This window comes from Perissodus microlepis, chromosome 16, assembly GCF_051167445.1.
Source record: "Perissodus microlepis isolate ML-2025 ecotype Zambia chromosome 16, ASM5116744v1, whole genome shotgun sequence".
NCBI classification, from domain to species: domain Eukaryota; kingdom Metazoa; phylum Chordata; class Actinopteri; order Cichliformes; family Cichlidae; genus Perissodus; species Perissodus microlepis.
This window is the reverse complement of record NC_140476.1, coordinates 21246464-21534821: the sequence shown is the minus strand read 5'-3', so window position 1 is coordinate 21534821 and position 288358 is coordinate 21246464. Positions and strand designations below refer to the sequence as shown.

At 39.6% G+C, this 288358-nt stretch overlaps 3 protein-coding genes and 2 long non-coding RNA genes across 14 annotated transcripts; 2 read left to right on the top strand and 3 right to left on the bottom strand.

Moving 5' to 3' along the window:
• Positions 1-77686: 77686 nt before the first annotated feature.
• On the top strand, positions 77687-262208 carry il1rapl1a (interleukin 1 receptor accessory protein-like 1a). 7 transcript variants are annotated; one of them, XM_084954856.1, is made up of 13 exons: positions 77687-78574; positions 79860-79942; positions 99616-99717; positions 148624-148909; positions 159017-159203; positions 160526-160679; positions 204081-204155; positions 235885-236017; positions 241185-241330; positions 249369-249515; positions 256687-256857; positions 259451-259495; positions 259918-262208. In XM_084954856.1, the coding sequence occupies exons 3-13, from the start codon at positions 99636-99638 to the stop codon at positions 260637-260639; spliced, it is 2148 nt and encodes a 715-aa protein (XP_084810982.1). In that variant the 5' UTR covers positions 77687-78574; positions 79860-79942; positions 99616-99635; the 3' UTR covers positions 260640-262208. The 7 variants fall into 7 exon arrangements, with proteins under 7 accessions (XP_084810982.1, XP_084810981.1, XP_084810984.1 ...); XM_084954855.1 differs by having other exon boundaries at positions 79860-80018; XM_084954858.1 differs by having other exon boundaries at positions 79860-80137; positions 249372-249515.
• On the bottom strand, positions 124963-130361 carry LOC146370876 (uncharacterized). Its single transcript, XR_014802912.1, has 2 exons — positions 130181-130361; positions 124963-126526 (listed from the first exon to the last, which is right to left on the bottom strand). It is a non-coding gene; the product is annotated as an uncharacterized LOC146370876 (long non-coding RNA).
• Positions 170832-175330, bottom strand: LOC146370875 (sterile alpha motif domain-containing protein 3-like). Of its 4 annotated transcripts, none has more exons than XM_084954863.1 (8): positions 175125-175330; positions 173994-174189; positions 173671-173829; positions 173425-173512; positions 172415-172621; positions 171980-172151; positions 171767-171846; positions 170832-171662 (listed from the first exon to the last, which is right to left on the bottom strand). In XM_084954863.1, the coding sequence occupies exons 2-8, from the start codon at positions 174140-174142 to the stop codon at positions 171366-171368; spliced, it is 1152 nt and encodes a 383-aa protein (XP_084810989.1). In that variant the 5' UTR covers positions 174143-174189; positions 175125-175330; the 3' UTR covers positions 170832-171365. The 4 variants fall into 4 exon arrangements, with proteins under 4 accessions (XP_084810989.1, XP_084810990.1, XP_084810988.1 ...); XM_084954864.1 differs by having other exon boundaries at positions 173994-174120; positions 175125-175325; XM_084954862.1 differs by lacking the exon at positions 175125-175330 and having other exon boundaries at positions 173994-175097.
• Positions 249522-251576, top strand: LOC146370874 (uncharacterized). The gene is made up of 2 exons (XR_014802911.1): positions 249522-250167; positions 250613-251576. It is a non-coding gene; the product is annotated as an uncharacterized LOC146370874 (long non-coding RNA).
• A 4013-nt stretch (positions 262209-266221) lies between the features above and the next one.
• On the bottom strand, positions 266222-270640 carry LOC146370872 (nuclear receptor subfamily 0 group B member 1-like). Its single transcript, XM_084954866.1, has 2 exons — positions 267442-270640; positions 266222-267207 (listed from the first exon to the last, which is right to left on the bottom strand). The coding sequence occupies exons 1-2, from the start codon at positions 268079-268081 to the stop codon at positions 266966-266968; spliced, it is 882 nt and encodes a 293-aa protein (XP_084810992.1). The 5' UTR covers positions 268082-270640; the 3' UTR covers positions 266222-266965.
• Between the last annotated feature and the right edge of the window lie 17718 nt (positions 270641-288358).

The following is a 288358-nucleotide window of genomic DNA, read 5'->3' as shown; positions in this document are numbered from 1 at the left end:
GTGATGTTAGGTGCTGTGGGTGAAATGCCAGTCTGTCTCTAAGTGCTGGCCTGCATCCAACCAACACCCTCGAGGTCGAGGGGGTGATTGGACCACTGACCTGCAGAGTGATGATCAGCCTGTATAAGTGCAGGGATAAAGCGGCATCATCCATCTGCATTTAATGTGAATGTGGTTAGTGAAGCGATCAAAACTGACAAGTAGCTGAAATCTGTAACCTTTTGGCTGGATTTAGGAGTTTGATGGAGTGTTTAAAGTTTAGAAACAGTGGAGTGCACTTATTTTGCAGCTCTCACGAGAAGTCATTCTTGCAGATAACACATTTACAGAGCTCCGGCATCTGTCTGTTATTTTCTGAAGTAAACTGCTGAGATTCACCGGACGTTTCCTCTGTTTATTTGCTGTTTATTCAGGGGGAGGTGATGACCCACTACTCTGAACTGTCACCACATGACCTCGCAATGACATCGCTGTGGGATATGGCCTGTGGACTCAGCATATCAGCACCCATCTTCTGTCAGTCATATCGGCTAGGAGGGGGACCCGCGGTCAGAGGTGACACTTAAATGTTTTCTTTTTGCCGCACTCTGTCAGCACCGTGTCTGAATACTTGTAAATATTGTTTTGACTTGAGAAAATAACATCCTCATGGTTTGGTAGCTGAGTTAACTCAAGGACTCTGCATTTGCTCGTATCTTTCCTCTGGAAGACAGATTTCAGCTCTGATTATAACTTGTGAAAGGCACAGCATTGAAGCCTACTCGCTCCAGGAAGAGTATTCATGAGTAATCAGATATTTCTGAGAGATTTTGGAGAAAGAACCCGAACCAGATTGCATGAAAAAGTGGCTTACGGACAAAATCTGCCCTTGTCAATTGAGTTGTCCTTCTTTCTATTTTGTATCATTTAATCTGCGTTTATCCATGGATGTTCCTGACCTGAACTTTCTTCTTTCACACCAGTGCAGTTTAAGAGTCTGTGGATCATTTGCATGTAATTGTTGAATTGAGTTAGAGATCGGAGGGAAGGTCGCCGCACGGGCCAGCTTTATCGAGAAATTTCATAGACTCAGATTTGGTTATGGACAGAATGTGCTTCATTAGCACAGAATGAAGCTGTTGAGAGTTTCTCAGCTGGCCTGGAAGCACACGTTAATAGACTGGAATCAAATCGAAGGGTAGAAAATGTGAGAAAGCTCTGTGGGAGAGAACAGTCGGGGAGCAACTTTTCAAGTCTGAATCAAAGTTCATCGACTGCATTTATATTACTCCGCTCTCATTTGCTTCGAAAAGAAATGCACACACAACTTTCTGAACTTTGGGACAAAAATATGCACAGTATGGGTGCACAAGCTATTTAAACATATTTATTATAATTGCAGCACATTTCTCATTTTCTCTTGATTGCTGTTTTAATTTGCATTATGCGGCATATTTGTCACCTTCTCTGATTACCATTATAGCCTTGGGAGTCATGGCTACAGCTTTGACTTTTCGGTGTTATGCAAAGAACTGTCATGGCTGCGTCAACATCTGTGAGTGCTGCGATAGTTTAGGCTAATGTTTTAATTGGTTCCCGAGAACAGAGGGCAAGCCAAATTGCTTTGATGTCCCAGAGGCTTTCTCTCTTAATGAGATATTCTCCCCTCTCAGGATCAGAGGGGTCCTGACCCGTGTGTCGTCACCGGGATATTATTGTAGCACATTCGCCTCTTTCTGATAGAGTACACTGAGAGGTTAATGAAAACAGAAGCCAAGGAGATGTCTGTACATGCAGATGGAAGTGCAGGTTTTGAGCACGTCCTACTGTAATGGAGAACAAAAGAGGCAAAGGAACCATGGTGGATTATTGATAGCGTGAAGTATCACATGCACCCGCACGCTCCATACAGTCCAGACGAGGTTTCTTCTTGCCGTTTTTGCTGTGAATAAAACCGGAAGCTACTCTGGATCCTTTTAAAACTGACAGCACAAAAGATTTTAAGATAGATTTTAAATGAGATTTTTCAAAAACCCTCTGTGTGGTCCCCTTGTGTGGCCGAATCCACTGCAAGGTCCATCCTCACCTTTCATCGGTTAATAAAAGAGAAGACGCGAAAGAACAAGGCAAGATAGAGCCGAGACGCTGATGTCCTTCACCTGTGCTCACCCGTGACAAAGGCTCTTTAAACAGGGGCGGACAAATGAGAAAAGATTAGAATCTGAGTGGGCTGTCAGTGTCGAGTGGGTCCATTTCCTTTTCGGTCTCTTCACTGTGACAACTGGGGGGAAAGAAAGGAAACACGAATGGGAAGAAAAGAAGACAGTTACACGGCCATACTCGGCCTAAGGCCTTTTTTTTTCATTGTTCAAAGGTTCTTTTGTTTATACCGATGATGAAACATAGATATCAGAGATATGGGAAGCAGTCCTACTCTGCTGATAACAGCATATATGACACCTACCTCCTCCCCGCCAGCGAAATAAAGATACAGCAGATACCTAGCTGAGATCTTATTCTCTCTGCCTCAGGCCCCACACCACCACCTTCTCCTGCTAAATCCTCCTCTATAAGCAGCTAAATTGATCTGATACACCTTGTTTAACCCCCTGAAGGATCTGTTAGATTAAGAATGAACTGATGATATTACCCAACAATCCATTCAAAAGTGAACCCAGATGATAACCTCATTTCCAGGGAAGAAAAGGAACACACTGTTAAAGCACTCTGGGTAATAGCTTGTGGGTGAATGTATTTTCATTGCTGAAGGGGATTTGACTTTATCAAGAGATCTTAAAGTCCCCGTACTTAAACAAATTCTGTTTTTTTGCGTGCTGTTTGTACTTACTACTTTATTATCTTTCAAAGAAAAAAAATAACAGAACAGTATTTATGTGTTTTTGTATGTGTGCAGGAATGTACAATCAGATTCCTGATGAGTGCTTTGTTCTTACCACTGTCACCAACCAGTTTTCTCATTTTATATAATTACCGGCCATTTTATTAGGTATAACTATTCAACTGCTCACTGACACAAATGTCTAATTAGCCAGTCATATGGCAGCAATGAGCATCAGAAAGTGAGCATCAGAATAGGGAAGAAGTGTGATTTAAATGTGTGGCTGTTGGTGCCAGAAGTACGGTGGCCCTGAGAGGCCAAACAGACTGAAACTTAAGAAAACACCAGCAATAAGAAAAATGCTGCAAAAACACACAAAATACAACAGAAATTGGAAAAAAAAATGATTTTCAAAAGCACAAGGGAAGTGTTTCTGGGGAGACAATAACCTGACGGACCAGTTGCAGGAACCCAAAACATGGTAGGCGTGTTTTATCATGATTCATATAATGCTGATGATGGATTTTAAGGCTAATAGTTAGGCTAACACACTTACCTCTCATCTTTTCTTTCCTCACAAAACCGATAAATCCTCCACTTCTTTTAAGTGTCTCCCAGTGCAATTCTTAGCATATTTTGGTTCCTGCAACTGGTCCGTCGGGTTATTGTCTCCTCAGAAACACTTCCCTTGTGCTTTTGGAAATCAGTTTTTTTTTCCAATTTCTGTTTCCTTTTTTCCTATTTCCATTGTTGTTTTTCCTATTTCCGTTGTGTTTTGTGTGCTTTTGCAGCATTTTTCTTATTGCTGGTGTTTTCTTAAGTTGCAGTCCGTTTGGCCTCTCAGGGCCACCGTACAGATGGGCTGATCTGAGGATCTGAGTAACTGATAATCTGAGTTAAAATACCTAGGGCCAAGCATCCAAAGCAACAGACATCACATGAGAGATGAAAAAGGTGAAAAAGAGTGCATTCAGGGGAAAGTGGGTGGCACTCGTCTCCAGGAGCAAGAGTGAAACGGAAGGTATAGGAGATAGCTGTGGGACTATGATGTATGGTTTGAAGATGGTGGAACTGACAAAAAGACAGAAGGCATTGTTGGAGGTGGCAGAGTTTAAGATGTGAAGATTTTAACTAGGAGTGACCAGGTTTATAAATGAGAACATTACAGGGACAACCTAGCTTGAGTAGTTTAGAGTTAGTGATGCTCAGATAGTGTGGCCATGAGGAGAGGAGGGATTGTAGATATATTGGACAAAGGATGCTGAAGATGGTGCTACCAGGTGGGAGGGAAAGAAGACAACCACAGAAAAGGTTTAAGAATGTAGTGAAGGAGGACATGGACATGGAGGTGGTTGGTGTGACATAAGATGATTCAAGGGATAAGGTTAAAGTGAGAAGCCGAAGAGCAAACATGCAGTGAATAGCCAGAATAGCCAGTCTGCTTTGCATTGATAGGAAAACAAAGGTAATTGAATTGAATTGGAGAAATGAAGGGAATTGTGTCCACTAAAGCAAAAATGGCAACTGAAGAAAGTGAAACAATAGTCTTCAAACAATAAAATACAAAACAGGCACAGAGAGACAAGTATTCCATGGAGGATTGATGATAGTTGAAATGTATGTGCCGATATACACAAGACGGTGAGTATGTCGCCTGACACACGCACCAAGTCTAGTTTAAAAAAACAGAAAGACATTTTTTAAAAATCAAATTTGATGGAAAAAGACAGCAGATGAAGAAGCTAGAGGAAAAGGACCATCTGATCCGTCAGCCCAAGATGAGAAACTCACCACAATTACTGGACAAGCATCCATAAGTGGGATAGCCTTTTAACAAGAAATGTGGCGGAAAGTGATGTAATCCAGCATGGATGAAAGGGCATCATTTCATGGTCATTTTAATGCGTTTAGCCAACACATTAGTAAATTGAAGGTATTAAATATTGTCTTCTGTTAAAAACCTTTTTAATGAATACAGTTGCCAAGCATTTACTTGAAAGATGCATGTTTACAGTTTCTAAGACGACCGGGCATTCATCACTCCTGTGTGCACACGGTCTGATGCTGTTCTAGATTTGTACATTTGTAAGATTTCTCTGTAAAACAGGGCGCGCTGTTGTCACTGAGGCCCAGTGAAAAGCGCTTCCTGTTTGCTCCGATTCACCAAAAAATACTACTGTCATCTTCAAGACATGATAATTGCCATAAGTTATTGGCACAATTAAAACAATATATTAGCGAAAACAACTTGTGGATGAATCCTTTCTGCTTGAGTGACATGACTGATGTACCTGTTGTTGCTGCCGTTATTCCTGCTGTGTTTGCTCTGCTGCGGAGACTGCTCAGCGCCCTAGCTGGAGCAGGTAGCCGCTTTGACTGACATGCTGATTTGGTGCATTCTCCATTGCTGTTCCTCTCCACCAAGCCGAGAAAATTAGATCTACAGTCACTGTGCTAATGTCAATCAAAATGCCTCTGGTGCTTCCATTGTACGGCAGCGGCTGTTTTTGTGCAAGCATCTCCAGTGTTTCCGTGTGTTTATGTGTCGGCATATGTTAGTGAGTTGAGTGTGTGTTTGCTACAGCTCTGTGCTCGCAAAATGAGTGCAGTGACCTGCAAAGGGAAGGTCGTACAAAGACATGCTACCTTGTAATGCAGTTTGGAGTAGGGGGCTTGGCTAGCTCACCGTGCTGCTAATCTAATAGAGCTCATTCATGCTGACGGCAGGCAAGTCTGAGTCTGGTTGGGAGGTAAAACTTGTGTGTGTGTGTGTGTGTGTGTGTGTGTGTGTGGGGGGGGGGGGGGATAAGAAATCAGTATGGCTGCTGACTCTGAGAACAGTTCCTGTGGTATTTTAAGTGTAAAACGGATCAGGCGAGCAGAGAGGGGGAGCAGATTTTCACGGCGGGAACAGTCTGTCACAGCTGGCCTACTCGCTGTCTCATAACCTCATATGGCTTCTCGCCTCATTGGCTCTGCATCACCGCATATCACGACCGGGGCTGAGCGCTTGTGCATGTAAGAGCACGAAACAGTATTTTAATTCTGATTGCTGCTTGCGTATTACTGTAGACGGGGGGAATGTGGGTGCTATCGCCTATCGACTCGGCGATGGTTCACCGGGGAGATTCATCTCGGAGCCTATCCAGAGACAGATACAGTCATTACAGTGCAGCACAGAACCACGGAGAAACACTGCACCGCAACACAGAGCTCTGACCCAGATCCGAGACGAAGACGGTTTTTCATCTTCTCCCTCTCTCTCTTTTTAGAACAAAGGCTCATCTAGCCCTCAGATATATGCCTCCATTCCACTCATTTGTGCATTTCCACCATTTTCTACTATTTCTGTGTTTTTGGATTCTTTGAGATAAAGTCCCTGTGGTGGATGAGGATGCTCTCCGGAGTCTAATTGACGAAAGGGTGCTATCCGGTTATAGCATGCTCTCCAATTAGGAAAAAATATAAGGAAAAAAACACAAGTACACTTGGCGAGTATGCATATGAGCGAGTCTATAAGACAGAAACTTCCCCTTTAATCAAACTGCTCTCTGGAACTTTCTCCTGGTTTGTTGGAGCATGGCTCATATTTCATCAAGTATTTCTAAGCGTGTCAGATATGATCGACCTCGTCCAAGGGCTCCGTACTTCGCTCTGCATTATTCTCCCAAGATTCTTTTTGATTCTTCATGGAAAATTAAATTAGCATAAAATCAATTAATACATTAATTAGTAGTCTTTAATTACACTAACTGGAGTATAGTTTTTACTTCCAATTATTTATTCCATAATTAATAGAGTGTAATTAGCGCAGCTGTTATAAATATTAAACACCAGTATAATCCCACTAGGTGAAGTGGACATCTGAGGTTTATTAACAAGTAGCGGGGACCGATAGCGGGTTTGTTGACTCCCTGAGCAGCCAATAGTACAACAGAGGGATCTACTTTGACATCTTAGCTAATAGGGAACATGGCCTCTCATTATGCATTGTAGTCTGCAGTTAATTGATTTTAATCAGGCTAACTGTGTGAAGTTTTGCCTTCCTTCATGGGGACACACGTTAATTTCTTCCTTCGTGCCGACCTGTGATGCATCGTCAGCCGTAATGCAAATAGCTACGTGAATTTTATTAGACAAATCTATCGCACGCACAAAAAACAGATCTCACAACACCCCAGTGTTTTTTAATAGTAACCAAGATTCTTTTCATGGTGATTAAAGTTATTCATTATTTTCTCCAAGACAACTTTAAAAGGAGAGGCTGCATGTAATTTGCTCACTGCAGACATAATTAACTCTTCTTTTTTTTTGTGCAAAACTTTAAAAGATAGTCAATTATAAAATGTGTTTTAATATAGTCTTCATTTTCTTATTAATCATCCTTTAGACTTTCTGCTCCTGCTCTGCACTTTTTGAAACGTGCAAACGAAGTGAATGGTGTACATTTAAGGTGCTGCCACAGCTTTGTGGGGTTTTGCTTCTTTTCCATCTCCTCTCTGCCTCGCTCTCGCTTCCACTCGCATCCACTGCTTCTCTTATCTAGCTGCTGGGACGGCAGCTGAAGGTGATATGGCAGCTAATTAGCAGAATTATCAGTGACCCCGTTAACAAGCCCGTCATTTAAACCTGTGCTTCTCCTCTGAGAGTCCAACACTTCTGCCTGGAGCCCAAAGAGAGGGAGGGGAGGAAGAGCGTAAATGATTGAATAAAAAAGATGCATAAAGACAGATAGAGAGCGAGGAGACAGACACAGTGACAGACAACAGGACAGACAAGGAGAAAGATGTGAAATCAGCAGATGCCTGTGTGCTGGATTGGGCCAAGAGGATCAGAAGAGAATAGTGCAGCATGGTGAAACAACCTCAGTCATGAACTGACATTTGAGAGGTTGAATACCACACAAAGACGACAGAGAGGTGGCGTGGCACTGCGGAGTAAATAGAGACGTTTGGCACTGATGGCTTAATCTGGGAGAGCATTTTCCAGGGAAAAGAGCAGAGGAGTAATGAATAAAGGCGATGAATAGGCCGAAGTGATGATTTGAGTGTAAATGAGGATGGACAGCCGTGCTCCTCCTGTGCTGTCCTCACTTCTGAGTCTCTGACAGCCCACAGCATACAGATGGCACTGCTAATTACACACTGCAAAGGGAGAGGGGCAGCTTCTGCTTTCTCGCTCGGCAAAACCTAAATCTAAACGATGCAACTGCGCTAGTTTTCGTGCACGTTTGTGCGCTTTCTTCAGCTGTCTTGGTGACATGTGTCTTTTTAGCTGCTAAAACTGTCTTGTGTCTTTGTGATAAAGGGAGAACCATTTCAGATGACTGCCGCAGTTGGACATCTCATTAGTGGTCAAACAGACGGAGGGACAAACGCGCACAGAAAATACACAACGACGTTTGGTGTCTAAAAGCACAACGCTGCACATGTGCGCTTTGGGTACATGTGAAAGGCGAGGTAGAATAAAGTTCTGCATGGGGAGATCTAAAGTTTTCTAACGGGAACTGATATGTTGGATAAATATAATAAAAATAAATAAAAAACAGGGTTAAAACTCCAGCAGACATCTATTTTATTCCAAATGCAACAGAGGAGCAAATGGTGCACCTAATCAGCCAGTCCAACCTGTGAAAGAACACAATAAAGAAGTCAGTAGATTAAAAATGCAAACACAATCTGGAGTTGGAGATGTGCAGCCAGCAGCTCTTCATCTAACCGCTCATAGTGGCTGCTCCTTCTTGTTCCATTACTCACTACAATATTTAAAACTCATCCGCTTCCTAAGAAATGCTGAGAGTGACTGTCGGCGTGCTTTGTGGGCTGATTTTTCATGAATCCCTCACATGTAGGTATGCAAATTGAATCCAGCTTGGAGACGTATCTAACACTGAAGGTTAATTACAGAATGTACAAACAGGGAGTGGTTCTAGCGAGATGCTCTTTATCGGTTTATCAGTATGAGCGACTTTAGTTTTGTACACCACTCTACTACTGCTGCTTTGCAATAAATTCCATAGAATTCAGAACCACTTGTGCGGGGAGGGAAGGCCTTTCTGCCCTCCCCTCCCCGCACACCAGCACGTAACAACATACAATCTGTCATCTTAAAATAAAGAGTTATTCCCGGCAGAATGATCTTTCCTTAATTGCCCACAATCAAACAGAAAGTACAGTATACGACCAAAGTGCACGCCAACAACACTAAAACTTTTGAAAATAATAACAGGGCAGAAATGAGACTGAAACAATGGGTAAAAAAAAAGAAAAGAAAACTCAGAGGCTTCAGATGGCTGAGTATCAAATACAAATTATTCATGTACCAGTAACCCATTTAGTTGCATAACACCAGTGATTATGTATGCATAATTGCGCTTGTCAGAACAGAGAGAAGTCGGGAATATTTACTGGGAAAGGAATGGTGCTGGATGAAAGGATACCTCCACTTTATTCCCAGTCTCCTCTTGACTGCTTACTCTCACAGAAGCTGACCCATTCACAGTGTGTCTGTGGGGATTAAGCATCATCTCAGGTGATGTTCACTCTTTTTGATGACAGATCATCAGCCTTTTTTTATTGAAGTACTACACACTAACTTTCAAGCAAGGCTTATTTCATTGAAGAATTGTCCCAGAGGCTTCACACATAAAGCCAAAGGTTATTTATTCTGGCCAAACGTTTGGTTGGAGTTGGAGTTTATGCAGGCTAAATTTAGTAGGTGTGAGAAGGGTATCCCAGGATCAAATTGGTAATCGACAGTATTTTGCTCAGCTACTCCGCTCCGGAGAAGGCTAAAATTCAGCAGATGAGCTCACAACCATTAAAGAAGCAGCTAATGGCAAGTCAGATTTCAGAGTGTACAACAAAGTGACAAATAATAAAAAGCAATCAATATTTTTCTACATTAGTCATATTGCATTGCTTGTCCACAGGTCTGGTTTTAGAACAGAGCATTTATCACACTAAACGTAACGATGTTAGCGAGATTTAAATTCTGTACAGACAATCTCATTCTTAATGTGACTGACACTTTGTGATGATCTTTGGAAATAAAAACTAATCCCTCTGTTGTCTTCTATTAAAAGTGTGATCAAAGATGTTAATCAGCACACATGATTATAAATGTACCGTTACAGTCATCAGATATGAAGTATTTGTCTTCTCTCCTTTCTTTTTTCTTAGTCTGAATGAGTTTATCCTGCATTCATAAGAGATCAAAGACATAAAAAGAAGAAAAGAAAAATGGGGCAGTTGTTCTAACATATTTGGAGAATAGCTTTTCTTGTATATATGTATATATATATATATATATATGTATATGTATATATATATATGTATATGTATATATATATGTATATGTATATGTATATATATATATATATATATATATATATATATATATATATATACATACATATGTATATGTATATGTATATGTAAAGACACTGTTTAGATAAACTTTGCACTTTTTTGTGGCCGCTACCACAGTTTCCTTTTGTTTTATACTAAGTACTTCTGATGATATTCCTCATAACTAATAACTTTTCTTCTTTTATTTGAACGCTCTTGTTGCTTGATTGGAAAATTGAGTTAACTGAGCCTGTCCAGAGTTAAGCCAGACAGCCCAAGAGAGCCAGATTAAATTGCATCACTCTCGCTGGGATACAGATCCCTGGAGCCAGGCTAAGCAGCAGAGTGGCTAGCAATCTGAAATGGAAAGTTTCTGTATTGCAGACAGAATGATAATCCCACCAATAACATTTAATGCAAAGAGTAAGCCTGCTATAAACCAGTGGCCCTCCCTTGGGACCCGTAATACATTAAGCATCCGAAGACACAGATTACATTTAAGTTATTGGTGCTCTCCTATTGTAAAAGAAGTCTTCGCTCCAAATTACAATTTCATTATGAGACAAACTCTTAAAAATATGTCTTACACACCTTAAACACATGAAATGTTCACTATAAATATTATTCTTGCAGTTAAATATGTGTTAGTTGATCCCTCCCACATATTCTACTCTGCCAGGTTAATGCTTATTATTATTGTTTGAGGGCGGCACATGGAAGGATGTGTTCTTCTTCACAGGAAGAGCTCATAATGGTAATGGGAGTACGATGTAGTAAATGGGGTGGTGTAATACTCTGAAAACTACAATGTATTATAGTGAATGCTGTAGGTGGCTGGCTGAGCAAAGGGACTGGTTGCTCAGGACCTTGGTGAGAAAGCCATTGCAGGTAAACCACAATCAGGCATCATCAGTCAACAGCAACAAAACCTGCAACATGCAGACCACACGTCTGCCATGGGAAATTAGACTTACACTGCCCTCTATTTCTCCCGCTGCCCTGCTGGGTGGTTTTCTTAGATTTCTTGTAACTGCACATTTCCTTTCTGTGTCTTGCTTGTTTAGTTTAAAGATGTTTAGACACAGTTGAGCCTTAAGGAACTGACTGAGCTTGCATTGTAGACACTTTCTGAATGAGGTGGAGGGTATTGTATGGGGGACAGAATTCACTGAGAGACCGTACAAGCAATCATCTTGTGGCATTTATATAAAAAGAGCCATTCATCTTCAGAGAACTGCAAAAAGTAAGGTCGGAAAATGCTCTAGATACTGAGAAAAATCTAAATTACAGCCTGTGCTCCTTGGCCTTTTTTTTTGTGTGAATGCCCACATGGGAAAGCCCTGAAAATAGAGCATTTACTGTTGCAAATTCATGATATAAGCTCTCCTTAGATTTTGTTTTCTTTGCAGTCACTGCTGGCATCATGCAGTCAATACAGATACAATTAGAGGTCTCAGATCTGTAATCTCTTGGAATATGCAAGATGCAAAGACTTGCTCTGAACACTAAAAAAGGATGGGGGCTTTTATACAACAGAACAACAGTAGCACTTGAGCTAATTTGACATATTAATAGTTAGATGCTAATACTTCAGAAAGCTGCATTTGCATGATGCAGGAATTCTGGTTAATGAGCATCTTGTTTCATATGTGAACAATTTGTGGGCACTGGTGCAGTGCAGAGTCTAATTGCAGACAGCAGACTTGACTCGCTGCACAGCGTTTAAGTACAAACCACTAATAGAGCAACTACTGTGAAGATGATTGCATGGGTCGCAATAAAGCCCTCGCTAACTCAATCTGGCTCCTTTCTGAAGTCTTGACATCCCACCCGGAGGAATGTCTTTGTGTTTTACGTTGGACTTTTTATCGGTTAAAACGCTGTACTGAGTGAAGAGCAGAAAAGGTGCACGTCAACATTTTATTCTCCAGTTTGGGTGGCAACAATGGTCATGCAAGCCTTCTGCATGTCACTGTGTGTGAGATGAGTGTAAAAATGTGCTGCTTTGCAGGTTTGTCAGAGTGTGCAATGAACACCAGCTGCAGTGTGGCGCTGAAAAAGATGGAAAAAAAAAACATGACAGGAACCACACACCATCAGGTCATATCATGCTTCAGTGGTGCGCTATTTGTTTTGGAAATGCAGCAAAACCTGAAGCAAGCTTTAAGTGACTTGTCTGAAAAAGCATCAAAAACTTTTCCAAGCAAGGAACACAAAGGGAGAATGGACCTCGCTGTGTTTTGGGAAGTTTTCCCGTTTTATAATTTAATCTAGTTTGGTTTGAAACTAAGAAACTAAGACAAATACAGAACAAATTATCATTATACCATAAAAGTTAACTTTTTTTTTTTTTACTGATCTTGAGGGCATAGACAGTCAAATGATATTGATAGATTTTGAAATTGTAAAGATAAAAATAGTATCTGCTAATGGTCTTGCTGCTGCTAAAAGATCATTAAAACATAATAACAGAAGATGTGTGTTTTTGGTTTTTGTAAGTCTCAGCATGCACGTGTGTGTATGTTTGTGTGTGTGTTTGATTTCCATGTGCATGGACTTGATTTTCTTTCCCCCCATTTAACATGCATTTAACATCACACTATGAGGCAAAACCTTCATGACATTCTGGCAACTGTCAAGCTATATCAAAGGCATAATAACTGGGATTTGTCTGTGTGGAGTTCACGGTACAAAAGCTGAAGTATTGAATCAGAGCAAAGCGCCCATCCCTCTCATCTGAGGGCTACAGATAGAGACATGAGATGATTCCAACTGACCTCGAGTCTTTTGGATCAAATAACATAAAGTGGCAGTGCTTTATCTTCTGTGTCTCTTTTCTTTATGTACATATATTGACAATATGGGGAAACTGCTGAAATTAATTTGTTAAAAATGTGATGTCATGCAGCCTTGTTATTAAAATGGCACAGCATGTGAACATGTTTGATTTGGAATATTTTAGTCTAAATACACTTGAACATGGGTATTTTTTAAAATGTGGATTTGCCACTTTTGAAAACACAGTGGTGATCTGGTCCCTTCATAAAGCGCCTCAAACACAAGATCTAATGGACTTAAAACAAAAACACTAAGGTTATATCTGAAAATTCTAAAATTTATGGATTTGCTGATCATTGCAAACGCCAGGTACCCCAGGTGTGGTGCCCGATCTTCAGCTCCTTCTCCTGTTAGTATGATCATTTTTTGCTCTTTGTGACACATGACTTCTGACATCCCCAGTCCGTCTGTATCACCTTTTCATGATAATGAATGCAATTTTTTCTCCTTTGCACTGCAGGCAGATCATTCAAAGAAATCAGAAGTCTTATGTCTGAGGCAAGCTCAGTAACCCAGTGGTGGTGAAAGGAAAACAAGGATGGTCACATGTGTCGACACAAAGTGTTACATAGCTCTGAAGGTGATTTCTTAATAGCAATTATATATGCCAGTTCTATATGTCTTCAGTTTATTCTTATTTATTCATGTCTACTCATCCATCTAAATAATGCTTGCAAATTGCCTTACCTTCAGTCTAAATGAAGAGTAGGAATGTGATGTTTGAAACATCATGTCAATTCTCTGAGAGATGACCAAAGCTCTACTCAGGCCTTGGAGCCTGTGCACATGCTCATTAAATTCTTATGATTGACTTAACTCTGAATGACCTTTCAGACTTTACTAAATAGAGAAGACCTGCTTCAGACAAAAAAAAATCCCTCTATGTTCAGTATTTTCTGTTGGCTTTTTTGCGTAGATGATGGATACCTTACGGAAGTGACTTTCTGTCATCTTCAAGCATTCAGAGCCATATAGAAGGCAGAGTTTCCACAGCAGTAGTTCAGTCTCATTTTGGTGTGGTCATTTACTCTTCTATATTATTGTTTAGCTTTTGTAACATGCTTCTGGCCTTGTTGAATCAGCTGGCAATATTACTATCTGCACCTTCAAACCTGATGCGTAAATTCTTCTGGCAAACCTGCCAGAAGACTGATTACAGGTTTTGAATTTTCTTTATAAATATCTCTATTCTGGTCGATCTTTAAGGCTTCTTCTTTTACAAAGACCACAGATACTTTACCAGTGAAGTCTAGTTATCTTAGACACAGTCTAGATATCTTGCAAATATACTTTTGACAAGATGTGCAAGTATATGCCAGACTGTCTGTGTGAATACCAGTTCTTTCCTGAATGTGTAGTCATTTATTCCTGACATTACTCTACAATAACTTCAGCAAATCAGTTCATATGATGAATTTTGTTGGAATTGGTAAAATATCCACGGTATAACCTTTCCCCGTATTCTTAGCTGTAGTCAGCATTTGACAGATTTCTGGTCCATTTCTACTCTCATTGCCTTTCTTCAGAATGATAGCTACACCTTCATGATCTTGGTAGTCATCCTCAAAAGATTAAAGTACTGTCTCCTCTATGTGTTGGTCTTGTGCATACCTGATACTGCCTGTTTGCGCTTATATATAGCCCTCACAGCTTTTTCATTTTCATACTAGGCCAGTTTCCTTGCCTCATACATGGTCGACATGTTCCCAAAGATGATCCCAGTCTTACATTTGAAGTTCTTGAGTTCTTGTCAGTTGATTCATTCTGAGTCACACTACTGATGTTAACAACTTTTGATGAGACTAGGAGCCTATCCCAACACTGAGAACTAATGGGCTGCACTTTATTGGGCCTCTATCGTCTTGATCTCTCCAGTTCTCTCCTGTTCGAAGAGTTCCAGGGTTTCGTTCCAGGCATTCAAGCATGTCAAGGTGGCAAGTATATATAAATATAGTTCCCTAGGAAAAGGACATCTTGTGCATGCCAGGGATAGAGAGTATGTGTCCTCCAAACACATTATATGGCATCAACAATACAACCCTGACTCTCATGCCGAAGCTCAATCCTCTTCTGTCCCCTCGATGACTCGCCCCAGAGCATTATAGAAAAGCCTTTGAAATACAAACACACAATCGCACTCACATATCGCTATGACCAGAATGAGATCACACTTGAACTGTGTGTGTTTGAAGAGTTTGCTTCGTTTGAAGCTTTGCACGTGTTAGTATATGCATGTCTAATCTTGTGTGACCATTAGAGGTAGTTTACTGCACTGCTGCGCTACCAACAGATGGCCATTATCATGTAATGTAGCACAACTCAACACTAGGCAGGGGCCGCTCTCATTTCAGCAGTGAAGCCTCAGGCACATCGTAACAATAGGATATCTGCGTTCTCCCTAACATGTATAATACTGTAAATGTTCTCCACTCTACAGTAAAAAGATAGAGGGAGTTGTTTACAGTGCTTCATTATTTATGGGCCAGCATAGTGAGAGAAAAATTTGGGGGGCCCGTTTTTCAGCAAAACACTTCCTCAGCCTCAAAGTTGTCAGGAAAACTGTAACACTGAAATTGGATTGAAGGGACTGAGCTCTTTTAAAAGCTCATATTCATCTCTTTGATCTGAAAGAGGCACTTGGTTTCAAACTTCAACGTTTCAGTCTACCACTGAGATTTGGCAGCTTATAACGGAAAGAAAAGAAAAGAGGCGGGGAGACGGGAGGAAAACGGGAATGAAAAGCAAAAACAGATGAACAGGAAATAAATACAACTTCAGTTCGGAGTGTTTGTGTCACTGATGCAATTCATCACATGCACTGATTTCCAAATTAATATTCAAATGTAAAGGCTGCCCTTGCAATCCATCAGAATCTTTACTTGATCAGTGCAGTAGCTTGGCTAAAAATGGGGGGTGTCAAGAATGACTCTCAAACATGCATCACTAAAAGTCTTCCTTTGAGGGAGCTTTTGGCAGAAAAGCTGGGCGGGTGACCAGATTGCACCATATACACAAAATAAACACACATTCACACAACCTGCCTGAAGGACACACACACACCATGGGCACCATATGACTACCTCTAAAGCTCATCCCACCACAGAGAGGCCAACAGTAAGAGGCTGTGCAAGAAACTCTTACCTTAAAGGGATACGCATTAACCTAGCTAATATTGAGGAGGCTTCAATAATTAGTCATACCTTTAAAAGCCTAATTTCCATTGTCAGGAGATTTACTGGGTCACAGCATTTGGAGAGTAAGAGTACTTCATTTTTAACATGTTTTTTTTACCCTCTCTAATGATGCTTCAGTTTCTTTTAGCTTATTTTTTAATAATCAGTTCCAGAGATTTAAAAGTCCTCTTCACTTTTTTTGAGTTTTAGATGTGGTGATACTGTAGCAATGACACAAAAATTGGTCTGTAAAATAATACCTGTGATGTCAGTATGACATTATCAGATTTCTTCTTTTTTTTTCCAATACTATGTCTACCTCCTACATTTTTTTCATCTGCTTGGCTATCTGACTTCTGAGTGGCTCCATACTGACTTGGCCACAGTGAGGTCAGGCTTAACATGAACAAGTTGTCCTGAAGCCACTCAGTGTCATGAAAGAAAGAGTCCAAGCGCCCGCTACTCTGAGCTCCCTAACAGATGGGATGGGAATACAAAGCATTAGTTTCCCAGTTTGTTGATTTCACTCATTTTAAACAGAATATTGTGCCAAACGAACCAAAGCTCGACAGTGTGTCATGTATCTGCCTTTAACAGGATGAACTAAAGTGGTTTCAAAATCCCATGTCATATCGTTACTGTGTGATTTCATTTGTAAGGGTAAATGTAAAAGCAGTCACCGTGCAAGAGGAAAATATCAGCAAAGAAAACACACTCACAGCTGTTTAATGCAATCATGCACGCATCAAGCTCTACTCCGCCATGCATAGCAGCCTAATTTGTGTAGGTTGATTGTTTTGAGATTTAAAGATTCTGTGGAAATGTCTCAAATTGTTGCTGGACTCTCCTGTGCGCTCGAGTCTATGCCACAGTGTTTGTGTGTGACCATGAAGGATGCTCGCGTGCTTCTGTTTGTACTTGTGCGTTTATGTGCGTGAGTAGATGTGACTGGAAGGGAGGTGAAGTATGAAATGAAGTCATGGGAGCGAAGTTGAAGTTGAACACAGAATAGGGAGGAGAGGCTACTACTAAGTTACCTCGGGGCCACTGCACTGTCTCTCAGACTTCATCTGCAGTGTGTGAGAATTAGCTTCCAATTATACAAATGAAATTAAGCATTAGTAATCATCTGCCACAATGCAGCATGACAGGACCAGTAGGCTAATGAGATGCAGGAATAGGAGACAGAAACAGTGACTGTGTGTTGTTGTTGGTGGCACAGTGGTTAGCACTACAACTTACAGCAAGAAGTTTAACATCCTGCTGGGACTTTTCTATATGAGGTTTGCAAGTTATCCTTATGGAGTCTATTGCAGCTGTCACAGGGCCAAAGGTGGGCTGTAAAGTAGATACAGAACATACATAGAAGGAAGTGTTTCTTCTTCAGTCACCTTTCTCACTCACTATGTGTTGATAGACATCTCTCTTCATTGAATCATGCTTGTTATTAATCTCTGGCTCTCTTCCACAGCATGTCTTTAATCCTGTCGTCCTTCTCTCTCCCCAACTGGTCACGGCAGATGGCCGCCCCTCCCTGAGTCTGGTTCTGCCGGAGGTTTCTTTCTGTTAAAAGAGAGTTTTTCCTTCCCATTGTCGCCAAAGTGCTTGCTCATAGGGGTCATGTGATTGTTGGGTTTTTCTCTGCATGTATTATTGTAGGGTCTACTTTACAATATAAAGCACCTCGAGGCGACTGTTGATGTAATTTGGTGCTATATAAATAAAATTGAATTGAAATTAATTGTATGAATGACTTGAAGGTCTTGAGCCACGTCTTATTTCTGTATATGCTAGCAAAAATGGGAAATAGGGGCATTGATTTTTGAAATGTGCAAACATAAATAGAAACACGATTGTCAGCTGACTGTTCATGGATCACATGTAGGCTTTGTCAGCAAACTCTGTTTGATAATCAATAATTAAAACTGGTGCCTGAGTTGATATTTAGGTCTGTATCTTTTGCAGTCCTTGAGAAGTCAAAGACCATTTCTTTCTTTCCAACTCCAACTATCCCCACTGTTCCACTATACATCTCAGTTTTTGTCTGTTGCTTACCTAGCAACTTCATAGGCACTAATTCTTAGGATAATCTTACCACAGACATGCTAGCAAAATAGCACATCAACTAAATGTGTCAGTACAAGATGTGCAAGAAAGCACAGACACTAGATTTATCTTCCCTTTTCTTTCCTCGTGCTCACTCACCAGAGAATAGCTGCAGCCTGAATTTGGAGATCTCAGGAAATATGTCACTCACTGTTTCTACTATACCTACTTCTTTTCTTGCTTTTTGTTTGTTTGTTTTTTAGCTTCAAATTGGAATTAGAATACAAAGTCTTAAAAAGAAAGGCTGATTTCTTGTAACACATCCATTTTCGCCCTGCACTAATAACTTCATTATTTATGATTATTTTTGGAAATTCTGGTAACACTTACTCCCCTCAAAGTCGAGTAATGTGGAGAAACAAAAGCGTTTGGTTGTTTGGAACATAGCAGGAAGTTAATTTGATAATTATAAAGTCAGTTACCTTTTTTGACTTCCATGGGATTTAAAAGGTATTAGGCTGATAGCTCATCGTGTAAAACCATCATCCCCTCGGCTCAATATCCTATTAATCTTACTATGTTACCTTTAATCCAAATATTGTACTGATACAACCATTTGATTGTTACCTTCTTCCTCAATACCTAATTATTCCCTTATTGCAATCAGACAATGATTGTTTCCCTTATGCTATTAAAAGTTGAACTTTCTTGAGTACTACAGCCTGCAAAATGTTTTCAGTCAATACCTTTCTAAAGCAAACGACATAAGCTATATATTTTTTTTTACATTAATATATCAGTGACTATAATCATTATAATCAGTTCATTACTACTATTATTAAAATACTCAGAGTTAAACTGCATCTTTTATTCTGTTTTATAAAACTTAAAATAGAATAAAAATGTATTTTAGTTACTATTTGGTCAAGTCTAATTTATCATCCCTCATTTCTTTTGAGATAGAAGAAAGCGTTGACTCTTTTTTTAAATTAATATTTTCAGCCTCATTGATAAATTATGTATTTAATTTGTTATGAAGCTGTTTGATGTGTGATTAGTGTTTGAAAGTTGGGGAGGATATCACCAACGTGCTATGCAAGAGGCTTATCTGATTGTTACATGTTTATCACTCTGTCCTGGAAGTCTCTCTTGTTTTTCCAAATACGAGCCTCTCCAGGGATCCTTTCTGCAAATGTTTCCCGCTCTCCAGACGTGTGATGATGAATATCTCAGTTTTTTGTGTGTGTAGACTCTCACTCTCTCCAGTTCTCCAACCTGAATCATTTGACGGCAGTGCTTTCTGTGGCGATGAAAACTATTTCGCAGCCCAAAGCTATAATTACACTTCAGTTTGTCCGTACTACCATTCAACACGGTCAGAGCTGTTTGAGTTTTAAGTTGTACTTTTAATGATCAACAATCTGAGAAATGTGGAGGGACTTTAAACACTTTATGGTGCTTGAAATAACTACTCCCCACAGAGGATTCATGTACAGTTCAATAGGTTTATCACCTTCAGAGAGCTACTCAGATGAATATAGGTATTTGATTTTGGTCACACACTTTGAGTGTTTATCATTCCATCAACTAAGGGTGCGATGCTAAAATCTCCCTCTCATAATGTCTATAGATCGACTGTAAATGGAATTAGATTGTTGTATAGAAAAAATATATATAGAAAAAATGTTTCTATATAAAGGTCAGGCTTATGAATGAAAGATTCATTCTACACTTTTAATTCTTTCGTCACTTTTTCACTGCTTTAATAGGCTCGGGATAAAAGCAAATGCAGTTTGGGGAAATTGACATTTTAAATGTAGAATGAAAATTTACCCCTCAAAAGTCACAAAAGTCTGATGCAGCATTGTCGTAACCCCGCCGGGTGGGGTGAATATGATAACTCCAGAACAAGGTGACGTATGAGTTCAATACCATAGATGTATCTACTAAAAATTGTAAATCTCAGTGACCTGAGATTAAGGTCAAATTCAGGTCAAGTTTTAACTTAAAATGCGATAACTCGAAAGTAAGGCAATGTAAGATTTTGAAATTGATAGAATATTTGTGTCTACTAGGAGGCTGAGCTCCACAAAGGCAAGACAGAAGATGATGGTTAAAGCCAGGTAAGGGACAGACAGCCAATCAGAAGAAAGAAGGCTCCAGAAAGGAGGGCCTTGAAGACATAAGATCTAAAACAACTTTTTTCAGACAGACTGAACTGACGTGGCTGAATAACATAAATACAGCTTATAAATTAAAACGTTTTTTTTCTTAAAAAAAAGGTTATGTGAGGGCATTTTAACTTTAAAATCCTCCCAAGAATCTGTAACAAATAGTTTTGAGACACTGAGTTTATGCTTTTTTTGCTCAATTTAACCAGAAGTGGGAAGTAACAAAATACAAATACTTCATTACTGTGCTTAAGTACAGTGGCTGTGGTGCTCACAGCCAGTTGTAGAAGAGATTAATCTGAAGCTGACAATGCTTAGATTCATTCACTGAATTCAGCCTTCATACCAACTATGTACTGTCTAGTATAAAGACTGAATACTATCAGTGTAGGGGATGGAAATCAGCCAAGGTAGCTTGTGTAACATCTGCTTACATCTTGCTGAATTCTGTTGTGTAATTCCACAAAGAGCATCAGGTCAGCTAATAACAGCCTGTACACAAAGAAAAAACCTACTGGTGCTGATTGTGAGTTCTGATAGGCCGATTTGAGGGTTCCCTCATCTGCTGAATCGCACTTTAACCCCCGACTGTGCTCATTTTTCTTTTTAGCTGTGGAATCAAAGTCCAAAAGAAATTTGTATCCCCATGTACTCATATTATCTAAGTAGTATCAGTTATCATTGCACAAAAATAGCTGGTAGAAACATCCTTCAAAGACTCATTTTTACTGTCTAACTTTGAGGACATTTCAGGGCCAGAAATGTGCTCAATGTGCTTCTTTACTCACTTTTAAAGAAGTTGAATCGGTTCTTAAATTTTTAATACATGTAAATGTAATTCTAAAAGAATGCCACCACTAGATTTAAGAAATCCAAAACAACATGTTGTTTAGAGTTATAGGCAGCTTGCAAGATGCCTTTCTGCAATACGAAACCCAAAAGAGTTGCTTACAAGCTAGCGTCTTAGCAGCAGGTGTGCTTTTATTAAAGGATTATCTACGAGCCAACTGTTGATCTTGACTGGCTGAAATAAATGCGTCCGACATATGAGTGCAGCTTTTCTTAGTTTCTGCTTTTGTTGGTGTGTGCTGTTTTTGTGTTTTACTCACCCAAAAAAATGGAAAAAAAATAAATAAATCAAGCTGCTTTGTGAAAATAAGACGCACATAGATTCCACATACACCCATTCTTCACTTCAGAGAAAACACTCTAGGCATGTCTAAAGGTAACAATTTACAGCAAATGAAAAACTGGAGATCATAATCACATTTGTGAATTTTATCTGGTAGACAGCTTTCCCAAAATACATTCAGGAATATTTTAGATAAGACTTTCATGCCACATACACTACGTAGCATATCAATAAACTGATAAGTTGTCGTGTCATTTTTGACTTTTTTTTTTTGCAGCTGATGCTTTTTAGAGGTTGCCCAAAGAGACAGCACACCAAATAATACACTGTTTTTTTTACTCTCAGAAATCTCAGAATGTGAGGCTCTCAGACAAGCGGACAATACAGCTTGGCTGTCATCACCTTCTTTAGGGTGTAACCACATTCATTTCCACATTCTGACTGGTTAATATCTAAAAAAAAGGCCACTGAGAATTCCATATGTGATCATATCACATATAGTTTTGATTATCTTGACAGAATGTGCAGTGTGTAAATCATAAGCGATGAATGAGATTACCGACTCATGTCAAAAGGAGATCCTATCTGGAGTCTTATTGGACAGCTGTCGTGTTCTCCAGCCAATGCGGAGCTGGCAGCATCATCTCTGTCGAAGCTCTGGGGCCTCTCTAAGTTGATATTCAAGCCTGCATATTCTCTGCTCCCCTGGGGTTCTCATGAGCTCTCACTCTTCCTCCTTTTATCTGCCTGCATCCGAGTAGTGGTGTGACCCTGTCTTATATCTCACGTGTTAACAGACTCCATCAGCTTAGCTTCTTATGTCTTCGCTGACAAGGGGCAGCTTCCCTGGCAAGCTTTTTTTTTCAGCCACAGGAACAGCAGACAGCGAATCTCTGATGTTAACACGCACAGTCGTACTTTTCTCTCTCTAACTCAATTACTAGTTTCCTTGCAGTGTGGTAAAAGCACTATGTTCAAGCTGAAGGTAACAAGAGAGGGAAGATGGGGGCGAACAAATATTGTGAGATCCATGGGTTGCCATTGTATAAGTAATTTTCAGCTACTGGTATTATGAACTACTTAACACTGGCTTCTTTTTAGATTTGCATTCAGACCTGTTGGGTCATCTTTTGCTCAGATTGTTGTTTTTTTACGTAGCTTACTTAGTTCTAAATACAGGCAGTGAACTGTGGCCTGCTGGTGTATATGCTGAGGGAAATGAATGAAGTGGAGGCAGGTGAGTAAGAGGGCAGGGTAGGGTCAAGAAAGTTTACCAAGTGAGAGGTGTTGGAAAGTTATGAGCAGGAAAACGGTAACTGGGATATAAAATTGTGACAGTGTTACATTATTCAGCAGAAATACATGCAAATCATAGACACTGCATTGCAGTAAATGTATAAAATATATAGATAACATAATGGAATCCTTTATAATATCTAAATCTTACAAAAATATTTAAAACTTGCTTTTTTGAAGAAAGATGCATTGATCTCATGTGCAGTTCTACTTGCTGGACTGATTGATGATTTTAGTTTGAAATGTTTGCTCTGAACATGTTTATATAATATACAGAAACACAGAATGTTTACCACAAAACCTGAGAACTCAGTCAGAATCAAAAAGATGTATATGAGGCAGTGAATAACCATGCGGTTTTATTTTTTTATTATCTAATGATTGCCTGATTTGTTGTTGTACCTACTTCACTGATCTTTGTCAAATTCAGGAAATGTGAGCTGTTGTGATGACCAGCTTGCAAGGTGATTGCACAGGTTGATCGACTCAGATTGACTGCAATCACTCTCAGACAGATTAGCAAAGGTTTGCAAATTAATGCTGTGTAACTTACGAATGCCAACACATTGTAGTCAGTCTGAGTCAGGCTGTGCCAGTGAATGCATCTCGTCTCAAACGTGTCTTTTTGCAATAATGGACTTGACTCAATTAGTTGTATTCCAGTTATGTCCCTATATAAGAGCAAGGCTGCTGAGTGCCTGTGTTGTTTTGCAGTTAAATTGGTGTCCTGCAACAATTACTCACACCACTATTTGGTAAATGGCCTGTATTTATATAGCGCTTTACTAGTCCCTAAGGACCCCAAAGCGCTTTACATGTCCAGTCATCCACCCATTCACACACTCATTCACACACTGGTGATGGCAAGCTACATTGTAGCCACAGCCACCCTGGGGCGCACTGACAGAGGTGAGGCTGCCGGACACTGGCGCCACCAGGCCCTCTGACCACCACCAGTAGGCAACGGGTGAAGTGTCTTGCCCAAGGACACAACGACCGAGACTGTCCAAGCCGGGGCTCGAACCGGCAACCTTCCGATTACAAGGCGAACGCCCAACTCTTGAGCCACGATCGCCCGCCTCCTATTTGTGGAGGAGTTTCTAAATTTCCCTTTCAAATCTACAAGGCTCTGGCTGGAATCTGAGTATAAATTCATGTTTAATGTGAGATTCTCTGAATATAGATGGCAACTATATAGATCACTGTTAATCACCTTATTATAACAAACAGAAAGGTTGTATGTAATTCACAACTCTATTCAATCACAAACTGGTAGCACCCTCAAATATTAAAAACACGGTTCTGTATAAAACAATGACTGAAAAACAGTATACATTACAAACAACAGTTGGAATATATTGATGTGCCTACTGCAACAATACAGTGAACACAAAATTGTTTATTAATCCCCACACCAGGAAGAAAGTCCCTAATTGGGTATTTATAAACAGTTAGTTGACTCATGTCATTTACTGCTATAATAGCCATGTGGTCTAGCATATGTTAGACAAACGTCTGGGGCATAGAGCCACTGCAGGTGGAGTGGAGGGAAAATTGAGAAAAACTAAGTGGAATAAATGTGATTTTTGGAGGGAAAAGAAGTAAGTGTTTCTTGGTGCTTGGAAGTTCAGCTGACTGAAATTCAACGTTGTTTGGCTTCTGAAGAGGAGAACAATCGTTTAAAAAGAACAAATATCATGAAATAAAACTAAAATGGATCCGTCAGCATGCTTTTTGCAAATCTAAAACATGTTGAAGCAAATGTCTGTCTTCTAGAACACATGATGTAAATAAGCCTGTCTCAGAGTGATATAATGTATACCATAATAACCAACGTTGGAAAAATTACTGACAGAATAGAATTAGTGGAGTCTTAAAAGCAGAATTTAAGTGACTAGACCATATTTCCTTTTTCAGATGTGTATTTCTTCAGAATTTCAGTGCACCATGTAAAAACAAAAAGTTCATTCAATCTCGAGAAGGTTAATTAAATAACAGAGACTGGGAATAAAAAGAGAAAAATGCTGCAAGAATGACATTTTCTTTTGCAGGATGTCAGCGTTGCCCTCGGTTTTTGGTTTTTTGTAATCAATGAGAAAAATAAGCTCAGTGAGAAAAGGAAAGTTTATTACACATTGCACATTTTGTTCAGCAAGAGAATCTTAAAACAGTTCTAATTAATGCAGTCACCAGAAGTAAAACACTAATCCTTTATGTGGCATGACACTGACTGTGCCCAGCAATATCAGTAGTCTCGTTTAGCCTGAAATGCTGGGAAACAGTAAACAATATGAATAATATCTATCTATCTGTCTGTCTGTCTGTCTGTACACATACACATATATACATACACATATACACACACACACTTTATGTTGGGCAATATTAATTCACAAAAATACTGAGCCACAGTTCTGAGAGAATTTAATGCCTCTAAAGCATTAGGTCCCAGCAGGTATTTAAATTCACAGTGAAACAGAATCAAAGTGATTTTTTTGATCTTCTTTAATGTCACGTATTTAGATGTTGGTAGGGTTGTTTTTCAGTCTAAGTTTAAAAAAAAAAGAGCTTTATTTTTGGGTCATATGAAAAGTTTGCATAGGTAAAAATGATTATGCAGAGCTTCCAGATCAGGACATATGATTTTTCAGGGAAAAAAAGCGATGGATTTTGGTATAAGTTAATGTTTTTAAACATTTTGTCCCCTATATTGAGCTGTAAATCAACACGACAAACATAAATAACATATACTCAGCTTTCAAGAACTTTGAGAAGGTGTTGTTTTTATTTCAGTAAAGTCTATGGTTTACACGTCGGTTCAGTTTAAGAGTGCAGCAGGAAATGTGTGCAGACACATGAAGATAATAGAAATTCTGCAATGCCTGAAACACTCCGACATTGTTTAATGCTCTGTGTCATAGTCTGGTTACACTTCAGCTATCGCAGGCCCTGTAAACACTTTTCAAACTGAATAAAAAATGTTTCTTCTTCCTTAACGTGTTTTTGTCTTAATCTGTCTCTTCCTTACACACGTGCATCATTCCCCACGGTTTACACTAGAACGTAAATCAATGTTTGAAAAAAAAAATTCAACTTCAGAATAGGTATATATTAACGCTGTATATGTATTTCTTTACAATTTCCAGAGATAGTTTAATTTAACCATTTAATTGTTTAAAACAAACAACAAACCATAATGTATTTATAGGCTAACTTATAAAACAACTACAGTACAACTGAATTTCTCCTGTGGGCCTGTATAAATGTGAGTGACGAGATAGTAATTTACAGCAAAAAATTTAATGATTTTTTTTTTTAAAATAAGTTGTTCTACATTTGAAAAAGTTAGCTTCACAAAGAAAGCAGTTCCAAAATTGCTGTCTGTTTAGATACTTGCACATTCGTTATGATAGCTGTATCATAATTAGATCAAAGCTGTGTTTAGAGCCATTTCTGTGGTTATGACAGGATAGCAGGTGTTTGGAGAGATGATGAGGCACCAGAAAAGGGCAAACATTGTCCTGACAACGGTGAACAGCTGGTCGGGGCTGTGACACCTGTGTGCCCGCCCAGCGTTATGTTGGCCCTCTCCGGTACAAACTTCAATCAGGCTTTGACAACTGAACCAAAGCCATCAGAGCAAGTGCTAACAGCATCTGTCACAAATCACCAGGCTTACTGAGGAGAGATGATGAAGCAAGGATTTTGGAGGGCAGGAGGACTCTTCTGCAATGTAATGCTTACTCATTGGCATTGTTGTAAACTGGCTAAGGTCAGTGACAACATTTGGAAGAAACATTTATAACAAACTTGCATGACATTTGAAATAAAAGATAACATAAATTATGTCACTTAGGAAGAAAAAGGCTCCTGAACCAGGAACGCAAAACTAACCATACAAGTAGCAGTCACGGAAGAGGAGATGTCACAGCATCAGTCTCGCTTTGCAATTCTTGCACAGTTTACTGACTCGGAGTGATGAAGAGTTGAAGCATCTGGGTCAAACATCGGGTCTTTGCAATATTCAGTAGATAAGATGAAGACAAAGTCAAAATGTCAGGTTGAGAATGACACAGTTTGTACAATGGCAGCTGAGGAGTCAGATTCTGGGCTCTACCGTGTCAGATGACGAAACTATCTTTGTATTTGTGGTTTTAAAAATAGGTTATCACAGCATAAATAATCTGGGATCATTCAGTCAGTCATTTCAAATCTTGCATCAACTATAGCTATCGTTCTTTTATTAAACTCTAAAGCCATGCTCATGTCATAGCGTATCAGTTACCGTAGCGTATCAGCCCCCAACAGGATGATGCAACTTTCATCAGAATATTATAAAAAGTGTGCACAGTTCGAAAGTAAAACTTCCTAGCTGTCAACAAATATGTTGAGGCCCTGGAAAAATTAACAACTGTGGATCATGCTGAGTGGTTGCTAAGTGATTGCGAAGACTGACAGGTAGGTCTGAAAGCTCACAAGTTTCTTAGCAACAGAAGCAAAAGAGAGTGTGTAGTTATTACTGGGCATTTATTACTGGAGCTTTTCAGTTTTGTGAAGAACTATTCGAGAATTTAGTAGTTTTACCTGTGCTGGTGTTGTGCTCTTATATACTTGTACTTTTATTTTGGATTCAGTGTGACTGCATGCAAATAGATTAATGTAAACCAGCAAAACAGCTTCAAAAATGTGCAATTATCTGTATTTATGTGTGCTGCATTTTAAAAAATAAAGGGGGGAACTTACAACCCAGCAATTACAGGAACGCTCGAGGCAGACAGCAGGAATCTGGAATAAAATATGAATCATTTTATCCAAATGTTTAAAGAAACAAACTAAATTTCATTTCAGCTTTTTCATTTTGTCCAGCATCACCATCATCTTGTTGACTTCAGCGACTTTACTAGTTATCATGGCAACGGCGAGCACATCCCGGGTGTATTTAGAAGTTTTTAATGCAGTTCATTTCAGTATGTAGTTGTTTCCTCACTATGGATGTGTAGGTGTTGTCAAGTTGGTGAAGAGCTTCTCTTACTTAACTATTGAGCTGTCAGGGCCACAGGAAAATAAACAATCGACAAGCCCTGGAAATGTGTGCAATCAGTACAGTTGTGTCTGAACGCACTCGGCCAGGATGCATGTACATGTGATGTGCATATGTAATAGCAGGCATTAGGCCTGAGAATGAAAAGCTATTAAAGGCAAAAATGCTGTTTGTTTTTACGCTCTTAGCAAAATATACAGTGTGATCTGTTTGACTCTGTCCCCAAAGAAAAATCTCTAGGGTCTTGTAGATTGGATCTGCTTCCTTCTAGACAGATTAAAATAAATAAACCCTTTTTATTTTATACTACTATATCAAAAAGCAGTGATTTAAATCAATAATAGAACCATTCCCTGTCTAACAAAGACAGCCTAGATGATGGCGATTGTTAATCTCTCTTATGGCCTTTATTAACTTATTTAGTCAAGCTACATAATACCTACTTATGGTTTTTGTTTTTAAATATATAAAGTAAGACAAATTAAAAGAAAAAAATGAACCATGGGGCTCTAAACAAATACAGCTCTCCCCTCCATCGACAAGAATTTATTCCCACTAAAATATAAATAATATCCACAGACAGGCCAGTAGCACAAACTGAAAAATGGATTATGGACATTGCTCATGACTATAACATCAACCAGCAAGCAGCAATAAGTGTACATCCAAATCTAAGTGCATTTTTTAAGCATTCACTTAAAGACTCACAAATATTGTTGTTCAAATCTCACAGAAAATGTCATTAATGATTCCCCATGCTCTCGGAATCTTCACACATAAAACATTTTTGGTCATAATAGTTTAACTTGGTGAAGAGCCCCTGAAAAACAAGGCTAAATTGCTAAGAAACAAAAATCTTAAACAAACCACTGGCTCAGTCTGCAAACAGTGCATACCTATGTGAACTAACTGCATTAATAAAAGAGAAAAACAAACCAGTTTTGTTTAGTACCTATAGATCTTCTCATCTCCCCTAAAACCACAAATTATGTACACAAATAAAATCACGTAACCATATAAAACTATAAAACCATTCTGGCATCAGTTCAAATATGTACACGTACACCTTTTCTAGTTTGTGTTTAGTGGCAGGAACATTTGGACGATATTATATAAAGAAGGAATAATTTGAAATAACTCCACACATAACTATTCACAACTCTATCACCCTCTTCATCAACTGCATGTTCTCACCACAGCTCATATCAAACTCCATGCAGCCATTGGTGATGACTGTCTCTCTCTTTTGCCAAGGTACGCAATGTGTACCTCCATCTGCACGTATAACATTTGACAAGTTGCCCAGTGTACTAGACATTTCATATTTTGATTCCTGTGTGAATGTAAAGATACTTATTTTGCATCTCAAGCTCATTTTTAGAAAGTTTTTTTTGGGAGGGCGGGGGGTTTAGGGGTTTTTGTGCGTGTAAATCTCAGGGCTCAAGGGTTCAGCGATAGCCTTGGTGTGTTTGGGTGATTCAGTCCCAATTGTTTATATGTGTAATCTGGAAAACTCCAGAGGAACATAGGATACTGATTTCAGACATCATATTACTTGAGGATTTTGAGGATAACGTTAATCAGTGACACCAGGGATTTGGAAACAGGTTGTCAGATAAGTCATCTAGTATATATATGTACAAAGGGTCTGCCTGCACTGATTAAATTCATTTTATGTTAGAAATGAAGTGAACTAACTACTACTAGGAACGTCGTTTCATGTGGACTTGGACATAGGCAGAATTTAATTCCCACCTGTGTCTCGTTTCTTTTTTGAAACACAGACCTTACTTCATGGACCCATTCTTCTGTCTCTTTCTCCTGCAGAGGTACGACTCTAGTGCTCAGCATCAGCTAGGAGCACCTGGACCAAACCAAATCATAAAATAAAGAGGGGGAGGAGGGGATTTTTTATTTGTTGTTAAAAACAACATAAAACTAATGCTAGGAAACTTTATAAGTACCTTGTGAATAAAACATTATGTTATGGTGACAGGTTAATAATTTCCACTCAAAAAATTACTAACTGGCAGTTTTTTGGGCACCTGTCAGTCAAGGGCCCTTAGAATCGTCATCACTTTTCTCCCCCTTACAGCACCCCTGACTAAAATATAATTATCAATGAAGTTATTTCCTCTACTACACATTAATGTGAATTCTTGATAATGATGTGGAATACATTATGTGGGAGCCTTAACATATAGAGTTGGCCTACAACTTTATTGTTTTAGCCCACCACTGCTTGTATGAGTATATGTACATGTGCTTGTGAAATGTACACACTGTACACATACTTATATTGACATGTGTATATATGCATGAAAAAACTATCATTAACTTAACAAAAATGTTAAAAAGGAAGTATTTTGATGAAAATGTGACATTTGTTTTTTATTACACATCCCAAAAAATCTATCATTTTAGTGAAATTTGTGTATAAAGGAGAAAGTCAAAAACGTTCAATATTATTGTCATGTTGCTGTTATTTAGTTTATACATACTGGTGAGATTTCCTGGTGAGTTCAAGGATGTCTTGAACATAAAGCGTAAACGCTATTCATTTTCCAAAGCGTACTTCTGTGGCGGCTGAAACCAGAGGGTGCATAAAAGAGATCTCAAGTAAGGTAATAAAAACAAAAAACACTGAGAAGACAGGACACACTATGGATACTAGCAGAGGACCCCCACTTGGTTAGAGTGGTTCTTCAAAGAGATTCCTCAGCAGGCTTTTTCAGTCCTCCCATGAGTCTCTCAAGTCATCACAGCAAACTTCTTCCTTATTTTCCCCCTAAAGACTCATTATTACCCCCCCGGTATATGGTGTGTTTATTCATGTTGTCAATGTATTAGAGATATAGCAAAATGCAATGTAAATTGTAAATTACTTATTATTATAGATTGGATATAGTTGGTCTCATTTTCATGATAAGGCAAGGAAGATGCTGAGTTTCTAAAAGTTCATTTTGGTATTTTGCTCTTTCTGGACTCTTTCAGATGATGAAGTGCTGAAAGGGATAATTTATAAATTGCAGGTTTTATAGATCATAACAACTCTTATTGAATAAACCTGTCCCCATGCCAGAGACAGTGTTGACTGAAAATTGATTTGGGGGCATAAATTGCAGACATTTTTGCTTTTCTTCTCCCCAGCTCTCCATATCCTTTTTTCTCTTTTCCTTTTCTTGCTTTTGCGGTGCTGACCAGCTCTCAAAAGCTCTGTTAAATGCTTTGGGATTATCAGTGCCTGTGGTGAATTCCCTCATCTGTGCCATCCTGTCTCCACCTCCTGAGCCACCCAGTGTGTTACAGACAGATACCTCACACTATGAACGGACAAACATCTGTCACTGTACGGTCTCGAGTAAAGCCATATGGCTGAAAGAAAGTGAATTTTTCAGAGACAGGAAGCTTCAGAGAGAAATGGCACAAGACACTGACAGTAAAAATGCAAGCTGGAGAGTTTGGAAAAATGATAGCGTCGGTTTAGTTTTGTATACAGTATGTCAGGAATGTCAAACTCATTTCACATTGAGGGTCACATACAGCCCACTTTGATATTAAATGGGCCAGACCTGTAAAGACCAGCTCAGTTTTTCTACATGATAAATGTTCAATATTACAGAAAAGATTCTGGTAGCTCCAGAATCTTTTCTGAATCTACCCAAACTGTCCTGTGTGAATTTTTTGTTCGTTGAAAAAATGTTCTCAGTATATATTCTGGACCCAAAAGCAGACTCAACACAAATTTTGCAGCATGTACAAAGTTTCACTAGGAAACAGGAGTGAACTAAGAGCAACTATGGAGGTGAGTACCAGGAGGAACTGTGATCGGGACTGTGGGAAAACTGCAACAGAAGAGGAAACAATTATTTAACTGTGGGGAAGTAGGGGTGTGAGGATAAAACAGGATAAGGGTGCTTCAGGCTTACCTTCAGAGCCAAACTGTGGAGCTCGGAGAGGAAAGACGTCCATGGGAGAATCTAGCGAGATGAAGTATCCAGCGTTATCCAGCGTGCAGGGCAGGCAGGAAGTAATTCCAGCGAACAGGATGGAGACCTGGGCACAAGGGAGCAAAATTAAGCACGAGCCAAAACCAAAACGAGAACAGAGCACAGGCAAGACTTAGTTACCACTAAGCGTGACTGAACGGACTCGCGTGGAGCAGACCATGCTGGCTGAAGTAGTCCTCCTGTGATTGCCTGGGGATGGAATTCAGGTGCAACGCTGGTGGCCCCGCCAGAGGGTGTAGCCGGAGAGCCATCCAGAAGCACTCCCGACACGATTGCTCCCACGGACCATGACATTATGTATTGCATAACTACTTTACTGTAGTATGAATGGCTGTTGGGAGGTCAATAAAACATCCAATAATGTATGACTTTGATTATATTTTCTAAAGCTGTCCAGTGGCCAGATTGGAGTCTTTGCCAGACCGATTCTGGTCCCTAGGCCTTATGTTGGACACCCCTGCACTATATGGATGGAATTATTGGGCTATACCTCCTAATCATTGAATTCAGTTCATTCAGTCAGTCCCATGTGTATATAATCAAGCACCTAGGCATGCAGACAGCTTCTACAAACATTTGTGAACAAATGTTTTGTTCTATTCTAAAGAGTTTAGTTTGAGTGTGGTACTGTAACAGGATGCAAAAAGCTAGTTTGCTTTCTTTTCCCCTAAATATTCAACTGTAGGTGGTATTACTGAAAGAAAGTCAACCACAGACTACATAAAGTTACAGAGCGCTGAGGTGCAAAGTGCATCAAGGTCTCCAAAGCTCTGCTGACTCAGTGATTGCAGAGTTCAAAACCTCCTCTCAAACAATGTGGATGAACTAGAATGGACATTATGAGCCAAGCTCTCCCATGTAACAACAGCGCCTGACCTCATGAATACCGTTTTAAAAGAGTGGGCTAAAATTCCCACAGACACACTCCAAAATCTTGTAGAAAACTTTCCCCAAAGAGCAGAAACTGTTATAGCTCCAAAAGGCTCTATATTAATGCCCATGGATTTATGTATTTATTGGATTTCACTGTCATAAAAGCTGCTGAAGGTGTAATGTGTAGGTGGGCCATTACTTTTGTCCATATAGTGTAGTTTGACACTGCTACTGGGCTTCATGTTGTGCAAGTCCAACTAATTTGTCTATTGTGTGGAACTATAAAGTAAAGATTAGCTAGTCAACAATTTTAAGGGAGTGCTTGTTTTCTCAGGAGGGACATGTTTAAAGAGGATCAACAAACATCAGTTATTTGGCAGCGTTCTCAGCCCTGTCTTTGGCTGCTAGCTCATGCATTGTTTAGTCATGGATTTATTGTTTTGTAGGATTCTATCCAGAAACGGTTGAGTTGACAAGCTCGGGTTGTTTTATTTTTGTTGGACAGTGACTGCGTGTTAAATGTGCTCCTTTCAACATCTGCTACCGAGTTTGAATTTATGTGAGGCAGAGTTGTCTAACCAGCTGTGCTGAAGGGAAGATCTGTCACTTTTTAAGCACATTCGTTCAACTCTGCAGATTTTACATCGGTGCTAGTTCAGAGGGTGAGGGGAGGCCTAACACACCGAGCTGACATTTGTCTGGTGAGCCATTAATAGTTGACTGATGTTTCTATTTAGAATGAATACAACATAGTACTTGTTCCTTCCAATGCAGGAAAGGCTCTGCTCAGTGATGAGCTGCCGGTGTCTTTTGCAGCACTTCCATTTTCCTTTAAGAGAAGAAAATGAGAGTCAGTGCATTAGTTGGACATTGTCTGGGCCAGCTCTTTGTAGCTGGCTTTGTATGTCAAGATCTTTAATCTTGTGGTCTGGGAATTGTAGGACTCAAACAATTTCACACCACCTGCAGGAAGAAACCTATTGGTGTAATCCGGATTAGGGTTTTCATTGCTACTAGCTGTCATTTCTTATTTGAGTTCACTGCATTGCATGACTTAGCACACATAACAATGTGGTGAAAAAGCCCATCAAATATCCATATTAAGTCATTGCATTCCTCAAAATCTTACAAAACACCAAGAAGCTTTGTTCTAGTTAACCTTCACATGTTTGGTGGTTTGTAAGGAAATCTTTTCTAAAGAGAGGCTAAGACATTTCTCAACATTTGCAGATTTTCAAAGTCTGTATATACCTCGCACCAACTGTGGAATCATTCATAAAAGCTGCTCAGTTACTGCATTTAACTGTACAAAATGTCTTCTTAGGATATGTAAGTACTGTAAAAAGTCATGAGCCACCATTAATTTCTTTATATTTTTCTTCCAAGGAGCCAAAAGTTCTTGTATTTTTATAAGGTGGTCTTGCACAAAGGTTCTCTTGCCTTTCTGAAGGTCTTTCAAAGTTTTTCTTTGGACATCCAATCCTCGGAATTGACCATTTTCAGGTTTGTTTCTTTAATTTGTTTGTTTCTTAAGCCACTTAACTCTGACCTATGAATCATTTAGGTGCATAAACATGCACCTTCCTTGCAACTTGCAGCACATCAGACAACTTAGCAAAGCAAAACACATTTAAGCAGAATTTTCAGGCACTTTGTTATTAGCTGCCTGTTGCAAAAAACATTTGTTCTTATTTCTTTAGTTGAATCAGTTTCACAGAGATAGTAAATAGTATTATTGCACCAATAAGGTGATCCCCAAAGAGCTATTTGCCAAAAATCTTGGCATATCTCAGCACGGTGGGCAGTGTGTTCTTAAAACATTTAAGGAAACTAAACAAGTAGAAGACAAAAGAAGAAGTGGTAGGTGCAATAAAAAATCTACAGCAGACATAAAATATCTGATAAATATTTTCCTATTTTAAAAAATAGGAAAAGGCCAGCAAAGACACAACACAGGACGAGAGAAATGGATCTGTTCCTTCAGTTGATCCATCTACTGTTGAAGAATAAAGGCGACCATACTGATGATGTTGACTTTCAAGCTTGTATGGAAGAGGATTAGGGCCACTGACCAAAAAGACATCTTCACTTTTCCAGTGTCCCTAATCCTTTTCCAGAGGACTGGAAAGTTTGTTTGCCCATTCTTTTCTGGCAACAAATAAAGATATTAAGAGCAACTCAAGACTTTTGCACAATATTGTAGCTGATTGAGAATACAAATTGCTGTGTCTTTTGTTAAACCTGCTTATACGTTTCGGGAATGCCACTGAATTTAATGAATGTTACATTTTGGAACTGTTAATATTCCTGTTTTCCTGTTATGGATTATTCTTTTTAAAAAAGTATATCATATTTCCTGTTCTGTTTATAGTTGCTTTTCCTTTAGCTGCTGTTTCCATTCCCTCGGTTGATATTGGAAGCGTCAAGGGTTAGCAGTGATAGGTTAGGATATGGCCACTGTATTTATGGGCTCTCGATGGTCCATGCTTTAATATGTCAACATAAACGAGGCAAGATGGAGTGTCTGACGAGAAGGGGCATTTTTCACTGCTCTCTTTACGCACTCCTTCTCTGCCCCACTGTTCAAGGTCCAGGCACTTTTTTTGTGGCCTGTGAAGGAATTTTGTCAAGGACACACAGGTGCTTCTAAGCAAGGGACATTTTAAAGGGCAAACCAAGTAAAAATGCTGGATAACATGCTTGACAAAGTAAGAGATGATCAATCTTTTATTAGCTATGAGAATGACTTTTCATTCATTTTAGTCCTGTGGAATTTCAGCTCCTAATTACTAGACTACGAGTCCCACTGGAATATTAATTATACAAACCCAGAATAAGCTGCTGATCTGCTTCTTAACATGCACAAGATACTGATGTAACAAATTAGAGGAAAAAGCTTAAATCTCAACCCCTGTTTTTAAGTTTTCCATGGAATTCTGCTGGAAAGCTTTAGGTCCACTTGTTACCTTAGACCTTTCCCAAGGGACCACATAAAAAACTGGGACTGTTGAAGCTGGACTTAATTCTGCCCAATATAAATTTTTATCTCCTTAGAAACATATTGATGTGGGCCTCCACAATAGCCCCAGTTTTTCTTGTGGCCCCCTGAGAAAATGAATTGACCAAACCTGCCTTAGAATGAAGGACTGCTACAAAGATATAGAGTTTTTTTTTGTCTTTTGTTTCTCCCATCAACACTACTCCCTTCATAGCGTCCCCTTGCTGAGCCTGGTTCTTGTTCTACCCAAGGTTTCTTCCTGTTAAAAGAGAGCTTTTCCTTCCTGGTGTCACCAAGTGTTTGCTCATAGGGGTTTGTTTGATTGTTGGGTTTTTCTCTGCATTGTTGTGGGGTCTTTACCCTACAATACAAAGCTGGTGAAGTGACTGATTTTGTGATTTGGAGCTATATAAATACAAATTTATATAGCTGATGATTGATTAATCATCGTATAGTGACAAAATATTTCTATCCTGATGCGAGTGGTATCATTTTACAGTTTACTTTGATTGTTTAGAAACACACTTTGATAGTTTTTCCTTTTATTTATAAGATGTAAAGATAATGTGTGACTGCTTTGAAATGAAAATGAAAAACATCCTACAAAAGGCAATAAAGCACGAATAACTATATCTGTTCAGTCTTCGCTGTGTCCTCATGAACAGCACTAGTACTTGAGTGCATTTAAGGTCCTTTGCAGTTGTTTCAAGGATTTTGCATAACAATCTAAGCATCCCAAGTGCCTAAGATTTAAAAATTTCAGCACCATGTGGTGCTGAGGCTGATTTGCTTTTGTTACTGTGTGTGTGTCTATGTGTGTGGTCTTTCTTAAGACTTTGTAATCCTTTTCTTTATCTGTCTTCTTTATCAGCACTGAAGATATTTTTCAACCCCCCTTGAAGGACCAATTCAGATCAATTTAAACTGTGTGTGACGTATTTGATAAATCTGAATTAATCTCTTCTTTACTCTCAGTAATTAAATTCTAATCGCTATGTTGCAAAGATGCAGGGTGATATCTGTTCATTGTTTAGTCAACAATATTTTGCCCCTGGCTGTTGTTTGATGGCTATTTGCTACATGGGGATAAATGTATTCTGCCAGCCGAGGGTTCCTCATCTCCATTACATCTCGCTATAAGGTAATAATTACCAATCCCAGATGCCACGTGCTTACATGTACTGTCTGTATGTTGGTTACAGAAATGTGCACTATCACGGGCCAGCTGTTAGAACAACACACAGTGGGGAGAAGTGGCTGCAGGCAAACATTTCTCCACAACTTCATCATGGTTTGCAAAACGCTCCATGTGTGGATTCCCTTTCAGAAATCAAATCCCAGAATGAGCGGATCCAATCAATCTCAAAATTATAGCCTGCCGGCACAATCCATTTACTTTTGAAACCTATCACATTAAACATAGTGCAGTTTTGCTTTTTTGAAAATAAGTTTGGAATATCCAGCTGATATTTTTCGGAAGTGATTTCAGAGTCCCTAAAGACTCGGCTAAGCTCACTGCATTTCATCTGCTGCTCTGTGGATTATGTTCAGGTTCATGGGTTTGTGGTGTGTTGTTCAGACTTTTTTTGTTGTTGTTTTTTTAACCTAAAACTTTACAGTTGTGGTTCACTGTCACCACTTTAATCACTGCCCATTCTAAGTGCAGGTAGCTTTTTAAGTAATCTGGTTACAAAGCACTTGCGTATCAGAATGCACAATGCACAATCACACAGCTGCGTACATTTATAGCCATTTTGTAATATATTGGAAATGAACCTATGTGTGACACAGGATCAGAGTTAAGGAATTGCTATGCAGTCTGAAGACTTATGGCTTGTGGTGCTGGAGCTTAAGCTCCACGAGGGGGGAGGTCATTGATCTGTGGTGGCAGAGCCTTTTTCCCTCCATGAGAGTGCACAGAGACAAACAGGTTATCACTTCCCCACCCCCCCTTCGTCCATGCGTTTTCTGATTATGACGGTAAAAATTGACTTTCTGTCCGCTCACAGAATGATCCGTGCACATTCAGTGCATTAGGTTTTACATCACTGTGATGTTCGGTAGATTTAGCATTTTAAACTTCTCTCTTGGCCTCTGTGAGTGATGATTGCCGCTCTTGTAAACAATAGTGGGAGTGGAGACCACTGAACAATATACACACAGGCCCGATGGTTGAAACAACTGCCTCACCCTTACACACTGACTAAAAATGTATATTGTGTATTAGCAGGAATGGGAATTGATAAGAATTCTAGTGATTGATACCAGTTATTGATTCAATTTCTTATGGAATCTCTTGTCAGTTCTCAGTAGGTTCTCATTGGCTCTGCTTTGAGAGTCACGACCATCTCTAAGCAGCATTTCATATGATCTTTTTCTTAGTATTTAGGTATGAACACAAAGCTGACAGCACAAAGCAAAGATGAAACCCAGCTCAAAGAGACTTTAAAACGATCGCCACAGTGATCCTACTTTGGAAACATGAAAAGGTAGAAACTGTTTGCAGTTGTGGAAAGCTGCAGCCTGACTGCGGATCACTGCTTTTGTTACCTGTTAAAGTTCAGGGTCTCACCGTTGGGATGGGGTCGGCATTCACTCAGCTTTATCATTATGCTGGTTTCTTAGCTAGCTTAGCGTTAGTGCTGTAAAAATAAAAGTAAAATGTCCAGGTAGACTACGTCACTATTTCCTCCTCCAGCACACAAACTGAAATCAGCTGATTGTAGTACAAATGAAACTGGTAAGCAGGATTGATAGGCAGGATATTACTTGGATAAGCAGGCAGACAGAAACGAACACCGAACACCAAGTATTGTTTATCATCTGATTTTTGTGTTCAGTTTTATACATGACGATAACCCCTAATGTAAGTCCAATTCCACTATTTTTTAAGTAATATCTAACACTTGTGTTAAAGTGTTATTGTAGCCTACATGGGTAACAACCTTAAATTTCAGTCTTACAGTAGCAGTCTTCCTACACACAAAATGCACAGGGTGAAAGAAGTTGTGATTTGCTGTCGTCAAACAGGTACGGATGAGTGAATAAAATAATAATCATTAGGGTTACTGGATACTGCAATGTGCCAGCAACACATAGACGAACACTGTCCCGTCGAGGTGATGTGTCTCAGAAGCATCAGAGGTAAACAAGCCATTAAAGTGCTGCTTAGATTTACACAGCAGTTAAAGCCCAAATGCAGGTCAAAGCTGAGTGTACAAGCACAGAGATACATGGCAGCATACCTGTTTCAACATCCCTGCTTTACACAGACATGGACATGTTTTACAGGCAAGAAAAAGGTCAGCCTCAAACTGCGAAGGCACAATATAGATTGTTGATGGTGGAGAGCGAGGAGTAGACAGCAGGTTACCTCTTCATCTCCCTAGTCCTCACCCTGTCGTGTATTACCACGTGTACGCTGGTAAAAGAGACCGGGATGCTGATTCACGCTGGCAGAAATGGACCAAGCTGAAGAGAGAGAGAGACAGAGAGAGAAGAGGCCCTAAAATGGCTCTGAATGTGTGAAAAAGTACCCTGCCAATACCGGCCATAAAACTTAAGCGACAGCAGGCACAAACCCATGAATCAGAGTGTGACATGATTGTACAGTTCAGCATGGCAGGGACAGGTTCCAATCAAACCAATCGCTAACTGTCAGCGTGGCTGGTGGCTGGGTAGCATGATGTATGTCGGAGGCAACGCTTTGAGGGAATTAACGACTGTTTGCTGATACAGTAGTTTTATCTTTTTCTTAAACCTGCTGCAGCGCTACTCTGAATCTAGAGTTGGATTAGGAAAACACTGACTCAGATGGATTTTGTCAAAAAGTGCTATCCTTGGAGTATAAAGTACAGATGGCTTTGTCTTACCAGTTGGCTGTCAAAGCCCACAAATAAATGTCTACAGCGAGGGATAACAGTCATCTTGCTTTATTCTTATTTTGTGGAGCCAAGGAAAGAAGCAGAAGCAGAAGCTACTCTGTTGCAGACTGTTCACAGGCTTGAGGCACTTGTGCATGAGATCTAAGAGCTATCGATTTCAGATCACAGTATCACAGCATTTTCATTCTTTCCGTGTCACATTGTCGAGCATATCTCCTATTAAAAGCATCACCTCAGGTACTGTGACGATATAGTGAATATAGATTAATGTTGCTGGTGATGGGGCACCCAGTGGGAGTGCGATTGTGAGGTGTTTTCAACAGCTTGCCTTCTCATCTAAATCTTCTGAAACCTCCTACAACCCCATAGGGAGAGAGGAATATACAGCTTGCCAGAAGAAGACAATGGAGAATGGCCAGAGGACTATCATCTCATCAATCTTTGGCTCACTTTACAGTTTCTAATTGAAGCAGAAACATATTCTTTTCAGTCTCTAAATCACAAAGTTATCTCCACTGGCTTTTTATTAGGTTTGATTTTCAAGGAGCTGGAAGTTTTATTCACAACACACACACACACACACACACACACACACACACACACACACACACACACACACACACACACACACACACACACACATATTTTTTCTTCCTTCACTCTAAATATAAACCAAGGTATCAACAGAGATTGTGGCCCAGTAATTGAGGTATTAACTGTGGTTTTGTGGTATTATTACACCCCTAATATTCAGTGTTCAAGCCATTCAAGTATATTGTAAGTGCTAAACCAATATGTCAATGTTTTACAAATTAATACCGCCACAAATTAATGTCTGCTTAAAAAAGGCAAAGAGGAAAATAAAAGCAATCAAGTGCAGTAAAAAAAAATTGCTATGCATATCCACTCGAGTTTTACCGACAATCAGTTAGGCATAGGCACTGCTCAGACAAGTGCATAGTGCACGTACATACACTCACAGAGACACACATGCATCATGCTGTTATCTCTGGGGTAAGCTCCAGGGAAAATTAGTCTCCTAGCTGCATCTCAAAAATCCCTGTTATGCAGCTGTGGAAAAACTTATTAGGGCAACAACAGGATGAGGTTTGTTGGACTGACAAGCTTTGGTTTGTTGCCAATGGCAAATCTTTAATTCTGAGACAGACACATTTGAAAAGCTTTACTGAGACGAACAGTTGCTAGTTGTCAAATGGTAATGGTAGCAGTAAATGGTTCAGTGATACCCCTGATTCACCTGTGTCTTTACCTGGAAAACACTAGAGAACGCATAATAGGCCTAAAGTTACAAAATTACAGGTAAAAGAAGTTAAACAGCTAGTATAACAACGTGCAGTTTCATGACCCAAACACAGTGGAAAGAAGAGCTGATAGTGATAGACAAATGATGCTGCTGTAGCTATATACCATTTATTTTTTATAAAGAATTGCTAATGTTACACTTTCCTTTGAAAAAAAAAAAACATAATCAAAATGTAGGTTACTTTTATTCAGACTGGCAGCTGTATTGCTGTGTGAAATATCTTAAGAAGTATTGGATGGTTTTCTAATAAAGACATTCACGCTTCCACGCAGACAAATCCTAATACTTTGGTAACCGCCTGAATTTATTCAACTATGAGGCTCACATTTGTAGTTTTGGATTGGTGTAATGTTAGAAATTCTAAAGTCAAGCGAAGCACTGTAAGCTTAACAATAGCTGCTCGTATTTGCATTATTATTATAGGAGCCCTGGCTGCATTTAATCACAGAGCCAATTTACTTTTTTCTACATATAATGGGATGTCAGGATCACTTGAAAAGATTTACCAGTTTATGGTCGTTCATCAGTGTGTCACTCATTCCTTTCTCTCCCTTCTTTCCTTTTTCTCCTTTCTCTGCCTTGTGTCTCACTCTTTTTTTTTTATTTCTCGGTGGTTCGTTGAGGGATAATTGCCAAGTCTAGACATTTTTGATCACTGTGTGACGTCTAGACAAACCCCCTGCTGCTTATGTGTCAGCATATACAGTGTGGCCTTAATGTCAAGGCTACTCAATCTTCTGCTTTCACAAAAATGAATCGTCTCCTGCGTGGCCTCTTGTTCTTGCTGTGGCTTGCTGAGCATAGCACTGATGCAGTTAATGAGAAAATGCACAGCAGGAGTAAGACAGCGAGAATTACAACTTGTTGGCCTAGACTAGAAATCTATAAACAATTCCTCAAGAAGCAGCGAGACTTCCTGTTTCCCTGACACCAAAGCCAGCTTTACCCTTGAAAAGTGAACAGAGAGGAGCAGCGGAGCAGTTTATTCACAAAGTTGTTCTTTGTTTTCCCCTCTCTCCTTCCTTACCCTGGCTCTGTTGACTTAGACATTACCTTGAATTGTAAACATTGTGTGTTAATATACCGTATAATTTGACACTAAATATGCAGATCTGTACAGCACAACACCTGATTTCACATCTGAGTGTCAAAGTGCCATCTGTGGGGTCACCTGGTGGCCCTGGTCTGGTGTCATGGCGAGTGCCGGAAAGAAACACGCAAAAGGAGGGAGAGGGAACAAGAACGAAAGAAACTATAAAAGAGAAAGAAGTGGCAGGGAGGTCAAAACACTCAGCATGTTTGGGTACAAAGAAGAGACTGAACTTCTCACAATGTTTTTTATAAAAGATGAGCAGAGGGTGCATATGCAAGAGAGGCTCATGGAAAAAAAGGAGCATCGGCATAGATTGAGGTTGCCTGCTTATATGTGTTCTGAACTGCTTAAGGTGGAGAGCATTGGGGCAAGAAGAAGTGCTCACTATAGTCGCAGAGACCACAGCTTAATGAATTATTAATACTTACAGGTTTCTTGTTCAGCTGCTGGTTAATGCAAATATCAATTAGCCAATAATATGGCAAAAACACAAACTGCATTTAGGAATCCAGACATGGTCAAGATGACCTGCTGAACTTCAAGCCGAGCATCAGAATAAGGAAGAAAAGTGATTTGTATGAATGTTGCATTGTTGTTGGTGCCAGACAGGCTGGTCTGAGTGTTTCAGAAACTGCTGATCTACTGAGATTTTCCCATACAGCCATCGCAAGGGTTTACAGAGAAGGGTCAGAAAAAGAGAAAACGTTCAGGGAGTTGCATTTATCTGGACAAAAATGCACTTTTTTCTTTCTATTTAACATTCACACACATTCATATTCCAATGGCCGCATTGGAGAGCAACTTAACGTTCAGTAACTAACCCAAGGATCGAGCCACCAATCTTCAATTAGTAGATGAGCTGCTCTATCTCTGACCTGCTCACTCCAACAGTGAATCAAATCACACTAAATCTTGAAGCAGATGGACTACAGCAGCAGAAGAGCACACCGGCTGTTAGTTCTGTCTGCTAAGAGCAGGAAACTGATGCTACAGTTTGCAAAGGCTCGCCAAAATGTGCTTTCAATTTCTTCTGCAATATTTAAATGGTCGGGTCAGACTTTGTCATATGGAACTGGAAATTCCAATTGTGGATGTGCAGCTAACAAATCAACAGAAACACATTGCTAGCAGTGAGTGTATATATCTACAATATGTTACTCTACAACAGGAGTATCAAACTCAAATACACAGTGGGGCAAAATTCAAAACTGGAACAAAGTCGCGGGCTAACGTTAATATTTATTGAAATATATTTATTCCTCCAGATATAACAATGAATCTTTTCTTATGGACTCAAACACATTTTGCTGAAAGACTGAATATGGAACAAGCAAAGCTTAATACTAAACAATATATATATTAGCTGTATAATACCAGTAGGCCAGCTCTGATAGTAATTTGGTATGGCTTCGCGGGCCAAATGTAATTAGGCTGCGGGCCAAATTTGGCCCGCGGGCCAGAGTTTGACATCTATGCTACAACTATTCACTTAGTGAGTATTTCTGAACACCAGTTATGCTTATAGGTTGTTAGGCTTTGTGATAGGGCTCATAATAGTCAACACTTCTTTTTAAAACTTTTTAAAGTGTATTAAAGCTTCTACTACTGTGTTTCCTTTATGTTTCACTGCACTACTGTCTATAATTATGTCAGAAATCAAGACAGAGTGATAGAACAGAATGGGAAGACTGAGAGGAAGAGAGCATCTGAGCAAATGTTTATGAGAGGGCACATCTGTGTGTGTCTAATGTGTGTGTGTGTGCCTTGTATTTGTTTGCGTGTGGGAAATTGGATGACAGCACGTTTGTCACTGCAGTCACACTCCACTGCTTTGGAGTGGCACTGCAGATGGATGTCTCTCAAATGCTTCAGTGAGCATGCCAATTCAACAGCTCAAACAGATGCTAAATGCAGATATAAGCTGTAACTGCTATTTGCCTAACTTTGATGATCGTGCATTCTCACAGGAAACTCTCATAAGCAAAATACAGTCTGTTCGCCTTTAACGCCATGTTACTGAGAATCATCGGATGTCAGGTTTGGGTTGTCAGTCTTGCACTGGACCAGCTACCATAATAATCTGATGGCCTTTACATTTTGTACTTGTATTCATATTTAAAAGAAGATAAATGTGCCTCTATAATGTCTACCTCTGTAATCCACGACATAACTAATTTCCCACTTCTGATTAGCTCCGTTTGAGATGAAAGCTTACCCAGTGTTAGATACACCACAAGTAATGAGCTAAAAAACATGTAATAATGTTTAGGTACTAAACATGTTAAAATGACAGATAATTGAGATCATGATCTCAAATTCACCATGGTTGAATACCTAGATATGACACTCTCTATGTATTCAGCCCCACTGAATTTAAATGAATGCACAATTTTCAGTTAAATTTTAAGCCTAACTATGCTTGTTTCCAGTGATGTGCAGCAGAATCGAAAGAAATGAGGAAAAGCAGAGCTTAGCTCAGCAGACCGAGGAGTCTTAAAACAGGCAAATTACAGAAAATAAAATTAATTGAAATTGATATTAATGTTACATAATAACAGTTTCCTTTCCGTAGTTCATCCATTTAGCATTTTTTCATAATCATTTCTATAAAAATGGACATTCCAGCCTCACAGGGATTCTAGAGGCCTTTGTGCCAATTCAGTTCATAAGACAATATGCATGAAAATGTTTTTATTCTCAGCTGAGGTGACAAAGCATCCTATTATCTACTTTTTTCTTTCTTTCTTTCTTTCTTTCTTTCTTTCTTTCTTTCTTTCTTTCTTTCTTTCTTTCTTTCTTTCTTTCTTTCTTTCTTTCTATGTATGTTGAAAAAATTGGTAGCATCAGAGGTAGCATTAGATCCCCTTTACTTTTTTGTGATTTGCCAGGGACTTTTTGATCTGGAGGCACCAACACTAACGCCTGAAAAAAGGCCCTTCAGTCCTTCCAAATGTATTCACTGTCAAATGTCTTCTCATGACCAGCTGTTCTACATTTGCATGATCCAAGCAGGCAGGCTCCCTTGCTAGCTGTGGCCACCACACTGGAACAGATGTCACACCTGGTTTGTGTGATCTCTGTTGTGCGGATGACCTCTTGGTCTCTAAGCAACACACGTGTCCCAGCACTGATGGCCCCTGCAGATGCAGAAGCGTGTGTGTGTGTGCGTGTGTGTGTGTGTGCATAAAGGCTTCACCTCCCTGTGGATTTAATTGAGATTTTCAAACCTGTATGCCCGGGAGTTTCTTTTGTTCTCACACAGCATTTGATTTGCACAATTGGGTAGAAGCAGAACTAGGCTCATGGTAACAGAAAATGATGATATACTATATATGGGTAATATCACATGGTATGACAGAGTTGATATATAACGGGTGTGACACTATGGATATAAATAAAGTATCGCCCCCATCCCCCTCCAACCCTTTTGGACAATAATGGTATTCCTGGTTGTCGTCTTACTGTTACCAAGAAAGCCTCGGAAATCCTTTCTCCCAGCCATCCACCCCAAAGGCACGCTCATACACACACTGATACAACACTAATCTTCATCTCACAGTCTCTAATGCACAGGATTCAGCTGAGTAGTTGGGGGGTGGGGGTTAGAATGCAAAGTGAGGTAGATCTGAGGGGAGCAGTAGACATTCAGTGACACACAAAGGAAATAACAGAAAAGCACGTTTGTATGTCAGTAATCACATACTATCACATACTGTAGGCATGAGAGAGAAAATCCAAGGTAAGAGGGAGGGGAGAACATGGAAATCAAAAGGACACACACAAAGCGCGCCACCAGAAAGGGCTTAGCACTCTCATTTCATTCGACAGTTGGAGCTGAAGAGGAAAAAAAGAGCGCTTTTCAAACGTAACTGCACCTACACAATCAGGGATTACTCTGCTATCCACACACAGTGTCAGTCCATGACAAGGTTTGCCAGTCTGACCCTAAAGTGATAACATACCTGTACAGCACAGAACATATCTGGTTGGACGTAGACATTCACCCTTTTCAAGTAATGCAGATGCTCTGGCTCATGCCATAAAACAAGACACTGAGCAAATGTATAGGAAAAGCATATGTTCACAATTTACGCTTTCCTGCGTGCAACAGTGTGTGCTGAAGTCTGTGCGCACATCTGAGTGAGACTTCAGCAACGCCCCTTCAATGCGTGGACAGCACTCTGGATTTAGGAATGCGTGGGTTTGCAGGGAGCAAGGAAGGTCACTGGGAAAATGTAAATGAGTTGCATGATTCAGCCAATCCAAATGTAGGCTGAGCATTGCGTTATATAAAGGCCATGCACCAACAAAAGATGATACACCGTGCTGTGGCTCGCTCTGCTTTACAGGTGACTGAGGGGGCTTGTTGTATTGTCCCAGAGACTACCAAAATGAACAGTAATGATCCTTAAATGGGAGACACCGCAGTGGAAAATGTGGTTCTTTCAGGGACTGAACAATTTGATATATTGAGGTATTTTGGTTTCAGAGCATCTTCTTTTCAGACTAATGGGGGAAAAAAAAAGAGTCCATAAAAAAGCCCAAAAATGCACACTGGGTGTTTCGAGCAAATTAATGCATATTAATGAGATAACAACGTATTTGCTTGTTTAAATTAGAAATTTCAGAGAATCTGAATTACAAAATAGAATTTTATTCATTTAAATTGTTACATTTTTAAAGTGATTTTTTTTCTTATATATATTGTAAGTATTCAATTTCAATATAAAAACATTTTAAAATAGCTTTAAAGGCTGTGAACATGACTGTTTTTTGTTTCATACTCTGAGCCAGAAACTTCCAGGTCAGTAGCGTTTTACTTTACAGTAGTGCCATTTGTACCTTTAAGCACAAAGACAAAAATGTCTTGTTCTTCTTATATTTAGTTGCAAATGCTTGATATGCAGATAATATTGAATGCTGTTAAAAAGCCATGAACAATAACAATGTTACCATTCTATTTTCAACAGTAACTCTCTATTGAAATGTTCTGTCTGCTTCAGTTTATGCAGCAATAAGAGTTAGCTGTAAATAGATTTGAAAAAATACACTGCACAGTTTATTTTCACATTTTCTTTATTACTTTTTGTTACTTTGTTACTTGATTTCTTTTATTATTACTCTTCAGAAATGTATTTAAAAATCAAATACTTTGAATCTGTGTACAGAACTCCCCACTCACTGTCATATCTCATGCATTGTTTTATATACCTCACATTTGTGACCAATTTAGAATTTTTATCTCTGTGGCAATATTTTCAAAGCTGTGTTTACTATACATCAGCTGACACTGGTACTCCAGAGACATGTTTATTAGGTTAACTGGTGACTCCAAAATTAGCCATTGTCCTTTTAGTTTATTAATCACATTTGCTTTCAAAACCAAAAGTATAAATAAAGTGTTTTTAATCTATTTAAAGACATTTAAAATTACATACTCTGCAATTCTCTGGTTTTCTCTTTGTCTGCCCATGTAACTGCACTGTGTGTCTACCTACAGGTACAATATGTACACTTTTACTGCATGGTTCTACTTTGGTGTTTACGAGTGGGGGAGCACGTTAATGAGATCTTGCCCGGGGATTTGTCTTAATGTGTGCCTATACACCCATTTATTGTAATATAAGGCATACTGAGTAGCATGAGGACAGTGTAATGAACACAGGTTAATCACATGCCCCTGATAATCACTCGGGGTAAACAAAGTTTTTTATGAACACAGATGGAATTACTGTGTGTATGTGTGTGTATCTGTGTACCTTAGAGCATGTTTCTGTAACCGGTGCCTCATTATCTCTCTGTCAAACGCAGTCTGAGGAGGCTCGCCTCTCCACAGAATCATAGAATGACAGGAAGAGATGAAAATAATATGAGGTGATTTGAATGAATACAGACCCAAGTCTGCATTACTGTGTATATACCTGAACATTATTGGTTTTTTACTCCTTTTATATTGAGTTATCTTTGCATCAGTATAATGAGGATACAAGGGTTTCTGCTGCAAATAAAATAGGTGGAAAGATATATATATGTTATATTATGTATGTTATAATAAATATATGAGTCATGTATGAAGACTGAGTCAGACCGAGACAGAGGGCAAATCATTCATGTATTTTTCATTCGAAAATAAACACAAGTCACATAAAATCATCCTTGATTAATACTTCAAAAATATATCAAATGACAATGACCTTAAAGACTGTGACATTTATGAACCAAAAAGAAATTTAGTGATATCAAACAATCTATACATGGATAATTTAGCAGCTGATCTGATTAATGGTACATAACAAATGGATCATGCTACTCAGTTTGACAGGAAAAGCTTAGGAGAGATATAAATAGCTGAATTAAGATGTTGGTTTTGTCACGGTTTGGCATGGCAAACCGTGGGGGGTGTGGGGAAGGAGGACCCAGGCGCGGTACTCTATGTACAAGCAGTGCGTTTATTTACAGTGTGTGGAAATAACAACAATAAATCCCCGTGGTTTCCCCTGACTCCCGTGTTGTGTCTCTCCATGACCAGTCCGTGTCTCAGTGCTCTCCGCTCCCGTGTCTCAGCACTCCTCGTGCTGGCTGCTGTCTGGCGCTCCACACTTCTCCTGGGGACACAATAGACGCAGCCGTCAGGACACATATAACCGCGGGCATACACACACACTAACTCAGTTCAACTGGATGACTAACGTGGAGACTCATGCAATGATCCCACGTCGGTGGGAGCTCCAAGACTCTCCTAAGTAGCTCCCCCGACGAGGCCTGATCAGCAGCAGGTGTGTGGCTTCGGGTGTGGCCAGACCGTCAGCAGGGCCACACCCACCAGGCCTGAAGGCGCCCGCCGAAACACATATACACACACACGCAAACAGGGAGAAAGACAGCAACACCAAATATACATACAATAATAATAATATAATTCATAACTGCTCAGGGATCCTGGGTCGCTCAGACCCAGATAAGCTTTTTCAGCATTTCCTGTTTTCGTGGTCTGTGGGTTTTTGTTGTGTCATTTTGTGTGTTTTTGAGCTTTGAAGATTAGATTTGTTATACTTTTACCTATTCTATTTTCTGATTTATGGTCCTTATTGTGTACATTGTTTAGGGACAGATTTCCTTTTATTCACTATTCTGCATGGTTTTTAGTTCCAAGTATTTTAATGTTTAAGTATTTTCTTGTCCTCAAAGGTATTCTATGTTTCCAGGTCCTATTACGTTTAAGTGTGGCTACTGAGTTTCTGTTATGATGGCCATCAGACCCTTCTATTCCACACTTGTGAGTCAATTTCCCTTTATTTACCATCTGATTTAATTATTTCCTGACCTGTTTTGTTGTGCTTTGTCTCTTGTGTCATGTCTTTAGTTTTACCTTCTGTCATTTTCCTTGATTATGTTCAGCTGTGTCTTGTTACCCTGTGAATGTGTCCCATTCACATGATTAGCCCTCAGTGTCTGTGTGTGAGTATTAACTTTGTTAACTGTCAGATTGTCTGTTTGTCATCTTTGTGCGCTCCCAGCCTGTTAAGATTCTGTTTGTCTTTCTCTTTGTTTATTATAGTTACCTTATGGATTTTGTGTGTTGGACCTTCCCCTGCCTAAAGCAAAGGATCGTGACACCTGTTGCTATCTAGATCAGCGGTCCCCAACCCCCGGGCCTCGGACCGGTACCGGTCCGTGAGTCGTTTGGTACCGGGCCGCGAGAGTTGAGGCTCAGGTGTGAAATGTATGGTTTTCAGGGTTTTTATTGGTTTTCAGCATTATTTTGTTATCGTTTTTATCATTAACTCGGTTTTCCTGGGTCTTTTCACGTGTGTTATGAATAAATCTTCATTTTTTCGGTACCGGTGCTAGTTTTATTTTGTTGTATTTATCCACGACACCTTAAAGGCCGGTCCGTGAAAATATTGTCGGGCATAAACCGGTCCGTGGCGCAAAAAAGGTTGGGGACCGCTGATCTAGATGGTGCAGAGTGTGAACAAATCAGAAGATAAAAAGTAACAAAAAAACCAAAACCAAAACAACAAAAAAGACAAAAAACAACTACCTGATTTGATTAAACCTCCTACATGTTTGCTCCCACCTCATTTTTCACAGTACACACTTTATTGGTTTCCAGTTTGCTTTTACGTTTACCAACTTTGGTTTTCCATTTTACCCAGGACTCCTTCCCAATGTAACAATCACTCTTAATGACTAGAAAGCTGCACTAATCAGCTGCTTCTGTTCACTTTCACTCTATATGAACACTCTATACGCTGCTGATTTCATTTTAAACATATACATTGTTTTTGTCCATTAAGCTACAATCAATAACCCTTGATGAATATGTGAAAACCAATATTTTACTCTCTAACGTACAAAAATATTAAATCCAATTGATAGAGAAATCTATCTATCTATCTATCTATCTATCTATCTATCTATCTATCTATCTATCTATCTATCTATCTATCTATCTATCTATGTTAAAAAAAAATACAAAAAGTAGTGAACTTTAATGTATTTTATATTCATTGTCTGTTAAGTGAAATATTTAAAGCCTTCTTTTGTAAATTTGGATAATTATGGCTTATGTTCAAGCTTTGAAAAGTTTACCATGAATGACTGGATCAATATGGTGTTTTATGGAGGTGATCACCTTGTGGCATTACTAAGGTGTTATTGAAGTCCAGGCTGCAAACCATTTGGTAGTAGTCTTGGAACACAGGGATGATGCAGTCCAGCTCTTTTTCTCCTTATCACAGGTAAGATGATTCTGATATTGTCTCTGAGTCTCTGTCTCAATGTTAGGAATGTAATTGTTGTAGCTGCTTTCCTGAAGATGAATGTGGTGGCTCTTGATGCTCTGACACCAGCCTCAGCCCACTCCTTGTGAAGCTTTCTTACCACACTTTTCCCTTATATTCAACTTTCCATTAGTTTGCTTCGATGGAGTACTCTGTAAACAGTCAGCCTTTCCAGCAATGACTTTCTGAGGCTTACCCTCCTTGTTGAGGGTGCTGATGATTGTCATCGGAACAACTGTCAAGTCTGTAGTCCTCTCCTTGACTGTGCTAGTGTGTACAGAATAAAACAAAGAGGTGAAGAGTATTTGTACTGTTGATTATTATTTTTAAAAGTGCTTAAGTTCACCAAGCATTCCTGTGTTGGGCTCCTTTGGTATCAAGACAGGCCCCTCCAGGTTAATAAAAGGAATTCTTTAGCACCTGGCTGATGTCATCGCTGCTTGTCAGTGTCAGAAAGATGAATAAAGCTAAATAAAAAACATAATGGAGGTCTTTGAGGAAAAAAAACTGTTTCCGGACATAAGACTTGGACAACGGTTGATCTTTCAGCACACAAGGAAATAAATGCTTCAGGACCAGTCTCTGGCTATCCTTGCATTACCCACCCAAAGGGCAGAATTTAACTCCATAGAACATCTGTTAGACCTGAACTTGTCAGTCAAGTTTGCTGCAAAGCCTGTAGAAATTAGAGAAAACTTAAACATATAATTGCTGCCAATAGGTCTTCTTCATACTATTTCATGAAAGATCTGAAAACTTAATGACTAGTTTTTAACTTCAATTTTAATAAAATTACAAAAACTATTTCAGCTGTTTCACTTCACTTGATTTAATCTCAAATTTCTTTCAAAGTGAAAGCATCCAAATTCCTTCCGAAATAGCTGTAAATATGCTTGAATAAGTTTTAAAAGCTGCAATACTTTAAACCTATAATTGCAGCTTATGTAGGGAAGATACTGACTGCAGGTTTCCCCAATTCCCCCAGCTGAGACTGAAGAAGTCACTTGGATGAGTGACGAAACGTTTCTGCCACTGAAAAAGCTACATCCACTTGAACAGAATCAACTTTTGGGGATTTACTTACCTGGATGACTGAGCATGCATCAAGTTGAAGATAGAAAGAAAACATGTTTATATTGAAACAGAAAGCATTAAAGCTCCAACATCCAGTCAATCAGAGCATCATTTATCGACCCAACTGTTGTGGACACACGTAATATACACAAAATCACATATTTAAGTACACGCTCTCATGACTTGCCAGTGGTTTCTTAGGAAGCAGGTCTGTAGAGTTTTCCATAAGGATGCAGTATTCCTATGAAATACCCTATGCAGATAGTGTGTGAATAGCATTACCAGTAAACAACACTTAGTCTTACAAGTTATTACATCAGCTGCTCTCACACACATTCACTTCAGCTCAAGTTATGCGATAACAAGCTGTTTCACTGAACATTCAGAACATATCTCTAAGATCTTAAAAGCATTACTACACATGCATATACACGAACAACCACTGAGTATTATGGTAGTTTTTAACCTTTAACAGAGTCTTCACATAAGAGTTTGAGTTGTCATCAATGTATATATGTCACCTTTTTTCCTATCCTTTTGATCTTTACACCTTTTCAGCATCATGAGTTTATTTTGTCCCTTGATATTCTTGCGTTTTTCACATTTCTGGCAGTCTTCCTTTCCTTTTTCGTTCTTCAAAGACTTGCTACTCTTGCATCTTACTCCATTCACCTTCTTGCACACATACACATGCAGGCACGCTACAATAGGGTAACCCCGGGGGGGTCAGAACAAAGCGTGCACTGTTAATCGAACCTGTGGCGAGAAGAGAAGGAAAGACATATGGGGAGGGGCCTGGGGTGGATACCCTTCAGCAGGCTAAGACACAGTGCTGATGGAGGTTCAACAAGATTTCTGTTTATCTAACAGAAATGATTTTTTACACTTACATTTTTATCAGCCTTTGCAGAGTGGGCATTTTTTATTTATTTTGAATGTGCTCAACTCAACTGAGTACATTTCTGGGATTGTGTGGATTTAAAGTATTACGGCATTTAAAGTGGGATTAAATAAAGATGTGTTTAATATAATATTGAAGATGAACACTCCAGCTTTTTCCCATAGTCCAAGGACAAAATTGAAATGTGAAATTGAACGTAGGTATGAATATGCCCCTGCAACAGACTGGGACTAGTGTCCTGCCCAGGGTGTACCCTGCATTTCTGGACAGCTGGGATAGGCACAAATGGAATAAGTAGAAGAAGACTGATGGATGGATGAATGGCTTAAGGATGAACTTCAAATTGTGATCTACAGTTTACGGTGAGATATTTTCAGTATATTTGTGTCAAAATAAAACAGAGCTGGTGCGAAGGTTTGTTAGGCTTAAAAATTCGAGATACATGCTTGAACCTGTACAACTAATATTTTAATGGATGCAAACATTCAGGCAGGCATTTCTGCATGTCTTATTCTGGACCACAGAAAACATTAAATCCTTTAAGTGCAACTTTGTAAATCTCATGGTTCAGAATAAATATGATCACAAATAGCACAAGCTATAGTTCAGGCTTACTCTTAGCATGGCCTAAGCTGGATATGAACTTTAACAATTGTTTTACAAAGATTTGTCCAGTAAACACAAACAAGAACCGAGTAACTGGCCCCATTATGCGACTATAGTGGCGAGTCTTTAAATCCTGTCTTTGGAACACCTCCCTCTATGCATTCCCAAAATGATCTGTATAGTTCAGTCAGAGCACTACTATAAAGGCATCCACTTTTAGAGAATAACCTTAGAGAAGTGATTATGATTGTAGACGGTTTGCAAGGGAAAATTTGGAGTATTACATGGCCCAGTGAATCATACCCAGCAGAAAAGTGACTAGACAGCTGACACTGACAACACACATTACCGGCTACGTGTTGTCATTTTTCAAATATGCCTCATTTAGCTTTCCAAACACATTAATCAATAAATTACAGCTTTTAAATCTGTGTAGTGAGTGAGCATAATTTTTGGATCGCCAAATTGACATCTCATTCCAGGTGCTGCAAGTGTAGTTTGTTAGCTGTTATGTTTGCTATTTCCACGGACTTCACAGGGAATAGAATAAGTAGCACAGTCACACATCCTGACTGGAAGTTGAGTTTAGGTTATTAAACAGCTTTTCAGTTCATTTTCTTGTAAAGCTGGACTTGACTTCCCTTTTCTTGACTCCTGTCATGTTAATTTGATGTTAAAAATGCTTAATTAACCTCCTAAGACCTGAACTCCTCCACTTCATGCATTTTTAATTTCTCTTTGATATTTGGGCATATTGGGGCCAGATGAATGTAAAAACAAAGAATTACCAGATTTTTTTTTACCTTATTTTTGTTTTGAAGAAAAAGAAGAGCTACATATGAGGATATTTGTTTAAAATTTCGATAGAACAGTAGCAGTATAATGTCCTCGTAAGTGGATATCAGGCCCTTGTAGAACAAAATTGAGTATTTTGGTCTAAATAACCCAAAATGTGATGTCCACATATGCGGACGCCAGGTCCTAGGAGGTTAAATTTAACTCATTACAATATAACTTGGATCTACATTGTAATGTTTAAGTTATATTTATTTAATTTATGAAATCTTAATGGGGCCAAATTTCAGTCACTTTCTGTTGTGTTTTTTTATCTTTATTTTATATTCTAATAACAAAGTTATTACATATTTTTAGATGTTGGAAAGAAAGTTCTCCTTACCGCCTTAGTATTTATAGCACCGTGTAGTTAGGATTACACAACAACAGTAGTATTTTAGGCCTGTTCTATATAGGGATGGGTATCGTTTAGGTTTTATCCGATACCAGTACCAAACCAGTACTTTTGAAACGGTGCTCGTACTTAAACGGTGCGCGAACCGGTGCTTAAAGAATGGAGAACACAAACTTTGTCCAAAAACCTCTCATGTTCAGCTGTTTTTTTTGTAAAAAGACACGAACAACATTAAGCTACTCATGCAGAGAAGAACGGCTGCTGCTGCCATCATCATCCGTCATCATTTCTGCTACACTGGCAGGGCTAGGGGCCAGGACTCTCCTCTTCGAGTTTTTGGGGGATGTTGCTAACACCGGGTCCGATAACAGGCACCAGACCCGCAGTAGATGTGCTCGGTGTGAGGTCTCGCAGCAAGCTATCAAATATGGTGCATTTCTCGGCTTTTAAAAAAACGCTATGCGTCGCCAGGTGTTTCATCAGATTCGAGATGTTACCTCCTTTGCACAGTATGACCTTAAAGTACTTGTTGCAGGCTGCTGAGTTTGCATCTTTTGCTGTGAAGTACAGCCAGACTTTTGACCGCTTCACCTTGGGCATTTTTAATCTGTAGCTCTGCTCTAAAAGAACGTACGTACCTGGGCCCGCCTACTACGCTTGAAAAGGTAAAATGATTGGCTGGAATCCAAAGTGTGTGACATCTCAGGAAAAAAAGCATAGAAATAAAGCACCGAAATGTGCGCTGCTTTTCGGTCTGGTTACTACTGGTTCTATATAAGAAAACTAATTCCTCTGTATTTTAGCTTCTTGGCATCAAGCTGTGTTTGTTTATCAGGGAGTTGACAGTCAATGGCATCATGTTGCTCGGCAATCAATAGGAAAGGTTGAAAGGTTCAGATGATCTTTTCTCAGTGGCATTAAGCCGACCTCTCATCTCAGCTGCTTTCATCTGAAAACAAACAATGGCATTATCACCAATTAGAGCTTTAATTAGTATACAGACCTTATTTGTGCAAGACAAACACAAGCAAAAGAAAGGATCACATTTATAAATTACGACAAAGAGATAATTATTGTTTAAAAAGTTCATAAGAATTCTTCACATCACGGTCATGGCAGCTATCATTGCTGCCATGCAACACAATCCCAATGAAAAAGGGATTATCGTACATGTTGCATATCTGAAGGTAAATTCAGCAACCTCCCGTACCATGGGTGAGGCATATGTGCAATGTATATCGGTCATTTCCCTATTTAAAATCGTAACATGTAATTACGTCTATAGAAACACTTTCAGTGTATGCATTTGTTTGTGTACTGCATGTCTGTAAAAGTGAGGTTAAGAAATGGAGATTTAATACAAAACAGTGTATTTTATGTAACAGTGCAAAGTAGATCAGAGAGCAGAGCATGACCTATTTTTAGGCCTCCACTGAGACAATGTTTCTGTTCCATACGCTAGAAAACCGACACATTCTCACTCAGCTCAATGCATACTGATCTCAGGCCTCACATTTTACTGCACTCAATGTGTTATTTTTTGGATATGCATGGTAGTGCTGTGTGATCTATAAAGCCTCTTGATAGATTATGATATATGAAAACCAACCAAAGCACACAGGAGTACTGGAATTTTTCTTATTTTGTTTTTTCAGTTTTTATGTTAAGTGTAAACATCTTGGTCAGGTTTCGGAAAAAAAAGAATCATGGTTTGGGTTAAAATATTTCAAGATATTAACTGTCATTAGCTGTATATTTGTTAACTATTATAGTTAACTGTATTTTAACTGTCAAATGTCAGGACAGAGGATCGAGTTCCAGGACAAAAGGCAGAAAAAGTGAACAAAATGCTGATGCAAAAGAAAAGAAATTGAGAGAGCCTAAAAGAAAACAAAAACTGAAATCCAAAATAATGAGTAGTAGAACATTGGAGGACATTATATGCATAGTTGAGTGACTGCTCACTGAGACAGGTGGGAACAGGTGAAAACAATGTGGGAAAATTTTTAAAAAGACACATTAGAAAACCAAACAGGAAATAAACAAAATATAAAGAACATGGAGAGACTAACACTAAACAAGATGACAGAGACAGGGCAACACAAGAAGACAGCAGTATCCGGGAGACAAGACAGGTATACATCAAGGACACTATAAACTCAAGAAGAAAAAAATAAAAGCAAACTAAAACTCAATATCACAAAAGTGACTGGATAAACTATAAGGACTGTTTTTAATACTTAATACATATTGGCTTGTCTTCATTGGCTCACTGTTAAATCCAGAACTGAACTTAAAATCTTTCTCCTCGCATACAAGGTCTTGAATAATCGAGACCTTCCCATCTTTCTGGGGCAAGTTAATCTTGGTTTTCTCTGCCCAAAGATTTTTTTTTCCTGAACTGTGAAGGATCTTTCTGGCAGTTTAATCTGGCCTTGCTTAAGCATAACCAGCGGTTTGTGCCACTGGAATCCTTCACTTGTATCAACGTCTCTTTAGGCATCGTGTTAAGCAGTTCCATTAAAACAAAAGCTAGCAGGTACAAGTTTAGTACTTAGAACTTAAAATCTTTAAAAGTGCTGCACTTAAACAAAGCCACATCCAGCACAGAAAAATACTTTTGCTTTATAATACAGGCTTGCTTTAGGGCCTCATATACAGCTTTATAATCTATAATTAAAACTCAAAGACTAATATTAGTTACAGCATCACCTGCATGCCTGGGAATACTGAAACAGAAGTCCTGAAGGGTAAGGGTAATGGAGACAAAACTAGAGCATCCATGGAAAAACCAACCATATTCTATAAAAAATATCAGAGCATTCCTTTTGACTTCCTGCACAGGCTTCAGCCTGGAAGAAGCTAGACACATACACCACCGGTACTCTGAGCAAAGCCCAAATTATTCCCCTAACTACCATCTGTCCCACGCATACGCGCATGCATGCAAGCACACACACATTCATAATCTCACTTCACCTGCAGCGGGATCATTAGGACTATTTGATGAGTAAGTGGAGAGACCATGAGCAGAAAATTTTATCTCCTCAGGCAGAGAGCTGCCTGGCATTTAGTCCAGTCCCAGCACTCCTATCACCACTTAGGCAGTGCGAGTGTGAGTTGGCATGAGTGTGTATAACTTAGTGTGAGAGAGCTTTCCAAACACGGTGCTCTTACTCTGGAAATGACCACACATGTGACATTATTAATCTTTGGTTGAAATCTTCAGGACATGTGTTTATGCTTTTATTATATTTAATATTATATAACATTTAACATTAGAAATCTTTTCAGAAACAGATGAGACTGATCCCTTAGAAAAAAAAAGATGTAACTTATTTCTTATGGCCAACAAACGCTTTGAAAAAAGAGTAACTTAGAAATACCACTAACGAGTATTACATGTGTAGCCAAAGCCTGATATAGATTTCTCTTTGTGCCATAGCCCATACAACATTAATGAGCCATTACATTGCTTTTGTTTCATTACAATGACACTGTAGATATATTTTTTAATCAACCCATGTACACTGTCATTTTTATATACACTGTAGTGCATCAAATATGGATTAATCCACTGCTGAAAGTAGTGCTCAACAAATGTGCTTTTTACTCCTTATTGAGTAATGTTTTCTAAACAGTGCACAGCTGTTGGAAGAAATTACTCACAAAGGAAGCTATGCATTTATGAGGCATTTAAGATTTGCAGCTTTGTTAGGAGTAATGAACAGAAAAAGATCAGGAAAGAGAGCCAGGCTAATGCATTATTGGTTTTGGTCTTATTGTGGGATTCAAAATATGTGTGTATACATATGTAGCCTCATCCATTTTCTGAACCAGTAATGTTATAATGCTATTTAGGTTTAAGGTTCATCTTATTCATTATTTTCTATATATACTTTTTTTCACTCGCCTCTGTGACTCCATCTTTTTTTTCTCTCTTCCTGCCTCTTTCTTTTGCCGCCTCTCTACATCTCTGCCTCTCTTGTTTTCTCTCTTCTTCTCCTTGCACGGTTACATAAAATGATGCGAAGGCCCGGCAGTGTGGGCTGCCGAGTGGAGGTGGGCCTCACCACTTTGTGAACTTTCATTCACTAAGGAGCTTCTAAGTTCAGCAGCCTGACGAACCTCCTCAGCAAGTCCACCGTGTCGGCGCTCAAGACTATTTATGAACCCACTTCCATTGCAAGTCACATTAATGTCCCAGCACACTCTGTTGTTTAAATATTATGGTCCCTCTGGAACATTTCGGGGTAATGGATGCCCTGCTGTTTTGTCTTCTGCCAGCATTGTTTAGTTTCTGCTTGTCTGTGTTTGTCTTTGTCTGACTTTGGTTTAACCTCTTTTTTTTTTTTTTTTAAATCATCACTTATTCAAATGATAATTTCCCAGGGTGAACTGAGCCCAAACTGACATTTTCAAAATTATAGCAGTTTTTTGGAACAGCTAAAATGCCAAATGTATTTAAATCACAATGATAATTCTCATTTTAGGGAGACTATAAATGCTCTCTTTGGCTAATTGTTTCTGAAATACAATTATAATAGCATTTTATCCACTGTGCCAAAGTGGAAAAAGCTATAAAAAAAAAAGAAAGAAATTAAATGACCTTCAGCCACTAAGGCCACAGTGGTTACGTTTAAAAACAATGTAGCACAAGTAGAGAAGAGCCGCTGCTTTATGAAAGATGAAAGTAATCCAACTTAGTAATGCCATGTAATAGAGTCTATAGAGTTTACATAGTGACTGCAATCTTTGCTAACAAAATACCACATATAAAATCCAAAGAATTCTAAAATGTATTTCCTGTCCTCCATAATTTCCATGTCTTGTCTTCCTGGGGAACATCTACATAATGCTACATTCACACCTTAAATATGGACACTAGGGGAAACAGATGTTGGAAACGGTGGCACACTAATATTAGTGCGACTGTATACAGTGACTGTGTGATCTCAATGCCTTTGAAATGGTTGCTTTGAAGATGGAGACCCGGTCTGTGACCATTCACAGCAATAAGGAATAAGACGGCATTAAGACAGAGTCAGTTTGTCTTATGGGGTGAAGTTGAGAATTAGATACGATCTGTTTTTGATAATACAGCAATTATCTGTGATAAATCTGCAAAAATAGCACATTTCTTGAAGCCTGCTTCATATCTGTGGCCATGCACATACACAGAAATTCACATTAAGTACTTACAGTGAGAGTCCAGCCAGAACCTGCTCATAGATTCTTCTCATAGATTTGAAGCAGAAATTTAGAAAGCCCTCAACAAAAAGTCAAAAGTTTGGACACACCTCATTTAATTCTTTATTTTCATGACTATCTACATTGTAGATTCTCAGATTTCTGAGGAAGGTGACTCGGATGAATCTATCCTCAGCAGCAGAAATGACTCTTGGTCTTCCTTTCCTGGGGCGGTCCTCATGTGAGACAGTTTTGTTGTAGCGCTTGATGGTTTTTGTGATTGCACTTGGGGACACATTCAAAGTTTTAGTAATTTTCTGGACTGACTCACCTTCAGTTCTTAAAGTAATGATGGACTGTCGTTTCTCTTTACTTAGCTGATTGGTTCTTGCCATAATATGAAGTCTAACAGTTGTCAAAGAGGACTGTCAGCTGTTCTGCACAACACAACTGATGGGCCCAACTCTATTAAGAAGGAAAGAAATTACACAAATGAACCCTGACAAGGTACACCTGTGAAGTGAAAACCATTTCAGGTGACTACATCATGAAGCTTATTGAGAAAAGGCTAAGGGTTTGCAGCACTGTCAACAAAGTAAAGGGTGGCTACTTTGAGGAATCTAAAATATCAGACATATTTAGAGTTATTTATCAATTTGTTCTTTGCTACATAATTCCATATATCTTTCTTCATATACTTGATGCCTTCAGTATGTATCTACAATATAGAAAGTAGTAAAAATAAAGAAAAACCATTAAATGAGGAGGTGCGTCCAAACTTTTGACTGGTAGCGTAGCTGCTGGACAAAAATTTAACTGCAAAATATAACTGGTGTTTGACAACCTTTGAAATATAGGTAGCATTAAACCAGTTGGCAACCAACTGGAACCAGGTCTCTTGTGCTCTTTGGGGCAGACTTACTTACACTGATTGCAATGTCTTGGAAACCTGTCTAAGACAGTCAGAGTCGGACCGCAATTGTTTGGAGACAGGTTGCCTCCCACTACTTGCAATTGCTCACCAACAGTAACAGTGCACTCCCCGATCTGTTCTGTTGTTACTTTAGAGTGATTGAGCCATAAGCCACAATTTGTCAGACTTTAGTTGAGCTCATTGAACACAATAACCTCTGGAGAACTTCATATGTGATTTGCTCTTGTAATTTCAGACTAACTCAGTAGCCCCTGTACTTCATTTACTTATAAGATTTAAACCAAACAGTTGTCGTTTTTATGGTAGTATTGTAGGATTTCTCTAGCCAGTAGCCTTTTTTAGAAGATCTGATAATGCTCAGTTTAAACATTTCTTAAAGCCTTAAAAAGTGAAATGCCTCACATTTCACAGGGACAATGCAGACCCTTTACGTGACACGGAGGAACTGACAGTTTGTCTTTGTTGTCAGTAATGAATTCTCTGCACTTAGTTGATCAAATTACGGGCCACTGACGCAGGAGGGGTTATCTGTCTGTCACCAGTGGCAAATTAGGTTGGTGCATTTTTAATGTTTTTGCAACAATGTCAGATCTCTCTTTATAGATGTCATAATGCACCAGGAAATTTGGTTTTCTCAGTTCAGGTTTTCACACGTTCAGCTCACTGTGACATTTTCAATGGCTCTTTTTTTCTCTAAAGCAAAGACAAAGCCTTAGATTACCTAATCCTAGATCACAGACTCAAGAATGAAAATGAACAGAGGAAGCAGCTATATTGATATATTGTTTTCTGATGAACTCTGGTTAACCATTTGTTTGTACAAATCCCAATATTAAAAAAAACTGCAATAATAGTTCTGATGATGCTTGTAGTTTGCAGGCAGCAGCATTTAAAAAGTGTCAGTAAATGAAGAGCATTTTCCATCCTTCTTTCCTAATGAGCTACTGTCCTTGATGACAGGCTACCTCATTTAAAGTGTTTGAAACAAATTACCAGCAGCTGAGCATTATAGTGCTATAGTAGAGACACAGTGTTTTTTTTTTCCCAATGATACAGCGTAAGTCAGATGTAAGCACAGACGTAGCCTAGGTACTGTTTTACCTGGAAATTTTACTTAAAACTATAAAATACTTAACATGTTAGTTTTATAATAACAAAAGATGCACAATGCTGCCGCATAACAAAACTGAAAAATATTTTCAAACAGGGATTTTGTGCCTTAGATTGCACTTTTAAAACAACTGCTCAAAGCCCTCCTTAACCATCATGTAAACACATCAGTTATTTCCAACCACCGGCTGATCTTCCTGTCATATGAAGTAGAGATGGCACGATACCACTTTTTTATGTCCGATACCGATACCGATACCATAAATTTGGATATCTGCCGATACCGATATGAATCCGATATAGTGTATTTTTTAATCAATAAAACTGTTTTTTTAATATCTTGCTGTTTTTGTATAAGTTCATACTCAAGTTAAAAAACAAAACAAAACACTAAAGCTATTCTGTTATACCTGTATGCAAAAAATACACAGCACCCAAATATTTCATAGTTCAGCAATACTGATCAATCTAATACACTTAAACCTACTCCATCCTCCCTATTCTGGTATTTTAAAGAGTAAGCAACCTAAATAATAGGGTTCTAAAACTCCCAGCAAAAGAAAAAAAAAAATAGATAGGGAACCATCCACCCTCCACCTCATGATGCTTAATCAACACAATCAACTATAATTTGATGCAGTGTGAAAAAAAAAATACACAGAAATCAATTATTTTTCAAGAATAATTAAATAGATTCAACATCTTTCTTCAACAGAAGTGCAGACTGCACAGATGGTACCTTCCCAAAGGAAAAAGTACTATAGCTTACTAGGGTATATTAGACTTAATAGTTACTATATACAGTAATGGACTTCTATACATTTTACATCAGATTAAAACTTTGGGTGAAAGATTCGGATAATTATTTATTAAAAGCTAGATATTTTAAATGAGAATAAGAAAGAAAAGTATGTCTTTGTGCCCCCTTTTCCCTGTTCATGCCCTATCGGCCCCCCTGGCTAAACTTTGCTAGACCCGCCCCTGCACAGTTGCCAGCTGTCAGCTACGTAGAAAAAGATCCTGGTGTAGAAATTAATATTAAATAAATTCTAACGACAGCATATCAAGCTTAAACGTGCTGCTGTTGCTCAGCCGCTGGTTTCCTCTTTCTGGCACGAAGTGGGCGATAAACAAACAAGAGAGACAGACTCAAAAGCCGATCAGCTGATCATTGATCAGTTTCAAGATTGAAGTAGCAGCAGGAGAGGGAGGAAGAGAGAAGAGGCAGTCGCTCCATATATCGGTTGTTAAACTTAACGCGGGAATGCTTTACAAACATTCAGAGATGAACTTACACACTTGCTTTACTTCTCTCTGGGATCACTCCCTCAGAGATGAAATGCCGGTTTGGTAGCAAGGCTACAAATACACACAGCCGCATCATGTGAGGCATACTGCTGCGACGTGCTACGGTTATGAGCCGAGTTACGCCGTGTCGCAAGTTTTGTGAGGTGCTGAATCGGATTACATTTTTTATTTCTCTCCGATATCCGATCCAGTAATTTACGTCAGTATCGGACCGATACCGACACATAATATCGGATCGGTCCATCTCTAATATGAAGTGCAGCTAGCAAGTGAAACTAGTGAGTGCTCCAGCAATGCTCAGTAAAATTATATGGTTTATATGCTATTATCTCATCTTTCATATACTGGTTGTATTCAAAAGCATGTTTTTTTGCCTCAAGTGGCTTCCACCTTCTGCAGGAAAAGGCTTCTTGCATATTTTGCAAAGTACTTATTCGAAGGCTGACAAGGCCCTTGTGGTTCTCTCAGGCATGTCTTAGCTTGTCTCGCTGGGGGATGTAAGTGCATGATATTGAAATAGCAATAATCGCAATATTCTTTTTTTTTTTCACATAAAGAATATACCGGTGTTATATGGCACAGCCATAATTTGTACAATATTTAGATGCCCATTGAATGTTTAAGGAACAATGCAAGGCAATAAATGCAACTAAACACAAACACTTTTTGTGAATCTTGTTGAGAACTTAAATGTTACCATAAAATGGTTAAAAAATTCATTTTGATTAATAGTGCAGAATGTTAATGGTCTTTACAGGTTAGTGTGACACGAAAATGTTGAAACACTTCAGTCTTTTGAATGTGTTTGATAAAATCCCTGATGGATCTATCATCTGTTTTGCACAGGAGTTGCTGTTATTGTGTTGGCCTTAATGCTTTAGTCCAGGTTAAGAGTTTAGATTAAAAACAGACTCTCCCCAGTGCACAGTTAACGTCGGAAGCTGCCTTTTTAAAAAAGAAAAAACCACATCCTAACATGTTTACATCAAGATAGATGGCATGCACAGTGCAGTCATAAAGTAATCAGGAAAGTCATTTACATTGTTCACTTTATATATCTGAATGGTTGATGAAGATGTTTTAAAACATCCCTCTGAAACCAATCAATTCTGGCCTGACTGAGTTGTTTATATGGAACATTTCTATTTTGTGTGGGCTTTTAAACCAATTATACTCAGAACATTAGGCTCCATGTAAGCAGAGCCATGAAAAAACCCCAAAAATGTTCAGCAATCATTTTAAAAAGACAATTACATTTATCTAAAAGCTGCTAAAATTAGCAATCATGAGCTGCTATGCATTAGTTATATCTGAAGTAAAGCTGTACATAAAAATGGCTGAACTTATTGCAATAACAGCTTTGTATTTACATTTAAAAAGTTATTATGTCTCCCTTTGAAGCCTTGTGTAATGTGATTGTATCCCTGTGCTTTGAAAAACACATCACTTCAGCAGTGGCAGAGTTCAAGCAGACATGAATAACTTTGGCTGAATAAGGGAGGCAGGTTCTGGTTTTAATTTCCGCCAGTGTTGATCTTAGAGATGCTGTCCATGCTGCATAAAGACTGAGTGTCACTTCATAACCTGGACAGACAGGATTAGTATCAGCACTTAACAAATGAAGAACATCCTTCATACTAATCTTCCAGCTGTCAGACATGAGCGAGCCAGGGGATACTCCTGCTCCCTCACTCCAGATCAGCTTACTACTAATGACACACCCACTCCTTCTTTCTAACCCACCATACAAACACAGCAAACGCGGCACGACTGACCAGATGTGAGGCAGTTATGGCCGAATTGTTGTATGGTGACTGATGAATGGCATGTGTGTCATTGCCATAAATGCAGCCATGCTGATAATGTAGGATAATCCGAAATAACTTGAAAAGAAAGAGTGAAGCAAGCTTGAACTTTAAAAGAAAGTCATTCACATGGCTGCTTTTTATAGATATTTTTCCCACAAGATTTTTATGGGGTTTTTTTTCACTTTTAATACTAATTACAAACATTTTGCTGCAGAGCAAATCAATCACGGCATATCATGAATCATCACACAAATTCATGCAAAATCATTCAGAGCAGAATGATGAAGTGGCAAACATTTAACACTCCTCTTTTTGTCACTCCAGGCTAACAGTGCTCTTCTTCCGTCCTTTTCTGTTTTGTGACCTTCAGTAACTTGCTGTCTTCCGCTACCACACCGTGCTTCGTTTTGTTGTTTTGTTTGCAATTGTCCTCTGTGTGTGTTTTTTATGGTTGGCTGATGGTTTTCTTTTTGCCATGCCACAATGCTGATGCTCTCATTTCCCTTCAGTGACACAGCCTCAGTGCCCTTCAATGTTTTTGCCTGTTTATATTAAAGAGAGATGGAAGATAAGCCTATTTCCACAGTAATTAGACACAGGGCTGCCTTTTATTGATGGCAGGGAAAAGGCTATTTTAGATAAATTCCATGATTTGATGTTCTTAAAAAACAATAATGTTGAAATCTAATAATGGTGTGATGAAGAAATTTCTCACGATAAGAGTTGGAGCCTGATTGGCGTTTGTCTGGTTCAAATCTTGATTGGAGTGGTCACATACACGCTGAATGACCAAATATGGCTGTTTGGATGTCTCAGCCACATTCGTAACTTTTTTAATTTTAGTGAAACGGGGCAAGAACAACTCATGAAAAGAGATTACAAAGTTGCAGAGCAGTGACAAAAAGAGATTTCAGCAACCCCGTTCTGTTCTGTTATAGAAATTGTAGAAATCACATGTTTTCAGTGCATGGATAATGCAGTTTGGGTAATCTTTTTGACCCATGAACCCAAGATAAACTAAAGCTCTACATGCATGAATAAATTGCTTGTAAATGTTTTCCACATGATCATTTGTTTCACATGAATGAACACAGTCAAGATTCTGATTTCCTTTTGTCAGTATTGGGGTTTAAGAGTGAGAAATAAAGATTTTAATGAGTATGGCTAAACGTCTCAGTGTAACCACCGCATTCGTTGCTTTATGCACCGCCGGTAATGTCATCACACATCCACTTCTATTTACGCTCACTGTTACGTTATTCTCCTGAATGAGGTGTTGCCACATCAGCACTGATAGAAGAGGAGAATCATTATCGATATCACTTATTGATTCGATTTCTTATTGATTCTCTTTGGCTTCGTTTTGAGAATAACCAGCGATGCTAAACAGGAGCAAAGAAATTACATTCATGCTAATTAATTGCAGGCTGTTTGTCAAATGTTTGTACATGTTTGATGATGTACTTACCCTCTTTCTTGTGATCAGTGTTGGACCTGTTACTCAAAAAAGTCGTTATTACACATATTACACAGAACAGCCTTCTTAAAAGTAATGCAGTTTGTTATACTACTCGTTACATCACATTAATATTGTGGAGATATCATCTGAATTTCAGGAGCGGGACCACTCCTCCTTCACGCCCCCTCCGGCCTCAGGCTATAAAAGCCCCACTTCTCCAATACCTGCTGTTCTCATTTTCATGTAGTAGCCAGTATCAATACCAGTAGAAATGCATGATTTTCAATAGTCAATTTCATACAAATAATATTCATAATCCCATATACTTAAACATACTCCTTGATTAAAAATTTGAACTCAGTGACCTGTGGTGGCAGAGTGGTGGTAGTGAAGCCTAGTAACATTACTACAAAGTATAATGTTAGTTACATTACATCAGTATAAAACATGGTTGCTCTTACAATGCGAATGCCAGCTCTTAAAAAAAAACCTGTAACGTGTATTTCACAATAAAAATGCCTGACTATTCCTTGTTGTGTGAGTTGTGAGTTGTGAGTTGTGAGTTGCGCTGCAGCTTTGCTTGTCATCATCTTCAGTGTGTTGTTTTTGCTGTGCCATGTGTAGTTTTGTGCCTGCGGGTGTCTGTCTTCTTGTTCAGCATGTAAGGATAGACTAGAACACCTGTAGGTTTATCCTGCCTCAGTCATCCAATAGAAGCCTTGGTACCAAGGGTTAAAAGGATTTTAATAAAAAGAAAAAATTCTGTCATGTTTTCTGAATTTTGGCATTGAAAGATATCTTAAGAATTGGTTCTGGTAAAATTAACATCTGGGAATTTTTTTTTTTAAATGAAAATAAAATAAAAATAAATGATTTTATTAGAATGAGAAGAACATCATTGTGAAGCCTGAGAGTCAAAGATGGATTTTAATTTAGGATTACTGGGATAAAATACCTAAAATTAAATCCCAAATTAGAAAAAAATAAGTGGTAAAGGTTTAAACTTCCCCTCTTAAGAATGTGTGTAATTATAAACTGGTGTCATACACACAAAGTGTTAACCTATTGGAGTAGGTGGATTTAGTACTCATGAACTGCTTCACTTGCCTTTTTTGTTTTGTTTGTAGAAGTACAGCATAAATAGAAATGATACAAGTCTAAAATTATCAGGGAGGAAAAGTGTGTTTGCTCTCTGCACGATTACCATATTACAGCTAAATAATTCACTGTCTTCATGTTCCTTCTTTCTGTGCGCAGGGGTCAGAGTGGATTAAACTGGTAATAATAGCAGTCTTATTTCAACAGGAGAGCAAGCCAAGTTAGAGCCCCTGGCCCTAAAATCTAAATTAAGAAGAAGTATGGTAGGAAATTCTACGGCTGCATGCTTAAGTACGGAAAGATACACAGAAAGAAAAGGAGTGACTGTAGTTCTCCTGCCTACATCTCTGCCAGACAAATCAAGTGTGGATCTAGTCAGCCTCTACCTAATGCAGCAGGGCTTCTGATATGATGGAACTAAAAACAATGAATAAATCATCTCTACTGCACTTAATAGCACCCCTTTTATCTTTCAGACCATTCCAACACTTGCTTTTATTGCTGTTTAATGTGAGAAAGCAGTAGGAAGTGAGACCTAGCAGATCCAAAGTTAGCAGAAGAATGTATCTTTTGTCTTTCTTTATCTTATTTGGCCTAAATTGGGCTTGAAATGATAGGTAATTGAGCAAACGTGGAGTGAGACTTTGTTCTGACTGGGTCTCAGGGTTGTAGATTTCCTCGAGGAAATTTCAGCACCATTTACCAGACCCTTACTCTTATGATTGCTTTCTCTGGATGAAAACTTTTGAAAGACAGATTTAGACATTATATAATTTATAAAAGCACGCTTGGAGAAGTTGTGTCTCTCAAAAGACAGGTAAAAGGCAGTTAGAGGCAAGGAGACCATGTTCAACCCAGTATGCCCTACGTAATAGTCTTTAATTGTTTTGCATGCTGAGTGCTGACGTCCTGCGGGCGTCTCTTGGAATGAGATGGGTTATATTTCCATTTTCAGTTCTATATGGATGAGTCCAGGCCTGCACTACTAATAAGCAGATCCACCACACTTTAAGAACTTGCTTAATTACTGATTCTTGGCTGACCTTGCTGTCTGCACTTCACTTTAGAGCCTCAATTGTGGCTTGTCAATTTCTATGTTAATGAATACTAGAGGCGCAGGGAGGGACGGGAAGAGGACAATTGTTTTCAGAAAAACTTGATGTTCAGCAGAGGAGTTATGTGATTAAAATATTGTTAAGTAACCTTGTATTAAGAGAGTGAAAAATAAAAGACATTAGATTACAAATGCACTTAGCGGCTGTACTTGGTGTCACATAAGAAGTGCTACTTGTCAAACACCAGCTTTGAGAACATCACAAGTAAGTGTAAATTAAATCTTACATCTAAATAAGTCCTAAGATTTGGTTCTCATTTATATGTGGTGGCATCCTGTCACTACCCTCTTCAAAACCCCATTTGTAGAAAGAAGTGGTGCTTGTGTACCTTTGAGTTGACTTTTTCTAGTTTTGTGATATCAGTCCACCAACCAGCTGGCAAACAATAACTTAGGCAGTCATTTAAACTTTGACCCACAGATGAGTTCATGTGACAGAAATAGTTATTGCCCCCCCTGAGTTTGAATTCTGTAGAACAAATATAAGGGTAGCATTGTGTTTGTAGTCCACCATATGAGCTTCATAACTGAGCTAGCTTGTGTCTTTTGTTTGGAAATTCTCACCACCAGGTTCCTTGACAAAGTTCTGTGCAGGCCATGTGAGAATAAAGCAGGTAATTGTGCTGTGAATTCAAGTGGGCGAGTGGGTGTCATGTGCTATGCCTCCTGCTCTGTGGTAAAAGTGAGGAGAACGACTTTGCCCAGACTTGATTTTTCTAACACTGGAGTTCAGGAAAACTGCTAATGCAAACTGTCGACTGCAGTGACAGCTACACAGAGGCGTAACAGTAGAGGTGTAAGTGAAGCAGATGCTGATGCTGTATAAAATTACATGTCAAAAATGACAAAAATTACTAATAGCCGGATAAGATGAAACAAGGACAAAACACCGCTGTGCTCCAAATCACCGATGGGTGTGGGCAGGAGTGTTGCTTCATACCTGGTACTACAGCGTCACGGTATAATGGCAGCGAAACATAGCACTGAAATTGTTTAGGCTTTTAGGTTTTGAAAGTTTGATATGAATTCATCTACATTTTTGTGAAAAAAGGCATACTTACATATATTTATACACAGTGTAAGCATGTTTTTTTCCCTTTGGAAGCATCTTTGCACAAATTCACAGCGCGTGGTTATTAAATGTAAATCTCTCCACTCCTGCACATCTGAGACTTCCCACTCTCCCGCCCTCTATTCTTTTCTTTCCATCTCTTACTATCTTTCTATTTTGCTGCACCTTACCATGTATTCCTTTTTAGATGGAAAACAGTGATCCTGCTCCAGTCTTCTGATTAAAAGGAAAAACCTCGACTGGGAATCATCAGGAACGCTCCCATGACAGCTCCAGATGCAAGCTCTTGATTGGCTGCTTGATGTATAATTCAGATTAGATGGGAGATCTTAATGAGACTGACTAATGATGTTGACACGTGTCTCAGCGTGGAAGAGGGGAAAAAAGTAATGCCTGCACACTCACAAATTTATTTAAACAGATAACATCAAATGTTCATCAAAGTCAGAGTATAAAGTCGCGTTTATGACATTCATGTACTGTCAAATTCTTCATGCTCTAGATACAAACGGGTCTGCACCAAGTCTGCAAAACATCTTGTATATTAAGCTTCTTAGATATTAACTTCTAATAATTATGGACTTGTGTATTTTTTTCAAGTTTTCCCATCACACATGTTTTGATGTTTGTCTTCACTGCAGCTGTTTTTCTATTGCTATGATTTTTCCCTTTTTTGTTTTGCTTTTTTAATTTCATACTTTATTTGTAGTATTTTCTTTCAGGTGCTTATCATCTTAGGCATGGTCAATGGTTTACTCACACCTGTTACCGCACAGACTGTCTGCTTTTTGCGTCTGGGTTTAGATTATTTTCTTTTGACAACTGCAGCCTTGTTTCTCTAAATGAATTTGTGGAAGTACAGCCATTTTCAAATAGCTATACACCCACGGTACCAGTGACATACATAGGACCACCCCAAACATTCCCAAATGCATATTACTAGCAGAAGTTCAGAGTACCACTCACTAAGTTCTCTTCTCCTCCTTTTCTCAGTGTTTTCAAGAGATTCAGCTTTAAACTTTTTTAAGTTTTTGTGATAATTTAGTCAATGGTTTGTTGGCAAGTTGCAAAAGGAGAAAATGTAGTTCCCAGTTGAAATATTCAGCACTACTCAAAATGCAAATAAAAACCCAAAACAAGCTGAGCTATGAATAATAAACTAGCCTTTTGCAAAAAGTTATTTAACACAGCAGTGGAAAAAAACTCAGAGTGATGCAATGTCAAGGTCATGTCACAAAACAAGGAGTTTTCGCTGTTTTAGAGGAGAAATTGTCAGTGTGTGACTGACGTCAAAAGGAATGGCTTGAATTTTGGATCAGAAGGTGAAATGTCCTTCTTTTTTTGTATATATATTTTAAAAAACAAATGAAAGCATCAAATATGTAGGTTGATGTCCAAGACTTTCTGTGACTGAAATAAAACTCTCCACAATGCAACAATAGCTGTTAGATGATGAGTGGTTTTAGATCATGATGATCCAGCAGTGGGTGGTACATTCTTATAAAAGCCCAGACAGAGAAGTTATTCTGAATCCACCACTTGTACTCTTCAACTTTGTTTTAACCCCCTCCTCTCCTGCTCTGCATTTTAAAATGAAACCCAGCCTTTAACTTCTCTGGAAGTGCTTCACTTGGTGAGGTTAATTAGATGTTGATGCCTTTTCACACGCTGTGACCAAACACGTATGCCGGACCGTCAAATTCAAAGGCAATGGCACTGTGATTCGGAAAGATGCCACTTTAATCAAAAAGGCTGTTCACAGCATTCAGCACATGAACTGGCCAAAACGATGGCATAATCAAGGACAAGAAAAGGTGTCCAAAAGTTTTAGAACTATTAGATGTCTTGTACGTGTGAGCAATTGCTTTTCCCAAGGTTGCACATGAATCTGCTGGCAGCGTCAGTATAAGTTATAAAGAGGTTAAATCACTTCTAAGTGAAGGTTTTGAAAAAGAAAATGGCATTTTGAAAAGTAAACCTCTGAGGGACTGGTAACAGTAAACCAACTCTCATTCTGATGTGTTGGTTTTAATTCAGTTGTGTGCTCTGGCTGTCAGTGGTTTTGTGCTGGCACAGATGTGCATACCAGATGAGCAGGGGAAATGGCATCATCTCTACAATTACAGGAAGGTCACGACCTGCTGTCACAGCAACCGTTTGGCATCCGTTTAGAAACTGCTTGGCACCCGCAACCTGCAGATTTCATAAACCTGCAATTAGGCAATGGGCATGTATCAGTCAGCACACTCTGTGAAACATCTGCTTGTCTGTGGGTGTGTGTTATTGCGTTTGTCAGAGTATGTGTATGTGTGTTCGTCTGTCCATTTTCAGCATGTGTGCATATCACAGAAAGAATTAGAAAGGATGGACGATGGACACAAGCTAACTAGCAAATTGTAAAAATCTCTCATTGAAGCCTTAGAAGTGGAAGGTGAGGGGACATCCAGTATAGTCTCTTGGAGATAAAGAAGCGTTATTTCTCTTTTATGACAGCAAATTCCTAAACAGAAATCAGGAAGAAATGGCTTCTTCCTGATGTCTTAGTCTTTTTGCATATTTGTCACACTGACATTTCAAATCATCCAGCAGACTTTAATATTAGATAAAGATAGTATGCATGAATACAAAATGCAGTTTTTAAATGAGTGATTGCATTTATTAAAGGAAAAAGTTATGTAAAGCTACTTGCCTGTGTGTGGGAAAGCAATTGCTCCCTAAACCTAATAACTGGTTGTGCCACCTTTGGCAGCAAGAACTGCAATCAAGTGCTTTTAACATCACTGTTGAGGAATTTTGGCCTGCTGTTCTTTGAAGAATTGTTTTAATTCAGACACACTGGAGTATGTTCAAGCATGAACAGCCTGTTTGAGTTCATGCCAAAGCACCTAAATCTGATTTAAATCCAGATTTTGACTAGTCCACTAGTATTTTTCTTTCTGGAGTCATGCAGAGGCAGATTTTCTGGTATGTTTTTTGACATAACATAAGTGTGGTTGAGCTTCAGGACATGAACTGAAGGGAAAACATTCTCCTTCAGAATTCATGATTTTATCAATAATGACAAGTCTTCCTGAAGTATCAAAGCAGCTCCAGACCATCATTCTACCTCCACCATGTTTGGCTGTTGGTATACCCTTTTTATGAAATGCTGTGTTTGTGTGACCTTAAATGATGCAGGTGAGGCCTGCAGTTCTTTAGATGATGTTCTGGGTTCTTTTGGGAATAACCTGGATGAGTCATCAAGGTGCTCTTGGAATAATTTTGTAGGCTGGCCCCTCCTGGGAAGGTTCACCACTGTTTCAGGTTTTGTGGATTATGGCTCTCACTGTAGTTCACGTGCCTGAGTTAAGGTCAGCGTTCATGATCCAATAAACCCTTGAAAATTGCTTAGCGATCACTTTTCAGACTGATAGATGTCAATGACTTTGTTTCTCAGCTGTTCTTGAGTTTCTTTAGATCGAGGCATGATCTGCTGCTTTCTTAATAAAAAAAAAATGTTAAAAAAAATTGTTTCATGATCTGAAACATGTAAGTGACAAATATGCAAAAAAGCTCAAAATCAGGAAGGAAGCAAATACTTTTCCACAGCACTGTAGGTGGTGAAATTAAAGTGTCTTTACTCTAAACATATGCTTTACACAAAATCCTTCTAAGAGTTGGCAGAAAATATCCAACAGCAACAAGAACAAGCCTAACTCAGAGAGGGAAGGCGGGGAAACAAGAAATGGCGGAAGGCACAGAAATAGGCGGGAGATGAGATGACGACAACTGATGGACAGCACACAGACCAGACAGTGACAGATATATAAACTAATGAGACAAATATTGCTCCCAGGAGATGATGAAAAGCAAAACAGAGCTAAAGGAAGAGTGAATATTAGACTGATACTGTGACATCACTCATTTGTTGGAGGCTAAGGTTACACCATGTTTGTGTGCTATCAAATCTATGACAGCGCTATGTGTAAGTGGACAGAAAAGAATTCAATATGGGGTTCATACACGCACTGCTACAAGCAAGATTCACTGGTGGATTTAAGCACTTTGAATCAAACCCACAGCAAGGGGGAAAAGGCTTCATCTTATTACGTTAAAACTTTGAGAAATGTTCAAGTAGAAACCAATGGAGAGAAGACCTCAATATTATGATCAATTTGTCTGTGTGTGAACTCACATTTCAGTAGTACTGCTGTGTTTTAAAAGTCCATGGCTACATCTGTTCTTGTGTTTCCTGTGGCCCACTAGGACACACATTATTTTCTTCTTAATTTAAATTTGAACCAAAGAATTAATTGTTTCTTTATCTGGCTGCATTCATATGCATCGTCTATTTCTGTCCGCTCAGGAAAGTGGGACACGATGTTAATTCAAGATATTGCCTATTTAAAAGCAAAGTTGGTGATTATTTATTTTTTTAAATTAGTGAAAGAGTCCATATGGAGCCGTTCCCATCCAGTCAAAGTAGCCTCCGTGCAGTGCCACTGAGCAGAGGGAGACTGGACAATGCAGCAGCAAGAAAAAAAAAGAAGTGTGGGAGTAAGCTGTGATGGAGTCCTGTGATCTCTAAGCAGTTTCTATGGCATCACTTATGCACCGTTTATCTACCGAATATGGAGGAACTAGCCATGAGTGAGTGAGTGCGTGAGTGAGTGAGTGAATGAGTGAGCATATTTTTTATTTTTTTATGGAGAATGAAGAGGAGGGTTTATGTCATATCAGTCAGCCTCTATATTTTCTGCAGGCGGAATAATGGTCAGGTACCTACTCATACTCTGAAAGGAAAACTGCGGAGGCAGATACGTCTGTGACGAGTTTCCTGAGCCCTGGGCCAGTGCAGTTATACAAGACAGCCCTCTTCCTTCCCCTCGTTTACGGACACCACAGTTCCTTTTGGGATTTCACAATGAAAGGTGGACAAGACACAAACACATGCAGTGTAATTGTTGTGTGCATAAAAATGCCCACATGCTGCTTTAGCATTCCTTTTATTCTGTAACCTCAGCTTCAGTGGTGCTCTTGTTTTCTTGAGGGCAGTATACTATGACGATTGCTGTGTAGTCCCTACAACTGAGATGACCACTATTTAAACAGGGTTGCTATGTTAAGTGGTTGAGAAATATAAAAGACACACAAATGAAACACAAGTTTTTGTTTAGCAAACTGGACAGTATACCTTAGCTGGCATTTTAAATCTACAGAGCACTTGTACTCTTATAAACTGCAATCCTGGATTACATCATATGATGCGACCATAATCAATACAGCAGTGAAAAAATGCTAAATGAAATGCATAACCGAATTTCACCAAAGAGTTAAGAGAATCCTTACAGGTGGGTGGATGGAGATGCAGTTTTATGACTTCCAACAGCTGTTATGGATCTGCACAAATTAATGTTTAAAGTGAGAAACTATGGTGATGGGTCTGACATGATGGATGATCGTGCTTTTTCTAAAACAATTACATCTGCCCAAAGTAGATCCCATATCCCTGCTTCCCTAGCTGACACAAGTTGGTGAATGGTATATGGGATTTTGTTTGTGGGGCTTACAGCACTGTCGAAACTTGACCAAGAAGAGATGCTATAGAGAGTTTTTCAAGAAAAGGAGTTTTTTTTTTGTGAGCTGCTTAGAGGTTTATTTATTTCACATTTTCCTGTGATGGATAAATGATTAAGTTGTAGTAAGGCATGCACTGGAGCTCCACCATACACCATATATAAGACAGCTGTTTGGGCAATGTTATTACATTTAAATGTTGAATCTCTTATTAAGAAAAACAATTTAAGGTTTCAAATGTTTCAATAAAAATCAGTAAATATGCCTCCAGTAACATGGCCTTTGAGTCAGATGCCTAATATTGATATAGAAGTGGTGCATTTAAGGCACTGATTAAAAAATACAGGTCTGAATTTAGCTTATTACTCCGCCCCTTCCTTACTCCCCATGCTTCTGCAATCCTTGTCCATAGTCTTATTACGTCCCGCATTGATTACTGCAATTCCCTCTTATTTGGGCTCCCTAAAAGGTCCCTTCATTAACTCCAACTTCTTCAAAATTCCACAGCTCGGGTCATAACTCGTACTCCGTCAAGAGCTCATATTGCGCCAGTTCTTCAGCAGCTTCACTGGTTGACCATAGAAGTCAGGATAAACTTTAAAATCTTACTTCTCACGTACAAGTGTATCCATAAATCTGCTCCTTCCTGTTTGTGTGACCTGCTCCATATCACCACTGTTTCCTGCCCTCTCCAATCCTCATCTGTTATTCATCTTACTGTTCCGTCCACACGTCTTACCACTATGGGGAACAGAGCCTTCAGTCACTCTGCTCCTCGGCTCTGGAGCTCTCTTCCTCCAGCCATAAGAAATATAGACTCTCTTCCCACATTTAAGTCACAGCTCAAAACACATCTGTTCAAACTGGCTTATTTGCTTTAGTGCTGATTTTACCTGTTGTCAAGTTCTGCTTTGCAATTTTAACTTATTTTATGTATTTTATGACTATTGCTTTGTTTATTAATGTTGTTCTTTTGTAAGCTGACCTTGGGTTTTTGAAAGGCGCCCTCAAATAAAATGTATTATTATTATTATTACTCATGGTGATAGTTGGGCTACTCAATTTAGTATGTGTTGGTTTCATCCTGGCTTTGATCTGATTTGAACTCCCTGATTAATCATTTACCATAAAAACAAATACATAGAAAAAATATACCACGATTATTTTTTATCCAGCAAAAATGTCAAACCAGCTTAAAATAGAAGGCATTCGCACAGAATGGTGCGAGGGAGACAGCGGGTAAAGTGTTAAATATTGCACACAGAGCAAACAATTCAACAACAATTCACCACTGAGTGTGCATTTGGCTGTGAGATTTCAGCTGAGCTGAGACTTTTTTTTCTTTTTCAGACCGCTATTACATGAATTAGTAGGATGTGTCTCATCACCACTGATGGCTCATGCTAACCCAAAATTGGAGATGAGTACAAGAACTGAATCATTCTCTATTGGATTTGTACACCCACACAGGTGTTTTCATGTATTCTGCTGGATTACATGCTGGTGTTAAATGTGGGCAGACGTAGTGTGTGGCATAACTACAGTCCAGGTACCGATAAGATGCTGAAAAGGTGTAATTTGTCCTGACAAAATGGGTGTAACAAACTAACAGATGAGTCAGAGAGTTGCCAATCAAGCAAAGTCTATATATCCAGACCTGAGAACAAGTTTAGTTCAACAAACTTAGAGAAATCTTATTATTTGCTGGCAGTTTCTTGGTAGCATAGTTGCCAAAGAATGAACTAACTTCTAAGTGACTTTCACAGTGAAGCTTACACGATTCTGACTAATGTGTGGTGTTTGCTTAGTGGACTAATCTTCAAGCTAAAGTTCATTACTCAATTAGAAACATTCCCTCTGTTGTTGTGTATATTATTGTCTGGCTGTTCACCAGTGTGTCTTTGCTTAGAACTGCATGACGCAATGACAACATTATTGCCTCATGTAGATTTCACAGGTTTCTGAAAACAAGTCCATCAGAAAAAACATGAATGTAAAAGCTGAAGATGGTACTTTACTGCAAAACCAACAAACTGTATTTCTTCAGCCTCCACCTACCTTTTGGTTTTTAACAGAAACCGGGGAGATAATAAAGATATAGAAAATAGAGCTGCTACATAATCACTAATTTAAAGAGGTCAATATTTTCTAATTTCAGTCAGACTTCAAACAGTTGTAAATAAGGATGTTATAAAAGAGGGCAGCGGGTAGCCTAGAAGCTCCCTGATGTCTCTGAGATTGTGATGTCGGTGTTTCAAATTCGACAGGTGTCAAATAACTCATTTTAATCGCAGCCGCAAAACAAAGTAATAACAAGATTAAACAGTAGGCTGTTTATAATTCATATTTCCATTTGAACGGACAACATAATACTTTGAACTCACACTTTATTTCAAGCTCCTCTCCAGCGTGAGGCTGAAGCATGCAGTTTTAAGTCCCTTCTCTCTTCCCTGTTGATCTCTCCTTTTCCGCACCTCCCACCCCCGTATTTCCCTTTCTTAACTCTGTCCACCTTTTCCTCTCTTCCAACAAGTGAAGAGCGTTTTTTTGCACGTCTTCTTTGGCGCTTTGAATTGAGTTATCGATGTCTGCTGGAATTTCTCTCCCGCGCCATCCCCTCGTCTTTTTTGCCCTTCAGTTGCGATGATGGTGCCGGAGTGCAGGTGCAGCATGTGTTGGAGACAGCAGGGACGGTGTGTGGTGCACTAGGACCAGGGAGCGATTCCTCTCGTCGTGTGCATTGCAACTACAGAGGAGCTGTGGAGGAAACCCCCCCATCGGATCTGGCCATTATATCCATACATTTCTTTTCCACATCTCCACCGCGCCGCGGCTGAGTGGGGATCGCACCAATCAGCGAGCCTAGGATGGTCAAGCACCCAGGAGAGGATTAGCAGGCTAACCGAACACTATTTGCGTAAAAGTCAGCTGTCAGATATTTTTTTCGGAGGGGTTAGTCGTTTGACAGCTTAGCCCCAACTCGTTTTGATGTTATGTTTTATTTGCTGTAGTAAAATCGTATTTTTTTTTCTTCTTCTTCTACCCGTCATCCGTTTTATTTCAAGCGCGCAAAGTCACATCTGCGTAGGAGAGCACTTGGCGCACTTCTTCTCCAAAGGACAGACACAAAAATCTCCATTCTTCTGTTTGGATTTAAACCGGACGATCGGCTGAATGGGTGACCTCGCCGAAACACAGACTATCACGAGCTTGCACACACTATATGGAAACCTGTTTTCTCCATTGACCTGGAGTTGTGATGTCCAAAGCCTTCCTCACTGACTGACAAACGGCGTCGTACCATTTTTGGAATCGAGTTGAAGGTAGGCCAGTTTTCTTTTTTCTTTTTTTGGCTTTTCGACATAACACGGTTTTTCTGACCATCTGATAAAGTTCGCAGACCTCATTTTAATCGACTCTTCTAATATTACAACCACAGATTGATCGCCCCTGGTCTGTGGTTCTGTCGGACAGTTGCAGTAGTTAATCTAGAAAAAATACACGGTGGAGAAAGGCTAATATACATCAGTTTTATAAAGCTCTGAGTCAGTCAAACGCTTTTAAGGGGAGAAGTTCAACACATGCTGTGGAAACGATGTAATTGACTTCGAATATAGATTACAAAGGGCTTCAAACATTCAGGAAGCCAAAAGATAAATAATTAAACTAAAGATATGCGTCGCAATGTGAGAGGCAACCTCAGTGCCTGCCTTTTTTGTTTAGTTTTTTTCTTTTTTTGGGAATGAGTGTTCCTGTTTTGTGTATTTGGCTCACGATATGTTTGCTCATGAGCTCAATCATGGAGATTCCGGAGAAACCCTCTGCAGTGCAGTCTCATACATCGGGCCGCCGGGCTCACTGGAGCTCACAAAGGAGAGGATTTAGATAAAGGTGTAAACGAAGCAGCAGCTTTTCCTGAAGGCAGTCTACCAGTAAGCCTTATTATATGCACAATCCTGTCTTTATACGGAGGGATATGGGCTGCTGGTTGCACCGAGGCAATGATTTAGCCACAAAAGAGAGCCTCAAAAAAACACAAAACTTATTATGCTCTCTCTCTCTCTCTCTCTCTCTCTCTCTCTCGTGTATCACGTGCACACCCACACACTCTCAGTGATAGTTTGAAATGACTGTGTATGTGTGAGAGAGAGTGCGTCACTGTACTTAGGCTGTAAAGCTTAAATTGGAGACATATTTGAATGCCAAAGCTCGCGCACATGCTGTCATTATTTTACTGCCCGAGCAAAGCTTATCCGCGTCATTACGCAAATGTAACCGTATTGAAATGACAGCTTAATCGGATTGGGTTCCTTGCCATTTTGACCTACTGTACGAGTTACCCATGAGGGACGAACAGCGCGGCCCATTGGGTGGAAACGTGCAAATACCGACGCATGACGCAGGGACATGAGTGATAGATGATGATCCTATTTCTGGAAGTGCGCCTGGATTATAAATGTCTGAACAATTTAAGCGCTAGTGGAAACATCAAGAATCGCCAGTCTTATTTATTGTTTTCCATGCTCTCTCTCTCTCTCTCTGTGTGTGTGTGTGTGTGTGTGTGTGTGTGTGTGTGTGTGTGTGTGTGTGTTTTAAACCTCACTACAGGCAGATATGAGGAGAGACTGTGGGTGGTCAGTGGCTCTTGGACTCATCGCAACCGTGTTCTTCAAGTGAATACGCACACGCTGGTATTAAGCCCCCCAGTCTTTGTCTCGCTGTCAAACAACCAGTGCTGCCTGGTTCGTCGCCAGGCTGCAGTTTGAGGTGACACCAAGCCGGAGTCATATATCGTTAATCAGAGCAGAATTTTTTGACTTTTGAAGTTTTTCAGATAACCTTTATCTATTGATGCTGGCCGGGACGATATCATCCGTGGGACTGAGGTGAGCCTCATCTCCAATTCACGCTGTTAACAAAGAAAGTCGTGAAACTGAACCGTCTCCGCGTCACGCTGAATTTTCAGTGTAGTTTGTGTGAGCACGGGGCCTCGCTAATAAATTCGTAAAGTCACTTCTGTCTGATGTTTCACGGTGCAGCAGATAAAAATGGCTGGCCGTCGCTCTTGCCAGCAGCACCTCGTCATAGGAGAGATGACAGGAACTGTCCGTGGTGCTGAAACAGACAGCTCCTTTGTTCAACTCTGGGCAGAAATGTTCGGTTGCTGCTGTAGGCTAACTCTCGGCTTGTGTCACATTTTGTGTGTTAAATACTTGGACAGCTAGTGAGTCACACACACATGTTGCATCTATCTATCTATCTATCTATCTATCTATCTATCTATCTATCTATCTATCTATCTATCTATCTATCTATCTATCTATCTATCTATCTATCTATCTATCTATCTATCTATCTATCTATCATAGATTGGACCAGGATCACAGCCTTTGCTTTAAATGGCATCATCATGTCTGCTGAGTGGTGTTAAAATCCATTAGCTCATCACCATAAAGTGGGGCTTCTCTTGGCCATGTGAACAATTGTTTTTCTTTCTTTTTTTTGATGAAAATAACAGCTATTGACACCAGAAATAAGCCCAACACTAAAAGCAGGCACAAAGAGCAATTATGCCTCACTATGGTGCTGTAACTGTAAAATGTCAGTTTCAAAGAAATAATCTCTTCTCAGTCTTTTCATGTTTGCAACACATACACACACAAAATATGCTTTCAAATAAAACTTTTATTTTTAAGCCAGTTTTATCAGTTTTTCCAAAAATGAAGTACTTTCTTTATAAGACAGATGATTGTGTTCTTGGGGGAAAACAGCATTTCTCCTGCTTTATTTTCTTTTTGGATTCCACAGAGCTAAGCACACAAAGTCTCTTACGACACATTTGGTGCTGAAATGTGTTATAAACACAGTTGTGGCACTGATATACAGCCCAAGTGGAAATCCGATTATCTCTGGTGGGGATGAGGGTGTTGTGACATCTAGTGTGCGCTGAATGATTGAGATTATAATCCCACATTACTAATAATATTCACATCAGTGTATCAAAATGTCATTATGTGATAACAATCTTGATAACCCCTACCAAGTTCAAGAAAGACATGCTGATCAGTGCCCAGTGGGACCACAGCAAGCTAATTTGTTTGCGTGTTAATGGTCATCTGGTATGGAGGGAATCGCTAGTACAGACTTCCTGAAGTGGTCTTTCGTTGGTGATGAATGGCGTGTGTGTTTTCCCCTAACGCTGATTGAATTAGGCCACCCTGCAGTTCCATTGCTTTCCCTAGGAGCAAAGGCGATCCTGCAGTGAAGTTTATCAATAAGCGGGTGGATGGAGTGTAAATGGTAGTGTTGCCGGGGGCAGACAGCCGGTCATGAGGAGGGGGAACACGCTTAGGGAGGGTCCCACTGATCACACGGCAGATTGGGAGCCCTTGGTGCTAGCGTCTGTTGGTCCCTGCCGTAGGGGAAGAATGAGCAGTGGAGCCACACAGAGCTGACCTAGAACCACACACTGGGCCAACTTCAGGTCAGCATCCTGGGTGAAGGCAGCTCAGTTTAGCTCTTTTTCTTTTTCTTTGTGGTTTTCTTGTTTTGGAAGCATTTTTCTGTGTTTCTTTATCACAAAATATTCGGTCAATTTACCACAGTTGTGATCAGGTGATGAACATGGTTGATTCAGAACAAAGCGTCTAGCGAGCGCAGCATTTTGATGGCTTTGTTTTGAAGGCTGGTTGCTTTGATGTGGACCCCCATGAGGCCACTGGCAGCTGAGCTCCCACTGTGGCAGATTGATATTTGTAATTTAAGGGAAGCTGTCACACAGCATCCTCCAGATGGAGAGAGCCGCAGAGGCACGCAGTCGATTAAACACGGTTTGTTTAGGAATAATCATTTTGTTGTGGGAGCTGAGGATTCATTTGAGGCATATTGGCTCTAAGGTTCAAAATGCTCAATTATATCCTTACACACACACAAAATCACAGCATAATAACACATAGATGTAGCGTACAGAGTGGTGTCAGGGAAGGTTTTAGCTTTTAGCCTGTCTGTTATCTGATGAAATCGTTCAGATCGCCACATCACAGCAGAAAGGACAGGTCAGTGATTTGTGTCCCTGCTGCAGAAAAGGTTGAGTAAAGGTTGCGAGCCAATTCATTAATTCACTCACTAGAGTGTGCGCACATGCACATGCACGCATGTACTTGCATGCTGTTTTAGTTACTGGACTATTGGAATTGATATCTGGGGGAAGGGTCATGTTTTAAAGAGCCATCTTCTTCCTGTCACATTGATTGACAATAAAGGAACAATAAACATCTCAGAGAGAATACTGCTTGATTAACTAGCCTTCAAAGGAACCATACATGGACAATAAATCACGTTTTCATCTCACAAATTAGGACGATGGCATTTAGATGCCGGTTTGAAGACCTTCCAGCTTGAACTCATGACATTCCTGCTCATAGGTCTAACTGGTAATGTCAAATCCCATGAGGAGTTTAAGAGCAGTAATTTATATATTTATGTGATATTATTATAAATGATCCACTGTTATTGTGTATAAAGTGTTTGAAAAAGGAGGGAGAAAATGAGGCTGGGGTTTGAAAATGCTATAAAACATAATGTGATACAATATCACAGATATTGACAGTATTTATGACACATTAGAATATACATTTTGCCTCTGATATATTTTCATTGTAAAATGCACTCCCAGATCAAATATCAGTAAGATGACAATAGTCAAGATGGCATTAATTCATTTATCATTCATATCGACTTGGGCGTGGTGAAGGATGACGAGGCCAAGCTGATGCATCTAGACAATACAGCATGGTATTCAAGCATCTTTAGTTCTATGGCCAGACTGGGCAACTGCAGTGTTGTACTCAGTTTTTAAGAATGCCAAATGTTTTTCTATCAGCCAGTCATTTACACCCTTTCTTGTAATTATACCATTTTTCTTCCAGTTGCTTCAGTTTCTCCCACCATATCAAATGCTGAGCTGGTGCTGCCTCTTTACCCAGGACAATCTTATAAAAGAAAAAAAGGGTAAAGGTTATTTAAAAATGAATAGATTTGATCCATGTTGCATTTTCAGTGCCAGTTCATGAAGATTTTCAGTAGGCATGTATCAAATTTGAGGTTAAAATTGTTAAAAACGCTTTTTATTTACTCCATTTACTTGTTTTAGTTAAGAGGACCATGGCACATTTACCCTTCCTTATTATCATGGCAGTTTAAATATATGTGGTGCTTTTAGTTGGTACTAATACTTAATGGTAGATAAACAAGAATGGCGGTGCAGCAATTGAGGTATTTTACAAGAACAAAAGAAAAAAAAACCAAATAATTTTGTTGATTTTGTTTTTTATAAATAGGAGATGAAGAAAAGTCCTTATCACATTTTTATACAGGTGAATAGTAAAAGTTTTAGTCGACAGCAAAACAATGCATGATTATGCAATCAGATTAGGAAGTTTAGCCACTCCAGCAGTCCTGAAAGTACGGCATATTTGCAGTGTAGGCTGGGAAATATTGTTTGCTTTTATGCAAAAACTCATTTGAACTGTTACCTCCTTATTCTACTACCAGTATGTATTTGCAAGTAAAGATAATCAAATAAAAAACTGAAATTTCATTTAATTGTAGGGGAATTACACCCTTAATCATGGACCTCATTATAAAGTTATTGTGTCTTTTTGAAATTAGTATTCTTTTTTCTTTACTTTCTCTGAAAAAGCAAAATTTAACATTCACATCAGAGAACAGAAAGACAGTAATACAGCTCACTGCAGGATCCTTGACAGTGGATGCTTGAACATCTGTACTGATATCACCTCCCTGATAACCTCTCTAACATTATCGCTCTCACAGCACTTGGCACAGATCCCACTTCACTGATTCCCTCATCTTTCCTTCATGCTGTAACTTTGGTCTGTCTGCCTCAAGTTTCTTTCTGGAGCACATTTTTAGAAAACTTAACTTCTTACTTTCACTGTACTTTGAAAGCTGTCAATGTAAACAAAGTTAGGCCTGTCAAGGTTGCTTTCAAGAGCTTGGCTCTTTAATGCAGTCACTCGGAAGCATAAGCTGCCAGCTCTTACAGTATTTAGATTAAAGTGGTGTCGATTTTGTACCTTCAAGTCACTTTGCTCACCAGATAAAAATGCCTTTATGTTTAGACATTTATTGAGAAGACTAATGGAAAATGGCCTGTACTTCTAAATCGACCGGAGAAGGAGATGAACACGGGGTAGAAAAAATGAGGGAGGCAGGTAGTTATTTAAGGAAACAGGGAAAAAAATCTGCATTATCTGGAGGCTTGATGTGCAGAGAGCAGTCACTGAGGGGTGGCGATGTGGGGGTTTGGATATATAAAAGTTAAAGAGAGGTACACATACTTGCTTTCAATAGCTATAGAACCATACTCTTTAAGCTCGAAGGCTGGAATGCAAGTTTGAAAGCCGATTAAATATCTACATAAATCAGCCACAAAATTAAAACCACTGACAGGTGAAGTGATCAGTGATCGTCTCATTACAATGTAGTGCTCTGGTGTTGCCCTTAGCACATGAGTAACACAAAAAAGAGACCAAGTAGTTCATTTAGCTTACAAACTAAAATCCCGTAGAGCACCCACAGGATACACCTGAAAAAGCCTGATCCATGCAGGCCCCTCCCCGTAATCCACAAGGTCCAAAGGGTTGATCCAGTCCTGCCAATGTTCCAGTGCCAGACCCTACAGGACACCCAGAAAGGTCCAGTCTTCATGCCCTGATGGGTCAGCTGTGTTTTCGTGGCTCGAGACAGCCCTAACTTAGCACAGGCAGATGGTTTTAATTGTGCCTGAAGGTTGGATCTTTCAGGAGGGTGTAACACCGAAGATTTACAGGGGGTTTATTTTAGCTCTTAACCCCCAAACATATTATGACTACATCAGTGCACATTTGTTGCCAGATAGAAGTTTAAAGAGTTTTATTATTTCATTTAAAAAGTCTTTATTGTGTTTTGGATTAGGCTTTTTTCTCTCTTTTGATGGGAGCTGGACCATAATGGAGCCAATCAGGATTTCTAACATTTTAATTAAAATGCAATAACTGGAGTGAGATTGTGTTCCAGGACGCTGTCAGTCAAATCTGATCAGCTGAATGAAGGCAGATTATCAGAATGTTTAAACTATTATTTAAACGTGTTAGCTTTAGCTTCAGTTTTTACTTTTATAATCATATATTTGATGGAAATGTTAGGATTTAAGGAAGAAGTCTAAGGGATTTAAGAAAACTGTAAAACTAGTTGTTTCTTTAAAAAGAAGAGGAAGAATTGGGGCTATGCAAATGTTTGAAGGATTTAGACTTTGTTATAGTGGTGCAAAACCTTTTAGGGAAGATGTTATAGTGCAATCATTCACCCTTTATTTTTTCTTAACACTCTCTTTGAGCAAAACCAAGGTTTGATTTTAAACCATGAGCACAATCTGGTTTCAGACTTAACCAGCTGTTTGAGTTTCCCTAAACCTAAAAACACTTCATCTCAGAAGCCAAAATAAGACTCGATAGAAGAGATTAGACAACATTCATATGGCTCATTTTGCAAAACGACAAATGATCTTTTTCATCATATGATCTAAAAGGACGTGTTGGCCTCTCAGTCTCCATCAATAAAAAAAGAAACTCGGTCTGGACATTGTTAATTATTTCCCTTATGATTATGTCTGTCACGAGAACATGCTTGAATAAATCCTATTCCTGACTTTAAACGTATTAGGTTTCTCTTTTACTGTTTGCACGCTGCCTTTGGCCCTGCCATAAAATACAGAGGGTCGACCACACCAGCTGTAATGGAATCAATCTCTCAGCTGTCACTTTGCATTGGTCCTGGGCAAATCTCACCAGTGTCCCATGGGTGAACATGTAAGATATGCAATGTGAACGCTTCCAACACGTGTGCTCATACAGGGCACATAAATGAAAGGAGTGCAGGGATGTAAAACAGAGAAATGCTCACACAGAGTGGCGCGCACAAGATTAAGCCTGGCAAATTGACTTGTCTTGATGTCTGATGAAATTGTATTTAAAGGTGTAATTTAATCATTTTGCTTTTGTAGAATTTGTGCGGAAAGTGAATCACAGTTGTAGCGCTCCTTAGAGACGCGGATGTTGGAAGTCTCAGAGCTGGCAGGTACTTGTAAGAAAGTGGTTCGAATGTTCAAGATCAGATTTGCTCACAACAGTGTAATTGTAAGCTGCGATCTCTCGGTGGACTGGCCCACAAAAAATAGACAGTGGGGGGGGGGAAGGAGTGACTTTATGTCAATTTTCTGCTGCTTGGCTTGTCATCTTGGCTCTCAAATCCACTCTGATGGCCCTAGCTCTGAGCTATAAAGATGGGAAGACAAAAACAGACAAGGTCATGCAAGAATTGGCACGGGGGAGACAGAGAAAGACGCCGAGAGAGGAAAAGAGAAAAACTCGAGGTGTTTCTACTGTTTCCTAAAGCTGAAACGCTCTGCCCTGTTGTTTTGTCAGCTGCAATGGTCTGTGTTATGGTGCAATGAGACCCCAGGGAGTGGGGACTGCCATAAATATTGCACTGTTCTGAGCAGCCGTCTCTGATGTGGGCTCACATTGTGCACCGGATGCTGGCCATTAGTGCTGTTGGTCAGTAATGAGTGGGCACCAGGGTCTTTAAAACAGTCTTCCAGTTGAGTTTACACAGACACACACACAGGGCAGCAACTTAGCGCAACAAACAGCTTCCTTGTCAGATGATGAGCAAAGATTTAAACTTTGGGATGTAGAGAACTCATAATAAACAAACACAAACAAAGGAAGCTGGGTTGTTTTAGTGAAGGGCCACTAGTGTTTGTTGGAGCTGACATTGCAGTGTGTTTTGTCGAAGGTCAATGACATCTATGGGTCTGTTCATCCTGGATATGCTTGTGTGTGTGTGTGTGTCTGCACACACATAGAGACACACACACACACAGGCCGAGTCAGTCCTGTTCTTGGCTCCAGCAGTGATCTGGCACTTCTCCTAGTTCTGCAGCCCCTGCCATGCATCCCTCTCTCCCTCCCTTTCTCCTGCTGCCTCTCCTCCTCCCATCCCTCTTTTCTCCCTCCATCCACACACCAGTGCAGATCAGCCTGCCCAGGCCTTGCAGGGTGTCAAAAAAAAAAAAGGAAATAAAAGAAAGAGAGCTGACTGGACTTTCACCCCAGCTCTCCCGTTATGCTTTCTCATTTCTGGCTCAGTTTTTAATGCTTTGCTATCATGTGATGGTAATATGGCAGCATTATGTACCCAAAATACAATATGCCACTTAAAAGATGTTGAACACATGGACTGTGAAGAGCTGTGACTAGTTACAGGCTGGAGCTGCAATCAACAAAGTCCATTCATTATTCCTTTGACAAAACCTAGATAACCCCACAGCAGGGATAGACACATGTACCAACACACATATAAGAATACCCTGTCTTAAATTTCTGTTTCAGTTCACATAAATCCTGTAATAAGATTCCATCTGAGATAAGCGGAGTGCTCCCCACAGGGCCCTTTCCCCTCTTGGAGAGAGGCACAGCACTATAGAATGGATACAGCTGCGGCCAGAGAACAATCAATGCTACTGACTCTGTGTGTGTGTGTCCTTGTGTGTGGTTGTAACATGGATTTTAAATACTCTTCAGGAATCACTAGAGAAAGCACATACTAGATATTAAATTTTAACGGCAACCTTGGATTTCCAGTAGCCTGAACAGGTTTTTTTTAAAAGTCAGATCTAAACATTTCCACGTTTTATTAGATATGTGGATCACTATATCTGAAAACACTGCACCATTTGCATAAAATAATGGTAATTAATCTCTTATTTTCTTGAAAAAAGAAAAGGACGCCGGATGTGTGCATTCAGACAAAGAACAAAAAGTATACAGGAGTGCAATGTCCACTTTGGTTTAGCTGAATATTGTACAGCATCCAAAACATTGATTTTAGAGTCCCATTGCATCATATAGTGCACTGTGGCCAGGTGGAGACAGTCAGGTGAGTATGTTGGGATTCTATAGACGAGAGAGTGAAGGTCACTGAGATGTGCTTATGGGGCATTGCTCACATAAAACAGCTGGGGTAATACAAGGTAGAGTGATGGTGTGTACAGCAAGAGATAACAATGGGAGCACATGTTCAATTAAACATATACCATCCATTGATCCATCCCTAGTAAGTGTGATACCTCCTTTGTGTGTGTATTTAGGTCTGGTTGGCTGCAGGTATTTTACTGCAACACCCAGATGGCTGTCATTGGTTCACTTAATGCTGCTGCACATATATCTTTCTCTGTCAAAACTGACAGTACCTCAGGCTCTTTGTAGGCTGTAAGGAAACAAGACAAGTTCAACTCTGTGACATACTGCCAGTAGTTTTGGTAACTCACACCTTGGTAAGTTCCTTTTTTTGTTTTTGTGGTGTGCAATCTGGTTCCATTTAGACTGAGCAAAGTCAGTTATTTTCATTTTGATAGCTGATATTGTAATAATTGAAAGAGTGAATTCATTCACATCAGTGGAAACATTTCTTTAAAGGTTGTGTTGAGATGAGGAAGCAGCTTATCAGTTGAAACCTTCTGAATGGGTGTTCTCCAGTAGACTTTCTTTGTGTACAGGCTAGGATGAGCTGACCTGCTGCTCTTTGTGGATTTACACAATACAGATAGACAGTACATTGTTTATGCTGTCTTTATATTAGGCACTATAAAGTTAGTATGAAGGTGGAATTCAGTGAATGAATCTAAGCAACATCAGCTTAACTTCAAATTCATCTCTGCTACACTTGATGTAATCTAACTCTGACCATGAAACCACAGCCACTGTCCACCGGCCACACACAGTCCTTTACTGTGAATAACCACAGTACTGCAAACTACCCTGTTTATCCTGCACTAACCTGCAGACTTTTTCATGCAACCTTTAAATAGCACAGTTAGTCTACAACAGGTTGTTTTGCAGCAAGTTTCACAACATGAAAAAAAAAACATGTCACATGTACAGACCCAATATCAGATTTTAAAACAAGAGGAATTACATGTAAGCTTTTCCAGTATATCAAATACCACTGATCAGTCCTTACCTTTAATATGACCTCCCTTCTTCCTCTTTCTTTCTCCATTGCGGAGTGAAGTTAAGTCTCGTTTTTTTCTCTTCCTGTGAAATATAGCAGCTGGACCTTTAAACTAGCAACACACTGCCGTCTGATGTTTTTTGAGCTGATAGAAATGTTGCAAATGACCTACTTAAAAAATGTTACTCACTTTATGTTTGCTCCTCTTCAGTAGGGCTAGCTAAATGCTGAAGTACCATAACCGTAACTTATGGACACCTGCAGTCGGTCCGATGTTGTGAATAAAAATAATAATAAATAAGTTGAAACATCGGCCCACTTTAAACCCTGACTTTTGGACAGAGTTTTGTCTCTTTCATCTGTTGTTATGTGTCATCCCATGGTGATTAATACAAGAACAGGACTGCCTTTCAGGTGTTACTGTTTAGGCTCAAATTGGTTTGACGTTTGAAGGCTCACAGTGAAGTGAAATAATAACTCCCTTCAAATGCCCTAAACCAAAAGTAATGAGCCTGTTTTGAAAATATAAGGAATAGGAAGTACAGATATTTTTTTAAAGCAAGTAAAAGTTGTCAGAAAAAAAATACTCAAGTAAAGTACAGATATCTGAAAATTCTACGTAAGTACAGTAATGAAGCATCTGTACCACGTCAATAAATTGCTGGAATTGCTGGAACCATTCCTCTGAGATTTTAGGCCATATCAATATGACAGTATCAAATCGTTGCAAATTGCAGATTTGTCATCTGCCCATCGTGATGCAAATCTCCCATTCCAACACTGGCACCTGGTGTGATCTTCAGCCTTCTTCAAGGTTGGAGTGTGCTGAGAGATGCTCTGATGCATGCCTTGGTTTTAACAAGTTGTTATTCGAGTTACTCTTGCCTTCCTATCAGCGCAAAGCAGTCTGGCCTCATCAGGCCTCTGACATCAACAAGGTATTTTCACACAGAGAACTGCTGCTCACTGGACATTTTCTCTTTTGCAGACCATTTTCTGTAAACTGCAGATATGGTTGTGTGGAAAAAACCTCAGTTGATCAGCAGTTTCTATTATAATTTTGCTTTGAGTTCCTGCAATGTGATTGACTGATTTTGCATTAATGAGCAGTGTATCTAAAAAAGTGGCCAGTAAGCATATAAATCAAGGCAAGATGCCATTCAGAGAACTATGGAAGCCCGTTTCCTCCACAAAAAAAAAAAAAGGATCCATAACTCGAAATTTTGAGTTATTTTCTCGATATTTTGAGTTATTTTCTCAAATTTTTGAGTTATTTTCTCAAAATTTCAACTTATTTTCTCAAAATTTTGACTTATTAACTCCAAATTTCGACTTATTAACTCCAAATTTTGAGAAAAGTAACTCGAAATTTTGAGTTAGCGCTGCCATTTCAGTAATCTACGTGAATGACGTCATTTCCTTGTTACCCGGAAGTTGAAGCCCTCAGGTACAAATGCTACAGCCAAGCTACCAGTATTACATCCAGTCATGAATGCACAGATTGCTGAGTATTTTCAAAAATGATGAAATCCTTGTGTTATTAGCTGAATCACATGGCGTTACTATCAGCAAACGTAATAGCAAAAGTGCCAATTTGTTGTGATCCGGTTTTGAGTGCGCGTTACTCTGCGCCATATCCTTCCGGGTAACAAGAAAGTGACCTCATTCACGTAGATTACTGATTGGCAGAGCTAACTCAAAATTTTGAGTTATTAACTCGAAATTTTGAGAAAAGTAACTCGAAATTTCGAGTTACGTTTCTCGAAATTTCGAGTTAATGAGTCGAAATTTCAAGAAAACAACTCAAAATTTCGAGTTATGGATACTTGTTTTTGATACTTTTTTGTGGCGGAAAAGGGCTTCCATAGAGAACGAACTGGAAACGTTTCAAAATACTTTGACAGATTTAAAACAAAATAAGGTTTCTAGACTAGATATGCACATTTTACTTCAGTTATACTTCAGTTAAAATACTGGACTGGACTATACGGAGATGATGAGATGAAGTGTATGTTTATCCAGCTGTGACGACCTTTGCATACGTACACATAAAAAATGTTCTTCTAATAAAAAGTGTTTGATATTACTTTTAAATAGCAGGATAAACACACGAGCATGCTGGAAAGATGTTTCTTGAAATGTTTTTCGCAACAGCATGCTTGTTTTAATTTATGATGCTCTGATCCAAATACAATTGATTATGCAACTTACAGTTGGATTTTTCACTGGAGGTATCTTTCTTATCTGTTGTAATTCTTCTCAACCCCCGCTTCCTTATTTCTTCCACTTTCCTCTCCATTTCTTTTAGTTCTCTCTATTCCCAGCCTGTCCTTAGTCAAGCAGAGAATTGATTTTTAAACAGGCAGGACTCTGGGGACCGAGCAGAGAACCATTATTGGCCTCGTTTAGGCTCCATTGCTACTACGATGGCTTCTCCAGACAATAGGACAGACTGTCATGGATACCAAATCGTAAATGCACATTCCAGGTGAAAACCGCTCAGGCCAGCATTTCCTTTCCTCAAGGAGCTTTGTTTTAAAGGGAAAAAAAATAGACATATACAGTCTTTTTAAACGACTGCAATGCCTCTCTACACCCCATGTCACAATCAAAAGCAAGATAGGATGGGAATATAGCAAATGTATAGTCTTTTTTTCCACGCTGCAAGCTACCTTTTTACCTTTCCAGCGCTGCCTTAGTTTTTGTGGAATTGCAACATATGGTAATGTGTTTCTACTGCAGCGGCTGCTGATTCCTCATCGGGCACGCTGTGCTCCTGCACAGCAGCTGTATGTCTGTCAGGCAGCTGAAGCATGCAGATCCAATCAAAGTCCTCATTTTCTATCTCGGATTGAAAGTTTCCATGAAAGCTTCTGTGGCAAACCTTTTTCATGACAGACGTTTTATCTTGTCACAGTGAAGAGAGCACAGGTGGAATTAACAATCCTTCACTTCCATTAATTGTCCCCATAGTTCATGACAGTGAACCAGCATGCACAAAAGCAGCACCTCGCTTATTTGGAATTGAACCATAATTACTATACACGCCTGGATTGTGTAATAGAGTCCCAACTTGCATGTTTTCCTTCACACTTTTGTTTTTCACACTGAGAAACAGAGAAAAAAAACTGAATTTGAGAAAAATTTCTATGACTGTCTCTCTGTCATAATTCTCAAAGTCTTTTACCTAGAGGAGAAAGTGTTTTGTTTGAGTTGTCGCACTTTTAGACAAGTGTGTTGACACTTTAATATATACTTGGATGTCCTCTAACTTCAGATGTCAATATCAGACTGCAGTTTGGCAGATGAAGGATATTATGCTCCATGCCTAAAAAAATCAGAATCAATTTAAGCAAATCAATAACCATTTGGGGATATTTTTATTCACTTAAGTTGATGAGAGGATACAATTTAGCAGGTACTTGACTAGAATCTATTGCTGTTGCCTGGCTACATGACTCGGGTATCATGAGAAATTGATGTGTAAATTACAATGTGTATATAATAACTGTATATTTTTGTGTTGATTATACAATAATAATAATAATAATAATAATAATAACAATATGAAGAACTTCATTAATTCCTTACATGCGGACTAGAGGGATCTTATTCCAGTTAAAAGTCCCGTTTAAGCCGGCCAGTTACCAGGTTAGTGTCCTATTGTGTTTTAGATCTTTTGCAACCTGGGAACATATCAGCTAATCTGCTGACTAAGCCTCTGGGGTAGCCGGGCCAAGGCCTTCTCCTCTGTGCACCAGTCACTTTTTTATCAACGGAAACAAATTTTTAAATTTTTATTCATTCATTTTAAATTAAAATGAAAAAAAAAAAAGAAGAAAGAAAAACCTTAAATCTTTTTTGAGTACAGTTAATAGTTGCACTTTGGCAAATTCATTCCGCCCTTGGCTCTTTGCTAACCATATGCAGCTAAAATGTAAAATAGTGCAACTGGTCAGTAAAAAACTATAAGAAGACTGTAAATAGAAACCAAACATGATATATCAAATATCTTGTCACCTGGCTACAAATTCTGCATTGTTGTATACAGATATGCATTTATATAGATTAAACATGACATGCCTCATTGGCATTAAGTCACCATTAATTGCTTTTTTTTTATTTGTAAAATAGATTTAACAGCGTACTGTTTTGAAAGAGTTACTGATAATTGCTTTACATTTCAGCATGCATATTTACTATTATAAACTAAAAAAAAACATGTTTGCAATGAGGAAAGAATATGTTAAATATAACATAATGCCTACAGAGTTCATTGAACTGCGCTGAATCTTCACTGATGCCAGAACAAACTGTGCTCATTTGAGCTTGTTCTTGCAATGTAGCAATTAGAGCAATAACAAATCAGAATAATATAATAGCCACCCATCCATCCACAACCTGGACAGGTTGCAAGTCTATGGTGCAGAGTAAAAAGTGCTTTAGATGAAACTTGTCAAATATCACATCAAAACATAAAGGCACAACATTCATCCATATTTAAAATGTTCTATGTTTGTGTGCAACCCCAGTTTGTTTACCATTCTGTGGAAGTGGTGTGCTTGCATTTGCCAGTGTTTTTAGTCTACCTGCGTGTCAGTTGTGGTCCAGCAGCCCCAGTGGGGTGTGTACACTAAATGGGTGAGGAGAGCGTTGGCCCGTGCTCTCCATCAAAGGCAGCATTGACTAGAAGCATAAGGGCGTCTCTGTGGCCAGTCATCCTTGGACAGCTGACAATGGCCTGGGCATGGGAGACCTGGCTGAAAGCAATCAACAACTGCAGGAAAATGCTTCTCTGCTGGTGGAATGTGTGTGAAGTCAGACCTCAACAACCCACGGCCTTTACTGTTGACCGATCATGAGCAAACGGCTTTAGTTTGCCTTGAAGCTCTTCTAATTAATTATATACACAGCACTGCATTTTATGTGCTTGAATGTGCTCTTTACGTGCATGTGCAGTCTCCGTGTGTTTATGTTCGAAGTTCAGAGAACAGCAGGGGTGTGGATTGGCTCAGGATCGTGTGGTAATTAATCTCACTCAGTGAAGAGGTGCGTGTTGGGACTGAGGCAGGGCATAGCTCACAGCACCTTGCTCGTTAGCTCTAACCACCTATGGCCAGCCTCTGGAGATTAACGAGGGCTGGTCATGGTCAAAAGCGGTCAAATGTGTTTCAACGAAAGCTCACCCGGTGTACCACCAAGCTTATTTTTTATTCCGAGGCAGTGATTCACATTACAACTGCACAATGCCGCTCATGGGGCCTGACTCACACTGTGACACATCTGGCAAACAGCAGAGCAAACACACATGTGCGCGCAGATGCCACATTGAGCAGCATGAGGAACAGGTAAACATACAGTAAGCATAGTTACAGTATGCTGTGCCATTTACTAGCTATCCCAGCATGAATCTCTTTGACACAGTGACACATAGAAAAACCTATGACTCATTCAGTTGTGCTTGTCTTGTTCATCTTCATCTGGCTGCTCTGCTTGCTGGTGTCGCATTTGATGTTAGCGTAGCTAAATCTACAGATGAAGAGAAATAACGATGAAAGTTAGAGAGCTGCATTTGCACACAAATTCACATTCATTTTTTTTTTAATAATTTATACTTTCTCTTTCATTTAATTGAATTCAGTGTTGAACCTGCTTCCTGTTATCAGTAATGTCAGTCAGTTTATTTATCTCTAAGAGGGTAGCTTCAAAGGTAATTTTACAGTCACTGGCTGCTGATGCTCATAAATAATAGATAAATAATATACCACCATTATAGAATAGATGGTGGTATACAAATACCATATATATATATATATATATATATATGTATATATATATATGTGTGTATGTACACATTTCCATACACAACATCAGGGTTATGATCTGTATACAGATAAGAAATCTCATTTAATATTACGCAGTTATTACTCATGTAATGTTGATCAAAAAGCACTTGGCCTGTTTTTGTGTGTGTGTGTGTGTGTGTGTGTGTGTGTGTGTGTGTGTGTGTGTGTGTGTGTGTGTGTGTGTGTGTGAGAAAGATTAAACCCTTGTATTTGCAGCAGTGGGATACACTCATCATCTATTCCTGAGAATAAATTGTCCTACCTGCACTTAGCAGAGACAGCTAATGAGAGACCCTTGTGCTCTTTCTTGAAGAACTCGTCATAATCAACGTCATACCTTGTTGGATAAATAGTCTAGGTTGAATTTGCATTTTACATATGTTATCTGTTTCACATTTTCACTTGGACCGTCTATTTTGTTATATTAGAAACAGTAGATGACATAATGTAGAAGTTAGAGCTAAAAGGAAGCAGCGGGGATAACTCCATAACTCCATGGACGCAACAAGATTTGGATAAATTCTTTTTAAGTCAGAGTCACGTCTTATGATGTACTTTACCTAAGACCACAGCGTGGTCTGCCTTCAAATTAGATTAAATCTCTAAATCACATGATCAATCACCCATGGCTTTCTATGCCAAGATGGCGGCGTTTTCCTTCTCTCTCTTAAGATGGCACAACTTCATCCTATATCAGCAAGGTGTTTTTGGCCTGTAATTACGTGAATTTGTGTGCACTGCCTTGAGCGATAAGAAAAAATTGGAAATGAGAATAACATACTCAGGTCTGATGGAAGCACACACGCACACACACATAGGCAACATGAACAGAACAATGGGGGGTGTTAGCAACCAATAATTGAATTTGGGAGGAGATACTGCTATCCCGTAAGATACAGTCCCGTAACAATGGCAACAGACACTAAATTCCTCTGCTACTTTGTCAGGGGTGAGTCAGAAGGTGGTGGAGGGCCATGCCCCTCATTTTCTGGTAAAAAACAGCAGGCAAACGGCATGTGTGCTACTGTGGGTGATGATGTGTGCATGCTTCATGCATCGCTGAAGCGTGGATCTCACGCCATGCCTCTGTGTGTGCCTCCTCAAACACACCTGCTCCTGACGCCTCAGAGAAAAAGCTTGGCTCTTAACTATACAAGCAACAGAGCAGTGTCATATTAGAATAAACGGATAGTACATATTGTGATTCACTTACATGCTGTACTTTTATATATTTTTAATTTTTAAAACCATGAAACGCTTTTTATTGGGCACTTTGAAATTACCTTTCGAGCTTTTTTCTTGTCCTGGATGTTATATAGCTTAATACATTCAGAAGAAGTCGGTCAGGTTAAGAAATGTTTACCTTGTATGTTTAAGTCAAACTCAAGCTTTCTTTGTTTTGGGACACTAACCATAAAAGTGTTATGGTGTACGTTTCCACTGAGCATCATAAAATGATGAATGAAGCGTCGAGGATTGCAAAAACATTTAATAGAGTCTACACTAAGGTAGTCAAAGAGCTGCTTTATTGAGTTTACATGCGGATGTCTAATGTGTGTAGTTTCACTCAGTCATCAGTCTGTCCTAAAAAGTACGCTGAGAATCTGTCCTGTGGACCGTTCTTGTTTTTAAGTTCCTTTTTTAGCTCTTTTGTGTTGGGTTAAACAGAAGTGACAGGAAATGAGGTGGGTTTTGGGTGTTTGTATGGTTTGTTAGGGGCTGCATGTGAAATGCACAATCCTTCTCTGTGTGTGAGGATAGCAGGCTGGTGATGTCATGGCTGGCAAGGCCCAAACTGAGATTGTGAAGGCGTAACGCGACCGGGATTCAGAGCAGGGTCACTAACATTGTTCTGTTGAATTAGGCTGTAATGGAGGGGCACCTCCCCATACTGCACAAACCCGCCTGCCAATCGTTTTGTTTAGTGAATCAACTTTTTACAACTAATTACGGTTTTGTTTTCTTTTTTGTGCCCAATGCCAACGATTGAGAGCTTAAAGCAAAAATATTAACAGGAATTATGGGACGATAGAGACCAGAGTTAAACTGATCAATTTATGGTTACATGGTGCTCATTTTAGCCTCCATGACAGTTGATATAGCAGAATGCTTTAACACTGAATACCAAGCTGAGCACATGACTGCAGACCGCAGAAATACAGTGAGGACACAAAACGAAAGACAGACAGCAAGCTAACTATAGAGTAGAAAAAAGAAAGGTACAGTATGTAAATAAACTACCACGCTGTGACAGTATTGAAATCTTTCTCTGTGCATGTGGTCCCTTGACTTTTCAGTTTTTTACCTTTTTTGTTTATTTTTAGCTTAGTCTCCCTTGCTGTTTTAAACTTAAACAGTATCGCTGCATTAGTTGTGGAATAAATACATTTATCTTTAAAGAGGTATAAAGTCATTAAGACTACTGTAGTCTGGGGATATATTTCGGATAGGTGATTACATAACCATAAACCATCATGGAGTTACAGCTGAGGCTAAAAACACACATTCACAACTCTCCAGCTTATTGCCATTAAAGAAACAAAAAAAGGAGGAGCAAATCAGCTGTGGTGTTTCACAGGAATTTTATTGGCATAATGGTATTTATTGACTGAGAGTTGTTTCCTAGCAGAATGTGACTGAGGAGCAGAGAAAGAGTTCTTTTTTAAAGTAGGAGCTGTGAGTGCCGTGTAAACACACGCTGAGAGAGGCCCCTTTCATTAGCTATGCTAATCTGCAGGGCACGTGACTAGCTGTGGATTCCAAGGTCCCTCCTGGCTCTGGCTCTCTTAGTTTTTGTCTTCAAAGAGCCTATCTTTTCATTTCAGGTTCATTGGGTCGGTTCCGTGTGTGTTGTTTTATTCATTTCTATGCAGTTTGATTGAAAGGAACATTATCGAGCTATTGCTCAATCTTCCCATCCTGTCCTAAAGAATTTTGGTTATCTGGTACTAAAGACATACTCCTACACAAGTAGATATAAGAGTTTCTTTGCACCACGGAGTCAAGTCTCGCCCCTCCTTTGTTATCCGTGCTTCAAAAGAAACAACACGAGGGATTTCTGTCTACCTTTGGATAAAACATAGGAAAAAGGAACTAGCAAGGAGTAAAAAAAATAAAAAATCTTAGACGTGAAAGAAATTGAGCATTTTGGGAATTAGATTTCACATTCTTGCCATGAGTCAGACATAGTAATAGGAAAGCAGAAGCCAGCAGCTGGCTAACTTAGCACTAGACTTAAAATAAGGCATAAGCTCCTTTATATTTCACTAACATTTCATTAACGGTTCATAAATATGTTTTATCTTATGTCATGCCATTAAAAAGTCTAAAACGAATGGAAATAGGAGACACTTTTGAAGCTTCTGGTCTAAAACAATGTTGATCTTAAGGAAATTATAATTTCATTATAATTTAAACAAGGCTTTCTTGTCCAAAATTTCATTCTCCTAACAGCTATCAGGTCAGCAGCAGCTTGCTGGGGGTTTGAGTCAAATTATATTTTAGCCAGAAGCTAAACAAACACATTTCGAGACCATGCAAATGCACTCTGTTTTGCACCTTGCATGTTTACCACAGTTCTGTAAGCATTCATATTTAGGCATGCAAAAAGGGGGTCTTAAGATTATCCTAATCCTAAACATGTCAGTGGCAAATTGGGTGATGCTAACAGGTTAAATGGTAACTAATTTACTTCCCAATTGTGATTCTTGTTTGATGTCTCGAAAAATTTATTACATAGATGAATATTGCCATGAGTATAACCTTTAAGCTAATAAACAGTTTCTTTTTAAATTTATACAGCAGCTGCAGCACTATTTCAGGACCTGGCTATTAAGGGGTAATTACTACATGTTAGATTATGTCATTTACTCAGAGAAGATGAGAGGTAGAGAGCGAGTCACCTCCATTAATTAATATAATAAGCGTTGATATAAGGGGTATAGGTGGGATATTTCCTACATCACTTTGAGTCAGAAGGTGATCATTTTAAATTGCCTTAAGCTCCCACCTCCTCCCAACCCTCTCGGTTTTTAATGAAAACGGCGATTAAACTGGTCGTTCTTACACATGTAATTATTTCTTTATTGATTTGTCAGCATCTTATGGAATGGTGTTTCATAAAATATATCCCTTTAATGATAACTCGTCTGAATTTCAACCACGAAAGAAAATCAAGAATGACCCCCCGTACCCCCCCAGGGGAATGTGGAAATTGGTACGTTGATCTAAGTGTGTGAGTATGTTTAAGTTGGTGTGCAAATATTTGCACAAAAGTGTGTGTGTGTGCACGCTCTCTGTAGTTTTTGCAGAACATCCCTCCGCACTGACACTTACTCTTGTCTAGTAGTAGAAAGAGGTACTTGATCTCATGTAATGGCAGTGACTGATGGCTCTTTCTCTCTCTCCTGCCATCCCTATTCTCCCTCCTTCGCTCTTTTTAGGCTGTGAGGACGGGGGGAAGATGAGACCTCCCAGCCCTCTGATGATCCTGCTGTACATCACCCTGTCCAAGAGTGTAAAGGTGGTCTCTAAGAGAGGCTCAGGTATTTTACTCCTATTTCTTATGTGCATGCACAGCCTCTGTGTCGCTGTTTTCATGCATGTGTGTGAGTAGACTCCAATGTTTACAACTGCTAATATTAATGGTTGGCGCCACTGGCTGAATTAATTTGAAGACTTATAGTCAATTTTTATGATTAAATTGTTTTGTGTAGTTGTTTGTTAAGTTCTGTCGGTGCTAAATATCAATATTCTAGAATTTATGTTGCAGTTATTATGACTATTAGACTGTGTTCAGCCTGTGAAAATGTATTGTTTCTTGATAATAATTGAAAATAATCCGCCACTTAATTCTGCAGTTGTCAAAAACTGGTAATAGATAGGTAATTGCTAAGAATCTAACAATGGAAAGCAGTTCCTGCTTTTATTTTTTTGTATTTGTCTCTAAGGTGAGGAGTAGGGCTGCCACAAACGATTATTTTGATAGTCGACTAGTCACCGATTATTTTTGCCATTAGTCGACTAATCAGCGGAGTGTATTCTCGAGCATCTCACACTTCTGATAATCAGTTGTCTGCTTGACGTTTATTCAGCTGTGTAAAAACTATAACTTTAATCTCAGCCAAACCGATTTACTCAGGAACAAATAAAATACTAAAAAAGGCCAAACAATAACAATTTTAAGTTATATAAGTGACTTATATATGTTTAACCTGAGTAACGAAAGACAGCGGTGGGTTCTAGTGAGCCTTGCCCCCGGCTAGCTATCGAGCTAGTGGGTAACAGACGTCTCCGAAAACGTCGGAGCAATATGTGGTGTCTTGATAAACTAAGCAGATATTTGAGGTTTACAGAGTTACATTCTCGCCTGAAAATATGTTAAACGTTTATTTTGCGACCCAGAAAGAATAATAAGAGTAATATTAAAACTAACTAGCTGCTGCTATTGTTGGAAACTGAGCTGGGCTGCGCTATGAATTCTGGGACAGAGCTACTTCTTCTTCTTCGCGGTTTAACGGCAGCTGGCATCCTTGTACATGCAGTGCTGCCATCTTCTGTTTCAGTCCGTTATTACACTCTTAAATTCTACTACTTATTCCTGCGTCTTTTGTGATCTTACAAAGCTTCAAACGACGCGTCGACTATTAAATCAGTCGTCGACGATTTTGATAGTCGACATAATCGTGACTAGTCGACTAATCGTGGCAGCCCTAGTGAGGAGTATGTGACTTGACACACAGATTTATAGCATAATGGAGAATTAGCAAGATCTACCTCAATAAGAAAAAGAATGACAGCTTCCAAATGATCTAACTGCTCAGTGACTGGGTCACCAAGGGTTAATGTGAAACTCATTATGGCTCTAAATGCCAGCAAATTGAACATCAATTTTGAGGAAATTCAAAGGTCAAAAAAGAAAATAGAGAGCAAAAAGACTGAAAGTAGAAACTTTTCATGACATGAAGGAAAACAGCTGACACTCAACACTCAATGTAGAGCTTGTTGGCGGTGTTGGTGATGGTCAGAAAATCCTTTCAAACATTTATTTGATGTCATTTCTACATTACAGTTTTTCTCAAATGCTAAAACACATGTCACAAACGTTACCACCAGGTCCCCCAATGTCCAAACACAACACCCTTCTCTAAAGCTACATAAACACAACCACACCTTCCCACTGCAAAACTCAAACTCCCACACCAAGAGAGCAGCTCGAAGCTGTCAAAACTGTAAACACTATACACAGCATTACACACTACAGCAAAACAATTGAAAACACAATGCTCAATTTGTGAGAAGGTTCTTTGGTTCATAACTGCCAATGCATATTTTTATAAACTGTACAGTAACGGATCGTCATAGAACCCTGCAGAGGATTAGGCATTTAGATTTGTGAGTTTCACATGAAGACTATAAATCTATAAAAACATCCTGCATGTACGTACACTACTGTAACACAACTCAATGCAAAAACAGAATCTATCGCACACAACAGTACTCTCGGAAACATGATCAGGGTGTGAAGTCTTTTTTATTGTCTACACGGTCTTTTTACAGTATTACACACAGTCACTGTGCGGCATCATGTCGCCGAGCTGCATTGGGCCACATCACCTCATCCACATCACAGGCTATATTGTCCCTTGCTAGGCACCGCGGGAAAAACGCCCTGGAATGGCGAATCCATCCCTGGAAGGCCTCCACTGGGATGTCAGCACAGGCCAGCTCCATTGCCCGTACAAGGTTCTCTCTTGTGTATGGCTGTCTGTCATACACCTTCCATCTCCATGATGAGAAGAACTCCTCTATAGGGTTCAGGAAAGGGGAGTAGGGTGGCAGACAGACGTTTAAAAAGTGGTCACTGTTGGTGGTGAACCACTCTCTGATTTGGTGTGTTTTGTGGAAGCGGACGTTGTCCCAAATGATCACATACATGTGATGTGCTAGCCTAGGATGGTGTTGTTGACGGTCCAGGAGGATGTCTTTTAGCTCCTCTAGGAAGGTGAGGAGACGTTGGGTGTTGTAAGACCCAAGGACAGCATGCCGGTGGACAAGCCCCTCCGTACCCATAGCTGCACAAAGAGTAATATTACCCCCCCGTTGGCCAGGAACCTCAGTGATGGCTCTTTGGCCAATGATGTTACGGCCTCTTCGCCTTCGTTTCTGGAGGTTGAAGCCAGCCTCATCCAGGAAGAGGTACTCATGGGGTCTGGCCATCGCGTCCAACTGCATTATCCTCTGTGAACATGGAAAAGCGTACAGGTGTTCAGAACGGTCAATCAGGTAGCACAGTATTGTCCAGAAGTAATGTAGGCCACTAAGCAACACAGTATGTCCACTAACTGTACTGTGGACATGGATGTATACGTACTTGCACATACTCGTAACGTTGTTCGGTGTCGCGCAGAGTTGCGCTCAAAGGGAACCCTGTAGACCTGTTTCATCCTCATCTGTTGGCGCCGGAGAACTCGGTCTATTGTGGACACGCTGACAGCATCAATGTTCTCAAAGTTTACATTATCTGCAATGACTTTGTCTCTGATCTCTCGGAGTCTAATGCAGTTGTTCTCACGGACCATATCTGCAATGAGGGTTTCTTGTGCCGCTGTGAATATGGCAACCCTCCCACCTCTATGTGGCATCCTTTCAGCTCTAAAGAAAGAAACATGTGTTGTCAATTGACTGATTTATATGTAAAACTACATGTAAAGTAACAGACCACTTTCACAGGCCTGTAAAACTGTAGTGTGACAAAGAAAGCAATAGCGTACTATACCTGTTGTGTTGTCTAAATGCCTTGATAATGGTGGCCACGGTGAACCTACTCAGGTTTGGATGTACTCTTCGTCCCGCTTCAGCCATTGTCATGCCATGGCCAATGACATGATCAATTACTGTTGCTCGCATATCATCTGTTATGATGGTGCGAGGTTGTCTTCTTCTCCCACCTGGACCTTCTCCTCTCTCTTGTTGGCCTCCTTCTCTTCCTCCTCTACTCCGAACTCCTCTTCTTCTTAGGCCTTCACCTCTTCCTCCTCTGATCTCAACCCCTCTTCCTCTTTGGCCTGCAGCTCTTCTCCTTCCGCACGCTCGAATGCCTTCATCCATTGTGATTGTTTGGCATCTTCACCAAACTATGCTTTTATAGGTGGGGTACATCATTAGCAACAGGTGTCTTCAATTTTGAGTCGTTGTGTGTAGTGACTGACGCCAGGTGTGTTCCCTGTGTTCAAAGATTGGTGACTGTGGCAAGCATTTTGCATCACATGGGCTTTCATTTGAGAATATGAGCAGAGTTGTTTTGCAACATGTGTTTTAGCAAGGAAAAATGTGTTTAGATTTATGAGTACAGAGGGCTGTGTTTTGTGAATTGTGTCTTCATGTGACATGTGTTTATGGTACTGGAATATGGTGGCTACATTTAGTAAATGTGTTTAGACTACTGGTCATTTGGGTTACAGGATTGGCTTTTGTGTTTTAACATTTGAGAAAAACTGTAAACAAAATACTTTTCTATTGTAGCTAGTAATCTAACATTAATACTTGCTTGAATCCAGAAACACATTTGTTTCATATCTATGCTACTTATGCAAAGATTCAGTGAATGAATCTTTAGGATTTGAGAGAAGAAGAAATTCATTGGTTCTTTCTCTGACCTACTGTGAAAGTATGAAATGCCTCTTAGTATAGCATGAACACCATAACGGTGGTGTCCACAGCTGTCTGTGTGCATGTCCGCTAGGAACTGTAATCTGTTGGTCTTTGTGTGCTTCTGTTTACCTCTGTGTGGATGTACTGCAGCCATGCAGGCATGTCTGAAGATTTAAAACATGACCTTTAGCTTCTATATTTATAGGAAAGCACACTCCCTGGAGTGAAAGGGCAACTTATCAATGAGTATATGTGCTTTAATATCCAGTTACAGGTATTGTCAGTGACACAGAATGCAAAAACACTAACCTACTAATATGAAGAAAAAATAATAAGAATGAAAACAGGATGCAATCTTTACTATGCAAACCACATTGATGTTTACCAAGTAAAATCCTGATTAGAATTCAAATGTGTGTTTTTTGCAAAAGGAGTTATTTTAGAAGCTTGTTGGCATATTTGACTAATCACCAACATGTTAGCTAGCCAGACGGGCCAGTATGGGCTACAGTAACAATCTAATAACTTGCTTATATTCTATGCATAATTAGGCCGTTCTCAGAATTGAATCATTTCACTCAATAAAAATGTGGTAACTGAAAAACCACTCCACATAAGTACACTTGTTATAGTGTCAGCACAGGTATGCTCAGTCTATTCAAAATAATGATTTTACCATTTTGATAGTAAGAATATTTTAACTTGACTGCTGTTGTGTCCTGGTGGATTGTTCACATTTTTTAAATTCTACAAGAAAAAAGTATCCAAGTTAATCAAAATACATTTATGAAGGTCATGTAAGAAAATTGTGTCTGCTCATTGGTTAAATGTGCCATTGTGTTAACTTGTATGAATTATGCGTCTCATTGATTAAGTGTCTGTGGATCTCTGTTCCTTCAGACTGAGCGTCTGGGTTCTCCCAAACTGGATTTGAATGTCATCAACCCTTTAAATGGCTCAATAACACATTAATATGGATAGCATAGGTGCTGTCCTTCACCTGCTCATTGACCAGAAGTTCTGTATTACACATTGTGATAATTTAGGTGTAAAACTGGTGTCGTAAAGCCAGTGTATCAACTATACCTACTTAACTAATCAACTATAGGGCACTGTGTCTCGTATATCATCTCATTTATGTGCTGCCACCATCAACATTATACAAGATTTCCACTATTAAATACCCCTGTCGCAACCTACCAGTAGAAAAGTACCTATTAGCAATATCTATGGGAGTGATAACAACTGATCATGACCGTTTAAATAGATGACACTAAACTACTACACTCCCTCAATTAACAGGAGAGCATTACTTCAATGCAGACCCACACAATGGCTGTTGAACATCTCTGATGGAAATAGGCAGGGAAAATAAGATCTAGAAAGTTTGCCAATTTCTAAACACCCCTTGAAAATATACAATGCATATTTTATGAGTATGCAGAATAAAAATGATAAAAATGGTACATTCTTTTACGGCAGTGTTGCATTAAAGGCATTGGTAAATGCGGCCATTAAACTACACTGAACTTTAGATCAATAACATGTAAAAGTGGTGCTTGGCCTCGTACAAGTGGTGACCTTACTTACATGCAAATGAGTATGAAAATGATAATAAAATAGTCTATTCAAAATGCAGCCAGTGTATCAGACATTCAAAGTATACCTTGTAGGTCAAGGTGAGAGCACTTATGCATTGCTAGTGATGTGTTCCACCGTTCATCTTTGACTGGATAAAGACCACGCCCACAAAGCCATTGTTTAAATGTTGTTTAAGAAATGAATGTTAGACAGTAGGGTAAATGAATTTCAGTCATCAATTTGATCCTTTAATCAGTTTTGTAAGTGCACAACAAATATTTATTCTGTGTTATTATTATCAATCATTTTTCTGTCTTGTACATAATTACAAATAAGATTATAACGAGTTCTCTGTGTTATGCTTAGAGTACAGTCAGTCATTGAGTGACTAAGTTGAAATTGCTTGACTTCATGTTTTTGCTTGTGTGTCCGTTTTGTATGACCCTATCCACATACACTAGTACCTGTGTGTTTGGATGATTTGGTCTGTGGAGGATTTTGGCATAGATCAGAGTCAGGATAACACATCCGGTCAATCGCGTATTCCTCTGGGTCCTTCGGCCAATTATTGATGGCGGTAAACTCAATATTACCTCTCAAGTGTGGGGTCAAAGACGTCTGACTGACACAATGAAGGTAAGCTAGCTTTTTTGAAAGACTGCGCTCGCCTCTCTGCCAGCAGCTCAAAGGGAAGCCTGAAAGATTATAAAAAGATTATCAATTAAGTCATGGGGAAAATCAAGCTCACAAAACGGACACTGTCATTTTAGCTCCATTTTTTTCTCTGTCTCACACAAACTAATGGAACATCCAGCAGTACTGAATTTGGACGGTAAATCCATCAATAAATAATGCCTTTTTTATTTGTGTTCAAAAAGAATAATGAAAAAGAGTAAATAACTCATTGCTGCAAGTTTGTAAGGATAATATTAGTGTAGTTGCTTGCATGAAATTAACATTCCATTCATTATTTACCCTTAGCAAAATGTTGTTGTTTTTGCATCCGTTTCTCTAAATGGAAAATGGTGCTGAAAAATTAATCTTTTTACTTACCTGTTTATTTATTGTTTTATTTTGAATAATTAATTTTGCCCGAAGACAATTAACTCAAAAATGGTTTAATTGAAAAATGTATTTTCCTGCACCTTCAGCTTTGATCACTGGCTGCTGACAAGCTGAAGGGAATTGAGGTTAAAGATGAAATGTAGTGGTACAGAAGATTAATTTGCAGATAAAGCCACACGATAGGTGATTGTTTTCTGGCTCAGAGGTTTGGGATATTTATCTTCTTGGGCTGGAGATGAAGAGATTGAGCACACACTTCCATGGCTGCTCTCAAATTAACAAATCACCATCCCTGAACTGGGTTTTCCAAACCAGTCCAAAACAGAAATTTTGGAAGATAAAGTTTGAGACAAAGAAAGAAAAGCTTGGGCTACTCTTCTAATGAATTGTTTGTGGGGCATTCTCTTTCCGATGGGAAAACTCTATTGTTTTCATAGGGTTACAGAAAGAAGAATTTGACTCCACAACCTTGAATAGTTTCGGGTAAGAATCAGTTCTGAGGGCTTGATTAGCCCTCAAGAGATACTGTATGAAGCAACAATACAATTGATTTTTCCCTCCCAATGTCTGGGTGTCATTCCCAGCGTTCCCCAAAATCCTATAATTATTCAATGTGAAGCCTGCATTTCCCAGAATAATGAGTTTCCCAAAGGTCTGAAAGCTGTATTTGTCTCTTTTTCCCTCGCTCTTTATGACACACTTGGTACTACTCATGCTTTTAATGACCCTTCAAGCTCAGAAGAATTATATATCAATTGGGGTAGACTATTGTGGTGTGCACACCACACAAGCCAAACTCCCCAACCAAAAACAATAGTCTACCCCAAAACAATAGTTAACATGTGGAAGCAAGTATGAGCTGTTTATACACAGATCTTATTTTTTTGACCGACACATGCTGTGCTCCTGCAAATGAGGGTTTGTTACTCCAGGCATTGTGCTCACCTAGGTGTTATTTTGCACTGGAATGACCAAAGTAATGCTGACTCTGCCTGAGAGTCAATACTGGTGACAGAAACAAGCTGTCCATCAAGCTCCAGTTGTCTCTGTCTTGGTCTGACCTGGCCTAGTCTGACCTAAACAGGCCCGCCTCAGTTTCCTGGCCACAGATCGGCCCATAAAGATCCAGACTTTAATCAGAGAAGACAGGGACTGTTTAACTGGGGTCTTAGTCTTCTTACAAACCCAATTATCAGTTTGTAGCTCAGTGAAAGAGACAATGAACACTGCAGAATATGGATAACAAATTTATAGACAAAACAACAAACCTCTTGGTCTGCACACTGAAACACAATACATTGTTAAACTGTGTAAAAGTAAAGTAAGAGAATGGGGATAGTCAACATTACCCATGGTGTCTGAGTATTGAATAGAATAGAATTAGAATAGAATAGAATAGAATTCAACTTTATTGTCATTGCACATGCACAGGTACAGGGCAACGAAATGCAGTTTGCATCCATCCAGAAGTGCTTTAGTGATATAGATATATTACAATATATATTAGCAATAATATAGATATGTAAGTATATTACAGAAATGGGTCTATTATGGTATGTTATAATGTACACGGTATGAAGTATGTTGTGAATATTCTATAACTATAGGTATGTACAGGCTGTAGTGAGTACAAGCTATGTACAGGCTATGAACAGGATATAAATATGAAAAACTATACAGAATATGAAATAAATAACTTTACAGAAATCTGAGATATACAGTTATACAGAAATGGGAACTATGCAAGTTGTAAACAGTTGTAGGGTTAAAAATTATCGTATGTACAGAATGATTATTTACAGAGCTATACAGTAGTGCAGTTAAGATAAATTAGATATGTGGATAATTTCTACAGTATCTATATAAAGTGCTAGTGGTTGTGAGTGGTGGTTCAGTCCATGTTATTATTGTGTGTTTGAGGGTACAGTTGTCCATTGTGGGTGTGTGTATGTTCAGTCCATGTGTTAACGTGGGTCAGATGTCAGGAGGCAGAGTTCAGGAGTCTGACAGCTGTGGGGAAGAAGCTGTTCCGGTACCTGGTGGTCTTAGTCCAGAGGCTCCTGTAGCGCCTCCCAGAGGGCAGGAGGGTGAAGAGTCCATGTGATGGGTGACTGGGGTCTCTGATGATTTTCCTCTGAGTATTGCTGAAAGGATAGACGGATTAAGTCATTGGAAAAATAGAATTGTTACATTGGTGATCAGTTTTCTATTAAAGCTGTCAACTGTATTCAACTATATATTTTTCCTTTAATTAGACTTCTCAAGCATATAAAGTGGCTCTTTTTTAAAGGTTGTTGTCATGCAAAATAGTTCTTAATTTAACATTTTGGACCATGGAAACGTCCCATAGGAATATGTAATTTATTCCTTGATTTATTACAAACACTGTACAGGTAAAATGGATCCAAAAATGTATCCATACGGTTGACATCAAGTAGACATCTTATATACATCTATTTTATAGGAAAATACCAAGTTACTGGTTTATTGGCCATATTGTATGTATTTTTAGAGAAAGAAAATACTCTCTGTATTTGGTGAAAATGATCTAACCCACTGTTTTCTACTAGGAAACAATACAGTGGGATGTTTAATTCCTTTTGATCTACAGTGTCACTTCAGATATTTCTAGTGGGCTTCATGTTGTTATGTTGTTGGGCAGTTTTTACCAGCATTATCTATCCAGGGAGCATCCAAAGTAGTGTGCACTGTGTGAATTTTGGGCACGTCTGGACTGAAAACAAAATGCTAATTTAGACATTTCTCTGTTGATCCTCTCAAAGACCTTGTGGCACTGCACTGTCCACTGGACTGAATCAGAGTTGCAGCAGCGAAAAGTCAAGAAAATGACAACTGAGGAAACCGAGAGGTTGAGGATGAATGGGCAGCGGTTGAAGTTCGCCAAATAAACCAAATGAACCTCTTCAGTTTTGGGCCCTGGACATATAATGTTTCCTAAGTGTTTTCAAACATTCTTGCTCTCTTCCAAAGTAATATCCTTCCAAATATTCACTTTTCAGGGTGACAATATAGTTATGAGGTATAGGTATGACATTATCAAGGATGACGTGACATTTCAAACAATGGGGACTCAGGAACTGGTTCAGTTGGTTCTGAAGAGTGGCTGCCTGAAAGTGTACATGCACTTTGTGGGATAAGGAAGGACAGACAGGTCTTCCTGATTTGCAAATTATGTATATTAGCAATGCTAAATGCTACAAAGGTTGCGCTTTGAATATGACCAACATCCAGTTCAAAATTAATGTTGAATTCATAATATTTTCACAAGCATTGCAGTACATGTCGCTTTTCAGTGACTTTGTCCAATAATTCTATTACTATACATGAAAGCCAACATTCGAGGTCTTTGGTTATTGTCTATCAATATTTCTTAGTCAAAAACAGGCTGCTGTTGCTTTTTGGGATGGTTATATAAAATAACTTTGCAGTCATGACATATAGTTTAATACACTTTGGCATGTTTGCTCTGGGTTGATTCAAAACAGGTAAATGGGAGGAAATTAAGTGAGTCATAATTATAATTTTGACTTTAATCATAGATTTACTAAGAGAACTAGATGCCTTGTTAGATGTGAAATTCCAATTAACATGGTCTTCATTCCTGTATTTAATGCTAATTTTGCATTGGTCTGTATTGGCTCCAGGTCAACATGGCCATCTACTTCACTGAGCCCAGTTTTACACAATCATAACACAAAAGAAATTAGTATTTTCTGACTCGGTATGTCTGACAAGATTAGAAAATGTCAGAGTAAGAAGTCTGAGCATATCGACATTTTTGGGATTTTGCCCTCCTGTGAACAGTCAATCTAATCAGCGATAATATAGCAAGCAGGAATGAGCCAGCAGACGTCTCAGAATCCACTCAACTCACTCTGGGTGCACTGTCCCCTGTTATTCTCTTCTTATTGTGGGCTAATTGTTTTTTGTGGCTTGCTTTGCATATTGCTCATTAATGTGACTGATCTACAGTGGGCAAAATAATTATTTGATCCTCTGCTGAATTTGAAGGTTTGTTCACTTATAAAGAAATGAACAGTCTGTAATTTATATGGTAGTTTCATTGTTAATGCAGAGACATTACCGAAACATTATATAAATTGATTTGCATGTTATTGGATGAAATAGTAGTAATAAATCATAATAAAGTGTGAATAAATATTTGATCGCCTTGAACCAAGCCACAGGACTGGCTGTGTGCCACAATGATCATGAGAAAAGTGGTCGGTCAGCCCAAAACTACATGGAAGAAGCTTAGAAGGCAGTCGGGACCACAGTCACCCCATAAGGACACCATTCCAAATATTCACTTTTCAAGGTGACAATATGTATGGCATTATCAAGGATGATGTGACATTTCAAACAATCAGTACTCAGGAATTGGTTCAGTTGGTTCTGAAGAGTGGCCGCCTGAAGGTGTTTATACCATAATGGACTGAAACCTTTCAGTACCCGGAAGATCCCCCTGCTCAATAATGCACATGTAGAGGCCCTTCATAGGTTTGCCAGTGAATATCTAAAAGATTCAGAGAAAGTGGTATGGTCAGATAAAACAGAAAATTAGTTCTTTGGCATCAGTGCAACCCACTGTGTTTGGAGGAGGAGAAATGCTGAATATGACCTAAAGAAAACCACCATCACAGTCAAGCATGGAGGTGGAAACATTATTCTTTGGGGCTATTTTTCAACAGGACCTCAACCCATTAAGGAGCCAAGGGACTGGACCAAATACTGCTAAATTTTGGACAAGGACCTCCTTCCCAATATCAGAACAGTGAAGATGGGCCGTGGATGGATCTTTCAGCATGACAGTGACTAAAAACATACCACCAGTGCAGCAAAGAAGTGCCTAAAGAAGAAGCGCATTAGGGTCATGGAGTGACCTAGCTGGTCTCCAGACTTGTTTCTTATAAAAAGTCTGTGGAGGGAGCTAAAGCTTCAAGCTGATCAAATACAGATCAAATACTTATTTCACTCAATGAAACACATACCCGTTTATAACTTTTATGTAATGTGTTTTTTTCTGGATTGTTGTTTGATATTTTTTCTATCTCCATTAAAATTAAACTACAGTTAACAAAAGTGAGCAAACTTAAAAAATCCAGCAGATAATTAAGTTCAGTAACTCTTAGAAATATGGTATCTAATCAGATTCTTACTCTGGACGGCATTACCTTGGCCTCCAGTAACACTGTGAGGAATATTGGAGTTGTTTTGATCAGGATATGTTCTTCAAAGCACATATTTAATGAATATGTAGGACTGCTTTCTTCCATTTGCACAACGTCTCCAAAATAAGAAACATTCTGTCACAGAGTGATGCTGAAAAAGTAGTTCATGCATTTATTGCTTCTAGGCCTGACTATTGTGATTTGTTATTACCAGGATGTCCTAAAAACTCCCTGAAAACCCTTCAGTTGATCCAAAATGCTGCAGCAAGAGTACTGACAGGGACTAGAAAATGAGAGGATTTTTCCCCCATATTGGCTTCTCTTTATTGGCTCCCTGATAAATCCAGAATCAAATTTAGAACCCTTCACCTCACATACTAGGTCTTTAATGATCTTCTCTTAATCTTCTCTTAATCTTCTCTTAAAGACCTCACAGTACTGTATCATCCCAATACAGCACTTTGGTCTCAGACTGCTGGTTTACTTTAAAATATTCTAGGAACCAAAAGTAGAATGGGAGGCAGAGCCTTCAGCTTTCAGGCCCTTCTTATGTGGAACCAGCTTCCAGTTTGGATTTGGGAAACAGACACCCTCTCTACTTTTAAGATTAAGCTTAAAACTTTCCCTTTTGCTAAAAAATACTGTATTGGATCAGGTGACTCTGAATCCTCCCTTTGTTGTCCTGCAATATGTGTAGGCTGATGGGGGCTTCACATGAGTGTTTCTTCTTCACAAACTTTTTTTCATTCACTATGTGTTTTACACATGTGAGGTTTCTTCCTGTTAAAAGGGAGTTTTTCCTTCCCACTGTCGCCAAACTGCTTGCTCATAGGGGGTCATATGATTGTTGGGGTATTCTCTGTTTTCTTGTAGGTCTTTACATTACAATATAAAACATCTTGGGGCAACTGTTGTTGTGATTTGGTGCTATGTGAATAAAATTCAATTAAATAAAATTGATTTATTCCCCACTGTGTTGCTAGTCGGTTTTTGATGAGACAACCAAAGTACCTTTAAAACTCAACAATTGGGATAGTTTCGATTTTGTAATCTGTAAATCTTTTCTTCCCAATGAGGCCAAAATGGAAAATAATCCTGGCCTAAATAATTATTTCAGTCTGTCCCTGTTACTAAGTCACCAACCTGACAACTCACCCGTATAAGAACACAAGGTAGTTGATTAGCTTAATTTCACCATATTCTTTTCATCACATTTTAAGACTTAAAACTGCCCAAATTGCTAAAGGAACACAAAAAAATATTGTGCTGAGAACTGTGCACTACATATGCATCAATCAGTGTCACCCAATCAAAGGAGGAACGTAACGTATCATCCTACAGGGCACAGTTTGTGTTATCTTTTGCCCCTGAGTCAGCCATAAAGAGACAAAAGCTCTGATTAGGAATTGCTCACAGCTGCATCTCTGCATCATCACACCCTATGCTGCCTCTGCTGTCCCATACAGAGACACAAAATAATATGCTGTTTGAACACACTGTCCATTTATACACTCCAAATGTCATGAGAGAGACAGACAATACACATCTCTAAACACATCCAAGGCCTGCTGACCGGTCTGTTAGCCGGAATAATGGCTTTTAAATACAGCGGGCAGGGATGAATGAACATGCTACAGTGAAAAACAACACTCTGCACTCGACTAAATACAGGAATGGTATCATCTCAGTTTCTTCCACTTAACTCAGTAAAAGCACCATCTTCCATTACATGTGTGTGTGTGTTAGTGTGACTTAGTGCAGTATGTAAATGGGTAGCCTTACTTCAAAGTATGCATGTGAATGGAAAGTCCTTTAATCAAAGTGTATGACTTGACATGTCCAAATCATGCATGATAGAAGTCACAATCATACAGATAGCATGCAAATTGTCTAAATATTATAAGATGCATATACACAAGTATGTAAATAGAAAGAGTTCTTTCAATATTTCCTTTCGATTTAAATACATTGATTACAGTGTGTTCACATTAAAAGCTGTTCAAACGCATTCAAAACGTTTTACTACCAAACATTGGAAATATTGTTTGCTATCAGCACATTAAGAAAAGCTCTTATCATCCTGATTGTGTAGTATTGGTACTTTTTGTTTCAATCATGAAAGCATGTAATCCAAGTAAACAAAATACTTTTCAGTTTTAAGCGAGACACAGAGGAGCTGTGAATGAAGCAAAACAAAGCCAAAAATAGATACTAAAAGACAGTATGAGCTTTTTAAAGGTTGATTATTGTGAAAATGGTATTTAATCTCTCTTGCTTGCTCTCTTGCTATTGAAAAGCACATAATGATGATTGTTTTTATCATTAAATCAAACACTAAAGAAATGTAAAGAAATCTAAAATTGCTCTAAACCGTAAGGGAGAAAACGGTGGATTGTGACTTCACAGAATGAACATTATTGCATACCTGATGTCTTTGTCAGTACAAATAAGACTTTCATGGACCAGCCGAGAGTGCTGCTACTTGTGACTACAGCAGAAACCACTGCAATCGGCTCGCTGTCAACATACTCTGATATGTCGGGGTATTGCTATGGAGCAATCCCAGCAGGAGACATCAGGGATGTGCGTATGTGCATGTAGCACTGTGTGACTCTATCCATGTGACTTGTGATATCCCAACCTTGGCTTCTCGCTGTGTCTCGAAGCAGGGATGAAAAAAAAAACAAAAAAAACAAAACAACACAAAAACGATACAGCCAATATTCTAGATGAGTCTGCAAAGTCCTGCTCCAAATCCCTGATAAGAGAACGTCATGGATAACTGTAAATCTGACATGGCCCCAAGGCAGTGTGAGGGATGAAGTCCGTGGAGTTGATGCCTGAATAAACCACTCGATAAGTGTGAGGGCAGGAATACATAATCCAGCCAGTCTGTCAGTCAGTTAATTTATTTGTCAAGGTGCTCTCCTTTCATTTCACAAATCATACTGCCGCAATTTCTCTGACACTTGAAAACTGAAATGTGCCTGTCTATACATTTCCTCTGTCAAGAAGATGAGCTAAATGACGTACACAAATAAGATGTAGTGAAACCTTGTCTCTACTTGTCATGCCTGTCTCATACCCCAGAGGCTTCCGGGATGCTTGTATTGAACATTCATTCCTCTCATTTCTAGGGCTGGAAGATCAGCTGTCCACTTTGACATCTGTACACAGAAATATATGTCTGCAGCCGAGTTTAGCAACTGAGCAGCCTAAACCTTTAATTTAATGGGTCTAAAGTGATGTTACCAACTCAAAACTAGTTTCAGGCTCCCTTTCTTTGCATCAGCGTGCTCAGCCAGTTGCACTTGATGCTCATTAACAATGCTGTGCTCGTTCTCGGTGCATTTCCCTGGTGTGAGCCACTAAGCAGGAATGTCGAACTAAGGATGTATTGATGATAAACAGAAAATACAGCCGACTGCATTAACCCACAAGACATTAATACAAAAGCAAGCCGACAAACTGGAAGATGTGTGAGCATTTGTAAATATATGGTTTTGTTAACCAGCTGTTTTTGCTTCTTTGTCATACTCAAACATTCTCATTTCGTGAATATACATAATGCACATAATGGAGAAGAGAAAAACACATAATGTATACCGTGGAAATTTTTTTTTATTGTTTCCTGTTGGCTCACAACATGCAGATGCACTACGGAGGCTGTCTTGGCCTGGTCAATACCTCTCTCTCTAAATGATGAGGAATGGCCTGCGCTGCAGTAACACTGTGCTAGGAGATTGATCACATGCAGACTACTGGAGATTAAATGGCTTTCTTGTGGAAAGCCAGACTGCCCTGGATGGTGCATTGTGCAGATAGGAAGCCTGTTTTCTTTGCTTAGTTTATAAAAGCTGCATAGCCTTAGGATAGGACAACATGCTGGCACCCGAGCCATAATGTCATATTTTTATGGGGAGGAAAAAGATTGAATTTGACTACACAATTATTTTTACTTACTACACTAAAACAGAAAGAGCGGTTGATTGTATCATCAGTGAAATTGGAAATGCGTTTTAGGTTTTGCCTTTGATGTAAGCCATCAGTGCTCGGCTGTGTGGAGACAAGAGGCTTTCAGAAAACTAAGGACGACTTCTGAATGTTTTTAGTCATACACAGTCGTGCACGTAAAAAGTGATTTCCTTGTCATCCATCACTTTCCGGTCTGACATTTGGTCGCAAGTGGACATCCATAGACAGCCGACTTGTTTATTTCCCATTGGTTCACATGTCAGTCAGTAGTATTCTTTGCTCCTGTTAGTGTGTGTCATGTGGCCCGTCGTAACTACAAGTTGACAAATTTCATTGTCACCCCATGAATTCTGGTTGCCCTTTTCTCTTCTTGTGTCTAAGTGTTTTGTCAAGAGCTAGGTATTTGGTTTCACTTCACTAAAGTACCTTTTATTCAGTAGATCTTCAACCTGTAAGTAAGAAAAAAGTAGATTTATTTAAAAAGAGTGTTTCAAGATTCAAATCACAAGTCGCTTCACATCAGATAATACCAGCACAAAATAAACTTCTATTTTAAAAAGTAACACTGAAGTTAAAAAAGGATTAAAGCCTGATTATGATGATGTAATTGTAAAAAGTACAATGGTGTCACCAGTTAATTCACTCAAACCTCACTATGTATTATCTTAGTTCTTTTTTTCTTGTATAATTGAAACAAATAAAGTTTGTTTTTGTAGGAAGTAGGAACAGAAACAGATTTTCTAAATAAATGTCATTTTTTTAGTATGATTTTTGTTTTATCTCCTTTTGTGTAAAAATCTTTTTAAAAACACAATTACTGCATGAGAATATGTGTCAGAAATCTCTTGTAGAAAAAGGAAGACATATATGCTAAGCACAAATGGTGCCAATAAATAAGAATGGCTGTATTAAACATAATAGGGTCATAAATAACTTCACTCAGTCATTTTATTTGCTAAAACAGCATGGTTGCTTTAGGGGTAAATTCCCTCTATATCTATTCATTCAAAAGGGAAATTATTCCCTTTATTTGATGTCTGCTCAAGCACATTTCATGTATGTGTATGTGGGCGTGTTTGTGTGATGCCACATGTGATTCGTGTGTCTATTTTGGTGGCACTGCAATGCGTTGTGAAGGCAGTTTACTCCAATGTGAACACGTGATTAGAGATGCACAGAGTAATACGTGCATGCTGGCCTCCACTGACACTGAAGCAATTATGCTGGAGAATCTTTCATGTTAGTGACACAAGTAAATAATATAATATTCAACATATGCAGTGCTGTTACTGTGTGCGTATGTGTAAATGAGTGTGTTTAGATCTACTACAGTAATAATCTGCCAGGTAATCAAGTGCTGGCAAAGGATAAGTACCACTAGACACTTTGATTGGCATCAGAGCAGTTAAGTTCGAATTAGATAGCTGTGATATAGCAGCACTTTGCTCTCTTTAAGTTGTGATATGTAATTTCTCAGAACCTTGAGTGGCTGTTGTACATGAGCAAATTAAAGGTTTTCATGGTGGGTTTGAAATTCCCTAAATTAGTTATGAGTGTATTAGTGCTTCTACAACATTGGACACAGCTATTAAGTTAGTAATTCACATTGTTTATTGAAGTACAAATGCCACAATTTAGAAAATCACAAATGTATATTTGCAAAATTTGCCTAGTGAAGCATAATCTGGGGCAGTTTATTTTATTGAAACTTCTCATTGCACAAATTACTAAGATAAAAACAGGGAATTGTGTTTTTAAACACCAGATACTGTTGTATACCTGGTAGGTGCAAATGAATTCAAGAAAAAGCGCGCATCCCTATTTGCTACAGCTAACATTTTCGGTAACTGTCGCTCATTCATTAATATCGCCTGGGGTCATTCATATGTTCAGGACAGCTTCAATTCTCGTGCCCTTCCAAAACATTTTTAATGAAGCTGAGGATGTTCACTGGGCCATTCCACAGCATTAGCTTTATTTTCTGTCTAATCACTTATGTGTTGGTTCTTGTTTGCTGCATGACCCACTTTTTTCTTTAGATTTAGTTTTCAAACAAATACCCCAACGTTTTGATTTATAAATCCCTGGTATAATGCAAAATTCATTACTCCATCAATAATGACAAACCACCCTGGCCCAGATGCAGCAAAACAGGGCCAAACTGTAACACTTCCACCATCATGTTTCACAACTGGGATACGTTTATTCTGGTGGATTGCAATATTTTACTTCCTCCAAATGTAATGCTTCTACTTTAACTAAAAAAAAGAAAAAGATTTTGGTCTCTGTCCACAAAACATCTTTTCAACAGCCTGCTGATTTGTACATATAACCTCAGTAAACTGCAGAAAGGCAGCTACGTTCTTTTTGGATAGCAACCTGCCATGTCCAAAATTGCAGTTGACCTAATAGTCAAGTTATGAGCATTAACATTAGCCAGTGTGAGGGAGACCCTGTTATTATCCACTTTCCTGTTGGAGTGAGCTGGTTGTGCACTCAAGGTGGATAAAAAGGGCAACTGAGTTTCCTCCATTTGTTCACACTTTTTTTGCTTGCACAAAAACTTTTTTTTTTTTCAGAAGATCCTCATAATAGCACGGTTCACGATTGTGAAGATCACACTTTTTCTTGCAGCTGTTTCATTAAACTCCTGTTGTTACTGTCAACAGGTGAGGATATAAGCTTTCTTAAGGTGCTTTGTGCTATACTGCTTTCACCTGCTCACTTATTTCCCAAGTGGTCACCACAGCGGATGGATCTGCATGTCTGATGCCCCTCCTGATGCAACCCTCCCATTTATCCAGGCTTGGGACTGTCATGGTTCGATTTTTTGAGGAAGAGACATACGACTGGAAGTCCATAGTGGGTCAACACAAATTATTTTATTAAAACACACAGTACAGTGTGAGAAGAAACTTGCAACAGCCACCCTACAATCTTCCAATCTTCCTCGAGCAGACCGCTCCCCATCCTTATATTACCCTGATGACATCACAGCTAGATCTTACTGGAAATGATAACAGTTCCAAAATTCTCCTTATATAGACATCCGATACTACTTTCGAAACAAACAAGTTTGTGATATGTTGTGCAATTTTGTGAGACTGTGTGTCCAACCGAGAGATTGTCCTGAGACGACCTCCCTGTTCTTAGTACGTGCGGGAGTGAACGTGCGTACTTTCCATGACTCTCTATGTGCATGTTGGTGTGGGCCTGAATCTGTGTGTAAGTGAATGTAGAAGGCCCTACTGGACCCACAGCTTCGAGAGGTGTGAATACAATGATATGGATACCATTTGCAACAGCTTAAGCAGATAGAAAGAATAATAGAGAACAACAATAGACTAATTAAAGTGATGATAATATGCATACATTAATATTTTGCTCAGATTACCATAGATATAATTCAGAGATTATTCTGTCAACTGGTTCAACAATGATGAATGATTGATCCATGATAGTTCTGATTATAAATTGTCACCATAAGAATACAAAATAAAATATCTCTTGTCCACAGGACCAACACTAGCAGTACACGCTTGTGACTCCCTGCGGCTGGGTTTGTGTCTCTCCCATGTTAAAAACTATTACATTTCTTTCAAAATATGAAGTACCAACTACTAAATGCAGTTAACTGCATTCACCAGTGGGCAAAACAGTTGTTGACATAATTGAAAATATTATTTGGCACATGCCACTGAGGTGTGTTTGATTATTATTTGACAGTGATTACATCAGATGCTTTGGAAAGCCCAGAGCTTACATTGCGGGCGGTAAAAGCTACAAAGACCACCATTCTAGAAAACCCTTGAGGCCATTTAAATTACAATTACCCGCACTTCTATGTCTTTCCGCAAAGAAATTATACACACTCAGACTCTGTTATTAGACCTTTAGAAGAACAGAACTACAGCTGTCACACATAGAACTAAACATTTACATTCCCAGTGTTGGTATGTATCTTTCTACCATCCCTCATTAAGCAAAAACCTACAAAAATTGATCTCCATGCTGGGAATGTGGGGGAGGAATCTGAGTATGTCTCCATATGCTAATGAAAGGAGCCTGCTTCAACAAACTGCTTTGTGCATATTCATCTGAGAATCTGAGAGTTTGTGTGTGTATGTGTGTGCAAGTATGTTTTTTTTTTTCAAAGGTAGGGTGATTTCTAAGCACAGTTGTTTTTACATATCATTAGTAGCCCAGTGCAGCCCCATCACCCTGACAACTACATCCCTTCCTTTCCCTATCACCATAACAACTAATCTACCGTAAATAGTGCTGTCTCAATGTCGGCCTGTCTCTTTCTTTCTCTTTTTCTTTCCATCATTCTTTATTTCTTTCAGTGTTTTCCGCATTTCTCTCTTTCACTCCACTCCTCTTGTTGCCACGTCACCTCCCTCGATCTTTGCCGCTTTTTTTCCTTCTTCTCTTACTGTCTAGTTGTTGTGTTGGGAGTTCATTTTTCTGTGCCACTGCAGATGTGGGTGGTTCTGGTGACTGCACAATAACCTTTCTACTGCTTCACATTGTCAAGTGCCTGAGTTCACTTGGCGATCAATAAAAAAAGGCAGGCAGAACAAGTTATCCAACAAAACCCCCAATCCTTTATTGATTTTATACTTTTAACAGCATCCTTTTTTTGCACATATGTATACATATAAGCTATACTTGGACTGTTTGACATTCAACTGATTTGATGGAGGTATGTCTTTAGAAGCTCAGGCCTGCTCCATGCCTTTTTTGTTTGACCTAAATGTGTTATTGACGGTGAGCCTGGCCTGACAACTTGATTGGCCTTCTACGCTCCGGGATTAACTTGCCAGCCTGGCAGGCTTTTACAATCAAAGATCAAGCCAATGGTCTGTTTGGCTGAGTAGCTCTGGGATTGACTTAACAGCCTGATGTGCTAATGCAGAGTTATCCCAAGGTTGAGCGGGATAGCAAGGACGCACATGCTGTTTTGTGGTCTAAGTAGATCTACAATCTATAAAGAGGTGCAGGACATTTAGAAAGGTGACAGCCAAAAGGTACTTATGAAACAAAAGCAAAAGCCCTCTTTCAGTTGAGTCATCTCATATTTTGCATTCTTTTCTATGCCTCTATTGTTAAAAATGTTCCTCACTCTCTCATGTAATCACTCTTTGAAATAGCTAATTATTCTGGTTTATTCAGTCCCCTCACTTTGTTTCCCTAACTTAATCTTTTCATCAGCAGCACGTGAGGTCAACTTTGTGCACCTCTGCCCAGTTTCTGGTGTTTTTCCTCTGTTCACATACAGCGCTCCTCTGCTTTGCTCTTTCTTTTCTCTCTCAATATATCTAAAGCTCAAGGGAAGCCCTCTTGTGTCCCTTCTTACATAACTGCCTCCCCCTCACTTGCGCATGTGTAAAAAGCAATGTGAGCGCTAAGGCAGAGGGAATATTGATATCATCAATTCTCACAAACTATTAGGTTTATCCCTCTTACAGATAGCCGTATCAGAGGGAGACAACACGAAAGCTTGATTAACGTCTCCTCAGATTACAGGCTGGGATTTTTCTCTTGAGGTCGATGGGCAACCGAAGGGAAAGCCTAAAGAAGCAGACATGAGAAAAAGGTTGAATGGTGTGTGGCGTATACCAGTAGAAAGGTTGAAAGGATACACTTTGAAAGGCTTTATGTGGTGGCAACTCTTACCACGTATCTTGAATTCCTATAGTGTCCCTTTTCTAGCTGGTTCCCAAACACACGCCTCAGTGATTTGCTGCATGTGATGTTGTAGCCAGTGACGACAGGACTCTTTTGAAGCTAAAAATGTCTGCACTTTCTCTCTCAACGTCTCTTTCTTTTCTTCCTTCTTACTCTTGTGCTTTCTCTCTCTCTCTCTGCCTTCATTAAGAGGTTGTCTTAAGCTACCCAGCTTAACGCTATTTACATTTTCATTATTCTACCGTTACCAGGAAGAAATGGCATGAAATCCAGCAGTGTTCAGGACATTAGACAAGCTTCATTCTCACAGCAAATGGATTTACATGAATAAGGAGGCTGATACATGGAGGCAGAGAGTAAGATGAGACAACAGTAGATGAGGAAAAAAAGTGCAAAAGGAAGGAGGACCTCTAAAATGTATCGAGAGGACAAGATGGATGCAGAGGCAGGGAGGGGTGGGAAAGACAGATGTACATTGTAAATGAGATGGGATTGTGGTGGTTTTTCGGCTGCATAAAGTGGGCTCTGAGGGACTGGCAGAGGTCCTCTGATCCACTGCATGTGATCAATACAGCTCTGGCTTACCTCATTACTGCAACAGATCTCATTGTATTTACCATACAATGGACTGGTGGCATAAAATTCAAGTGTTAAAGTGTGTTTCTTAATTTTTCTTCCCATTTCTTCCTTTCTCCTACAGCACTTTCTTTTCCCGTTTAAATCTCCGGTGATGGTCATTTATAGCTTGGTGTCGTGTGGATGAGCAGTTTTTTCAACTTCTGCACCTTTTGAACACGTTTGTCTAGGTTTAGTGTATAAATGATCAACAAATTGTTTCAAATGACAAAGCTCAAGATCTCACTCCATCTTGAAGCAGTTACCATTAAATTTTTACCACATTTGAAAAAGTTAAAACACAGTTGAAATAATGTGATTTTTATAAGGAAAATTAGCAAGACTTTTCCCGTCTTCATTTTAATAAATTGGCTAATGATAGATTTGAAAACTGTGGGGCATGAAATTTATTCTGCTTCTGAGGAGGGCCACAAAAAATTTAAGAGCCCCGAGTTAGATAATGATGAAGGATTATGTGTGTTCGCTTTCAAGTGCATTCTTTTGTTTTTCTTTTTTCTAAATGTATACTTGTGTCAGTCAGGCAAATGTTGTTGTGTTTTGTGCGTTTGTCTCCAAGCCCCAGTAGTTCCTTTAGAATGCTAATGATAGATTAGCCTCGGGGGCTTCCTCAATCCTCACCTATTATCCTTCGCCAATCTCAGCCAATCACCCTTTTCTCTCTTTTAAACCACTAAGCGCACATTTTCAACCACTGCGACCTTGAGACCCTCTCTTCAAGCTAGAAATAAAGACTCAACAATAACAGGAAAGAACTCTAGTTCCCCCCTTTTCTTCCTCAGTTCCTTTTTATTGAAATTTTCTCAGGAATAAATTTTCTATTTAAAATCTTTCGTTCTCACTTGTTAATGTTGTGTGTTGGGTGATCTGATCACCGGTGTGCTTAGGGCCCTCTCAGTGGTTCAGAGTGATCCTTGGATGAAAATGTTAACAAGGAAGGAAGTCTCAGTAAACACAACAGAAATAGCTTATTTCCTTAAAGGTACAATAACATTTTTTTTTGTATTTATTTAATAGAAAAAAAGTATGTTGTACTCATAAATATACATTTATTACTGTGTTAGTACATCTTTCAACAAACTGATGTATTCTCATAAATTTAAATTTGAAAAATATATAGGAACAGGTGCCAGTTTATGGAATCCACCATGTTGTCCTGCCATCTTAAATACAGTGGCCGAGATGTACATCTCTATTGAACCTAACTGAGTTTTATATATGTGATTAGAAACCGGCCACATATGTAGTACACCAGAAATGAAGGAGAAGAGAAGTTTTAATTTGTATCTTCACCTTTAGGCTCAAGATATAAAGCATCATACCAATGTTTCATCATCCGTTTTATCATCTCATCCTTATCACCAAAGAAGCAAAATTGCAAAGAGACAACGTGTCTGTCATCCACTTCTCTCTCACCTCAAGCCTCATCTCCTAAGCTGAAGCCAGGGCTCTAACACACATAAGCATAACTACCTGTTATGCTCATGTGTGTTATGTAACAACAACCTGTTGCCAGCAGATTAGTCATGGGACTCCAAAAAGCACACAAGTTGGCTAAACAGCAATACCAGCTAGTTATAAGCTAACATTATACCAGCTAATCTTAGGCTTCAGTATCATGAAAATCACACTTTTCCTCTGATAAACAGTGGGATTACATTCTCGTATCATATAAGTGTCAAGCAATGTTTGATTCTCTTCAAAGAAAGTTTCACTAACGTCAGCTAACAGCCGCTAACATTAGCAAGAACAGCAGCTCTTATAGATACTGCGGCAGTATCGTTGTCATTGGACAGAGCTGAGCTTCACTGAGTTGTTAATTCGTATCGGACTCCTTTCACAAAATTTTACAGCCTCCTCCAGAATAAACAGTTGTGGACATATGACATTTGGGATAAACAGTAGACTGATAGCCTACACCAGGGGTGGGGGAACTCCAGGCTTTGAGGGCTGGTGTCCTGCAGGTTTTAGATATCAACCTGGGTCAATACACCTGAATCAAATGATTAGTTCATTACCAGGCCTCTGGAGAACTTTAAGACATGTTGAGGAGGTTAATTTAGCCATTTAAATCAGCTGTGTTGGATCGAGAATACATCTAAAACCTGCAGTTCCCCACCCCTGGCCTACACTAACAACAGATGAATGGCGGCCAGAGTTGTTTGTCCTACAGCAGCCTCTATAGCTAGTGGTATGCACTTGAATTTGCTGGGGGTAAGAAAACTTATCCAATTTACTGCAGTCTGCAAACATCTGACATCTAGCTGTGATATTTCGCACACTCTAACTTTACAGAATGTTCATCTTTGTGCTACATACTGCTGTCTCCTTGTAATGTACACATATATACTGCTGTATAGTGTTGTAAATAAGAACTGTTATATTATGATGATAAATGTAAATGATTCAGTTGCAGATTTTCTGTTTCTCTTTTAAAATGGGGACATTTTAGAGTCATATGGAAGCTTCACAGCACATATTCACATATAGACTGTAGCCCTGAACTCTGGGCTACAGTCAAGTGAAGGGATGTGGTGGGTTTTCGCTAAAGAAGTGTTACTGCAAATCCATACAAAGTTGTTCTGAGTGGTAACCTTTATCGTATGAAAAAATATTTCTATGCCAACTGGAGAGGTCTCCCTCCAGGATGGCAGTGCCCCAATCTAAAGGGCACGATGGGTCATTGAACGGCTTGATGAGTATGAAAAGAATTTGATGACATGCTATGGCCTTTGCTGTCACCACATCTCAAGCCATTTGAACACCTATGGGAGACTTTGGATCAGCATGTTGGGCTCATCTCTCCAACATCATCATCAAAGTCAAATGAGGGAGTAACTTTTGGTAGAATTACTTTTAACTCCTCTGATTGATTTCTAGGAATTTGTAGAATCAAAGCCAAAGTGCACCAAAGACGTGGTGGCCCACTGCTTTACTGTTTCTTCAGCTGTATATTTCCCATTAATGTAAAAAAACAAACAAAAAATACACAAGAAACTATTATTCATCAGTTTGTGTAAGTTGGGACTAACAACTGGTAACAGATATATGTACGCCATAACTCATACACACATATCCTAATCAAATTAAATGTAAACAGCATGAACACACAGAAAGCAGGGAATCATTGTATACAGAAGAGCTTAGTACACATGCTCTGAATCCACTCTCCACTCTTTGCAGTGTTTGAGGGTCAAAGGTCTCCCTCTTTAAACACTGGAAGAGATGAGATGAAGCTGAGAAGAGCTGCTATCCATTCTCGCAGGCCCATCTTGAAATTAGAGATTGCAAGGCCCTGTATCCTGTTTTATTGCTTATCATTTCTAACAATTCTGTTTCAGTTTTACAATTTAATTTGTCCGTCCCTGTTTTAGATTTGCCTTTGCCCAAAAACACACCAATCAAATTAACAGAGCAGTTCAGCCTATATTGTAGCTCAATGTGATTCAGAGTTGATTTTGATGCAATATACTCATCTATTAACAGGACATTTGCCCTGCTGTTGCCATCCATCATACAGCTAAAGTACTCCTAATGCACACATACACTTGTTGGAATCAGAGAAAACACTTATCGCCCCCATAAAGCTTGTCTGTGGATGAGAGGGAATAGGTGGGAAAGTGATTTGTGAAATATTGGAAGCGAGAGGGTGAAGGACAATACCTCTGCACAGGTACACGTCACCCTTTTCAAAAGAGCTCTCATGTCCCCGATCATTCCACTTGGTGTCCCACTCCAACCCCTGCTCCTGTGGGCTTCATTCATCAATAATTGAACCCAGAGGTTTCAGCCAAATTAGCAGAATTATTTTGAAGTAGCTGCATGCCTGCTTTTGACTAATGGGATGGTGCTTTTGGGCAGATGTTTTATTGAAAAGGAGGAGGTTTTAATTCACTTTAAATTTTTAAAGTAGTGTTATACTTAGATTATAGGCAAACCGATTTCCCCCCTTTAATGGATGGGAGAGCTGTTGGAACAACTTCACAACAAACAGCAAATGCTCTGGAGCTTAAGTACATTCCCTACTTCCCATAGAATGGCAAATTTCTTTTTTCTGAAAGATTGTAAGCGACAGTAATGACCATAATTGCCTGCCAAGGCTTATTCACATCCACAGCTCAATACATTTGTTGTATCAGCATCTCACTGGTGAATCCCGACTTTCAGTCACATTCACACTCTTCTTTGTTAAAATAACCGAATGTTGGTAGAGGGCATGACCACAGTTTTTCCAATATTGTATCCTAAGAGGACTTTCCAAAAGGCAGTGCTGTTTGTAGCCTGGGATCTTGGACTCTGTTACTACTGGAAAGATACACATCCGCCTCTTGTCCAGCACACATCTTCGATTGTAGTCTCGAGGTCTCCTTTCTTTTCTTTTGAGGGTCATTTTAACATGCAGTCACCGCACTACCAGCCGGACCGCTGTGTCTGAGATCCCCAGCATATCACTGGCATGACTGAGCAAGGCACAGCTGTTGCAGAGCAGGGCAGAGCACAGTTGGGCACCGGTCCAGACTCGCCAGCAGCTGGATTAGCAGTGCAGCTATTAGCATCTGAACTCCTGTAATGTGACAATATGACATGGATTATTCCATCTGAGGGCGAGTGGCAGGAGTGGACAGCAAGAGAGGAGAAAGCTGTGAGGTGGGGTAAAATGCAAAACTAGGAGTCAGGAAGGTGGGGAGGTGTGAGTAAAGGATTATTGGATGCTGAATAGAGAGAAAAAGAGCTAAAAGAGTGAACAGCCTGAAGGTGCAGAATGGACAGAAAATGGGAGATTGGGTAGGAGACGAAACATGATTATGCAAAGAGCAGAATCCTGAATTAATGAAAGTAAACAATTGCATTTGTGCAGACGTAAGAAGAAAAGGTATTGTTGGGTTATAAACTTGTGCAGATTTTAATTTTAAATTCCTCCTAGACCATTGATCTATTGTGTAAATTTTTCTTTCAAAGGCAAACACAAGAACGAAGGGGATTGACTATATTTTTATTGGTCCCATCATCAATTCTAAGGATGTACAGTATAAATATTAATAAATGTGCACCGGTGGACACATTGATTCATCTGCTAAATCTTTTGTTAACTGTCTGATGAATAAAACATTCAATCACTGAAAATACCAGTTATAAAATGGTTTGTTGAGAATATATAGCCTAACACAATTAGTTTATTATAAGAGAAGTGGATCATCTTTATTGAAGTTACTCATTTTAATATGAGTACATTTCTTTCAACCAACCAATAATCGATCACCTTCATGCTCATTTAGTAAAATCGTGATACAGAAATCATCATTTTATTTCTCATGTGTTCCTCTGCCTTTTGTTTACACATTTCTGCAAATGTTTGGTTGCACATTTCTGTGACGCCTGTAGTGTATTTGAAATATCCTTTATTAATGAACAGGCCTAAAAGGTATCTGTTTGTGTATGTCTTCAGTCATTCGCCACAGGAGGTGGCTAAAAGCGTCTGTTTCTCTGTAATGAAGGTGAAACAGGTGAAACCACTTGTTTCGAAGCTTTAGCCCAGGACTACATCCATCTTTTATATTGTTTATTTTAAAAAAAAGAAACAGACTACTTGGAGGTCAGTCCTAAAAGGAAAGGAGATAAATCCCTACAAAGAATCAGGGACCTTAGAGCCTTATGCTGGAGAGCTGGGTAGTCTGGGAGAGAAAGAGAAACTCTTTTCCCAGCCTCCTTTAAATCAGGGCAGGGCAGGGCGATCATCAGTTACTCCACCTGGTGCACCTGAGACAGGGTGAGGAGATGAGTGAGGGAGGAGAGAGAGGGAAAAAAGAAGCAAACACAAGGGGAGGGAGCAGAACACTAACTCCCTATAGTCTGAATAAAGAACACCTACTAAGTATTTAGGCCTTGACATCTTTCCAAGTGAATATTGTGTGCTGCGGTGGTTTATGATCCTATTACGTATGCGACTGTTGCAGTGTAAGGAGAATCGTTGGGTTGCTAGGCAATAAGCACAGCCTCTGTTTTTTTTTTCCACCATAAGTTGATAAAAGTATTTGCCTTTCACATTATGATTTCTGTTTGTTTTTTGTATTGTGGTGCAGTCAGTTTTTATTCTTTTGGTCTTTGATCTTCCCTTGATTTTTTTTTTTTTAAATGATTTTATTTTTCATGCACATGCATCAAGTTCACCAAGCAATGCCATAACTGCCATAACTCGGTGGCTATATGTGATCCTGGGAACAAGAATAGTTCAGCTGTTGGTTGGTTGTTTCGTGAGTTGGTTTGTAGTTAAAGTTCAAGAATCTAGCAAAACTGTCAAAAGAAAATCTATAGTGTAATTCATACTGCAACTTGTGATCTCTGAGACAGCTATATTATAAAATATACTGCGTGTTTTTCATTTGAAGAGGTTTCTTAAGTTAGTGAGCGTCTAAAGAAGGGATTTTACTGTAGTAGATATTACTAAGCTCAACACTTCTTTTACTGCTGTCGAGCTTTTTGAAGGTTTTTAACGATCCAACAAGTGATCATTAGAATACTAACTGCTTCTTCACATTTCATTTGTCTGTTTTTCAGTATATATAATGTTGCTACAGTGTTATTTTCATTTAGGTATGTGCCACTGTATATAATTGTAATATCTTATATCTTTTTAGTACTATTTTTGGTCACTGTTTTAAAAACTGAACAGAAGCAGCAGATGAAAATGAGCATATCTGACTAATTCATGTATGATTAAATAAAATCTACTAGTTTGTATCATGCAATGTCATGGAAAACGAAATACAAGTTTTAAGTATCAGTATGATGTTTAAAAGAAATGATTTAATCTTCTGCTAATAATCAGCTAAATGCTGAAAAGCAAAACATCACCATGTCAGCTATTTGAGATTCAGAACAGAACAGTGTGCTGTCTGTTAAATTTAAACTGTTGCCACTTAATTTTGTGAGTCATGTAATTATACATATTCTAAGCTTATGAAGGCTGACTGTTTCCTGTGACAGGCATAGATATATAAAGCAGATTGGATCATTGTATAAGAAACAAGTCGTGTTCAACAGAGGGAGAAACTGGTTTAGAGAGGCAGCTATGCTGTGGTTCATCCTGAGCCTCCGCTGCTTCTTCAACATTATCATTCTTAAAGGGAACTGATCACCACTGACCCCTCCACCAGAACCCAATTGTAGTTGCTGTGGTAACGAAATCTAATGCTGGTCTCTTTGTTTTTAGTTAAGTGGTTCATATGGACACTGGACTTCAAATGGCCCACAAAGAGGATGTACTTTAACTAGTGTGCATCCAAAAACAGGGACAGGATTCAAGTCTGAGTTCCTAATAAATCTGAATTAGAGACAAAAGACAATTCTAGAGTGGTACTGTTAATTTGGTGTCAGTTGGATGATAAAAGAAGCACATAAATTGCCATTGAGATGGAACATAGAGTTTTCATGCTCATATTTTCAGCTTTCAATTATGTCAACTGCATGGCTGCACCTACAATTCTTTGCATATTTCGCAAAGAGGACTGTTATCACTTCATGCTTGATCACTGTCTGGTGCAGCTAGTGGCATTATCCATGGACTGCCACAGATATCTATGTCACTCCAAGTCCAAGGCCAAGATAACTACCTGCCCAATCATTCATCTGTCTCCTCTCTGACTTGCCCCTAAAGCAAACCCAGTAGGAGCACACCGCCGTTGGCCTGCTTCCCTGATTCCCTCCTGGCTGAAGAGCTTGTCACAAGCAGGGCTGCATTTAGATACAATGCTCCATTACATCAATAATAGATAGGAGGATGAAGGAGGCAAGCCAAATAGGATGGGACAGCTCACTCAACAGGAGATGACGAGTTGCAATGATGGGGAAAAAGTGTGTGTTTGTATGTGCACATGTACAGTATGTTGGTGTGTGCATAGGACTGGACATGCTACACGAACAAGAGGTGCATGTGAGAGATGAGATGACAAGAGAGAGAGGTCTGTGGGATACTGGGCGGTATCGACTTAGTGGATTTCTGCTACGATGGCACCATTTAGGATCAGACTGACCCAGTTTCCACAGAGCCCATGCATTTTAGATAATCCCTAAGGAAACTGGGTTTGCACAGTCTGCCTCCCCTGCATGATTTCACATTGTAGCATACAGCAGGTAGAGTCAGGGACACAAAATGAAGCACTTAAACGTACATGCTGAATCATGCACGGTTGTGTTAAAGAGAGGATATTCATTTCCCTACCTCAGTTAAACCACCTTCCTTTGCTCAGTCCTCCTCCTCCATGTGCTCTTCCCCCTCTCCCTCCTTTTTCCCTTCTGCACCAGTTGAAGTGGTTATGTGGCTTTATGCGGCAGCCATTTAAATCATTACCTTCCCCACATTGATCCAGCCAGAAGGTAATTGGCTCAATCAAGAGAATTAAAAGCCCGGGTAAGATTGAATAATTCAGCACACAGATCAAAAGAGGAGGGGAAGAAGAGAAAAAAAGAGGATGGGGGGAAGGGAAATAAGAAGAATGCCGATATTAACGCAGTGAATGAGAAAGTGAGCACTGCAAGTAAAGGGGAGGGCAAAAAGAATTAAAATAAGAATATTAGCATGTGAATGAGGTAGAAGTATATGCAGAGTGAAAGACAAAATAGTGCAGCATTATGATGCAGAAACTGATAGACAGAGAGCACTACGACTGCACGATGAGAAAAAACAAATAAGGTAAATACTTAAGTGAAGCTGATCAGGAAGACCGGGTTCCCACAGATAACGCTCATAAAAAAAACATCCAGTGTTTAAAACTAGCCGTCCCTGTGTGTGCCATTGCCATTTTTAGTCTTCCTCTCAGCATCCTTACAACCCATTGTTAGTAATGATTAATCCATTATTAGAGAATCAACAATAGTGATAGGAGTATAACAGTTATATACAGGAATTGGATGTTTAAAAAAACATTACATTTTATTATGTATAGTTACGGAAATTCCCTATGAATTAGTTCCATTATTTGTGCTTCTTTAAAAAACATACTGTTAAGTAACCAGAGTAATCAGTGATGTCAATGTTACGGATGTGGTTTGTCGATGCATTTTGGAGGCAAGGTATTAGGTTAGGAGAAATTTATGAGAAAAAGGTTCACGTGTATTAGTGTTGGTAAGTGTAGTGGGGTGCTGATGTTGGAAAATCAAGTGATGCTGAAAACAGTCCTTCCCTCAAAGCTGAAATATTCGCTGTTTGTCATTTTTAATAACGTGGGCAGTAAGGAAGGTCAAAACCAGCTGTTCAAATGCTCATGAATGTCAGAGCTGTTTTTTTTTAATTACAGATAGAAGGTTAGGAGGACAATTACAGCCATCTCCTGCCTTGAAGCATTAACCGTCCCGTAGCTTTTTTAGGTCAGTATCTTATCTATCTAAGCTTAGCTGAGCTGTTCAATAAATCTTTGTCTTTGATTTCAGGTCATTTCAGTCCACCCAGTACAGGACTGCTTTTGCTGTGATCCGAGAAACAGATGCAGAAATTGGAATCAATTTTAACTGGGCAGATGCTCTCATTTAATGCAGTTCCTCCAACCATATCTGCAATGGCCTCGCAGGAGTCTTCCAGTCGACTTAACTGCAGTCCCAGTCGTGTATGCCAGCCTGTTAGTTTTCAGCCTCCTTCTCACCAGTAGTAGAGTCACATGAGCCCTGTTCCCCCTGCTGCGTTCCCCTGGCTGCTGTGCACAGTGCTACAGAAAAACTAGAGGAAATGTCTGTGCTTTTAAAAAGCAACATCCAGCCGGGCTGAGAGAAGGAACACAACAGATAGATGAATATATGCCACACATAAACAGCAGCTAATCCACACATGGCTGTGCGAGTCTTGACGAGTGCCTAAGTGTGTGGGTATAAGCAGCTGATTTTAGTGTTAAATGTGGCATACAGAGGCCCTTTTTTCTTTATAGATGGGTTTTGGTGCTTGGAACCTCGTGAGCTAATGCATCATCTTAATCAGAATGCTTTTAATCGAATGTGTTTGTCTAGTGTTTAGAGATGAGAGCGCTCCCTGTGCTGGTAACCAAACGCACAAACACACACGTACCGCAGTCTTGCGTCATTTCTATATAAAAAAAAAAACATTGTAATATCAAGGGACTATAAAAGGGGAAAGGTTTGGATATTTAAGAAGACAACCAACCAAGTTCAGAGAATTTTATCGCTACTTGTGCTAAATATTTCACACAGCATTCAGCATGCTCCTGCTCTTCTGTTTCTGAATGCACCAGGGGAATGTAGGAATAAGAAATATACGCACAGACTGACACAGATGCTCTGTATTCAAATGACAGCTTATTTTTAAAACCGTTTTTATTCTTTAACCCAACGCTAACCTAATATCAGTATGAAGTTGTGTGCGGACGTAAGCGTGACTTGTCGCCGGTAATGAACCATGAATTATAGACATGGTTCATATATCACCCTCACGTTCACACTGTAACATGCACAAATTTGCATGTGAGATTAGTGAAAGCTGCTTGACCTCTAACCAAGGGCGTGATGGGTGGTAGACGGATATGATATGGGAGATGTAGCTCCAAAATACGAGTCAATTTCCTGCGGGGCTTATCAGAGCTGCTTGACTGGCGTGTGAGCAGCGAGTGGCCGTCAGTTGTCAGGATTTAAACTTGGGGAGGAAATGAGATGCTGGGGTGTACTTTGAATATCCTTTAATGATAGAAAAGAAATGAGAGAGAGAAGGGAAAGAAAACCCACACACTAAACACTTTATATCACTATGGAAAGGAATGCATGCTTCAGCGGTACGGTTAGTATTCACAAATTATCTAAATAGAAGCGGCATGCTAATCTGTCGTTCTTCTCAGCTGGAGCAGTATTAGAGCTATGTCTAGTGTGTTTTGAATAGATCCAGTACTTTACTTGCTGTGGTGGCTGCATCAGACTGTCTGGATGACAGACACATCTTCCTCCCTTCATTAATCTCCATTTAGTTCTGCACTGGAGGGAGTGAGGGAAGGAGCGGGGGAGAGAGGAGGAGGGAGGGAGCGAAGCCAGCAAGGGAGCATCGGACAAGGGGGAAAGAGGAGCAAGATTAAAGATATGACCGGCCATGAAATCGAAAAGGAGATGGCGGATGGGGGAGATGGAGAAAAGATGGAGAAAAAGAAGATGACGGGAACCTGAAATTTATATAGCGAGTTAAGGTGTAGTTGCCGAGAAGACGGGTGAGAAAAGTGAGCAAAGTGAGAGGGCACGGTGGAAGCATAGATGACCCGAGGAATATAGGTATAAATTGGAGAAAAATCAAGGCAAGAGAGAATGGCAGGAGGAGGGGAAAGGGAGCCTGCTGTTTGATCTTTAACAGGATTATTTTTTTTCCCTGCTGTCCTTTTATTTATTTGATTTTCCCTCATATTTATTCATAAGTAAATTCTGGCTGTGTGCCAGCAGAAAACCACATCAGGCTTTCTGAGCTTCACCCTGTGAATGTGCATCACCAATACACACAGCCGCACTGGTTAATCCTAAAGAGATTTCTGTGAACCTCTGCAGCCCTGCAGTAGGCAGGGATGCAGGAGACTGCATTTTTTAAGTATTTTGAGTTCTTTTGTTTTAACAGCCAACTTTTAGAACTACATGACCATCTGCTTGTTTGCTCTCTCTGTATAGAGAGGGATGCTGGTCCCGCATCCTTGTTGTATACTATCCATCAGCACAGACTAAAAGGATAGGAAACAAAGCTAAGGCTGGCCTGGACCCTCATGATTATGTTGATTCCCTTATTGGGATTTGTCTGGTAGTTGACCTAGTGGGCTTCTGTTTGAGTGCTAAACGCTCATCAGATTGGTAGGTGCTGGATCCTGTGCTGATATTGATTTGGTCTTCCTGTCAGATTATACATTTCTGGCAATGCTGATCTTCAATAAAGCCATCATTTGAGTACAACACTTAACTCTGTGGCCTGTAGCCTAATCGGTATTTAGATATTTCTATATTTTTTTTAATATTTTTGTGGCTTCTCAAGCTAAATGGTAGAGATTTCTGGGCTATAGAGATATCTCTTACTAATGCACAAATACTGTAACCTCATTTTGTATGATGTTCAGAGCATATTGACGTTCATTATTGAATTTTTGTGCATGTCGGTGTGTTTTTATGTTCATACGCCTTACCCTTAAAAGCCCTTCATGTGGGATTTTATGGTCAATGGGCAGAAACAGAAAGGGTACACACAGTCCTCCGTGACATGACGGCATGCATCACAGATTTTGCCATAGATTTATGATATTCCCTCATCCTTTAATATTTTATAGAGTCCCACGTAGTTAGAATACATATTGTATCTTCTGTAGTTTCTAGTGTACATACGTTAAACACAGATGTGTGAGAGCTTCACAAAGTCCATAAACTAGATCATAAAAAGTGTGCATGTGTGTCAGTGGTCCCCAGCAGACAGAACGGAAGATAGCCATTAGACCAGCGCTGCAGATTGTCTTGTAGGGTGCCCAAGGCCACAAAATACAATTAGATTCCAGTGTAAAATATTTATTTCCACAACACCTACTGTGCACTAGAGGAGCCTTTACTCACAGCGTGCTTAAATATGAAAATAGTCTATAAAGTACATGCCTGAGAGAACAGCAGATACTATTTCTCAGTGTGGGCTCCTGTGCTGTGGGCACAGATGAGTGCATGCAAATAATACTGAGGGCAGGGCAACATATGACTGCTTGGTTTGTTACTTTCTTATATACTTGTAGTTAACACGGTATAATACATTAATCCAGCTGTGGCGGAATGACACAGGTCTACATATTGCTGTATGCATTTCTTTATTATGCAGTTGATTTCACTTTAGTGAAAGCAATGTTTGAGGTATTGTCTAACAGAATGACAGGTATAATGTGAGGTTAGGAAACTATGTGTTTACCTGTCTAACAGACCTCACGCAGTTGTTGTTTTTACTGCATTATATCAATGACTGAAGTTTAACAGATTTTAAATACACTTCTGAGAAAGTTCCATATGTGATAGCATTTTCATATTTACTGTAGCATAACAAACTTTAATAGTATAAGAACGGCTGCACAATTATATCCGCAATGCTAACATGCTATTTTGTTCAATATTGAGATTGGGATTATTTGTAACATTATTCATTGATTTTACTAAGACATTTTTTATTGCATTGTTTAAATAAGAGTGAAATATTTGCTGCTTTCAATTTTTCACATCTGTGCAAATCTTTGCATTGAAATATTATTCACATCTCTTAATGACAGTCCTGTTGACTTAATAAAATGAAGTCAAAGGGAAACTGCTCCAGCATTTCATTACTTTTGTTGGCCTTCATGCTTTAATTGCACTGCAGTTTATGGTGTGTTTTCATGTGGTTTAATGAGTTGTGTTGCTTTGCAGTTCAGAGGCACAGCACTCTTTACATATGATTTGTCCTTGGCTAACATAACATGCGCTAAATCCAAAGTATTTCCAAGCAACTACTTGCTTTTAAGGACAATTTCTTTGCTTTTTGCTGTTCCAGACATTTGGATGTTATTGTAATTGTATCTTTTAACATAGTGTTACCCAATAAACCCTTCAAACTTCAAGCTACATGATGCAGGGAAGAGCTGTGATTGGCACATGCAGGCACATGTTCAAATATCAATTTAACCTCCTAGGACCTGGCGTCCACATATGTGGACATCACATTTTGGGTTATTTAGACCAAAATACTAAATTTTGCTCCACAAGGGCCTGATATCCACTTACGAGGACATTAAACTGCTGCTGTATATCCTCATATGTGGATCTCATTTTTCTTAGAAACAAAAATCAGGTAAAAAAAATATCTGGTAATTCTTTGTCTTTACATTCATCATGTCCCAATCAGCCCAAATAGCGAAGAGAAATTAAAATTGCATGCCATGACAGAGTTCGGGTCTTAGGAGGTTAAGGGAGCGCCTGATTTGCTTTTAATTTGCGTTCCAATTGGTGGAGCTTGCATTTTAAACATTTCACGATCATGCTCATTTAATTGTGGGAAGCCAAAATCATGATTGAGATTAAAACTCAAATAATCCTACAGCCCTAAGTGCAATCGGAAATGTCTGGAAACATCATGAAATGTGTAAGACCAAGACCAGAAGTCTCTGCAGCGAGTGATTGAAACTGACAGAACATAATCGGTGAGGTGTCTGATCAAAGCCCAAAGGATACCAAAAGTCAACCCTACTCATAGCCTGTTCACCCCGCTGCCATTTGGCAAGTGATACTGCTTTACCACAATCTGAAAGAGTTCTTTCAATTTATCATAGATGCACATTGTTACACAATAACTGTTTGCCTCTACCTGCTGCAACATCAAAAGTGTAGTAATAACAATTTATTACTATATCAATATAATCGTTATAGTTATTTATAGCTGAGCATATATAAGTGGTTTTATTAATGCTTCTTCCACTACTGATTGCATTGGATTTACTTCCTTTTTTATCTTATGGTGTCCATGTACATTCCTGTTTTCTATTTTGTGGCGCAATGGATTTCCTGTTAGTTGGCAACCCAAACCCGAATTTAAAATGACAAAATTCACTAGTGACACGAGTCACTTCACCATCACAAGGTTCCAACGTGATTTAAGGTGGTATACCTGAGGAATTTAGTAGTTAAACTTGGAATAATCATTGCATGTCCAAACCTCTAAGAATTAATTAAAAGGGTTTTTGTACCTCTTAAAGTGACATCTTCTTTGAACAAGGACCACACTCAGCTGCCTCTTCTAGCCTCTCCAGCTTAGTCTGAAATGCTTAATAGTCTTGACTAGGGTTAATTTGTGCATGGCCAAGTGAAGTTCACAAAATGGTGCGAGATTTGAAAATATGTAAAGTGCGAGGACAGGTGAACCCTGACTGTGGGAAGGTTTCAAGAGCAAGAGTCAGCAAGCTGTGAGCTAGTTTTTGCACTCTCGCTGTGTCTTCCCAACCATGTGTCCGTGGGTCTGTGTGGGTGATTGAGTGGGCGGAGGACAAATGTTAGAGGAGTAAGCAGCTTGGGCAGTAGTTCGTATAAGGAACCAGTGTCTCTGCAACAAAGTTTTTTAAATCGTTCTCGGAAAATCTTGAGGGGGGATATGATTGTTTTCATTGACATTCCATCCTTAAAAGTACTGGGTTTGAGTGCCAGCAGATACTTTTTATGCATATATTGTTCTGCCAGTGAATAATAAGCATACATGTGCATACACGTTTATATGCATGTGTATATGTATAATATTTGTGTGTGTGTTTGTTTTTCTCCTCCACTGAGAGGATTACTGTAGATTTACAAGGCCTGGTAACAATGAGTAGACCCACCCCAGGGACCCATACTCAATCACTATCACAATGAAATGCTGCTAATTCCTATTTAAAGCTCGCGCAGAGCCACTGCCCTCCCTACTCTCCAGGCCGAGGGAGAGCAGGCAGCTCAGAGACAGAGCGAAGACGAATCCACATTTTGTTAGTCAGTATCATTTCTGTTAATTTGTGTCAGTGATTTCATCTGTGAAGTCCTCATAAATCACTCTACTATTTTTTCTGGATATTAAGTTCATGAGACTAATGTGTGAGTGTCACTAGGGAGCGATGCATGTTAGCATCTGTGTCATTTGTCGTGGAAGTGAACACCCAAAAGCCCAATCCTCACAAGCACCACTCCTTATTGGCAAGCCACTGAATAATTCAGAAGTTTGAAACGTGAATGGGATTGCTTTCACTTCTGGCTAGCAGGTTAATGTTGGGAGTCTGCTGTTGCATTAAATGGATGCAGTAATTCGTAATGTCAGGGCAGTCAAGGCAAGAAGCAAAGAAAGGGGCATGATTTTGTTGTATTGGATTGCATTCCATTCATGAGCATTTATTCTTATTGTATATGCATTTACTGCATGGTGTTTCTCATAGACTTTCCTATCTAATTCCCATCCATTTGGAGGAAAAAAAACCCACTTAATTGGACACAGAATCAGGGACACAAATCTCCAGCTGCATAAATATTTTAGAGGAACGCATCAAGCGGTCGCTCCTATCTCTGTCGCTAGTCTCTGTCTTTGTCATTCCCTTTGTGCTGTGCATGCATACAGGTGCACCTGAAAGCACTCTCTGGATGTATATGCTTGCACGGGTTTTGTAAAAGTTATAGTTCTTTTCTTTTTTCTTGTGGTCATTAAAAGGAACACATCTTTGGCTTTAGCTCACTTAAGAAATCCATTTTACTTACACACTAGACAAACGGGCAAGCAAACACACACGCACGTATACGGTGTCTTTAAACTGGGACGCTAAGATAATTGGGGTAATGATTTTTGCATTATTAATGAACCAAGCTTCATACTCATCTTAATTGAAAATGTTCTTTTATCTTCAGCACATGATGACTTTTTGCTGGCTTTGTATTGTGACTTGGAATTTTTGTTGTGTGCTCTTTTCAGCAAACATATTAATTTAAATGACTAACTACAACTCAGGAAAGGTGGGGGTTAACCAGGGAACTAGTAGTAATTGTGAAAAACTGAGAGAATATCATATGCCGGTATATTTCCAATGTTAAGCAGAGCCAAAAAAAACATTGATCAAAGGGGCTTGGTGATGGGTAAATCCAAGAGGTGTAATTTCAATATAGTTGGGGGAGAAAAACATGGTAGGAGGACAGGCTGCAGTGAGGCATCATATCTTAGCATGAGGAGTAGATCGAAAGTTGGGGGCAGAGAGGACAGAAGATTAAACAGGGGTAAATATTTAAGGGCATGTGCAGACAGAGCGCTGATCACACTTCAGCAGGAGTGATGATATCAATAACAGGTTTCTATTGACTTGTTCTACTTTGTGCCATCAGTCAACAACCAGCATCAGATGCTATTGGCTGATGGTGTATAGACCTTGCTCTTGTAGCATAACAGCACTATATGGCAAGCTTCTGTCTTTTGATGGTGAAATACACACGTTTACGTTAAAATAATTTCAGCTCTTGTGTTCGTATAAGTTTGTCAGAGGAACAGTGCCTGGATCTAGGCTTAAGGCAGTGTGTCATTAACTCCCGTGGCCCCGAGTGCCAGCTCTCACTGGAGATGTCTCTTTACGACTGGACAGACTTACAGATGGATGGATGGATGGATCATTGCTTCCTTTCCTCTCCCACCTGCTCTGTCATTGTCAGTTCTTCTGCTGTCACCTTGATTTAACATCACATTTATTACTCCTCCATAATTATCATGCTATTTAGTGTTTTGATTTGTTATTTATGCCATGTTGTAGCCACAAGTGGCCCAAAATTTAATAAGCACACCTGAGTAACGCAACTTGACAACCGAGTAAGACTGGTACAGTGGCCACGAAGGCTGTACTCTGTGATCTGCTTTAGATTACCTCGTGCACATGACTGGAGTACAAATCTACACTGAAGAGCTTATCTTCAAGTATAGGCACAGTTAACATCTCTCAGTTAGTAGTGGGGATGTCTGTGGATTTTGTTGGCCTCCACCCCAGCTCCCTCCTTCCGGTAATAGAGGTCTCAACAAATGCTGCTTCACACAGCCGGAGGATACAAAGTCCAATGGTGTACAAAATGTCTAGAGACATGTCTAACCCAGATTCACAAAGTTTTTGGAAAAGGGAGGAGGGGGCTCTACAGTTCTGTTTGCAGATTTATTATCTAACCTAGACATCACTATACAATTGATGGGAGTTTAAGATCTAGAGCTGCAGTATATGTGTAGTCATTTCCCTAAAGGTAGCAGTAAGCTCAGAACATTTGTATCTTTGAAAGCCTGTCCTGTTGATAGAGACGTCAGATGATGCATTGCTCATATGGGGTGTTGGAATAACAACGTATTTTCTTGTTTTATTTCTAGGACTTGCTGTATGAGGCTTTTAACCTTGTTTTCTTTAATACTGAATTCCCATTGTGCAGCCCTTGTCAAAGCTAGCTTTGCTGTGGGCCTGAGGGTGTGGAAAGCCATGTGCTTTTCCCAGCGCACATATCCACCAGCTGCTTCTTTTTTACGAGACAGCCAAGAAACTTCTCCGTCAGGGCTTTCTGTCTAGTTTTTGCATTGTATAAATATAAACAGGCCTTAGGGAATGATGTGAAGTTAACACAGATCTGAAGCCGAGTAGCTGATGTAAATGACTGAAAATAACAATAATGCTCACCATTTTAGCTAAGGTTTTTGTATTAACTGATTACAAAGAGCACAGTTGTTTGTCTGTGAGTGGAATTTATTGCCTTGTTTTTCCTCCCTCCGTTCTTCCACCTCCTCTTTATTTTTGTGTCTCGGGCCGCAAGAGGGAAGAGGGAAGAGGGAGAGGAGCATGGGTGATAATGACTTGTCAAATTAGAAGCGATGGAACCTGCAGCGAGTGTAAACACAATTCGGAATGTTCAGATGACATTTTCCAAGCTGTATTTCTACTGGGGAAGATTAGCAGAGTGACAGCTCAGCCTGAATCACATGGATCACAGCTGCACAATGGAGAGCGCCGGCACACACATACACATACACACACAGAGACAGAGAGCGAAGAAATAACTGCCATTTTAATACAACACTGCAGACTGACACCTGCATAGACAAACACAAAGACTGCCCCACAGAAGGAAAAAAAAACAAGTCTGCACACAAGCTTTGCATTTGAGGATTGTGTTATTTGAAGTGCTTCTCTTCCTTGGCCTTTTTTCCAAGTTATGGTCCAAGGGACCTGGCTCAGTCAGTCAGCCTGTGTATGGATTCATGTCCATGTGGGCTGTCAGCATGATGGATGGTGTTCACACACAGCCTTGACTTTATATCTTATAGGGACTTTATTTGCATGTGCTCTCATTGCCAGTAAAACTGCACATGATGTAGGAGAGCCACCGACTTTTTAGTTGTTAAGATATTAGGGCCTCCTGTTTCTTAGTGTTCTATTTTACGCATGGCCGTCCTTCCCCAGCAGAAACCGTGAACGGTGCTGCTCATTTCCCAAGTTCGCCTATGAAATAAAGAGCCATTTACGAGGAACAATGTCCCGGCCACCACATCTCCCTCTATCCTGCCCCCACTATTGGAGAGATACTATTGAGAGTCCCGGCCACATCAATTTGGGCCTCAAATGACTTTCTCCAGCTGGCCAAATCCTGACAAGCTTTCTGTTCTCCTTAAAAAGAGCCCCTTTATCATCAAGAGAAAGGAAGAAAGGATGAGAGAGGAAAGGCGAGAGCGGGAGAGAGCGAGAGAGAGAGAGGAAAGTCAAAAAGCTAATGTCTCAGTGACACCCTTTTGCACACAACAGGGGAAATTTCTGTTCTATAAAGGGTTCTGGTTAATTTGAAGTCAATTGGAGAGTTATTAAAAGGATCTGAGTGAGCTGTGCTGAACTTGGTCAAGGGCAACAAACCCACCCTGGTTTCTGTATGAACAATAGAAACAGGACTCACCTTCAGGCAAACTTGAAAGTTTCTGTGATTCACCCATAAAACACTTTTGATACATTAATGAATACTGTAGGTGTGTTTACTTTCAGATTCTAGCCTACTGTCATTATTTAATCAACAGATGTATTTGCGTGCCGTTTCTTTCGGAGCAGATTCTGTGGGGTAAATCTCATTTTTGAGGATCTTATTTTTTGTTTATCTCTCAAAAATCCATCTTGCCTTTGAAACATCTCTGCTAATATAAATGCAAATGCAAACATCTACTGTTATAAATTAGATTTACTTAATTTCACTATCTTCCCTGTATTCTTCCTGTGGTCCTCAGGTGAAGCTTCAGTAGTTTAATGCTGCACTGCTGTGTATTACATCATATTTTACAGAGCAAGCACTGCAAATATTATCACATGGAGAAAAAAACTACTGAAATAAGCTGCAGAAAAATGGTACAGCCAGTGTATTTCACATACAGTATTATATTTTGCTTAGGCTTATGTGAAGACACATGTGAAGTATAGGTGTGATCACTTTTTAGCAGTCCATTAATGTGTGTAATTGTCTCAGTTTACTGGGGATGATCTGTTATGCTTGTGATAACGTGTATTCAATTTTCCACAGAACAGTAACCGTATAAAATAACACAGAAAAAATGTAATTCAATAACAAATAATGGATAGTAGCTTTCAGATATTACAGCAGAGATTAAGGAAGGTCATTATCTCAGAGTCACATATAAGGTTACATAAGGTTGGTTTGCAATAATGGTGGCCATTTACAGTCTTAAGGTGGTTTTGAAAAGAGACTCCAATGTTCAGACTCCAATGTTTGTTAAAAAAAAAATTCCCATTTTCTAAATCTAATGAGCTAAATAAGTTATAACATATAAATATAAACCTTAAACATTGAAAACCATGAAATAAGAAAAAAATGTAAGTGTGAACCATTTGTTACTGCAGATCCAAGGCAGTATTTGTAACATAATCAGGAATTGTAGTGATATTTATTTGAAGAAACTGGACAGTTGTGATAGTGGTGATCGTTTTGTTTTTTTTTCTTAACTTTTTCAGTATCATTATCAGTTAAGTGCTGCACAGTTCAGTGGCCGCAAACATGTGAATCATGCAGTTCTCTTTGCGATTGGTTACAGAGTCGTCCACGAAAAGTGGAACCTAATGGTGCAGCCAGTTAGGAAGATGATAGCACAATTTCTCTGGTACCCAGTAGCAACTTTATACAAGTTAAATGATGGAGTGTGGAAAAATCATAGAGTTGATGAAACATAAAGGAGATTAATGATAGAAGAAAACCTGGATGTGACATACGCTGAGAGTGATTAAAGGGGTTTAAAAACAACAACCAGTTGGTATAGATTGACTAACAGTGAAAACATTTTCTTCATCGTTTTATGAAATTCTAATTCTAATTATTTATGGTCTATAATTCTGTGAAAAGTAAACAAGGTAAATTGTGTCTGAAATGGAATAGCTTACTTCCTGTTGTTTCTAGAAAACTGGCATGCATCTGTCGCTTTTACCCAACTCAGAGTATTTTCTGATGTCCTCCTCCTACCAGCTTCAGCAAAAACATTGAGACTTTAAAAGATCCTAATCTGAAGTAAATTACTTATTTAATACTTCATTCTAACTTTCTGCTCAAACATACAAATTTGGGCTAATATAACAGAGGCAATGGGGACCGTGAGTTTGGATCAGCTGGAAGTTTTGTGGAAACACATTACAACCCATCACTTGTTTGTTTATCCCTCTTCTTGTATCTTCTTCTACATAATCAGTCTTTCGATATAATAATATACTGCATATGTGCACAGTTTCACACAGTTGGAAGAATCTAAACAAAAGGAGGCATGAAAGCAATCGAAATGTTGCATATTTCTACGGCAGGCCAGCAGTTTGGGTATTCCTTTCCTTCGTGTGTAGTCGCATGATGATTTTCTTCACTCCCAATAGTTAAATGTAGTGATGTATTTATTTTGACATACAACTAGTGTATGTGTACATTACCCATAAAACTCCTGCTAATGATTAGCTACAGTCAGGGAGTTCAAGAAAGAACCCAGTGAACATTACTCACATTTTGAAAGACTTTTGGAAGTCTGTAAATGAGTGTATAACAGGTTGACAATGCCTTATATGCAATTTAGAAGATTATTTATTTAAAATTAAATCTTTGTTGTTGCAACTGTTTTTTTTTTTTTATTCAGTTGCGACAGAAAGAGCACAGAGGCAGATTTATTCAAAGAAGAGTGATGTTCATCTAACTTTTTTCAGAGCAAATGCAGTTCGCCATCTTAGGAGAGAAATTATCAGTATTTCTTCACATTTGCATATAAATGAACAATGGTAAACTGTTAGTGAAAGAGAACGATTTAGAGACAGAGAAGTACAGAGTGGCACAACACAAGGGGGAGAGATAAGCGAAAAAAAAAAAAAAAAAAAGCAGACATCACGTTATTTGTCCATGCTGGAGGTTTTTCTGGAGTTCTAGCAGGAGAGGGATAAGGACGGATTTTCCTACAAATAATAGGAACCGTGTGTGTTTAGTGGTTGCACAACTGGATGTTTAAAAATGTTGACACTGGGTCTATAGGTACTGGCCTCAATTGCATAATTGCAAAGGTTTCAGTATAAATTATCTTTTTGTAATTGCAGGTTGCAAAATTAGCTCACGTTGGAATAGTTTCCGACAAACAAATTTATAAAACTTAGAATTTTGTATTATTCACAGAAATAGGAGAGGTGTGTACTGCAATATGTACTGCAAATGCCAACTGAGGCTGTGTGAGGTGCTGTTAGAAAGTAGCTTGTTTCACTGCAACAGTGAAGGATCAAAACAAAACCAAGCTGCATTATTTTAAGATGTTCTTGTTCTGTAAATACCAAATAATTAAGACAGATGGCAGAAGCTAATTTTGCTCATTGCTGAGTTTCTGAGTTGAATCAGCTGGCAGTTAACATATGCAGACCTGGTTGATGTGGGTCCCCTACCTATAAGAGTTCTTAGAGTACATTTTTATAGCAAAGAATCAGAGCAAACATCACACATAACAACGTTAAAAAAGACTGTGTTATTTTAAGCAGAGCACTGACTGCATTAGTGTACTGGCACCAGCTCCTGCATTCATACTTTACAAACACACTTACTCACAGCTCTCAGCTATTATCTGACTTATTACTTCCAATCATATTCATGCAGGTGTACATAAGGACGATAATAACTGCAAATATCTTGCTATTACTTGGGTTATACATTTATGTCATCCCTCCAACACAGTATGTCCCTCATTATGGGCTTTTTATTTATGTGGAGATCCAATGTTAACCTACCTCTGATTCAAGGCTGGCAAGCCTGGAAGAAGCATTCAGATTCAGGGCACATTCAGGAACACGCAGAGGAACAGTTGGCTAAAAAGACAAAGTCAGTGATTTACAGAGACAGCTGGGATTCTATCACTACAGGTTAAGACTCGGGTAGTGGTTGACTATATTGTTCCTTGATTAAATAATCTGGAGGCTAGATGGGGAGATGGAGAATTAAGGCCCAGTAATGAGCCTAAAGGACACATTGTGATTGGTACCTAAGCCCATTTTAAAGACTAATGTGTGAATGGTTTCTCTATATTTACTGCTCTGTATATTTATTCATTCCATTAGCTGAATATAAAGGACTTATAGTAGTAATGTGTGCAACACAGTAGATTTAAGTCATTTGAAGAAAGCTTATGGATGGTTTATAGAATAGTGGATGTTTTATTATAGATTATGCACCATTACACCCCCCACCCCCCTCCACACACACAAACAGACACACACACACAAACTTTTGTAGGGCCTGAAAGCCATCGAGAGATACTGTAGTTCATAATTATCCTTAGATAAAGGTGAATTTAGGAGACTTTGTTGGTCATCTGTTTCCCTTTTCAGTCACCGGTTAAACAACGAAGCAATTATTTATTGTTATAAAGAAAAAAAAGTCCCAAATCGCCAGTGGAGGAGGAAACACGAGCGGGCCAAGCTACAAGTCATAGGGGCATAGGGAGATAGGAAATAGAGTCATCCATGTGGAGTGGGTGTAAACTGAGAAAATGAGAAAGAGAAAAGAAAGACAGAAAGTTATTAAGTATCCTTATCCACATATGATCACTGAATGTCTTCCTGGCCTGCAAGAACCCTGCCGCCCACCTAACGTTTGATAATTACACTTCATTAAGAGAGCAGGTAGTGATGAGAGAAGCGAATCTGATAACTGAGAGCAATGTGAGAGCGAGTGAGAGACATGGAAGCCCACTGGAGGCATATGATGTTGTGAAAGAATCACAGGAATTTGATTATGGGAGAAACAAAGCAGGAGTTGACTCGGGTTGGACGTAGCCCAATCTGTGATTTTATGTTAGGAGGTTGGGTTTGGTTTCCAAGTGTGCGTTTGCTTGTTTGTGTGGCTCCACGAGTGTGTATGCATGAGTGCCAGTAAATTTATTCTAGCTCAGGGGTCTGTATTTATTGCCTTGCTTTAGTGTCACATGAAGACGGACAGGTCTGGACCTCAACACAGAATGTAATAAGGTTTCTTTGAGACCCACACACATACACGACACACATCCCACAGCTTGACATCCCTCCCCCTTGCTATTTTCTTGCACCAGCCATACCTATAACCTCTATATCATGTGCTGTAGTAGTGCTAGGGCAACAGCAGCACACTAGCACTAGCCAGTAAGGGAGTACTGCAGCTCGTGGTACTGCAGTAAAGGAGGTGCAGAGGCCACCTTTCTTCAGACTGACAGTCATGTGGGAATGTGTCCATATGGAAAGACCCTTTACAGTATGGGCTTGTTTAAGAGTGGCCGAACAGAATCAGTACAAATGCACGATGTCCCAGAGGAGCAGTGAAGAAAAGAGAGAGCTTCTGTATGTGCGTGTAGATATGTGTGGTGCTGTCAGTGTGAGAGAGTGAGAGGTGGGGACTGCAGTATTCCTCCAGCGGGAAGCATTGATTTTCCGGCCCAGCGTGGGGATGTGGGAAATGTCAGCCTCTAATTGAGTTGATAAAACCGTTTTGAGTCTCAGACGTAAATATGGTTTCCCCCACAAAAGGCCACCGCATTAGACAACTCCCATTGGGATGTCTGTAAGGAATGAAAGGTCTCCTGTGTGTGTGTGTGTGTGTGTGTGTGTGTGTGTGTGTGTGTGTGTGTGTGTGTGTGTGTGTGCGTGTGTGTGTTTACATATACATACTTTTATGCATGTGGAGTTTGTTTCTCAGACAGCTCAGGTCTGCACGGTGAAAGGAAAAGACAGGCATGGAGCTTCTGAAAAAAGTGTTTTCTTTCATTGCTTCATTCAGGCAAGCTTGTTAGAGTAAACAGTTTTTGTTGTGGCACAGGGGGCAGAAATGGATATTGTGAGAGCAATGCAGAGGTCATATCCATTAGAGGTGTAGAGGGTGCATAAAAAAGGATAAATGAAGCCTCTGTTGTCCCTGTTGATTAGTAGATTGATATTCAGAGAAGGGAGAAGATTTACTTTCTACTTCTGTGGAAGGGTATTTATGTCATAACAAATGTAGAGGAAATTCACCCCATTGTTTAGTTTTTCTCTGAGGTTTGTATTGTTTTTTTTAATTATAATGTCTTGTGGCTTTTTAGAATTATTAAAGTATCTAATAGTGTATCGAAATCTTCAACAAAAAGATTTTGTGTAACCTTAACTGTGCTCATCATTAAGATGCTTGACAGTTAAAGTAATCAAGTCTGAAGTTCTGAGGTGTGTAGGTAAACACATGTGAAAGTACAGTTATGCCTGTTTGCATGTATTAGGGCATGTGGGCAGAGTGATAATTAGACAGGGCTTCACATTTTATTCCATGCACACACCTTCTAATTCTCTCACATTCAAATGTACGTAAGTGCACACACATTTGTAGCTAAGCACGCTGCTAATTACTGACATAATTAGGCAGACAACCATTCGTATAGGGAATGCACACTCATAAAAACACACACACACCTACACACACACACGAGCGCACCCACAGAAAGACACACATTACTTCCCTGGTAATTAAGAGTATTAATTACAAGCATAGCTGTCCCTGTGAGGCTCCGTATCACTCACAGACTGGCACGCAGCAGGGTTCTTATTACTTTATCTCACCACACCATCACTACTTCTCTCTGTCTCTTTCTCTCAGTCTCTTGTTACACATGCACACACATGCTTTCAAATATACACCTGCTGGATAAACAAATGTTACCTAATTAGTCAGAGACAGATAGCTGGCCATAGGTTAAAATCCAGTAGCTTGGGAACTAGGAGAGATGTGCTTGCCAGAAGTAGAACAGACCAGCGTGCCTGGTAGGCCCTGCCAGTTTCTTTGATTTTGTTGCGAGTTGAGTTGCCCTATACGTTTCATAGATAAGGCTTTAAGGCCCAGTTCTCATCTGTGCTGCACATGTTAGGTTTAATTTTAAAACTGTTTTCTTCTGAACTGCACTATATACAAAAACTTAGTCAGATAGCAGAGCTGTAGAACTGCTGGACAAGGCACAAAACCTGTTGAAGGGCTTATTCCCAACAACAAGCTAGCCTTGCACTGTGTTGCACTGGAGCTGTGGTGCACCCACAGCACTTGAAGGTGCGTGACATCATTTATGAAGATATTTTATGGTTAATTCCAAATGTCACAGTGGTTATATGAGATAGTCAAAGCTTCCTTTGCAGAGGGCATCGTAGCACATATGCCCTGGATGAGAAATGTCAACATATCAGGTAAGGAGGGAAGAGTTGTCTAGCACTGACGTAAGCACTGACGTAACAAATTTAATTGCAATCTTCAAAAAACACAAACATACACACACACACTATGGAGCTAAAAGTCCTCTGCTATATGACTATCTATTCAGCATACACAATGAAATAACGGTATACTTGCATAGTGTATACATAGCTTATTGTCTCATTACTAATAGAGCTATTTGAGGGAGTGTTTCAAAATACACACAGGACATTGTTGTTTATGACCCAGCAATCTTTCCTCCTGTCCTAAAGCAATGTGAGAATGCAAAATACCGATGTGTTGCTTTGTTGTTGCATAATATATCTTTGAATATACTGCATACTGGAATTGCAGCAAACTAATGCTTATGCATGATTTATGATTTTATGACTCATTTTATAAATTCACTTTGGTAACGATGCATGTCTTGTTCCTTCTCTTTCTGCTTCTTTGTAGTGGATGGCTGTACAGACTGGTCAGTGGACTATCTGAAGTACCGGGTCCTTCAGGGTGAGCCGGTACGGATAAAATGCGCACTGTTCTATGGTTACATCCGAGCCAACTACAGCCAGGCACAGAGTGTGGGCCTTAGCCTCATGTGGTACCGCAGCTCTGGCCTTGGCCACAGTGACTTTGAGGAGCCCATCTCTTTTGATGGCGTGCGCATGAGCAAGGAGGAGGACGCAATTTGGTTCAGACCCGCTGACCTTCAAGATGTGGGCCTTTACTCTTGTGTCTTACGGTAAGTTTGAGTGATGTCTGTTCATATGGAACATGGAAATATGGAAGAACCTGTTCCTAGAGTAAGGCAGATGAACTAAGCCTCTTACTTATAACAAACAACTTTTGAAAGACATTATCTAGAAGCTACCAAGGTCACATACAGTAAGAGTGAGAAGCTGACAAGCTTCCTTTAATTATGTTTTTAAAAGTAGGGTAGGTCATTCTGTCAGTTAAAACTACAACTTCTAAATGTGATTAAGAAAAAGAAATGGGGTTCTTATTCTTTTTAGCAGAAAGTATCTACCAGAATGGACTTCTATCTCTATGACAGTGTCAAACAGGAAACATCTATCAAAATGAACTACTGTCTCTTTAAACGTGTTTAAAAGTGCAGATTATCATCCATGTGGTTAGATTAATTGGCAACCTAACATTTCCATGAATCTCTACCATGGAGGTGAGATTGCATTATGCTTAGAATCATACGAACTATACTGATAGAAGTTTTTGTACTGTGATACCTATATGTGTTGTCAAGGGAAATAATAAGCATGTTATAGCCATTTCACGTCCCAGACATACTGTGCATGATGGTGCTCCTGGAGAGCGCACAGGACAAGCAGCACTGGGAAAATGCAGTGCTCTATAAATCTTAGTATCCAACAATAATAATATTACACTTAATAATCTAAATACAATATAGCTACTGCAGAAGAGGAGAGGACTTCAAGGGTTACATACCTAGATGCAAATCTGATATGCACATGCAGTGATAAAAGTAGTCAAAGCTAGAGAGTCTGTTTCTGTACTGTACCTGCCACGACCGTATGACTCGACAAGTCAGAAATGATGTACAGTACTGTGCACAATTTAGCAACTCCTCATTTTTTAAAAAATATTTTGTTTCCGATGAGCCAGACTTGTTTGTTTTTCAAGCGGTTTTGAGTAGGCCTTCTGAAAGTCTTTAAAAGTTTTTCTTTGGACATTTGCTGGAGTTTGACCCACCTCACCAATTTCAGAAGAATTTTTGTTTGTCTGTTTTTGGTGAATCACTCAACAAGGAGTGTGTCAACCTCTAAATCACTGGAGCATAAAAAAGCACCTACAAAACATATTTCTAGAGACATACCCAGAAGTTGATTATTACTGACAGGGTTTATTTAGAATAAAAAAACCTCAAAACTCTGTGACTGCTAAATTCAAATGTACCTGAAATTATTTAGTTTATATACTAAGCTAATATTATCCAAATAGAACAGAAACAGTTTGTTCAGAAATATTAATATTTCAAATTAAATCAGCACATATTCAATTTCACGCTTGAGAATAAGTGGCAGGGCATATAGTCAAAGGCAACATAATCTCAAATTTTTCATATAAAGTCAAATTAAACTCTCTTTTCATGAGCAAATGTGTCTTAAATCCTAAAACATCTCAAAGATTACATGACATGACTCTTATAGAGCTGTCTTTGTATGAGTGTTGAGAGACAAGAAGTGCAGTGAACTATAAATCAGTGTGAAAACGCAGGCAAATGTTTGCATGTACGCTCATCTTGAAAGGTTACATTTAGATAAGGTGGAGTGAATCTCTTTTAAAATCAAGTTCTGTAACCATTAAATGTAAGTAAAAGTAAGTTTGTCATTGACCACATTATCAACTTTATCAACTTGAGACAGAAGCACAATGGAGTTGCATTTGTGTGTTTAGTAGAGGAGTTATACATACTTTGTTTTCAGTTAAAATTAAAATACCAAATTCTCCATTTGGTTTTGCATAGAAACATTTACAGACACAGAGATGCAACCAAATATAGGCAAAAAATAAAATATTAAATAAATCCCACAGTCAGACTTTAGTGGGTTGTTACATAGAGACTTTTCATAATACAAGATGCATAATCATGTGGCAGTAACTTATTAACCTTTACAGTAGAGAACATCCCTCAATAAACGCCTCATTGCAGTTCTTCATTTCAGAGAGATTTTAATAAACCCCGTTAAAGGCCTCATAAAGACCCAAAGAAGCAGGATACATGGAGTGTGACCAGGGGGAGTGTTTTTGTGTGCAATGATACCCTGAGCTATACCTGCATTTCATTATTGCATGCTGTAGTTACAGTTTTGCACAGACACTTTCAAGTGCTGTTTTACTCTTAGTTAATATCATCTTTTATTATTAACAATTTAGTACATGTTCTTGTTTATAGTTGCAATCAGAACTTTACATCTTATATATCTTTAATTATTTTAAAAAACAAGAATTTGGTGCACAAGTTTGAATTTATTTTGTGTTTTCTCCAATCTACACGGGTTCAAAAGCATATATACAAGCTTAAGTAAAATTTTACAACCCCACTAATATTTGGTTACATGTACCTTAGAAAGTTGCACCTCAACTAGATGCTTGGTAGCCATTAACAAAATTCTAGCATGACTCTTGCTGGATATTTCCCCACTCTTCTTGGCCAACGTGATTTAAATTTGTTGGTTTCCTGGCTTTGACCCAGCATAGACCATGTTTTCAAGAGGGTTGAGTGGTTTGGGGAGACCATTCCTAAAGTTTAATGTTTGCCTGCTCTGACCAAAACCAATGTGTGTTTGAGCTGTTGAAGCATTCAGTTGTGCTGAAAGCCTGACTGTTTGGCTCTTGATGTGAGATGAAGTTGAAGAATTTGGAGGTAGTCCTCCTTCTTAATTATTCTGCTTTGTGCAATATTCCAGCACCACTGACAACGAAATAGCCCCAGGGTACGATGCTACCACCGCCATGCTAAACAGCTGGCAAAGTGTTATTATGTTTGAAAGCTCCATCTTTACTCCTCCAAATATACCTCTTGTTATTGTGGTCAAATAGCTCAGTCTTTATCTTGTCTAACCAAGAAACTTTTCCCCACAATGTAATTGTTTTGTCCATGTAGGCAACTTCAAATTTCAATTAAGTTTGAAGATGTTGATTTTGGCAGCAAAGGCTACTTTCTTGCTTGGAACCTTCTTAGTTAACGGCGATTTAAAACTCACTTCACTGTGGACAGTCACGCTGGTGTTCCACTGGTTACCAGTTCCTGGCAAACTTGAGCACAGATGCTTACTGAGCATTCAAAATTATTTTCTTTGCCAATTTTTCCAGACTTTGTCAAAGTGGTGATTTATCTTGTAGAACTCGTACTTATGTACAGTTGTTTGAACTGATCATTTTGGAATCGTTAGTCATTCAGAAATGCCTCCAAGAGACTTTCCCAACTTGTGCTAATCTACATTTCTCTTTCTTAGATCTTCACTGAGTTCTTTCCCAACTTTCCCATTGTTCAGAGTATTATTCAATTCAATGAGTGCTGTCAAACAACAAAGAGAAACTACCAGTTGTAGTCAATCGTGCTCACTAATGAGAAGTTAATGGGCCTTGGCCATGTGAAGACATTGTAAAACCTTCAGCACCACTTATTAAAAGATTAAAGTGAGTGTATCTATATATCTGAGCCGTGCTTTTTAAAGTGATTTAAGATTGATGCTGTATAATCATTGCACCTTGGATAAAGAACAGGTCAGAACAATCATGTCCATGATGACTGTTGATAAACTTCTGGCCACAACTGTATACACTGTGTTGGAAATTCTGTGAATGCTATATTTCTGCAGAATAGTGCAATTGTAACAAAGTGCCCCCAGCTGTGTTTTCCTCTCTGCTTGTGTTGAGCTGAGAGGATTTCGAACTTCTCAGATATCCTATTCAGAACACTGCAAGAGATTTGCCTCAGAGCTGAAATCAATTGTCTTTTTGTTAGAGTGTAAGCTTTTGAGTCACACACTGTAGCACATATGACCCAAACATTCTCCCCTAAAACTCCCTGCAGGCAAAGAGGAGTCTTTTCTTCACCCCCTTTAGATTACAAATAGGAGTTTCAGTATACCTTAATTTATCTGGAGACATCTCAAACAACCCTATAATAATAATAATAATAATAATAATAATAATAATAATAATAATAATAATTGGGATGAATAAAAAAATGACATAACCATGCTACTATATATTAAAAACAACATCTCTAACATTTTCAAAAATTGAATATATAAGTTTAGATTTATAGTTTGGCTTTCTATATATAATATGTAAAGTTAATAATCTGGCTAATAAACCATAATGATTTACTTGGTTTGTTGACTCTTATAATTAATGTATTCAATTAAAATCACAATATGTGCCACTGGTACAGTATAGCATTTATAATTTATTGTAGGCAGAGCTTCACTTCTCTGTGTTTTATTTTCTCTTAGATTATTTGCTTTTCTCAAAATCTGTATTTAGCCATTAATTAATAGCAAATAATTCATTTTTAGTGTTTGCACAAAGTGCTCGCTCAAAGAGAATTTTTCTTTTTTTCTACAACATGGAAAGTTTTCAACTTACACTGTGTCAGTGCTATATCAGTAACGCCCTTGACAGAAAATAGTTGTTAATGGAGACGTTAGTAACTACTGACCAGTTGGCACTTTTAAGGTTATACAGGTACTTATATTCATGTACACTTGGGTTAACTATGCTTTTTAAAAAATGTTATCAAAAATAGACAATTAGTGTTAGGGTGCGTGGGTCGTCGACCCAGTGTTTTGTGTTTTTTGGTTCTTTGATTTTGTTTATTTCATTATATTCTAGCTTTGCCTTATGGGTTATAGGATCTGTGTAATGTTTCCTGTTTTACTTTGAAGGTCCATGTCTTATGTTAATGTATCTGGTTTTGCTTCCCCTGTCTCGTTAGGCCTGATTTGCCCCAGCTGTGTTTCCCTCCTGTTTCCCATTCCCTGATTGCTCCCTCTGTGTATTTAAGCCCTGTGTTTCTCTGTGTGTCATGATCTACCATCATAGATGCTGTGTGTTCTGGCTGCCTGTGTAAGTGATTTGGAGTCTTAGTTTTGTTCTGTTTGAGTTCATGTTTGTCTCTGGAGTCTGCACTTTGGGTCCTCCATTTTACCACTCCTGCCTGCACTCAGCCTACAAATGACAGAGCGTATATATTGTAATATACATATTTTGATCCATCATCCACTACTAACTGGAAAACTTCTGACTGAAAACTTCAATCACTGGCTTCATTTTTCAGCATGACAGTGTTCCCATCCTGTACACTGCCACACAATGTAGCAAAGACATATCTTAACATAGCATCATGTTAAAAGAGAATGGAGCAAAGGCAACCAACAGCCCAAGAACAGTTTTAAACGTCCTTCAAGAATCCTGGAAAACTATCCTGAAGAGTACTTAAAGAAATGTACAGAAAATCATAAGAAATTACAAAAAGTCATCCCTAAGAGAGTTCAGGCCGTGTTGAAGTATAAGATGGTCATATCAAATACTGACTTTGTAGTTTTGTAGTAGTTTACTTTAAGAAGTTTGTAGTGCAGTAAAAACATTTGCAAAGTAGAGACAAGTGTAATATGAGTTTAATTATTTTTAAGAACTTTTTATTTATGTGGTTTTACTAGATGTGTCGAATTACACATCTGCTATAGAACTAAATATTTAGTAATACACATTTAGTATATATTGCTTTCCAAAAAAAACCCCCCACATGTATACAAATTGTAACGTGTTTAACCAGTTATAACCTTTTACTGTAATGTAGATAATAAAATAAATTACAGTAGAATCTCCATCTGTATATCATTCCCTTTATGTTAAGGGTTTTGTCATTTTTCAACCAATAAATCATTACACGGGCCTTGAAGAACTTGTTGGATATAAGCCAACATGAATGCACTGTACATTCCTACAAAATTTTATCAGAATTCATTCAAATCTTTTCGAGCTATTGTGTTTGCAGACAGAATGATGACATGCATGTGAATACTACCAAAAACATAGCCTCCTTGGCAGACGTAATGAGGGGTCTCTTAAGACTATTTGCATGGTATAACACATGCCCATGCTACAGGATTGATTAGTCTGAGAGTTAGTCCATTGTTAGGTATTTGCAGCATTTATACAAATTTATGTTATTTAGTATTAATTAATATGATACATGCTTTTATAAGATGCATAAACGGTATAACTGGGTCATTTTATCCCATTTTGTTAGGTGGTTGCCAGGCAACATAATGACACTATACCTCCTGTTGTGAGATATAGATGAGAACCTTTAGGGACCTTAGCTGTACCTGTATGCCAAATTTAAATATTAAGGATACATATATACCTATTTATACCAAAATGACTGTGGTCAGATTGGGTTGTTATAAGCAGTGGGGACAAGTTTTATAACATGAAAGAGTTAACTGGAATCAGCAATTTAGAAGCACCGATGATTATATATCCTATAATGACCACTCTCTTGTCAAAGCTGTTAGTCAGTACTTTTAAGTCCTTGTCATTGTAAAGTTCAAAGTCAGTGTTGTAATTTAACGGGCTAAAGCTGACACAACAAAAATGTGTCACTGTCCTAACATCCCCTGCCTGTACAGTATACATAATACATTATCCTATAGCTATGTGTATGTTGTGTAATGTCTATAATTGAAGGTAAGTCGGTTCTAAGTCCAGCTTTTCGCTAAAGCCCTCCAGGTGTTTTTCTCAGAAAGAGATACTGAGGCACACCACACTATTTCTCTGTGGATAGATTGTGCGTACATTTATTGTGTGCATGTGTGTGTGTGTGTGTGTCTGCGTGTGTGTGAATGATTATTTGTCCTTCTCTGTCTGCAAATTTAAGTCCAATTGCCAGTTTTCATGTCAAGGTGACTTAATTTACATACCAATCTCCATGCTCTCCCTTTGACTCTCTCTCTTTTATTCCTTTGCTCTTTCCCCGCCTCTCTTTCCTCTGCATATCATCTCTCAGGTCTGTAACACTGAGTCAGAGTCACTGAGCCAACAGACTTTTTTTTCCACTCTTTCACTGCCACAGTCTCTCTACTTTTGGTGGATAAATTATTTTATAATACTTCCAGTAATATGTAGGCAGCACGGTGGCACGGTGGTTAGCACTGTTGCCGCACAGCAAGAAGGTCCTGAGTTCAATTCCAACATCAGGCCGGGGTCTTTCTGTGTGGAGTTTGCATGTTCTCCCCGTGTTTGCGTGGGTTCCCTCCGGGTACTCCGGCTTCCTCCCACCGTCCAAAGACATGCAGCTTGTGGGGATAGGTTAATTGGATAATCCAAATTGTCACTAGGTGTGAATGTGCGAATGAAAGTGAGTGCGAATGGTTGTCTGTCCCTGTGTGTTGGCCCTGCGACAGACTGGTGACCTGTCCAGGGTGTACCCTGCCTCTCGCCCTATGACAGCTGGGATAGGCTCCAGCGCCCCCCGCGACCCTGAAAAGGATAAGCGGAAGCGAATGGATGGATGGATGGACTTCCAGTAATAAACCTGTATTCTAGAGTATGCGAAAAATGGTGCATTTACTTCCCATGATTACGCTGTCCAACATGTTAGATAATAATATGTGGAGAATTACAGCTACCACGAGCTGCAGACAAATATCTAAAGCTGCTATACTTAAATAGAATGTGACAGACGTGAACGACACCATAGGAGTGTGCATCGACCTCCGGCTGTCCATCAATCAAGCGTAAGCACCAACACCTTCCCACAATGCCACAGGCTGCCTGCTGTGAATATTTAACATGCAGAGATGTCTTCTGCAGGCTTCTTGGGCACTTCAGTGGTTGATACAGGTTCTGGCTTGAATTTATATATGTATAAATTTGCTTACATGCAAATGTGATGTACATGCCCGTGTTTGTGCCATTGAGTGTATGTTTGCATAGTTGTATTTGTACAGTAGACAAATACAGCGTATTGTTCACGTGTACTCTGTAAGCCTTGAGCAACACATCTTCCCACTCTGTTCCCTCCAGATAGGAGGTATTGAGTCAATAATGTTAGTTTTCTGCACCAGGAGGGCATAGCTCTGTGGGGCTATCTTGCATCTTGCTTTAGCTTCCTACAGCGTCTTCTAGATGCCCTTTTGGTCATTTTTATGTAGGAGAAATATGCAGTTTTTTTTCTCTGATTCCAAGTAGCTACAGTGTATTCTCATTTTGTCCCTCTTAGTACTATCTGTTGCTAGCCTTCCATGGCAGCACATAGCCACACATGTCTTTTAAGCATACATGGATGCGTGGGTGCACACGTGCATGTCTGCGTCTGTGTTTTATGGCCCCAGGAGGTCAGAGGTGTTTATATGAGAGAGGGGACTCCCTTATTGCTTCCATAACCTGAATAGATCATATGAAACTCCGTCATTTACAGTGAATGGGAGCATCTGGCCAGCCATAAATGTAATGTAATGAAATGAAAGCCCATATAGCCTGTACAACCAGCCTTCCAACAAGGTGACTGACCAAGTGAGAGCTATCCCAGACAGACACACATTAAAAAGAATGTGGTCTTTTGGGGTGAGGCCATTTGTAATGGTTTGGATCAGGCTAGTCTCACAGACATGTGGAGCCATGCCTTCGTTACCCCCAGACTCAATTACTGCAATGGCATTCTTTATGTCATCGGAAGTTCCTAACAAACTCTGGATGTGTTTACCGGTTTACTCACTGACTCGAACACTTTTTCTTGACCACAAGCACCTCTCCTGGCTTGCTGTTCCACATTAACTGAAGCTACAGCCCTTTTGGTACATGCACGTAGCCTTTAACTTTCCATTAGCTATAGAACCTAAATGTCTAAATCAGTCGGATTGGACATTTAGGAGTCTTTTACCAGCTTCCTAGTACAAAGTACTTGCGCCCTTATGAGAGTAGCTCAGGTAATTGTGTGGTGAATTCACACAGAGCAATTGGACATCATGTGCTATGCCTCCTTCACACTCTGCCCAGATAAGAAGGTCACCTAAATCAAGTGGAGTAATGATAGTTTGTCTGACCCAGGCTACTTCCTGTTGTGTTCTACAGGTGAGAAAAGCACCTGCAGAAATATCCCAGTTTGATTTTCCCAACATTGTTTGCAACTTATGTGGAAAAGTGTCTTTCATTTTTTCAGGCACAGACCCATCCACAACCATCACCATATTCCCTCCTCCTTCCCCAGATACATTGAGGAGTGCACTGTCTTAAACTGTATTTAATTGATAGACAATATTTTGGAAATTGCATTTCATCCAATGATTTCCCCCTTTTTCTCTTTCTCTTTATTCCTCTGTTTATAAAGTACTTGCAATGTAGTACTCAGACTACAAGCAAACTGCACCAAGCTACAAAGCTTCAGGGACAGGATTAAGGGATACGATTATCAGTCTTATCCCTTGCAAAGACTCTGCATATTCACAAACAGATATATCTTTTTAGAGATGATTTCATGTAAGTATCTCTACAAAGTGCTTTCAAACTAGAAACATATTTTTTTTACAACTTTTTACAACCTCACAGTCCTGCTAAAGTCTGAAAGAAACTGGAGCACTGAAGCTAAATGCTAGAAAATTCCTGCGATTGAGGTCCAAAATCTTGTGGAGAGACCTCCAAAAATAGTAGAAACTATTACAGTGGCAAGGGTGTCCACAGATTTTCGGCCATGTATCATAGGCTTACCAGGGAACACTTTGTTACAGTCAGTTCTTAGCTATGTGTCAGTGGTGATAGGGACTGTAATGAATGTGGCTTTGATGATCGTTTTTATAACATTAATTTAAAGACAGAGTCATCTTTCTTTCTCGAATATCAAAGCTCGGGTCGTATCTCAGGTGGTTGCTGAGAAAAAGGGGGAGGGTTGAGTCCTCGAGAGGCCATGAATCTTTCACTGTCCTGTTGTGAGACCATTTTTGCATTTCTCGTTTTTTCAGATTAACAATTTCAGCCTCCCCCCCCAAAATAATGTCAGAATGTAGTCATGAATGTTTTCCACTGATTTTCCATTATTGCTAGCACTACAAACACAAAAAGAGGGCGAGCGAGGCAGAGGGGGGTAAAAAGGAAAAGAATAATAACTGAAAAGGCATCAAAGGAAAAAAACATGGTTCATTTTTGGTTTGTGAAAAAGAAAAATCATATAAAAAGTTTCCTTTTTCTTTCTTATTCTTTGCAGATGTTTTTATTGAGCTGACAATAAAAGAAGACTAAATAAGAGCGTTATTTTAATCAAACTCATTCGTTAACTGCTTGCACTGTTCTTCTGTGCCGACAGGAACTCTACATACTGCATGAAGGTTTCCATGTCTCTGACTGTGGCAGAAAATGACACAAACCTGTGCTACAACTCTAAAATGAGACGAATGGAGAAGGCTGAGCTCAGCAAGAGTAAAGACATCCTCTGTCCTGACATAGATGACTATGTTGAACCTGGCAAAGAACCAGACATCACCTGGTCCAAGGTGAGCCTGCTGTTCGACTGAGCGTGCTTGTTAATGTTTCTTCTGCCATATGATCTTTGCATCATTATTTTATCCTTGCCTGCAGGCTCAGTGATATTTTTGTTTCCTGAATCCTCTTATTTGTCAGAAAGAAGGGGGCGTCTGTCTTTGTGATTATACAACCGAGAAATATTCTTCAGTGGTTCATTGGTTTGTTTTCATCGAATTTCTCGTCTGTTTGTGTTTAAAGCCTTATTGGAATTGTGTTTCCAGATTACTTAGGCAGATTATGTATAAAGGCAAACGATGACAATGAAATCCTTAAGCTACATTCACAGTGTGCCACACCATTTTGAGAGTCATCGAAAGAGAGTGAGGAGGGAGCAGAGGGCAGCCACAGAGATGGCTTTTATAATGAACACAAAACCTCTATGAGAAGAAAATTGTGCAATGTCATTCTGTGCCCTGTGGAAAGAGTGGATACCCTCCAAATGCTCCTGGTCCCTGATCTTTATTCAGCATGCACCTCCGCCTCCATCACCTGGGTTCTTGCCTTTCCTAGGTCAGGCATGGCCTGCGGACAACGGAGTGCATCCCGGAGAAAGGCTCATGCCAGACTAATCACAGGCAGATCAGCGGTAGATTAGCTGGCCGGGCTTGACCTCTAGGTTTTTCCAGAATTCAATTACGATCTTGGTAATGACTGGGAGTGCTGGAACCCGGAGTTATTTGGACCACTGCGGAGCCTCCGTGATTGAATTCGAAGGTTGCCGAGAGCAATGGTAGAATAGAATCCACCGAGCCACCGCTATCCCTGGCTGAGCACCAAGGAGCTGAAGAAAGTATCATGTCATGAAGTCACTCACTTTGCCTGCTCACGTATACTCGCATTCGCACGGATGTAGCACAAACACACTTATTTTGTCAGCAGAGAGTAGTGTAAATAAAATTCTCTGTCTCTCTGTGGCCTTTGTAGAATATTGAATGGAGAATATTCCGTTCAGTGCAATAAATCTTGATCAGATAAGTAGGACAATAACTTAGCTTTATCATTTTAGCCTATAAAATTATTATATCAGAGTGGCGAGCTATGTGTTTTTACCACTTTATTCACTTTTTTTTACACTCAGCATTGTTAAAGTGTTTGAAATCTCATGGATGTATATTTGTAAAAAAGATTCTGCAGGTCTTAAATTTCTCAAGGCCTTGCTTTCCCAGAATATTGCATCTCTGGCCACACACAGTGTCTTTACACTTGTCACTTATATGACATCTCACACCTCACGTGATATGTCAGTAAATAGATTTTTACAGTTCTGTTTTGCCTGTTCTTTGGTACACAGGAGTGCCGTCCGAAGCAGTGGCGTGCAAGCATCATCCAGAAGAGAGACATTCTGTCTATCCAAGAGGTAACAGAAGATGACATTGGGAATTACACCTGCGAAGTCCAGTTTGGTGGTTTTGTGGTCAGAAGGACGACTGAACTCACAGTAACTGGTAAGTTCTCAGGAAAACTGAAGATGTGTTTTCTGTGTGTAGAGGCGCCATTTATACAAATTCTCCACATAGTAGCACATGTTTTAAGAATGAGCAGAGTAGTAATTATAGTAGACAGTTGAATAAAAGGAGAGGATTCTAACAAAGATACACACGTAGCCACGCACACACACTCATACAAACACACACACAAATACCACAGGGTATGGCAATGATGTCCTGCTGTTGTGTTAATTGTTGGAGGGAGGTTGAATGCTGTGGCCTGGCATCTATCCCTCCTTCTAACTCAGCACTTTCCAGTCAGCTAAGCAGTGTTGAAATATTTAAGGCTATAGGCTAAACTCGTTCACACAGAGAGCTAAAGAGCCAGGACCAAGGTCACTAGATTTACAGTGCACTTACTCTTTGTTTCTATCCATCTCTCACTCCTTTTTTTTCTCTTTACCTTGCACAGCTGCAAGGTGAACGTGTGACAAATAAACGCATTCATCTGTTGAAACCTGGGAATTGGATGCTCTGGCTTGTGTGTTCTGCCAGGTTAACTGCTCTGATGAGGATTGAGGGTGAATCTAGTTTTTCCCTTGTCCTTTTATACTCAATGTTCCCGCCTAAAGAATACTGATCTGTCTGATACTGACTGCTACAGTATATTGTGTACTAACACTGCTATATTGAGTGGATTCTTTGTTTTCAGTTGTGATGTAGCAATTACAAGAAATTATTCAGCGCATCTTTTTGACGATGTGTAGGATAGTGGTATAATAAATGCAAATATTTAATATGATTTCATTATTAAAGGTGCCCGCATAGATTTTTCATGGGCATGTTTGGTTTTTTCCCCACACTGAATATTTGTGAACACTTGATTGATATCCTTAGTGGCACTTCTTTGAGTAACTGGCCATTGTTGTTATGTAATATGAAGGTGTTTATGCATGTGAAGTGCACAGACTGCTGTCTGGCAGAGAGAGAGAAACCTACATGTCTTAACCTGAGCAGAGTGTGCTGTTGGATAAGATTAAAAGTGATCCAGAGGTGTGGTTTTGAGATTGGCTGTGGTTGTGACTGATGGGCTATCAGTTTATCCATGGCAGGGTTCAACAGGCAGACACATTAGATTTGGCATTATTGCCATTACTATCGCTGGGAGAGCCTTCCCAGCTTGGTTGACTCATTACTCTAGTACGTGAGTACCCCTCAGTTGTGGGTCATGTAGTTTGTTAACCAGTTTGGGTTTTTGTTCCATAGCTCCAAGGTCACATCACCAGTGTTGAAAGTAACCTTTTTCCCTCCCTAGATATTGTGGTATCTACAGTTGATATGAGCAGAATTTGCAGGTTCGCTAAGCATTTAGATAATAAATTGAATACATTTAAATAATTTTGGAGCAATCCAAAAGAAAGTTCAAGGTATTCTGGCATGCTGAGAACTATTTATGTATTTAATCAACTTTTTGGAGAAAATGTAATAGCAAACTCTGAGGACTTTACCTTGCCAGTGTGCCCTAAAAGAAACTTTGTTGTTTCTGCATTTTTTAGTAAAAAGGTGAATTAAATCCCTTCATCTTTTGGTACCACAACAATTCACCTTGGCTAAATGTACTTTTTAAATTGTTTTTGATAGATTTTGTTTTAAGTTGTTTTGAATTCATAGTGCACACCTTAGCATACCTGTTCAACTGCTCATTTAAAAAAAATCTCTAATTATCCAATCACATGGCAGCAACTCAGTGCACTAAAAATGACTGTGCACCAACGCTTTCCATCCAACCTGATGGGGAAGAATGGGAGAAACAGGTGAAAAAAGTGTGCCAAGCTTGTAGCATCATACTCAAAAAGGCTTGAGGCTGTAATTGCTGCCAAAGGTGCTTCAATAAAGTACTGAGCAAAGCCTATGAATTCTTGTGTACAATTAACAAATTTGCCAGAATTTCAAGCAAACCTGTTTCATTTTGTCATAGTGGGGGACTGAGTATAAAATTTTGTGGTGAAAAATGTGGGACAAGTGAAGCGCTGTGAATACTTTCCAGATGCACTACAGTATAAGACTGGAAAAATGAGTGTTGATTACTGCTGCAACATTGAGATGGTAGGGTCAGACTCTGGCATAAACAACATGAAAGCATGGATCCATCGTGCCTTGTTCAGGCTGCTGGTAGTGGTGTAATGGTGTGGGGGATATTTTCTTGCCACACTTCGGGCACATTAGTACCAGCGGAGCATTGTTTGGACACCACAACCTACCTGAGTGTTGTTGCTGATCACATCCATCCCTTTATGACCACAGCCACCCATCATCTGAAAGGTGCTTCTAGTAAGGTACTGCACCATGTCCAAGAGTTCAGATTCACGCCACAGATGCGGTCAAATCTGCAGCAACTGTTTGATGCTGCTATGTTAATATGGACCTAAATATCTGAGAAAAGTTTCCAGCACCTTGTTTAGTCTATGCCACAAAGAATTAATGCATTTCCAAATACAAAAGGGGGTCAACCCCAGTACTAGAAAGGTGTACCTAATAAACTGCCCAGTGAGTATATGGTCTAATAATACTGTTGGTGTGTTTAATTGAATGCTATAAAATGTGTAGGCTTCATGAGTGAATCCCATGCTGGCTGTGCACTCTAAGTACTTTAGCGGTATCTTTGTGTGTTGTCAGGTTGACCTTAATGTTCTGTAATGATGATGTCATAATACCTTTACTGCATTATAAATCAACAAAAGAGACAACAGAAAGAAGGAGAGGGTGAGATTTGGACAGAGGCAGAAAGAAAAAGGAGAAACAACAGTCATGTGAAATACATATTTACTTTCCCTTATCTTTCCATATGTGAACTCAACATGTTGCCTCCACGCAGAGTGAGAAATGGTAAATCACTGGGAAGAGCAAGCTTTTAGGGTAAAGTAACAGTGAACAATAATGAGCCAGTGAGTGCAAGAGGATAAAAATTAATATTTATTTTCTCACTCTGAACCTATTTTACACTTAATCACATTCATCAGAACATAAAGTGCCATCATTTGTCATGAAAACAGAGTTAGAAAGTTTACACTCGGGACACGATGCTTTTCAGCATTAATGCAGCAGAAAACTATCAACCATGACAACAGTTTAGCGAGATTCTTTTGACAGGGAAATGCAGTAATGTAAATGCCTGCGTTCTCTTCTGTATTCTCTATTCTGCTTTTTCTGTTGTAAAAGAAAAAAATATGGGGATACTCTAAATACTGTAGTACCACTTGATTTAGCCTTAGTGGGATACCTCCTCTTTTAAAGCCGTAGTCTCCTGTTAGAATCAGATTAGCTCCCTCTCACCATGGGCTCATTTCCTTTAATAAACCTACACCATCATCCCCTCAAGTGGGTGTGCGATTATCCACATTTTATCACATCCTGTTAAAACCGACACTGCCTGGACAGCAAACATAAAAGGCCAAACTACGTCCAAGGGCTAATGTTGTAGTTTATTTGATAGGCCAAGAGGACGAAGGAGGTCATTAAGTTTAACTGATCTTAAATATAGCGCAATAGATACTGGCCTTTGCTGTGACCCTGCCTCACTGCAGACTGTGTGTGCGTGTGCGTGTGTGTGTGTGTGCGTGTGTTCTGACCCTACTCCACTATGTAATGACTTCCATTAGAAGCAGTAGAGGAGCTGCTATCTGGAATAAAGTAAGTCTTGTAATAGAGGTTAACTATGAGCATAAACACAGGCCCTCACAGATCAGGCTGATCCAGGAGCCCCTTAATCAAGCTCTGATGCTCTTCGGGTTAATCGGAATGTAAAACAAACAACAGCCCCTTGCCTCATTTTATGTTTATGTCACGGTGCATTGAAATTTTCTTATCTCATTCTGAGCGTGCAGATGCAGGGAGGTACAGCCCGTGCAGCAACCGAGTGCACTGAGAACAAATGCACCATTATCAACAGATGGAAAGATTTTCCTTTTCCCCTCCCCCATGGGCCTTCACCTCCACCTCCCATCTTTAAAAGAGAGTGCCTTTTTGTGTACTGTTATAATTGATTCATAGCAGCAGCAGGTTGGCCATTCCGCGGTTCCTCTGGGGAATGCTGAGTGTGGTCAGATTTGTCTACAACTGTGTTTACCCCTTCCCACTTTCACAGACACACGGAGCAGTCTCCGAGCCGAAACTGCAACCCACCTATGATATGAACCGATACGAGCGCGGGCCGCTTTATCTGTGCGTGCCTGCGAGTTTGTCTTTTTAACGTTAAACATATATACTTGTGGGAATTTTGTGTGATGTTTCATTCTACGTCTGAATCGTTTCTGTTAAATTTTTATGGCTCTCTTAGGCCTCATTCCAGTACTGTGATGGTAATGCTACAACAGTAAAACACCAGATAAAGCTCGGTTCAGCTGATGTATGCAGCCTGCTCTGTGTTCTGCAGGAAGGGAAATATTATACAGGGAGAGCGGAAAAGGATAAAGAGAACAAGGGAGCGAAAGTGACTGATAACAGCAAAAAGAGGGAGAGGGAGAAGCGATAGAACAGAGTGAAAAAGATAGAGGTTGGTGCTCGTGTATCTTATCTGTATTCCTAGCCAGTGTTTCCCAGCAGAAACAGTGTGTCCAGGACTATAAACAGACTATTATCCTAGTGTTTATCACAGTGCACATTACCGTTTGCCTCTGTCGGACTTACTGTAATGGAGTCGTTTGGTTTGATGGATGCCTCGGGCGTGGGTTTCTATCTATTGCTCCCATTATACCACTGTCTGCATCCCTTCACTGTAGAAATGTGTGCCTGCACATTCAGCATAGCCTGCAAGCATGGTGATTGAGGTTATGGCCAATGTAAATGTACCATTTGGCACAGTGAATTGGAGGTGCAGAGGGCAAGAGGAAATCGAGGGGAGGAGAGGAATCGTCTACCTTACATTACCGCTTGTAGAATGTCCACAGCGCAAGAGGGGCGATGCTTGGAAAACTCAATTTATGTACAGTGAATGAATATGTTTATTTGTGAGGATAAAATATGTGACTGTTTGTGTCCTCGCTGTATAGGCATGCATTGTGTCTGATTTTTATACACTCAGCAGGCAGTGTTACACCTAAGATTCCTCCGTCAGAGTTTACAGAAACCGAGTGTATTTGTGTGTGTAATGAGGAGCTGATGTGGGGAGAGGTGAGCTGGGACATTGTCTCATTGCAGTAAAAGGTTTCTTACCGTTCTTCCTCCACAGGGTCACCTTCAGAAGCGCGTGCACTTCACAGCCTTGTAAAATGTAACCGGCGACATGCACATGTGTGAGCATGACTGTGTGATGTATTTATATATTTATTTATCAAGGCGATGACTTGACTTTTACTTTGTTGGCTGGATGTAGCCTCCGTGGATGCAGCAAGGGGGAAAAAAGCGGAGGCAGAAGCAGTCAGCAGAGACGTGAAAGAGGAGTGTGGTATCCACACCTCCTCCGTCTGTTTTCTGTCCTCATCTATCAGGCCGAAGGAGGATAGATGGATGGAGAGGCAGCGATTAGCTATGATATTATCCCATAGAGTGGGAATATGAGGAATGAGAGGTGAGAGATAAGAAGTGTGGGGTGAGAAAAAGAGATGGGTTTAGCCTCAGCTGAAACCTTCTCCATCTCCGAGTCTATGTGCTTGCGTGAATACGCTGTAACTCGGATGCCTGTCGTGTGCTGGCCTGCCATGATCGACTCTCAGCCTCGGTTACTGTACATGTCCTTGGAGACGAGATGATAAAATCACACCTGAGATAAGTGTTACGCCAGCAGTTGACTTTTCCCAACTTCACTTACACACCAGTGCACTTGTGTACACACACACTTACATCAATCACACCCATGAGAGGATGGCACACCCAATATAAAATTGCTTTATATGTGAGATGTGCAGTGCAACCTACTATCTGTCACAACCTGCTGATACAGATAAATCTGCATGCTTTTCAGAGCCTATAAATTTACAAAGCAGCTCAGTTACTGGTGAAACAATAGCACTGTATAGGATGGAAGAAAATGGCTCATTAGTTTAGGGTCAACTATCACTCTCATCATTAACTAATCTGTGCCCCTTGCCATATCTACCTCACCCCTCACCTCCCCACCCTCTCCTCCTCCTGTCTCTCCAACTCACTTCATCACTATTCACCAGCTGTCCTCTTAGAGTCTGAGCAGGCCAGAGTTCGCATTGTTTTAATTCAATTAAAATCGACATCAGTCTGCATGTGACGAATGAAATTTACATACTACACAATTAATCTTGCCTGACCTACCACACACTACCCACATACACACCCTCTGTCTGTGGTTATTATCATTATCTAGGCCTATAGGGTAAGTACAAGAGCATGAGTGAAATTAAAATTATTATTCTGTCTTTTGAAGCCTTTTGAAGTCTGGGTCAATAATTGAACAGTGTTATGTAGTGGCTGACGAAGTACGTCTAAAAAGACCTGTTACTGTTATATTTTTGAGTCCAGTGAAATGGTCTCCTTTCACTGAACGTGTCCTCTATGATAGGGATAAGTCATTCAGCCGGTGATAACGTTCATAACACTGATATCACTTATCATAGCAATATGATGACACTGAACTTATATAGCACGGCCTCCCAATAACATGAGTACTTCAGACTATGATTGATAGATAGATAGATAGATAGATAGATAGATAGATAGATAGATAGATAGATCAAATACAAAACCAACTAGAGCAAATTCCCATCATATCAGATAAAGTCCAAACTATGATCCTTTCTATCTGAGTTGTTGACTACAACAACAAAATTCTATCAAGTCCTCCAGTTCTTGAGCTTCTTCAATGGTCAGCTGACTTTGAGGTTGAGCTTCTTGTCTATAAGGCTTGAACTGATCACAAACTTTGTGTTTGTACAACTTGTCTGCAGTTTATCAATTTGTCAGATGTCTGAGGTGAAGGACTTGCTGTCACCTTTAAGAAGTCATCAAACAACACAGAACATTAAATGTCTTTTGTGTAGCAGTTTGCCCTACAAATTAATGACAAGTCTAATGATAATGATCATCATTATTGAGTATAATGGCTTCTACTCTTACAGGGTCAAGCGATGGCCTGGCTATCCCACAGATAGTTACAGGTAGTCACATATATAAGTGGCAACAATCTTGTCATCAAACTCTTGTTAGGAGTTGGATGAGAAGTACTTATAAAGTGTATTTGGCCTTTTTGTGCTTTTTATCAGAACATTTCACGATTTCTTTTTGCAATTTGGGTAGCCTGTTGGGTAGTTCACTTAAACCACAAAATCTTTTTGGTGAAAGGCAGAGCGCAAACATTTCAATCTCATCCAGAACCACCTATTGTTCATCAAGGATGAGAAAGAAGGACTTTTGGTTCTTAAAATGCATGAAACTCTTCAGGAATCTCCAGAAATGTTACCGCAGCTGGCTCTATTTTGAAGTTTACTTCTCAAGAATGAAATTGCCGTCCTTACAAGGCTGCTGCTAAGCCCGGCATTGTACATGAACTGCTGGGGAATAGAAAAACAAAGCTCTGCTGTCACATACTCTCCTCCGGATGCAAATCACATGTTTGTTTGTTTAATCCTCGCTTTCTCGAGAAGACAGATCTAGGCTTTCTCTCTCTCTTTTTGTACCTTACAATGTGCATGTTCGCGCAGTCACCCCAAAGCTATAATTTTTCTTCCATTTGTGTCCTACCCTGCTATGAAAGACAATGTCCTTTTGAACTGAACACTGAGATAGCGTGCTCCTTTCTCAATTTTGAAGTCTACATGTGAGTTATTGTACAATTTCATACCTTGCAGCAAGGTTGGAGCTCCTGTAGTTTCATTTTAAACCCAGCAGTAGCTGTAGCAGTGCAAATGGCCTCAGTGTGAGGTTTAATTTGAACAACTAGCAGGGAAGTTTTGTCAGTTAGCATCTTGCTTATAGTATACACACTCAGAAATTAAAGTACAGAAATGTACCTATAGGGGTACAATGGCTTGTCACTGGGGTGGTACCCTAAACTGTGGGTACTGATTTGTACCCTTGTAATTTGTACCTTTTACACGTCAAACCTGTACTTTAAAGGGCAAAGCTGTACCCTTAGTATAAAGTACAAAAAAGAACCCTTAAAAGGAGTACAAAAATGTCTTTCTAAAGGTTCAGTATCTACACACAGATTTCCTATATTTTTCCTCTCAAGATTTGAAAAATTGAAGATACAAAGTCAAAAATACTTGTCACATTTATTACCTTCTTAAATACATTGCTTAACTGTTACATACAAACTGTTATCAACAGAGTATGTGTCATAAGCTGCAACATCAATTTCCTGTCCAGGTTTTAGCAACGTCCATTCACTATCAACTCTAACACTGTATGAATGAAAATGGTTGTCATATAACAGAGGAATGAGAATTTTTCCACAAAAGACCCACATTGTGTCAATATTAAATATGTACTTAATTTGCCAGAACAGAGGAATCTTCTCTGAATGCAGTACATCAATGACAAACACATCTCTTACACAGTATTTGACACTGTTCACAATTACTTCTGACACACGCTGGAAAGCTTTCTTAGCACTATCAACTTCAGAAAAGCCACAATAGACTGTCAGTGCTTGTTGCAGTTCCAGTGGTAATAACAAAAATGGTGTAGTCACACTTTTTCCAAAAACATTTTCAAATTCACCAAGTAAACTTTTGTTAGAAAACTCCCAGCACTGTCTGAACTGATGTCTGTTGCTCAAAGTTGTAGCAATGTTCATAAAATTTCTACAATTGCGGGACAACGTTTTGAAATACTGGTGCTTACTTTCAAATCTCATACACCATAACAAACGTAGAGGGCCGAACATTTCAATCAGTCTTGCATAGTGGATTAAATAATGACACTTTGGTGTAATTACATCCCCAAATACACTTTTCAGTTTTGTGAGAAACTCATGGACAAGCAACTTCAACAACAAAATATTCTCTTTTCGCACTTTTTTAGCCATTACAATCTCTGTTATTTCACGACATAGAAGAAAAACATGCCAATATTTACAATTAGGTGGCACACGGTCTGCCATGAGAAATGGCAGCAATCTGAACAGGCACCACTTTTGAGATGCTGATCCAACAATACCAACACTCTGAAGTCTCTCTGATAACTGTACTGGTTTGTTTGTTTTGTCATTCTGACCAGTGGGCATTTTTTGCAATTCTTCATTGATCTCTCTAATTGTAATATGCTTCTCAGTGTGGGCTTTACAAATCACTAGTTTCATAACTAGAGGAACTACACCTTCCAACAGATCATGCATTACATCAGGTGGTAAAGCTTGCGTAACACTGAAATAACTCAGTCTGTCAAAAGGACATGAACTATTTACACCATATATTGTTTTATCATCCGGAAATTCTTGGATTCGTGCAAGATGATACTGGTGAACCTCTGATGTTCTTAAAACAAAGCTTTCTTCCTCAAAGGATTGTTTCATATCTTCATAAGAAGCCATGCAATACCGACAAATTCTACCAGTGTTAAATGACATAGAAAAACCACCAATCATCTGAGCTGATAAATTATCACAAGATAAAGTTGCAAGAGCAGCATGAATAGTGTGTTCAGTTTTATCAATGGTAAAAGTAAAGCCATCAGTGGAAAGTTTTTCCAAATCATCAAGCAAAGGTTTAAGGATAACATGCCAACCACACCGCTTAATGAAAGAATAGCGTACCAATAACGCTAGATGAATGTGTCTCTGCTGAGAAGTGTACCTTTTGTCCAAATTGCCTACAGTGTAATAAAATGCACTAAGTTTGTGTTTGGATCGTTTAGATCCTAGGGGATTAAGTACTTCAAATTCATCCTCATAAAAATGGAGTCGCAGTGCATTTGGGTTATCCTTGAAGAATTGATGTCTGAAGATTTCTCCATCAGAGTAATCTGTTAGAAATTCATCAGTTTCCAAATTGCCACTTGAAAAAATGTGATCTTGTATGTCTTCATGAGAAAGATAATTTTTTAGCACCTTATCAACAGGCACATATGAATACGAGCCAACTGTATGACCCACAGAGTCTCTTAATTTGCAATGAACAGGCTCTGTCATGTTGAGCTTTGATTTGCAATGTTCTTTGACCAAATAAGGAGATTGAATAGCTGTTGAAGCCTTCTCAAAAAATTCATTTGAATGCAGGACATTTTTAAGCTCTGGACACAAAGACACGTCAAGACCCATTTTCTCTAAATGATATGTTATAAAAGCATCGTAGTTCTCCTTGAAAAAACACATCAGAAAATTTACGTCTTCCACAATTTCTTCCTGAACAGAGACTGGTAAAGAATTTTTCTCTCTGCACTTAAGAATGAACTTGAAAAGATTGTCTCTGAAATTTATCAAAAATTCATCCCAGGATGGAGGGGTTTCAATATTTTCAGTTATGTCATTTGCAAATTCATTTGGGTGTGGACTGACTACCTCCTGCTCATTTTCATCTAAGTCTTTATGGGGACACAACACCTGTTCTCTGTGTTTCCTATGCACATGTCGTCTGAAAGATTCATATTTTTTGAAGGAAGAACAGCAGTCACTGAGTCCACAGGTTATATCAAAATTGGCATCATGGGAATGAATAAGTCCTATGTGCTGAATAAGCTTTGTCAAACTAAAGGTTCTTCTGCCACATTTGGAGCACTGATATGGCTGAGGCATGGTGGTCAATACAGAAGATTTATTTGTCTGGTGACTGTGATTGGCAGAGGCCGGTCCTCACCCTCATCTATTTTCACAATGTACTTTTGGAGAAAAATCAGGGTGTTCTTCAGATGTTTTGGATAAGCAAGGTTGAAGACAAAATACAAGCAGAAAGAAGAGATGATTCCTTCAAAAATACACGAGCTTCTGCACACTTCACTGCCATCCAACTTCATAATGTTTGGAGCGCTTCTGGAGAACACTGGTTTCCAGTCTTCATGAAGTAGCTGAACAGTTGGATAGGGGGTTTTAGGATGAACCTTTGAAGTCAAAAGAGAAGGTAGAGGAAAGCAATATCTTAGTCTCTTAACAAAAGATACATTTGTTTTCCTTTTATATGGACTAAATATTTTAATACACACACCTCTCCAAGTATGACAAAGAGATCCAGTTTCTCCTTGAAGACGTATGGCAGGAATAAAAGTGCAGCCCTTGTGTCAAGATCTGCCAAAAAAAACCAAAAACCAAAAAAAACACACAAGATCACCCATGCATTTTATCTGGCATTTCCAGTTACCTATAAAAATTATATAAAATGGAAGCCTTGAAGTTAAAAAAAAAAAAAAAAAGCAAATACCTGGTAGGTCATCAGTGAGAGCCTCCTCTCTTGCATCAAGGTAGAGCTGGTAGAGTGGGGTTTTCCCTCGTGTAAGGTCAATCACCTTTGCTGCAACACATGAGAGCCCTTCACGAAATCGCTGGCTTACATTACCCGTTGTTGGTTGGATCCACCCGAGTTCGTTGCACAGCTACAAGTAAAAAATTCATTTTCAGTACAAAATAACAGTGTATAAAAATGAAATAATCTAAAGTTGATATTAATTATGTATGGTGCTGCATAATTATTTTTTTATAGAATTTAACAACAATACTGTAAGAAGTTACATGAACATACAAAAAAAGGAAAGAGGGACAGATGAAGAAAGCAAGGTCAAGGGCAAATAAAATTTACTACTATAAACATGTTAAATGTGACAGCTATTTCCAAGTTCAATTCAGCTTTCTGACTTACACCAGTAGGCATCCCTAAGAAGGGGTACTTCTTCAACACATCCTCCACAGGCATACCATCTGCAATTTCTTTTTGCCGCCAAGCAAACGTTTGCTGCATACGGTTATGAACCACCATGGTATCTGGTTGCATCTTCTGATATTGGCACTGTAAGACCTTTAAGTGGGCGTCTATGGATAATAAATCCTCTCCTTGGACGCATGGTCCCTTGAAAGAAAGCAAGAGTGAGAAGAGAAAGTCAAAACAGATTAGAAACCCAACATAAGACTAAATATACAATTAGAGCTGACACGATCTGTGCATCACAAAGAACTCGTATCGGTTAAAGTTAACCGATACCATGAACCAATATTTAAAATATGGAAACTCTGAAATAATTTCACATAAAATCTTAATTGTTAACTTGAAATTTTAGTTTTGGAGTCATATTTAAAATGTTTTTTTTTTTTTTTAATCTAGTTCACCCTCTTTTAGTGGCTTCCAATTAATAATTTTTTGTGAGGTAGAAGTATTAGTACTGGTACTTTGTATTAGCAAGTGCTCTAATCCAAGTATTGGTATTGTTTCGGTTTGAAAAAAGGGGTACAGTTGCATCCCTAATCCTTAGTTTTAGATGTAATAACAGAGGCAAGAACATTTTATAGCTCAAGATGTCCCTCACACCAACCTGACAAACATTTCTCTGACTTGTTCGTTGACATTTATTAGGCTGCCCTCTCCTCGTAGAACCAAACTTCTCCTTACAACGCCTCACTGTCGACTAGTGGTGCCCGCTCTGATTTGAATTTACGTCTCAAAGACATATGCCATGTGTGCTTGTTGAACAGAAACATAAGTTACTGTAAAAACAATCTACACAAAATACACCCAACAAAGAATCAGTAAACATACTTCATACAAACCTACTGAGAGGCTACAGATTGTCTTACTAACAAAACAAGATCGAAAAAAGCTTCACTTTTACTTTGTAATCTTGAAGGAACCTTATGCAAATTTTAAATTTAACTTACATAACCATTTCCCTCACGATCCATGAGGAAAGGATACTTCATTACCAGCGTCTTCACAGCTTGCACATATTCAGAATTTGTGGGATACCTGTAATATCAGAAGAAACATAAGTGTTAGAGCAACTGCTGACAAACAAACTTTATCAAGTGTCAGTTATTGTTTCTTAGTAATGTAGCGTTTATTTTCAATATGACAGATTCAGCTTTTTCTAAAGCAACAAGCTAACATTACCCTGATTAACTTACATAGTATACTGTGCCACAGCTTCATATAGAACTCTGATTATTGTGTGTCTGTCCCTTGGATTTTTATGGCACGGTTCTTTGTTGTCCAGTTTTAGTTGCAGATTTTTGGGGAATCTTGGAATTTCAAAAGAGGCTGGCAGTCTCAAAGTATTTTCATTGCTGTGAAAACAGTTAAGTGTTTGTTTTTATTGCATGAAGTATAAAACACTACAGTAACAATACATATGGTAGAAACAATGATCATATTAACTAAATCCTAAAAGTGCATAACGGCCAACATGTATGCTTCAGACATACTAACTTCATTATAAATAAGAAAATACCTTATTGAAGTTGACGAAGTAGATGGTTGCCAGTCTTCTGGAGAGACAGTCTGTAGAGTCAGCGTCACTGAAGATTCCTTCATCCTTGACACAAATTGGTTGAATTTAACCTGCTTTTTGAAGGATCCTTGGAAAAGGTATGCAACCATAGTCTCAGTAAGACCGCAGTCAACTGTGTCACCATCAACCTGATTGTCTGCAAGATAAATGGTAGTACAAACTCTAAATTCCATGTAAGGATATTTATCACCACATTTTTACATGGGTAAAAACCTTATATCACACACATTAAAACCTTTTGTACAACTTCTTTCAGTTCAAAGAAATATTCATTAAAAAAATCAGTAAATTAAATAAAATAAACCAAATTTTTAGAGTGAATCCTCTCGATATGCAAAGTTATCATTTTTAAATTTAGATGTTTGTTTGGGACTACTGGACACAGGAGAGCAGAGTCTGAGCATGCTTTTGTGCCCTTTCAAGTTTGGAAGAAAAAAAAGACTAGAATGCTGTAATTTGTTAATATTCACTACTAAGGTGACTCCTTTCTCCAGATTTCCGACAGTTTCTGCCGTCTGTTCTTTCAGACCGATTACTTATAGCGATAACACCCGCAGGACCGTATTACAAGCTCAGATTACATGCTGAAAAAGTTCCCACATTGCTTAAAACGCGACTATCAAACCCCAGCTGCGACACCCTTGTTATATTTTAAGCAAGTGCGGCGTCAAGATATTTCCTTTAAACGTTATATTCAGCCGCCCATGTGTGTTGATGGCCTTGGAATGGATGTAAAAACGTGATTTTATTAAACCATTAATACACTAACGGTAAACTGCATTCAGCTACCAGGAAATCAAATTTCGCGCCGTTCCGCTGCGCAGGGGTTACTGAACCCATAGACTGTGGCCGAACCACATATATAAGTTCAAACTTATACAAATACTATGTGTAAACATTTTTCAGAACTGTGACCTCAACTTTACACATGAAACGTTTGTAAAAACGTTTGTAAAAAGACATAATTTGAGCTAAGAGAGTGCCGAAACTAGCTAAATTGCTAATATACGTTAAGCTAGGCTAAACCAATAATTAGTAATTACGCTACATTTTTCTTTAAATAAAACTTACCTCTGAAACGCTGAGCTTCAGCTTCGGTGACATCTAAGCCCCACTCTTGTATTTTTGTTAAGAGTTCCTCGGTTGAAATGAACAGAGCACACCAGGACTTGCAAATTCGTAATCCATCTCCGTCCGTTGATAAAACAAAATGGCACCTGCTGCATTTACAGAAAGTTCTAGAATCCACCAGCTATTCGTTGAGTTTCTGCTTCTACTTTTTGTTTGATGTTGTGAGGATGGGCTCAACTCACACTCCGAGTTCAATAAGGGTGCTTTTTTTGCAATTCATCCAAATAGTTATACTTTAAAAAAAACACTCTCTTAAAAAAATGTTTAAATGCATTTTTACTTTTTTTTCTTTCAAATAAATTCATTGTTCTTAAAGCAGCTTAAAAATAAGGGGGGTTCAGGGAATACAAAAACAACAACAGCAATGAAAATAATAAAAAATAAAATAAAAACACTAAAATATATGCTTAAATCAATACAGTTGCAAATAAATTACTGTCAAAAAGAATTAAAAAAAAAACCTCTAATCAAAAAGAGCTTAATCAACCTGTACTTTATCTTTTGAAAGAATGGGTACAAATAAGTACTTTTCACAATTAAGGAACATGTATGTACCTTTCAGACGCTAAAAAAGGTACAGATAGTTACCCCGAGGTCCAATATTTGTCCTTAGACTGTATTAATGTCATTTTTGTACCTTGGGGCACAGTAATGTACCCCTTCCGTACCCCTATTTCTGACTGTGTAATGTTGTACTTAGATTAGTGTCGTTTTTTTGGGGGGGTTTTTTTGTTTTAATTCTAATGACATTTCATTGCTATGTAGGCTACAGTATTTTGATTTGATGATGTTGTGACTTTTGACGTTGCAAACCTTTTAGTTTGCAGACATGTTCCTTTCCTTTCCTTTCCTTGTGAGAAAAAAGGAAAGTGCTCACAGTTCTTTTACAGGGAGTGCAGAATTATTAGGCAAGTTGTATTTTTGAGGAATAATTTTATTATTGAACAACAACCATGTTCTCAATGAACCCAAAAAACTCATTAATATCAAAGCTGAATGTTTTTGGAAGTAGTTTTTAGTTTGTTTTTAGTTTTAGCTATTTTAGGGGGATATCTGTGTGTGCAGGTGACTATTACTGTGCATAATTATTAGGCAACTTAACAAAAAACAAATATATACCCATTTCAATTATTTTTTTTTACCAGTGAAACCAATATAACATCTCCACATTCACAAATATACATTTCTGACATTCAAAAACAAAACAAAAACAAATCAGCGACCAATATTAGCCACCTTTCTTTGCAAGGACACTCAAAAGCCTGCCATCCATGGATTCTGTCAGTGTTTTGATCTGTTTACCATCAACATTGCGTGCAGCAGCAACCACAGCCTCCCAGACACTGTTCAGAGAGGTGTACTGTTTTCCCTCCTTGTAAATCTCACATTTGATGATGGACCACAGGTTCTCAATGGGGTTCAGATCAGGTGAACAAGGTGGCCATGTCATTAGTTTTTCTTCTTTTATACCCTTTCTTGCCAGCCACGCTGTGGAGTACTTGGACGCATGTGATGGAGCATTGTCCTGCATGAAAATCATGTTTTTCTTGAAGGATGCAGACTTCTTCCTGTACCACTGCTTGAAGAAGGTGTCTTCCAGAAACTGGCAGTAGGACTGGGAGTTGAGCTTGACTCCATCCTCAACCCGAAAAGGCCCCACAAGCTCATCTTTGATGATACCAGCCCAAACCAGTACTCCACCTCCACCTTGCTGGCGTCTGAGTCGGACTGGAGCTCTCTGCCCTTTACCAATCCAGCCACGGGTCCATCCATCTGGCCCATCAAGACTCACTCTCATTTCATCAGTCCATAAAACCTTACAAAAATCAGTCTTGAGATATTTCTTGGCCCAGTCTTGACGTTTCAGCTTGTGTGTCTTGTTCAGTGGTGGTCGTCTTTCAGCCTTTCTTACCTTGGCCATGTCTCTGAGTATTGCACACCTTGTGCTTTTGGGCACTCCAGTGATGTTGCAGCTCTGAAATATGGCCAAACTGGTGGCAAGTGGCATCTTGGCAGCTGCACGCTTGACTTTTCTCAGTTCATGGGCAGTTATTTTGCGCCTTGGTTTTTCCACACACTTCTTGCGACCCTGTTGACTATTTTGAATGAAACGCTTGATTGTTCGATGATCACGCTTCAGAAGCTTTGCAATTTTGAGACTGCTGCATCCCTCTGCAAGATATCTCACTATTTTTGACTTTTCTGAGCCCGTCAAGTCCTTCTTTTGACCCATTTTGCCAAAGGAAAGGACGTTGCCTAATAATTATGCACACCTGATATAGGGTGTTGATGTCATTAGACCACACCCCTTCTCATTACAGAGATGCACATCACCTAATATGCTTAACTGGTAGTAGGCTTTCGAGCCTATACAGCTTGGAGTAAGACAACATGCATGAAGAGGATGATGTGGACAAAATACTCATTTGCCTAATAATTCTGCACTCCCTGTATATTCAAGAAGAGCTGCAGCACAGTTCTTATGACAGAGTATGTAATGGCTGAAGGTCAGTTAGAGGACTCTGAATAACCCTCTCATTATACGCTGTCCTCAAGAAAAGAAACTCAAGAAAGGCTTTGGTCCAATTAAATGATAGGGAGTATGACCATTAACAACCACAGGGAACGTTGACAATACAAAACAGAGAAATCACCACACACTTGATCTCAACTTTGCAGTGACTGTGGACGCCTTCATGGACACGCCCTGATGTGAGTAATAAAGGGATAAGAAAGGTGTTTTTGAGCATCTGTTGGCATATTTTCAAACACTTAATGTGATTAATATGCACATCTACTCAACTGCATACAGGTGCAGGACAAAGAACAGTTAAAAAGTGAGTGGAGAGACTGTCTGTGATTTTAAAAGCCTGCAGATAAATCTGATAATGCAATATTTCAGGGTGCCAAAAGACCTTGTAGGTTGCTCCAAGAAAAATCTGGAAGGTTAAAATTTTCTGTTATTCAGAGAGTTTGGCAGTATAACAATGTCATTTTGAGTGAAATGATAGAAACTGTTTTTCTTGTCAATACGGTACAAACCAAACTAAAAAATAGCAACAATACAAGGGTAAATAATCTGTTTTAGCTTTTGAAACTACCATCACATTTTTCCCCTCCCTGGAGTTAATGATCTTCATAAGATTTATGTCACCCTTGACCTATACACCTTTGACACACACACAGTGCCCAATCAAAGCATCTCTGTCTCCATAGACACACACACAAAGAGGTATGTATCAGATGTGGAATTGCTAATCATTGTGTCTCTGCGGGTGTCTTGGGGTGTCTGGCGCTGGGATGTTGGCATCGAGTCCTTTGGGCCTCTGTGTATCAGGCTCGTTCCAGAGCATCTTTCAGATGATCGATCAGATTGGGATCAGTGAGGTTTGGAGGCCACATCAAAGCCTTTCAAGGGTGGTAGGATGCATTTTCCCACTTGGCGTGAGCACTGCCGTTAAAGGTTGTCTTTCCCATCGAGGGTGCTTGGTCTACACTAATGTTTAGGTGGGCAGTAGGTGTCAAAGTACCATCCATATGAATGCCATCACCCAAGGTTTCCCAGCTGAACATTGCATTGTAATGAAGAGATCAATTTTATTCACTCCATCTTGACAGGTGAAGGTATACAGATGCCCACTAATGAGGTCATAAGGTTTTTAAGGATTGACGCTTCAAAGAATGTTATGTATGTCAAAATATGGGTGTGTGGGTTTTTTCAGCACCTTCCAGTAAGTCCGTGACTAAACGCCTTAACTGTCATTACCATTTTATGGTGCCACCACTTTCCCTGGTACACAATGAAAATAATGTCTTTACAGCAGCATTGATGTTTTTCCTGCTCTCTCGCTCTCTCTCTCTCCTCCTCTTCTGGCATCGCTACACAGTTTGAGAGGCCGTCCAAGATGCCAGTGTCAGCATCTACAGTGTGTGTATGTGTGCATACTTTGTACACCAGTACAGAGTGTTTGTGCACATCACTGCATCCATGTAACTGCTGCACATCCCTACGTGTGAACTGCATATTCCCACTCATGAATACATTCCCAGCTGCAGTAACTGCAAATGAATGCGTTTCTGTTCCACCTGTTCCTTGCATAAACCAATTGCCACTTGGACACACAGTCCAAGTCTCCTTGCTTGTATCAGCTAAAGAAGAGCTGATTTCTCTGAATCAGGTACCAATGAGACTGATTAGATGATGGTAGCGGGTGCCAGCAGCACCCAAATGGCAGTTTTCTTTGAAGGATGTTGCCAGGCTCCAGGTAGCCAGCAGATACGTGGGCTGTAGGTGCAGGTGAGATTATGCTGATTAATGCTTTTGATTGACCTTAGTGAGATTACAATCTGGCACTTCTGTCTAGTTCGTCAGATGCTCAACATCAATAGGAAGTGCCTTCCCTGACTCATCTGTTGTCTTTATGGCCATCTCTGCTCCCCAGTGTGTCAGGAACAGATATTTTTTTTGTACTTTAATCAAATGCGTGGAACAATGAAGTAAAATGTGCACTGCAGAAGGAGACTGAGTCAGCTTTTATTACTGACTTGCCAGTTTGCTGCAGAATGATGTGGGTGTGAGGAGTATCATAGCATTTTTTCTTGTCCTGTATATGGTCCTGCTCTCTGGTCTCCTTTATTTCTCTCTCCCTGAGTTGTGCATTTTCTCTCTGCTGCCGTTGTTGTTGCTCAGAAAGGTAGAATGCGAGTGGTTTTGTGGGCTTTTCCCCCACATTCTAAATTTTTTATATTCTCCCCCACAAATCCTTTAGCGTTCTCTCCCTCTTACAATGTTGCTTTTCCTCAGCTAGTCATTTTAAATTCTGACTAGAAAAACTGCTTAACAGATAATAAAGAAAGTAAGTAAGTGCAGTTTCTCTAAAAACTCGACAGTGCACAATACTGTTTATGAATTATCTCTGTACTTCCCTGTCCCGGTGTGGTGCATTATGAAGGCTGGGTCCATTCCTACAGTCGTTGTTTAGCAGTGCATTGAAGCAGGCTTTATGCTGATTAGCTGCATCACATCTGATGGATTCCAAGCGACCTCTCCACCCCTCAATATAGCTCTGGGAGCCTTTCAGGGGGAAAAGGCTTCCCTTATTAATTAGACAAGAATAGGAAATCTATTAGTGAATGCAGACAAGGCTGAGTGCTGAATGAGGGGTTGCTGAGTTCTGTTAGTGCTAAACTAACTACAGTCATCTCCCCTGCCATTATTGCATTGAAAAGGAAATGGGTGATGTGCTCTCTTTCTTTCTCAAAGATATCTGTTCCATATTTGGTGAAAATAAATCCACATTATCAGTTGGTTGTATTGTTGCAGATAAATAACTCGCAGCAAATTAACTAAGCTAATTGCAGCCATACCTTTTTTGGCAAGTTACCTTTTCTGACTTGTCATTTTAAAAGACTTGCACTTACTGGCCACTTCATTAGGTCCTCCCATTTAACTAGTGGTTTATGCAAATATCAGCCAGTCACATTGCTGCATCAAAATGCATTTAGATATCCAGACATCGTCAAGGTAACCTGTTGAAGTGATTGTTGGAGCCAGATGGGCTTGTTTGAGCATTCCAGAAACTGCTTGTGCACTGGGATATCCCTATATGCCATGTCAAGGGTTTAAGAGGAATGCTTCAGAAGACCACATCGGGTGTCACTCCTGTCAGCTAAAAACAGGGAACTGAGGCTAAAATTCACAAATACCAAAATTGGACAATAGAAGATTGGCAAAAATGTTGCCTGGTTTGAGCCATGATTTTTGCTGCAACATTTAGATGTTAGGATCAGGATGTGGTGTAAATGGCACAAACACATGGATCCATCCTGCCTTGCATTAATACTTTAGGCTGGTTGTGGTGGTGTAATGAGGTGGTGATATTCTCTTTGGGTCCTCTAGTACCAACTGAGGATCACTGAAACACGACAGCCAATATTGTTGCTAATCATGTCCATCTCTTTATGACCTTAGCCATCAGGAGATGGGTACACTGCCTCCAGCAGGATAATGTGTCACAGAGCTCAAAGCATCTTAAGTTGGTTTCTTGAACATAATAATGAATTCACTGCACCCAAATGGCCACAAAAGCCTACAGATCAGTATAGCCAACAAATCTGCAAAAACTGCTTGATGCTATGATGTCAGTATGTCCCAAAATCTCTGAGCAATATTTCCAACACTGTCATGTAGATCCAAGCCATTTCTGGGGGCAACAGTGATCCACCCCAGTACTATTAAGGTGTAACTTGTCAAGGTGTAACTAAACTAATGGAAAACCCTGAAAACCATGGCGAAACGTGCAAAGTCGAACCAAGTATGTACTTATGGAAAAGGGGCTTTATGGGCAGTGAGTATACTCATGTTACTAATAGCAAAGTTGCGGTAAGCCATAACACTGAGTTAAGATGCATAGCATCATTAGTGGAGATTAGTAATAGTGTATCTGGGCGAGTTCCATGTGTGACTGCATCATTAGACTGTACAAAAAACCCGAAAAAGCCCACTAGAGGATAAATCCTTGTTCTTACTGCAAGAAAATCATTAATAAGAAACTGGGAATAGTTATAAAAAGTACAGTGCATCTCTAGTTGACCTCAATTGATTTACCACAACATAGCTTAGTTTGAGTCAATTACACTAACAGTCCTCAAAATAGATTAAAAATTCAATACCCTATTAAACATGTATTTTTCTTTTCCTAAATTAGTTTCCTGTAAATATAACAGTTAATGTTGTTCAAAGAATGTTTACAATAAACTAAATTGACTAGATCTAAAATTACCTCTCTTAAAGATTTAGGTCTGTAGAGATTTAGACAGTAGAGTGTAAGGCAGACTATTTTATAAGCACTGAGAAATGTATAGATGTTTTTGGTCTTTCCCCAGAGCTGGTTAAAATATGAGAGCATTATCCTTTGATCAAAGCAGCAGACTCACAGTCAAGTGCATACCTTCACATTCTCATGTAATAAGCAAGCACTACACACATATTCCTAAATCGTAACAGCCTCCATCGGCGCCCCTGCAGAATATTCAGTGGTATATGTTGCATGAAGCTCTCCAACTTTGATGAATAAAAGACCAGAGAGATCTTCTTCCTAATCGTGTTATATTTACTGTATGCTGAAGAGCAAACAGAACAGAGGGAGAAAAGCGCAACCCCGGGCCCGACCACTCAAAAAAATAGCCCAGAATCAGTGTTTATTACTTTCATAGTGAAAGAAAAGAAAAAGTGTTTAAAGGTCCACATTTTCACAGGGAAATGTTTGTTGAATGATTTATTCAAACACTCGCTTGTAGAGAGAAGAATATTTGTTTAACAAGCAGCTACAGTTCGTGTGAGGATAGCCTTTTTAAAGAGCACACTTTTCACTACTGGATTGATTGAATGTTTCCTTATGTGGGATGTATGAGTGTGTGTATTTGTTTTCTTTTTTTCAGCATTGTGATTTACTGAGTTCACGAAGCAGATGCAGAACCGGCATCATATCGCGTCTCCCTAAATGCTTTGCTTTGCAGTTCTACACACTCTTCCACACGCCTTCGTCTCGTGGCATCTGGGGCGTCTCGCTGGGATAACATGTTACATAATTAGCACCAAATTAACACTCAATTAGAGAACCCGTGTTGAGAGGGTGGGGACAGACTATCTTCAGAGAGTTTCAAAATCACATCAGAGCCACCACCTGGCCTACTGAGAACGCACTATATGCCACATGAATATAAAACTACAATATCCTAAATATATCTTAACTATTTAAACAGCTATGCTGCAATATTCAGCGACATCAGGTGGTTAGAAGGGCGGGGGTGGTGTAGTTTGCACACTTGCGCAAGTCTCTAGCTTGGGGATACTGGGATTAATATTCTGTTGTTGAATCTTTGTGTTTTACTTTGTTTTCACTCACTAATTTCTTGTCTGCACTAACTTTTTACTGCATAAAGAGAAGAAGATCCTGATTTGGGTTAGAATACATGAACCCTGCATGCTGAAATATATAATGCTTATCTTGTGCATTTAAGTGTGGCGCAAAGTGGTCCTTTACAAGCTGTGTGTGACAAAATGGGAATGACAGACCCGCTCTCAGTACTACTAAGCAAACCCTGTGCATATCAGAGTGGCTAACAGCTTTGACAAAACCGTAGTGTTTGATGACCTGGAATGAAAATGGGCCGGTTTGAACAGGATATATTTTATGCTGTTTCAGCAAAAATCTTTGATTCATAAACTGAGCCACTTCAAACCAGGTACGTTATGATACTTTTGCTCCCCGGTGACAATCCTCCCACTGTCTGGAAGGCCATTCTAGCATATATTGTAGGAAAATTCACTGACATGTTAGCGCCCTAAGCTAAAGCAGCTCACCTCTGGGTCTTCCAGGCTATAAAAACTGCCATATGTGATCAGCCAGTGTCTTCCTTTCATCCACCTGTCATCACTTGTTTGTGTTTGCAACTTCAGCGCCTTCACATTGTTGCACACATCCACATTCAGTGCTTGCATCATGATATTGCTTCAGCACTATATTGTTTTATAATCGGTAGCCTCAAGAACATTCACAAACTTCACAAAGAGGGCCTGCCTGGGTTTTGAACCCAGGACCAGCTTGTTGTGAGGCAACACGCCGCAGGCCCTGAGCCACAGTACTTGTACGTGAATGTTGATGCAGATTTTTTTCTTTACACAGCCCACACGAGTCCAACAACCTGCCCCTCTATGTTCTGTATAGTAGTAAACTTTGCTCCTTCACTCTTCTACCTCCCTCTTCATCTTCTCCTCTGTAGTAAACTCACACAGCTCTCACCAGCCCTCACTTTTTACAAACATGAATAGAGTCTCAGGCACCCACACACACACATTCACGCCTCTGTTGGGGTGGGGTTCTTTATTTCATTAACAGCCGCTTGCACGCCAAAATTCATTATGCCAACCTTCTGTTCTCGTGCACCCAAGCATGCCAGCTAACGTGCGGAACAAATTTTTCTCTCCCCACCTCACCCTTCCTCCCTCACTCTTGCTAATAAGTATGTTTAGGATGTGATTCACCTGCATCAAAGGCTCCCTGTGAAGAGGCCCGCTTTGTATCACTGGTCCATGATTAGTCATTACTGTCAAATCCTCAGTGTTCCCCTCTGTTGCTATGCTTTGAAGGTGGGCATATTCAAAATGCAAATAATGCAGCTATCGATATCTCATGTCGCCTCATTTTTAGGGAATGTGATGTCGACTGTGCTTCTCTAGGAGATGTCACTGTATGGAGTGGCTGCCAGATTATTCCCTTTTATCAAAGCTGAATAATTTGTTGTCTTTGACACAAGAGTTTTGTGAATTATATATACAGAAAAGGAGGGTAATTTGGCTTTAAATATTTTTCGATGAGGTAAGATGAAAAACCCTAAAAATGTGGTCTTAAAATCTGTATTTATGTACTATAATAATGCCTAAATAAACACTGATAAAAGTTCTGAAAGCCTCAGTATTAAAGACAATATTCAGTAAGTGTTCAGCTCAAAATCCCCATATGTGCTTCTGAATGACTGGTTGTGTTTCCCTCTTCCCTTTCCTCTTTGTATATATGTATATATAGTTGGTATAAAGTGTTGCATTCACCAATAGATTTTTCCTTTTTTGTATTTGAATGTCAGAGAATCATTTATCCTCTATAGTGACTGCCTGCCAACAAGCTGCCAACCGTCCTCCTTTTTAGACATTTGCCAACAGTGTTGCCTTTGTAAGTGATAAGGTGGCACCTTGGTTCCAGCTATGTTGTAACAAGTTATTCTGAGTAGACAAAAAAGGTCCTTTAATCTCGAAGTAAGGCCGTACGAGGCCATAGAATTAAACAGCTAAATGCAATTGCCACTCGTGTTTTAAGTCTTCAGAGCTTTTGCTTGCTAATAAATGCATTTGTTGAAGGACTGTAGAGATGAGTAGCTCTTCAAACATTCTTGCAGTCTCCTTTGCTCACATGTCAAGCTCACGACTCCCATTTGCACGCATATTTGTCTTTCTCTTGTTCTACTTTCTGCTTAACAGTATGCCTTGTTAAGCTTCTGTTAAAGTAACCCTCTGGCTTTGCACAAATATATTGTCCCAGATTTTTAGCACTGTGGTGTTGGTAATGGTGTGTGCATGAGTTTTTGTTGGATTGTAATTGATGGTTGATTTGTGGTCAGAGAGCATCAGACATCCTACAGGGAACATGTCAGGTCTTTAAAAGCAAAGAAAAAGACTCCAGCTTGCAACCGTTTAACCTCCACCAACTCCAGGGAGGTCAAAGCACTCAATCAGCACTTCTACCTTTATTAGCTTTGAATTCAGTGTAAAAATGCTGACAGGAGGGTGACTCTTGATGTAGTGCATGTATGCACTTGGTTGTTTGTATGCATTTGGGAATGCATGTAGTGTTTGACATTTGCATTAGCCATTACTTACCTTCAGACTTACCTTTTATGAACAGCAACAACAGCAGCCTTAGCATGATAATCGCACACTGTGGAATTCAGTTGGGTTCTGTGAAAGAGTGTGGAAAGGAACATCAGTCATGCATGCAACAAAATAAAAAAATGCCTTATGCAAACCAGCATTATGATGTAGCCTAAGAGGCGAGCTGTAACACTACCTACTGTACTAACTTCCTTCAGTGGGACTTTTAATGCTTTTTTTCTGACTCCATATATTTATTTGTGTACTCTGTACTAGCTTTGCATAATTCGAAGTCTAAAATAATCCCTATATATTTATACTGGACCTTAGTGCAGGCCCATCATTTGTCTGAAACCAAGTGTTTTAGCTCCTCTAACTTTAAGTCTATTTTTTGTGAGGACCAGATTATGACAAAATAAAGAAAAGCATTTAGATCCATCATTTGGCTCATAAAGACTTGTTGGAGATGTTTAATATGACAGTCCACCTTTGTGATATTTTATATATGACAGAAAATAAGGAAAGCCATAAAAGGTCAGGAAACTAATAGCATCATTTACAGTGTGTTTGCTGGTGTCTGTTAGGAAGTTGTGTTCTCACTGGTTGTAAAATATAACTGAAATCTTCTGATGACACACATCATGCTTTCTTTCAGCCGCTACATGCTGTTTTATCCAGCCAATTTTTAGAAAATATAACAATAAACCTCACGATGAATGATGCATCCTTTTTATTTCATGGAATAAAAATGTTGTTTTTGTGGGAAAAAATCACAACAGAATGTTACATAGTTTGGCTTTAATTGCAAAAGATCAAGAGCACAGCTTGCGAGATTTCATTAGAGATACAAAGGCTGGGAGTAGGGCTCAATATCACAAATTTTGATCCTAGCCTTCTAATTGGAATTTTCAGTGATGTTCACAGAACAGCCTCAGTCATTTTAGCCTCGTTTGTGTTCGGTTACTGAAGACTGCAAAGAGGACTAAATTAAAGACACCTTTTCCAAGTCTCATTAGGGTTACCACACCACTTTTTTAAACAGCTCTGCAGTAAAGTTCTGTAATTTTTCAGCTGTAGCTCAAATGTTTTGTTTTGGAATAACATATAGACTTGTTGCCTCACAAGTGACCTAATTCAACCCTGATTCAGATGGTGAAACATTATGTAGAGCACTGAGTGCAGAAGACTGCTCAGACGTTTTTATGAATGGAAGTTCAAGAACAGTGACCCTGTGCCATAATTCATCCAAATAGCACGCCAACATGACAGCGTGCAACAGATGTTCCTTCCCTGTCATTGTACTAATAATATTCTAAGGGCGAAACTATAAAGACAGTCATCAACTGCCGCAAAGCCACATGGCTTATTAAAACACATTAAATGATATTATTAAAAATATTGATACAATATTTCTTTAAAGTAACGTAACGGTGTACTTCATAAATACTGTACTTTTATGAGAAATAGTTTCCCTTATAAAAGATACTACATATCAACAAACATTAGATTAGGTTTTATAACTTTGTTTATTGCAAAGTATACTCTTTTCACATGGAAAAGAATGATATGCAATAAAAAAAAAAGTATTTTATGTATAGGAAACACAATCTTTTGGTACAGTTGCCTCTCCAATTCGTGGTCTCACAACCGCGGTGCCATAATGAGAAATTAGGAGTCAGGGCCACAAAGGAAGTACAGAACGAAGTGATGGATTCAGTCCAGATGGTCACCAGTGCCGGCAGGACAGCAGGAGCTCTGTTAACACATTTCAACACTACAACAAACAGGCGCACAGCTAAAACTGTAACACTACCAACAATAAAGCTATAGATCCATTCTGGTGTTTACGCAGCCATATGCATCTCCTAATAATGCCATTAATGACAGAACTCCATTAACAATTTTTAGAGTCTGCATGCCTTTTGGCAGATTTTCTGATTGTAAATTAAAACTGTGGGCAGATGTTGAAGCAGTCACAGCTGTTAAGTTCGTCATTAACATTTGCTCCTTTAACAACTGCTCAAAACACTAAAAACATGTAAAGCAATACCTGTAAAGAAATGCTGCATTCGATTATTGTCTAAAGAGCCACCGCTGGCCATGCTTCCAATGTCAAGGAGCAGATGAATGCCGTGATGTAGGCCTTTCTGTTCACTCTAGGATCAGCAGAGTCTAATGGCTTCCCATCAATTCCTCCTGTCTAGGGAAGTGTGTGTCATGACTCCTGTAACTACTTCTGACAAGAGTGATGAAGCACTTGTTAAAGTTGTAAGATTGTGCTGGAGTTGAAAACCTATAGATATAAATCTATGTAGAGGGAGATGGTTAGAGACATTGAGTGAGTGGCAGACAGACGAGCAAATGAGTGAAAAGGAAAGACATAAAAATCACCTGTGGATGTAGACATGACAAACAATAGAGTGGGTGGTGGGGGGCTAATGATCCCATATGTCTTAGAAGGCTAGGTGAGGAGACCTTTATTGGGCTTTTGGAATAAGAGGAAGCAAGCAACTGTGCACTGTATTATATGGGTATTTTTATTTGTGTCAGCTGGTGAAACATAGCTCAGAAACAGTTTAGACCATCAGATGTGTCATGGTAATGATCGGCGCTCTCCAGTCGGAGTGTTTGTGTAACAGTATGTGTGTTTACTGTATAAATGCCAAGCCACTGTGAGTTTTCAGCTTTTGTCTGTGTGTCCATGTTAATATATGTTCAGCCGTATTGAAAGTGCATCTATGTGCACATCTTGTGCTTGTGAACACAGATGAAACTAATGAAGCTCTAATTAGAATCTGGCACAGCCACTCCACAGTGACTCAAACATCATGGAGAGGGAGTTTGTTCAGCATTAGACGAGCCCACACTCACACACTCACAGTGCCTTGTCTTTTGTAACCAAGGAGGGGTTTACGATGGGAGGTGCTTGTGTTGTATGGTGTAAACTGTAACTGTCATGGGAATAAATAGCTACGAGGGGAGCTGCTCTTTGAAGGACTTGGACTAGAGACAGGTGAGGAGTATTAAGCTCCACCACCTGGTTCTGACCAAGCCTTTCCTCGTTAGCGAGTAAAAGACCGGTTGAAGATGTTCTGTCTTGTTTTCGTTCTTCATGAGGAATGAGTCTCTAAACTAGCGGGGCCTGTGGAAACACAGACTCAACACTTTCACTTGTGTGTCCTGCTAGTAAACACGTAGGTAAGTGTAGAAGACCTCTTTGCAGAAGCAAACAAAACTATATAGCCTCCACATTACTTACATTAAACACAGATGTCAGATGACATTAACATCAATGCTAAATTGGAAATACAAAGACTAAAAATGACCAGAAGTGCATGCATTTTTGCACATGCACAGAAGTGCAGATCAGGCAGTGACATATGAGCACGTTGGCAGTCTTGATTGTCCTATAAACAAACTTGCAGCACATGCATCATAGAGGTCAGTCAGTCACTCTAGCATATACCAAAGGTGCTATGTTGCAGTGGCACCTGGAGACTGTGGAGGTCATTTGCGAACTCATTGTCATATTCAAGACGGCAGTTCGAATTAATTTGAGCTTTGTGAAATGGTGCATTATTGTGCTGGAAATAGCCATCAGGAGATGGGTACACTGTGGTCAATAAACGAATGGACTAGATCAAAAACAATACTCAGGTAGGCTGTGGAGTCTAAATGATTCTTAATTGGTATAAATGAGCCCAAACTTTGCCAAGAAAACAGCACCACTAGTCTATCAGCCTGCGCTGTTGATACCAGGCAGGATGGATGTTTTCATGTTGTTTATGTCAAATTAAGACTCTACCATCCGAATGTCACCACAGAAAATGGAACTCGTCAGACCAGGCAGCATTTTTTCCAGTCAGCAGGTCATCTTGACCATATCTACATGCCTAAATGCATTGAGCAGTGTTGGGAAGGTTACTTTTAAAATGTATTCCACTACAGATTACAGAATACATGCCCCAAAATGTATTTTGTAACGTATTCCGTTACGTTACTCAATGAGAGTAACGTATTCTGAATACTTTGGATTACTTAATATATTATCATGCTTTTTACAACTACATGAATGTACTATTACTGTGTGATTTATTACTATTACTGAAGGTCCGCGGCTCCGAACCGTAGTAAAGGGACCTCTGGCTAATACGTCGGGTTCCGTGTCGGGCTCCGTGTCGGGCTCGTAGCCAAAAAATAGCTTTACTTTGTTGTCTGGGTCAAGTTTGCTAGCGAGAGACAGAGAGAGGCGTTGAAAGGCTGCTCCAACAGAACTTATTGTTTCGGAGGAAAACACGAACACAGTGTACAGTCGAGTCTTAATAGCTTACTTACAACTGGGCTCGTCAGGCACTCTTCTTGGCTGCAGTGGTTATTATTATATTTACATGCTTCCAGCTCCCGTTTCTGCTCGATGACAACTCGTAGTTTTCCACTCTCCTTTTTCTCCCTCCTCGCGCTCACAGACACATAACGGGTATGGCAGTCCATTCTCCCTGCAGCACGGACTACACTGCCCATGAGGCTACATTCTTTAGGGCTATGCCTGTAGCATTCTGCCTATTAGCTTAGCACAACAACAACAACAAAAAGGCGCTCTCTCACCCAGGAAACACACAGTCGCAGAGAGAGCGTCACCCTGTAACCATGGTAACCGTAACGCTGCCGCCTGCAACAACAGAACATAGCTGTCAAACAAAACCCAAACAGTCCTGACCCGCGGCAATATGAAACAGGAAAATACCGCCGTGTAATCCATTTATTTCAACAAAGTAACTGTATTCTAAATACCACCTTTTTAAATGGTAACTGTAACGGAATACAGTTACTCATATTTTGTATTTTAAATACGTAACTGCGGTACATGTATTCCGTTACTCCCCAACACTGGCATTGATTAACTGACAAACACTAGATAGTTGAGGAAGTACTGTATATCTAGTTGCTTTTGGAGGGGACTTATTGCAACAACCCATGCTATCATTCCTCTTAGGAGGACTGTTCCTTTAAGTCAGTTTTACTTCGGCAAACATCTCTTGGCATGTAGGTGTTACATTTTGAAACCTCTCTGCAGTAGAATAGAAAAAAGAAGGAAGACAGATGTGTGGTAAGAATCATCAGTTCTATCAACAAAGTATTCACTATTCCATGGGAATAGTACCTTGGCATATTTTGGGATATTGCTCTGCTGCTGTTCTGTGTGTCAAGCAATTTTTCAGAGACATAGTCCTTTTAAGTTGTGTGGTGTGCAGAGTCAAAAGAATCTGAGAGCCTGGCAAGTTGTCTCTCTCTCCCCTTCCAGCTGCTCAGCTTCTCTCCACTTTGTCCGCATGTACTCATCACCTAGTCTAACGTCATCACCTGTTTCCACCTAAGCAGAATCCATTTTGCATGCCTGCCCTATCAAGAAAGAACAGGATGCTGATAAATAGTTGAGCGCTCGGACAGAGATGTAAAAATCACTTAGTCCTCTGAGACAATTGGTTCTGCTGACAAACACTTCTGTCAGGATGAATAACAATGTGGACTTTCATCAAAGGGACACTATCAAATAAACATATGGACAGGTTGAAATTAAATATTCATGTTTTTGATTTGAGTTTTTGCCTTCTACTCATCTCCACTTGTCTTTTCTTATCACTTGAACAGTGTGTGAACAACAAACATGCGACTTTAATATGCCAAGTCTATAGCAAACTACATCATCGGGTTGCTGCGTACACACCATTTTAAATTATATCTTGACAGTAACCCATGAATTTACAGCAGCTGTGACAATAGGAAATCAACTGGCATTAGTTAAGAAAAACGTTGCTTTTGGTTGGAAAGTAAATTGAAACTTGGTTCTAAAAAAATACGACCAGCTCACAAAAATCCGTGGAGACAAACCAGTCATGGCAATAGACAAGAGATTTGGAGTCACATTTACAATGTGCAAATTTATAATCAAAGTCAGTTTGACTGTGACCAGTGCAAATCAGCAGGTGAAAAACAGGCAGAGTACTCTTGCTAACTAAAATAATACAATATAAGCACAGGTTTCACACGTCTGTGAAACCTTTCTGTCTGGAAACAGTGTGGCAGTGTGAGGCAGCTGGAGAAGAATCAATATTTTTTGATATAAAGGAAAACTCTTCTATTAGAAATTGGACTGTGTGTGGTCTTGTAGGTGGAGACAGCCATGCTCTGGACAGTGAAGGTGGATCACAGCATCATTACAAACTGTTCCAACAGAGAAACCTGATTCTGTGTGTCAAATGACCAGAACAATGTGGACGTTTTGTCAAAATACCAGTGTTTCTGAGGAGCAGCAATACGTCAAGGTAAACTCTAAACAGAAGAGATATGGAACACACCCTTTTTGCCGTTCACCCACACTAATTAGGCATTCGTTCCAATAAACTCCAAATAAATTAACATTCATTCTTTCAAATATGCTTCTCTGAAACTTTTACACTCTGAAGGGAAATTACAATAAGACCAGCTGCTGAAATGTCCTGGCCTTTCATTTTTAAAACGGACACTGTGAAGAGAATAGTTTTTTATTGATATAATAGGCTTTTGTCTTGGCACAGGCTGTTAGTAAATTTGGCCTGGCTGTAGACATGTTCTTCTTTTGAATATAATGAAACCAGATGGCCAGATGACCAGCCTGCTGGTGTCCCAGTCAGAAATAGCAGCTATCTAGCGTTACAGCTAAGCTGATGAAGAGGTCCTTAATGTTTATATCTCATCATGTTGTCACCTGCATGGGCCGTTCATCACTAGCAGACAAAAGGTCCATTCCTGTGAGTAAGAGTCATAGATTTGATGAGTGTAGTTTCAAATAAAATAGTGCCTACAAGAAACTGCCAACAAAAAGGCTTTTTTGTTTGTTTTGTTTCTTTTTTCGTTATGGGTATCATTTATTTGTATTATTTTAGTGCATTGAGCACTACAAGTTTCCATTATACTCAAAAGATGGCAACATCTCAGCAAATGTCTTTAAAACTGGGCAACTAGCACTAAAAAATTTAGATGGCTGAGTCCTCTTTTTCTTTCGTCTGCTCTTTTTAGAGGTTTTCACCACAATGGACTGTCTGCCTCCATCTGACCCTATTCCTAACATCCTTCTCTGTCACACCAACCCTATGCATGTCCTTTACTACACCTCTCTAATCTTGTCTGTGGCCTTCTGCTTTTCCTCCTGCCTGGCAGCTCTGTGTTCAGCACCCTTTGTCCAGTATATCCACTTTAACTCTTCAGCACATGTCTAAACCATCTCAGCCTTGCTTCTCTAACTGGCTCCAAAGTTCTCGACCTGAGCGTCAGTCTGACATTCCTGTTTCTAATTGTTTCTATTCTGGCCACTCCCAATGAAAATCTTAACATCTTCAGCTCTGCCTCCTGTCTTTTTATTTTTGCCACAAATTTAGATGACTAAACAATACTGCAAGAAGCTTCTTTCAGCACAGCTGATAGCTCTACATATTTGATTTGGCAGATTTTTACACCAGATGCCTTTCCTGACGCAACCCCAAAGGTGTTTGTCTTTCCTCCTGGTCTCAAACAGGGCACCTTTCATATGTTAGGGAAATGTGTAAAGCACTATACTATGGAGCCACCAGAACTGATGTAACAGGGAAGAGTAAAGTTCAACAAATAAAAACATGAGGGTCGTGTCCGTTTAAGCAAAGTTTATTGAAAATACAGGACTGCTGAATGGTTCCAAGTAACCTCTTCACCTTAAATTAACTGACCACAAAACCACATGAATAATGTTATTACTAGGGATGGGTATCGTTTAGGTTTTATCCGATACCGGTGCCAAACCGGTACTTTTGAAACGGTGCCGGTGCTTAAATGGTGCTCAAACCGGTGCTTAAAGAATGGAGAACACCAACTTTGTCCAAAAACCTCTCATGTTCAGCTGTTTTTTTGTAAAAAGATAACAATGTTAGCCTTTTCTGCAGCTATGGGGCATATATGGTATCACTCTTGGCTGGAAGCAGTGCTTAAACAATGGAAAAAAACACAAACTTTATCCAAAAACCTCTCAATATTTAACTGTTTTCCACTTTTTCTTTGGTCATTTTAGCCTTTTTGGCCAGGGTGAAGGGAGCATCTGCCATCAAACAAGAAGACAGCCGCATGTAGCTATGATGATGTTTGCTAGTTCACCTTACATGCATTAATGTAATAACGTGGTTAGCCTACTCAACGTAAATTACACACGAACAACATTAAGCTACTCACGCAGAGAAGAACGGCTGCTGCTGCCATCATCATCCGTCATCATTTCTGCTACACTGGCAGAGCTAGGGGCCAGGACTCTATTCTTCGGGTTTTTGGGGGATGTTGCTCCGGGTCCGATAACTGGCAACCCACCCGCAGTAGATGTGCACGGAGTGAGGTCTGCAGCAAGCTATCAAATACGGCGCATTTCTCGGCTTTTAAAAAAAACGCTATGCCTCGCCAGGTGTTTCATCGGATTTGAGGTGTTACCTCCTTTGACAGTATCACAGTATCACCTTAAAGCACTTGTTGCAGGCTGCTGAGTTTGCATATTTTGCTGTGAAGTACAGCCATACATTTGACCGGTCCTCCTTGGGCATTTTTAATCTGTAGCTCTGCTCTTAAAGAACGTACGTACCTGGACCCGCCTACTATCCTCGGAAACGTAAAATGATTGGCTAGAATCTAAAGTGTATCACAGCTCAGGAAAAAAAAAGCACTGAAATAAAGCACCGAAATGTGCGCTGCTTTTCGGTCTGGTTACTACCGTTTATGATACCGGTACCCATCCCTAGTTATTACACAACATTTTCAGTGACTTATTTCACCCGTACCAACTGTAAAAAATGTGTACTTTCTCAATTGAACAGTTTTCAGTTAAATATAAGATTTAAATGATTTGCAAAAATGAATTAAATTATGTCTATATTTATATGTAATGCGACCTCGCAATTTTTTTTGAAGCAGGGTGCTATGCAGTAACTGTGCACATTTGTGGCTGTGTTAAAATACACAGATTAGGGGCAACAGTAGATTCTGGGAGCTGCAGAGTATGCCGTGGAGATGGGTCAAAGGGAGTTGATGAAGCAGATGGCAGCGAGGTGACCCTGCAGGCTGCCTGTCTGTTCCTCTGTTACTTCATGTAAATCTCAGGTCTGTATGTGTCGTCGCAGGTAGCCTGTTGGCACTACCAATGTGTTTACACACCTGGACAGACCTGAGGTTGGTGTACTGCGTGGCAAAAACGCATCCTTCCATTGGGATTTTGCTCTGTGCATGCTGCTTGTAATGTGCCAGGACTGTGTTAATCCTGTCCCTCAGGTGTATATCCACCTGCACTGGCCCTCCCCTGCAGTTGACTGGGTTAGCCTTGTCCTTCTGCTCTAACAGAATAACAGAATGGATACCAGACCACTAGGGTTTCCCTCTGAATCACCCACAGAGATCGCCACTGATTAGAAGCTAATCCTCTGTCACTGCCTACCAGGAGAAGCTGCCGGATATTTTGATGGTCAGTATCTGTCTTGGCTGACAATGTTTCATCTCTCTCTCTCTTTGTGTTGTCACATGTCTCCCTTGTTGAATCCCTCCTCTGCCTATCTGCATAAGCTCCACACAGGTGTATTTTGTACATTTTGCTCTGTCATTTAATAAAAATGGCTCCTTTATCACAGGTCACCCACTGGGTTTTGTTATCTGAGGCTAGCAGGAAGGTGTATGTACCATTTGAGGTACATAGGGAGTTGTGTGTGCATGTGCGTGTGTTTCTGTGTGTTAATTAGTGCGTGCTTAGGTTGCATACTGGCAGACGTACGCGCTGACTTGCAATATTGAATACATAAACACTGTCTGTGAGCCGCGCCCTAATAGAAGAACAGTACAGTGTACTCTTACCCATTGGGAAACGTTAAAGTTCACACTGATATCATCCAAGATACACTGCACAGGCACACAGGTCCTATACGTGCTGCCGGGGAAAGGCAGAGGTACAGGCACAAGCTGAGTTGAGTGCAGAGGAGCTAAGAAAAGAACTGACAAGGCTTTCTGAAAGGGTAAAAGGAGTGGGGGTGGGGGCCAATTGTGGGACAGTGACAAATGAATGAAAAGATGACAGTGGGGGAAGAAAGGGCCACGCTCCTTAGTGAGGTGGAATAAAGGAAAATAACGCTGTGCTACAGCAACAGAGGTTAAGAGCGCAGAAGATCAGACAGAGATGAAAAGAGCTGTGAGCTGAGAGGGGGGCACAAAGCAGACTATGCTAAGCGACACCCACATAGATTTCTGGTGTATTGATACTTCATCAGCAGTACTGCATGACTGAAACCAGCATCTTGGCAGTCTCTTCATCAAGTGTGTCTTCTTTCTACCCTCTTTATTTTCGCCATCTCCTACTTTTACCTCTTCTGCTCAATTCTCCTCGATCTTGGTGTTTTCATTATTTGTTTTTCTTTATCTTTGTCCCTTTCTACTTCATACCTGATCAAGGTTTCAACAACAGTTCAGCAGAAACGTATTAAGTAAGCACAAGCATGCATGCACACTTTTTATGTGCCCTCCATTTTATTCATATTCATTTAAACTTTATACATCACAGAAGCACTTGCATAACTCTATACTAACTTTTTCTTGCCAGTAGTAGTTGCCTGTCCTCTTTACGAGTAAGTTCAAATAAACATGAGTGCGTTGAAGGGCACACTTGCATGGGTTTTACAGAAGAGCATGGATAAAGTTTGCACACAAACAAAATTCCCTCCTCCTGTATTCGATATAGTCATTTTATTAGGATTTACCTTGTTGCCTTTGTTGTATAACTCAATATTTCATTTAAAGATTATCAAAATGGATTGAACTCTGCCTTGTTAGTCTTTGCTTCAAGTCCAAGTTAGTTTGACACAGAGCATCTGTGTAGCGCTGAAACAGTCATATCTCAAACTGTAACACAGCAGAGTTCGGCACACCATATGTGTCACACATCCCTAAGGAACGTGAGGAAAGTGGATTGGGCAGGCTGCACACGTGTGTGTGTGTGGTGGTATTTTATTTTTGTGCTCATGCAAGTGAGAGGTGGGAAAGAGTGACTACATTTGTTGCACTAGTTTTGCCCATACAGTACCTGCTTTATCAGTATAATTACTTCTGCTTAATTTAATTAGATCTACAAACGAAGTAAGTGTTGTCAGTTCAACAGTGAAGCAAGTCCCGTTTAAAATATTTATTTCTGTGTGGTTCAAGAATTTGCGGATGAATTATGTTTTTCTGTATCTGAGAACTTATTTTATAAACACAAGAATTTTACAGAGTGTTCTCATTTTTTTCCCTGCTCTGTCACACACAAGGGAGACGATTAAACATTGTGGTTACCTCTGACTCTCTTCTCCCCTCACCTTAGCATCTTTACTTTCTGCTCACTGTTCGTTCTGCAAACAATACGCCAATAAAAATCCTCCTCGTTCATTTCAAGTACTCTTCCTATTCCCTGAATGCTTAACTGTATCTCTTAGTGTGAAACACACATTATTCTATCAGCCTCCATAAATCCTGTGCTGAGAGAATGAAAAGTCTTGATTAGGGTGCTCTTTAAATAGTAAATAAAGTTTGAGGCAAAACAATATGATATTGTGTGGAGGTGGTGCTTTAGTTAAGGGATGTTAAGTAAAAAAACCTGATGACGTGTGTGAGTAGCTCCTCCTGCACGTGAGCATACATGTGTAACCCACTACGCATAAACACACCTGCTGAGAGAGCAGACAGGAGGTGAAACTAGGAATCAGCAATGCATTTTTTTAAACAATGCTGTACTTAATAGGTAATAAATCACTGAATGTAGTTTCTAATGGCTCGTATATTCTTCAAACAAGCAGGGAACTGACAGGCGGACACTTTTAATTTCCTCTTTCTTCTTATTTAACAAAGATATGGGTTATTGAGGCCTCGCAGCTGGAGCCCTGCTTTGAACAGCTTGGTCACTGCCATGTTGCATCATCACATTGTTTCTCTTAGAGAGCTGCTTAGTCAGAAAAGCTCGACTGCCTACTTGGCCACAAGAGGCCAATTGTTTTCACTTTTTGCGATGATAGCCATTTGACTGTGCCAGTGACAATGATGTAGGAACCTGTCTGGCCTTATTTGCTGGACAGAATGCACACTCCTGTTGCTTTGATGTTGAAGTATTTCAGCTTTGCCAGAGGCAGGGCTTTTAGAGAGCATAACACTGGTGCACAGCGGGGGAGCATGAAGTGGTTTTGGATACTTTTATTAGCTTCCTCTGGATGACACAGACAAGCTCCCCATACAGCTTCTCTCATGTGGGAAATGGTCAGATCGGGAAGTGAATTCTGTATACTCTGAGGTGACTTTATAAGAGAATCATACACACTGGTTATTGCACCATTAGGAATGAAATGAAACTGGCTCTAAGGTGACCACGCTGCAGAGGAAGGTCAATGGTAATATATAGTGATCTCCTGCAGTACCATATAGGAGTCTGCCAGCTGTAGCGGAGAACTGAGACTTCTCTAGTGAAGCTTAGCAGTGTTGGGAGACTCACAGGGACTTCATATTTTTCAAGTCTCTTTCCTTCATTTTTTTTTTTTGCTTTTCTCATTCAGCGTGACTGCCTTTGTTGGTTAAAACAAAAACCTTTGGGAGCTAATTTTGTTAAACCAAGGGTTCGCAACGTAACGTGCACGAGAGCGCGTCCATGCACGGACACGCTCTAACAAAGTCTTTTCGTGTTTGTGAATGTCCCTGTAAAGCATATGGCAGTCATTTGTACATTGATTTCTTCTCATTTTCACCTTTGCTACTATTGTGCCAACAGCATATTTTTTCTTACAAATGGGACAGAACAGAAAAAGCCCAGTGATCCAAGAATCTCAGCTCCATCTGTAATTCGTTAATTTGCTGTTTGCCTACAGTCAGTCACCCAGAATAATCCATCTGGAAAGTCCAGTGAGCTTTTCTACCACCATGCACAAATGGGATTGTGGATGACTGATCACAAAGCTTACATCCACAAAGTCCTGTGCTACATTAATATATTTCATGTAGGCCACCACACACTGACACACAAAGGTTGATTCAGTCCTCTTCAGTAGAGCTTAATACTTGTTTGCAGGTATGCAGCCCGACTATCTAGTGTTAAAGGAACTAAAACACAAATCCAGCAATGTTTTTAATTACTTTGCATATTAGACACTACATTATACATTTTCACACAGTTAGTCATTTTTTGTAATTCGCACGTTACAAGTTGTAAAGTATACACAAACTAAATGGACCACAATGCTAGTGTTGTGTTGTTGAAAAGTTTTATTACAGATGCTTTGTGTCTCCTCCGAAAATTAATTCCACCTGATTTTCTGCTGAGAACAGACAACCTTTCTGCCCTGGGACATCAATGTTTTATAGTGACTCATCGATTTCAGAGAGTAAAACTTGCACAGGCATACCGGGTGAGCCATTCAGGTCCCCTAAAGACACAAATTCACCATGGAGACACTTGCTCTGCTCATACACAAACAGGCCATTTAACATTTTATGTAAACTTAAAAGAAGTTCCTCTCAGAGTGTGATTCTGTGGGGCAGCTGTGGCTCTAAAGGTGAAGAGAGATGAGCAGTAGCTTTAGGATTGATAGTGTGGTCTCAAATTTCTCCTTCTTACATGTTTAAGGGTCTTTTAGTGAAAAGAAAAACATTTGTTCTCATTGGTTGGACGTGGCCATCCTGCTTTTTTGTGAAAGTTGACCTGAAAAATTTTCTTCTTAACAAAATTACATTTCATTAAGTGTTCCTCATTCAAATGCAGTATGTCTGTCCACTATACAAGGATAAAAAAACATTTTACATTATATCACATGTATTACTGAAGGAATAGTATGGCTTATTAGATTTAAGTGCGTAGCATATAATTCATTTGCATGTGTGATACTTCATTGTTTTGTGAATGTGCCAGATCAAAAGAATCCTGCAAGCGCCACATGGTGATTTTGGGCTTCTACACTTAACAATCTGCAACCACCACAAAGCATTATAGTACAAATCTGACCAAAAGTTTGCCCATTTGTTCTTGGACCAGGAGTTATTTTTCATTTGGATTCTTTTTCAAGTGGATTTTGAAGTAGCAGATGTGCATACTTAGGTTGAAATCCAAGCTTATTGTAACCTTGAAATTAACCAAAAAAAAAAAATCCTTTTTTTATATAACAAATACATAAATCATCTGAATCTTTTGTCATGATGCCCACACAATCTGTCATTGCATTAACAACCCATCACTTAATGTATTTGCATGTTTAATTACCTTTTATAGCTTTGATTGCTTGATTTCATACGTTTCCTTTTTATTGGCAAACAGAGACTCTTTCCTTTGTTTGCTCCCTCTCTTCCATATTTTAAATGGTGTCCCCCCTCCCAACCCATGATAATTGATGTATTTCCCATGAAGGAATGGTAATTAAGATAATGAGATTTTCAGAACCAAGTGTAGCATGCCAAAATGAAGCGGGAGGGGGGGCACGTTTCATATCTTCTTTTTATTTTAGCTTACTAAATTTTCCCTCTTTTGTCTTACCAGCATTACCTCTCTGTCTACAGTCCTTACCACATCTGCTTTCCCTTTTGTCTCCCATACACAGCTCGTCCTCATTTGTTTGCCCAGTGTATAATTAGCTATAGGATCACCCATTGTGTAATTATGTATAGCAGTTTGATATGTAATTAAAACTGTATCAGTATCCAGTGTAATTTGTGCTGTGTGATTACCTATTAACAGTGCAAACAGTCATGCCTAAAAGCCCGTGACCGCCCCTCTCACAGATGTCAATGGGCTTTTTTGTCAGTATTTATGTATCAGCAGGTGTTATAGGCGAGCCAAAAATAAATACAAAATCAGAACAAAATAGAGCCGATGTTTACATTTTGGTCCGTGTATCGTCACATGAGTAGTTCTTTCAGTGACTGCCGAACATGTTAACACAAAGCTTTACTTCGGTACTTCAGTCTTGCCCAACAATTTAGTCAAAGCAGCAACATTATGTTGCTCCCAAAAACAGAAAAGGCTTTTCAAACAGCTTGCTGGAAACCTCATCATAAGACGAAAAAAAGAAGTCAAGTGTGCACACTCTAAGGAAACATCTTAATGAATACACATCACTGCAGCTTTACAAATTCACAGCAAAATAATTAGGAATGCCTGAAAAGCTGCTGGTAGTTGGAGGTATTATGTTGATTTTTTTTTTTCATCTGCTTTAGAAAATGAAGAATTCTCTTTAGTTCATTTGATTGTACAAGATATGCTTGATTTGGCTCTGCTTCTGTGTGCAGAGTTGTTTAATATGTTCAAACATTGTGTTTTTATGTCCGACTTAACTGCAAAATGTAATACATGAATAAATACAATTAGATCACTACACATGGAGATTTACAATATAGACCAATCAGCCACAATATTAAAACAACATACCTATCAGTGAGGATGTCCTGTGGGACACAATCCAGTTTAGCCCGGAGATGCTTAATCAAGTTGGCATCTCGAGGCTTTTGAGGTCAAGTCATTATCTTGGGCTCCTTGTCATGTTCCTTGCACAATTCCTAAGCAGTTTCTTTTACTGTGGGCATGGTGTTTTACCGTTTGAGTCCACTGCACTCAGAATATAACACTGTCCTTAAGTGTGCTTGGTCTGCGATGGCATATACTTAAGTGGTACATGTCAGAAAAATCTCCACATCAATATCAAGACCGAAGGTTTCCCAAAGAACATGGAGTTGAAATGAGGAGAACAATGTTATCAGTTTCACCTGTCAGTTTTAATGTTGTGGCCGATCATGTATATCAAACCTTTTTATTCCAGATAACCACATTTTTTATCATTAGCATCAGGAATAATATAAACCCAGTAGAGCTCTGCACTCATCTCACTACAGAAAAAGAAATGTTTGGGGATGATATCAAACATGTCATGCTTGCTAGCAGAGAAACGTGGGTTATAATGCGCTTGATATGCCACCGTTTTTTTCTCATGATGTAATGGCACAGCAACAACTAAATGTGTCAGAGTTGTGACTGGATTACCAACCACACAGAACTTTCATTTGTCATAATTAGGATGGAAAGAATGTGTCCAAGTCTTGAGAGTGTCCTTTTTCTACAAATATGGAAATACTTACTATACCTTGGTTTAGTAAGTATCCAAAACATACAAGTTTCATTTATATAATTTTTTAAGGGATCTTATATCTGTTTTCACTCTTGTATGCTTTTCATACAAGTTTCACACAAGACAGATACAAACTTTATAAGATTTATATATATATCTTTCCATATGGGTATAAAGGGGAGCACAAACACACCTGCTAAAGAATTGTTATATGTAAGTTTAAAAGTGGCTGGTCACAGATTAGCATTTGCTGTGGCCTTAATGCAAGAATTTTCTGCACATTCCAAGTAAATTACGTTTAACATAAGGTGTGACTCAATACATAATTTATGATTTGACTCACACTACATGCATTAAATAAAGCAGAATGGTGGCTTGGCATATTGTGTAAAATGGTAGAGTCCAAGTATCTCACCTCCAGGATTCACAAAAGGTGGAAACTCCAGGTTTAGGAATGTGACCATATTGAATTACAGTAAACTAGCAAGTCTCAAACACTGAAAAATATGTTGTTATCTAATCCTAAATAGTAACACATACTGTGAAATAAACTTGGAGATTTGTGAACTTCCTAAACTGTCTTCCTTCTCTCCCTGAGCCTGGTTCTGCTGGAGGTTTCTTCCTGTTAAAAGGGAGTTTTTCCTTCCCGCTGTCACCAGAGTGCTGCTCATAGGGGTCATATGATTGTTGGGTTTTCTCTGTATGTATTATTGTAGGGTCTACCTGACCTTGAGGCACTGAGGTGATATATAAATAAAATTGAATTGACTGGAACTTTACAAAAAGGATAGCTGTAGCATAGAAGAATGCATAAGAAGGTAAATGCGTATTGTCTGGAGGAGTAAGCTTCAAAGTAACCATAACTATAATGAAAAATTCCCTTCATTGTGCAATTGCCAATGACCTTTAAAGTTGTGAATGTAAACATTTTTTAACCCAGTACAAAATATCAAACTGTGTTTACTGGGTATCTCTCAGCATAATGACAATGGACATTTATATTTATAGGCATTTCTTTATGAAAAAGCAAAAAAAAAAATTTTGTTAATGTTTGTTTTATTTTTGTTTTGTTTTTTAGCTTTCCCCACTCCTTCATTGTGACACTTTAAAAAAACACTAAAGAGAAACAAGAAGACACAAATGAGACAAAGTGACACATGTTCTGACACACCCAAGAAAAAAGGCCTTACACAGTACAAAATATATACAATATAAAATATTGTAAGAGAAGAGGGTTCTTGGTGTGCTGCTTTGTCACCCGTGCTTCCGCTATAACGTGGAGCCAAGCTGTGAAGAACTGTGATTCCAGTGTTGAATACAGCCTTTTCTATTTTATGTTCTTAAGAAAAATTGGTCATTCCTGCATTTTCCTTACAGATCTAGTCTTTTGAAGCTAACAACCTACACTGCTATGCCTGTGTGAAGTTGCGTATCAGAGTTTGTGATGCAGCTATTGATGCTAACTGGACTTTTTGACATTTGTGTTTACTTACTTTGCAGTGGATCTTAGGCAGGTTAGCACATAGCTGCTTCGGTAGAGGTCAAAGAGTAGCCGTTTACCTGTCAAATTAAATATTCATTTTAGGTCACACCAATGAACACATAATTCTGTGGAGGTGCTTAAGGTACCTATATATCCCTTCTTGAGTTCCAGGGTTGTATTGAGGCACAAACATATATAGCTGAAAGATTGTAGTTTCTTCATTTTAATAATATCTGGGCAGTTGATCAACCAACTGTCAGTCGATCCTGAACAATTTAATCATTGGATTGTGGTTTTTCTGATATCTATCAGTCATGCATACAGATTAAATTGTGAAATGTTCTAGGCTACGTAATCATTCCATTATGATTAGTTAAACCATATAAATGAAGCCCAAGGTCGATAGGCACTTAAAAGCAATGTGGCCACAAAAAAGCAAAGAGTGAAGAATACATTATATATGTATTATATGTATATAATGTGTATATAAAATGTATATAATATATAATGTTCTTATAATGTTCTTCCTCTCCCCCCCCCCCCCTTTTTTTGCACAAGTCAAAATGGGATGGGCATGTATTTAATAAAAATATATAATAAATATTTTAAAAATAAATGAATAAAAAAACAGATGATAAATCTCTGTAACGGCATGGCATACAACTAAATTTAAAAAAAGCTCATTCAGAAGTACCAAAAAGTGGATTCTGTTCATCTGGACGTAGCGTTTATAGTGTTTTTCCCACTGAAAACTACAGAAGTAGTTCATTAAAAAGGTGTTTGTCTGTATTTCTGCTTTATCCAAAAATAAATATTCCCTTTTTTTTCCTTTTCAGCTCCTTTGACGGACAAGCCGCCAAAGATCCTGTTCCCCTCGGAAAACAAGATTAGCAATATGGAGCTTCAGCTAGGTAAGACCTTTGTGGGATTTCTTTCCTCTGCACTCAGTGTTATCTGTGTCATTTTTAAATGAAAGCAAATGGATAACTGTACCAATCCTGCCCAGCACACCTACAGGCACTGATCGCAGATTGATGAGGGTTCTTTCACTTGCTGAGAAAACAGCAAAACAGGAAAAAAAAAACTGTAAAAGTGTTTGCCATATATGCTAATAGTCGCCACTAATGTCCCTTAGGCTGTTTTGTCAACAATGGAGAGCCCATATGCTGCCAGAGATCCATACACAGGCTTGCCGCATGGAGACGCAGCCACTTTCTGTTGCAGTTGTTTGTCTTCTTTGACGTGGGGTCACGATGGACCAAGTGTGTGCGCGTATGTGCACGAGGGTGTATGGTTTGGTTTCTTGTTTGTTTGTTTTTTTCTGCAGCAGCATATTGCTTGATTTCTGGGCACAGTCCGTTGTCCACATGGTGCTTGCCGCTCTATGAATGGCCAATGTGTCTGTCATGCTGAAGCCGGTCAGACAAGAGATTGGAAGAGTATTTGACAGAAAGACAGGGTGAGGACAAAGACAAAGAGTTGCAATGATTCATTGAGTGCTTGCCTTTTGTCTTCCATCTGATGCTACTGGAATGCAGGTAGTTAATTTAAAATGCCTCCACGGTTGGCTGATCAAGAGTGAAAAATTGCTGCTGTTGATAAACTGACAGGCACAGCCTCACATGTCAGCCTACTCACACCCATGCATGAACAGGTTGCACAATGTTGGCCCTTCAGCTATTTGTCTCATTTGTCTCTATCTTGATTCCAGTGAGATTGTGAGGAAAGACTTCACCCTCAAAAGTGACTCACTCATATTTATAGCCTCACGTCAGTTCCTTCTCGCATTTGCTGTGTGAGTACTGTACAGTAAGTGTGTGTGTGTGTGTGTGTGTGTGTGGGTGTGTGAGAGAGAGAGACTTTGAAAGAAAATTCTTTAAAAGAAGAATAGTGTAAATTATTGGATAACAGATTGAAATATCATGATTTTAAGCTCTGCTATGCCTTAAGCTAGACAAGATCTGGTCCTTACTCCTATTTAATGATTCATCTCTTTGTTAATCCTCCCATGGCTGGTAAATACATGCACCCATACCTCTTGTCTGAAATGCAGTGCAACTTTAATGTCAGAGTCACACTGGAGAAAATGGTGGTTGGAGACAGTAGTGTGACCAAACTTAGTTCAATGAACTTGAGATTTTGTTCCTTTTGTAATTGTTGCTTTGAAGACCAGGGTCACTGTAGTCTGCAACCACTAACAGTCAGTTACTGCCTTTTAGAGCAACTTTGTTTATGGGAAGCACTTCGAGGCAACTTGTGTTGTGATTCTGTGCTATGTAAATAAAATTGAATTGAATTGAAATACTAAAAAGCCAATACGATGAAGATGGTCTGCTTTCAGTTTGCGAATGAATGGGCTCAAGTTAGTAATTGACCCCATTCAATTGTTAGTAATTACATACAATCTGTTTGCAATGATATTGCAATTAACTGTGATAAATTGTCAAATATTGCAAATCTGTTGCTATTCCTGATATTCAGGGGGCAACACGGTAGTTAGGACTGTTGCCCCACAGCAAGAAGGTCCTGAGTTCTCTAATGTCTGCACGGGTTCTCTCCAGGTTCTCCTGGTCCAAACACATGCAATTATTTGGGTTACCTTCATTGGTCATTTGAATTTGGCTCTAGGTGTAAGTGTAAACGTAAAATATCTCTGTGTAAACCCTGCAACAGTTTGGCCACCTGTCCAGAGTGTACCTTATGGCAGCCGGGATAGGCTGAAGCCCCCGGGTGACCCCTGAATTGGATAATTGGAAGAAATGGATGGACTTTTAGAGCACAGCCAGAACCTCATGAACTTGAAATAACAATTCAGAATTTCCTCCGCAAAGAGTGCAGGGATATAATTTAACTGCAAAGTAACAAACATTCTGAAAGCTTGCTTTTATCTAGTTATTATATAGGCAAAAGCAAGGTTGCTCAACTAGTTGTAAACTAACTATAATCTATCTAGATGCACAAAATAAAGGGAAATTACTTTTAATGATATGGTAACCAAAGGTTTGGTACATCTACAAATAAATGAAAGAATAAATAGGGAACACTGTGAGATATCTAAGCAAGACAGAGAAAAAAAAACAATTAAGTCTAGTGTCTTGCGGTAAGACCTCACAGACTCCCAGAGGAGTATCTAAAACAGAGAGACACTGATGTAAATATTTTACAGTGGCTCCATTTTGTGTGCAGAATAGTTGTCTCTCCCTCTAGACGAGAGTTTCTCTTTTATTTAGTTTTATTTATTTATTCTCTTCTTCCTTAATATTTGTTGAGCCATGCCCTAAGCAGCTTTATGGGGCATTGTGGCAGATTTATGATAGCTAGAACGTGCACAGAAAGAGGCCGGTCTCTTATGGCAAGCGCGAAATAGAGAGGGAGAGGAAAAAAGACACAGGAGCCAGTGGAGGCCGGTGGATGGGCAGTAAAACCGGAGCTGTAAGCAGAGAGATAAATCTGCAACACTGCCGGGAAACACAGGCCAACTTTATCTCCTCTGCTGTTGCAACCAGTGCAGATCTTAGACATCCTACATCCCAGCTAGCTTTACACGGTGCACACGCACACACTGGCAGGCATAAATAAAACACATATGTTACATAAACTCTCACAGAAGACCTGCAGCAGAGATGTTCTGGAAAGTCTAAGAAGATGAATGTGAGAAACTCGGGCCTCAGAATCGTGATAGGCAAGCGGGGACTCAGAGACAAGACAGGATGGTTGAGAGGGAATACACACACGGGATTAGTAACTGTTTTCGTTTAAAGGGGGGTTTTGTCAGATCTTCTCTCTTCAGGTTCCCTCTTCCTGGATGTTTCTGCCACTACATCCCTTTCTGCTGATGGACCGAAATCCCACAGCTACAGATTCTGTCACTCAGGACTACATACATTAAGCCCCAATTCTACCACCAAATAGCTGTGTGTGTATGTGTGTGTGCGTGCGTGCGTGCATGCGTGTGTGTGTGTGTGTGTGTGTGTGTGTGTTGCTCTCTTCACAAATCTCTTCTTTAGGGCATCAGGAATCCTCAGGGATATGTGACTGTGCGTCTGCTGAAAGCCGGCCTGCACTGCATCAGAAACATTACTTTTGGACAACTTGACATTTTCAGTCTGTGTATAATGTTGGATTTTTACCATTAGCCACTCAGCTATTCTTTTGCCAGATTTACTACTGTCCCCCAGTGGTGACTTGGTGAAGTCCACTCCACATTTCTTCCAGAATTAGGAGGATGATTCATTATATTAATGGGTTTAAATCTGTGTGTAGGTGCTGGGGTTGGTGAGAGGGAAATGCACAAAATACATATACTCACAGTACAGTAATATGACACATTACACATAGCCTAGCAGAAACACACACACACAGACTCACATGCAGGATTGGTGTTGACTCCCTTGGGATGATTTGTCATGGAGTTCAGAGGGTGTGGGTTAAAGATTCAGCTCATGCTTACACTGCACTTCAGTGAGAGCATTTTTCTGTCTCTCCAGCTCTCCCTCTTCATCGCAACACATACAAACATGCACTTGCAAATATTCAAACAACCCGGCACTACTTGAGGTGGATAGGTCACACACACGCTTGCAGCGCAGACCTCTGCAACCGTGGGATAATTGTAACTGATAGAGGATTTTACTATCCCCCAAAGCCAGCAGATGGGTGCACTCGTGTGGAAAGGAATTAGAATCCATTATTTCAGAGAGCAGGAACCAACAGCAGAGGATGGGCAGCAAGAGGGAGAAGGCTCTTCTACCTACTTCATTTAAACAGAGACGGGTCTACACACACGCACGCACATCCATGCACCTGTACGTGTGCACACATCTTCTCACACTGTACACCCTCAGGGGTGTTTAGAGCTGTATTAGACTGACACTCAAAACGCTGATGTTCCCAATTTAGCAAGTAATTCAGCAATGCAATTTTGAAAAGCTCAAAGAAAAAGCCAGCGTGGATGTTCAGCTTCTTTCATGACCTTTTGGAAACAGCTGGTTATGTTTAGTTTGAATGCACTGACTGAAAGAGATACATCATGTTTTGTTATTGTGAGCCGAGAAAGAACTGAGGGTAAATATTAATCTTGAAAACCCACGTTAGCTCATGTACTGCTGTTGACGTGGCCATAAAACACAGGCATTCAGCTAGCCTGCATTTGTAATACTGAACTGTGATTATACAGGTTACCCTTCCAGATTCCACTAGTTCAACAAACAGCACCACTATTCATACATTTCATAGCTGCTTACCCAATTTAGGGTCATGGAGGGCTGGAACGCATCCAAGCTGTCATGTGGCAAGAGGTGGGTACGGTTTGAACAAAGCTATTGCAGGTCTCCATCGCAGGTCCTGCATTTTAATTTATGTACCAAAAACCAAAGCACAAGTATATAACAATGGATAGAGGGAAACAAAATTTATCAAACCTTTTAGGGCTAGATTGAACGCTCAAAGTTAAAATGATGTCCCGAAAAAATGTTAGTTTTTTCTTTAATGTCTTTATATATAAAACATAACATATAGCATCTTTTTCCTCCGAGTTCATGCCTTATCTCATCCGTGTTCTTGCTCACCTCTCCCTTCCATCTATGTCTATTTCTACATCTTTTCATCCATTACATCTCTTCTGTTCTCACGGCGTCACCTGTTGACCTCTGCTTGCTTGGAGATTTGAGGATTGTACAGAACTCCACATTAGTGAGGACATTCTTAAGCTTCGACACCTAGCCTTGACAACAAACATGCCGCTTTTCCTCGGAGAGGGTGAAATTGAAGTTGACATTGCTCTGGAGAGTTACTGGAGGTCAAAGGAGATTCACTTCATTAAATTACTTTCTGTCTCTGTCTGCTTCTTTTTTTTGTCCGTGTCTTACAAACACACACATACACACACTTTAATTTCCGGACTTAAATGATACATCTTTGACAGTTTCCTTGCTCCCTTTTGCCTCTGTTCGTGCCACCTTTCTGATTTTCAGCTCCAGCATTCATGATCACCCGACATGTTGTTATGTGTTTCAATTGCATCGCTATAATAATGCAAAGAAGAAGTATTGAAATCTTTTAACTAATTTAAAGTAAAAAACTGAATTAAATTCTTTAATTCTATTTTTTAAGTGTAAAATATTGTTATTAAAATACACTTACATTAAGAGTAGTCTTTATAATGAACCATTTCAGAATGATGTATGTTTTATTATAATTCCTGTACCATTTGTGGGTAGATTACTTTAACTTTTTCACCTGATGAAGTAATAATTTTTTGTATTTCCCTAGAGATCAATAAAGTTGTGTCCTAATCTCATCTTATTTACAGAAAATAACATTACATTTGGTAAAAACTGCATTTATTGTATCTAGAGTAACTATAGTTATCAAATAAATGTAGTGAAGAAAAAAAGGGGTTGCAATCCTCCTGAAATGATGTGTGAGTAGACATACAGTAGCAGCAGAAAAGCAAATGCTCGTGTAAATAGCACATCAAAACTCTTAAGTGCAGCTTTTGAGTAAAGAAAAGGACTATGCAGCACTTTCTAAAGATGTCCATTTGGTTATGTTAATGTTTTGTGATAAATGACGTATTTATATTACAGCACAGAGATAAAAATCACACACTGAGAACCCTTAAAGGTCACCCCGCAGATATGTCATTATATTTGGTTGTAGCCCCACAGTGACCCAGTGTTAAGTAACCCATGGTGACCGGTATGGTAAGTAGTGTGTCAGCGAAACAAAGCTGAATGTTTAAGTGTGTGAACGGTCGTCATTAATCACCAAGTCTGGGGCACAGAGCAGGAGACTGCAGTATGATAAATGAACTAACTGCTTCTCTCATGCCTAACCGTAAAGGGAGAGGGAGGGAGGAAAGCAGACAAACGCAAAACTGTACAGAGACATAGCACAACACAACACCCTACTGTGCATCGTACACAGGGGTTTGTTTGCTGACTTTAAATTGCTCACCACGGCTGAAGTGAGGCCAAGAGATGCGAGAAAGGTGTGGACACTCTCTTGATTCATATTCGGCTGCTGAGGTACCAATCTCAGCAGCTAATTCAGCATGCTGAATTGGTGTGAGAAGAGGCTATCTGACCGCCTGCCTATTTAATGCAGTGTCCTCTTAATTTTGTATTCTCTTTCTATGATGGTAGAAGAGCATGAAACAGCTCTTTTAATCAATAGTTTTCTCAGGTCAGGTCCTACCTAGGCTGGCTGCACTGGAGTGTTTCATTATGTAACACCATATATACCCATCCAAAATGTGCAGACTTATCTATATTCTATGAACTCCATGTATTTTCTGAAAGCGTGACTGTATATAGGGGATAGGCATATGAAGAGTGCATGGATGTGTCTCGGCAAGTGTGATTGTCTGTGTGAAAGGGATCCTTCTGCTGCACTGATCTGTGACCTCAGCAGAGCATGGTAACCTTGTGATTCATAAATCACTTTTGTGTGAGCGAACACTGCCCCTCAGGTTCTCAGTCAGATCTCTACCTTGCTTGTCACAATCAGTTTCAAAACACCAACATGATGATGGTTAAAACACTCACCTCAAGGCTTCAAGTCCAACTGTTATATATAGCTTACGAGACAAAATAAAAGCAAATACAAATATGACCTCACCAGAGTCCATCTGTTATGCATTACTCAAAATATACGATATAGTAATGGTTGTGTGAACCTTAATAATAAGGCAAAATATGGCTGTGAAAAGAGTTTTGGCTCGATCGCTTAGGTGCGTTTGTCTGTGTTACTTTCTGGAGTAGAATACACAAACTAGCGTGTTATTTTCTGTTACTTTCACCATGTGCTTTCAGGTCAGCTGACAGGTGACCCTCTCTTGTGGTCTTGTAAAGCGCTACTTAGAAGACGTGAGGCATTGTGACTTGACGCTTCAGTCAGCTTTAGTTTCAACTCGGCGTGCCACGTCCACCGGGTCTAGCCCTGACAAGAGCCACAGATTGCCTTCACTGCCTGCCGTGAGCTCAACTTTCTGCTTACTGTCAGTGTGCGTATTCACTCAGGCAGTCAGTCATGTGTTTGTGTTTGTGCATGTGTGTCTGCTAGGACTAAAGCACAGTCATTATCCAGGCAATCACAAGCACTCATGCTAAGTCAGTCACGAGTAAGAGTTTCTCCACATTTAAGCCCAAAGATGTCTTTAAAGAGAGACTATTTAGATAATGGTAGCTTTTACCTCATCGGGCTGCTGATGCTCAAGTTCAGTGACAGGTAATCAAAGGAAAGAAGCACCCCACTCATCCCGGCATCACTCTGTATTTGACACAACAAGGGTAGACAGGGTGAGGAGGCAGACATAATGAGACCTGTCTCCTTATTAGAGGTCTCTTCTTTCAGAAATTGCCCTTTCATCCTCTTCCAGTCACTGCCTCCTCTATTTGGTCAAAGCACCAATGGCAAGGTCAGGGGGCACGATGTAAGAGAGGAACTTGAAATACAGACTACATCAACAAAATGTGACTAAAAAGGAATTAGCCAGAAAGAAACTGATGTAGGCTAACAAGAAAAGATGGAGCAAGGATGAAGTAGTGGAGAAAAAAATATAATGACAAGGATGGAGAGAGATAGGCGGGGGGCAGTGGGGAGGGAGCTGGCACTGGAATGACATGCATGAACAGCAAAGCGAGCAGGGGAAAAGGCGGCTTTGCCATTCACTTTGAAGCTTGCTCCACTTCTGTCTCTGTTATGTAACAGAAAAATGAAGAAAAACAAGTGCCAAAAAACTAGGCAGGGTGTTGAGAGAGGGAGGGAAAAAAAGACGAAGAAGGCAAGATAGAACTTCTAAACTTCAGCGCTCTGACGTTTCCGGCAGGCGAGTGGCTGTATTCGGACAATGGGGTTAGTCACCGTGCTGCACCAAGCCTTGGTGTTGAGTGAGGGGTAAAAGAGTTAGCAGAAAAAGAGGGAGATCAGTCGGTGGTGTGAAGAGAGACAAGAAAGGAGGCTTGAGAAGAGGCGGTTGGACAGAAAACGATAAGGAGGGAGAGGAGAGAAAGAGGAGGAGGTATAAACAGAAAGCAGAGGAGAAGGACCACACTGAGCATTTCAACCCGAGAGATCTAGCTACAGTAACTCTCTTTCTTCTTCTTCTTCTGTGTTTCTGTGTTACATAAGCAGATCTCTTTGGAGACCATATGAGGCACTTCACTTATGTCTGTTCTCTGTTAACTAAAGAAGACCTCTGGCTGGAGGCCACAACTTCACCCGGCAATCAGGAGCAGTTTTGCACTTTAGCTAACACCTTTTTACCAGCTCCAGTTTTGCTTTTTTATGACAATCAATCTTCATGATGTCACCATCGCCCACGGCAGTGAATGTTGCTATGGAGATCAGTAGATCTGCACTGAACTACTGCCTTAGGGAGAGCGTATGCAGGGTTACATTAGTGCATGCGTTCGTGTGTGCGCGCGTCTTGTGTTTGTGCGTGTGTGCATCTTTCTGTCTGTGCACACACGGTTCATCTTTAATTGCCATCTGCAATCTGTATCCTGAACACAGTCAGTAATTCAAGAGGCCCAGCATGTGGTAAATAGCTGAGACTCATTTACAAGTGTGTTAATGGACTTTCTCTGTCTCTGTCTTTCGGGTGTCCCTTTCTCTTTTTCTCTCCACAGTCACACATGCAGCTCAAAATATATTACAGAGCGTCAGAATGAATGCGTTATAAAAGTGGTTTGTGTATGATTTGCATAATTTTATGAATAAACACATAGTCAGATAATTATCTTCGATTTTTTTCCATTACCATAAACACTGTCAGACTGATTGTAATTGGCTTGTTTTATTCTGTAAAATTGGCATTAACGGGTGCTAGCCGGTGCTAGTCTGAGGTGGGGGAAAATTAGGGCAGTCAGCTAAAATTTACTGAGGCTATTCTTGCTACTGTTCAGGGAAGTGTCTAATATGAAAATGAAGTTTGTAAATTTGAAATGAAAAAAACTGACAAATCTTTTTTTAACTTTAAGTTATCCATTCATGGGATGAGACTGAGCCTCATTTCCTTTAACTATTTTAGCCTGCTCTTGCCTTCTTTTCTGCACTTTCCTCCTCCCAGATTCTCTTCTTCCTGCCTTAACTGCTCCCTTCAACCTCTGAAAAGTGTTATTAGTATTAAACAATGGAAGAATAGGCATGCTAAGTAGTAGCTTTACTTTCCTTAATAACCACCCTCTATGGTAATAATTGCCCCCTTTGAAACAAAAGGAAAAATTCTTCTTGCGTTACTAGGCAGTTAGCATGCAGCTGCAACAGTTTTATGTATTTGTGGGGGTGCCTGTTTATTGTTGCATACTGTATATAGCACATCATTAAAGATATCACACTTTTTTACTCACACTCTTTTTTGTTGTTATCCTCTTCAGTGACAGCTAGCTTGATTTATTAGGCCAAAGAACCGAATGGAACAGAAGTGTTTTGCAGTGTAATGCACTTCTGCACACGAGAAAAGTTGTGAATTTTGTTATTGTGTTAAGCATATGAAAAAGAAAATTACAACATTGCAGGATGAATGGGACTTAATTTTATAAACCCCTTTTTTAACAACTGTAAAGCAGCTAGTGCTAACATATTGAACAGAACAAGGCCAGTGACTGGCAATTGAGTAAAAGCAACTCCTACAAAGATAAAGACAGGTGTCCAGGAGGAAAAACTAGGGACATTGTGTGCTCATTTCCAGGGGCAGTTTTAGGGTCTGTTAGCAAAAATTCTTCCAATTAGCATTCAGTATGTTATAAATCTGACAAAACACCAACAGTGTACTAGTCTAAGTTGCGTAATAACCAGGCCTGACAATGAACATAATACAAGTTTCCTGGCCTGCAATTTTTCATGTTTTATTATAGCGTCAAGTTGTTTTGTTTTGTTTTGTTTTTTACTTTAAACTTTTTTAATAGTCAAGACATGTGTTCTTTAATTTCTTATAGAGTTATTCTATCCCATGCTGCCAGCATTAGATCCTATTGTTTATTGTAGAAACAGCTTGTTTTAACACTATAACAGCTTGTTATAGTCCTACTAGATTTTTGTTGTCTGTCTGAACTGTGGTTTCTGTTATTCATGCACCTATTTACTCTGTCATTACATAGCTTCAGCTTTTTTTTCTATATAATGTGTGGCTGGCAGTTATTGTAAAGCTAACAACTTTGCACTGCTGGTTTGCTACCTGCTAATAACCTTTTTGACCTCTTCTTACTTAATTTCTTCTCCACTCAGTGGCTTTTCTAATCGCATGCGCTGCCCTATTAGAGATAACATGACCTTTTATGTGTTGGCAGTTTCCTGTGTGACCTTTAAGAATAAGGCAGACTGAGAACAGATGTGGATCGAGTGGAACGTAATGTGTAGCTAAAGTGGATTCCATCACTGATTCAGCCAAAATAGGCCATTACAACATTTTGTCCTCAACTGTAAAATGAGAAAATTAGTCACCTTTACGTACGTGCAAGTGTAGCCAAGCGTACAAGGACTTCTCTGGCCTCATCTCTTGTTCCCTTTAGTAGAACAGGCCCACCTGATCAGGCCATGTTTCCCAAGTAATCTGTCACTTTCACTGTTTTGCGGTGTTCCTCCTCATCACTTTCTTTACCCCTCATTGGTTTTGAACTCCTGTATCTGTTTTCTATCTCTGGTGCCATCACTCTTTAGTTTATCTTTTTCTTTTGTGAGTTCTGTTCATAATGGAAATTTGTGAATTGATTTTTCCCCCACACTGAAATCAATCAAATCAATAGAATCGACTGTAATCTGAAACAAATGTTTGGAAATGCTCATTATTTGTAACTCATAGTTAGTTTTTCACCCCTCTTTTATATAATTTTCTCAAGGAGTGAGTAAATAATATTAAAAGTACTTTGGTAAGAAGCATAGGTTTTTGACTTTTGGCACACAACTTTTTGCAATTATAGTTAATATTCAGCAGCTGGTTAGAAATAGCAGCGAAAAAGCTGAATTTCAATATATATGAGCACTGCATCCACACAGTGCTATCAAATGGTGTCTTTACCTCAATCAGGCTCCCTGTTTCTTTGTGAATGTGGTTGCTCAAGCATGCACTAATGTTATTTCCAGCAGAACAACAGTATTCCCTTTTGGCTTTAACTCTGTTTGGGAAACATATAACTTTTCCATTACTTAAATTCCCCATGCTCTGTAGGTAGCTTGGCTTTTCACCTGTGTGAATGAGCAGCATGCACACGCACTGGTGAACAAACAAAATACATACACGCAAGCATGTAATTGAGCAAAACTGCCGTGCATGATTGCAGAATTGTATTGTAGATTTACATTCACCCTTTTCTATGTGTGGGAGGTCTTTTCTGAAGTTCATCCCACATATATTTTTACCTGATAGTGTGTCCCTAGTGAACAATTCAGGCTCTAAATGTATAGGTAAAACCATAATATATTTCCAACCCTACCAGGTAGATTTTTGGACAGTGACAGAATTTACAAAATTTGTGATTTTACCTCTGTACACCACCACAGTGGATCTTAAATCAAACAGTAAATGTGTGATTGAGGTACAGACTTTGAGCTTTAATTCAAGGGATTTAACAGAAGTACCGGATTAACTGTTGAGGAATTAAAGCCATTTTTCATACCCAGTCCCCCATTTTCAGAGACTGAGAAGTAATTGGAAGTTGACTGAAAAGTAGTTCCTGTTTCCTCATTAGTCCATGACAAATTAAGCATATTGAAAGATGTGGAGCTGATTCCAAGTACTAAACTTCCATTTGGAGCTCTCAATATGAGGTCCAAAGAGATGTCAGTGCAAATGATGAGTGGCATCATTAGGCAAAAAATACATCAATAAAATAAAAATAAACCAATCAAAGAGACTGCAGAAACTGTAGCAGTGACCAAATCTACAATCCAGTACATTTTTTTAATTCACTCACCAGCTCAGTAACACCAAAGATACCTTAACAAGCAAAGAAGAAAGCTGAACTACAGGGAGTGCAGAATTATTAGGCAAATGAGTATTTTGTCCACATCATCCTCTTCATGCATGTTGTCTTACTCCAAGCTGTATAGGCTCGAAAGCCTACTACCAATTAAGCATATTAGGTGATGTGCATCTCTGTAATGAGAAGGGGTGTGGTCTAATGACATCAACACCCTATATCAGGTGTGCATAATTATTAGGCAACGTCCTTTCCTTTGGCAAAATGGGTCAAAAGAAGGACTTGACAGGCTCAGAAAAGTCAAAAATAGTGAGATATCTTGCAGAGGGATGCAGCAGTCTCAAAATTGCAAAGCTTCTGAAGCGTGATCATCGAACAATCAAGCGTTTCATTCAAAATAGTCAACAGGGTTGCAAGAAGCGTGTGGAAAAACCAAGGTGCAAAATAACTGCCCATGAACTGAGAAAAGTCAAGCGTGCAGCTGCCAAGATGCCACTTGCCACCAGTTTGGCCATATTTCAGAGCTGCAACATCACTGGAGTGCCCAAAAGCACAAGGTGTGCAATACTCAGAGACATGGCCAAGGTAAGAAAGGCTGAAAGACGACCACCACTGAACAAGACACACAAGCTGAAACGTCAAGACTGGGCCAAGAAATATCTCAAGACTGATTTTTCTAAGGTTTTATGGACTGATGAAATGAGAGTGAGTCTTGATGGGCCAGATGGATGGGCCCGTGGCTGGATTGGTAAAGGGCAGAGAGCTCCAGTCCGACTCAGACGCCAGCAAGGTGGAGGTGGAGTACTGGTTTGGGCTGGTATCACCAAAGATGAGCTTGTGGGGCCTTTTCGGGTTGAGGATGGAGTCAAGCTCAACTCCCAGTCCTACTGCCAGTTTCTGGAAGACACCTTCTTCAAGCAGTGGTACAGGAAGAAGTCTGCATCCTTCAAGAAAAACATGATTTTCATGCAGGACAATGCTCCATCACACGCGTCCAAGTACTCCACAGCGTGGCTGGCAAGAAAGGGTATAAAAGAAGAAAAACTAATGACATGGCCTCCTTGTTCACCTGATCTGAACCCCATTGAGAACCTGTGGTCCATCATCAAATGTGAGATTTACAAGGAGGGAAAACAGTACACCTCTCTGAACAGTGTCTGGGAGGCTGTGGTTACTGCTGCACGCAATGTTGATGGTGAACAGATCAAAACACTGACAGAATCCATGGATGGCAGGCTTTTGAGTGTCCTTGCAAAGAAAGGTGGCTATATTGGTCGCTGATTTGTTTTTGTTTTGTTTTTGAATGTCAGAAATGTATATTTGTGAATGTGGAGATGTTATATTGGTTTCACTGGTAAAAATAAATCATTGAAATGGGTATATATTTGTTTTTTGTTAAGTTGCCTAATAATTATGCACAGTAATAGTCACCTGCACACACAGATATCCCCCTAAAATAGCTAAAACTAAAAACAAACTAAAAACTACTTCCAAAAACATTCAGCTTTGATATTAATGAGTTTTGTGGGTTCATTGAGAACATGGTTGTTGTTCAATAATAAAATTATTCCTCAAAAATACAACTTGCCTAATAATTCTGCACTCCCTGTATATATTACAGAATTCCTTCCTTGGTTAAGAAAAATCAATTCAGGTTAGGAACACCGTTGAGGAGGCTGCTGCATGACTGTCAAAGTCTAAAAGTCAAGACATAGCTTCATGGATTAAAACACAGTGTTTACAACATGGTGCAAACCACTGGTTACGCTCAAGAAGAGGAAGGCAAGATTAGACATTTCATGACAAGATGTTGTCTGTGATGTCAAATTACTTTTTACTTTTGTGTTTCTATGTCATTTGCCTTCTGGCCTGTGTGTGTCTTTCATATTCAGTGTTATTGTACAGCACTTTGGTCAGCCATGTTGTTGTTTTTAAAAGTGCGTTATAAATAAACTAGGATGGTAGGGTCTCAGGTCCCCCTTACGTCATCCTGATGCAGGTGAGGGCCAGTTCCTCTCATTACTTTACGTTACTTTACGTTGCAGAAGAAGGAATCCACCTGGTACTGTAGCTGGCTTTGTTTTTCTCTTTAAAAAATATTCACATAAATAAGTGGTCTTGTCCCGGACTAATCAGATACAGTATTAAAAGAAAGCTTAAAATGATTCTTAAACTGGGACACAAAAGTTGTTTTACATACACTATGATAATGAATACACACAGATTTAAAAAGTAATCTTGCTGGGTGCAGCTCTACAACGTATAATTTTCCCTTTAATTGTTCCAGTTTTGCCAAAGTGATGTGTTTGTCTTTCTGGGAATGATAATGACATGACTGAAAAGTACCAAGTTGGTAATGATAGAGAAGTTCCAGTCGTGCAGTGATAATCACTTCTACAGGATTAAGTCCTGACCCACATCAGCTGAGCATATTAGCATTCTGAGAGAGCACTGCGGCAAGATTCCATACCAAGTAAATCCCTGCAGTTCATAGGATGGGAAAGAGGAAGGAAACATAGGACTGGTGGACAGGAAAGCAGCAAAACAGACTGAATATGTGTGAAAGGCTGCTTCTTTCTTGTGTCAGGATTTCCACGTTTGCTGCATGCATGTTTTGTGGCATGCGTTATAAGATCCTTCTCTCTGCAAGCCTGTGTTTGGAACCGCATGCTAGGAACTGATTTGCATCTTCTGCATTGAAAGAAATGTAAGTGACATTCCCTGCACCACAGCTACACTGGGCGGCTGATATTAAAGTTCCACTGAACTTTATGTAATTTTATTGATTTTCTTTCTTTTTAAAGCCACTGGCATTTCAATGCAGATGGCCCTGCACTGCCCGGAGCGCGAATCACAAAAACACAAACACATAAGCAGAGGTTTTATGCTCTCCTTATTGCACACAAGAAGTGCCTCTAACCATTTCTTTTTTTTTTTTTAATCGAGTAAAGATCCTGCTTCATGGTACTTTTCACCTGTTTCTATTTTCAATGATGGTAGACTCTTTGATCTATGATATTGTCTGAAGTTTCAAACGCTAAAACGCCTCCAGTTGTCATTTGCGTGATGGAGGATTTGAACGTGCAGCATCTTCTAATAATTACGAAGTTTAGCAAGCAGCTTTTTAGTGGGCCTCCGTCTTGAATCTTTCACTCAGATTTACATTTGCTGTGGGTGTGAGCAAGCAGCAGATGGTTTGTTGGAAATAATGACAACATTGAACGACTGGCCCACTCAAAACTATTAAGGGCAAATTGTTTTGGTTTTTTGTTGTTGTTGTTTTTTCCATCGAGAGTTTAATCATTTTGACCATCGCTACAGTCAGTTCTGATAATAAAACAAAAAACTTAATGAATTGTGAAAGCGACAGATATGGCATCGAACCTACACAACCTTAGAATTGTTTAGCCTCAGTTCTAACCTTTCCTAAAAATAGGAAACATGCCGCAGCATTTCATTGTCTTTTCTTCTTCTTTTGTTTTTTTTTTCCTTGTGCATGTTCTAGGCCTTCATGAATGTGCAGCACCCACAGATTTCTAACATTTTCCTAACAGGGGTAATGACATTGTTTGATAGAGTGATAAGAGCTCATGCATTGGACACAAGCCAGAAGTGGTTACAAACATTTGATCTAACTATGGTGCAAGCCATCTTTTAGGACTCACCTCCTGATTTGGACTGAATATAAGGGTTCATATACATCCACATTAAGGATTACAATTAATTAAAGATGTATAGATCTTTAATCAGTGGACTTCAGCAGTCTTTATATTAACAGGAGAAGAAAAGACACATTAACCATATTTTCTGTAAAGCACTGTTTCACTGAAACGACACTGCAGACTAGAGTGTCTGCTAAGAGTAGCATCCAGAAATTAACCTGTTCCCAGTGTCTTATTTATTATTCATATTATTTCATGTGAATAGCTGGGTCGACCATGCATTTTGCAGAACAGCATCATACACAAACTTTATGTCCTGTGCTTTCTTTTTAAACATCCTTTTGACTTTCGATGTCCCATTCCCAGCTCCGCCTTAATTCCTCTTACATTTTCTTTTACTTTTTTCCCCACAGTACTACAAACAAAATTGTGTGCATTCATGAATAACGAAGGTACAACAGGTCATCCATCACGCAGATCTGCATTGCAGTGGTTGTTGCTAAACTTCTGGGGTGACTCATTTGGAATCAAATAAACTTTGCCTTATAAATCAGCGAATACTTACTTTATAAATGTAGGTAATTAAAGTTAAATAACTTAAAAATTTTAAAAAACTTCCTTTAGCAATTGGAAGAAAATCACACAGTGCAAATTCTCCAAAACTATCATTCAGATTTCTACATTATAAATAGTGTTACACAAAAAAGTTAATTAATAATGTGCTTACTTATTCTTGCTCGGCTCTATATTATTATTTTTTAAAAATATGAAATACAAAATTCCATCTCAATAAAAAGATTGAAGTATATGTCTACCTCTAAACAATATTTCCCTAACTGATAAAAAAAATATATTATTCAGTTCTATTCTAGCTTACTTTACCACTATTAATTACTTCATATTATATAAATTCTATTACATACACTTGTATTGTAAGTGTATTTACCTTATTACTAAATAGTTTTCCAAGTTGTGACATTATTTGGTTTAGCAGCATTCAGAGACGACAGTTTTTATGTACAGCAGCATTTGGGTTAATGTTGAAAAAACAACAACATGATATTGTTTGAATACTGGTAAACAGATTGTGTTTCCAATCACTTTGGACCTTTTCTGAATAAACCAAGCCATGAGTTTTTATTAACAGTAAAGCTCACGGCCTCATTTAAAATGCTCTATTCACTATAAAAAAAAACAAAGGTATTTAAAAAAAAAACAAATATATTTGGGGAAAAGCTTATAAAATATCCAGTAAATGAACAATGTATTGGATGTTTTAATCATATATGCCGTTTAAAATAGTTGCGTGTAAAGTTAATTTGTCAAATAAATTGTTAGCATTAGCCACCGATATCAGGACAAAGGTATCAAAAGCACCTGAGCTGCAAATTACACACACGCAGTAAGTAACAGTTGATTTGTTGCCACATGATCCCAGAACAAAAACAAATCTGTTTGCTCGTCCGCATCAGCATGGCAAAAAAAATCGACATTTTTTTGATCTGCTGTTCATGTGTTTGTTTATGACTGGCTGCCTGTTTGGAGAAAAATGGATGCTGGTTCATAGCAAAAACTTTGTGATATACAAACTATGTGTTGAATTTTTCTTTGGAAAAACATTTATTTGGGTGTTGAATACAAAACAAATGACTTTTTTGTTTGACAGCATACAGTAAAAATGATGACAGCTTCCCAGCTTTAACGACTCCAATCCGTTAACTAGAGTCATTGCCAGTGTTGGTCAAGTTACTTGAAAAAAGTAATCAGTAACTAATTACTGATTACTTACCCAAAAAAGTAATCCCGTTACTTTACTGATTACTTATTTTCAAAAGTAATTAATTACTTAGTTACTTAGTTACTTTTTAAAAACACGATTTACAACCTGAATAGGTGATAAAGCGATAGATCTGTCAGCCCAATTCTACTTTTTCTGCATAATCCATCATACAAAATGTAATCAAATGGAAAAGTCTCTTTTTAAAACTTGTTTTATCAGTTTTAAGCTTTTAACTTTATGCATCAAGCAAAAATTAAATTATATGCACCATTCTCTGACTTGAAGAAATTAGTTTAACATTTAAACCTATTTTCTGCACATTCCAGCACATGAAATAAAATATTTTTTGTTTTTACACTCAGTCTTTCAAATAGATGCAAGTAAAACACAGCAGAAAATAAATAAAATCAAAGACTAGCGGTCCTGTTGCTCTATTTTCACCTGTATAGCAGGAGTGGCGTAGGCGGAGGGGTGCTCTGGTGCAGGTGTGCCGCAGCGGTCAGTTGAAGAATCCGCGAGTTTCTCTGTGAATTTCCCATTACGTCGTTGCGCACTCGGAGCTTGTTTAGGGGGTTTTTCGGTGTAAAAAGAAGTTTTCTTCCCACGCACAACGGACGCTAATGTTTTTGTCACTTTTTATGGAATCAAACTCAAAGTAAGGTCAGTACTTCCACGCTTTAAACGCTGCAGGGTCATACTCTCTCCCATTCTCGCAAAAAAATCACGGTTTTAGTAACGCAGTAACGCAGCGTTCCTACGGCAAAGTAACGGTAATCTAATTACCGTTTTTGCAATAGTAATCCCTTACTTTACTCGTTACTTGAAAAAAGTAATCAGATTACCCAGATTGCCCATCTCTGGTCATTGCACATAAAAACAATTAAAAAGCTTAACTATATTTAGTGTATTTCATTGGGCTGTGGCATTGCATTCTCATTATTGTCAGGTCGGCTGCTTGACCTTTGTGCTGAGCATCTTCATGACAACTAAAATCCATATGTAGTTAGCAAATATTTAGATCATATAACATGTCTGTCTTAGAGTTAAAACATCATATTCACATAGTCAGGAAACAGATGAGTATCACTATTAGATTAATAGAAAGAAAGGTGCTTTTTAAATAAAGATTTTGTTGATGTGAGCATGAATTGCACTTGCTAACTGTGGTGTAATGTATTTAATCAAAATATAACCGGAACGTGGGTAATTTCTGATTAACAGCCCTACTTTAAGCCAGATTTTAGAAATATAGGACACGATGTTAATCTGCGTTGTCTATTTTATGCATTGTAAATTTGTATCTTTATGAAATAAACAGTTGTTCCAAGCACATGCAGAGCATGAACACATGCAGTATGCTGTTTAGTTTGCTTAACCAGTTGACCTAATTTACACGCATTTATTTGCATGCGGATGAGCACTCATGCAAGCAAACAATGTTCATTTTTTGGTGATAATTGAAAGACTTTTTTCCCCCAGATTGTGGATAAGCAAAGTGCACTTTGCAGTTACTATAGAAACCAGATCCCAGTTGCATTCTTCAAAAGTATTGATCCCCAAGGACCTAAAAAGTGAAAATAGGATATCATGCAATGTGTTTAGATGCCTTCCAAACAAAGTCCTGGCAAGGACTTGTAGTTTGGATCGTCGAGAGAATAATCTGTTAGATTTCTGACAGTGAACAAGTGACATTGTTACAGTTAAAGGTTATGGTCAAATTGACAGAAACTGAAGAAGAATGACTGATGAGCCATCAAGATAAGGATTATGCAGTGCAAGTCATTTAATCTCTTTTAGAGAAAAGGAGGCACTGACTGATGCTGTGCTCACCCCATCGCGTGATGGAGCATGTGTATTCTTGTAGGTAGACACACACACACACATGCAAATACACACACAAATCAAACCCATCCTGCCTCTCACAGGAAATCATTGCAGTAATTAACGTCCTAGCGCGCTCCCTCATTGCGATTCTGATTGGCTGAAAGTCATCCTAAGAAGCAGCTCGGCACAGATCCCTCAGGTATTTTGCAAGAGTGAAATTATCCCAGTGCTTGCCAAGTACCATGGGACACCATCAGCCTGTGTTAGTGTGTAAACATTTCTGTTTTCCCCAGTGCCCCTGTCCCAGTGTCTCCAGCCCACATGGCACAAGTCATTTGTCAGCCTTGATTTAGATTTCTCAACACATAGGCCTCCTGCGGCCGAAGCTCAATCTGTGCTCCTACTCAAAAGCCCAAAATTTACCGGACATGGTCTTGGCGAGGCAGTCGAGGATTGGTGTGAAGAACTGGATGATGAGTCATAAATTGAAAAACAGAGAAAGAGTGGACAATCGAGAGAAGCGTGAGGTGGGGAAAAAACGAAGAAAGTGAGGAGGGGTAGTGAAGTCTGTGAGGTGGTTTTGACTCAAGTGGTACGTTGAGATTTCAGGGTTAGGCTACAAAATGAGAGGGTGAGAAAGTATGGAGTGCTAGAGGTGTGATAAGAGGCAGAGGTGTGGAAGTGACGAGATGAGGGCACCGCTTTGTTATAGGAAGGAGTGTGTGTGTGCGTGAATGTATATTTGTGGATGTGTGTGGATGTGCTTTGACGGGTGCATAAAAAGAGGGAAGGTAGAGGGGCCCTAACTCTTTTATGTTCTCATTGCTCTTACTCATTCCTCCACTTATTCTGCCCCAAATCCTCCAATCCATCTTTTTACTGTACTTCTCACCCCTCAATGTCTCAAGGGATTTTGGTGAGAAGATGAGTGAAAGCTTTAGAAGAAAACTCAGAGAAAGACTACAAAAGAATGACATACAGAAGGTTTATCTCTTCATGAAGTGGACATGTGGGATCTCTAGAAATGAAATAAAAGAAATAGTATTAACCTCTTTTTGTGTCAAGGCAACAAACCCTTTTTTTTTTCTATAGCAACATTACAAAGCTTTGATTTCCTAACTAGCTTCAGCTTATCTGATATAGCAGCAGATGTTCTTGGGGATCATTACATTATTCTGTTTTACTGTGTTCAGCTATAATTAAAACAAAAATTTAAAATGGAAATTTGGAGAATGCATAAATACCTCCGGGTCTTTCATCTGTTATTCTTGCTATGAATGTTGATTTCATGACATTTGTGTGAATAAAAAGTGACCAAAAATAAAGTGGGTATTTTCAGAGTGGATCAGTGAAAGTACTTTTATGTTTATGGCCTGTTTCAGGTTTTTGGAAATGTGTTATATTTCTTTTTGCAGGTGTATAATCTGCATGCTTTTGTTTGAGTTCACAACGCTATACTGAAAATCATTTGCACCTGGTCATATGATTGCATCTGCAGAAAAGAGTGAACTCTCCTTACCATGGGGTCAGCACAAAGTTCCATATCTGCAACTGCTAAAAATAATTTGTCTTACTTTTATGGACTCTGAACAATGTTTCAGCCATTACAGTCACTTCTCTACCCTGCTTTTGTTTTAGGATGTGTGCGTCTTGAAAATATGCTATAATGGTGTACTTTCTTGGTTTGCTGAATAGCCTGAGAGTCCTAATAGAGTTATTTCTAACTCAGTGACCTTTTCTGTATATGTCCTGCTACCCACTGAAAAATCCACTGCTGCATTACTGTGGACTTTGGTGAAGAGGCACTTAACATTGCATCTATTCCCCGACTTTGGTGTTCAACTTTTCTCTTCAAAATCCCTAAAAGCAATCTGGACTCAGCACAGCAAACCTTAAATTTAAATTTAGGCCTCAATTTGTTTGATCATTTCTGTTAAAATAAAACTTTGCACTGTTGCAGAATCGTTCTTTTTTCTGCAGTTTATCCATATTTTGTTTTTTCTTGTTTTAACTCATTAACACGTGCCTTTCCTGTCTCATTAATACCTCAGCAGGTTTACTACCCTTCCCACGCACACAGACTTTTATCCCCCCGCCCCCTCCACACACACACACACACTTGTCTGAACTTTAAACTACTGTATGACACCTACTGTGTTACAGATTATTTCTTACAGCTCTCATTAATTCCAAACAGAGCTCTTATAGCTGGTTTGTATAAGAGTAGAATAATCATATTTTGCAATCATTTAACACGCCTTCGATGATTCTTAGTGAGCTTTCTCAAAGCCCAGACAGCCTTTAACTTAAAACACATTTTAAAAAATGTGATCATATAAAAATTAAGCTTTCTTTAGTCTGTTTAAAATACATTTTTATACATTCTAAACTTTCTTGAGGCAGTGCTTTGTATTTTAGGCTGGATATATGGATGTCAGTAAGGGAATAGAGGGCTTTTCTGTTGACATAAGTTGGATGACACAAATGTTTGAATAGGATTTGATAAAGTCACTTGGGATACGGTTGGTTAACAGTGATGGTCTGTGCTGGTGTGACCTAACCTTGGATACTGAGCTTCGGTTTTAATTGAGTTAGTCAGACTCCGGTTGGTATTCCGGTCAGTGGGTCAGTGCCTGCAGCCAGGCCCCTCTTGGGCCGTTCGTTAAAGTGATGTTCTTCGTCAAGTGTTCAAATCACACCATTTAATTGGCCTCCAGTTCCCTGGATAGGAGCCAATTACAGATCCCTCTATATTTGACTTTGTATCTGTGTGCTTGTCCATTAGCTGCAAAGTTCTTCTATCATTTTCCTCCATGCCCCTTTCTTCCTTTTGTTTCTTTACATTATTGTCGTCCCAACACCTTCAATTTTATTTTTCAACATAAACGGCAAAGTGGGAAGAAAAGCTTTCTCGAGGTTCCTAGAAGGCAGTTTATGACACGCACTGATACTGAATGAAAATTGCATTTATTTTGGTCTCTTTTTGACTATAAAAGGAGATTTTACATGAACTCAGATTAGTAGGAAAAGTGATTCCAAAAACCCTCTGGCGTAAAATGGAAAGGGGAGATGTGGGGCCGTAAGAAATAATAAGACATGGGTAATAACGGCACTTTGTGAGAAAGCAATTCAAAATCGAGTGTGCAGAAAGGTTAGAAGACCAAAGGTTCAAAACGTGGGTGAGTCGGCGTGTTTTGTGAAATTTTATTTCTGTTCCCACGGTGGACAGTTTCATACTGGATGATCAGAACGTTGAAAAAGCTGATTTTTGAGAAAAAGTTGGGGCATGAGCACTTGTTGCCACACTGATCCCTCATTCAGTGTGAATTTGGAGAAAGATAAAAGAACATTTATTAAGTTCGCTATCACATAATCATATAATCCCCCACAGTGCCTCTTGTGGTATAATGGGCCTCTGTGTTTCCCTTCCTCGGACAGAGCACCTATTATGTCATCAAAAAGGGACGCTTAGCAGACGAAAGGGGAGATGAAAGCGAGGGCACCAACTACCTGTTCACAAAGGCCGTAATTTTTACCGGTAATTAAAGGCTTACATTTCCCTGATGGATCGTCGGGGGCCACAGAACAAACGAGGAGAAGGAGCAACAGAGAGGGAAAGACGCAGGATTCTCCTCTGTTAAAAGCTCTCAGGCTTGTAATGGTAATTAAGGGCTTGTCTCTGGAGAGGGCACGATATTAGAGCTGCAGAGAAGCTGAGGTGGCGGAGGGGGTGGGCCCTAACTCTTTTATGTTCTCATTGCCCTTACTCATTCCTCCACTTATTCTGCCCCAAATCCTCCAATCCATCTTTTTACTGTACTTCTCACCCCTCGATATCCCCCGCCTCACACCGACTTCCGCAATGCAGAGCAAAAGTAATCAGTTCAGCCAACGTCATCGTTCCACATCAGCTCACCAGTGTGCTACGAACAAAAAGCCACATCTTTACATACAGTGGAGCTTTTTTCACAGATTCCAAGATGTTCGAAAAGCTGCACAAACAAGCGGAGGACTTTTCAGTTTGTCAAGAGTCAGAATTTTGTTTTGACCCTCCTCCAAGCAGAGCCAGCTTTGATTGCTGCTCACTGTCAATATATCCACCAGGACCCTGATGTCATTACAGTACGTATCTTTACTGTATTCTCTGTCCTGACAGAGCCTGCTGAGCTGCTGCTACCTCGCACGGTAGGTGTAGTCATGGTAACCTGCAGGCAGCTAAAGAATAGAAATGTTGACAGACAGATTTGGACTTTCCTGCTCCAACTCCCCACTCCTGAAACAGTAAACACACTTGCCTGCTTACGGTTCTCTAGAGATTTCACCTCCTGCATCGAGAGATGAGCACGGACAAGAAGCGGGATCAGGTATTTTTAGCAAAGGGGACTGGAATGCGAATTTCAAGGAGTCACCCGGGAATGCTGAATAGCTGTCATTCACCTTCTTTTCTCAATGCCGCCGTTGTCGTTACTTTCCGGCTCCCCTTACTCTTCCTCTGTCTCCCATCCTAGCCTTGAAAAAGGCACGTGTTTAAGGCGTTCTACAATGTGAGTGTGGGGTGAATATGAGGCTGGATATAGTTTACAGAGTAGGCACGCTCAGAAAATGTATGGCCTATCCATTTTTAACTACTCAAAGGGACGTTATTACATGTGCAACACGTGCACACACACACAATACACATCACAATGCACCAGCCAAAGAAGGTTTGACATGTATTATAGTTTTGTTGTTTTCCAACTTGTTCACTCTCTTATCCTCTCTCTGTGCAAAAAAGGATTACACAGTACTGTGTGCACTTTTTCATGCTTGTTTCACACCTTGTGGGGGAAGAATCATGACTGACAGGACTTGTATCAGATTCTCCTGCAGAGATATCCACAGGAAGTCTTCACAAACCCTTATTTCTCTCTCTCTCTCTTTCTCCCGCTCCCTCTCTCGCTCTCTCTCCCCTTCCCTCCCTCCCCCTCATATATGCATATGCACACACTAACACTTTCTTCTTGGCCATTTTATTGAAAGCTTAAAATACCCAGACTCCGAAATTTAAGCCTGTGTCTAAAACTAGGCTGTGGGATATTGCTGTTTGCCATAAAAACCTTGTACAATAACTCAGCTTTTGGTGGTTTGTCCATTCGGATGGATTACAAGGACCTATATAACAGTGGGGAGCAGAACGATACTATTAATATCTCAGGAGAAAAATATATTGCAACAATGATATTGTACAGCAAAAAGAAAAGAAGGGAAACACTGCATGGCTCAGAGGGCTTATCTGAAAGGTGCTTTTCAGTGCAGCAGGTGAAATCTTTAAAAAAAAAACGGGTTGTAGAGGCCCTCTTATTTCAGGTAAAATGATATAGTTCAAGTTTATTCTTTGAGGGAAAACAGACTAGTGTGTATGCGCTCTAAGTCTTCATTGGGGGTCTGACAAGAATTAAATATCAGCCTATGGTGGCAATCAACCAACACGTGTGCTATGATATGTAACCCCTGGAAGGTGCACAGCTTATTAAGGCTGTGTTTAGGTCGGGTGGGTTTGAATATTGCAGCAAATATTGCCAAAGTGTTGATGCGGCTTCTTCTTTTGGATCCTTGACTTTCACTGTACAGATTGATCGACATGTTGAGTTTGTAGAAAGCTGTTTTCACGTTCATCTGCTCCACATGCACATATGGGCCAGTGCTTGTGACATCACAACCGACGTGAAAGCCAGTGATGGCTACCCAAAAAAACAAATTACACAAGCACAAGTGTAAAATTGAAATCTTTAGTGCACAATACTATGCGTAGGGCCCTTTATTTTTTTATGTGAGAGAATAAGCAGGTGTGTTTGAGAGTGCTCTTCTGTTTTTAAGTGAATAATATTTGTTGGGAACCTGTTATGGACAGCGTGCCCCTTTGGGGTTGCGTCAGGAAGGGCATCTGGTGTAAAAAGCTGCCAAATCAAATATGTGGAGCTACCCGCTGTGGACCCCTTGTGAATAACGGAGCAGCTGAGCTTTATAGCAGTTCTTGTATAACATTGTAATTAAAAGTCCTCCTTCCAGTGAACAAGATGTATGAAAGAAAATTATACATGTAGCTGATTCCCTTTTCTGAATGAGGATGCTAAGATGGCCGGAAACAAGAAGACTGACTGTCAGATTAATACATTTTTATTCTGCTGTTTTTGTTTGATGTGTATGATTTTATCACAGTAACACGAATTTTTCATTGTCAATTCCGTGTTTTCTCTACACTTCAAATAGTCTATTTATTATTTTAGGGCCACCCCTTCCAAAAAATGGGCAAAGTGCATCTTCAGGGTGAGAAAAAACACTCACATGTGATGTGCAAGACTGTGCCTTACCTTGAAAACGAAGTACCGAGAGAACAATTGTGCTGAGGACTAGAGTGTGTTATGAAACATCAAACCCATTCTGAATATGACTTTTTCAAAAGGCTCTCCGGATTGTTTCTTATCCTACAAATAAAACATGATGGTGGCTGTCACACGCAGTAACAGCACACAACTCCGCTCTAAGCAGTGGCACGAGAACGACAAGTGTATTCAAGGAGAATGAGTTGAGACGGAAAAGAAAGAACTGACACGATGTGTATGTGTGTGTCTGTTAGTTTCTAATCATGTTCATATATGCATAGTGTTATTGTTGGGGGGGGGGGTTCTGTCTGTCTGTCTGTTCATTCATCTGCCCCTCTGTCGGCGTATCTGTCAATCTTGCTGTGTGCTCTGTGCATCTGTGCTGAGTTTGGACAGCATCTGCAGAGTGTTTTCTGTGCAAGGTTTGTTTTCCTCTCCTCTGGCTTGGAAAGTATTCCTCTGTGTGAATCTGAGTGCCAGCTCTGTGAGGCCTAATTATCCCAAATACTGTGAAATCAGCTAAACATGCACCAAGAGTTGATGCAAATCAAATTTATGACCCTGTGCAGCACACATTATTTTATAGTCTTTAAAAATTTGATTACCATTTCTGGTTTCACTCAATCATTTACTGCATTTCACAGTAAAGGCCTGCCCAGCATGAGGGTTGGCTTGTTTTTTGGCTGCTAGGTTTCATTCCACTATATTGTCTAATAAAGAACTTCTTTTGTAATCCCTTTGAAAAGTAAAATGTGTACCTATCCTTATTTGGCGTGAATATATTTAGTGTGCTCTAAAAGCGTTCAAAAAGCTCATTCATTCAAGTTGCTGTAGACATAAGTGTTTCCCAAATAAATGTAATGTAGTATAATGGGCATTATAAATTCTAGTGGCTGGTAAAAACTGAACAGCTTGTTACTTTACAGAGGTTTTGTCACAATGTGCCGATAAAGTAGATATTTAATCCACAGAAGACAGAAAACGAAAAATTAAAGCTGCTATTAATTCCCCCTCCCCTCACCGAACCAGTCACGGCAGATGGCGGCCCCTCAATGACCCCGAAGTTTTCTTCCTGTTAAATGGGAGTTTTTCTTTCTCCCTGTTGCCAAGTGCTTGCTTGTAGGGGGTCACGTGATTGTTGGGGTTTTGATATTGTAGGGTCTTTACCTTGTGATATAAAGCACTGATGTTGTCATAAATTGGCACTATGCATCCATCCATCCACTTTCGCTTATACAGTTCAGGGTCACAGAGGAACTGGAGCCTATGCCAGCTACCATATGAAATTAAACATTGAAATAAATTGAAAATTGATTTAATTTCTCCAGAAGAATAGTTTGTAATCTGAACCCAAACTGTTTAATTGCAGTATATATGTATAGCATACTGGCCATTATTAGCTATTTGCCAATATATCAGTATCAGCATTGACAACACCCAATAAATCAACATTTATAAAGTAAAGATCAGTTGGTAGAAACACTCTTCAGCCACCAGAGAGCGCTCTGCAATTTCCCTGTCTGCAACACATGTTTGAAACACAACAAATACAACAACCACCTAAACAGACCATTTGAAAGAAAAAAATATGAGTCGATATATCAGTATGAGTTTGTAACTTCCTGTATTGACTCTGTTTGATAAATGCAGCCATTGGCTTGATAAAATATTTGAATGAAACCCAAAGTTAAAAGAAACTGGTTTGTTATTTTAGTGGTAACTTCTTACCAGTACCAATTTTACTGATGACATGACTACAAGAATTACCAACACCCAAAGTAATGAAAAGTAGACATTGTGTATGCAAACTTAAAAGGTTTTGTACAACTGTTTCTCTATTTAAGCCGTTTGCTGGTGTGGCTACATTCTAGAACCTCTTAAAACATCATATTTTAAGTTTTTCAGACAGACAAATAAAAGAAGCCATCTTTGAGAAAGGCATGTTCTGAAAGCTAGATTAATAAAGGCACTGGGTCCACTTTGTATAACTACATCCCATCGCCTCATGTATATACCCAGCTATAGTAATAATAGGGTCAAAATGTATTTTTATATTATACTGTTCCCCACCAAATATTTATTTGTTGCTATAGGAGGACCAAAGATGTAGTCTGTGTGGAAGACTCTTAGAGACATTGGGCAGAAGTGAAAAAAAAGGGGTGGTTCTTAAGTCTAATTTCCATCAAGCGCCGTGACCAACTCTCAGCCGAGGGGAGGATGTCAATCACTCAGATTACATGGATTTGTTCCACACCCACGTATGTGTGAAGGCAGTAACAACACACAAAGACATGCACATAGAAACGCACACTCAGGCAAACACTTAATCACGCTCTTGTGCTGTACAAGACGCGCATCCACTCAGCGGGGGATATTTTTCACGCCTAATCTTGCCAAGTCTTGTAATGGCACACTTATTTGTGAACTTCAATAAATTAAAAAGAGATTTGAAATTTTGAGTTTTCACCAAAAGCTAGAATGCTTATTATTCAGGAGACATGGATGGCGGTGGTTGGTGACAGGTATTAAACCAGTGATGCTGTTACATATTTTATCTAATTGTTCAGTTAAGTATTCACTTTTTTCTCATATTAAGAAAGTGATGCTTTTTTTATAATCAGCACTTTTGTTATTTGAACATTTTTAGACCAAACAATTCTGATGCCCGACCTGTTCCCTTGAAAGCTTTTCTGAAGCCAAATTTAACTTTGGAGGGTTTTCCTGAACTTATCTTTTGCCTAAAAATTCAGTAAAAATTCACTCTCAGAGTCAAAGTCAACACAGAGATCATTAATGGAAGTTTCCAAATGTTACAAACCTCTCTGAGACTAATAACAGATTATAATAATAATGATACTGCTATTGGGTTTGACAGCATGGGAGAGATTTTAAAAAGCTGTTCCTCCTTTGCAGCTAGTACAAATGATCAACCTCATTGTTCCAGTTCTGGTTAATAGTACTTCTACCATCTGCTCCAAGTCTGGCTGGCTTAGCATCATAATAGTTATGGCAATCTTGCCTAGCTTAAACAGGACTCTCTCTCTCCATATATATATATGCCTGGGTAATACTTATATGCATTTCTCTGCTGCCTTGCAAAGAGTCGTCCACCTTTCTCTTCACCTTGCCAATTAAAGCGCAGCTGGAGGTATGCATTGCACATGTAGCACCAGGGGAGCGCAAGTGTCATTTCAAATAACTTGGGTGTTATTTCAGCTGCACACTGAAGTGCTGTGGAAAGAAAATAAGCCTCTAAAGGTATAAAAAAAAGCTGTTCAGTGTTCAATGCAGGCAGAGAACGTGGTGCATGTGACCCTGCAGACAGTACTGAACGCCGTGTAATAATCAGTCGGGATGAAATTACATTCAAATATCCAACTTCAAACACACGTACAAATCAGATGTTTTAAATGGGGCAGACGATCTTTAGTTTATGATTTATTAACCAATCTTCTTTATTTTTAATAATAATATGAATAAAGATTTACAAATCTTTATTCATATTAAAGGATAAACTTTCAGTCTTGACTTTTAAGCCAAAATAAACCAGAAGAACTGAATCAGCTAAAAAAAAATCATATATCATCAAAAGCTCCAAAAAGCTGTGTAGTGCACCGCTGGTATTATTTGTTCAGTCAGAGCCTCAGAAAAGCAATTTTTTTTATGTATTACTTGAATGTACAGGATGAGCTGATAATGCAAGAGAGCACACATGTGCCCTATGAGCACTTTATCAGACTAATTGGCCACCATCCTGTAACAAAATGTCCAGCTTTACACTGTATCGACTGTGACGATGATGTTGCAGGTGCAACACCACCCACCGGCATTCTGGAAGTAACAAAGGTGGCTGTGAGAGCGTTTCAGGGAGTGCTGCATTTGGATTAGAATAAGACAGCAGGAGGCCTTCAAGTGTTTCCTGTGATTCCCAGGCAGCTCAGTGGAGACTTCCTCTCCAGGCAGCGGCTGCTGGCAGCTTGACATTCCTAGTTTACAATTGATCTGAGGGATATACGAACAGCAGGGGGCAGATTTATAAACAGAGGAAAAGGTAGATACTGCATCTTGGTCACACACAGAGACACGGAGTTCCCTGTAATGTGTAATTTTGTGCCGTATGTGCATGTTAAAAAATTGGATCTGATTATATAGTAAAGTATTTTTGTACCAAGTTCTCTGTACATGTGCATGTGAGTGGTTGTGTTTGTATGTGTGCGTGTTGCACGCAGGAGGTTCCTATTTTATAGGTAGAGCGTGTAGCCTTTGTAGAGCCCGGCTGTGCACAAATACCAAGCTGAGAGAGGCTGTTGAACTTTGGAAATGTCAGACACGGCTCCTCACAGACAGCGCTATCAGTTCATTCCTGGGTGTCCTCCCATCCTCCTTCCCTGCACGCCACAAAACTTTCCTTATGCTGAGAGAGAGAGACCCGCTGAAATCCTTTGTAGCTGTGTCTCGGTTGTTGACAGGAGGAGCACAGAGAAAACGAGCTCTTAGTTCAAACACAAACAATCTTCTAAAGAATAACCCTTGTCGGCACAGCTCTGAGGATGTGTGACCGGTGGCACAGCCGGGGCATCCCAGAAAAAGGTGCTGGGCTGTGGTGTGCAGTGAGTTCAAAGATCACAGTAAGGGAACAAAGAAAAAATCCTTGTATAATGTGTAATGCAAGAGAAGAGTCTTGCAGTAAATCCTTAAATATTTAGTTTTGACTCTTACAAAAAAGATCTGACTTAGACGTAGTTGCTTTTGAAGTTGGTGTTAAGTAGCAGAGTTTCCCTTGGATTCCCAACACAAGTGCTGTAACATACTAATCGGGATTAACAAATGCAAACCTTGCACTGCGGCTTGTAAATCCTGCTGCGAAACAGGCAAAAAGCATCTGTGTCATCCCCCCAGCCTCTTCACGTCTTTCTCCCGGCGCTTCCCAAATCACAGATCCGACTCTCCCGAGAGGAGTCTCCACCCACTTTACAGTATGTGCTACGGGATCAAATCATATGTATATTGTTTACACGTCACTTGTGGTTTGCCGAGATTACTGCACTCTAAGCGTTTAGTGAATGCCACCTCGCTGGAACGAAAAATAAATGCATTCACAGTGTATGCCAGCCACGCTTTAGCTTTAGTTTAATACATGCAAAGTTCACGGACACTGAAGTTCTTGCATGGGTGATGACATGTTGCCAGCTTTAATCAGCTCACAGTTGTGCTGCTTGTAATATTTGATTCATTATGTATATATGTATATATTTTTTTTTAATTTATTTATTTATTGCTTTTTATCTCTGATTCATTTATGATTTATCTCTAGGCTTTCTCAAATTATAAAAACGCTGCCAGCAGCATTAGTGCGGTAGATTTCAACTGAAACTTTTTTAATTGGTAGTGAAGTATCACCTTTTCTTCCATGCAAATACTTGCCCTCTGTGTTGAACCACACAGATAATCCTTTCATTCACAGAACCAAGAATCCATTGGCTCCCCAGTGACAATTACTTCTTCCCCCCACATATCAACTCGCAGCAAACTGTAGTTGTTGACTCCTGACCTCCCTTCATACCCAGCAGCAGCTCTAAATAAAATGATGTGTCTGTCTCCGCTCACTTCCTTTTGCCTTATTTTTTCCAATGCACTGTCTCCAGGGGGATTCTGGAAAGCTCTTGAGTGCCCTCATGTGTTCATTACTTGCTTTATGATCAGTGTGCTTTCTGTGTGGCCAAATGAGCATTTAAAGCTGACGTTGAAAGGAAAGCCTGTCTCCTTAAATAGCAGACGCACATCCCCCAAACTAGTTGAGGATGGGCATATTTTCACTTTCTCTCATCAGATGGCATTTGTGTGCAGATTTGCAAAGTGTGTATTTGTGAGTCTATGAATGTGTGAAGTGTGTGTCACACCCTATGTGTGTATGACGCATAAAATAAAAAGAATTGGTAGAATTGGAGTATCACTGACTTTAAAGCCCTGCAAAGGATTTGACACAATATTTTTTCAGGTTGTGCATGTGAGCTGTATGCCTTTAACACAACAGCAAGACCATCGAGCATGACAGCATGTCATCTCCTGTTTTGTTTTGTGTTTTTTTGCAGGAAGCGCCCTGAACCTTACCTGCCGGGCATTTTTTGGCTACAGCGGCGATGTCAGCCCCCTCATCTACTGGATGAAGGGGGAGAAGTTCATAGAGGACCTGGATGAAGAGAGAGTCCAGGAGAGCGACATCAAGTAAGGAACACAGGGCTACAAATCACCTCCCTGGACTTGGCAGTAATGAGGAATTAATAGCAGATGTAGATAAATTTACCCCATAATATTAAAGGACGATGCAAATGGTTTCGCATCTCTTAGCCCATTAACTCCAAATTGCATACACTAAACCAACCATTTTCCAGAGATGTATTCCCTGCCTTCTAAGCAACTGCTCTTTTCAATTAATTACACTACAGCATGAACACGATGCAGAGGCTTGAAATTTGTTATAAGCTGTAATTTATTTGTTTTATTACCTCTGATATATTTTTTGTTAGTTAAAATACATTATTGTCCTGTGGACACAAACACTGCTGTACAAAAAAATGTAGATGAATGTAAAAAACCAATGTGAGGACACCTTCAAAATGAATCAAGTAATTTCAGTCAAAGTGCTACAAAAAGAAAAAAGCAACCCTGATCTAATCGATATTTGGTATCTCATGCTTCTCATGCCTGGATGCAGCGTCATCTTCATCTCTCTTATTGTAATTAGGCTGTTATTTATGATCATTATGAAAACTAATAAAAATGTATGACTGAAACATTCAACATTTAAGCGTTCCTCATAATAGAAATGTGCACTCATGAACTCTTTTTGTTAATTTAGAAAAAAAAGAACGAAAAAGAATTAGAAGAAAAAGGTTTTGATTTGAAATCTGGAAAGAAATCGTGAAGTATTAAAATGGTTGCCTGTGTCTTACTGGGAGCTGCTGTCTCTCCATGACCAGCGCTTTTCCCTCTCCTTATCTCTGACAGAGCAGGATGCAGCACAAGCCCTGAGAATAGATTTAGATGACGCTGAACACATTTGTAAAAAGCAGTTTATATAACTTCACCTCGCTTAAGGTCTTTGTGCAACATTGCAAAGACTCCACTGACAAGCCTCGCTCCGGAGGCTTTGAGACATTTAAAACAAGCCCATCTTCGTGTCGCTCCCCTCCTAGTGGTGTAGCACATTTAAACAAGTCCATTCTCTGGTCCATGTGCATGTTTCCCATTAGAGCTGTTTGGAGAGGCTGCAGCTCCTGGGAGACAGCCCTGTCAGATGGTTAACAACTGCCATTTTTCACACCGCCAGCACTATGCTATCTCCCCCGCTGCACCCACCTAGAGCAGCATGCAGATGGGCCACGGGGAGCTGAGGAGAAGGGCTAGAAGGGAAAGAGAGAAAGAGCGGGAGAAAATAGGGAGGAAGAAAACAGGAAAGACGAGTGAAACGAGTTGAGAAATATTCACAAATCAATGAAGAGTAAAGTGAAGAGGGATGTTATCATGAGTTGTTTCGCACACTGGTATGAGCATGCAGAAGAAACAGATTGCTGTTTAACCAACCCCTCTCTGCCCCTGCCTTTGTCAAACAGATTGCTGTTTAACCAACCCCTCTCTGCCCCTGCCTTTGTCACCAGGATTCCTCCACTTGCTGGCTGAGGGGTGATCATTTTAATAATTTAAATCATATTTCATGCAGGAGATCAATAATATATCCGATTATCCACTTTCTCCTACTGATGCTGCTCTTGAAGGATTCAGCAAACGACTTGATTTTACTTAAACGCACACAGCCAGACATGTATGAGGGTCAAAAAATGACAGGAAATTAAAAAAAAAAAAACAAGTATACAAGAAGCTAAACACAAACTAATCAGTCCTTCCCCTGCAGTCAAGCTCTTGCTCCCCTTTAAATGATACGCTGGGCATGTTTTCTCAGGGTTACCTCACTTTGTCAGCCTGCCACCCACATACTTTTATTACTAATGCATCAGCAGCCAAACTTAAGTTTAGAGAAGAGCACTCATACCTTGAGAACAGACTTACTGCAGGCTTTTATTTACCCAACTCTCAGCCTATTGATTTGGTGGAGTTCATTTCTGTGGCAACCCGAGCCCATAAATTCTCATTTGCGCCATTGGGACTGGGCTGTTGCTGTTATGGCATGGATGACTAGATATCAGCATTGTATGCAGAGATTAATAAATTAACAAAACAAATGCATCTCAGCATAAAAAAAAATAGGTGATCAATACATTATCGAGTGGCTTCAGTTGATGTTTTGCAGGTGTACGTGCACTTGAATATATGAAAGAAATGAATACGCTGGAAATTGATCACTAAATGAGCAAACACAGAGGTTTTATCAATGAGGAGGGGAGTGGATGTACAAGGGATAAAGAAGAAGCCATAGCTCGAGAAGAAGTTTGCAGTTTACTCCTTCTGCTGAGGCTATATCAATAAACTCGATCACTCGTGAAAAAGCAGAGGGCATCCTGCAAATCCGACCCTGATGTACCAAAGTAGGAATAACTTCCTGTGTATCTGTATCCCAGTCGTTATGTGTCCTTCAGCTCACATTTGTGACTATGACCCTGTTTACACTTGGTTTTAAAATGTATGCTGGGTGACTGGGTCACAAGTAGAGAGCCAAGATGTGCCATCATTTCATTAGCCTCTAAGGTTTCCAGCTAACCACAAGTTCAGCCTTTGTTACTGTGCAAATTCCACTAGAAGGTGAAAGGACAGCATTATTTTGTCTCTCTGTTGCCATTCAAGCGTAAGATCAGCAAGAGCTAGCAAAGAGAACAAAATGTTTGTCCTTCCGTGTTGGCATATTTACTACTACATCCTGATACGTTGCTCATGTTAGGACAATTAGCATTTACAGTACAGTGATATGAGGCCAAGTGCATTTAAAATCACCTCAGCAAAGTGGCCTGAATGACCGGATCAAAGCAGCAGCTTTCACGATGTTGTTTATTTATCATTGTCCACATTTTAAAACCAAGTGTGAACTCCATTCAAGGTTCACATAGTCATTATTCATCAGGCTCAATGGCTGTGTTGTGTCACATGGTGTAAAATGTGAAACAGAAGACACCACTCACACGCTACACTTAAAAATGAATAATACTACGCTGTGAAACTGCTCTGTAAAACTGTAGTGCAAGAGTTAAAGCTAGAAGTACTGATTGGAGAAATATACCCACAATTACTGTTTTCACATGAACTCCAGACAGTGTTGGGGGTAAGCTGGGTTGAGATGCTGTCTGGAGTCTGAGTTTGCACTTTCCCACAAGGGGCACGCAGCAGGAGACGGTCGACTTCAGTCACATTCTCACTTCAGGAAATATTGGTGCTGCCCAGACGGAGCATGCAGGAGACAGGCTTGCTGTGAATTCACCTGACTATTATCTGAGCCATTCTCATGCACATGCTACCAAACATTAAGACTTTGACCAGGGAGTTGGCGTGTTAAGGAACATTTAATGTCCAATCCTTCACATGCACCCCTGGCAGTGACTTTAGTTATAGAGGAATGGACATGGCCAGTAAAAATACTCAGGTAGGCTGTGATGTTTAAGCAATGCTCAGCTGGTATTAAGTGGCCTTAAGTGTGCAAGAAAATATGAACATAACAGGATGGAGCTATGCTTTTATGTTGTTTACACCAAATTCTGACCCTAACGTCTAAATGTCACAGCAGAAATCAAGACTATTGTCCAATTTTGGTGATCCCATGTAAAATATAGCCTCAATTTCCTTTTCTTAGCTAACAAGAGTGGAATCAGGTGTTCTCTTCTCCTGTTGTAGCCCATCTGCATCAAGGTTGGGCATGTTGTATATTCAGAGATGCTCTTCTTTGGTTGTAATGAGTCGTTATTTGAGTTACTGTTGCCTTCCTATCAGCTGGAACGCAACACTGGTGATTTTATCTGACATCTGGCATGAAAAATATGTTTTTGCCCAGAGAACTGCCCCCTAATGGATATTTTCTCTTTTTCAGACCAGTCTTTGTAAACCATGATTGTGTGGTAAAATCCTAGTACACCAACCACGCCAGATTCAGAGTCACTTTTCTTCACAATTATGAATTTCCTACTGAACTGATCAGATTATTTTTTCCATTAGTTGACTGGTTAATAAATATTTTTTAGAATAGTGAGTAATGTTTCCACAAGTTCTCTGAACAATTATCAAAGTAGTTACCAATGTTTTTCTTAGATTTTTTATGCAAAAGTTTTGACTTGCAAAGTAAATAGTAAAATGCATTCAGGAAACATGATTTTGGGACTTCAGCATCTTAACCAAGGATGGTTTGGCATGCAAAGTGGATGATCCACCTTAAGTGTTGAGCCACAGTCCCATAGTACACTGCTTGAGTAAGCAATACACAGTTATGGTTAGGGTCACCACTGCTTTCTGGATAGACCTGATTTATTCTCATGCCTCCTTCTCACTGCGCCTATCCTACAACAAAACAAACTCTGAATCATCAGTGCTGCCGCCGCCTCTTCACACACGGCCCATGATGCACTTTCAATTACAGATGCCAATTCTCCCAACAAGCTTTCCTATGTGCAGTTTATCAGTTTGAAGGTGAGGGAGAAGTGAGATGCTTGAAAGTCATTATCCCCCTCCCCCCCTACACATGTAAACACAAACTCACACATGCAAACACTTTCTCTCCTTTGTCCTCGTCCCACTCCTTCTCAGCACAGTAATGATAAACACACTCACATACAAACAGAAGGGATCTTTTTCTCATTTGCACTTTGTTTCCTCCAAAGAGTCATTTGTGCTGAGGGTGCTGTAAAAGTAGGCTAAGTAGTGTGTCCAAGGTATGAGGGAGCATTATCTCCCTATTCTCTCCTCCATCAGGCTCAACCAGCCCAGCGGGGGACACTCATTTACTTTATGGAATATTACTTTCTCTCCTTCTCGCCGTTACCATGGCAGCTGCTATAAAAAGATTTTCTCCTCATCGCTATTATTTGATTTCCTCCCGCACAAGCTGAGGAAGATCCCTTATTGATTTTCATTTCTCATATGTTTGAGTGCAAAGAAAGAAATTAACATACCATGAAGTACTTAATGTAACGCAAAAGGGCCTCGATCAAGATACATTTGTACCACAGGAAAACTATTTTGTATAGCTTAACCCTTGGGATTTGCAATAACACCGTATCTGGTTAACAGCGCTGACTGATGTGCTTCGGGTCATGACTCCTGAAGACTCATCACATGCTGAACATGAGAGTTTTTGATCTTTTTTTAATTCCATCAACTCCAAGTTACTCCCCATCCACCTATTGTGTTTGATGCTGAGAAGAATTGTTCAATACCGTTTAAATTGTTTGTCTTGCAGGGTCATCAAGGAGCATCTTGGAGAACAGGAAGTGGCCATTTCACTAACTATTGACTCTTTAGAGGAGGAAGACCTGGGAAATTATTCCTGTTACGTGGAAAATGGCAACGGCCGTCGCCAAGCTACCATCCAGCTTTTCAGGCGGGGTAAGTGCATTTTTACATTTCCTACTCCAAACTTAAAGGGACAGTTCAACCCCACCCCCCATAATAAAAAAATAAAAATGCTGATTTTTCCTCTGGCATGTAGTGTTGTTCATCCATGTACATCATTATGGTATGAGTTTCCTAATTTTCCACATATTGGCTGTAAAGATGTCTGCCTTCTCTTTAGTGTAATTGAAGTAAATAGGACTCGCCTTGTGGTCCAAAGAAAGAACACATTTCAAAGCAATATAGCTTTTCAAAAATGATGACTACAAATGTTGCTATGATCAGGTTATTGTTAAACTATGTTTTTATTTACTTCAGAATGAAAAGAAGCATGTGTAGCTCAAAGTATCTGCTTTTATGTCTCCGGACAGGGTTCTTTGCTAATTTAGGGGGTTGCTGCAAGGAAAGGAACACACTTCAAATCCTTTATGAACAGCTATAGCTACAAGCAGACAGCAGGAGCAAGAATAGATTAAATAAAGATAATACCAGAATCAGAATTGATGAACAAATGGGTAATGATGAATGGGAGCATGTGGATTCAATTCTCCAGCTCTTGGAAAATGATGAACCAGATGAAAGTTAATAGAATATCTGAATGATTACACTAATTTTAATTCACACTAATTCAGATTAATTGAGACTACCAGCAATATTAACTCAGAGGCAGTTGAACTTAGGCTTGATTTCCTATTGATTGTAGTTATAGGCTGGGTTCGTTCAGTTCACAAGCGGGACTTTTCAGGTCATCCAACAGCCTAATGATGGAGTAGATTCAGAAGGGTGCAGCCGTGAAATCTTGAGCATGTGATGCAAACAGACCTCAGCAGCTGATGTTGGCCCTCAGTCTTTTAGAGCTGATGTCAACTGGATTCTGAAATAGTAAGTTTTATGGCTTTAACATTCATTTTAGAATAAGGAATGGCTTTCCATATGCAAGTAGCAAAATAAAAATTACACCTGACTGCAAAAAAACTACTTGGTGAGCTAAATGAAACCGAATATTATAAAAGATGTAAACAGAGTTGAATATGGTGTGAGTCAGTCTTTTTATCATGCTGGTCTCATTGGGATGTCCTCTAAGGTGTGGCCAAGATTATTTGCGCCACTATGAGTTCTGGGGCCACAATTGTTATTTAAATAATGAATTTTGTTCAACTTTTATTTGGACAGATCCAACCACGAAGAACAATCTTCCTTCCAACCACATAAATAAAGGCAATAGAGTTTGTTCAGAAATATGGACGTGTTCAGATGTATATGAAGAGAAAATGGGATTAAAACAGGAAGTGTATTTCGAAGGTTTATAGACAGCATCACCAGAGTGTATTATATGGATGACTAATCGTCATAACATCACTTCCAACATTTACAACAAGAAGTGAAATACTGGTTTAATTATTAAATTTCATATTCCTCAATTAACTCAATTTTAAGTCAGGAGTTTCAGGCATTGTGATAATTAAAGTTTAACAAGCCTGAATGGATTATATAATGTTAACGTCTAACAAGTTTCACAATGAACAAGTAATCACATTCAGTGAATAAGTCTATTAACACTTCATTTGAAAAGTTGTCTACTCCAGGTGTGCACTCATATTTGTGATTGAAACATGAGTGATATCTCCTGTGTGTGTGTGTGTGTGTGTGTGTGTGTGTGTGTGTGTGTGTGTGTGTGTGTGTGTGTGTGTGTGTGTGCTTTTAAGAGAGAAAGAAATGAGGTCCAGCAACAGAATATTAAGATATTGGTATTCGCTGTCTCTTCCTACTTAAAACGATGAGTCCTGTAGAAGTTTTATTAATTCTTTTCAGATCTTGCAGTTATAGAAATGTTTCCTCTTGCTGAGCTGGGGTGTTTGCACAGTCTTCTCTAACATTACGCAAATACTAACATACCAGCCATTTAACTAACAGATTGAAATTCAATTTGTAGGTTAAATAGCTGTGTGATGGGAGAGAAATAAGTGCATTTTATTTCTATAGCACATTTAAAACTAAAGTGCTTTACATGAAAATAAAATAGAATAGAAACAGGTTCCTATCGGCAACCAATCCAACAAAGTTCTAGAAATTAGCAGTTTTCAAGTTTAGATTGAAAAACAGTTACAGTTGATGCTTGTCGAGGGTCACTTTGGAACTAAGGTTCAACTGTGGGATAATCGGGAGTGAGAATCAGGCCATTATGATCTTGAGTATATGGACGTACTATATCTACCACATATGCAGGTGCAAGACCATTTAAAGCTTCAAACACGAACAGTGCAGCTTTGTACTAGATTATGCAATGCACAGGGAGCTTAGTGCAAGACTGCTAACACTGGACTAATTGTAAGTGGGCAAGAGATGAGTAACTCCACTATGCATTCCAGTAGTCTACTTTAGACATAACAAAGCCCTTTCTGGATCTTGTTTGGGGGTTTTGTTATGTTTTTAGTCTGGAGATTGTTCTGAGCTGGAAGAAACTGCTCTTGACCACTGCATTTATTTGTCTGTCAAATTTCAAATTTGTGTCAAACATTGTCCCAAAGTTCTTAACCTGTGTTTGTCCAGTTTGTCATTTGTATGGTAGGGAGTTGGGAGGACAGTAAAAGGCATATGGTGGCATGCTGGCCTGTTAGATGGGTTTATTTCTTACTTTTTTTAATTTACTTTCCCAACGTTACAGCTGAACGTGATGCACCTTTATGCCTCTTTTAGGTTTCTCATTGTTTATATCCGTTTGAGCATTAGATCAGTGCCTTGTAGTTTTATTATAGTCAAGAATATGCAGATATTTCTACACTTAACCCAAAACTGGATATTAAAATAATCTCGATTGATTAAAATCCCTGTAGGCTGAAGGAAAATGTATGTTAGATTTGGGGGGAAATCATCCTTTTTCTTTTTTCTTCATATTTAGTTGCTTTACATTATTGTTTTTTCTGTTTGCCTGACAGTAAAGCCTCGTGACATATGAAATAATCGAAGCCTGGCTACATCATTTCATCAAACAGAAATATTCTAATTGATTTGTATGTTTGGGTTTTTTTTTTTCATGTTTCCCATCGGCTGTGTAGCTATTTTGGTGCTCTAGTATGACTTGTCAGAAGCTCTTTTCACGCACTGGTTGTCATCCTAAAAGAGAGGTAATTTGATGGTTGTTTAAACAGCAAATTGGTCTTCAGCTTCTCCCAACAGGCCAATAAGTCCAGCATACAATTACATTTTATGCCGTTATATGTCTGTTTCCCCACTTTAATCTCTGTCTCTGCAATCATCTTTTGTAGACAGCCATTTTAGCAGTTTTCACAGACTGCAGACAACTTCATTTAGCTCTCTTTGTAAAAGCAGTTGCAAAAAAAAAAGGATGCCACAAAAAGACTTCAAGGCAACACCCCCCTCCTTCTCTCTCTCTCTCTCTCTCTCTCTCTCTTGCTTCTCATCCACATCTGATGTTTATTTCATGTTCTCTGCTCCAATAATGCATCACTCACAAGCCCTGCAGCAGGTCTAATATCTCTGCAGGCTCCCTTTCCTTCCATCTCGAAAGAAAGAGAGACATGAAAACAGAGAAGGCAGAAAGGAAGTGGGGGTCAGTGAAACATAAACAACTTCAAGAGTGAAGATTATTGCTGATAATGAGTTAAAAGCATTACATTTGGTTACAGTTGGAAAAGCCCAGTAAATAGCCAATTAGAAGCCCGAGAAAACATAGCTGTTTTCCTGCAACACACTGTCGACTGCTGCTGAAATGAAAAAAGCATCAAATATAATGCACAAGCCAACATCAAAGATCTGTCTTTACAAGTTAAAGAGCTGTTTTGAGATTTGCCATATACACTTAATTCCCATGCCTCTAAGGTAAATACAAAGCTTAGCACAAAGACTGGAAACAGTGAGTTGAAAATTGTTGAAAATTAGCCAAATCATATCCACCCACATAGCTTCTTTTATAACTCTTACATTTTGTTTCTTGTATTTATTAGAAAACAAGACATGACTGGTAAATGAATGTTTAGATGTGCTTGAGGGCAGATTTTGTTACTCTCAGAAAGCAGATTTTCCTGTTTTTAGCTGTTTGGCTAAGCTAAGCTAACTGGCTGCTGATCATGAGTGTTGGTCTTTTTCTTTTACTCTCACCAACACAGATTTAATTAGATATCATTTTGTAATTTCTCATAACCTACTATGTCTTTGGTTAAACCTATTTTAGAATAATAATCATTAGATCCAGAAAGTGTAGCTAAAGTTAAGTGACTTTTAATAAAAATAAGATTTTACAAATTCACAGTATTTCTGTTATGACTTTAATATGTACCTTTGCTGTGTCTGGGGTTATATAGAGAGTAAATTGGCATGCAGCCTAGAGAACGTAGGGCCACTGTGCAGCATTACAGCCCATAGTGTGACAGAGAAATAAAGTGAACCTGCTCTAGCTGAGCCTACCAGGTAAATGCAGCTTTAATACACACCATAATTCATCCTTCCCCAAGCTAGGTCTCTGGGGAGATGAGAAGGAGATAATGGAGAGGAGAAATGAATGGAGAGACAGCAAGAAAAGTGGGCAAGGAGAAGTAAGAGAACTCTGAAGAGAGTGGGTTATGATGGCGAGGTGAGTGACAGCGTGATGAGTAAACTAAAGCCTCTTGTTTTGAAAAAGCCTCCATCCATGTCCAGAATTGTCCCAGTCCCGCTATGGATGACAGCCAAAGTGCAAAGCTGTGTCATCGCTGCACTGCTCCAAAGAAATGAACCCAGTTTCTCATTATCTCCTTTTTTTTCCTATGTCTCTCTGCTATGTGCCCTCTCATTTTTCCCAAACTCATTATGAGACTCGTGTCTCTGAAGATTGATTCTGCTCCGCTCTGAGCCGAGCGCTGAAAATGCTGATGATCGTCCAGATTTCAGGCAAATGTAAACGTGTAAAAGTGCCTCATTCTGTGAGTTTACCTGAAATAATGAAACAAAGAGGCCAGTGTTTGAGGCCAGCCTGATGAATACTGTCATAAGAGTGTGGGTAAAAAGAAAGCAAACACTTTTTTTTCTAAAGTTTGACACATCAGGACATAATAAAAATAATCTAGTCCTTAAAAATCTGGCAACACAAACTCAGATGAGCAACAACACATGACGTAGTACACTGTGTCATTATTTATTTAAGAAATAAATTAGCCAAGTTGTAGAATCGGTGTGTGAAAAACTGAGTACACCCTACTGCTTCCACAACAATTAAGAGGGTAAGAGGTGCTGCTAATCAAATGCAGCTAATTAACTGATAATCAGCAGGTCTGACCACCTCTATAAAAGCATATGTTTTTGACTATTTGCAGGTATGGAGCATTTAGGTGTGTTTTAACACACTGACAAGGAGAAATTTTTCAGCAATGATCTTAGAGAAGCAATTGGGAAGAATTAGTAATTTATTTACAAATACTTTGATTTCCATCATCCTACAGAAAGAGTATTGGAAAACTGGGACGACAGTTCCCATTCCTTCTTAGGAGTGAATATACCAGCAAATTTAAGTTCAGAATGTGCAAATAAACACCCAAAAGTGACAGTTCGGGCTCTACAGGCCAAGTTCAATACAATACAATTAGTGATAGACTGAATATCTATGGCTAGTTTAAAAAAAATACCAGGATAATAATAATCTGGTAGCATGGTTGAGATTTGCAAATTTGCATTTGAATGAACCACAAGACTTCTAGAGCAATGTCCTTTGGAGTGGTGATGTTTGGCCATAATGCAATGTAGCTTAATTAAAAACAGAGCATATTAGCAAAAACTTCATACCAACTTTCAGCCATGGTGGTGGAGGAGTGATGATTTGAGTTTCGTTTGCAGGCACAGGACCTGGACACCGTGCAGTCTTTGACTTGCCTATGAACTCCTCTGTATATAGTGGCTTGCAAAAGTATTCGGCCCCCTTGAACTTTCCCACATTTTGTCACATTACAGCCACAAACATGAATCAATTTTATTGGAATTCCACGTGAAAGACCAATACAAAGTGGTGTACACTTGAGAAGTGGAACGAAAATCATACATGATGCCAAACATTTTTTACAAATAAATAACTGAAAAGTGGGGTGTTCGTAATTATTCAGCCCCCTTTGGTCTGAGTGCAGTCAGTTACCCATAAACATTGCCTGATGAGTGCTAATGACTAAATAGAGTGCACCTGTGTGTAATCTAATGTCAGTACAAATACAGCTGCTCTGGGACGGCCTCAGAGGTTGTCTAAGAGAATATTGGGAGCAACAACACCATGAAGTCCAAAGAACACAGCAGACAGGTCAGGGATAAAGTTATTGAGAAATTTAAAGCAGGCTTAGGCTACAAAAAGATTTCCCAAGCCTTGAACATCCCACGGAGCACTGTTCAAGCGATCATTCAGAAATGGAAGGAGTATGGCACAACTGTAAACCTACCAAGACAAGGCCGCCCACCTAAAGTCACAGGCCGAACAAGGAGAGCACTGATCAGAAATGCAGTCAAGAGGCCCATGGTGACTCTGGACGAGCTGCAGAGATCTACAGCTCAGGTGGGGGAATCTAACGATAGGACAACTATTAGTCGTGCACTGCACAAAGTTGGCCTTTATGGAAGAGTGGCAAAAAGAAAGCCATTGCTAACAGAAAACCATAAGAAGTCCCATTTGCAGTTTGCCACAAGCCATGTGGGGGACACAGCAAACATGTGGAAGAAGGTGCTCTGGGCAGATGAGACCAAAATGGAACTTTTTGGCCAAAATGCAAAACGCTATGTGTGGCGGGAAACTAACACTGCACATCACTCTGAACACACCATCCCCACTGTCAAATATGGTGGTGGCAGCATCATGCTCTGGGGGTGCTTCTCTTCAGCAGGGACAGGAAAGCTGGTCAGAGTTGATGGGAAGATGGATGGAGCCAAATACAGGGCAATCTTGGAAGAAAACCTCTTGGAGTCTGCAAAAAACTTGAGACTGGAGCGGAGGTTCACCTTCCAATCCAATCGAGAATCTGTGGCAAGATCTGAAAACTGCTGTTCACAAACGCTGTCCATCTAATCTGACTGAGCTGGAGCTGTTTTGCAAAGAAGAATGGGGAAGGATTTCAGTATCTAGATGTGCAAAGCTGGTAGAGACATACCCTAAAAGACTGGCAGCTGTAATTGCAGCAAAAGGTGGTTCTACAAAGTATTGACTCAGGGGACTGAATAATTACACACACCCCACTTTGCAGTTATTTATTTGTAAAAAATGTTTGGAATCATGTATGATTTTCATTCCACTTCTCACGTGTACACCACTTTGTGTTGGTCTTTCACGTGGAATTCCAATAAAATTGATTCATGTTTGTGGCTGTAATGTGACAAAATGTGGAAAAGTTCAAGGGGGCCGAATACTTTTGCAAGCCACTGTACCAAAGTATTCTAGAGTCCAATGTAAAGCAATGTGTCCGATAGCTAACGCTTGGCCCAAACTGGGTTTTACATCAGAACAATGGCCCCAAGCACAGCAGCAAATCTACAACAGGATGGCTGAAAAAGAAAATAATCAAAGTGTTGGAATGGCTTAGTCAATGTCCAAACCTCAAACTGGCTGAATATGTTGTGGAGAAACCATTGGAGATCTGAACATCAACAAATGCCTGCAGACCTCAATAAACTAGAGCAATGTTGGAAAGAAGAAAGGGCCCAAATTCCTCTACAGTGATGTAAGAAATTGATGAAGTCATACAGAAAATGATTACTTCAAGTTATTGCAGCTAAAGGTATTTCAACAAACTATTGAATTATGTGGTGTACTTACACACTCTTTCTGGGGTTTGTCTTAGTTTCTATTGATTAAAAAATGACTCAGTGTAATATTTCATGTGTTTTTGTTAGACCTGGTAGGGACTAGATATTTTTTTTATTTTGTCCCAATAAGTAAAACCTTAGAGGTGTGGGGATGTTTATCTATTTGCAGTGACTGTAAGTGGCCAGACAAAACTGTAACTGGCGTTTTAACCATGACTGTCTCAGCAGTTTTGCTTATTTTCTTGTCTGTATGTGTTGTCTTCAGCAGAGCTCATGTACACTGTGGAGCTGGCAGGAGGGCTGGGAGCAATCCTGCTGCTACTCATCTTTCTCATCTCACTCTACAAATGCTACAAGATTGAGCTGATGCTTTTCTACAGGAGGCACTTTGGCAGTGAAGATGTAGACGGAGGTAAAGACAGAAGAATGCGTCTAAAAAAAAATGTCTTTTGGCCTTTTAACCATTATCTTCTTCACACTTTTTTCACCAGGACTTTTTTTATCCAAAAACTCAATATCAAGCAAGCCGTGATGACTCTGTATGTGCCTTTGCGGGCTTGTATTCATAGATCCAATGAACGTACTATTTTGTTTAAAAGTAACTACTCACTAGCAGTGTTGGGGAGTAACGGAATACATGTACCGCCGTTACGTATTTAAAATACAAAATATGAGTAACTGTATTCCGTTACAGTTACCGTTTAAAAAGGTGGTATTTAGAATACAGTTACTTTGTTGAAATAAATGGATTACACTGCGGTACTTTCCTGTTTCATATTGTGGTGGGTCAGGACCAATGACTGTATAAAAGATGGACGACGCGACACCGCCTCCTACCATTGTGCAAAAATGAAGCCAAAATATCCCGCTTGTGGAGGCTGCCATCTTGCAAATTTGGAGCCAGAGTCTGCGCAGTAGTGACTTGAGGTGGAGCGACTGTGTAACACTCCCGCCCACATACCCGCTGGACGTGACCGCAAACACGCCCCCCTACACTTTTTACGTAGCACCTGTGGTTCGAGTTTTTTGCTGGTTTACCGCGACTGACGACTCGTTTAATTAAGGTAAATACAACCATGTCACTGTTATAAAAAAAGACACACAGCTTATCATCTTATAGTTCTAAAATCGCTCTGTTGTTAATTCGTTTGCTACATTAGCCGCTAGCATACGCACTGTGTTGGAGGCTTGTTGCTAGCTAGTTAGCGATGCTACACACCTGCTACTCTTAATAGTCTTTAACACTTATGTTTTTTTTATCCATTTTTAGACAGCGATGAGATCAGCTGCACACTCCACAGAGGCCCAGAGTTACTGTTAATATCAAAAATATAACGCTGTCCTTTGAGATTTTAACATAAGACTGTGAGTGTAATGGATCTAAAACTGTTTAAATCTCTAGTCTACAGCCTGGTAACATGGAAACTTTAAAAACAGCAGCAGAACGTTTCAGTAATGTAGTCTAATGTGTTCTTTTCATTTAATAATAATCCATATTATGTATAACAGCTACATTCACCCTGGAGAGAAACTAGTGAGGGAGACCATCAGGACCAAGCTGGGTTTCTGGGTCCAGAGGTTTGGAGAAACTTCCCTTTCTTTCATCACAGCTGTCCTGTGCCAGAAGTTCTGTTGACCCACTGAGAGAGGCTTCATTTAAGAAACACCAGGAACACTGAAGCTCATCACATTGATCAAGCAGGACTCATGATCTTCACCAGCAGCTCCCTCACAGGGAAATCTTCAGAGCTCCTCTGTAGGCCCGCCCCAGAAGATGGATAAACCCAGCATTTCATGAACACTGTGATGGAGACCTTTGGTTTGTGTAATGTTATAAATACTCGGATACTCCCCAGAGGCTCCGGACTTTTACATAAAGATATTATATTCAGTCCTGTAGAAAGTTATATATTTAAAAAAATATGATCCTCTCTGGTATGAATAACTCTGCATCACTTTATGGTAAATAACCCACTATGTGCAAAAAACTGAAAGAATTCCAGATGACAAGTTTGTAGTTCAACATACAAGTGACGACCTTTGACTTTCATCAGGTTTTATGTAATTGTGTTAGAGAAACTCAAACGTGCTCTTCATGCAGCTGAGTACATCAAGTGTTTAAAACGGAAGCTGTGCAGGTCTGAGATACAAACTGAGGTCCTGTTAATGCTGATATATAGTGACACTGTTACAGGGGTGATTAATCCTTTTGTTTTTTTGTGTTTAACTTTATCAATAAAACAGCTGCAGCTTTCACTGCAGCACATGTGGTACGTTAACCTTTGTACTGTTTTCATCAGTTCATTTTGCAGTTAACATATGAACATGTTGGATGATCTGTCTGCTGTCACTGGGTGGTGCTGAGGTCTGAATCTGAGGGCAGCTCCTGTAATCACAAAGAGAACAGAACCATCAAACTCAAACAAATTTTATCCCTCAAAATTGAAATAAAGCTGATTCTTCTGTCCTCACACACTCAGGATCTGAAGTTGTTCTCTTACATTTTTTTTCAGTATTACAGTACACTACAGTACTTTAATCCATAGTTCCTGATTAATGAGGAGCTACAAGGTACAAGCTTTTTTTTTTTTTTAAGTTACTGTCTTTATTGATGTGGCAAGAGACTGAAAACATGCTGTTGTTTGCACATATTTAATCAGCTTTGCACATATTTAATCAGCTCTGCACAGGAGCTGAAGCAGAGTGCAGCCTGTTGCTTTTACAGTATAATACTTGTTATAAAAGTACAGTAACAGTAATTAGTGAGTAGCCCGGAGCGTTTCTCTTGATTTCTTTAGTCAGGGTAAATTCATTCACCTGCACGGGTTAGCTAAACGAACCCTGACAGCCGAGTCCTCATCTTAGCTAGCTAGGTCTCAGGACCGAGCTAAGGACGGTAGTTACGGATTAGCTTACAAACACGTTTAACTTACCGAAAAAGTGCAGCGGGGCCTCGGGTCCTTCTGTCGGGTAGTCCAGTTTACTGAAGAACACCTCAGGCTGTCAGGTTAAAACACTCGGTCGTGTTTTCGTAGCGTAAACGCTGGCCCTCCTCTCAGAGCCTACGCTCTATCTGCTATTCCCGAACAGAGATACGCAAGTTTCTCCGTGACTGCAGCTGCCAGTCAAAGCTGTTATGATGACGTTTCACCCCAATTTAACATCACCGCGGTAGGAATTAGAATCAAACTTATGGGAGAGGAGACCCCTTGGACATCAATCAGCGTGATGAGAACTATTGATAACAAAAGAAAGAATCTTTGGAAAAAAATTATCTGAGGAGAAGAAATTTATTTTAGTCTGACCCCAGTCCCATCCGCTAACATGGAGGAGGCGGGGTTTATGACCTATACTGCAGCCAGACACCAGGGGGCGATAGAGACGTTTTGGCTTCACTTTTGGGGAGCTGTCGCGTCGTCCATGTTTTATACAGTCATTGGTCAGGACTGTTTGGGTTTTGTTTGACAGCTGTGATGTTCTGTTGTTCCAGGCGGCAGCGTTACGGTTGCCATGGTTACAGGGCGTTGCTCGCTCTCTCTCTCTCTGCGACTGTGTGTTTCCTGGGTGAGAGAGCGCCTTTTTGTTGTTGTTGTTGTTGTTGTGCTAAGCTAACAGGCAGAATGCTACAAGCATAGCTCTAAAGAATGTAGCTTCATGGGCAGTGTAGTCCGTGCTGCTGGGAGAATGGACTGCCATACACGTTATGTGTCTGTGAGCAAGAGGAGGGAGAAAAAGGATAGCGGAAAAGTACGAGCAGTCATCGAGCAAAAACGGGAGCTGGAAGCATGTAAATATAATAATAACCACTGCAGCCAAGAAGAGTGCCTGACGAGCCCAGTTGTAAGTAAGCTATTAAGACTCGACTGTACACTGTGTTCGGGTTTTCCTCCGAAAACAATAAGTTCCGTTGGAGCAGCCTTTCAACGCCTCTCTCTGTCTCTTGCAAGAAAAGTTGACCCACACAACAAAGTAAAGCTATTTTTCGGCTACGAGCCCGACACGGACCCCGCCGTATTAGTCAGAGGTCCCTTTACTACGGTTCGGAGCCGCGGACCTTCAGTAATAGTAATAAATCACACAGCAATAGTACATTCACGTAGTTGTAAAAAGCATGATAATTGACTATGTGCACGTTAGCATATGCTACTTCCGGTGCGGAAACTCCTGTGGGGAGCTTTGTTTCCGGTGTCCTATTCGCGCCCTGTTTACGGTCCAAAACAAGTTAAGCAAATGAATGAATCAAGCGGCGATTTACATTTCTATAGATGTCTTGGGCATTTACCCAATATATCTGTAAATTATGTTCATTGACTTGTCGATATTTTTTCCCCGCGCCTCAGAGCAAAAGAGAAAAGGGATTCAAATGTTATATTTCTCAGCTGTCCCTCGTTTATCACGGTGTTATGTTCTAAAAATAACCAGCGATAGGTGAAATCAAGTAGCCAATTTTATTTTTTGACGGTGCAAAATGTTTCGTGGACATCATGGACATACAGTACTGCACTTCAGAGTCACACTGCTAGCGATCGATGCAGCGATTCTGTACTGTACAGGAGAGACGGCATGGAGGAGATCGTCTGCAGCGATCAGGAGCAGGACACAATGTGATGTAAAAAAAGCATGCAAACTTGCACTAAAACATCCGCGAAACAGCGAGGTGAAAGGTGAACCGCATTATAGTGAGGGACCGCTGTAATTTTGAAGGTAAGTCACAACATACCCTTCGTAAATACTAATGTATAGAAACCATTACCAGCAATCATTCATTTTTTGTGTGGCTTTTTTTCACGGTTTGTTAACATGCTATGTAGGTGTGTACTTGACTAGCTGATATCGACATAACGGGGAAACATCCGGTTTTACTATTCTTCACCTGTAGTTTGAATGCTGAACATTTGCCTGTTTAAATCATAAGACCAGTCACTATACATAGATGTGCTTCTGAATGTGGATGATGTGTGTTCTGCATGCAGTAATGCAGTTCTGCTTGTGTTGAGTGATGTAAACAACTGATCGATCTAAACTCTTTAAACGTCAAAATTGATCATTAGATTTTTTATGACACAACAGTGGTGAGTGTTCCCACCTTCTGCTCTTTGTAACTTAACGCGATCTTTCCGTTTTCGATGTTTGGACATGACTTTGGAGTATATCTTCGCAGTAGCGATTGACCGCAAAGTAAAGCTACCGGAAATGTACAACCCCACATCCGGTCTCAAACCAGGAAGTTAGCATTTTCTCGTGCACAGGGTCAATATATTAAGTAATCCAAAGTATTCAGAATACGTTACTGTCATTGAGTAACGTAACGGAATACGTTACAGAATACATTTTGGGGCATGTATTCTGTAATCTGTACTGGAATACATTTTAAAAGTAACCTTCCCAACACTGCTCACTAGTAGTTACAGATGTTTACCCCAGTGCTATCTCAGTGATGGCATTTCCGCTGCTGTTGGTAAAGAGGTGCATGGTGCAGTGACTTTACCGGGAAAGGAGGAGACAGTTTTTCAATTTGTTGCCCATTTAAAAAGAGATCAATCTCAGTATGTCATGGAATGAAGCCCACTCTCTGCTGCCAGATAGTGATACACAGCAACAAGGCAGGCTCGAAGCACTGTCTCTGAGCAACAAATAGGAGCGTAACAATCCTCAAATTGGAAAGCAACTTTCTGCTTTCTTTACAGAACATAGTTAACTTGTACTTCACTTAAGGATTTGTCTGTTTGTGTCCCAGTATGATTCCTCTGTGTTTTGCATTTTTGCTCTCTTTTCAAGAATTCTGGAAAGACAGAAGTTACCGGATTGTTTCTACAGTAGCATAAATTATCCATTACGCCCAAGACTGTAGACTCAAACTTCAGCATGATTAAGTCATGCCGTCAGGGAGCGCTGCTATAAGCTGTTTTTGATTTTTCCAACTTTGCTAGGTGGTTAATTTGCGAGGTTGGTTGCTAATTTGAAAGCTTTGTTTGATGTTTGGATCCTATCGAGCACAGCCATGGCCCTTCCAGTAAGTTTCAAAGCTGCGCATGCTCCTCAAAAGAGTTTCTGAAGCAGTCCTTCCTCACTTTCTGACTGGCCCACATTCCGGTTTCCACAGAGCATAATGACTAGGACTTAGCGAATATGTCACCAGCACTGTTCTTTTCCCTGTTATCTATTTTCTACCTTCTCAGTTCTTCCCACTGTCTTCTGGGAAATCATTTTGAGGTGGGAAGAGAGTATTGCTTCTGCATTGTTTTGGGTATTTTTGTATCTACCACAATTTATTTCTTGTATACACTACATGGCCAAATCAATTTGACACCAGTAGAAAAGTGGTCTTCTCTTTTCCAAACAAGAATGATAAGCAAAAAATACATACAATAGACAATAAAAGAAATGGTTTTCTGAGTTTGGTGTGGAAGAATTTGACTGCGTACCGGAGACACTTATTGGGAACAGCATTTGCAAGAAAGGCCTTCTCCTTGATCATAAGTAGCTCACTTCATGAACAATCTTGTGACTCACTGGAAGGAAATCTATGTAGGCAAATTATAAAATTTAACAGTTTTTTATAGAAAACAAAGTACCGAACAGAAAATAAACTGACACAGCAAAGCACAATCATGTGTCCTGTAGAAAGTTACACTATAGTTTCATATTAGACTATAGACTGTATTACCCGTGTTTACAGTTCTACAACATACTACAGTGCTTAACAAATTTATTAAAATACCATTAAGTGCAAGTTTTTTTCCCACAGCTGCCCTAAGTTACCAGTATTGGTAATCATCAAAAAAGTTATGTTTCTATAATGTTAAATCCTCCAGCATGAACAAGCATTTTAATCAAAATTCTATTTTTCAGTTTTATAATTAATGTTACCTATGAATCTTCACATTCGCTGTTTTACAAAAAAAAATTTAAAAAATAATAAATCACATTATTATTATTTATTGATTAAGTTAATTACATGTATTCCGGAACAGAAAAAAAATGTTTTAGTGGTTATATGGTCAGTTCAGTAAATTCAGTAGTTTCTAGCTTTCAAAAAGTTTTTGACAAATTTCTAAAATATTTGTGTTTTCCTGTTTTTATGGCAGGTGGTCTAATAATTGTGTTAAACACTGTATAAGAATTACACAAAAGATATAACTTCCGACTTTCAGCATTTTACTTTTGTGCCTTTTGTCTATAAATTTGCAGAAATTTCTGATGCATATTCTGTTTGGATGAAAATAACTGGTAACTATTTGAGGTGCCGTGCATAAGGGTTAAATGGCACTGCCATAACCATGATACCACATGACACTGAATGTGAATGTTTATGGATAGAGCCAATAAGTGTAAGAAAAACCAACGTTATTTTATTATTTTGAAACTATAATAAGGAGTGTGTAATTCTGGTTTTAGAAGTAGCTTTAAAAGTTGTAACTATTGTAGAAGTTAGCCAACGCAATTGCAAGAAATGTGTAAAGTCAGTTGTTTGGAATAAAATCCTCATCAGAGAATAAGCGTGCAGTGTTCAGTGAAAATGCCATGGCATTTAGTCTGCATATTTCATGACTGACTCTCCACTCTTTCTTCCTGTTCCTCAGAAAATAAAGACTATGATGCATATTTGTCTTACACCAAAGTGGACCCTGACCAGTGGAGTCAGGAGACCCGGGAAGAGGAGCGCTTTGCCTTGGAGATCCTCCCTGATGTTCTGGAGAAACATTATGGCTACAAACTCTTCATCCCAGATCGAGACCTCATCCCATCAGGAAGTAAGACTGTGTGTGTTTGTATGTATGCATGCTTGCACACGTTTGAAATGTTTGTGCCATACTGTAAACAGTTGTATAGGTGTTTGTTTGTTTCTACTATATATTCTATATTGGGGGAAATAATTATTTGATCCCCTACTGAATTTGTAAATTTGCTCACTTACAAAGAAATGTCCAGTCTCTAATTTTATGATAGTCTCATTTTAATGGAGAAAGACGTTAAAATATTGAGTGACAATGAGCGAAATAAGTATTTGATTCCAGACCAACACGCTAGAATTCTGGCTCCCACAGACTGGCTGTGTGCCCACATGGCACACAGATTACAATCAATCAATTACAGATACTTGTGATATCAAACGATTATGTGCATAAAGCACAGAATCAATTTCTTGGGAAGACCAAGAAATTAGGTAAGACCAAACAGCTGTTAAAGGATGTCAGGGAGCAGCCTATAGACCTGCACAAGGCCACAATGGACGACAAGACCATCAGCAAGAATCTTGGTGACAAGGTGACAGCTGCTGGCGTGATTCAGAAATGGAAGAAATACAAAACCTTGTGTCAACCTCAGTCTATACAAGATCTTCCCTCATTGGGTGAGGATGATCATGAGAAAGGTGATAGATCAGGTCAAAAGTACACGGGAGGTGCAGTTGGGACCAAAGTCACCAAGAACATCATTGATAGCACACAACAAGAGTTCCCACTGTTTAACAAGGCACATCTACAGGCCCATCTTAAGTTTGCTAGTGAGCAACTAAATAATTCAGAGAAGGCATGCATGAAAGTGCTGTGGTCAAATGAAACCTAAATCAAGCTCTTTGGTATCAACTCAACCCGCCGTGTTTGGAGGAAGAGAAATACTGAGTATAACCAAAGAATCACCATCCTCCACTGAAGTGGAAATATTATACTTTCAGGCTGTTTCCCTGCTCAGTCAGAACACTGAAGGTGGGTCATGGATGGGTCTTCCAGCATGAGAATGACCCAAAACATGCCACCAAGGCAACAACGGATCTAAAGAAGAAGCACATTAAGGTCACGGAGAGGCCTAGCCAATCTCCAGACCTATAAACAAACTGTGGAGGGAGCTGAAGCTTAGAGTTGCCAAGCAGCAGCCAAGAAATGTAAAGGATTTAAAGTCAAAGGAGCTTGCAAAGAAAAGCGTCTAGACTTCTTTGAGTTGCTTGAAGACGTTTCACCTCTCATCCGAGAAGCTTCTTCAGTTCTAAGGTCAAATGGTGGAGAGTCCCAGATTTAAACCTAGTGGGAGTATCCCCCCACAGAGGGACAAAAGGACCCCCTGATGATCCTCTAATCGCCTGAGCCAAGGTGTGAAACTGGGTGTGGGTCCCAATCAGCCAGGGTTTGAACTGAAGAAGCTTCTCGGATGAGAGGTGAAACGTCTTCAAGCAACTTAAAGAAGCCCAGATGCTTTTCTTTGCAAGCTCCTTTGGCTACGATGACCTGGATGACTGAGAACCTTCACAGACATAAAGGATTTAAAGTTTCTATAAAGAGGAGTGGGCCAATATCCATCCCACATCTCTCTGGTGCTTACCAACGAGGCTTTCTCTACAGAGTCTCAAGTCATGTTTTGCTTGGGCATCAAATACTTCTTTCAATCTGTGACTTTTATATAATGTCTTTTTTCTGGAATTTGGTTGATGTTCTGTCTTTTCATTTAAACTAAATTACCATTATTGGAGATTGTTAATTTCTTTAGAAGCAGGGTACATGTATACATATACATATACATAGATTGTCACAGTCTGTTTTGTCTGTGTTGTTTGTTTTCACCATTGTTTTTCCACCGTCACTGTCTTGTGTTTCAATGTCCAGTGCTGTCAGGGCAGAATCAAGCAGAGGATGCTCACAAGTGATGAATAGATGAATATTTCAAAGTTAAAATAAGGGAAGAGGAGGGAAATGCAGTATTCAATGCAATACTGTCAACAAGAACCCTTTTTTTCTTGTATCGTCTCAAACCTCTCTGGATTAAAGCACTAGATCATAGCATTTCTCACTAGCTGTTCCCATACTGTGTACTACAGATATGGGAATACAGTATGCGGTGTGTACCGGGAGCCGATATATTGAACAAATTTATCATCCTCGCTGGTTTTTATCCATGTATTAATAAATCCATGAAAATTCTGTCTGAACATATTCTCATGTGTGCTAACTCTGTTTAGCAGTCTGTCTTTGCCAGTGGTACACAGTGTGCTCTAGTTAGTAGCAATGCTGTGTGTTTCTACTGTAGGCTTCATGTGAGAAAGATAAAACGCAAACACGTCCTAGCTGGTCCAGACAGAATTAAACATCAGTGGGTAATGTGTGAAGGCTCTGAGCCCTGCTGACTGAGCCGCTTCTATCCTTTAATCAAAAGAAAATTGCCGCCAGCACCACTGCCAAGTAAAATCATTGCAGATGAATGTCCAATCAGAGAAACATGGTATGTGATTAATCGTATGTGAAATAAAAAGATGACTGAGAGGGGACGCAGCCACGCTTCTGACAGTGTTGAGCATGTTTCTGTGTCTGTAATGTGTTCTGCCTGTGACCTGAATGTTAAAATGTTTATGTTTAGGTCTCACCAATGAGCATTACCAGGATGACACGCGGCTCTTTAGAGGTACTCGCCTTCGGTCTTTTCCTCTTGCATCAGCTGCTTTCATGCTTAGAGTGGCACCATTGTGTGATCTGAAACATCAGGCCCGATTCAATAGCGAGCTCAGCCCTAATCCTATAGAGTGTGCAGCTTTATCAATCACTGGTTTGCAGTTAGAGCCATATGGATCTGCTCTATGTGCATAAAATGTTAATTTATATGCTGCACCTTTGTGCACACTTAAAGCTCCATATTAAACGGGTGTTAGTAGACCAGATACCTGTCACTGTCTTGTGTTTTGTGTCTGATGCTGTCTGTGTGTTCATCCATCACTGTGTTGTGGCCCTGTTCTCATTAGGTGAAAACAATGCTCACTGCAATGTTTTGCCACACTTGTGTCACATAAATTTTTGCTCTTCTCTTTCCTTACCGCTTCTTTCCCGCAGCCTACATAGAGGACGTGGCCCGCTGTGTAGACCAGAGCAAACGCCTCATCATAGTTATGACACCCAACTACGTAGTGCGGCGAGGCTGGAGCATCTTTGAGCTGGAGACGCGACTGCGCAACATGCTGGTGACGGGTGAGATCAAAGTCATCCTGATCGAATGTGCCGAGTTGCGCGGAATCATGAACTACCAGGAAGTGGAGGCGCTTAAACACACCATTAAGACCCTTACTGTCATCAAATGGCGTGGAACCAAGAGCAACAAGCTCAACTCCAAGTTCTGGAAGCAGCTGCAGTATGAGATGCCCTTCAGACGCACGGAGCCCATGCTCACGCATGAGGCGGCACTAGACGTCAGCGAGCAGGGCCCATTCGGAGAGCTGCAGACTGTTTCTGCCATGTCCATGGCAGCGGCCACTTCCACGGCCATGGCCACCGCCCACCCAGAGCTGCGCTCCTCGTTCCACAGCACCTACCACACCACCATGAGGCAGAAACACTACTACCGCAGTTACGAGTACGACATGCCCCCAGGAGGGACCTTGCCACCTCTCTCATCTCTGGGAAACCAGCACACCTACTGCAACATCCCACTGACACTGCTGAACGGACAGAGGCCACCCGGGAAGAGCCGAGAGCACAGTCTGGAGGAGGGGCACGCCAACAACGCCATGCTCCCTCTGCTGCCCAGGGAAACCAGCATCTCCAGCGTCATCTGGTAATGGCAAGCAGACTCGGCGCCAGCTTTAGGAAGATCGGTCAACGTCAGACATGACGAGGTTACAGTCTGGCAGTTCTGAGGAACACAGTTCGAGGTTGTGATTACGGCAAAAAGCATTTGGATCCGTATGGCTCCGGCAGCTAGTCATGGAGGTAAAGCAGGTTCCTGGACGTGGTTTGTCTTGTTGTTCAGTCGAACTGCACCTCGTTTCCAGAGGATGTTTTCTATGTGGAACTACAGGGGATAATGCGAACACACTGTTTCATTAACTAGTGAGAAATGGACTCACAAGGACTCCATGGTGAAGAACCAACACACTATGGCAATTATTCACAGGAACGAATACACACACACACATACACACATACAAGAAATTGCATCCATACAAGCAAAAGGAAAACAGGGTCTGTACATATATTTCAATTTATTTGTAGCATCAGTGTTTTCCTGTTTTGTTCTTTTGTTTATTTTATTCAATCATGTTTGTTGCCTTCTCTAATGTAGGACTTTTGCTTTAACTTGTCATAAAGAGTTGTATATTTTTAATCCTTTTCTCTTTTTTTGTCTCTTTTTCTTTTTTCTTTCTTATTTTGTAACACGCTCGATAGGAAAGCCACTATGACATGTGCGTGCGCTGTTGTGTTTCTTTGTTTGTTTGTTTAAAAATCTTTGTGTTGTTTAAAGAGAACTTTTTTTTTTTCGAACTTTGGGAAACGCCTGGACATTTCAGGAGCTTTGAGGAGCTAAAACTTGTTTTCGTTTACCTGTAAAAGGTGTATCTAGTTTAAAAGGAAACTCTCTCTTTTAAAAAAAAAAAATATATATAGAATATGCAAAAAGAAGGAGAAGCTGGCAAAAATATATCGTCTCGTGGGACTGAAAAGGAGGAGTGGTTGGGGAGCAGCGCTCGTCCTCTCCAAGCAGATAGACTGGCAGATCTCTCTCTAAAGCTTCATATTTTCTATTGAAACAAACAGCCTTGCTGTTTTAGAGTGATAGTGAAATGCCTCACCTTAAAAAGAAATCTGTAGATTATTTTAAAAAGAATTCTATTTTTATAACTGAAAAGAGTTTGCTTGAGATGTCATACTTATTTGCATTTCATCTTCCATAGAAAGAGGATTTGTGTATAAGTGTTATGCTGGTTTTGTGCCCTTCGGTGTGGCTCCTGGTTTGTTAAAGAGATTAAGGTGGCTTTTGAATCCCACATGACAAAAAAATGTCCTCTGCTCTTCTAGATTCAAAGGTAAAGCATTTTCAATGTTTTGGTTTAAAAAAAATAACAGTATTATTCCCATCCTGATAATTCATTTGGTTCATATGGATAGTTCATGTTTAAGGAAAGAAAAGAATTCCTTTTGTGTTTTGAAAGACTTTTTACATATATTTGAAGGTGTGATTTTTGAGTATGCATAGCAAATAGATATGTATTCTATATATAATATAGATATTTATATAAATATATAAACACAATTTTCACTTGGAAAGAAATGTCTATCTTTATAGAAACACAATCATGATCAGTTGCCCTTACTTTCTCACTGCACATTAAAAACATTGATTTCCTTTCGATGTTTTCCTTTTGTGTCCAAGTTGAACCAGCAGTAATTCATAACACACCTGATTACGCTCTTATATTCAGAATAACCTTTTTTCTTTTTTTTTTTCATTACCACATGATTTTGTAATGGCTAGAGTCAGCTACATCCACCAGATGTGAAACAGGACATTTGAATCAGTGATCAGCCCTGGGAAATCTGGCACAGGGTAAATGAACAAGTGTTTTAGTACTGTTGAAATAAGTCTTTAAACAAACTGTGCCTTGAACGTCCAGTTCATAGACGTTATAAAGATCTTTCTATACAGTCTATGATCCAGCTGCTCTTTCTGGTGGATAACACCGAAATGCTGTAATACTAGACTCATTGGAAGGTGGTGTCCATGTGTGTACAATCATTGCAACTACATTTGCCCTCTAAGAGAAGAGACGGGCACGTTTCTTGACCCTATGGTATAGTTGTGTCCAGAAATATGCCAGATCTAATCATATTCCTCTGTCCTCTATTTCCTCATCCTGTCAAGAAACACGTTACGTAATTACACTGATAATTATTCTTTCTTGCAGCAAAATGTCAGTGCAGTGAAGAAAGGAGAAAGGCAGATAAGCAGACTGTTTAAAGGAGATGTTCTGGTATTAGATAGCATGAATGCAAATCATGGAATTTAACTAGAACTAAACAAAACACTGAAAATAGGTGTGGAAAAACATGTCAGCTCATCAGTTCATGCAAAACAAAAACTTTTTGTATCATAACTTCTAGTCTGAACTTTTTAAAAACTTGCCTCTGACAAATACTTATCCGTACTAAAAAACAAAACAAAGAACCACTGAGACAATAAAAACACTGAAACTAATAAAAACGAAATTATTTTTTAAAAGAATAAAAATTAAACTGAAATGAGCAGCTCTTTTTCTTCTTCTTCTTTCAGCTGTGCCTCATAGGGTCGCCACATCGGATCATCTGCCTCCATGTTTCCCTCCCTAGCATTCGCCTCTGTCACACCAACCCTCCGCATGTGCTCCTACACTACATCCATGAATCTCTCTCTGTGATCTTCTTCTTTTCACTCATTCGTGGCAGCTCCATCTTCAACATCCTTTGTCCAGTATAACCATTATCCCTCCTCTGTACATGTTCAGACCATCTCAGTCTTGCACCTTTAACTTTGTCTCCAAAACACTCGACCTGAGCTTTCCCTCTGATGTACTCATTTCTAATCCTTTCCACTACTAAAGAAGCATCTGAGCATCTTCAACTCTTCAACCTCCAGCTCAGTCTCCTGTCTGTCAGCACCACCATCACCAAGCTATACGTCATAACAGGCCTCGCTGCCATGTTGCAAACCTTCCCTTTTTAACCTCACTGCTATCGTTCTGTCACAAATCCCCCCTGGTGGCAAAGTAAAACAAAAACAAACAACTTCAGTGACTTGAACTCTGTAAGTGTGAACTAGCTTAGTTGGCCATTTGAGAGAAGTGTGACATACAAACATACAGGTAACGATGGAAATCAAACGGTGTCTAAAACAAGCACCATGAAATTCTCTGGTTTAAAGCTACCTGAATAAGTTTGCTGCATGCTCTCCCCCTTGCTCTCTCCTGATGTTCACTACCTTTCAGATAGAGCCAGAAATGCCAAGTGAAGATAAACCTTTAACAAAAAAAAAGGTGCTGATATAAGAAACAGCTTGGCTTAAGGCCAGGCACTTTCAGTTGACGCCTGACATTTGCCTGCACTTTGGTGGGTGAGTGCTGACAAACAGTGCCATCTCCTGGGGATACACACTACCTACAACGGGTGTCTGAACACTGGTAAACACAGAGACAGAAAGCAGATTTACTGATGTCTGCCAACCCCAGGAGAAAACACAGAAACTGGGGCAGAGGAAGAAAAAAAAGCAGGAAAAGACTGAGTAGAAGGTAGAATGATGAAGAAATGAAGCTAAAGACAGTGTTTATAAAATTCAGCCTGTGGACATTTTTGCTGGAGACAAGGGCGGTGGTGGTGGTGCTGGGGAGTGCTGCTTTCAGACTATGCAAACACCAAGAGAAACTGTAACACCGTACCAATTTAAAAAGAAAGAAAGACAGAAAGAAAAGGGTCTCAAATGGTGGAATTTGCGTTGGTTGTATTCTTTTTGTAATAAGTGATGCCAACTCGGGCAAACACCCACAACATATTGTCAGCTACAAGAAAAGCAGCCTCCTGCCAAACCAGTGTGGTTTTATTAGCAGACACAGGATTAATAGACTCTTTATTACCCAGAGCAATTACAGGCTTAATTGGAGAGAAAATAGGCCCCGATGAGAAGGAAAAAGGCAGAGGAGATAGACGGGATGGCTTCAAAGTCCACATGAGCACATGTGCAAGGCCGTTTCCGTGTGTGTGTGTGTGTGTGTGTGTGTGTAAATACACCTTCACGTGCATGGTTTTGTTTTTTTCTTGCCATTTTACTCTTTGCAATGCCTTATCTGTCCACCAGGAGGTATGTGAGCTATTTCATCAGTATCTCAAGTTTTCTGTGCCAGCCTTTATTATTGGCATCACCTCCTCCCTTTAGTGCTTTGCTGTTCTGCTTGCATGAAATTAATAGCAACAAATTAAGCACAGAGACACTGCTTTTTCTGCTTTAGGGCACCATTGAAAGGTCTACTGATCTCGAAAACATCTTTTCAGAGAGTTTTTGATGTGGAGCCAGAGAAGGGAAGCAATTTGACTGAAAATTCAATTTGATCAACTTTTAGTGATTCACTGTTTGCGTCCTTGTTCGACAGAACAGTAAATATGTTGATTTAAACGCATGCGTTTATTATAAGACTACGAGGCTGGTGACTGGAGAGCTCCCGATACAGCATTATAGTCTAGAAGTTTCAGAAATGTGACTCATAACTTTTTGTTCTTTCCAAGAGCCGTAATTTAACAATGTTGCCTCTCGCCGAAAGCCCCCTGCTTTGTGGCTTTTTAATAAGGTAGCTCGTCCTGCACTTTCTCCTCTCTCTGCTCTCACCTCGGAGACAGCCAAACGCACACACTCACACACACAGTCACCTCCCATGTTGTTGCGCCCCATTTTTTAAGGTGTACCCAGAAACAGGAGGTCCTTTCATACTTCGGTGACCGAGATGAGAAATCTTCTCCAATTTTACTCCCAACGAAGAAGCTTTACGTCTGTTTTCATCTCTTTCTTTCCTTTCTCGTTTGGGAATCACGGTGGAAAGCAGCTAAGCACTTTTACACACGTACCTAAGTGCTTTATTTGAGTAGTTCAATTTTCTGCCAATTAATATCGTTGTGATTTACTAATGAGTGTTATAATCAATTCACATTAAATAAATCTGACCACATTGTGATATATTATTGTAGACTAATATCCCCGCAGTATATGAAACGTAAAATCTGCTCCATGTTGATGCAACATTGTGACACAAATGTAATCGTTTTTTATCCGATAATTATCCGATCATATGCCATTTTACTTCTGATGTGTGTATAATGCAGGACCATTACTTGAAGTATTTCTTTAATGTGTGCTACTTGCTCCTTAATTAAAGTGTGTGAGAACTTCTACCACCATTGTTTGGGTATAATATAAAATGCTAACAATCTGGCCGGGTTATTTTATTGGTGCTGCCACAAAGCGAGGCCAAGTGCAGGCTCAGGCCATCTGACCTCTGAACAGTGATGACGTATTATAGCTGCTAGATGAGATGTTCAGGGACTGAGCTTCGTAACATCGTGTGGCTATGGTGTAACAGCAGTAAGTCCTTGTGCCATTGTCTGAGATGAACATTCACTCAGTAGTGTCTCATTACAGAGGTCTGGTTTAAACCATAGGTGTATTTTATGCGGCGTCTCTAGGAGCTTTTGTTCTGTTGGTTACAGGGAGATTATTTTTTTTCTCCAGCGAGCAAGTTGATACCTTACCGCACTGTTCCCACACTGCGATGGCCAGACTACGAGGAACAGGAACATTACCTGAGGTCCTTTTCCTCAACCACTTTTGCCCCTTTCTGTGTGCATGACAGGGGAAGTTGATCCATGTGACTTGCACAATCGCTACACGTTGTATACTGTTGCACTCTGGTGGCCTAACAGGGCATTTCACCTGAATTCAGAAGTCCTGCATCTGTGTTTATACTCCACAACTTACCTCCTTCACTGGACAGTGAATAGCTGCTAAACCAAGCCCTGACCTTCTGAAGATAATCTGTAGTTGATGTGACTGAACTGTAGTTGACATCAATCAGTGTGACTCATATTTTTCGAGGCGACGTGTGTCAGATTTCTTAAGTACTTTCTGCGTGTGTCCTGCATGAGACACATTATCTTCCTTCGTAAGAGTTTGTCCAGGGCTGATTTCACAGAGGAAAATGTGTCAGCAATGACGGAGCAATTATCACTCACATACATAGTAGTTTGTTTTTTAGGTTTTTTTTTATTATCATTATTATTATAGAAAAATATTTTATATAAAAACAAATAAGTTATGAATTACATGAGCTGCTTTATATTTTTCCTCTATTATGACATAGTCTTCCCTCAGCACATTCTCTCTTTCTTTCTCTGTGCCGCTCATTCTCACATGCACACTCACACTTGCTTGTGTTGGTCATTTCACAGTCACTGAAGATTTCCCAAATACATTTGTCTTTAATTAATTGAGTCCCACACGTCGTCCTCACCTGCCAACCAATAAAATCTTTGAGCATTTCAGTCTGACAGCTGAACCTGCTGAATTCATCTCAGTCCACTATGGACCCGTGACCTACTTCCCGTAGAACATCTCCATGAGGACCTCTTCGATGTTGACAGTCCCTATGACGGGTCTGAAGAAGAGCTGAGCGACCACTGGCGGGCTGATGGCCCTCAGCATGGACAGAGCTATGAGCAGTTTGGCGAACCGCGTCGTATCCTCGCGATGGATCAGCCTGACGTGCTCGTTTAGAGCCTGGTGCGCCTCTCGACGCAGCGACTGGATGTAGTGCAGACAGCGCAAACCCTCCAGATCTAGAGGTGGGGAAAGATGGGGGGAAGTGAAAAGTTGATAAAAAAAATGTTACAACGCAGAGAAGTAGTTAGGTAAAGTGTAAACATCAGAGCAGTCATGCTGAAATAAAACAAACTTTTACCCATCAATTAATAAATCAAACGGTATCATGTAGTCTGTGTGAAAGCTTCCACTCGTGAGCGTGGCACCTGTGCTTAAAAACTGATGCTCTGCTATCAAAAGCCCTGACCCACCTGGGTTGAAGAGCACGGCTCCCTTAAGGTACGCATATTCCTTCGTGCTTATATCTACACTCCAGCACTTCTTTAGGAAGGCTTTGATCGCTTCGATGTCCACAACAGAGACCCCGGGTGCCCCCCTGTTCTGGCCGCCCACAGCCTCGCTCTGCCTGTCCGGACAGCCCGTGAGGATGCGCTGCAGCATGCTCGGCTCCACGGTCTCCGTGGTCTCAAAGTCCACCCGGTCTTGTGCGAGTCCCAGCACGAGCAGAGGCGCCCAGCCGCTCCGGATCAGCACGAGCTGGTCGTCCTCGGGCAGCTCGCGAAAACAGGGGACGTTTTTCACGAAGCGCAGCGTCTTCACCAGGACCGCGGACGCCGCTTTGCAGGTCACCTGCGGGGAGCGGAGGACGCCCCGGCGCCGAGACGAGCCGCAAGAGCAAGCCTGCTGTCGGACCTCCTGCAAAGAGGCAGAAGCGAAAGAGGGGGGCTTCTGGAACAAGTGCTGCAGCGTGTGCTGTTGGGGATGCTGCTGTTGCTCCTCGGCGGTCACCAGGCGGTCATCACTCTTCAGAATGCTGTAGAGAATGCTGCTGCTGCTGCTGTTTTTTCGGCCGCTGGCACCCCGACAGCGGCAGCCCTCCAGCGTGGCCATGACCGCCGGCAGGAGCTCAGCGCGTCCCGCTGCTTCTTTGAAGCGCCTGAGGTCAGTGACAGAGGTAGCCCTGTTTTCTTAGCCCCTGATAGCCCCGAGTGAAGGGCAGAGCGTTTATATTAGCTCCCGTCTGTCCCCGCGCTTTGAGAGATTGTTCAGACCCCCTGAACACACACACACACACACACACACACACACACACACACACACACACACCCCCACACCCCTCCCTTCTCAAACACCGCCCCTCTCTCCACCCCTCTCCTATTTCCCACACTTACCTTTTCACAGCCCTTACATATTCAAGACACACCGGTGTAAATTATTTTTTATTATTATTTCTTATTTATTTTTATTGATTTATTTGCAAGTAAACACGTCGGACAGTAGCAGCTTTCATCTCTGTTGCTCACCTGTGAAAGGTTAACCATGGCTCAGATAAAACAGGAAATGTAACATTTCCGTCTGCTCGCTCGGTTTATCAAACTGTTCAGAAATCATGTTTGTTCGTTATAAAAACCCGACAGCCGTGCTTAATCAAAGAGACTTCTTTATAAATTGTGTGAAAGAAACCAAAAAGCAGAGGAAGAGAGCAAGAGAGAAAGAAAAGTGGAGAAGGCGCCAGAGACCAGCTTTATTCTCAGCATTACCTTGACTCTCTGAGCAGTCATCGGACAGAAGCCAGTAAAAGAAAAAATAGTCCAGGGAGGGATCTGAAGGCTTAATTATTTTAGGGACAATTTATATGATTTTCTATGAGAAAGAAGTAGGAAGAGCTGAGGCGCGAAGGCCAGCCTCCAACCTTGACTCGGACACGCTGATATTGATTTAACCGTGAAAACTGGAGCTGGTGAATTATGATGTCATGACTCAGTGCTCTCCTTGCTTCTGTCACTGAAGGAGGTATTTGGGAGGTGGTGGGGAGAGGGGGCGGTGGAAGTCAGTGAATGAGAAACTAAGAAGGACAAGTTGGGATAAAGCAGATGAATTAGAGGTTTATCTTAATTGCTCCTGGGAGGGATCACAAGTTAGGGTTGGCTGCTACCTGAAAGAGGGAGAGGAAAATCCCTCTGGGGAAATCAGAGCTGATTACAGAGGAGTTTAACCAGACAGAAAGCAAGCAAAAGATGTCAGGATGAGCAGAACTGTGGGTGACTAATGCAAAAGTTTGGAGCAAAGGTTCTAATCTCAGTTTGTTTTGTAGAAGGTCTGAGCATCTCTGCCCTGGCCACGTCCCAAATACCCTCGCATGCTTAAAAAATGAGGGTCTTAACAAAAGGTTGTCTTTGGTTTGGTGAAAGGATGACATTGAGTACATGGTTACATTCGTGAAATTGCAGTAAGCAGGACCTCAGTGTCCCTTGCTCTGTTGCATTGAAGGACACAGTTATGAAAAGAGAGACAGGATGAAAAACTTTTTTTTCTGTAGTGCTACAACATTGTTCAGAGGCCGAATGTCTTTGTATTGATTTAGCAGAAAGAAGAACCACAGAAATTTTTCACATGTTTATATCAAGGACACAGCGGGATAAACAGCCTTCACTCAGCCTGTCTCTTCTCCTGCTCAAGGCCCAGCCAGCGCAGGTTATAAAAATCCTCCCGTCTCAAGGAGAGATTACATTATGTCTTGTTGCAAAAGCACAGAGTTGAAAAGACAGCTGCAGCGCTCGGTCGATCTTTTTCAGGCCTCCTTTTCGTCTATTGTTTGTTTATCAGATTTGGACAAGGTGTCTTTAGGTAACTCTCCACTTAACCATCCTTCCCAGGGTAAATTTAGTCAATCTTAAATATTTCTTAAATATCTTTCACCTAACTGGCCTCCCACCACCACAACAAGTTGATGCTTTATTTAAAATTGGATGAAGATCTGAAAACTGATGCCAAACATGCCACCCTATCCCCTAAATAATGACTGATGCATGTCATCTCATAGACACGTATGTACCACCTTTGCATCTAAACACCAGATGAATTAATGCAAGATGTCAGTTTAGATGACAACAGTTGGGGTTTAATACTGCAACAGTTGAAAACATTTATCTGCATTACAAGTCTCTATCATTTCCTGCGAGCTAGGAAATCTGAAACAAATGGATCGGGCTGCACAACTAATGTGCAGAGACTGGCAAGTGTAAAACTTTAAATGGCTGTTGCTGAAAGGGTAGGGGGAAAAAAGCAATAGTTCAGTTTAATGAAAACTTTCAGGTTCTTAACTTCAGGAGGAAACTCAAGGGTAACGCGTTGATAATGCATTAATGAAATGTGCAGAGACTTTTGGTTTCTCAGGCTGAAGGTTGTTAGTTTTTCTTTTTGATATGAGGCAGACTTGTTCTCTGGCACGGTGCCTGCTGGTTCCCAGCCCAGTCTGACTTAGCTCAGCATGGGGAGGCCCTCTCACGGTCGCATCACACTACTTAAAGGATGGGATGGGACTTCTTACAAAACATAGCATTCTGTTTTGTGAGAGGGGGTTGCGTTGTTTGTGGCTTTAAGTCAAGACTCCTCTGAGTTCAAGTAACGTTTATCAAAAACTGCACGAGTGTCTTTTCGCACCTCGGCAAAGAAAACACCACCGTTCTCTTCTCTGAGTCGCTTCTGCCAGCGAATGGTCTGCTCTCAAATAAAAGCAGATCAGTAGTTTGTGTGTGCATGTGCATACAAAACGCGCAATTGATCTGCACTTTCTGAAACTCGCCGCTGTGACACGCACACAGCTCGAGTCAGGCAGCTTCAGCCACGGCACAGTTTTGTTTCTGGTGGTGAAATTTAGAGCAAGGTCAGAACCACAGAAGATATTTACTCAGACAGGGGCCATGGGAAAGTGAAATCCACTTGCAGGAATTACAGAGGGAGGGAGGACAAAAGGAAGTGCCATTAAACTAAGTGGCTAACTTTCATAAATCTCCAGATGGGATCATACCAGCTCGACACCACTGAGCTCATGCACCACATCCATCTTCAATAATATTGCACGTTCGTACATCAGATAAAGATACTTAATATGGGGAGTAATATATTAAAAACTAAGAAGAATGCAGTACAGAGGCATAAAGCAAAGAGGCCAGGAACCCTTTAGGCGTACTCGCAGCACTGATGATTTGTACTTGTAGGTCAAACCACACCCACTTTAAATTTTGTTCTCGACTGCACATCTATGACATTTCATCATTTCATGCACAGAGATGCTATCACACTGACAAAATCATATAACACCTGTCATAGAGCTCAAAACAGTGAATTATTTCACTGAAAACAATACCACCCACACTGCTGAGTCCGGTAGACAATTTCCCTAAAAAGACAATTGCAGTTTGTCTTAAACGTCAGCCTTGGATGCATCGCACTCACAAACAAAGAAGTTCTGCGTCCATCACAAAATACTAAATTTGAGCTTTGTTAGCGGGTCCAGATTACTTAAAAACACAAAATGCTTTTAATAAGTAAGTATTGTTTTGTGCTTTAGTGGCAGTAAGCACTTCCTGAAGGCTGATCACACAGATGAAATCCTGAGGTTGCCATGACCCAAGAAGACAGTACTTTGGCACATTCAGCCAAGTTGGCCTTGAAGCACAAGTGCGGAGAAAAACACAAGGTTTTTACCAAGTACTTGGGGCTTAGATACCCACAGACACTCCAAGACAGGTTTCAGAAACTTAAGAGGACAACTTTGTATGATTCAAGGCTTTGCATTAAATGGCTCCCCTGGAAAAGTCTTGTACCGCATTGTTTGTTGATTTGTTGGGCACTCTTCTGGCGGTTGCTATAGTGACTGCTTCCACTTTCTCTCTGTGGCTGCTCACATAAAGGACTTCGTCCTTGTCTCCATAATAGTTACAAATTGAATACTGCACTTTCCAAGGACTCATGTCACCAACTTACAGCAAAGTGAAAGTGTATGAGTGTGCATGTGCATCTGTGTGTGCATGTGTGTGTCTCAGAGCGTGAAAGAAGACAAGCTGACTTTAGATTTGTTGCACAAATGGAAAATAAAATGTACATTTTTTTTCTAACTTGGTCTTTTTTATGAATCAGAAAAGAAAGGACTAACAATACAAGCACTAAGATGAATGTGGAAAGATGCAGCGGAGTACAAGGCAGATTAAAAGGACTAATCAGGGATAAAAATGAAAAATTAAAAAGAAAAGGGTCTCGATCTGAGAGCATAAGGTCAAGACTGTGTACACCAAAATCAGAACAATTGAGTTAAGAGAACAGTTCAAACCAAAACTGTTAGACATGACTCACGCTCCTGTCGCTGAAGTATGGCCCGCCTTGTCTGGTGATGTGAAATGGTCAATCACTGCTCACACTGAGGAACGAAAGGATATATAATGGAACGGTGATTATTTTAGAGGTCTCTGGAAATGTTCTAAGCACGACTTTGTTGTTTTTTAAATGTTTTTAAATGTACAAGCACACTGCTTCTTCCTAAGTCATTATTTTAAAAAGAGCAAAGAAAGTGGGTCCTGAGACATTTCACCATATTATTAAATTGGTTTTAATGCATGCACTGAAGCCCTGAACATTTCTAGACTTCGCCCAACAGAGGTGTGAAAATGCAAATGTCAGTTTCTTTTAGATGAGATTAGAACCTCTTTAACCTGCCGGCTCTCTAATAAAAAGTCAGCGTGGTTTCAACTGTGCCTTAACACCACCGTGTTCTGTGAATTCTGTACAGACAGCACTTTCACCCAAGCCAAACATAAGTCTGAAATGGACTATCTGTGTGTGACACAACAGTCCAGGCCTGTAAACAACTTAACTTAAAACTGAAGCTCCATCAGATCCATGTTCTCACGGAGTCACTGAATCTCAAATCTGCCAATTTTTAGAACATATTCTGCTCTCCAAAACTCCAATTTACATAAATAATTTATGGTGTAATGTTTGAACATATGTAATGAGTTTTGTTTCCTTTTGCACATTGAAATCTGAGGCAGTGTTTGAACATGAATATTTCAAGAAATATTAAAGATAAAAGCCTGACATTTTCACTGGTCTTTTTTTTTTTTTTAGCATCAAAACAACAGAAAAAAAATCAGACTGATCTGTAAAGTCTCATATTTGAGCGCAAACTACTCAAAAACTCCACAATGCAAAAGACAAACAGTGACTTCTGTATTTGACAATATTGCAAAAATAAAGAATGTAGAAAACTTTTTAACACGGAATTCTCTGAAGAAAATGCTATTTTCATGAATCTTTATGCTGGACTGGGCACATATCACAAGTTGTAGCACAAAAACAAAAGTATTAATAGATGGTATAATCTGAATGGAATAAAATTTTGGAAATTCCAGATTGTACTCTAATTATAACTGTGAAGATAATAATTCATGTTTTTAAATATGTGCAGATTTTCCTTTTTAGCCGTGTTCTACAAGCCATTTGAGGCCCAAAAAAATATATGGTGAAGTGTTTGATGTATGAAACTAAAAGCTTCACAGCAATCCGTCTAAATTTTTGAACTTTGAACCTTTTTTTGTTTGTTTTATTTGATTTCGAGCAAAAGGTGTTAATTTGAGATTTTAATTATCCAAGGTAAAAATACATTTTAAAAAAATTGAGCTTTGAGAAAAAGTAAAACTAACTGAAAATTATTTTGTGAACTTTTAAGACATCTTAGTTTGGCAAAATTTGCTATCACACCTTGCTCAAAGACGCTTTGTGTTTGTTGATGCTTTGGATTAGGGGCGATTTTAGCCCATTTTTGGGCTGAATGAATCAAAGCACCCCCACAGATTTCTTACTTTTTTTTTTGACAATATTTGCTGTTTGTGTGACACACTACTAAAAATATAAAAAGCATACAGTACTTGGTTGAGACGTAACATTTTAACAACAAAAGTATAGAAATCCCCCCCCCTAAAATGGTTTGTTCCAGCTCTCCTCTACTCTGACTCTAGCGCTCTAGTGGCTGAGATGCAGTTTTTGTATGTATCCAAAAAATGCACTCAGTTTACTTTTTACTCACTATGAGCATCACTCATTATTCTCCCCCAGTAATTACAGTTAGGATATGTATTTTTTTTTTTTTTTTTTTATTCCAATCCATTCTTCTTTTGCAGCATTTAAATAACCTTGATCAGATTTGATGGTTTTGTTACAGACTTTTCAAAAAAGTGTTTTGCTTTTCTTTCACAAATGTGGGGATTAAATTGCGTTAAAATGTACAAAACAATGATGTCATGTTTTGTGACGAGGACCCAGGCACAGAGAGACTTGATGAATTTAAGAATCTTGTGATTTAATAAAGAAATTTGCTGACTTACACAGAGATGGTAAAATTATGATGACTGATAGCGGAGACAAAGATAACAGACGACGAGGACAGGGAGAAACAGGGGTTTAAATGCACCAAGGAGACATTCAGAGACAACTTGGGACAACTGGAGACATTTAAGGATGCAGGGACTGACAGAGATGGGGAAGAAGTCTCATCGTGACGTGTAAAGTTTATCTTGCCTGGCTGGGCAGCTCTCTGGGTGCTCAGCACCCCCAAAGCTCTGATCCTAGAATCGCCCCTACTTTGGATGTTTACAAGTCTGTGAAGAAAATTCTTTCCAGAATGTCTGTGTTTGTACTGTAATACACGGACTGGTTTTCCTAAATCTTGGATATTTCCTCCATACAATATTAATTAAAACAACTGAACTAATAAAAACTCAATTAAAACAAAACATTTTAAAACAAGGAAAACTAAACTGAAACTGAACTGAAATAAAAACAAAAAATGAAATAAAAAATGTGAACTTGACATTCGAATCATTCTGCATCAGCCTGATTGTATCATGTATTATTCCCTGAGACAAATATGTGCGTGTAGGCTAATAGCCTACACGCACACACCTACGGTCCTTCACAAGAAATATATTTGCTTGGCATTCACAGAGCAGCCCCGTCTCCTACAAGCTGCTCGTACAGTTCCTTAGATCTACAGTTTTACAGTAAGTTGTGCGTCGTAACCCCGGCAGTTTTTAAAAACAGCTCAGTGATACACAAAGCCTCTCTCTGAACAAACACAGCTTTGCTCATTGTTTACCTCAGCTGTGAACCTCTCACTGAATGTGGGTAAACTGCAAACACGAGCAGCGTAACACGCTTGCGATTGGATGGTTCATAGTCTGTTTGTCTCTCCTTTAGTAACAGTGTTCAAGGTTGGTGTATAAAAACAAGGCCATCCTGATTACAACAAACAAAGCAGCAGATATTCGAGCTTGTAGTCTCTTCTCTGCGCCCCCCTCGCTTGGGGTAAACGTGTCAGATGTTGACATTTAAATTTTACATTTTTCAGATTCTTTCATTTAAAGAAACTTTTAGAATGATCTTGCTGTTAATCGAGGATTCTGTCATTCTGCGTCTCTGTCTGTACTTCACCTTAACCCCACTTTTCTTAAAACTTGGCAGGTTGGGGACACAAGTAATTTCTCGCTGTTGTTAGGCAACATCGCAACGGCCTCACTCAGGTCGTGACATTGTCTGCAACCTTATAATGACATCACCAGTCCAGATAACACAGTTTATAAATAAACCTTCACTGTCTGCAACATCAGATTACATTTGCTGATGCTTTAAAAAAAAAAAAAAAAAAAAAAAAAAAAGCTGGAAAAGAATACTTAAAAAGAGAAACATGAACTTTCAACTACAAAATGCTTGTTTAAGATTTATGCATCATTAGTAATAACCTACTGATGATTTTCAGTTGTTTTTTTGGGGTTTTTTTTTTTTGCTTTCTTATCAACTGTGTTCAGTATGGTGGTGGGAGAGGGCTCGAGAAGAGAAGGTGAACTTTTTATTGAAAGTAGTCTTGTAAATGACTGATATCATGTTACCATCAGCCTTTATTTCCCATCTGAGGGCACAATGCCCTGCAAATTGCAGCCTCGGGCCACTGCAGCCAAGCAGGGGAGCCTTGAGTTTACCCAGACCACTTGACAAACAGATGCCAGGAAAAGTGACCCATGTGTTCTCACTGTACTTCAAAGCCTTGACAATATCAATTGCTGGCTGTCTCAAAACCTTTTAAAGCTTAATGATGATAACTTTGATGTTTTAGTTATTAAATCCACTACCCTGACTTACAGTAAGCTAAGCCTTTTGTCCAAAAATGTCAAGCAATCTACTCATAACCAGTGATTTTCAACACTGAGCTGTGTTTCAATGCTCAAGTTGAAGAAAAAAAAAAAAAAAAAAAAAAAAAAAATGCCCACTACACTGACTCCAGATAATTCAGAATGTGGCAGGATTTTAACTGACACCAGGATATGTCAGTATATTACTCCAGTATTAGGAAGTTTACACTGGTTGGCTGTTAAATTTCGTGTCTATTCTAAAAGCTTACTAATGACTTGCAGCATTAAATGACAATGCTCCAAATCATATGAAAGAATTGTTTGGCCTCTATATGCCTGGATGGCTATTTTTATTGTTAAATGGGGCTGGTTTGTCCAAGGTCTCACCTAGTAAACAAAGGTCAGCAGGCCTTTGTTGTTAGGGCTCCCAAACTGTGGAACAGCCTTCCCACCAAGATCAGGATGCCAACTTCCTTATTGTCTTATAAGTGGCGGAGATGAGCTTTCTCCAAAGGGTGGCAGGCCCCTCAAAGAGATAGGCGGAGGAGTTCGGCCATCTGGGAGGGGTTTAGACCAGAGCTACTACTCCATCAAAAGGAGCCAGTTGAGGTGGTTCGGGCATCTGACAAGGATGATTCCTGGGTGAGGAGTTCTGGGCATGTCCCACCATGTCCCACATGGATTGATTGTGGCAGTCATTTAAACGCTGACACAGTAAGGCTGGCTACTTATTTTTTCTTTGAGTGTTTCAATGATAAGTTTGAAGGACTTTTATATTTGTCAGCGTTGCTGAGTGCTTCAAGTTTCCAAGCAGTCTCTGCAAACTTTACAGACTGAATGCACAAACACACCTCCACACAGACACAAAACAATAAATCACTTCGTGCTGAAAGTCCCCTAAGCCACTCCTGACATTTCACAGGTCTTTCAATTAAAATGTTTTATACAAATTTATTCAGAACCCATTCCTTCCACTAAGCTCGCCTGTGTTCATCATCAGACACATATTATAATTAAGGTCATAAGGACATTGGGTTGTACACAGAAGTTTATGTACGTGGATGTTGGGCATAAATGGCATCGTAATTTTGGGCTTTTAATGATTTCTTTGAACTCTTCTTTTTCCAGGGTGGACCGATTGTACAGTCTACATCTTTAATGACTTAACGAAACAAGAATTGTGGTGCATAAGTTTGATTTAATTTGGATTTTCTCTAATGCACACAGGGTCAAAAGTCTACAAACACTTGTAAATATATAGACTTATTTACATTCTTTAGTAAGTTGTATCTTTTAACTTGACAAAGCCAAGGCCCATTAACTTCTCATTAGTGATCATCACTGACTGCATCTGCTGGTTTCTCTTTGCCAGCATAAAAATTATTTGTTTAACAGCGCTCAGCTCTGGGGCCATTTTACTGCCAGTGGTTGTGGTACAATGCACAAAGTAGAATAACTATTTTTTCCAGTTTCACCTCACATCAACAGTTAGACAGTTGAAACTGGGACAACTGGATGTTCCAACAGGACAATGATCCCAAACATACATCAAAACTGGTTTTGGAATGGATAAAATAGCATTAAGATTGTGGAATGTCCTTCTCAAAGCCCCGACCTCAACCTTATGGAAAATTTGTGGACTATAGTTAAAAGTCAGGTCCGTGCCAGAAAATTAGCCAATTTAAATAAACTCTACCAATTCTTCTTCGAAGAGTGATAAAATATCCAGCCAGAATTATGCCAGAAGGTTGTTGACGACTATCAAAACAGCTGGTCATGGTGAAACTTGGGAGCAAATAAAACTAAAATTCAAACTTGTTCAACTAATTGTCGTTTTTTTAAGTCATTAAAGTTTTATGCTGTTCAATCACTTCATTCTGAAAAAAAGAACAGTTCACAGAAATCACTAAAAGCCCGAAATTAACATGAAATTCAAAAGGAGTGTCATGTAAGCTTCTGACCGAAGCCGAACGTTCTTGTGACCATGTAAGTCACTTTGTCGTTGCTATTGGCTTTTTGTGAGGAGAGACATGACCTCTAAAATCTAAAGCGCTTTTCCCAACCGCTTGTGCATTAATTATGAGCATGCATGGTCATACATGCTCATGGAGCAGTAATTAAATAATTAAATGGAGAAAAGCCTGTAAGTTGGTTCAAGCATGCAAATAAAGTTGCTCCTCTGAGGACTGCCTACTAGCGTGTTTGTGTTATTTGACACTGTAGTCAAATGTCATTCTAAATTGGTGCTGATGTGAGTGTGTGCGCTTATCTGTCTCAGCCCTGTGATTGACGAGCAAACTGACCGAGGGGTACCCTTCCTTTTTAAGCTTTCAACTTCCCTTCAATTGAAGTTGAATAAGTGGTGGAGAAAATGGACTTGTAATTGAAAGGCAGCAGCAGTACAGTTAAAATGAGCTTCATATTTGTGCAAGGCCTTCTTTTCTATATTGACTAAGATCAAATTAAAGGAGAGAAAAAGCCTGAAAAACTGTTTAATCACTGCAGTTGTCTCCTGCCCCTAAGAATGACAAAGGTTACTTTTCTTCCATTAAATTTCGGTAGAACTTATTAGAAAAACTCGAATTTATGCAAGTGTAGCAAGTAAAAGCCACCGAGTAACCGCTAAGGGCCTCTATACTACTTGTGCAAACTTTCAGGCCCAAAGCTCTCACAGGAACGAGCCCAGAATAAACGGGACAAGAGGGTCAATATCAGTCAGATATGTTAAAAATTTATTATTTTAAAGGAACACAAAGGGTTTGCAAAAAGGCCTAAAACATCAAAATGGAAAAGGTCACTAACGACCACAAGACAGTCTTATTGGTGCAACCTGCCAGCAATGCAACTATCACCTGAGGGCTTGCTCTACCCCGGTGGTCCCAGATGCTCGTTGCTTTAAAAGAAATAAATCCACCCCAAATAAATACGAGCCCAACAGAACACTTATCGCATGCACTAAGTGTTTTAGTTCAGGCAATAATCGGTGGCACTAAAATCACTCTTAATAAAACTTATTCACTGCAAATCCACACGGAGCACCTCTAAAAGACCTACTTCACCTAAGATAAGAGCCCAGCTCAGGGATTGCACATTGCCCGACTAATATTGCACCAGCCCAGTAGAAATAAAAACAAACCCGGCATAAAAAACAAACAGTTTTAAAAGGTGACCCTACTCTAAAACCAACTTGGGAGAGAAAAACACAACAAAAAAGAGAAGGAGGAAAAAAACAGTGACAAATTCACATGTGCAGCCTGCCCTGCAGGAGGCAATACAATATAAATTAGATTATAGTGCATCAATATACTTTTTTTTAATGTCAAATATATTAAGTTAACATACCTCCAGCAGACAACTGTGTTTGCTGCACACCTGGCTTATCTTCTAAAATCACTAATAAAAACATCAAATACAATAAACATCAAATACATTTCAACAAATTTTTTAAAAAAAAGCACTAAAAAAACCAGCCTGTACCTCGAACCTCTGCTGTAGAGGTTTAAAACAACTGTTTGTGTAGCAGACAATTAAAACTTCTCAGGCTCTTCACCTACTCACACAACCATTGTTCACAGCCGCTCATCAGTGCAAATGAAGAGCACCTGCTGCTACTTCCTCTTTTATACCCTCCCTTGGGTCCCCTGAGTCCTAAAGCCTTCCCCATTACACAAGTCTTTCCACTGCATGATGGAAAAATTGCTTGCTATGGATTAAGTAAGATCTTGAACATTTTTTAAAAAATTCAAAAACAACTGATAGCATAATGCTCTGCACTATTAGCGTAATCTTGTTCGACACCAGCACCTATCTCCTAAAATTGGCTCTTTACTGATATAATAGTGCTGTGCAGTCCACTTATCAACTTTGTTACGGAAAACAAATGTATAAAATGCTGACTATGCAAAACTAAAATTCAATGTTCATGTTAAAAAAATATCTACACATACGACTCTATGTGGAAAAGTAACTAACTCTGATTAAATCACTCTTTCACTATATATGGCCAGGCCTGGATATTGAAAATGTTAAAAAGCCATTTCTAAGGCTTTGGTATAGAGTGACCCACAGTGAGAGCCATTACCCACAATTACAGAAATCTTGAAACAGTAGTGAACCTGCTGAGGAGTGGAGTACTCTAATAGTTCATCAATGACTCATCCAGGATGTCACAGAAGAACCCAGAACAACATCAAAGAAATGTGGGCCTCACTTGCCTCATTTAAGGCCAGAGTTCAGGAGAGCTGACCAAACCACTACTGACCAAAAAAGCCCCAAAGGTTTGTTTCACATTTTCCAAAAAAAAGACTTTCAGTAAAATATTCTGTGGACTGACGAAACAAAAGCTGAACTTTTTGGGAGGTTTGAGTCTAATACAGCATTTCATATAAAGATAATCATAACAACAGGTGGAGGTAGTGTGATGGTCTGGGTCTGCTTCAGAATGACTTGCTGTAATTATTAGAACCACTAACTCTCCTCTCAGCCAGAAAATCGTAAAGGAGAATGTCTGGCCATCATTTTGTGCTCTAAAAGTCAAGCTCACTTGAGTCATGCAGCAGGAAGATGATCCAAAACACACCAGCAAGTCCAACTTTTAATTGCTAAAAAATAAACAAATAAATAAATATCCATCCATCCATCTATCTTTGGGTGCACACAACACACCCAAACACTATGGCACCTCCTGTAGGTGGTGGGCCTACAGGAGGATGGGCTCATGTCCCTTTTCATGCTGCGCCCATCCGGGCCCCATGGAATAAGGCCTCAGGCACCCTCCCTGTGCCTGGCTCCAGGGCAGGGCCCCAGTCTTCTGAATCACTCTTTGTCTGGTCCCTCAGCCAGGACCAGTTTGCCATGGGCAAAAGCACCCAGAAAACATAGCCCCTGGGATCCCTGGGATATACAAACCCTTCTACCACAATAAGGCAGCAATTCGCAGAGGGGAAATAAATAAATAAATAACAACAGTTTTCTAGTGGCTTAGCCAAAGTCCGGGCTTAAATCCAAGGACCCTAAACAGGCCATTCATGCTTAAAAATGTGTCTGAAATTTAAAAAAAAAAAAAAAAATCTGCAGAGTGGGACAAAATTCCTCCACAGCCATGTGAAAGACTCACTGTACACTCAGTTATAAGGTTTGGGGAGCAATTACTTTTTCACACAGGGCCACATAGGTTTAAATAAATTAAATATCCTTTAAAAACTGCCGTTCGCATTTACTCAGGTTATCTCTGTCTAATAACAACATTTATTTGATGACCTGAAACGTGTGACAAATATGCAAAAAAAAAAAAAAAAAACTGGGGAGAAAGCTGTACTGTTTTTTACAGCACTGTGTTATAATACTTAAATAAAAACAGATAAGCAAGCTACAGTGTAGCGCCGGTAACATGAGAGAATAAACGAGAAACAGCACAGAGGCGGGACGCTGCAGTTGTTATGTCCTTGCTGTGGATAAATTGCGTGTTGAACATGTGCCACTGGGATGTGAGCTAATTAGCCAAGGTTGAGTGGGACCCTGGGGGTGGGTTAACGTGTAGGGAGGAGGGAGGAGAAGAGGGAGAGGCAGCCAAGGTCAAACCCATGAGTGCACATGTGCTACCAAATCCATACAGCACAATGGTCCCTCTGTGCCACTCTGAGGGGTTCATTCGATTCAGTCTCTTCATTACTTAAGATCATCTTCACTTCAGCAATACGCGCCTTCATTCTAGTTATCTCTGCCTGCACTCCTGTAGTTGGTCTAAAAGGTAGCATCTTAAGTTACCAGCGATACAAATGCGTAAATGCCTCACATGACTCCTGTGTATCCCATTTACTCGCCTTCATGCCTGCACCGCACACCTGTCCTTGCTTTTCATCTCTGTATGTCCTTTGATCTATTTATTTCATAACAATGTCACACTCCTTTGTCTCACATGTAGAGCCTATAAAGAAAACACAGGTAAGGCATGCATGCATAAATGCATGTGCATATTGCAATACTAGGAAATGCAGCTGAGTGAAATATGAAATACCGTAGCAAAGAAGAAATAATTTATGTCCCTCCTATCTCATTCTTTATTGGTCTCACGGTGACTACAGTATGAATATTTTGCCGGCATATCGAGGACAGGGTCATGTTTGCATAAAGAGGTAAATTATGACACCAATAACAATGCCGGCGTGCCACAAAGAGACGTAGGAGTGGGTGAGGGTAGAGGGGCTGAGATGTTGGACGGATCAAGGCAAGTAAAATGTAGCTGATAGGTGAAATACATTTAGAAAGAAATTGGGGATCTAAGAAGTTGGACTGGTTTCCTGTTTGAGAGATAAAACACATTATTTTTTATTCACATCCCTAAAAATTCTCATTAAATTTGGTAGCGAGGCATTCTTTTCTTCAACTTACTCACCTTGAACAACAAAGACGTTTTCAAATTTCTGTAAGTGAGTCGCCGGCAGGCAGTGAGTCATGCTGTCTGACTTTGCTTTGTTTCCTTGATAATTGTGCAGTTAAAGATCTGCAAGGCCTTGAAAACATTTTCAATCTTTCAATATTCCAAACTCAAAGCATTAAACTTTCTTTTTTGAAGTGCATCAAAATTACTCACCCTCCTTCTCTTTCTTTTATCAATGGCTGTAGTTACATTTGGCAGATAAAGACTTAGTGTTGCTGTTAATTAAACAAGGAAAAGGTGCAGGGATAGCTCAGTAGGTAGAGTGGTGGCCCCGTGATCGGAGGGTCGGGCGTTCAAATCCACTAAACGGCTACCACGAGGTACACCTGAGCAAAGTACCGTCCCTACACACGGCTCCCCGGGCGCCCAATGGCTGCCCGCTTCACTGAGTAAATGGGTTAAATTTCAATAAAGTATACAAGAAAAAAAGTGTATCTGTACTTGGAAAGTGACCTCACTTCAAGCAGCTGACACCTTAGCTGTAGAATTTTCTTATCTTTTGTTTTTTAAATACTTTTCTCTACCCTGCATGAGATCCTAAGCTCTATTGCTTATTGTGATTTATTAACTTTTAGGGACTGTCTTTGATTAAGTTATATGGGGGTGGGTGCCGAGTTTGGCAGGTGATTGCTACCTGCCAAACTTGGCACCCTGTTCTCTTTACAGGTAAGAGCAGGTTCAGACTTAAGAGTCTGATGAATGATGTGCTGCCTGCAACATAATCTATGAAGTGAACAGGGTACCAGTGGGCAACCTGCCAGTTCTGGTGTTCTCTAGTGAATTTCAGTCGAGCTAAAGAGCGCGGGGCTGGGAGAACTGGCTCCACCGGAGGACCTCCCACCTTCATCTGATTATTTCAGTTTGGTCACAACATACACATGAGCAGCCCGGTCATTTTGTAGGGTTCTGGCGATGCTCCTCATATTGTGCTGCCAGGTTAATGGTCTTCTGTGGCCCTCTCCACGTCTTCTCATGTAACACCTCATCTCCTGGCATCTCTTCTACGCACTTGAAAGTCGTGGGAGACACAGCAGACCTTCTTATGATGTCACTTATGGGCAGCGTTGGTCAAGTTACTTGAAAAAAGTAATCAGTAACTAATTACTGATTACTTACCCAAAAAAGTAATCCCGTTACTTTACTGATTACTTATTTTCAAAAGTAATTAATTACTTAGTTACTTAGTTACTTTTTAAAAACACGATTTACAACCTGAATAGGTAATAAAGTGATAGATCTGTCAGGCCAATTCTACTTTTTCTGCATAATCCATCACAAAATGTAATCAAATGGGAAAAGTCCCTTTTTAAAACTTGTTTTATTAGTTTTAATCTTTTAACTTTATGCATCAAGCAAAAATTTAATTATATGCAACATTCTCTGACTTGAATAAATTAGTTTAACATTTAAACCTATTTTCCGCACATTCCAGCACATAAAATATTTTTTTGTGTGTGTTTACACTCACTCTTTCAAATAGATGCAAGTAAAACACAGCAGAAAATAAATAAAGTCACAGACTAGCGGTCCTGTTGTTCTATTTTCACCTGTAAAGCAGGAGCAGGGTAGGCGGAGGTTTACCCTGGTGCAGGTGTGCCGCAGCGGTCAGTGGAAGAATCCGCGAGTTTCTCTGTGAGTTTCCCATTACGTCATAGCGCACTCGGTGCTTGCTTGGAAGCTTAGGGGGGTTTTTTTCGTTGTAAAAAGAAGTTTTCTTCCCACGCACAACGGACACTAATGTTTTTGTCACTTTTTATGGAATCAAACTCAAAATAAGGTCAGTATTTCCACGCTTTAAACGCTGCACGCTCATACTCTCTCCTGCATTCGATATATGATCCATTGTTGATCTGCACACAGCTGTTGTCACAAACGTCGCACTCGCTTACGTCACTGTCATGAGACATTCTTGCAAAAAAATCACGGTTTTAGTAACGCAGTAACGCAGCGTTCCTACGGGAAAGTAACAGTAATCTAATTACCGTTTTTGCAATAGTAATCCCTTACTTTACTCGTTACTTGAAAAAAGTAATCGGATTACAGTAACGCGTTACTGCTTATGGGTGAGTTGGACTATTGGTGCGACACGAATGGGCTGGAAGTACTGCCCCGTGCTACCAACAATAACAAGGACACAAGAGCAAAAAATCAGTCAGGAAGGATAAGCAGAGAGCAATGATCCGTGGCCAGCACCTGCAAAACCATTCCCCTTGCAGGGGTTGTCTTGTAGCCACTTTAGGGCCCCTGATTCACAAAGGTTTATGGTTCCAAAGTGGACAGTGATTTCTGATTCAAGGCTATATCCGTTTGTATTAACCCCATCTGATAGCATGACAACATGCCTTCTAACCATTGTTTGTGTAAACAAACATTCTTGGTTCTTCAATTGCGACAGCTGACTATAGTTTTTAAGCAAGCCACATTCCGCCTGTATTAATATAATTTTATATCTAGAAGTTCTTTCCAATTACCCTTTATTCTTTTCTGCCTTTTCAAGTTCATCTATTGGCCTTGCTTGGCACATCATCCTGCCTCCTCTCCACACTTTATTTGTATCAGTAATTTTTTTCCTCGCTCTTCAGGGTGTTGCTTTCTATACATGTTTTCTTTTGCCAAGGCCAAGGCCTCCTCTAAATGCCTGCTGAACTTGATGAACTTCCTGTTTATATGAGGCAATCTTTGCCAGGCTACCTTGGCATCTCTTACATTGGTCGCTACATGTTATATGTAGTAAACACCATATCTTATTTTAGCTTTTGACTCTGTATGTTATGGGTTAGACAAGACAGCACATTCTCACTCCCAGCTTGGTGTATACTGATGTCAAGATGTTATATATAAATGCAAGAGACAATGGCATTGTTTTCTGACACACGGGGATACCTTTTAAGCATACCCCTTTAGCATGTTTTTCATACTGCCAACTGTAAAATAAAGTTTTCTTCATCTTACAGTTCATCTATACTATTCCTGCAATGTGAAGCTGAATAATTGCTGCAATTTGTGTCTTTCCTTGTTCAAGTAAAGAATTTGTTTATTTGTATTATAACATATCTGAATATCTGCAATCACAGCATTGTAAGATGGTGAAAGATGTACCCTTAGGCACCCTCCCTGATTCAGACCTTTCTTTCTCCACGTAAATGGCCTTCTTGACTCCCCGCTCAAACCAGCGTTCCTGTGTACATCCTCATCATTGAAAGAGTGTCCACTGGCCTCTAGGTGTAAATGTAGAGACCTAGCCTGACAAGGTGGCTCTTCTATGTTGTGGCATCCACTTAACCAGAGGTTGTTTGGTTTCCCCGATGTATAAATCACAGCAATCCTCCTGACACTTAACAGCATACGCTACATTACTCTGTTTGTGTCGGGGAATCTGATCTTTTTTTTTTGGTGCAGCGTGTTTTGGGGTTTGAAAGCCAAAGAGATGTAGTGTTTAGACAAAATGCATCTTAGCTGTTCCAATACTTCTGACACATAAGGCGTCACTCAGGATTTTCTTACTTAGGCAGCAGTTGTCCTTCTTCTCTGCTGGATCATCTGGCGCTTTCTTCAGGTGCCTTCCCAGCTTTGACAAATGTCCAGCTAGGATAATAATATTTACTCAGGGCCTTCTTGATATGATGTTCTTGTTTGTTTGATCAGTGGTGGTCGATCGATGGTCATGACAATTTGCATATTAATGACCAAGAGACCTCACAAACCATTGTTCATCAGTGGTGCTAGTTTCAGTCATCATGTAAATCTACTGTTTATAAGTTTGGGGAAACCTGCAGTCAGCTGAGACTGGGATTTTTGGGATTTCTTGTGTGAATGTATGTGTGTGTGATTGGGTGATGAAGCTTGTAGTAGAAAAGCGCTATATAAGTACCAGGCCACTTACCATTTATACTCAACTATGGGCTTGTCTACCTGTCGCAGATTTCAGTAGCTTGATTACTGCCAACCTTGTCTTTCACACACTCACAACAGAGTGTCTCTGACTTCACGCAACAAAGTAGCAACCTTCAGCGTTAAAAAATGAAGCTTGGCAGTGCTGAAACCAGCTGTTCCTGTACTTGAGGCTGGATCCAAGAACAGACAGACTCCCATCGTAACAGGAGAAAGAAGCCTGTTTATTCCATCATGGATGGTTTGGGAAGCAACTCTCTGTTTTCTCTCTTGGATCAAGTAAGGCCTGTCATTACAGCTTCTTAGTTGAGAGAATACATCTGACAGCCTTTGTTATGACTTGGGGCCCACAGGAGAGGATCGGAATAGTGTTTTGAATATACCTTTGACCTTTGAGAGACACGATCTGTTTTCCATATCACGGTGACTAAAAAGCTTTTAGCAAGTCATCCTCAGCTCCTTGAAGGCCCAGCAGACACAATGAAACATCCCCTAGCAGTAGTGTCACTACTCGGCAATCAGAGTGTCTGGAGGATCTGTCCAGGAGAAAAAAAAAACAACGTTGTGTTGAAAATATATTGATAATATCCCATTTCACATGATTTGTACGAACCTATAAAACATCAAAATCAGACACGATAGAAGACATCAAGATATTTGATGACTATACCCTAAGTTTTGAGTTAGAAAATCAGCTGTTCATCCAGCTGACAACCAGCTGGAACATTGTAGGCTCAAGAAGAACACCATATCACCCAGAGGGAGATTGGTCAAAGACTCCCCTGCTGATGGTGAACATTCTCCCAGAGATTGTGGAAACCTGTGCGTTGCTTAATAAGCCAGCCTGTGAAATGCAACTTCAGAAAATGTGAGCCAGTGAGTTTTTACTGCCTATTCCGGAGGGACCTACAACCTCTGATTCTGAATAACAAGAAAGTAGAACCCCATACCATTGAAATACATGAAAAAAAAAAGGGGGGGAAACTGAAAGCAAAAAGCCAATATAGTGCTAGAGACGTCTGCAGAGAGAGAGGAAAAAAGAGTTATGACAACAAAGTAAGGCATTCTGGGAAAAGAGGAAAGGCAACCACATCCTAATTAGAAACATCACTCCCTGGTGCACTACAGGCACGCTTGGTTGTCACTAGAAAAACTGAAAAGTTGTCTATCTGGTAAAGAGAAAGCTTCCAATTTCTGAATTTGTGCATGAGCAGAATATTGCATCATTGCCTCCAGCTTTCATGTAACCATGAAAATACTTGTGCCTGATCAAAGGAAAAGTACAAAAGAAAAGATTTTTATGAAACACAAGTCCATCGGCACAACCTGAAAGCAGCAGTGAATGAAGACGACTGTGGTGATACCTGCCAGTATACCGCTGGTAGCAAAGCAGATTCAAGCAGATGAAAGCACAATGTCAGCTGACACAAAGGATGCTTACAACTTCAAAAAATAAAATGTAAAAAATAATAAGAAATATGGCTGAGCAGAGACAAGAAGATTTGGAGAATACTGTGTCATCAGCCAGTCAAAGCAAGCATGGAAACATCTGTGTTTTTTAAACTCTCATTACACAACTTAGTACCGACACTTGCCATGCAGAATTAAACTTGAAGCACTATGTCTTTATCATCAACCAGATACTGACCACAGAGCGCTCATTCCATCGTTTATGAGACAGTTTCCAGAACAACAGTCACTGAATAACATTTCCCAGAACAGCTTTCACACATTTCATGGACTGTTTTGAAAAGCAGATTGTATTCACATGAACTTGGACTGCATAGTATGATTTACCACAGGAGCTGCTGAGCCAGCTCTAAACTGAACTGCAATCAGGATCTTGTGCACATCCATCATACTCTGATGTGGCGC

Excerpts from the sequence above, each read along its gene's own strand:
- il1rapl1a (XM_084954857.1), top strand. The coding sequence starts at position 99,636 with ATGAGACCTCCCAGCCCTCTGATGATCCTGCTGTACATCACCCTGTCC. Across the intron at positions 159,204-160,525 it reads CAGACATCACCTGGTCCAAG|GAGTGCCGTCCGAAGCAGTG; the intron begins GTGAGCCTGCTG and ends TTTGGTACACAG. Across the intron at positions 256,858-259,450 it reads AGACCTCATCCCATCAGGAA|GTCTCACCAATGAGCATTAC; the intron begins GTAAGACTGTGT and ends GTTTATGTTTAG.
- LOC146370875 (XM_084954862.1), bottom strand. The coding sequence starts at position 174,226 with ATGGAATTTAGAGTTTGTACTACCATTTATCTTGCAGACAATCAGGTT. Across the intron at positions 173,830-173,993 it reads ACTTCGTCAACTTCAATAAG|CAATGAAAATACTTTGAGAC; the intron begins GTATTTTCTTAT and ends CTGTTTTCACAG. Across the intron at positions 171,663-171,766 it reads TCTTTGTCATACTTGGAGAG|GTTCATCCTAAAACCCCCTA; the intron begins GTGTGTGTATTA and ends TTGACTTCAAAG.
- LOC146370872 (XM_084954866.1), bottom strand. The coding sequence starts at position 268,081 with ATGGCCACGCTGGAGGGCTGCCGCTGTCGGGGTGCCAGCGGCCGAAAA. Across the intron at positions 267,208-267,441 it reads AGCCGTGCTCTTCAACCCAG|ATCTGGAGGGTTTGCGCTGT; the intron begins GTGGGTCAGGGC and ends CCCCACCTCTAG.